At 37.6% G+C, this 277876-nt stretch overlaps 4 protein-coding genes across 10 annotated transcripts; 1 reads left to right on the top strand and 3 right to left on the bottom strand.

Annotated features, from left to right (window-relative positions):
* Positions 1-33087: 33087 nt before the first annotated feature.
* Positions 33088-101291, bottom strand: STIM2 (stromal interaction molecule 2). 3 transcript variants are annotated; one of them, XM_058837605.1, is made up of 13 exons: positions 100956-101291; positions 66139-66269; positions 55287-55401; positions 48230-48341; positions 47442-47557; positions 46010-46187; positions 44924-45101; positions 44188-44355; positions 43891-43991; positions 43418-43656; positions 39579-39780; positions 39157-39305; positions 33088-38769 (listed from the first exon to the last, which is right to left on the bottom strand). In XM_058837605.1, the coding sequence occupies exons 1-13, from the start codon at positions 101140-101142 to the stop codon at positions 38732-38734; spliced, it is 1914 nt and encodes a 637-aa protein (XP_058693588.1). In that variant the 5' UTR covers positions 101143-101291; the 3' UTR covers positions 33088-38731. The 3 variants fall into 3 exon arrangements, with proteins under 3 accessions (XP_058693588.1, XP_058693587.1, XP_058693589.1); XM_058837604.1 differs by lacking the exon at positions 39157-39305; XM_058837606.1 differs by lacking the exons at positions 39157-39305; positions 39579-39780.
* Positions 101292-116347: 15056 nt separating this feature from the next.
* On the bottom strand, positions 116348-164234 carry TBC1D19 (TBC1 domain family member 19). Its single transcript, XM_058837902.1, has 21 exons — positions 164033-164234; positions 154068-154140; positions 153255-153300; positions 151430-151505; positions 145566-145640; positions 144577-144640; positions 143591-143637; positions 141917-142027; positions 141028-141100; positions 140170-140208; positions 137618-137730; positions 132466-132540; positions 131944-132006; positions 127486-127570; positions 125192-125236; positions 123982-124014; positions 121589-121698; positions 120434-120525; positions 119554-119669; positions 118655-118725; positions 116348-117681 (listed from the first exon to the last, which is right to left on the bottom strand). The coding sequence occupies exons 1-21, from the start codon at positions 164129-164131 to the stop codon at positions 117607-117609; spliced, it is 1581 nt and encodes a 526-aa protein (XP_058693885.1). The 5' UTR covers positions 164132-164234; the 3' UTR covers positions 116348-117606.
* Positions 164235-180606: 16372 nt separating this feature from the next.
* CCKAR (cholecystokinin A receptor) lies at positions 180607-186866 on the top strand. The gene is made up of 5 exons (XM_058838172.1): positions 180607-180730; positions 181477-181728; positions 183725-183986; positions 185595-185722; positions 186340-186866. The coding sequence occupies exons 1-5, from the start codon at positions 180607-180609 to the stop codon at positions 186864-186866; spliced, it is 1293 nt and encodes a 430-aa protein (XP_058694155.1).
* A 14543-nt stretch (positions 186867-201409) lies between these two features.
* Positions 201410-261416, bottom strand: RBPJ (recombination signal binding protein for immunoglobulin kappa J region). Of its 5 annotated transcripts, none has more exons than XM_058839064.1 (11): positions 260554-261416; positions 227820-227858; positions 224456-224551; positions 217612-217777; positions 216299-216473; positions 214640-214777; positions 214309-214421; positions 211998-212138; positions 207749-207904; positions 206895-206998; positions 201410-206088 (listed from the first exon to the last, which is right to left on the bottom strand). In XM_058839064.1, the coding sequence occupies exons 1-11, from the start codon at positions 260700-260702 to the stop codon at positions 205773-205775; spliced, it is 1593 nt and encodes a 530-aa protein (XP_058695047.1). In that variant the 5' UTR covers positions 260703-261416; the 3' UTR covers positions 201410-205772. The 5 variants fall into 5 exon arrangements, with proteins under 5 accessions (XP_058695047.1, XP_058695050.1, XP_058695046.1 ...); XM_058839067.1 differs by lacking the exon at positions 260554-261416 and adding an exon at positions 260161-260212; XM_058839063.1 differs by lacking the exon at positions 260554-261416 and adding an exon at positions 259829-260129.
* Positions 261417-277876: the final 16460 nt, after the last annotated feature.

Here is a 277876-nt window from a genome sequence, read left to right on the forward strand (position 1 = left end):
CTTTGGCAAATGTTGCAAACATTCCTCATCTGCCAAATAATTTATGCCTTTTACTGACGCTAAATCCTTAGAACAAACATATTAACTATATACAGAAAATAAAATTACGATTTCTACCCCAATGTCAAGTTTTCACTTGGGAGCTTAATTTTTTTTTTGGCCAGGCAAAGCAAAAACTGCTGTTCCCCTCATTAGCACTCCACAGTTATTGAAGGATTACTTCTCATTCAAATACTTCCTAAAAACTCACCTTGCTGAAACATGTGAACTAAGTGCATGATCTTTCACTAAGTTTCATTCATCCTGCATTTTCAGTCAGGTATTTTACAGGAGCCACATAACAATCTTTGTAATATGTTTTATAAAGCACAGAATACACTAATATTCAACAAAAGAAATAATAAAAGGTTAAGAAAAAGAGTAAAACTAATGAGAAAAAAAGAAATTGTTCTAGTATCGTAGGAATTTCCAATATTTATTCTCCTTGGTTTTCTCTCCTGCAGGCCATGATGACATGGAAGAGAGAGCAAAGCAAAGCAATTCAGCTCATGAGTTACATCTAGTTCCCATGAGGAAGCTGATAAGAACAAGATCAAGTGGAATCATCCAAAAACATTTGAACTATGAGTTGTTTTTATGAAGCAAAATGTTTCACTGTGCCTGTGCAAAACACAGAATTTTATATGTATTTTTAAAATTCTGTAGAAAACTGACCATGTTTGAAAAGTAACAAGAATTATATTCTTCAGCAAATGGCCAGACAGAAAATAAACAAACAAGCTCTCAATGTGAATTGACCCTACTAAAGAGTTTCATTGTTTTGGGAAGGGAAAGGGTTGTGATATTATTTTATTTCAAACAATCAGTCCTTCAAGAACATCAAGTCACTTAAAGCAGAACCATTAAAATAAAATTAAAAAGAAACCAAAGTAATTTCTGCCCTTGTTCTAAGACGGGTAATTACACAAAACCCAACAACAGTGAAAGCAAGATCGTTACAGAGAGAGTTAAATAGAGAGAAGCTCCCAGAGGAGCACATAACAGATGTGGATGGTATATTACACCATTGTTATCAGGCAAAACTATTCTCTTTGCTTGTAAATTAAGTTAATGTGTCAGTATTAATACTTAAGGATTTGAAAAATAAACCAGATTTCAATTACCATCACATTTCTATACGTGGTGAGGATCAAGTCCCTTGTGTCAGGATGCATCCTGCAGAGTATTAGCTACTTAGAAGTAATTTCTCTGGGTTTTTACCTCCACTGCTTGCAGGATAACAGGGCAAAAGCATGGGAGGGAGGGAAGGCAGATATGGGTAGCAGCAACAAAAATTGTGACTGGCCCCTCACTGAGACCCCATGTAGGCTCCCAACACTACCCATCCACCAACCCAACAGGGCTAAAGAAAAGCAAAATTAGGGCAGGCCTTAAAGCAGTCCATTCAAAATATCCCTAGGACTGATCTGAACAGACAGTGCAGAGCTAAGGGCTGTGTCATGTGCACGAGTAGGGAGAAGCAACACCCAAGGGCACCAAGTCTGACCCAGTCAAGAGAGAGGGAATAAAAACATTTCCTCACATCCCCTACTGCAGTCTCACAGCCCATTTGTGTTCTCCGGTTTGACCCCCCCATGGGCCTTGCCAGGGGAATCTCCATGCATTTGGGCAAGGACTCTGAGTCTTTATGTCCATCTCTCCCTGCTCAGCTTCACAGAGAACCTCCCTGTGCTAGATTCAAGTGATACAAACCATGGCAGAAGGTTCCTCAGTAGTACAAGGAGCCTTCCTCCCACCTCTGCAGCCAGAAACAGGAAACTTGCATAATTAGTTAATTTAGACCCTGTAATGAGCGTTGTTTTATGTTCTGACATTAAAGAATGTAGGAATCATTTAAAACCTGGAAGGCAGATTCAGTGTTGGTGCAAAGAGCTGACTCCAGTGACATTCAGCTTGTTTATGCAAGCAGCGAATTTGGCCTGCGTGTACTTTTTGCTCAATGCTTCTGTCAGACAATGCAGAACAAACAATATTTGGCTTCATCTCACTCTGGGCAGATCAACTATTTGCACCCAGGACTTTTTTCTTTGCCTGCCAGTTTGAATTTTCCCCCAGCCCAGGCTTTGATGTACCTTTATAACAGCTGCAAAACACATTTCATGCCAAGGAGCAATTTGCAGGCACAGCACTAGACATTTCAGAGCATTGCTAGTTATTCATACAGTATTTTTTTGGCAGCTTTTCGAAATATAATACCATAGAACTGTCGTCTCTCCCAGTAACAAGTATTTTCATGCATTAGTCTTTTCTGTGAAAATAATTTATAATTTTTTACCACAACAGAGAACTCATCCTAGCAACATAGAAATTTTAAATCCAATCATTTATTTTAATAGTGCTAATTCTAAAGCAGTCTTAACAAATGCTATGTTGACATATGTGTACGAAACATCTCAGGCAACAAAAAGGAGGAAAAAAAGAGGCAAACCCATAAAAAGCACCTTACATGCCCCATGCATGCTTTAGCTGACCTACCTTTTCCCGGGGAAAGAATGCAATGTCTGATAAATCATATACATGCTGTGAAAGCAAAGGCTCATTTCTCTGTTCCTGCTTTTTCTGTACAAAACATACATAGAAATACTTTTAATTTGGATAACAATTCCCCATAAGAAAAGACTTTTGTTAAGCAGATGTAAGTCTTATGTATCTCATTTACTTGAAACTCCTAAAACTAGGCTAGGAAGGCCTTGCACTTTGTCTGAATTTATGAGTGATTACATAGCAAAGATATGGTATATAATCTTTTTTTAAAAAAAAACCCAAATGTATCTCTCCCCCATAGTTTACTATCAACAAAAATTAAAGCTGCTCGTATTGGCTTTGCTCAGTGAAAACAGTTTCCATCACAGGCTGGATTCTGGAATATGAGAGAATGACTTGTTCTTAGTTTAGTTGCCTTTTAAGATCCAAGTGTATCTCCTACAAAGTTGGCCAAGGACAGTTTCATCACAAAATTTAAATTCCATTGATATTCAACTAGTAGTAATCCACTCCTACAGGCCAACAGCCCCAAGGCACCATTTCTAGCTTTCTATCTTTCTCAGTTCAGCAGGCACATCACTGTTTTCTTACTTCGTGTTTCACATCACAGGCAGACTGAGCCATCACCCTGAGCTACATTTTCAACATAGAAATCAGACATTCAAATCTCATATTCTGGAAGACATCCATCCCTGCTCACCAAACCCTCCCGTCTCATTCACCTTGTCAAGAAGTCATCTCACCAGATTTAAAGGCATCCTGATATTCTGGCTTTTAGGAATGTAATTCCCAGGATCGGTACTGCAGGCACTTCAAGGAGAACATCCAGAGAAGTGCCACCTGCAGCAAGTTTCAGCTCACCAGCACAAGTTGTCTCTGTCCTGGAAGGCAGGTAAGCCCTGTTTCTGCAGGAAGGAGTGTCTTTCTCCCATCTGCTTCAGGCCCAGAACCTCTTTGGGAAGGAGAGAAAAGGATAACTGCTGCCAATTCACCACTCTGCTCCTGCCCCCTCATGCACCGTCCCCAGCTGCCAGGCAATTTGATGTTTAGCTGGCAGCAAGCATCTTGTTCTCTCAGAAAAAGTAAACTAATTGCCTTCATTATTACTGCTGTTTCTCATCCCATTTCTGCTTTGTGCCACTTGGCTCTTTTGATCATTCATCTTAAATATACACAGGCTTCAATCCATTTAGATTTGTCAGTGTTGTATTCTGCAGGTTATTACTCTCTCAGAAAGCAAGTTTTCTCATAGTGTGATAGCATTTGGATAAGAAAGGAGTCAGGGTCTCCCTTTGCACCTTATTTACCTTTCCCCTCCCTCCACATGTCAGTTAATAAAAAATATGGATGCAAAGCATAAGAAAATCTGATAAGAGCTCCTGCACAAATATACAGAGAAGTTAAACACCATCGCCTAGGAAATCAATAGTAAAGTAAGAAGATCCAATCTCTTGATCCAAATCCAACAGTCTCAGAAAAGTACTTTATGTCTAACATCATGCTGGTTTCCTTTATGACATATTTCTCATTTCTGTTGCTTGAAATACCTTCAACAGGGAAAGAAAAAATAAGTGATGAGCTCTCCTTTAATTTCCTTTTTATTTTAATTTTAAATTAAAAAGAACCTTGCATCATCCCTAAACCCTATATTTCAAAATTTAAGTTTGCTTAAAGAAGAAAAGATTCAATGAACAGCAGAAATCATGGATGTTTTTTGTTTAAAAAGAGGAATTTTTTAATTTAAAAAGTAAGAAAAATATGTACAAGTATTTCTCAACTGTAACTTGCTAGATATAGATATACAAAATACAAGTATTTTAGTCCAATTTAGTTGACAGAATATTAAGTAGATAAGAAAAATAGTCAAACCCTAAAGACTGATTTTCTGATATTTAAAACTTTACTTAGAAGCATTTTTGGCTATTTGGTAGGTGAAAGAGATACACATATCCAAAATTATCAGAGCACGTAGCACAGCAAGCAGGTAGCTTTCGAATTGTCATTTAAGAGACCCAAACAGCAAAATACACAGCCAGCAAGGCAGCTGGATGCACAATTTATTTCCAGTCCCCCTTCTCATAATAAAGACTACTTTTCTGTCATAGCAGCAACATTCATTATATCGGAAGCAGTGAAACAATGAAAACATCATCACCCTGTAATTGGCCTGAGGGATGCTGGCATGTCAGCTCTTTCAGTCAGAGGAACATTGTGGCTCATTCCTCCAGTGATCCCCAACCTGAAACAGCTCTGCAGCTGAGAGCTCCCACACCTTTGTTATAGCTGTTAGTCTGTCCCATCAGGGTTAGATATCCTAAAATGGAGTAAGTAAACTCAAAACTAACCGTCAGTCATCCCTACAGGATTCCACTCCAGCTTGTCAGAAATGGTGGGGCTTACAAGCAATTACAATTAAATCATTTTGTGATGAAACTGCTATTGAGAGATATGACAGAAACAAAACCAGCAGCATAATTCAATTTGTTTTCACACCAAAGATACGTTGCTGATCAGCATTTTTCAAATCAAGGCCTTCCACCCTTGTGTCTTGTAAAAGACAGAGGACGTTTCTCTAACCTCATTAAGTTCTCAACAAAGACCAGAAGGAATACTGCCTTCAGTTTTCAAAAGATGACATATGGTGTGTTCCACAGGATTGTCAGAACTAATCTCTGAAATCTTCACCTTAAATTGGCTGACAACTGTGCTAAGATAAACTTATTTTTGTATTAACCCTTAGGAATACAGATTGCCAGCAAACAGTAAAACTAGTAACCTTTGCAATTCCTTTTTGCTGTGAATCTGAAAGGCTCAAGGCATTATACATGTGCCAGCCTTCAAAACATCCAATAGGAGAGATACTAAAGCCACTTTAAGGTAGAAGCATCGAGCAACAAATAGAATAGATGGCAAAAGAAGTTTGCAACTCAAGGACAGAGATAATTTCCCAGTCCTAGCTCACAGCTGCAGACAGTCCTGTCATTAAAGGAAGTTATTTCCTGAATGTTTTTCAGACCCACTACAATATGAGCACCAGCCAGTTTGAAAACTTCTGGAATCTAATATTCTTACATTCACAGAAAAACACACATAGAAGGCACTCGCTCCAGTTTTGTTGACTTTATGAAAGTTTTTCTGGTCAAGACTCAGAAAAATACTAATTCCTACACTTTTGCTGATCTAAATCAAGAATTTGATGAAATCTGGAAGACATCTGCCTAAATAGAGAATTAAATTGCTATTGTCCTGAGCAAGGACCTAAAGTGAGATGGTCAAAAATATTAAGTAACTTCCTCCTACCCACACTAATCTATAAAACATCATTCTGCACTTCACAAATCCCACAGAGAAAACTGATTAAACACTAACATAGTTTTTACAACCAGCAAATCATGTAGGACAGAACTTTATTAAAAGGAAATTTTTTCCATAAAGTACAGAGTCACCAGGTACAACTTCTTCCTCCATAATTTCAGATGGTTTCTTCTAGCTTTTGCTGAAGCCTGTTTCTAGCATTACTCTGTAAAGCATGTGAGGCTATCTAAAAAGATCGATAAGCTGAGTGAACACTAGAAAAATCTGTTTTAACAACACATCCAGACAAATTTTTCTCAGAAACAAGACAATATAGGCATTCTTTATCTTAATAGTAGAGAAAAGGAAAGCTCACATCTCTAGAAATCATTTCTCTTTGATCATTTCTTGATCAGACACAAGGTCTTCCCTCAATTCTATCTAGAAAAGTTTCCTTAAACCTTCCTAGATTTTCTTTGCACTAAGACGTATTGCAACATACTACCGCTCCAAGGTGGGGTATTTTTCCCATAAAGCACTTGACTAGAAGAAGAGAAAAGCCTTTTTGGAAGCAAGGAATATCTATTGTCCCCAAGACATTTTTGTGTTAGATTCCTACATATTTTTATCTCTAAACCTTGCTCCTCACAGCTTCTTCCTAGCTGTATTTCCATAAACAGCTACAAGCCATGCTTACTTTTGATCTGCATGTTCATTGTGCTTGACTGTAGTGTTAGAAATCACAGCCCATCTGGGTATGTCTTTTTTCTTTATCTGACTACTGTTTACAAGAATTTGCCTCTGCATATTCCCCAAGCTGTGAACGTGGTTATTCAATCATGATACATAAAAATCATTTCAGAAGTAATCTCAGATTCAACAAAAAGTATAGGCAAAAGGATAGGCATTCCTTTCATGAACAACAAGAAAAAGTCTTCAGCTGGTTTTGTTCAGGCAGCAACATCAACTTACACATAATCTTTGGGAGACATCACTCAGATTCTTGTGAATAGAGAGTCATCAGAGCCAGAGACTCTCTGGCATGCACCAAACATTATACTTGCAAGCTCCTCTAGGCAGAGAGAAAGAAACAAAGAAAGCATTCAAGTCCCTTTTATATCACATGCACATAATACAAAAGTGAAGGAGCAAAAATTACACCAGTATAAAATCTTCATCTAGCAGCTCATCACCTCCATGGGAACAGCTATAGCCAAGATTTCATGTCAGCTTCATATTGATCAGATGAAAATCAGTTAACCATTTTCTCATCACAAAGATTTTTGTCATGAAACTGCAAGAATGCAACTTCTATATCTTAGTGATACAGAAGTTTCTTGCCGATAACAGAAGAGAAGCTTTAACTTCAACAGTCCTGAAAATTAGGCCACCAACTGCATTGTGCTGCAGGCTATTTTCAAAACTCATTGCATTCAAAGGAATTATAAATGTCTATCATTCAAAATTTTATCTGCTGGTTTTATGAGGTGGGGTTTTTTTTTCAGCTGTACAGTCATAATAACATAAGTATGCCTAGATTTTTGCAAACTTTATTTTGATTATTCCCTAAAAATTATGATTTTTTTGCAGTAGGCCAGTATAAGTTCAGAATCTGTAGACTCTCTTGCAGATCTCTGAGAAGCATTCTCAAAAGAAATACAGACATTGCTACAGAAGTTCACATCATCAGAACACATGAAGTGTTATACTGAGAACACCATAAGATTGTCAGATCAGCTGGCCTACAATTAATAGCATTGCATTGACAAGCATATGCATGAGCAAATATCTTGAAATTTTTATATGCATAAAACAGCTTTATCTTGGATATATTCATAACATATAAATTAATATGTAATATAAATAATACTCTCCTACAATGCTAAAGATAGTGGTTTCCAGTTAGACCTCATATACAGTAAAAGCTTATGCCTTTGCCAAGCCACTATCAGAACATGCAACACTATCTGTGAAGCACTGGCAGCTTGCAGGCCCTAGGTTTGCAAACATCTAGAAACCCAAGCCAGCTGCATTGGCAAAAGTGGTTTGCTTCTAAACTGAAATCTTGACCTTTCCAGGGCAACAACACTTTCTACTCTGCATTTGCCATTTCCAAATATAGGCAGAAATAGTCCTTTCTGTAGTAAGTTTATAGGAAGATATTCAGTGCATTTTCAAATGAAATACAAATCTATTTTCCCAAGTAAAGCAGTGAAATTCCAAGCTTAGGGGAAATGGTTGCTGCTGGCCTTCAGTAAGATGATGTCTGTTATGTGAAGAGACATGGCTGGCCAGTTTAAGTGCCCCAAGATGTGTTTGTGAGAGCCTCCAAAAATCATAGACTGATTAGATACTGTTTCAAGGGCATCTGTAGGTCCTAGTTCACACCACCTTTCCCGCTGGTTTCAGTGGTCCTTTGGGTTTTACTGTGCCAGATTTGTGGCTACCCTCTGGTGGGTTCAGACTCTCCTGGTGTGTCCAGCCCTGACTCCTTAGGTGGGGAAGCAGCTCTTTAAACAGCAGTGCACTCCTGTATGAACACATAACTCCCACAAACAGACAGCCCAGCATCAGGGGACACTCTCATTCCTCCCCCATCACACCTCTACACCTGAGTGTTTTATCAAATTCTTCATCTTCATGACCATAGCATTTTTAGAATTCTCCTGGCTGACTAGAGAAGAGCAGGACCCAACACACATTTGCTGCCTTCTCTTAACTTTTGATTCAGCAAAACTTTTAATAAATCCTATCATTTAAATAATCATATTAACATGAGCAGTTGCCACCACTATGTTGCTTCCTCTCCTTGTACCTCCATCAGGCCTTTTTAACACATAGCATCTCTGAGATGAGGACTAATTAATGCTTTGTGTTTGCACTCCAACATGATTGAGCCCTACTTACAAGCATTTAAAATAATAATTGCATACTTTTATAAATAGTCACACATGCAATTCAGGCACAACTACTTTTCTTCAGTACATGTAAAAAAAAATCTCACTTTACAGTCATTTGGAAAACAAGATACAGTGCTGAGGACAATAATAATTGGCAATTTTGTATAGATAGAGATATAGAGATAGATATACATTTAAATCCCTGTCTAGAAACTTCAGGACCTAGGATGAACTTTTCATGCCTAAACCTGTTCGTATCTCAACTGACTCTCCAGTGAATAAACAATTAAATAAAGCTCATGGAAGCATCCTTGAAATCTGTCTTTAAGACTAACTAATAAAAATTGCATGGAATTTCTTTTCCACTATTTGGGGTTTACTTAGCTTAACATTTGCAAGATATAACATCATTTAGTCTAAACTAGACACTACATCTGATCTGGCCTCAAGTATCATAGACACAACCAATTCCACAACAATTTTCCAGGGAAGCAGATTTTTGCCTGTAAAACACGTTAAAGTGTTAGTAGCTCCATGTTTACCCAAGACATCATATAAATGATATCATACATTAATGTGACATGAGCTTTCCAACGAGTTCATGAGAGAAACACTGCCATGATCAGGCATCAGTGTGTCAAATTCCTTTCTAGTTGTAGCAGTAACATTCATTGTTCTCTCCATCAGACTATGAAGAATTGTGCTGGGTTAGTTTGGGGTTCTCACAAAGCAAGGAACCTGAGGAACAGTGGATATTTTGATTTATGTAAACATTAAACTAAAGAAAATGATGATAAGACTGTTAAGGTGATACAGGTTATTACATTAACCCACCTCAGCAATTCATGAGGAATGAAAGCTGGGCCATGAAATTCAGCTGTGGATGAAAACAAATAATTTAGAACTGATCACATAACTCACAGTTAGTGTGCAATGTTAATGCGCAACATCTATGAGACGATAAAAGGCAAAAAAATCTATTTTTTGATCTAGTGATTGTTTAGAAAAATGTAATTTAAATCTGAATTTAGCATCTTAAAAAAGCCAATTCAGAATTTGAACAAATTAACGTGTCATTGTACTTTATACCCCAGTATTTTCAGGGAACAGGAGTATGTTTGCTTAATTTCCTGGGATGTTATTAGGACATTAAAATTGCATGGGAAAACATGGTTTTGCCCACTTGCACACATTAGTAATATTATCATATGAAGATCTTGCACATGCCACATACTTCTCTGCCAGCTTAATTTTCATTTTATGAAACGTTTCATTGAATTTAGTTAACTCTGGGAATAAGTCCATAATGAGTAGCACAAATGTGACAGACAAGAGGCAGCAAAGGGAGATGCACCGTGGGCCAGCCCCGCGTCCCTACCGCTCACGAGCGCTGTTTGCCCGTGATACCCCCAACACCGCTCACAGGCAGAGGAAATTAAAACCTGAATTTAAGCTGAAGGGTAGAACGAAGTACAATATGCCTGCAGCACATGACTCACTCAATATCAGTACCCCCAGGCCAGCAATGTTGGGGAACATTGCTACAGGCAGATTTAATGCCGTCTTTAATATGCTTAGCATAAGCTTTTTTTTTTTAATTGGCTGTACCGAGTGGATTTTTTTAATTAACAACAATGGAGCACAGTCTCCATAATTCCAAAGAGTTTTTCCATATAAAAAGTAGCTCTAAGGACAGTCTCTGAGCTTTTTAAACACAGCAAAATAAGGTAATTCCAGTGTCATTTGAAAGTGACAGTGGCTGCAGAATACTGCTCTGTCTACACCTCAGAAAGAAGCTGTGGAAAACCTTCTGAAAAATTTGTTCCCCATTCAGAGTCACAAGACTAAACACCACTTAAATTAAGTCAAAACCAGAAGTTACTGATTCTCTCTGTTTTTCAACAGGCTAATTTTGGCATGCCACATGGATAAACAGGGTACCCAAGAGTCTGTCTGGGTACAGCACTGAAGTCCATTCCCTTCCTTCTCACAAGTACTTTGAAAAATACAGGATTTTCAATTAAGACAATATAGTTTAATTTCACAAAAATGTATGTCCAATAATAAGCAAAAGGAAAAAAATAATCCAAAACGCCACAGCAACAAATTTTAGGAAGATTCCAATGTGTAGATTAGGATATATATTTTTTTGCTCCCTTCCTGTATCCACCAGAGTATTTATACTCTTTACACAATGTCACAGAGCAGTACTTTAATAAGTAGGATAAAATTGCTTTACAATATATTTCAGTACTGAATAGGTATGACTAGGGTACAAACTCACCACAAGTGGCAGTATCCAAATTCTCCACAGGAGAAGGGAGTCTTCACAGATGAGTGTTTGACTTTTGTAGGAGACTAAAGAATATGTTAGACCATTTCCTACCCACATATTCTGTTCTCCCTATTATTCTTTGTTTGGTTATCATAATCAATAAAAACAAAGAACTTCAGGTTGAACAGCATTCCCTGTTACAGAAGTAAGATTGCAGATATTGGGATTAAGGCAATGAATACAGGCTTGTAGTCCCCAAAATTTTCAAGGATAGCACCTAGAAATCTTGAGAATGGGTGTGAGCAGATTCTGACATGGAGACATACGCACACAAGAGAGTGAAGGTGATACCTAAAACACCACATGACTTTCAGAATTAATAGGATTTGACCCTTGAAAGAAAGAAAAAAAAAAATCTGGGGAAAAAAAAGAAGTGTCACAATGAAAATACAATACGAACTTACAACCACAGAAGTTATATTCTCTTCTCTGTGTATGTGAGCTGTAGAGTCTCTCCAGAGACACTCACCTCCCTGAGAGAGTGTAAGCTGTTCTCCAGACTGAGCAGACACCCCTGCTCTGGTGGACCACATGTGCTGCTTCAGGAGCTTCATTTGAGATACACAGATCCCGAGAAACCAGAGGTGACTGTGCCAGGTAAGCTGCTTTGGGGGCTTACACCAGGCTATTTTCAATCTCCTCTGCTTTTACCTTCCCCGTTCCAGCAACCATCACACGAGAAGAATGTAAAAGGAGAAAATCCCTGAAGCCTACAAAAGAAAAATTAACAAAATAGAAAATCTACATCTGCAGTAAGCAGGAAGACCCTCACCGCTAGAAAGGGATGAGCCTGAGACAAGTTCAGCCACCCTCAACATTAGGAGGGATAGGTTTCCCTGCTGTCTAAAATCCTTTCATTACAAGTACTATGCATAAACCTTGTATTTTAAGGATCTGTTCAGATGAAGTGCATAAAAATTATTTTTCTAATCAGATTCTGAAATGTTTGGGGTATTTTTCCCACACTGATTCAAAAACTAATGTAGTCCTCTTCAAGTAAAACTTCAGGTATTCATATATATTAATCAGCTGATATTAGAAAAGCAAAAGACTACCAAAATAAAAGCAAATTTTTATTGAGGTACATCAAGAGACCCTTAAAAACCTGTTTTATGAGATTGAGAGAGTTTTAGCATTTTGAACAAACTTTGAAATCCCATTCTTGTGCTGTTTGCAAAAAAAAAATGCAAACTATTCCCTGCAGCCAGAGAGTCTGCTCTGATAATAATTTTATGAGATTAAGCATAATTTAAAATGTAATAGACTTTTTTCTTCATATAATTTGCTGTTTCTCCCCATTCTCTGTCTATCCCATAACTTTATTTTTTATAAGTAGTTTTCCTTTGAATTGTATTTTAAATAGTCATCATTGCAATTCTGTTAAGTCTGCAAGCAGAAATGTTGCTCTCAGTCATGAAAAATGTCTAGTGACAAGTAAAATTTTAAAGTTGCTTAATTTTCAGGTAGTATCTTTGCTTAGGTTTTAAAAAAAATACCAGCAAAACCCCACCACTAAACAAAAATTTCATAACTCCTTGCAAATCCAGCCTATAAATGGATCCACTCAGTTCAAGGATCTCCAATCCACTGCTGACACAATAATCCTTTGTGATGCTTCAGTTTCCAACATGTGCCACCTATCCAATCTCAACTTTGCCATTTTTAATCATTAATAATGTTCTAGTATCAATCATTGTCTGACAACAGATGAATGATGCATCTGCATGGATTTTGAAGAAGGTTAAATCTTTATCAGCTGCAAGGTTATTCCTCCTCTTCCAAAAACCTTTCACCTTACTGTACCCAGGCTGAATTGGATGACATCTTTCAACAGGCAAGGAATCACAGCTAGCACTACTAAAGCAAATCCCTTGGTATCTCTCCCTCTTACGAGGATAAGAATAAATCAGCTATCCCCTAGGACTCTGTTCATTATTTGCACCTGATTTTCTCAGCATGCCTTCCTTACAAAAGTTGTAAATTGATGAGATCTATCCCTGTAACATGGATATATGTAACATGGATATATGTAACATGGATATATGTAACATGACAAGCCCTATTTGCACTTCCCTTGGAAACAAAACTGTCCCTTAAAATGCATGTAATGACATAAGATGTTCTTTTTCTTCCAGACAGTGAAAAACACTTCAGGCCAAAAATATACAGGCAAACCAGGCATTAGGATCTAGGCAATATCTGCACTGCATAGGAGAAGGACAGGCAATGCTAGCAGAACAACTGTCTGATTCTCAGGAGTGCTCAAATGCAGAAAAGGTTTGTCAGATTGCCAGTGGCTGCAGGAAAAAGACCAGGTCCCTCCTCCTTCAAAATGTAATGAGAGTTATGTCTCATAAACAGCACATTTTAAGGGCAAAGATATAAGGCAACTTCAGCTAGGAACACAGGTACTGCAAACACTGATGAAATATTACAATTAATACCTAAGCAATGTTCTAGCTTAGGTTTTGCATCAAATGCATCAAACTCCATTGAAACACCTTTTAATTTTAATTCCAAAATATTTATCTTTATTCAGATCAAACCCTATTAATGCAGGGGTTGATCAGCACTTACTTCATTTTCAGCATTTACTGTGTTATACTATTCCCTTTTAATAACTGGGTTTGACATGCAGCAATATTTTGATAATATTTTGAAAACTTGCCAATTTCAATTTTTTTTTTCTGCCTGTCAGAATTCTTTGTAGGGCTAAAATCATCAAACCTATAAATCATTATATTGCTTTCTTATGCAATCACAGATTTCTCACACCTCTCTTTTCTCTGCAGGTTACACACATACAGTGCTACAACCATTCCCTAAAATGGCTTGTGCTTCTGTTAAAATGTGTTTTCCACAGAGAAAAGCTCCAAATTGAGAATAATAAAAAAACTCTCTGAAAACTGACTTCTGTCTTTTGATTAAAAGGCAAAATATTTGAACAAATACTTACTACTAAATTGTCTCCAGATTTTTTCAGTGAAACTACAGCAGCCCCACCAGGCAGCCAGCTTTAGTTTCTGGCTACACCCCTGCACAGGTTTTTTCCTGATGGGCTCTGCAGCAACACAGCAGCTCACCAAGGTGGGCAGTCACCAGCACGGCACATCGCTTTCAAGAAGGCAGGCAAACCTTTTCAGTCAGTGTTTGAGTAGCAAAATACTGAAATGATATTGCTGGAGGAAAATGAGGGGAACATTGATATAAAGGTCAAAGCGCACAAACTGACATCTCAGAGAGGAGCTAAGACACTTCTACCTGACACTGTGTTAATAAGGGTGGAATAGATACCAATACTGTTTGCAGCTCACATAAATAAAATTATGCATAGTACTTGGTAAAGTGGTGGGTGTTAAGGTTTCACTTATGCTTTCACCGGGAGAAAATGCAAAGTCAAAAACCTTTTGTATGATAGCTTCATAAAAGACAGTCAAAAACCCTTTGTACGATAGCTTCATAAAACACAGTAAAAATCCTTTTGTAAGATAGCTTCATTAACACTAAAAACATGTAAGAGTATGACATTCCTCTTGTACAGGGAACAGCTACAAAGGTAGTAACCCTCACCTCCTGAACATCACTTTATGTTACTTGATAGCAAACCCCTGTGGAAAGCACATTAAACAATATTAGCATAGAGCTTCTTGCTTCACAGAGAGCAGAATCTCCTCACAGTGACTAGAGCAAGTAGAAGAAAAATGATGTCACAAAAGGTGACCTCTGAATAGTTTTATAGAGGGGTGATAATATAAACTTATTCTCCCAAAATAGAACAGCACAAGAATTGCAGTTACTGCCTAAGGAGGATTCGTTCAATTCTCCTATAGCAAGGAGAAAGTATTTTGTTTAAATTTAAGAAACTACAAATGAAGAAATATGCATACACAAGGAAAAATTCAGTTTTGTATGACCTTTCCCATTGACAACAAGGTATGAGTAATCTATAGAAACACCAGTCTTGTCATATCAAGCAGTGCATAGCAGCATTAATGCTGAAGACCTTCAAGACTCCCTAATGATAAATGGTTGCATTGTAGTAGCACTAGTTAGCATGCAGAGTGCCAAAATCCCTCAAGAGTCAAAATATTCCCGAAAATATATACCACAAACTATGGAAAGTTTTGAAAAGTAAACACAACAGATTTCCTCCAAACAAATCAAGCAATTGAAGGCAGTCTTCAATTTTATTTAGTAATGGGGTTGGTTTATTTTTTTAGAGAGCAAATTCATACAAGTTTTAGTCAATAAAATGCTGCTTTTATAGTCTACAGAAATGCCAAACTTACAAGATTTGAGGATTTATACATAAATAAAGATGAAGCTCAGAAATAGGCACAGCATTCTTTCATTCATGCTTAAAAATATTTAGGAGCCTTTGAGCCAAGTTGAATGATGGATAAATTTCATAAATTCAAGTATTCATATTTTCCTGAAACTCTTACATTAAAATTTTTAGTTATTTATACATACTTTTGCTTTTCACAGTTAAAAATAAATAAATAAATGGCAATTTAAAAAAAAGAAGGCAAGAAACCCCTCATCAGGATGGTTCTCCTCATTGTTCCTTTAACAAAAAAAGCTTTCTTAAGGGTTGCTGGGAGCAACAGCCACTCCAGCATCTCCAGCCCAGGACTATCCTGGTCCCTGGGGCCCAGCCCAGTGCAAGGGAACCCATGTCTGTGCCCAGCCCGAGGGATGCGGCTGCTGCTCCTCCAGTTGCAGGTTCAGCTGCAAAGCTGCACACACATCCAGAGACGCTGACACTGCCACTCACACAGGCTGCCACAGACAAGGTGCTGCCTTCAGCATCTTCACAAAACACAGAGCAGACAGCCAAGTGCCTCCTCCTCCCGAGCTGGCAGTCAGGAGGTCACTGGTGAAAGCACACACTTGGCTGCCTGCATCCCCCAAATACCAGCTCAGCCCCTCTGCCCACCCAAGGTCCCTGCCCACATCCTGGGCCCTCCAGCCCTCCCCACAGGCCCGTCCTGGGTGGCTGGTCCTGTGTGGGGCTGGCAATGGACTCACCCAGGCACACCTGCTCTGGGGGACAGACGCCAAGAGAGCGACGAGTGCCGGGCACAGAGGCTCTGAGCCACCCTCCAGCTCTGGGCACTGAGCCCCACTCGCTGCTCCTGCCACAGGGGTGGGGACAAGGCCTCCCCACCACTGGCTCCAGTGGCTGGCACAAAGATGCCACTGGCTCCAGTGGGTGACATCCCAGGCCAGGGGAGCCCACAGCCCACTCTGACTCCAGCTGCTCCAAATCCATTCATACAGCACCCAGCACCTGATCTTTGCAGCACTCCCACACCAGCATCTTACAGAGAATCAGAGCAGAAGATCAGACAGACTGCGGAGATCATTACAGGGTTTAGTCAGGCAAACGTTCTGACCAGCTTTGTTTTGCAAGTGACCAACACCTTTTTAATCCCTTCTGTCTATATCCACACTGTTCCTTTTTGACTCCCTTCCCCGGCACATTCCCCCACCAGTTTGGGCAGTACCAACAAACCTTTGCAATATCCTGGACCCTCAGGTTTACAGCCTTGTCAGTTTTAAAGTGCCAGTTTGTTTGCACATAGCTCATTAATTTTTGTTTGCCTCTTGTCTTTGTTCCATTATGTTTGTCTGCCAGGTCTGTCTCTGTGCTTCAGTTATTGCTTCCCTCTTTCTCCTTTTCATCACATTTGACAAGGTCCTTGACCAGATAACCTTAAAAAAATGTGTTCCCATGTTCTCCACACTCAGTTAGTTTGACATACCTCTACATACTCCCACATAGTCTTACAAACTGTTGATTGAAGTGAAATCAAGTAAAAAACACACTTCAGAAATATCCAGGGATAAATTGCCATGGGAGCCTGCCACTTTCTATTCTTGCTTCTGGTGTGCTCAGACAAGGACTGCATTCATAGTCTTGTAGAGGACTTCTATTCCCTGCATCTACAAAGCAGCTCCATTTTATTTCAATGGATCCTCCAGGAAGGAAAGTTACACTCAGCATGAGTAAAGGGTGCTTTCAAATCAAAACACAAAGCAGATTATACTGCAACAAGACAATCAAAGAAAAGAAAAAAAAGTCTAGATGCTCCACAAACCAAAGACGAGCATGTAGTCAACAATTCTACTTTCTATGAGAAGGACTAAAAAAATTACACTTTCTCCAACTTCAAGGAGAGGCTTGCAAGCCAATGCTATAATTGCTTTAATATCCTTTTAAGCCACTAAAAATATAGAAAGGTTTTGTTAACATGTAGTATAACTTTGAAAGAAAGGATACTTTTTCTTTTCCTCATATTTCAATATTTACATTTATGTGCCCAGCTAACACTCCCCAACTTGCAAAGATGGGCAACATCAGTCTTGGGAGCAGCACTACAAAATAGTGTTTTAACTCCCACAGCACCAACCCTGCTACAAAATCCAGAACAAATGGCAAGCACTGAGAAGATTTTTTTCTAAATAGTTTTCATTTAGGAGTAGTAATAACATACTCACCATGGGTGGAGAGGGAGCCTAACAACATGGGCAATGGAAACACATACTAAACAGAAGTAGCATCACTAAAGCTGGGGAAGGAAGAACATGAACATCCTTGAAATTCTCTATGCCCCCCTCCACAGCTCCAGGAAGCTTTTCTAGACTTGAAATGTCTGACCACCTATAGAGTCTAATTTAAACCTCCCTCATCCTGAAATCTTTCACTGCCCCCCTTTTTTCCTCCTATAATCTAAAGTTCAGAAACAGTATCAGGAGGACACAAGAAGTTATGCTTAAAATACATTATACTGGCCAACAAAGAAATTATATCCAATGCTTCAAAATTCTTGAATTAGAGGATCTAGGGTGGAGCTTTTGTCATAGTATCTAGGTAACCATTAGAGGGGCTCAATCCTTCTAGGCTCTTACAATGCACAGAGCAGTTTACACAAATGTATTTCAGCCTGCAAGAGCAGCTTCCTTACAAACCTGTTCAAAGTGTCCCATCTCCCTGTTTATCATGTGTTTTGTGTTACAGTTGAATCCCTTCATATGCAAAGAATTTGACATAGCATTGTTGGAAAGATTAGCTCTTCCCCCAGCCTCAACCCCTCCCAGCAAACTATACATATAGTTCATACACATTACCTCAAAGTCGCTTCAAGAATCAGCATTTTGTAGCAATTATACTTAACAAAAAATTATGCAGCTTCTAATTGAACCACGCACTTTTCATATAAGAAAACACTTTATTATTTTTTCCCCTTTAAAAAACACAGCTTATGAATTCCACCTGCTTAGTGATACATTTGACACTGTTGGAAAAATAAGGCAGCTGATTTAGGAAACAAGAATTATTCACACTAGGGAGATCTATATCATTAACCATTTTTTGTTTCTTCATTTGTTCTTTGTGTGCTGTATATAGAGCAATTCTGCCACCTAGAGTAAAATCCAAGTCCAAGATTAAAATATTTTTGTGAACATATCTGCTTGACTAATTAGAAATGGAAGAGAGACCTTCTCTGGCAGATAATTAAATGCAAATATTATGGGTTTATTCTTTTTTTTTTAAAGCATGCTACAAAATATTTAATTGGCTGCTTGCTATCAAAATCAGCAGCATTGACAGAGAACCAGGTGAAATATATAACAAATACAGTTCAGACAATTTACATTTTTATTGGCCCTTTCAATACACACTTCTTCAAATATTTCCACTACTTCATATAGAAGTTATATATTTCCCCATATAAATGGAAGATAATTCCCTTAGCAAGGTTTTTAAATTAATTAATCTATTGGAATTAATCTATTTGGGCAAATCATGAAATTAATTATAATCCAACTGAACGTAAAAATGGTTCTAGTTAATTCATATATATGTGTGTGTGTGTGTTATATTTCCAAATATTTCTATTTTGGAGGCCAAAAACTGCTGCCAGTTGATACATAAAACACTGTTAGCTGGGAGGGGAAAAGTGAGGCAATGGCAAGGCAAATTCCTTACATAGAGCTGATGAACATTAGTTTAATTTATATAAAAGCCAGGATTTTAACATCTCATTAGTATGAACTAATGCCTCTACATCCAGTTGTCTCACTCACAAGAATGAAGAGCTTATGTCTCCTCAGATAGGAATCTGTGGTTTTAAAGATTCTAATAAATTTAAAGCAATAAATCATCCTTTTCTGAGTGCTGAAAGGACATATGCTGAGCTCTTCCATGAGCAGTTATGTCAAAGTACCAAATATCACATAATTTTTACTCTAGTGACTCAAATACATTTGTCATCGTGGTGGATGGGGATTTGCTTGCAACTGAAAAGACTACAAATATTTTCTTCCTCTATTTTCTCTCTTTCAGTCAGGGGAGAACACCCTAAAGAGGGTATGAAAGGTTAATCCCTTGGCTCACCAAGCATTGGCTGAAAAGCAAGGACAAGAATTCCCTTCAGAGGCAAGTATTGGATGTAACCTTCAGATCACTATGTCTTTAAAAATTTGTTTCTAGAAGCCAGGAGAGTTTGCCAGATAAAGCCTCTGTCTTTTGTGTAGATCTCCTTAAACACCTGCTACTCCTGAAGCTGAGATAGTGTGATAACTGAACCTTGGAATGACCCTTCCTGGCCATCCTCATGTGGTTGCTCTTGTGATAAAAAAAGCATCAAAAATTAGTTGTTGCTAGAATTAAAAATAGCCTCTGCTTATTGGCAATAATATGTTGCACCGAATGCACATAGCACACTTCATCTGAGGATCTAAGTGTTTTGCAAACATTAATTAAGCTCTGCACTGCTATTATGATTCACAGAATGCCATTATCACACCCAAGGGATGCAAGAAAGAAAGCCATTGAAGCAAAGTATAGGGAAGCAAGCCCTTGAAAGCACAATGATTCTGGTTCCATTTCAGATCACATCAACCTATATACATCCTAGGACAAAGAAAATAAAGTCAAGGATTACTCAGAACAGAGCAGTTGATTTTTATGTGATTTATGAAGCATAGATACTTTTAAAAAGTACTGGTTTCTTCTGACCTTTCTTCCTTTTCTTGTCATTTACAGGATTATGTATTATTAGCATTTCCCAGTCCTACTATTATTTCTGTATATTCTGTTATCTTCCTAACCTTGAATACACTCACCTTTCTTTTCAAATCTGCTAGTCTCAACCTACTTCCAATCATTTGACCTTTGAGTATCACATTTCTTCCAAACACCCTATCCCTCAAGTTCTTTCACTTGACATTTCCCTCCAGGAGTCAGAGAACATTTTTCCTCTCTCAACCTTTAGCACATTTTTCAATAGTGCACTGATCATTGCTGACTCCCTGGGGAACAAATCATTTTCTATTCTAGGAACCAGGAGTAAACAGGCAGATCTTGGGAGCCGAGAGCAGTAAGCATTCATTGTCCAGTACTATGTCCTTTCAGCTCATCTCCATTACAGCAGAAACACACTGAAGGACATGTTCTGAGGTTCAATAACTGGTGTGTTCTGTGTTTTGATAGGTCTTTGTAGTCATGTTATCAACAAGCAGCCAGGATGACTGAGTGCCTCTCTGAAGTGCCTGTGCACCAATGCTCAGTGAGCAGACACAAAGACTTGGAGGCCTGAACGAAGCTGGCAGGGCTACAATCTCACTGGGACCACGAAACATGAGAGGGTAACTTACACAGCTTCTGCAAGGGCTGGATATGATGGTGAGGAGCTGAAGTTGCCCTTGAAGCAAGAGCACTGCAGGGAGTGGACAAGAGTCCTACCTAGGGAAGAATGATGAGCCATCTAACAGCTTATGGGCCCAGAATCACCGCTTAGATCAGAACTCCTAATGCTGCAGTGAATGTCTGCTACCAACCACCTGATTTAAAGTATTGGATTTTTGTGGACTTCTTCAGGCAATTGCAGAAGTCCTCCATGCACTGGCCTTGATGCTCACGCAGGCTTTGACCACCCCAATGTCTGGTGGGGGGGGTAATACAGCAGAGCACAAGTAACTGAGTTACTTAACTTGAGGATGTTTCAGGAGTGCATTAATGATGATGACTTTCTGACACAAGTGATCAACCAAAAGTCAGCCAAAAAGGGCAGGTGCTCTGCTGAAATTCATCCTTGCAAAGAAAGAACAACTAGTCAGGGGTGTTGTGATTCAAACCACACAGGCATCTCAGCCCCATACAGCTGCTCACTCACTAGCCTCCGCAAAATGCTGAGGGAAACAATTAAAACGAGAAAAATTGTAGGTTGAGGTGAGGTGAAAATGGGGAGGAAGGAAAGGAAAGAGAGAACAAAGAAAAAAATTTGCAAAAGCAATTGTTTAGCACCAGCCAACTAATGCCCAACTAAATCCCTGAGCAACAGCAACCCCGGGAAAACACATTCCCTGTTTTATAGCTGAGAACAATGTTATGGAATCTCCTTTTGGTCAGTTGGAGTCACCTGTCCCAGCTGTGCTGTCCCAGCCTCATGTCCACCTCCAACCTCCTCACTGCAGCAGAGTGAGAAACAGAGGAGGCCTTGATAGCGTGTTAGCACTGTTCAGCAGTAGTGAAAATATTGGTGTGTAAACAGCATCACTTTGGTCCCCAGTCCAAAACACGGCACTTAACAGGTATTTTCTGCATAGGTACAGAAATTAACTCCATCACAGACAGACTTAGTACAGAGAGTGTGAAAGCTGGGGACAATCATGAGTTGTGGAACTCAGGATCCAGAAAGGAGGGGACAAGGCAAATAACAAGACCCTGCACACAAGGAAAGAGCACTTTTGGTTTCCTCAGGGACCTGCTTGGAGGAGCCATGTGGAGTTCAGTTCTGGAGAAAAGGGGGCAGCTGTTGCATTTTTGTTCAAGGGTCACCTTCAGTCTCAAGATTTGTCTCTCCCAATGTGCAGAAAGGAATCCTGTACAGATGAATAGTGAGTTCCTGACAAAATTCACCTCAAAATGAAAAAACAAGAGATATCAGCAGGGACAAGTGGCCAGGGAAGAGCACAGAGACACTGTCCTAGTGTGTAGTAATGGAGTTAGATACATCAAAGCCCATCTGAAGTTAAATCCAGTGAGGGACACAAAAGGCAATATAAAAGGCTTCTACAGGCAGAAGATTAGGGGCAGTGTGGGCATGCTGAATGGGCTCTATAGTAGCAGTCAACACAGATAAGTCTGATGTACTCAATACCTTCCACACTGTGGTCCCTCCTAGCAAGACCTGCCTTTCAGAAATCCCAGGTTCTTGAAATCAGTGAAAAAGTCTGGAGCAGGGAAAGTAGTGTCAGTAGAGAAGGGATGCACCCACAATGCTCAGGGAGCCAGCCAATGTCATTGTCAGACCAAGATCAGTGATTTTTGGAAGGTCACAGAGATTGAAGACAGTTCCTGCGGACTGGAAGACAGCAAGTGTCATCTTCCAGAAGGGTGAGGAGACAGATATGAGGAACTACAGGCCAACTGGCCTCACTTCAAACCCTAGCAAGGTGCTGCACCAAATAATCCTGGAAGCTATTTCCAAGCTCACAAAAGGTGATGATTCAGCATAAACTTACAGAGCAGGACTCATACCTGAGCAGCCTGACAGCCTTCCACAACAAAGTGATGAGCTCAGCGGGTGAGAAGACAGTCATGGATGTGATTTTTGTTTCTTCATCAAGGCTTTTGACAGTCTCACATAACTTTCTGATAGATACACTGACAAAATACAGACTAGATAAGTGGACAATAAAGTACATTGAAAAGTGGTTGAACTGCCAGGCTCAGATGGTTGTTGTGATCAGCAGCACAAAGCCTGGCTGAAGGACAATCAGTAATGTATCCCTGAGGCTGATACTGGGGCCAGTACTGTTTAACATCTTCATTAATGAACTGAAAGATGGAATGGAGCGTGCCAACAGCAAGGTTACAGATGATAAATTTGGGGGAGGAGTGGCTGATACACCAGATGGCTATGTCGCTTTTGCTGCCATTCCAAGGGACCGCAACAGTCAGGAGAAATAAACCTCATGAAGTTCAGGGAAATCAAATTTAAAGTAATGTATTTGGGGAGAAATAACCCCATGTACCAGCACTGGCTGTGCAGGGCAAATAGAAGGAAAGCAGCTCTGGAGAGAAGGTCTGGGGGATCCTGGTGGACAAGGAGTCAAACTTGAGTCACCCTGCACCCTTGAAACATTCTGGAAGCACTAGGCAGAGCCAAGCCAGCAGGTACAGGGAGATGGGACTGCCAGTGGTGATACACAACCCAGCTGCTGTGAGCAGCCCTGCACTCCCCATACAGACACACAGCAGAGATGAACTGCAGCAATTCCAGCACAGAGATACTGTGGAATCTCCATCTGTGGAGATACACAAACCAAACTGAATATAGTCCTGAGCAGCCTGCTGTAGGTAACTCTGCATTCAGCAGGGATGTTAGATTAGACAGTCTCCAATGGTTCCTTCTGCTCCTAAAGGTTCTGTGACCCTGTGACCCATGTTCTGGTGACTGAATAAGATGTAAATAAAATGAACCCTTTTTTTTAAAAGGGTTTCCCCCAATATGATTAAGACTCAACATAGAAAAAGAGATCAGAGATTGTCAGACATTCTCATATACTAACTGCAATCCACCAGCATGTTAAACCTGCAGACATCTCACCCACAGTAAGAGCTCAGAACACTTCTGAAAAACTAGGAGGGCTCACTGAGCACACTGAACTCCAATTAAGACAAGATGCAAGACTCTTTCAAGAATGGAAATACAAACTGAAGAAACAGGGACTATGCTCTAGTAGAATACTTACGTTAAAGTTGTCAGCTAATGAGAAGAAGTGAGGGAATAAGCTTGAACATTCCTCTCTCCTGATTGTGTGGACACCATTAACATATACCGGGTCTTAGACTAACTAGAATACAGATGTGAAATACATAGAGAGCACTACTGAAAGTCTTTTTGACGTTTTAATACGACGTATGTTTTACATTCTCAGTACTTTTGTATCTTTTCCATTCCCCTGTCATGTCACTTTAGTCCCTGTTTAAGATAAAGGAAGGGGAAACCTGCTTTTTATAACATACTCTTTCCTGGATTTTCATTTTACTTTACATTCACTCCTCCCCACACCCCCCACCTTCTAAAATATGAATAGCTTAGAGTATCTTGAATGACAGAGGAGAGTTTAATGTAGCTTTGAAAATTAACACTTTTTTTTGCAAGAAAAAAATGCTTAGCTCTCAGAAGTTCTATCCCTTAATCTGGTGAATTACTAATATCTAGAATTCAAAACAGTACTTTTAATTAACAGAAGCTTAACATCCATTCAAACCCTTGAAAGAAGCCAATCACTATTGTCTTTATTTTACCAAACAATTGAACTGTCTAATTAAAAGTCACAAAATAAATAAGTGGCAATGAGAACTAGATTTCAGCTTCTGAAGCTTAGCTAAATGTATTATGTTCTCTATTTATATTCATTAGAGCAAAGATCTAAAGGCACTGTCTTTGCTGATGCACACCTTTGAAGGGCCAGAAGACAAAAGAAATCTCTCACTTCAAAGTGACAATAAACAAAACAACATAAATTTTCACTTGAAAGATTCATTGCTCTAAAGTATTAGTGGGAATTTATAGAAATACTTAGCCATTTATTTCTACATACATAAAAATGTATATATATTAAAAATACACACACACGCAATAGCTGATGTTGAGCTTGAAGTAGACAATGTCAATTTTCTTTCAAGGAAGCTTCTGGGGTTTGGGGTTTCAGGGTTTTTGTACCCCTGTCACACTAGTGTGAAGATTGCCATGCCAGGCAGTAGCTATTTCATCTACACAGAACCTGGTTGAGCCGCTCAGGGTTGAGTCTTATCAGGTACAGCCCTCACATCACACAAAGCACAGCCAGCAGCAGCCTAGGCAGATCAAATGCTAAGCTGGGGTGCAGTGGGAAACCGCAGCAGGGACTGCTTTATCTGTCTCCTGAAACAGAAAGAACAAAGTCTTACCAGTTCATTAAAAGCAGCTTTGAAAGTCCTGTAGTTTTCTCAGGTATTTCCAGACCCACTTAAGATGAAGAAGGCTGTAAAAAGTTGTGTAAGGTTCATGAAGCAAACTTCTCAGTTCAGAGCAAGACATTACTGCTATGTGTTATCACTTAAAAAAATAGAGAAATAAACACCACACCAATTCATTTTCACTAAAGACAGGTAAATGACTTGTAATAGGGCAGAATATAAATAATAATAATAATAAATTATGTTCTTCCCTAGTGAGACTGCACCTTGTGTTTTCATACACAACAGACATTTTCTGTGTATTTCTACAATCCAGTTCAGCAGTGTTATGGAAAGAAACTGCAACTAAAGATTCAGTGACTATGGTTTTAGTTGCACTTGCAGCAGGACTTAGCAAGAAGTTGACCATACCATACTAACAAAGATGGGGGGAGAAGTGGAATAGAAACATTAGTAATAACCTAATTGGAAAACATTATTTGGAAAAAACTCCCAAGCTAACTTGCATGAGCTATAATTTCAAGCTGGCAAGTTGATTGAGCACTATTTAATTGTTTCCAATTTATAGGGTAATTTTTTAAACCAAGTTAAAGTCCCCAGGTGTTGATAAATCTTTCTGGTGTCCATACCAGTAAGCTATAAAACTCAAGGAGTAACGAGGCTTCCAGCTATAGATCCACAATCCAGCAGTATTTTCCTGAGAAGTAATGATCTTTGAATTCTTGCCATTTCTATTATTCTCTGTCCCCCAAATTCTCCATTGCTTCAATCACACCCTAGAGTACAGTACTGATCAAAGCAGATATCCCTTACTGCTGCAATCCCTTATTTTCTTATATATAGGAAAGCATCCCAGTAGGACATACAGATTTCCCCAAGTCCTGAGCAGGAAAATTCTGAATCTGCTATGTCATGAGCACAGCATTAAAACAGTCATTCACCACTGCAGGACCCTGAAGAAAAAAGAGGAAACAGCCAACATTTCAGCAGAGCTCAGACTGCACCTAAAGTGAGGGAATTATTTGTTTAATTTCCAACCCTTTCTGTTTAAATGAACGTTTGACTTCTCCCAGACAGGGAATACAGTAAAAAGGCTTTTTTCACAAAAAGCTAAGAAATTGAGCTGCCTGCCTAGTTTATGTAATTCTTTGCAGAGAAATCATCCTCTAATGTGAATACTAATTTCCCTTGTGAAAAGGAGCAGCAATAATAACCAACAAGTTGAATGTTAACATATTTGCGACCTAACTGTCAAATCAAAATGTGTGAATTACAGTGCTGCTTTCTCCACTGATGTTGGAAATCTAACATATGCCAGTTTACACAGTGCTTGGAGATGGAAAGCATCTTTTAAAGACATGGAAAACATACACCCCCTTCTCCCTCTGGAACAAAAGAAGAAAATTAATGTTTGGTTGTAATGCAACAAAAAAAATCAATCACAGCTCTTTGATAAAGGTTTGTCTGAGATCCCCTGGAAAATAGGACACTTGAGAATTCTTAACTGCAGTAGATAAAAATCCAAAATAGTTACAGCAAATTAGTACCAAGGAAGGCTGAATTATTTCTATACAAATCTCAGAATACTTTGGTTCCACAGGAATGCTGAAAGATCTGGCAGAAGCCAAAGAAGATGATTTGACCTGAACCAAGAGGCACCAGCTTTACCTACTGATGTGTATGGCAAGTAAGTAGCATGGGGCAAATATTCTTCACTATTTTAGCTAAGGGCATATTTAAGATAATCTAGAGAAAGCAGTGAATATGTGTTATTAGGGAGTCTTACACTTGGTTTCAATAGCTCTAGATAAAATGGGGAGCATGAGCAGCACAGTTGTATTCCCTGCACCCAGGAACAAGGCATGGGGAAGTCTATAGTCTTTACCTGAAAATGCTAGCTAGAGTTTCTGCTTTTGTGGAGCTCCCTTCCACAGTACTCCTGCAGAATATTTATTTTTAAAATATAGAATCTCCAAACAATTCTCAAATTATTACCATACAGTGCTACTAATGAGGGTCTGAACAGTAGGAGTCTGGTCAGAAATGTGGAGGAGCCCCACTTTGTGTTTTTCTTTAGCTTGCTTTAACGCTGAAGAGTATATTACATCTCTCAATGTGATGATTCAAAAAGAGAAAAGTTAGCTTTTACAAGAGAAATTATTACTAAAAATGTCTTTATCACTGTATTTGTACACATCCAATCCCAATTCTGTGCAAATTCAAGTTGATTAGGAGCTCAACACCAAGTTCTACATGAGGCTGCCAGGTGTTTCCTCACATCTAAATTGCATCTAGAGGATTCTATGGGATAAAGTAGTTGATATTAACAGAACTAATAATCTAATTACTCTTGTACACTTTTTTATGCACATTCCACCTTTAATGAAAGTAAAAACTGGAAAATCTAACAAGAGCCCTTCACTGTTCCTATCAAGTACACAAACATATTACTCCTTTCAGTTTCTTAATTCCTGGCTGCTATGTCATGAGCACTGTCACAAAGGGTTTGCAGAACTCTAAGAAGAACTAGTATGTTTCCTTTTATTCACACTATGGGATATGGAAGAATAAAATATTACTAATTTTTTTTCTGATTCAAGACTGCAGTAACTGCTCCTTGAAGGCTTTTCCTTAATTTATGTTGGCATGATTTAGGTAGGAATTGGAGAATTTTCTCCACTACCTGCAGAGCCTCTATTGGTATATTTGTCTCTGGCTAATATTAGCAATGGTCCTGAGTAGCTACAGCAGCCCTCTCAGACATGTGATCAATCACTAGCAATGCACAGTAGCTCTGGCCAGACCTGCCTGGACTGCACTATTCCAGGCTCAACAAAGCAAAGCTCCAATTAAAACCCTGGGAAAAAAAATTTTCAAGCCTTAGATTTGCCCATAGGATGAGGAGATACACTGCTAACAGCAAAGCAGCAGAGGTGTCCCAGAGCTGCTTTAGGAACCAGAGGCTGCACCAGTCCATTGACGAGCACAGACTGCAAAACTTGTCATTGCAGTACACAAGACAAAAGCCAGATTCACTACAAAATATAACCTCATGTTGAAGGCGATGCTAGGACTGATGGGCTGAGCAGATGACTGCAAGAAATCAAGATCACCAATACACAATTAATTGTTATATTTAGTTAGTCTACACTAGAAATCTTGACTTTAAAGGATGTATTCTTTTCTATAACAAGTTTCTGAACTGAGGTTTTTGAAATTGATTTTGTTTTTAACTTTTACATATTAATTTTGGAATTTTTAGTGTTTACAAATCAGAAGTCATACATCAAAGCAGAAACTACAGACTTAAAGCACACCTGTGGCAGAGCAGTGTCTAGATGCATGAATGCAAGAACTCTTCAAAGTGACAGGAACCTTGTTAGGAAAAGTTCACATTCAGAAGCCCTTTGCTTGTTAAGTACTGGAGATACACTAACTTTGTCAACTTTATCAAAACTCAGTGTATGTTTCTTACGTGTCTACTGTTTCTTCTGAAATTAATCAAAATCTCTGACAATGTAAACTGCAGCTATACAGGCTGTTATATGCTCCAGCTAGGGAACAGCAATCTGAAAAAAGAAAATAACTTTAAACACAACAGAGTTGGGGTTTGAGGGGATTTGGAAGGCAAGGGTGGGGGGAGGCTGTTGGTTGGTTAGTTTGTTTGGTGGGAGTTTTTGTTGTTGTAGATATTTAGGATAATTATCTACCTTGCAGTGTTCATGGTAGATGACATTCTATCTCCAGAGATATATCAGGTGCTATTTCTGATGTTTTATTTATCTTTCTCAAACCACGTTATCTAAAATTGCCATAAAAATTTATGCACACTATAGATTGAGCAGAAAGCACCTTTTTTTTTTAAACACAAAGCAGTATTTCTATTGACAATCATCCTCCTTAGGATCTTATATCTACACTTTAAAAAAGGGTGTATTTCATAAGAGTAGGAATAAGGGAGGGGGAAAAAATCCAAATATCAATTACATGGTCTGTGTTTGAGCTTCCCTCATACATAACTTGTACCTTCAATCATTCTTCCAGATTCCTGCACTCCAGAGTACAAACAATTCATAGTATATCCCTTCTTCTCCTGTGCCCCTGTCCCCTGTCTCTTTCTTCACCTATACAATTATTGATGTGCCTTCACCCTCAGGCTGTAATTGTGACAATTTCTGGAATATTTCTCTATTGCGAAGCATCTTCTGTATAAAACTGATGAGAAAAACTGGAGTGAGTAGTTTAGTAATAAAGAGAAAACAGGAAATCCACCATGAGGTTCAGGAATTACTTCCAGAATATGATTAGCCATAGGCTGAAAGATGAGACCTCTTAGAATACAGACAAAACCTAGCCTTTAGAACTTAAATAGTTAACTTCCTCTTTGAAAAACAGAAGAGGAAGAATTGAAACAGACAAGTACTGCAGCATTAAGCGGACAGGAAATTCAGCTAAACTTCTCTTTAAATATAAATAAATTATTTGAATGAAGAAATATTTTCCACTTTATTGATATATTTGTGGATACTTCGCACACCCTTACAAGGCACTCAGAGTAACAGGGTTAGACCTTTCTGAAACCACTCCAGAACCAGCATAGCCAGGAACACTCTACACCTAGGAACAGCTAAATACCCAAAAAGACCTTATAGGAGATTACCTGCCCCATTTCAACCCCATTTCACATCTTCTATCTCACTTAGGGCAAGCAAGATACTACAGAATTTCACAAGTGATTCCATCACCTAGTGAAACTGGAAAAACTATGAGTTTAAAAGCCTAGTTTTTTCAGGGTACGGCAATGACTTTGATTCCATAGTAGTCAAATGCAGTTCATCAGAAAAAGAAATCAAACCCTGACTTCACTGACTGCATACCAGCTTGCTGAAGCTGTTAATTAACCAAAGCTCAGTTATGTCCTTTGGGATTAGAATGCTCTGTGTTCCACTTGCTTGGGTGCCAAGTCTTGCAGTAAAATAAGCCATTTCTTATAAGCAATGCTATAATAGCTCAATCAACATTTGCAGGAGAAATTAACAGCAGGTTCCCAATACTTTAGCTCTCTGAAGATGCTGATTTAGGCTTTTTTTAGGCAGCCTATATGATTTCCCCATTGATAAACAGTTAACACTGTTTAATCAAGAATGCTAAGGACAAATTGAAGTGAAACAGTGACCAGCTCACACACACTAAACTATTGATTCTGAAGTGGACTGTATTAGACAACTACAGCTGAACACAACTTATATACAGATTCAATAATCAATATCCATTTTTATCTGGAAAAAACTAATTTAAATTCTTTAAACATGATTCATACTGATCCTGTGATTCACCTGTGTTGTTACTCACTGATCTACCCAACCACAATCTTGTCACCTCCACATAACTAGGATTTTTGGTTACAAAAGAAGCTGCTTTGAAAAAGCTCTTCTTGAGCTTCCTCCTCCTCCAAGCTACAAGTTAAAAGAAATATTAAACAACAACACGGATTTTTTTTTCTTCCTGATAGAGAGCCACAGGCTCTCAAACCAATCCTCATGTTCAAAATCACAAGGCTACATATTATTCCAGCAGTCACTTGGAAAGTCTTTTCAGCTTGTTCAGAAGGGAAAAGAAAGAGTGGGGAGAAAAAAAAAAAAAAAAAGGGAAAAAAAAACCAAAAGAAAAAACAAAATCCAAAATCTTCAAAATGTTAAACAACAGAAACTCAGAAAGGCTCTTTCAAGCAAAAGCAAGAAGATTCAGGATTTACAAGCCTGACTATAGCACCCTAGTTGCCAAACAAAATGGTTTCCACCTTCCCCTTCCCAGTAATATTGCTGTCAAGCTTTAGTAATAGCATAAAAAAAAATTCTGGCCAGAATCCTAAGCAGAACCAAGAAAACTTAGCTCAAGATAAAAAAAAAAAATTAAAAATCCAAAGTTTATATACTCAGGGAACAGGCTAAGATCAATTAAAATTGCATAACATTTTCACTAACACAGTTTCACTTTTCAAAATGAAAGTCAGATTTATTCAACATTAAGTGCAACAACACATCAGAAATCAATAAAATCAACTTTCACTTATAAAGTAAAGCAAAGTAACATGAATAAACACAGGAAAATACTGTCTGAGACTCTCCAAGCAGGACATTTCTCATAAGACTCACAGAAAAGGAAAAAAAAAAGATTTTTATATGCAAACAGACTAAATTCCCCAAAATTCAGGTTTTTTTCCAGTCATAAAGCAATATATAGCTAATGGAAGGTAAATTAGAAAAGGGAATGAAATGCATCATGCTGTACAACACCAAAGAAATACTCCAAATGCATTTGTGTACAGCATCAACAACATGCAATAGGTGAGGTTAAAAGCAAGTACAGTGTATATATTAGAGACAGAAACTAGTCAGTCTGAGGGCTTTGTTTCCTATTTTAGTCCAACTAATGAAAACAAACAGAAGCCAAGAGCAAACAGAGGAAGAGAAGAATCTGCATGGAGAACATCTCTTCCCAGAACAGTAAAGCATCTTAAGATTCAAATTTTCCACATTTACTTGTCTTGGTCCTCTTCTTGCTATGCCATTAAAACAACCAGATCCAATGGGCTTTATGCAAATATCTACATTTTTATAAAGCGGTAATTAAACAAAACAATGCAAGTCATTCAAATTCTGATAATCTTTTAAGTCAGGCATTAATATGCTGAACACTCACTACAACTCAATGTTATTTAAATTAAAAATAAAAACAGGGCAAGATATCTCCCAAACAGCCTTGCTGAAGTCTAGGGTATTCTAATTATATTTGTTACTTGGAGAAGAGCAATGTGAAAACAGACGTGCTACCCAATTCATTTCATTACGAATTATTTAAACAATGGTTTTAGACAACATCTGGTCTCTTTGTTCACTCTATTCAGTTCACAGCCTGACAGATTTCTCTTGCCAGTCTTTTTTTTTTTTAACAGCAATTTTTTAAGACAAACTCCCAAGATCTTCTATAGATTTTGTCAGCTATTGAAAAGCAAGCAAGCATAGCACACATGCAAGTTATTAGAATTAGAGAGCCAAATATAATTAACTACAAAGTTCCAAGCAGTAAGTACATCTACATTCCCCTGGGGAGACCCCATCTTACTAGGAGATGGATTTGAAAGCTGATAAAGAATACAGATTACCTACTTCAGAAGTTCTCTGCCTTTCACCTGAAGACTTACCAGAATCCACTCTACTACCCAACAAGCTAGTACAAATATTCAAGATTGTCATTAATTTTTGTAAGCATGGAGTGATGGCTGACAACTGAAAACTGACTTTTGTAGGGTTGGACATACTGACCTTAATTTTAATTGAATTCAAGTCTGAAAATAATTGTGCAGCATTAACTTAAGACACAAATAAACAATCAAAGGATAATTAAAGGATAACTTTACCACTCATACACAAATCACACCAGCCAGTGCTCTCTCTACCTCATCTGCCTGAAGTACAGCAGTGTTTTTACACTAATATCCAACTGTGACAAAGTCTTTAAAAGGCAACTATTTACCATTTATCTATTATTTCCCAAGTGAAAAAAAACAGCCTGTAGTACTCTATACTATAAACAACTACCAGTACCTGCTTATGTTTTTAACAGGAGAGGGATCACAAAGAACTGAGTTGAATTAAAATAAAAGGAATGTGAAGGACAAAGTTTTGATTCAGATGTCTTTAGCACATACTGAACCAAAACATACGTTAAGACATGCTACTAAAATTTATCTGAAGCTGCTCTAAGGTCTGGCAATCACCCTGGTTAGTACTGTAACTACTAAATTTAATGCTGGGTGAAAAGTGGAAGAGAGGTTAGAAATAAGAAGGTAATGCCCTGAAGAGTACACCTAAAGAAGAAAGTGGGGTCTTTTGTTGGATAAAAAGTTACTGATCTGAAAGCCTAGAAATTGAATGTACGTCTTATCTCCAGCAATCTAAACTGTGAGTGTTCTTTAGGAGGAGATTAAATACCACTGAACATTTTTCATCCTCTCCAATGAGCAAGAGGCGTTTCTTTGCTCAAATGTGTTATCCTTAACATCTAAGCAGAAATCAACCTTCCCACTTTCATTTCAGTGAAGCATTAAATACACAGAACACACACACACAAAATTTGGTAAACTTGAGATCTTAAGTTGTTAAGAAAACCAAAGATACCACAAATCTACTTTATTTCTGAATGCCTGAAGTGGATTGAGAAGTACTGCCATCTGCTTAAGCAATATCAGATGCAAGAGCACTCAGGGATAATAGTTTAAAACTTGATATTGTTACCATTTGTATGAATTGCTGAGTTCTGTTTACGTAACAGAGGACTAAGTGGAGAGTCAGAAAAGCATCATCTGCACTGGGCTGGAATCAAAAACCATCTGTTGAACACCTGTATGACACATTCGAACTGCTACTGAAACCCCGAAAAATGGTCACCTAAACATCTACACACTGTCAGGCAGCCAAAATCTGCAGGCAATTTTTAGTTATTAGTTATCCCAACATCTGTGTCACTAGCAGAAAATGTTAGCAGCACTTAAGACTCAACCTGGCATAGGGGGCTTCACCAGGAATCACAAGATGCAACATCCAGGATTAAAACGCCTACAAGCAATTTTGGAGCAGTGATTCAAACATGAGATAGTAACACACCCCTATATAGTAAGGGCAACTGGAACAGAATAGAAAAATGTGTTTATCCTACTTAACATATTGCACAAGGAGATAAGCAAACAGACAAGCAGTCCAAGAATTGGTAAGTCCTCCATTTGGCTTTAAAAAAAAATTATTTACATTCTCCACTGCTCATAAATGTGCTTGTAATTAAATTGAAAAAAAAATTTCATTGTATACTAATAAAAATAAGGTAGCAATCCCTATCCAGCAATGTATCGTGGAAATGGAATGAAATTATCCTGAAACTCTAACAGCTGGTGATACAAGAAATGCTAATCAGCTCATTTCCCTCCTGTGCATGCCATGTTCCCATATTTTGGGAAGCAAAAGGAAAAAATCTTGAAAGCTTTAATTTCTTATTAGCTTTATCTTTTTAGGCTTTCAATCAGTTGTAAATTACTGCCTAATTCCAGCTGGCATCCATAAATATTGTAAGAAAACAGAAATCAAGTATTCTTGGCTTCATCTTCTAGGCTTCCAAAAAAGGAAATATATTCTTTAATATTACTACTTGAACTATGATTGAGAATTTTTCCTCTTTCAGCAAATTGCCCTTCAGGAAATAGAGGGTAATCTGCTACCTAGGTACCAGCAAGGGAAGAAAAGTGGGCATATGCCTGGAATTGTCAATGAACAATTTTAAGTTCCATCACTGAGCAGTAGGGATGAGGGATGGAGGGGAGCCAACCAAAATGAAAAACCAAAAAACCCAAACATAATCAACTGTTTTAATCTCTAAGTGCATTGTAAGATGGTAAAAGCATTCCCCATGGCAACGAAAATGCCTTTCCCAATACTTTTATGCTAATCAAGTATCATACAGCTTTAGTAAGAATTGTGGAAGAGTTTGGGTTTGCTTAGTTTTAGAAGAACTGGGATTTTTTTTCTTCTTTATACAGAACCATACATGTGACACGTCTTCATTTTACAAGTGACTTAAACAGCAGCCTTAAACAGGGAGAAGTCTTTTAGGCAATTTCCATAAAGAAGCTGCTGTCCTGACAAAGTACTCTAACAAAATACATAAATAGCAAAGAGCCTCATCTTCTGAAATACCAAAAAATTAAAAAAAAAAAACCCATGTATTTTAGCTATAAGAGCGAAAAAACATCCAAAACAAACAAACAAAACAAAAAGCCCACAAACCAATCTCTACTGACACTAGCTGACTCTCAAGTGACTGATATGTCCTATGAATCCTAGTGGTTGGAATGCTGGCTGGACTCCCTGCCTGCCAGCGAGTTCAAGTTACACTGTGAGCCAGTGGAGCTGGAACAGAGAACCTTTTGGGGCATGTTGTCTCACTTCTTACATGTGGATATGCCAGGTACTTCAATGCTATGACTGGGTTTGGTGACTGCCAGAGAGGATCTACCTTAGAGCCAGGGCTCTCAACATCCCTCGGTAAAATGACTTGAACCATTTGAAGACAGGAATTTCTGCAGTAGGAGCAATGGAAGCCACTTTATTTAAATAAATGGCAAGAAATCCAAGTGGCTATTAAAATAATAAAAAATAAACTCAACCTAAAATTAATTTGTGCTCCAACATATAATACTCACCACTTCTGACTGTATTAATTTCATCTTTTTGTTCTCTAACACTTATTAAGAAGCAGCTATAAAGTTACAGGACAGCTGGTGATACACTGAGTGTTGAGAGTGTTGAGTCTGTGCTCCAAAGGTTTGCCATTTTGAAGCCAGAATCCATCATTATGATATAACCTCATCTAATTTGTTTGAACAACATAATGAAATATATTTTTTCTAGAAAATAGTTAAATTGTTTTTTTAAAAATATATTTAACTCTTTAACTCTCAGCCATGAAAAGCTCAATACCTCCTCTATTTCACTTTTAGTTATACTTACTACAGAAAACTGAATTTGTCTGTTTTGGCTTCTCAGTATTTGAGTTTGCCCAATTTTGATATCATAATTAAGAAGTGCTGCCCTTCCATTACTCAGTACCAGCTTTTTTTCCATGTGTAAATGTTCACTCTCCAAAAATGTTTGCTGTACCAAAACACCACTTGATCTTTTTTGGTAATGATAGAGACAGAGTTACTCAAACCTCACACCAAGATCTACTATCCAGCCCCAGATATTATTTTAAACTCAATTATTGCTATAGCCTTCTCAGGTGCATCAAGATTTTTCTGGTAGTAGTCTCTGTGTTGTTTGGGAGGCACAGTGACTTCCCTACTTGCATGAAATTGTTCCCTTTGTAGATGTTCAAGTACTTCATCAGTCTTTAAACTGCAGCTCTTGAAGGCTCAGCATTGAGGTGGTTCTTCAGCACAACATTTTTCATCACTGCTTTTTGTTGTCTGCCATGTCCAGATGTACAATCCTTGTTCAAAGAGACCATTGTTACCTTGTGATTACATTGGGGTTTTTTTTAAGCTACAGCTGTTCAACCCGATGATTCAGAGAATAATGGAACAATATTATGTACTCATTATTTTCTATTCCACCAATTTTTTCTTCTCCAAACTTTACCACACAGTTGATTTGTCCCATGCATTTCTGCATACATGGCCTACAGTCAGTCACACAACAAATTACTGGATCTGGATTATTTCCGTTCTCTTAAGGAATTAACCAGTGTACCAGGACATCTAAAGTACTTGCACATGCAAGGTCTCCACCCCATTTTATAACCACTCTCTTTCAACCATGTCACTAACCACAGTAAATCTGTTAAAATCACCACCACTTCTTGAGGGGAGAACTACATTGGGTATGTACAGTGGAACCTAAAAAGAAAATTATAGAAAAGACACATCACTTGATTTCAATTAGCTACAGGTTTTGAAGGCTCCTTACTAGAAAAAATGTAGGCAGTCTGTGAAATAATTCTTTCATACAGTACATCACATACATATTGGCAAGAAGTGAGCCCCTAATCACAAGTCCCTGGCAGTGGCACCTGCTACTGAGGCAAATGGAACACCCCCATGGAAGATCTGAGACTGTTTAGTCATCACTGGGTAAATTGCTTCTATTGACTAGAACAGGAAATATTTCTTTGGAATGTACCTCAGAAGAAATTCCTGCTCAGTATTAATATTTTCAAACTGAATACAAGGCACTGTTGCTTAAGCCATACATTTTTTGTCTCCAACTGTTAAAAAAAAATAAAAGGATGTTTTTGAACAACTAGCTACTGCTATCCTAAGAAGGCTTCCTTGTTACCTCACAGTAATTTCATCCCTCCCTCAAAAAGCTTCACAAAAATTGCTTTTATCTGAAGCATGTCATCTCACCTTTATATCTATCTTTATATGTAAAATTATGAGTTAGTATAACAGTGTGCATTATAAAATTATACTATTTACTTCAGACATCTTTGAACAGCTAAATCTTCAAACTATACAAAAATAAAGTGTATGAAATCTTACAAAAGGAGGACATTAAGACAATAATAGCTAATTCAAAAAATATAATAACTTATACACAGCAGTAAGCATAAGCAATGTAGCCTACGACAGCTTCCAATTAACAGGACCTCTGAAACATGTCTGAAACAAGCATCAGCTAAAATTGGAACATTCCCAAGCACAATAATGTTTCCAATTTATTATCTTTACCACAGTACAAACTTTCGCAACCCAAATGTCCATTGTCTGTCAATCTGTAAACAAAAGCTACTATTCTCCCTCCTCATTTTGAGGGTGAATTTTTTCAGTCTTCAGTCAAGTTTCACAACCATCTTGCATAAGGAATCAAGAGCCTGTTCTCTTGGTAATTTTCTTTTTTTTCTTTTTTTTTTCTTCCATTTTTTTCTTTTTTCTGTTTGTCATACAGCCTGCAGTGAATTAAAATCACAGTGAAAGTCCTGGGAAAAAAATGATCTTTACAGCAGGACTTGAACCATTCTAATAATAAATGCATCTAACAAAGCTTCCCATAATAAAAGCATGACATTTCCATTTCCAGAAATCAAGTCAATTAGAAATGCTAAATTCTACTTTAAAACCCCAAAAGATCTAAAAGTGAAAAGATTCATGTTCTCAGTCAAATACAAGTCTTTCCGTTTCACTTGCAGAGACTGTTCCAGTCTGTAAAGCAGTAGTGCAATTCATTTAGTTCTACTTCTTTTATTTTTGTTAAAGTCCAGTAGATAAATGTCCTATTTCTATGGAAAGATAGGAAGATGCTCCAGTAAACAAGAAACTTTGGCAAGCCCAAGAAGGCTTACTAGTCCATTAAAGCTTAGGAGTCCGAAGTGGCTTAAAAATGGTTTATGAATAAACTTAAAAAAGCCCAACAAATCAAATTAAAAAAAAAAAAAAAAAGGCTGAAAAAGACAAACTAAAAAAATAAAGAAATAAATAGGCAGAAATTAATGTAAACTGTCTGAACTTTTTAATGATTTCTCATTGACAGCTGGCACAACCGTTGACAGTACAGTCATTAAATATAGGTGACCTACAGAGTATTCCATTAGGGCATCCAGTCTGGAATGCTCAAATAGAATTACATTCCTAAAGATTTAAAAAATAAGAGTTCTTATAATATTACTATAGGTTCTTCTGCCCACCTCATTTACACTTCTTCTTAAAGAGGTTTTTTATTTTTGATGGCTTTTTATTTTTTTCACCATTCTGGTAGAGGTCCTGTGGGATGCTGCTTATCCTAGGGACAGAAGCAGCTTCATGGCTGGGTTTACTATCACTGCCGGTTGAAGAACATGAGGTGTGACGAGGCTTTGGGACTGGGATCCCAGTTGAAAGCTGGTTCATGCTGCAAGACTTCTCCAGGATTCCATTATAAACTTTGCTTGCAGGACTAAAGATCATGCTCTTAGTTTCTGCCATGCCTACACAGTCAGGAGAGCCCCTAGAAATATCTGCAGTTAGAGAAGAGGAGTCTCCCATAGATGATTCCTCAAGTAAGAATTCTTCTGGTGATACTTTCTGAGGAGAAATTGTCTGGTACATCTCAAGACTTGCTGGAGGAGACTGTTTTCTTCCAATGGATGAATTTAAGGAGTCACATTCCGAACCTGTTTCCTGTACTTCCCTGAGTCAGAGCAGAAAGAAGAGAAAATATAATGAAGCTACAATTTCCTTCATACAGTTAAAAAGGAAATTAATTTAGAATCAATAACATTAGTCAAAAGCACCACCCACATTTTTTCTTAGTAGTAAATTAAACAAAAAAAAATTAAGTTAAACATTTTAAGTTACAACTTGCATTACATCATTTTATTATCTAAACTTAAGGGAATTAGTTTGTGCAATCTTGCTTTTGTGGGCAGCAGCATCTGCCCAGAATCAGTCATTTGTATCTCACTTCAAAGAACAAAATCTATCTTTCTGGCACGTGAAGTCAGAAAAGTTATGAAATGAAAGAAGGAGATTTAAGCCTATCATACACGAAAAGTTTCTTCAGGACAAGTGTCCCTACCTTTCAACAAGCTCATTTGCTCCTTCCAAAAGGAATTTAACCTTTTCCTATGAGGCCATGTAACAAGAGTAGGTACACGCTCAACATGCTGTAAGAATTGTGTTACCATCCATCTCCTCTTCGCCCAGTAGCTGACATTGCTTTTGATCCTAGTTTCAGATGTAAAAGCCAGTAACATATTGTAATGGAGAATCAGGGTTAGTTCAGTGCACCCTGGATTGTAACATTACTTTACTGTACATGACATGCTAGCTATTTACATACACATACCAGACAAGAACTCTCTGCTCCATGTAGACTATATTAATTTATATTATCCTATAGATTACTTTAACTTTTGGCTTGGTTTAACCTCTAATTCTAAACTGTTAGTCTCAATAATCCTATCAAGAGTTCCAAGTGCTGTTTGCTAATCTCCGTACCATTGTTTATCAGCAGAGAAGTAAATGGCTTCTTCCTCCTCTTCAGTTCGATAGAGAGCTGGGCAGCTCGACACAGAAAGGATGTCAGGGTCAGGGGACTGCAAAGCGTGCTGAGACTGTGGAGATGATGGCACAACACTGCGTCTTGATCTACACAAGCTACTGCTTCTTGCCAGTGTGCTGGAAGGTTTTACAATGGACCCTGAGGCAGAGAAAAAGCAAACCAAACCCTCCAAGTGACATTGATGTTAACAGTATCTACTCTGAAGACTAAGTAGCAGATCTCTGCTTCAGTGACAGTGACTTTTAAACAACTTTGACATCGCTTGACAGATTCAGAGGAAGAACGACTGGCACACCTCATACATTCTACGGTTAGATGAAGCAGCTAATCAAGATGCAACTGCAGAGATTTTGTGCCTGACCAAGTACACCAAAGCTCTGGTTCACTCTGCTCTCTTGAGAACAAAAAGAAAGATTCTACTGAAACTCCCAACCCTTCATAAACCAAAAATAGCAGTGCTGAAATTAGTATGTTACACAATGACCTGTATTTTAATTGTGTGGTGATTTGCAGGTTAGAATAAAATGTAAGTTTTGCAATGTAGGTATGACTAACCAAACAGCCAACTGATACACACTACAGTAGTTGAAAAGTAGGTTAGATAGAGAAATTTCATTTATGTAACGTGACAGAAAATACATAATTCAACCTCATTATAAGCTCAAGACCTTCCTCTTAGATAACATTGTCTCTTGCCAGGCTAACTATAAATTTCCAGAAGCAAAACCACCAAGAATCAGTGGGGACAGCCTCACAAGACCTCATCAGCAAAGTACCCAACAGGAAGTGATAAATCCAATTCCTCCTTCAAAAGATTATTAGGCAGCAATATTTGTACAGAAATAAATCTACAGACCTGTTTTCAGGCTAGCTGCTACAAGTCTCAGGATGCTTCATACCTGTCCTCAAACTGTCCCACAGAATGCATTACTGCTTATGTAAGATATATCAGACCCTTACTGGTGCTCAAAATTGTTTAACAAACATAACATGCTAAAAATCCCTTCAATCTTTTTTGTAGACAAGGATGTCTAGCCTGATAAAATACATTTTATTTTCTGCAATGCCAGTTTATCATCATGTAAGTTACAGTTTCCCTTCCTGGAATCTCAGAAAAGGACAAGTTGTCCACTCTCTTAGTACAGGAAATCAAAACTTTCACTAAACAGTAAGTATCTGTACCTTTACCGACATATAGATTTATTTCCACTCCTGAGAAAGAAAGAAAGGTTTGCAAGTCTCAACATGAGTGTTGCCATGTAAATCCAACTTCTAATTTTACTTTTGAGGAATTCCCTACTGACCTTAAAAGCATGTTAGGAGCTCAAAAATAATCTTGTGTCATTACAAAAAAAATTCCTCAAAGAGAAAAGGTGAACTGAGATAGGAGAGTAAGAATCACTTTAGGAAATTTGTGCTACAGGTCCAGGTAAATCAGATGCCATCCTACTTCCTAGTATTACAAAAAAAGAAACAGAACCAAAAAAAGCACCCCGAGGAAAAAAAAAACAAAACAAAACCAAGATTGCACCATCAGTGACTTTTGAGAGAAGTAACAAGCATTTCGATTCTTTGTGTGTATAGACACAGGAATATGAAGAATTCAGCTGTGACAACTTAACATGTAGAATTTTCCAGTCCAAATGAAACTCAGTAAATCAAGGAACCAGCTGAATCCTACTCAGTCAATGGAAAAGTAGAAGTTTCACTATCACCTTCCTGCTGTAAGGACTTTTTTCCAATGCCAGACACTATTTCTTAATCCATTTTTGTTCTTCAGCTTGAGATTGATCAAACTCTATTATTTGACACCACATTAGCCTATCAATGCAATTGCTCTGGCACAAAGAAGCCTGTCCAACAGACTTCAAATTTTGTCAATCTTGTAAGTCCAAAGGATGCTGGGGCAAGGCAATAGCCCAATCCACTTTAGATCCAGTGACTGAAATAGCCCCTTTCTTAAGTGACCTCCTGTACAATGAATTTTGCCTGAAAAAGACCAAGACCAGTAATTTTGCTTCTGTCCTTCCTCATGTGCATTTGTTATTTTTGTTTAAATGATGGAAATAATTCAGCAGTTACTGAACCAACCTACAATAATTTGACTTCTCAACGCTAGTTTCAGCAACAGATAATTTAGCACATTTTCCTCTCCTTTCCCACTCCCAAGTGTTTCCATGTTTTATTTACCAAAAATAAATTTTAAAAGCTAGTTAAGTAAGGACAAGCTACTTCCTTCATGTGATAATTTTGACAACACCAGGTTCTTGTGCCTTAGCAAAATTCAGGAAGAAAAAAAAAAGAAAAAAAAAGTATCTGAAGTGTTACTAAGGTTGAGATTACTATTATCACTGACAAAGAAATATTTGCAAATTAACTGATCTTTAGCAAAAAAAAAAAAAAAAAATTAAACCATAATTGCAAAAGCATATAGTAAAGTTTCAGCTAAGTATGCTCTTACAAACAGTACAGTCCTTTTCTAAGTGTAGTTCCTTTGAATCAACAGCACTCTCTTCTCTGGCTTCACTTCCAAGCAAGAGCTAAATGAGAAGAGTGACTAAAAAAATCCACAAGTCTGAAGTCTTTTACACATATCCAAGTGTTGTCACTGTAGACCATTTGGAAAATCATGACAATAAATGGAGCTCTTCATTTTGAAATCAGACCACTGGCTCCTCTATATAGAATTGGAAGCTTAACTCTAGGCATCCATATTTTATTTGGTCTCAAATAAATTTGTTACTAGGGTTTAAATCGAAGTATTTGCACTGAAGACAGCTAGAGTAACACCATTCCTCAGAAGTGATCAGAACTTGCAGTTAGTAGTGTTGCAAGAGGATTAATGAAATTTTCAGTGTGCTCTGCAGAAAAAAAGGTTGGTACATTTAGAAGAAAAACAAGTGCCCAAGACACATTAAGTGAAGCCAGCAAAAGGGCAATCGTATGCTATTTTAAAATACAGTTTGCATTTTTTCTGAGAATCCTAGCCCTGGAAAAAAAATGTACTCACATAACAGTTTTCTTTCCTATTCATTCCTCAGCTTAAAACAGCTTGTTTGAATAGCTACATGGGGGCTCATCTTTTTGATTTGCCTCTAGAGTCCAGTTAATCACAACCTCCACCAAACAGGCTCTTGTTCTGACACAATGACTCATGATATCAGGGTGGTCTGAATCCCCAGCGTGTATTTTCTGATCATAGTTTAACCAAAGCTGGAGTTCTCTCCCTCCAGAATTTGGCCTCTCTGATGGACACTCAAACAACCCACTGTATCTAAACACAAACATTCTGCCTGAAAGCTTCCCTTGAACAACAACGGGATTTTGTTCCAACCACTAAAGAATGTGCGCAAGGCTATGTAGCATGGGGCCCCCCAAAGGATGTGGTCTTCCTCAAAGCTTGAGGAACCCTGGACTACATCCCTTCCATCTGATAGAATAAATGAGCTAACAGAAACTCAGAATTATTCATTACAAACTTTTGTCTAAGTAGCAATCCAAGGTTGACAAGCACTTTAAAAACCTTAGCTGAATTTGCCCCACACTCCCACTGGAACAAAATAAAGGCTTTTTCTTCATGTTATCTTTATTGCAAAACCCAAGTTTTCATTTATGTAAGTCCACTAGATCTAATATCTGAAATGCTACAAAGAATTTTGGTCCTTTTGACTTGGACCTAATCCTGCTTGATTTCTTCTACTCTTCTCCCACCTGACTTGAAAATGCCACGTCCTCACAATTTTTCCCCTTTCTTTTTACTGAGCTCATCACTTACCATGAAACTGTGAAACTATTGGAGGAGTGTCTTCATCTAAGTCATCAACTCCCCCTGCAATTGGGTAGGGAGGAATGGAAACTCGAGGCATAACTACCCAGCTGTGATCAGAGTAGAGAGAGGAGGTCAAGCTTGGTAGCCCAGAATTGTGTGCGATTTGAAACCCGCAAATCTTCTCAATCTGTTGCCATCGATAAAGACGCTCTCGCAAACACGTCGTCAACTCAGAGAGTGCTTTCCTGAAGAAAGGCACATATTAAAATTATATACACTGTTCATATTGATAAAGCAAAGCAACATACTCATTCCAGCATACCAGATCCATTACAGCTGTTGAAATATTCACATTTTAGTATTTTTTAAATTGCTTTTCTAAAGTGCAAAACCACTAAGACATTCTCTCAAAAATACCATTGTTCCAGGAATGGAATATGAATATAAGAATATGCATCCTGTCCTGATAACCCTCTTACTTTGCTTCAAGAATTTTATGGTCCACTTCATCCAGGGAGGAGCTGTGTGCAACATGTAATGTTCCAAATACGGTGCTTCTCTTCTTTTTTATCTTTTCTGCCTAAAAAGCAAAGTAAAGTGAAATGCATAAAACTAGTAGCAAACTTAACAGATGACAAAACACTAGCGATATTGACAGGTAGCAAACAACAATTCAAAGAAAAAAGCACAAGTGTTTAACTGCTTTGTGTTTACTATTTCATATCTCTAGCAACAAATCAGAAAAATCTTTAAGTAGCTGAAGAATAATTTATTACCTCATCTTTAGCAATTGCTAATTGCATTTCTGCATGCTGTCTTTTGATATTGTAATACTGTACTTCGACTTCATGTGTTAACTGAAGCCACTTCTGCAAAGCTTCAGGAACAGACCAATTACTTCTCAACTCAAACTCCTTCTCAGCCTTTTTCAAAGCCATACGAACCTACCAATCAAGAAGAAATAAAAGTGTCACCAAAAGAACTAACAGGTGAATTATAAGCACCTACTTTTTACCCTACAGCAACATACCAAAGCTTGACAGTTTTGGTGTGTGCCAGTTGTTGTCAGGTATGCAGATCTGGCATCTCTGAAATCCAGCATATGACCTTCCACATTTTTTCCAATAATATATCATTCCTAATTCAAAGTTCAAATATTTTTCTAAGACGATTATTTTTTTAGTACAATAAATCCAAATTTATTGCTGCTCAGATGAAACAAAGCTACTCTTGCTCTTCTAATAACAAGGTTAAAAAAGCTTTTGTATATATTTTTGTTCAGCGAATCCCAAAATATTATGATAAACTAATACACAAAGTTTACAGCTTCTAATAGTTTCAGGATTATTTTTTTAGATAAGGGCATGATTGACAGACACTCATTAAGTGCTCCCAGAATTTTTCCATTCAAATCTAGCATTTGGGGAACGCTGCTTTAAACACTACTGAAGATGTAATAAAACTAGGACTGATTTAAAGTCAACACTAAATTTATAAACAGCTGCCAGATACCTGTACTAACTCCTCCTCTGCATATTTGAGCCTGCTGAGCTCACATTCAGCTCCCTCTCTCAATTCCCTTAGGCGATGAGCTTCACGTTTTGCGTCATTGATCTCATCCATCATTTTGCGCTCCAGATTTTGCTTTTCAACAGCAACATTTCTATTCTCTTCTTGTGCCTTCTCAAGCCTTCACAATTGAATAAAAAATATGAGAAAATACACAGCATATTTGTTAAAAGTTGCAGTCCTCGGGATAACAAAATGCATCCAGCAACAGGGCAAGAGGCAATGGGCACAAACCAAAGCACATGAGGTTCCGTCTGAACATCAGGAAACACTTTCACCATGAGAGTGACTGAACACTGGCACAGGTTGCCCAGAGAGGTGGTAGAGTCTCCATCCTTGGACATATTCAGAAGCCACCTGGACATGTTCCTAGGCAACCTGTTCTAGATGATCCTGCTTGAGCAGGAGGGGCTGGACAAGATGAACTCCAGAAGTCTCTTCCAACCTCAACCACTCTGTGATAAAGACTCTGCAAGCTTCATGAATCAGCAGCAATTACATCACACAACGTGATATCCATGCCAGGCAAAATATCCAAGCTTTTAAGTGAACCATCATTAAGAGTGTAGTATCAAAATACAAGTCTCTATAGACAACTGTGTTACAGGTGAAACACAAACTCCCACACTGCTATATATGCAATAGAAGCTAATCAGTTCAGGTCTGCTTCAATCTTAAAAGCTTAAAAAGAGAAAAAATGTTCTCATTCCCATGTATCTAACTATTTAAAATAAACTGTGATTATATGAAAATAACAATACAATACATACTTGTAAATCTGTAGCAAAAAAGACTGAGCCTCTATTCTCTACCTTCATCCACAAGTTTGTATTGCCTGCTAAAATATCCAGGGGCAATCTCTACCCAAGAAATCAGCACCACTGAAATCACAATTTCCATGCAAAGGGAAGATGTACAAAATCCAAAGGCAGTTAATGCAAAAAACTTAAGACAGTAAAAGATCTCCATTTGTGTTTAACCTCAAAACAAAAGGACAACTTTTTTTTTTTTTTCTTTTAGGTTTTATACCTTTCCTGCAAGTCAAGAAGACTTTGCTCTGCTGTTTGGAGACTTTCTAAGTCCTTCATCATTTTTGTGATATGTTCTCTTGAGGTTCTGTTCTGTGTATATGCAAACCAGCAGCCTCCAAAACCAATAACTATAGAAACTGTTAATATAAAATCCTTCATCCAGTTGTGAGGGGGACCTGTGCAGAGAACAACACCATCATTAACTAGTTCATTGAGACAGACAACAGAATAAGGCCTTCCCCCCCTCTCCCGGCCTATAAGGTGACCTGATGCTAAACAGAATTCTAGCTCATTTACCTCAAACCACTTCCAACAACTACCTTCCAAATGTATTCCACACATTTTCCATACAAAATAAGCAGCTCTGCTCTAATACAATTTACCTAATCTATACTAAAACATTCATTAGACTGAGAAAAGCTTGCTAAACCCCTTTACAAGTACACACTCTGTCTTTATTTAGAGTTAAAATAGAGCTCCACAGTTGCACTTTATCAGGCCAGTAGTAGGTGTAATTAGGTTTAAGCAAATTCTCCCAGCCTGCACCCTTTTGAATGCCCTATGCTGAATTAAAAATGCACTCAGAAAAAATAAAGTACATTTTAAAATGGTAACAGCAGCACTTTTTATAAATAAAAGTTGGATTGTCAATTTATCATATCCAAGATTCACATAACAGATCTTTGTTAGTACAACTTTTATAGTCACTTGCACCTCTGTAAAGACAGTTTCTGTGAGCATTAACAGTCTAATACAAAGTGCTTTTTGTTTCCCCCCTAAAATTCCGCAGCTCAGATCTGGCCTGACTAATTCAGGAACACCTGACACACACAGTACCAGAGCAGAGCTGTAACTGTGTCTGAGCAAGCATGCAGAGCATGCAGAGCACTGGTGATGTGGTATGGACATGGCTGCACATGGTAAAATGGGTCTCCTGCATGTGGGACTCCTGCATTAAATTTAACTGCACTTAAATTCAAGTATGCACAACACACACAGGTGTTGGATTTGCATCACCATCTCCTTTTTTCTTCTTGGGGAAGGTCATCCCCTCTCATTTCAGCATCCCAGCTTCACTGTCCAAGCTAACTGAGAAGTGAATGTAACCTTAGCTATAAACGTAATTTAAACACTCAAAAATTTAGAGGACACTTCTTGTAGCACAAAAGCCAGCACCCACTTGTCAAGTGAGTTTATACTAAAATTTCTACATGGTTTTACAAACAGAAATGAACCTTTGTCCTGCTCACAGCACCTAAACAACCTTTTTCAATTCATTGCAGAGTTCCACAATGCATGCCAAGCAATCAATCAGCACATCCACAAAATTGATAAGCTATCCTATCTACACTATCAAGTGCCACAGAAAATATGCTCTGATGAATTCTTACAATCAAGAGATAAGAAAAAAACTCCAAAAAGTTACTAACGGGTGAGAGGTCCAAATAAAACAACGTCCAAGGCTTTAAGCTGAAGCTTCTGTCTATGGCTCCGGTCAATTATTTTCAAGTGGGAGATCATGAAAGCATGTTCATTTACTGCTATCCTGTTAATGACAAGACAAAACGTTACCTATTCCATAAACTATATTCAAAATCAGTCTATGCAAAGAAAAAAAACCACACCAATAGAATTTCCCACTGTTACATCGATTACAGCTATGCAATTAAGAGTGAGAAATACAATACAACTGTAATGCTATATAAACACTATATATATATATATATATATATATCAGCATGTGGCAAAAGAAAAAAAATAGCATCATTTCAGTAGTCTTTTCCTTCTGGAAAAAAACATTAAATAAATCCATTTATCATAGTAAAAGGTACATTTACAGACTTGTGACACCAACTCCTAAATACATGCAATTCTCAGGTCTGGTATTTATGCTCTAGGAATGGTATTTTACAGTTACATCATTGTATATACACATACAATAGATCAGAAGATGTTCAACAGGAAGTTTGCAACCACACAAAATTCTGTGACCTTTGATAAGAGCTTCCACAGAAAGAAATAAAACTTTTATGAAAACTGTATTTTTAAATATGCTGGCAGAAAAAAATAAATGCAGCTACCTCTTCAAAACTGCAAGGATACTTCTCTTTTCTTGCATTTGACTGTATCTTGTTAGACATTAGGTTCACATAGCTGTTCCTACCATACAGACTAATGCAGCAACCCAAGGGTTTGCTAATCTAGAAGTTATATTCACCTGGGAAGTGTTGTTCCATTGACATTGCTGTCTCTAAAATTCTTTTCATATTGGGGCAATTCAACAAAATCTGAGAGCCACTGAAGAGTGTCCTCTTGAGTCCAGTTATGAACTGAAAGAAAAATTAAATTACCTTAGGTTTTTATAAAAATCAACAGCTTAGAAGACAAGCAGTAGAAAAGCAGGTTACAGTAACCAAGAAAGTTTAGCCTAATATAATTCCAGAAAAATTAGCATGACCAAAGTGTTTCTGGCATTTTGCCTTTTTCATTACATGCTCCCCTGTGAAAGCTTAGGTAAATTATAAATAAACAAGCATGGAACCAGCAGAAGTATTTCTTTATTAAAACTTTCACAGAACAATTTAGTCTTTTGCTTTAGTTTAAATCAGGACAGCATCTTGTGGCTTTCATCTACTTAAACCGATTCCAGCCTCAAGCCCTCCGTCCTTGCTACCCTTGCAGAACTAAACACACATCAGCTGGTGCTGTAACCATTTGAGGCAATGCACCTAGATCTTTCCCAGGATGATGCCTTAAGAACTTGTTTTGACAAGAATTTTCTTAGAGGCTTTTGCTGACTAACCACAAAATGTGAGCTGACAAGAGAAAAAGAGAAGAGACTGAAAGGAAACACCAAAAGACAGAAGAAACAGGAAAACCATTAAATCTCTCAAACATGCCCAAGTAGAATTACATGCAAAAATACTCTAAGAAAAATTACTTAAAATATGTAGAGAATAATTAACAATATTCCTTAATAACAGCAACACTCTACATAAACATTCACAGCTACAGATGCGCTAAGAAAATACTACGCACAGATAGTACAAAAAATAAAATAAAATAAATTAAAAAATATCATATTTCTGTCCCTTACAAACCAGCTGCTACAGTTTACAGCTTCATACTGACAAAATTGAAGGGAAATTGTTCACTCCATTTATGACTGTAAAAGTCTGTCTACATATGAAAGAAACAGGGACTGCCTCCTTCTGCACAGACATGTATTCACATGAAAAACTGGGGGGGTTTTTAAATGTTTCTCTATCTAGAACTACTTGCATGTGACAGTGCTGGACAGAGATTACCACTTGGACACATTCTCAGTGGTGACTTTTGACAGTATTCCTTTAGAAAGCACTGCTGAAAGCTTGACAGGTAAAGCTGCAGGCAATGGAAATTTTTATGAGTTCAAATTCATATTTCAATTCACAGTGTAACTGAAATAAGGACTTCTAGGTCTCTTGTCTACACTAGCTCAGCTGCAAAATAAGCTTAAACATTTTAGATTATCATTCCAGATAGGCAGAGACAGAACACATTTCACAGACTCACAGCTTCAAGAAACAAACTCACAGTACAAACCTCTTGTTATCTATCCATATGAACAGCTACACAACCTTCCCAGTATGCTGTCCCATTTCTTTGTCTCTTTGTGAGATACAGTCAGGTAACGATTTGAAACAGATTTAGTTTTGTCATAGTACTCTAAATTTTATGCAAAATGTCTGGGTTCCATTATAAACAGGTAGTTTTCCCACTGCAAAGATTCTTTACTGTTTGGTGAATAATAAGCAGATTTACAAATCAAAGTCATTTGACTGCTCATTACAAGTCCCAAAAGAGTGATAAAATCATCCAGAAGAATATCCCTTTAACTGCATTCTAGAATTTTGTTCATAGACTGATCTAAAATAAAAGCACTGTGCTTTGTTGTGACATGAGAAAAAAAACACCAAAAATAGCCACTACACACTACAGACTATCATTGACAGTACAGAACACTCCATTTCAGAAGCCACACAATTCACTGAGTTTTTAAGTTGGGGGAAGGGTTAAAAATACCATTGAGACTTTTCACTTCTACTGCTAAAAGATTTTCATAGACACTCTGCCAAATTCTACCTAAATTTATAGGTTTCCACAATCCAGTAGTAATAGTAAACATATTATTATGAAAGAAATTAGGTACACATTTAAGTGATTTACCATAGAGCAAATCACATCTGTTGCACTGCTTAAACTGGTGTAATATTTTCTTCATAGAGTATCAAGGAAATTTTCCCAAACAAATCAGTTATGTTCTGGAAAAAACACTTTATTATTCATTATCTATCACTGTATCAGATTCCTCCATTAGTACAGAAACTGCAAAAAGAAGCAACTACAGTCTATCCTAAAGTAGAACTGAAACTTGCACTTTCGGTACTCCTATACTGTTACCTATTTATTAAAAAATAAAATCAATTACTTCTTTATTTATGCTGCATCCCTTTAATGGACCACTCAACCATTTAAGCTGATGAATATATGAATATATACTGTCATCTCTTATTCTGGGGCGTCAAGATCAGAATCTCTTCTCACATACACATTTTGCAAGAAATTTAGATTTATTATGTAAACTAATTCTTCATTCACAGAATTCCAGTGCCCCTAAAAGTGCCCAAGTTTTCCAGGTGGAGTCAGACTCTAAACTACACTGCTCTTCCTTTCCTATTCTATCAGTGAAAACATTCAGACCGCCTCTTTTTGTTGATATCTGCCATAAGTTGGTTGGGAGTATTACCTGACTTGTCTCCAATAAGACTTCACGACATACATATGCGTTTGTTCTGCAACAGCATGAAGTACTGAAAAGCAAACTGGCCTTTCTCCACAAGAAACACTTATAGTCCAGTGAAACATGACACAAGGCAAGTGTGACATACACCAGGTGTATTGGAGGGCAAGCAGGCCAGCTGCAATTCATCTTGATCAGCACTGCCAATTAGAATGTGCCAACTCCCACTAATTAGCTGAGGCTGTAATTTTTCCATAGTTCCATTGCTAAGAAAGAAAGCAGTACTTCAGACAGCAGAGTAGCAAGTCACAATTAGTGTAAGGTAAATGCATTTAGCATTACAGAGTAATTTTAACATCCTTCTCTCTCACACCACTTTTTACAAAGAGACACCTTGAGAGAGAGGATGTCAGCAACATGCTTTGGGCAAGCAGGTACAGAAGGGACAGCATTCACAGCCCAGAGCAGCACTCAGTCTCTAGACCTCCATCAGCCATTTCACTTTAGACCACAAAGTTTTGAGTTTTGGGGGGGTTTTCCTACTTCTTTTCAACTGTTCTACCAACATACCTGAAGGTGAAGATAGCAAAAGTAACTTTAAACCAGCCCTGTATGAAAGTCTCTCATTGTCAACCCATATTAATTAGAAAATCAGGCTATTTACCAGTTTTTTGTCTTAAATTTATCATGTTAAGTTTATCACACAAAAGGATTCAAAAACTCAGTTTTTAGGACCTTCAGTGGTGCGCAGCATTACATAACTCATCCTTAGCCAAGCCCTGCTTGCATGCATTTCCAACCTCCAGATATTTAAAACCTAAGACAGCAAATAATTAGAGAGCAAGGCAACCACAACAGTTTATGGTATGCAGTTTAGTCCCAGCTGCTGCAAGAACACCTGTGCAGTAGTATATCAGAATACAACAGGTGATCACACGTGCAAATATAGAGCTATTTTTGTATCTTTTTACCCTAATAAATAATGTACCAGACTTTAGCTCACCTCCTATTTTCACAGAGGGAAAGAAAATTAAAGGGGGAAGAAAAAAGGTACACATACCTTTACAAAGGTAACAATGAGAAAGTTTTTTTGTATTATAGTGCAGTCTATAGGAGATACTATACATTAAAGCTCAAATATGTCATAATAAAAAAAAAAAAAAAAGAAACAAGCTACTTTGTAGTAGATGCTTGTAACAACTAGGTTTTGAGAGGAGTCAAATTAGTCAATTAGACAATAGCCAAGCATCCATGAACTCCAGATTTGACCTCAGCAGCTTTTACTTCATTACAAAACCAAGTCCCAAGGGACAATGCTACATCGCTAGAGGATGCAGCACCCAACCCTACTCACTGAGACAGGTCAAAGACCTACCCAGCTGAAGGCCTGGACTGATTTTACAGCCTCCTTGCTACTGAGACTAAACACCTATGCCCCACTCTTTAGACAGCAAATTCACGTGACCACAGCCCATTGCAGGGCCAAAAAGAGAAGGCAGGTGCCATTGAGTGAGTGAACTCCCAAAGATCATTGTACAAAGACTGGTATTTGGACATCAAACCAAATGTTCACCTGTCCCCTTTTCCACACTCAAAACTACTACCTCTTCAAGGCTCTTGCAGAAAAAATACTGAAGATGCTCCTTCGATATTAACCTAACAGTAGCTATCAAGTGTTAGTTTTGAATAGCTGAAAAACTCTGTAGTACATGCATAAATACTGCTTAGTTAGAAGAGGAGACAGTCAAAGAATAGCATACAACAAGCACATACTGGCATTTACATTTAAAGAACAGTAACACACAGTAACTGAAATCCAAATACTTTCAGAGAGCAGCATCTTCTATGTTTTAAACAGCTATGGTAGTTCACAGTCACTCCTCTAAATAGAGCACTCTGTAGAATTAGATAATGACATTAAAAAAATTCAAAGGTCATAAAAAGCACGTTCTAACTAAACTAAATTAAATTATAGTCTTGTTTTGTACCAAATGAGCCCTTTAAACTGAGTGTCAACACAGCAGCAATAGTCTTGATGCTGATTCAAGCATATGACTCCTTCCATGCAGGTAAAACCTGTAACAGCCTTGAACTTCCTTTAATTTGCACCAGCAGAGACTATGCTTTAAGGTTTCTGCACCAGGTAGGGACATCAAAAACCTGCCCAGTACAAGAAATATTAAAAAGCAATATTCAGAAGCCCTCTTTTTTATTACCCAATTTTTAGAGCTTTGAATGCAACCAATCCTCAGTGTTACATTCAGTGTATAAAATCCTTCTCAATCAATTATTTAAAAGCAACCTCTATTTTCCTTAATCCTAAAATGAGACACGAAACAGCAATGGCATTTTTTGCTTTCTTCCCTCAAACCTTATCTGTCTTGCACCACCGATATGTTAAACAAAGAACACCTTTAAGCTACTTGACAAATATTTAAGACAAACATTCACATAAAGCAAGCTTTATGGCAAAGAATGGGCAAATTCTACTCAGCATAAACTACACAGCAGTAGATCAAGATACTTCTGTATAAGAACAGAAACTGTCAAGAGCACTAGACTTTGTAATTCTCACACAGATACCTCAACAGATAGTTGACAGTATTAGTAATTCGAGACTTTTAAACAATCTTCCATTCTCTTGTTAATGTTGTCAAATTGCTATAAACTAGTGGCACATAAGCAACAAATAAATCAAAAATTCCTAAAACATACAGAAATGAATGGCAACATTTTCTATGTCACCTAAAATCAAATTAAAGTAGTTAATTTTCTGAGGGGCTTCATGCTTTGTAACATGAAGCAGACCACTGTTAACCACTGCTCGGGAGTGTCATTCTAAAGGTCTCCCTGTGGTGCAATTTCAGTTCTCTCAGCAGGATATACAAATAAAGCCACTATAAGCAGACACAATGAGATGAGACATTCCAAGTCTTCTGAGTCTTACTCACCTTACTCACTACATTCAAGAAAACTGGAATAAAGATATACACAACAGATAAACTATACTTCTAGAATCATTATCACCTAAATTTTTGAAGAGTTATACATGACTTAGACCAACAGTTTTGAGGAGACGATAATTTTTTCTGATAATTTAGTTGAAATACTTTCAGGGAACAGGATCTTCAGCAAGTAAGTATTTAAAGACTATTTGAAGAGATGAGGCCAAAAGTTACTGGTTAAAACATGTATTTACTATATACCAAACACTTAATGCATTACCTCAGCATGCACTTAAGTGACTTCCTGCATTAGCAGAATGAACGAATGCCGTAATCCTGGCTTCATTCCCCTCCTGGTCTTACTTTTGGTTGTTTGACCCATACCAAGTTTTAGATCTCTCTATGCTCACCATTAGACCTTGTCATGGTTTAGGAATGATATTCTCAAATTTAGTAGTCCTTCTGAAAACATGTGTGTGGTTTCCCCTCCCCCTCCAATTGGAGGCACAAAGGGCAAAGATCACAGGTTGAGATAGGAACAATTTACTGGAAACAGCAATGAGATAAGAAAATGAACAGTAATAGCAGTTAGATATAACAAAATAAATAGCAATACAGTAACAAAAAGAAAAATAAAGAAAAATACTCACATGGAAAGCCCTTGGCAATAAAGAAATACCAGATGGGTCTATTCCCCATGTTTCTCAACCAGAATGAGCCTCTTCTCCCAGGAAGAGAGACAGACTCCCATTCCCAGGCTCCCAGCAATGATGTGAGCTGGTATAGGATAACACCCGGGCCTTCGCTATGTGCCCTCCTGACTACTGCTGAAAACTAATCCTGTCCTGGCCAGAACACCATGACAGCACAGCACCTCTGGAATGAGGGGTGGGGTGGGGAAGGGGGAGAGGAAGTTAGATTCCTAACGATTCTAACATTCCAGATTTCTTTTTTAATCACTATATCCTGGGACATATTTGGCAATGAACACTGTACTGTTGATTGAATGCTGTCCTTTGATATTTGGAATAGTTGGCTCAATTAATTAATTTAAATCAAAGTGAGGTAGGGCTGGTGGTGTTGGGTTGTCAGTACATTTTACTGTATCCCAAATTTAAGATTTTAAAAAATGCTTTGGACTAAATTCTAGATCTTTGTAGCTCAAATAAGTGAAAGTACATTGACTTTTCCACTTAATGCTATATAAAAAATATTTTAAAACAGCTTGAAAGAAACCCTTAGGATTTATTAAATTATTAAATATGCAAATCTGGAATTCAGCACTTGCACTAGTCACCTTGATAAATTAGAACCTCATGTAAGCTATCTTAGTTTACTCACAATACACAAAACACATGAAGAGGAAATTACCTCTGCCTGGACTAAATGAGTTCTTAGGTCTATGTGTGCCTATAAAAGTGTCAAAACAGATTCATGAAGATGTTTCAAGAGGTCATTCATTCACTACCCTGTATTTGGTGGAAAAATTGTTGAGTTATAACTATGTCAATAGCCACCATAATTTTCAGTAATACTTCTTTACCTACCTTCAGATGTTTTCCAGCGTTTCCACAGATCCTCAATGGTGATATGCTTGTCTTCTCTGTGCAGGTGACTATGTTTATTTGAGGCATCCTTGTATTGCATATCTTCTCTTAGAAACTGAAGAAAAGGGAAAAACATCATCTTAAATGCCTAAAAGACAATTTCTGAAGAGAAACTACACAGAAATCAGGTAGAGTCCTTACTATCTCTTCCCCATGCAAGCAGCAGAGAATTGATATGAGTTTTCGACATCAAAGACTCAGAAAGTAAGTAAAACACTCTTGCAAGATTTGCTTTTCACAAGTATTAAATCCTAGAAAAACTGATGATGGAGTTGGTAGTATACTAAGTTTAACATTATTAGAATGGCTCAGATTTACAGTGATTACAGGAACACACCACACAGTCGTAATGTACACTTCTCCATTCTGACTTTTAACCAACTTCCCCTCCTTGAAAATAAGACCATGTAAGATTTGAAAGTGTGCCAGTCATTTTTGGATGAGTAAGGCCTGAATCCTGACATACCAGTTAAATGCAATTGCCTGAGGAGGAGAGTAAGCTGTTTATTAAGTAGTATTAAAGTCTTTTGATTAGACAACAAAAAATTTGACTTCTATTCATTGAATTAAAAAACACAAGTCATCTGAAGGCAAATTTTCTGCTTGCTAATCATTCCTCAGTGGTTACACTCCAAGCACAGAATCATTACATAAAAGCTGCTTCATTTTCAGTAATTAATAGGAAGCTTTTTAGCAAACATTATAAAAAGGAAGATCATGCAATCATGCCATACAGAGTGGGTGGTGAGGCACTGGCACAGGTTGTGCAGACAAGCTGTGGATGCCCTATCCCTGGCAGCATTCAAGGCCAGGCTGGATGGGGCTCTGAGCAATCTGATCTAGTGGAAGATGTCCCTGCCTACAACAGGGAAGTTGGAACTAAATGATCTTTAATGTCTCTTCCAACCCAAACCATTCCATGATTCTATGCCACAATTTTATGATGGCAGTGTTGTATCAGTATTCCACAAGTTGCTGCACACAGTTCTCCAAATACATAACCAAGAAAGGCCATGGAACTGTAAAATTAATTATATTTTTTTATTTCATAAAGCCCTAGAAAAGTTGGAATACTGGTCGGCAAATGACCTCCCATTAATAGTGGAAATCCTTCATAAGAAGTCTCTGAAAGCATTGTATGAACAGTCTCTGTGGGTGAAGACCTTAGTATTAGTATCAGAAAACTAGTATCTGGTACTAACAGTACCAGAAAACTAAGTAATCTTCCACTGTAAATAACTTGCTTTCTTCAGTTCATGAAGGATAAAGCTGCTCAAACAAAACCAGCTACAGATAGTCATGATAGCTAAGTCAAAAAACAGCCTTTTATATGGCTGATCCTATGTCATCACCACTTCAAGAGAGGTGAGGAAGAAAGCCAAGCTAGTGATGCACTGCAGAAGAACTCAATTCTTAAAATTTAGTCCAGGTAAAAATTTAAGTGCAGAGCATCCTGCAAAGGCTCCATTTCTAACAAATCTAGAGATTACACCATTCAGAAACTGCAGGAGATACTGAAAAGTAGCCAATGTTAAATAATAACTCTTAATAAAAAGAAACAGAAATAGCAGAAATAGCCAAGCAAAAGCTAACACGAATTATCCCTAACTAAAATCTTTTTACTAGAATGTTAGGGAACCTCAAACTACAAACAGATTCAAGTTTCTCCTCTAACTGATGGATTCAGGACAAAATACTAGTTGCTCTCCTTAAACAAACCACAGATCCATGGTATCGAAACACTGATTGGATGTAAATCCTCTCTATTTATCTGTTGCTTCAAAACTTTTTCTGATTGTCAGACATTAGCTTAGTAAAGCCTTTTGACTCCTAAAATAGCTCCATTTAGCCCATACAAACTGCATAAGCATTTTCAACTCCTCTTCACCATGAGTATAAGAATGGCATAAATTGAGATATATAAATATATATATGCACACACATGCATATACATGAGAAATACATAAGAAACTTTTGAAATATATGAGAACTGAAAATAGCAGCCTGTTGGGGCAAAGGCAATTACAGAACTTTTTAAAAATCATGGATCAGCAGCTGTAAAAAGGTTTAATAAGCACAAGACTGTACGTTGTAACTGTATGCAAATGTAAAAATATCTGCTGCATATTTCATTGTCCAAGTGGGAACTCTGAGATTTCCCATATTGGCAATACTACCATGAAGCTGGTAAATTCTATAATTGTCATGCAACATGCAGCGAAAGATGGATTGTCTTGTTCATTCCCACTCCATGTTTATTAAAGGCTAAACTGAAGAGCAGGAACTAAACAATAAGAAAACAAGCAAAATAATTTTCTTATCCACTAATGTCCCTCAGCCTTTCCAGGTTACAGTACAGCCTTACAGATGGAACAGCAGTAAAGAACTGATGTTTTCCCACCTTACCCTTTCCGTCCAGCCTGCAAGTATCTACTGTCAACTGACATCCCCAGTATGTCTTTCAAGAACTTGCAAAAAACATACTAGAAATGCAGCAAAAACATGTATTATATGTCCCTGTCTGTAATTATTATCTCTTTTCACATGGGGGTTAAGGTAAATGCTAACACTCACTCTTCAGCTTTCTAGTGACAAATGATGCACTGATTTGATTCCAAATGTCAGGCATGGACAGGTTTTTTTCAAAACAAGTGTTGTAGGGTGATCAAGTTGCTGAAGAAGGAAAGAATATGTTCTATATACAGGCTTGAGCCAATTTTGAATCTTCTCAGCTAAAACTCGGATCACTTTTGTATGTACAAACATGCTACCTTTACTGATAGTTGCCAGTAAAGGCCGTAAAACATTGAAGGATGAGAACTTTTGCTCAGTTACAGGTGCTGTCAAGGAAAATCTAAATTGCTGATAACAATATTACTCACACTGTTAGAATTAAAGAAGAGAAGGAAGATGACAACTGAAAACAAGAAGCTCCAAGGTGTCATACCTCTCCCCACCCTAACACGACCAGGTCCTACAGCCCGAGTTAACACCGGGACCCAGCGCGGGCTCCCCGCCCCGCGCCTCCTCCTGCAGTTCCGCCGCGCCGCCCGCAGAGGGCGCCGCGGGCCCCGCGCCGGCCGCCGCTCGGGAAACGGATCCGAGCGCCCGCTTCGGACCGAAACACGGATCCCAGAGCCCGCTTCGGACCGAAACACGGATCCCAGAGCCCGCTTCGGACCGAAACACGGATCCCAGAGCCCGCTTCGGACCGAAACACGGATCCCAGAGCCCGCTTCGGACCGAAACACGGATCCCAGAGCCCGCTTCGGACCGAAACACGGATCCCAGAGCCCGCTTCGGACCGAAACACGGATCCCAGAGCCCGCTTCGGACCGAAACACGGATCCCAGAGCCCGCTTCGGACCGAAACACGGATCCGAGCCCGTGGCAAGGCGTTTCCCAGGAGAAGGACGGGGAGTGTGCACCTGGTTTATACCGAAACACTGGCTAGAATATTTGACTACGTCCCTTTTTTAAAAGGGAGTGTCAGCACACAAAATGGAAAGCAGCTTGCAGTTAGTAACCAGTACAGTTACTCCTCAGGGGCAGAAATAGTGAGAGAAATCTATGAGAACTTCTTCCAAGTGAAAAGCCCTCTTCTGTTCTGTCCTACCCTTACTGCTCCCAGATCTTGTGAAAATAACCACAATGACTTCCTCAAAGAGGTCCCAACACTAAAGTTACAGTGCAAGCATTTGAAAAGAGGTCATCGTATTTCAAAGAGTAAGTTCATTCACTAATGAAGAGGTATATAACAACATCAAACATCTTTCTTTTGTATAAAAGATCTTTGTTTCAAAAGTGGCCTAATATGGAAGTGTTTCTTTAAGATAAAGAACTGAGACCTAAACTGAAGAAAGACAAAAAAATAGAACAACTCTAGTTAAAAAGAGGATTTTTCTGTTCCTTGTCATGGCAGTTAATCTCTCTTCTGTTGCCCTGGTCATTAAGTATACAAAGAAAAGGTTAGAAAAATAACTCTAAATAGGGAGGGTAAAAGAATAAGCTCTAAGAAAAACACATCTAAGTATTATCTTAGCCAACATAATTACTCAGGAAGGAGAAGTCATTTTAAGACTACAAAGTTGAAACCAAGAAAGCAGAAGATAAGTTACCTAAAACTCTGTATGAAACAAAAATAACCATTTGTCAAAGCAGCTACTTCAAAAACAAGTATGAGATTTAAAAACCACCACACCTAGACTTGAAACTAGCATTTTGATCCCAGAAGTACTGTAACAGCTGCACCTCTACAAAGACTAACATCCCAAAGTCCAAGGTTCAGCAGTGTAATAACTCCAAAGGAAACTTTCTCCTTCCTGGAGAGGACAAGACCTGTGGAGTCCTGGAGGAGTCCCAGAATCAGGTACACAACCACCTTCCTCCCTCTTCAGAAAGCCTTTAGCACCATAACTTTCACCAAAATCCAGTCCACTAATAACCAAAGACCAACCGGAAGCAAGATCACCAAAGAAAAACAAAAAAAAAGAGGGGGGGGGAGATTCATGATACAAGACATGCTTGCAGGGCAAAACAAGCAATTGCATACTTTCAAGAATGCCACTGGAAAAGTAAAATTAACCACACTCACTAACTGCAGCAGGAAGCACTCTCATGCTGTTTATATTTTGTTCTGGGTAAAAGCTCAAGTTTATGATTTTCAGTTTCATCAAGTTAAAACAGACCCTCTAACTGACAAGTTTACTTTAAGAGCAATTAATAACATCCCCTGGCTAGGTATTACTCTCACCCTTGAGCATCTATTCCTCAAGTAGTGTTATTTCCTTCGGGTTTATTCCTTCAAAGGGAAAACCTGCAAAAGTGACAACTTCAGCCTTTTAGAACATTTCCTCACATCTATTTGCTACAAGATTTGTTGCAGCTACACATACTGACTAAATTATGATGGTAAATGTGCTTTTAAAAGGCAACATACTACGATCTAGGTATGACTGCCTACCCTACAGAAATGGCTTTTAAAGATGCTATAAAGAAAAATAAGGAAACATATTTAATGATATTAATAACTAATAATAAAACATGACTAGAAAAATGTAGGACACAGCCAGGAAAGTGTTACCAAGTATATCTTAAGTAACCTATACATTCTACTGGAAAAAGTTACTGCAGCTCAAAACAAAACTGTGGCTATCTATTGCAAAGTAAACTTTGCAATCTCTGCAAAGCCAAGATAGAATTTCCAAGGGATCATTCCATTGTAGCAGCACTAAATAAAGAGGTGCAGACAGCTACATATTAGCTTAAGCACGTCCAAGGAGGCAAGGCGTGAGGTAGGTCTAGTCCAAGCCACTTTGGAACAGGTTTATATGCAACTGTACCCATGATAACAGGAGCTGCCTCTCTATAGGGCTTCTTTCCACAGGCACAGCTGTGAACTAACACCATCAATGTTTTCACACAAGACCTGGCTCCTTATCCTGCTCTGCAAAAACAAATTGTCTAGACATGTTCATAGTTGCTTACAAAACTTCAGGAGACTAAAACACACTCTGCCTGGGGACAAATACATTAGCAGTTAAACGCAAAAAAATTAATTCAAACAAGGCCTCTATTAGGAGAACCACAACAAATTAAGGAATTCAAAGTAACCCAATAGCTTTGGGGGCAAAGGTTTGCTGCACTGGTTAGGAAGCTCAAAATCCTTGTTTGAAAGATTATACTGTTCTGTTTGTAACAGAATGTCTTACACACTGAGATGTAAAATACACTCAGGAGCCATCCCAGTGTCATGAAAAAACAGTTCTAATGTCTTCAGTTTCTGAACCACTGCAGCACATATTTTTCCACATGCAGAATTTTGTCTAAACAGCTGACACCAAAATATTAAGTTGTTTACAGAAATAAGAACTCCAGTTTAAGGACTTTCATTACATAAATAAAAGGATAAAACCAAAATAACTAAGGGAACTTGAAAGGACATTTAACATCTTGCTGAGAGTATATTTCCAGAGAACAAAATGAAGCCTATCCCTGTCAAACCTACTACAGCCAAAGTGCTATAATAGTATTACCGTTCCAGACCATGCAAGCTACTTTTCTCTTCTTTAATCACTGAATAATCTTCCCTGGTTTAGGCCACTAAAGTTAGATTCCATTTGATTCTTGCCTGCAGACAACATTTTTAAGTCAGTCACTTTGCTATATAATCTCTGAGGTTCCAACTTCTTTGACCATCCTGCTAAAAGCTATTCTCTGATGCTTTCAATGCTGCAGTCTCTTCTTCTCCTTACTGTATTTTTTGTCTTTTTTTTCTTTTTGGTGGCGGGGGGGAAGCATGGGCAGGGTGTTGGTGGTTTTCCATGGGGTTTGCTCAGTTTGTGGCTTTTTTATAAAGCAACAATTCCAGTTAACTCCTTAAAAAAACTTAAGCAAAATATGAAGTGATCTATCCAGAGATCCCACACAAAACCATACATTTGTGCCTTTAGCTTGGTGAGACATTAGACACACAGTAAGATACTAATACTTCAAAAACATCAACTTACTCTAGTACTGCAGAGAGATTCCTTGAAGAAATGACTTTATGTAGGACCTACTTAAGGAAGTTCTTTGGAAACAGGAAAAACCTATGTAAACAGTGCACATATGATAAGTCTGTTTTATTGCTTGCGTCTCATCATTAAACAAAACACGTTCCCATGGTGCAACAGATGCTTCCTGAGGCAGATCACCTCCCACCAACACATGACTAAACCCTCAGTTAGTAATACCACGTTCTCCCTTTCAGTTACCTGTTTACAGCCTACCTCTTGAAACCAGCTTAAACAATTGCAATGCTTGACATATAAAGTAAAAGTATCAGCAGCTAGGTCTGATAGGAAAATTCATATTAGCCTGCCCTCATAATAAGTATAGAGGGCTTTTTTCCTTCCTTTTTCCTCTTCTCTGCTGTACCATACCAAATAATAAGGAAAAACGAACTACTCTATGCTCAGGCTAGAGCCCTCTAACTTCATCAGAAGACCTCTACAAAATCCCTCATGTTTTGCTGACTGTTAAATCCCATGCTAAAAATTTAGATCAGGTTTCTTCACATCAAGCTTATCACTGCCAGATTCAAGTTTCTTTCCAATCCATACAAAGCACGTCCAAAGGTCTTCCAGTATGAGACAATTTTTGAGGAAATAAGAAGTATCTTCATTCAAGTTTTCTAATATCCTACAAAAATTCCATCTTTACAGAATGGTTTTAGTGGGCCTTCATTTTACAGAGGAAAAACAAGCTACAACTTCAAGCAGGGCATGAAAACACTAGGAAAAATTAACTGCGTGCAGATGAAATGGCTGGAATCACTGTTGGGAGTTAACTGGATTAGCAAATTTAAGAAGTTAAAATAAATAGTTCAACATCTTTAGCTCTTTTTACCTTCCTGTCTCAAAATAACTTATTTACAAGAACTTCCTTCCTTGGTGTAAACATACCCTCGTAACACTGTTGTCGTGCTGGTAAAGCAGCAGAAAGTTATTCTACTTTGTCACATTCTTCCTGCCAAGTAAAAAGCTAATGAACATCTAATCAACATACTCAATACGCTGCTCTTCAGGAGTCTTGCAAGTAAAAACCATGCAGCAGAAAACAGAAAATCCATTCCCTGCTGTTAAGTAAAATCCCTGTATTTCATGTAAGCTTTACTCCTAATAAAGTGGGTTTTTTAATTTCAGTCCTCATTCTTCATCAAGATAAGCAACAACACCCACTGTGACAGAATACAAAAAAAAATCTGATTCTGAAATGTAGATAGGACATATTTGCTATATATTCAGGCCTACTATAGTCAGGTAACTATGTAACTATGTCGTGTAAATGTAGATCTTTTAAGATAATGGTAAAGATTAAGTAAAAGCCCTACAAGAAAAGCAGAAGTTACTAGCTGAACTTGCAATTAAATTGCATTTCTCATTAATTTCAGGTTTGATTTTAATGTCTTAGAAGAAAGCACTCTATGCAAATATATATTCATCACTGATTTGCATGGAAATTATATCTAGAAAAGTGCTACTTTGCAGGGAGTGGGTTATTAAATATTTCTTCAATAATTAAAAATGAACTAGCAGAAACAAGGGCTACAATTAAGTCATCTTATTTTATGCACAATGTGTAGTTTGAACATATAGTTTCACTCATCCCTAATTACCCCAGCTGAACAGCATGCCTCATCAACTATTATAATTTCAGCCATTTAAACAGGTTTTTAGAGTAGTTTCTGTTGCTTCCTCTGGAGCAGGAAGAAATTTAACGTCACATATAAAGATGGTCCACTGGAAACCAGGACAAATCCTCTGAACACTAATAAAATATTTCCAATGTATAAATGTTTCAGTATTTTCTTTTAACTTTCTCAACTTCAATGTATAAAAATGCAGTACAAGTCAAGAGAAACAACCAAAATACTGGGAAGTTCCTCAGAAAGCTCACACTCCATCACTAATGTTTCAGTTTGCAGACTGTCCCAAATCTTCTGCAATAACAAAGGTAGACTATATGCATTATTTTTGAAAAGCCATGGCAGTCAGGTGAAGTCCCTGGTGACTGGGAAAAAGGAAACATCACTCATATTGAAAAAGCGAAGAAATGCAGACCTGAGAATATAAATAAAGACCACTGAGCCTCGCCTCTATGTTTTAGAAGATTGTGGAACAGATCCTCATGGTAGCAATGTTACAACATACAATGAGGTGATCTGAGACAATCCAGCTTGGCTTTACTAAGGGAAAACAGTGTCTGACTGATCTGGTGGCCTTCTATGATGGGGTGACTGAAGTGGTTGATGAGGGGAGACCAAACAAATGACACCTACCTAGACCACTGAAAGATCTTTCACACAGTGCCACATAACATCCTTATCCCCAGACTGGAGAGGGATGGGTTAGAAGGGTGGATCATTTAATGGACAAGGAACTGCCTGAATGGACATAGCTGTCAATCATTCTATGTCCAGGTGGAGGCCAGTGATGAGCGGTGCCATTCAGGGCTCTCTCTTGGGACAGGGACTCTGATACCCTCATCAGCAACACAGACAACACAACACAACACAACACAACACAGTGAGATCAAGTGCACCCTCAGCAAGTTGGCAGATGACATGAAACCAAAGAACTCAGTTGGACTAAAAGAAGGAAGAGATGTCGATGTCATCCAGAGGAATCTGGACAAACCTAAGAAGTGGGCCCATAAGAACCTCATGAAGTCCAACAGCAAGGTGTTGCACCTGCATTTGAGTAAGGCAAAACATGAGCACAGACTGGGAGAAGTCATTGAGAACAGTCCTACCAAGAAGGACTTGGGGGTGCTGGTGGATGAAAAGCTGAACATGAGCCAACAGTGCGCACTCACGGGCCAGAAAGTCAGCTGCATCCTGGGCTACATTCAAAGAGGAGTGGCCAGCAGGTCTAGGGAGGTGATTCTGCCTCTCTACTCTTGTGAGATCCCACCTGGACTGCTGCCTCCAGGTCCTCAGCACAACAAAGACACTGACCTGTTGGAACAAGTCCAGCCTACCAAGATGATCAGAGCACTGGAGCACCTATCTTAAGACAGACTGAGAGAGCTGGGATGTTTAGCCTGGAGAAGGCTCCAGGAAGATTTTATTGTGACATTCAGTACATACAGGAGTGGTATAAAATAGAGAGACAGCAACTTTTTACACAGGCAGATAATGACACGACAAGGAAGAATGGTTTTAAATTAAAACAGGAGAGATTTAGACTACATGTTAAGAACAAATTCTTTACTCAGTGGGTAGAGAGGCACTGGAACAGGTTGCACAGAGACATTGTGGATGACCCAAACCCTGGAAGAGTTCAGGGTCAGGTTGGATGGGGCCTGTTGATGCTGTTTGCACACAGGCACACAGAAAACTAAGTAGCATCACATTTAATATGACAATGATTCATAGCTTAACTCATTCAGGAAGAACAGCCTTCCCCTAGATGTTATAGAAAAGGATGACAAAATGGAGCTAGATTCTTCTCCCATTCATCTACAATGAGAATGGGTATCAGAACCACATGACAGTACCCTCATTTTTAGGGGACATCTTCACTCCCCTCAGTTCTCAAGCGTGTGCCTAACAACAGCCAGATAGCAAAATAAGCAAGCACGCTGAAACTGCACAGACATTTCCATTACTACCCAGTAATTTTGAGAATCTCAATGGTCAAGCTTAGTAAATGCAAGGGCAAGTTCTTTGCGAGGACCACTAGAAGCCTACCTATCAAACTCATTCAAGCACAGACAAAAAACTTCCTCAGGTTGTAGGACTTAATTTATCATTAGTAAGCACAATATTCCTAATACTTGCCTGTAAAATATAAAAAAAACCAGAAATTTTTCTTCTAGATTGCTCTCTGTAACAGGTATTTCTTTACACCATGAAATGCCTGCAACAGATCTAAGGTAAATAGGATAGCCCAGTGATGCTTTAACCAAGAGGATTTTGAGTGAAGAAAACATAACACCAAGAAATGGATCACATCGGTGCTTTACTGCAAGTTAGATCTTTCTCCTTTGTCCACCTCTTACACCAACCACGAAAGTAGCAGCTTTTATAAAGTCATACAAAACTTGCCTTTAGGCTAGAACAGTGGACAGGAATATCCCATTTCAGACAAATACAATAATTAGACTTTCCTTCCATATTTTTCTGAGAAAGGGGCTGAATTAAGAATAGCAACAACTACTCGAGTGCTAAAAGATAAAGAGTAGCTATGCAAAACAAAAGGATAAAAAAGACTTCATGTATGCACAAGTAAAGTTTTTTTACTCCTACCTCATCACTTTCATCTACTTCGATACCGCCATCTTTGTCATCATCCATTTGCTTGTGGATCATGCGGAGAGCTTCTAGGCTGAATCGGTCCTCCTCGGTAAAGCACGGGGGGCTGAGTGAACTGCAGGGATCTATAGTGAGGAGGACAAAAAAAACCACAACACAACAGAAAAGTTATTTACTTTCACTTCAGAATAGAAAGCATCCAAGCAAAAGAAAGGGTTTTAAATTCTGTATTGTGTACATGTAGTTCACTGCACATAATCATCAGGTCACAGATATCAAATTTAACTGTAAAATAGTAATTGTACCAAAAAAGTGAAAGGCTTGTGTGTGCAAATCAACTTTTTTTTTTTTTTTTTTTTTTTTTTTTTTTTTCTTCCCCCCAGGAAGGAGTCCCAAAAAATAGGCTAAAATAGTTTTGGCTCTTCAAATTATTTCTTCCATCCCAGTAACATACTATATCAATTTTTTCTTCTATCATCCACCTTTAGTTTATGTCAGTGCAGTGGCAAATAAAGCTACTGCATTTCCCAATCTCCCTCCTGAAAGTCTGAACAAAACAAAGAACAAAGGAATTGTCATATCATACAATCATAGTTTCATAAACAGATAACAAAGGGGGATGGTAATCACATTGCAGACGGAATTCTAAATAGGTAGTACTACTGAATACAAAATACTCAAGGACTGCAAGAGCAGAAAGCACACTGCAAAGAAAATTCAGCTGATAGTATTACACAATGTATACAAGTCCTGTACACTCTGATCACAAACTGCAGTCACTGTAGAGCAGGATTCCAAGTCAAAAATAGTACATTTTCATTTGCATTCATTACTGAAGGCTCATGATTTGAGCACATCTGATGGCTCAGCTTGCACCACATCAAATTGCTACATCTGTGTTCTCTCCCTTCTACAAGGTACATGCCAAATGCTCCGTAGTTCTACAATGCATGATGATCAACCATCACCACAGTTGCCTTGCACAGGCCTTGGCATTAACTAATAGCAGCTATTATATGAATTCTGATGTACTGAACACCAGCAAAGAACAGAAGGTGGAGAAGGATACAGAAATCATTTTTTCAAAGTTGAACTTGAATAGGGTAGTGAATTCCCACTGTAACAGCCATTATAAAAATGCGTTGACGAGTTCCATAAACTGTAACACGACACTTAAATCATATCAATGCAAGCAAAAATTGAGGGAGCATATGAGTAATTTTTGCTTCTTCTAATCTATCAAAGAAGTAAGCTTTCATGCTGCTATAGAATTTATTAAAGTCTTACATAAGTAAAGGAAGCACTTCTACAAAAAGAGAGGAATCAAATGTTTTCAGAGAAAAATAAGTTTTCTGGTTTAAAATTTCACATCAGCTGGATTAGCATGATTCTGCTTTTCTGTCTAATTTAAATTTTAAAGTAATTAAAAATCAAAATAAAGGAATGCATAAGGTTACAAAGCAGGAAGTGCAAAGATAACAACCATGACATAGCTGGAATCTCAGACATATAATTAAGAGGACTGATTTCCACAGCTAGACATGAGTCAATGCATTCTTACTTCATACTTAAGTTTTATTATACAGGAGTTAACGCAAATCTGTTATCTGTTCCCATGAATCAATTAAAAAAAAAACCAAAGAAATAAAAGAAAGTCACCAGAAAAAACCCAAACACTTCACTGACACTGTCCAAGAACTGAGAGGTATTGCTTTTAGAACTACTTCATGTAATTCAAAGACAGATTTCTATATTTATTCGTTACTAAATATTAATTCATATTAATTAATAAACCACTAATTATTATTATTAACATAATGTTAATATAATATTAATATTAATAACAACTCAATACTAAACCAGACCAATCACAAACAATATAATTGTCATCTTTAGAAGGCAATTAATATTTTATGAAGTGGGGCAAGTTTAATTTTAAATAGATGTATTTTATTTGTCTATTTTGGGTTTATTACAAAAAGTTTAATTTGCACAATACTAAGCCTTTAGATTTTTGTCTTGCAATGAAAAAATACTATCCCTGTAGGGGTTAAATTACCTATCCCTGAAATTACAAGGTGCTTCATATAGAAAGGTTTCTCTTGCAATAGTAATGAATCACCTCAAAGTTCTTCTAATAATTAAATTTCCATGGCCATGAACAAAAAATATTATTTTACTAAAATACAATCATATCAGAAGAACAATCTTTTTATTATAAATTTTGATCTACACCGTATCTTGTTAGAAGAAAGCCTAATTGTCAAAACATAAACAGATCCCTCAAACACATCAAACTTGTTCAAATTGTACTTAATTTTATTATAATATGGAATTAAATTTCAGATACATGTGTTCAGTTTGCAAGCACCTTCTCAAATGTTTTTTCATTTTGTTCAGCTGAAAGCCCAGTTTTTCAAATCAAAAAGGTTTTCTCGGAGTACATTTTCTCCCAACAGAGGCTGATCAGTCCCTTAATCAGGGTATTTATCTTAAATATGCCTTTTTAGGATATTTAAGCATGAAGGCACATTAAAGAGCTGTGGCTTTTCTTGAGAGAAGTAAACAGGCTGCTTGTGCTTCAAATGTCCCATGTGCTGGCTCCAAGAACACTTGATCTCTCTCAAGAGGCGATAGAGTGCCAATTGCTCTTTTTGGGACTGCCAAACAAAGTAGGACCACACATCAACTGTAATAAAAATTAACCCACTCTAAAGAGAACCCAGATTTAATTTCAAGCTTGTTTTTATCTGGAAAAATTAAGCATTTAGACTGACAACACTGTTCTCTGAGGGAGGGGATAACCAATCTCAAAACAAACTACAAAGCCACAACCTAAAGAATAAGTGAAAAGCATTTCACAAGCATACCTATGGAGCCCTACTAAATCCAAAAAAACAGCTGATGGAAATTTAATCATCTGTAATTCTGCAGAACATTCTATCATGCAGTACTTTGCCTCAACTGCATGGCAAAAACAATTCAAATTAATACTAGATGGAGTATGGTTACTTAACTGATGTCTGGGAAGTTTTTAAGACAGAAGCCAAGACAAAAAGTCTCAAGACACAGCAAACACGATAAATATTACGCTGAAGCCCCACAACAAATCATGAGACTAGTTGATATTTTTTTACTTTGAATCAACACTATTGAACATGCTCTGGGATTCCAAACCTTCTCTTGTACTTTAAGCACAAGCCTAATTTAATGTCTAGACCAATTTCTCCATCCTAGTCTGGTGTTGTCATAAATACACTTACTCCAAAATCATCACCACAGGAAAGAACAGATATGATAAATTCACTCAGGGAGTGAACCAATTTGAGCTTTCCTTCAATGAAAAGCACAGAATTAGCAAAGGAAACAAAAGAGACAAGGTAGGAAAGAGGCATAAAGCACAGCAGATATCACTCCAGGCACGAGTTATTTTATAATATAAATTATTATATTATATTTTCATGCTCAGAAGTAACGAAGTTTCAGAAATACTGGAAGAAATAAGGAAGGCATTTTCTCCTAAAAAACTAAATGTCAGACTCGTGGCTCAACAAACTGTTTCAAAGGATTTTGAAACAAACCTTCCTCCTGCCTTGAGGCAGTAACTGCCTCCCAGCTCTAAGGCAAGGGGTGCAGTCCTCTCCAGTCCACAGGAGACAGTCTGATGATGCACCAAGCAGTTATCCAACCCAGGATAGAGCAAACTTTGTATTTATAGATAAAGGGAAAATAACACTTCACACCCTTTCTCCCCACCCCTCCTTTCCCCCACTTCAGTTTTCTTCAGTGAGACTAAAATAAGGTGAGATTACAAAAAGAATTTCAGTTTGAAATTCCCCTCAACCTTAGAATTACAGCTCTTTATTCAATTTCCTAAAGACAACAGAAGTTAAAATGTGACATTGTCAATAAAACCCAGTAAGGAACATTAATTACACCTTTATCTTCAAGTGTTTATCTCGGCAAAGCCCCTGAAATTTATTTAGGAATACACCATCAGAAGAGGCTCCAAAGCAGAAGGGTATATGTACCTCACAGTCTTTCATCCATCTTATATTTGCTTCTCCCTAAACAGCTGCAAATGTTACAGACTTCAGAATAAAAAAGGACTGACAGACCAACTAAAGGGGAATAAGCCTGCAATTCTCTCACACACCTCCTTTTGCATACAGACACTGGAGCACAAGAGCCATGGCTGTGCCAAGCCTGACAGAAAGACTCCAACCAGGTGTTCACAACTGCAGTCTGGAACTTCTCAATGCCTGAAAGAACCCTTGCAAGAATACAGGGACACACAGAAGCTTCATGATTTTTCACAAGCACCTGGAATTAGGTAGATACTTCCAAACAAAATTGAAATGCCTTTAAATTTTCCCATTGGTTCACTCAAAGCAACGTAGCAGTTGGGAGTTACTTCAAGAGACTGACTACCACGCATCATTTTTGTTCTGTGAGGATGTTCAGCATTTACCAAGAAAGAAAAGCATGTTTTTTATAGTAACATATGGCAGTCCTATGGAAGCCTGCAGGGTTTCCATGACTGTATTCTACTGCTGAATTCAGAAGTGTACCATGTTGTGCTAGGTTTATGATTCCTCATTCCTAAAAAGCCATATGGGATAAAGGGAAGCCTCACAGAAAAGGCAAGCACTAAAAAGCATCAGCTTCCTAAGTACGTACTCTCATCTTAAAATAGCTATGCTTCAGTATGCCATGATGACAGAAGTGGATTTCTTTGCATTTTCCAGACACAAAGGAGGCCCACAATATGTCCAATCCCCTGCCAGATGAATATTTACCTAATTGGGATTCCTATTTCCTCACATTTCTGTTTTACATGTATGTTAATATATTGCAGTTCCTTATTCAATTCAGTGACACCTTTCAAGGCAAAAAACCTTTACAACAACAACAATTTTTGAAGACCTGAGTACAAACTGGAGTGTCAGCAGGGTTTAATGAAAATACTGAAAAGAAACTGTTTTCAAGAATTTTACCTGATGTTCAAAATAAATTTATTCACAGTAAAGGCAAACATGTTTTTATGTTAAATCCTTACATAAGGTGTCACTAAAATCTTCAAATGCTTGAGACAGCCTCAGAGTGAGCTTCTTTTAATCTTTCAATTAAAAGCTCCCAAAGCAAATCACTCCTACTCTTAATAATTAAACTCCTCCATATGGCAAGTAGGCTGAGTAGCATCTAACAGTTAACTTGACAAAATAATTTTTGACATTATTTTTCACTTTAATTATTTAAATAAAAGTTCATCATTGTAGCACATCTTTCCACTAAAAACATTTTTAAAAAACTGAAACAAAAAAAAAACAAAAACCAGACAAAATTTTGACAAAAAGTGTAGAATACCTTATCTTCTAACCACAACAGTGATGTTACTTAAATGAGCTTCCTGAAGAGGAAAATGCAATAATAGTCATGACAGCAGGGCAAGGGGAAGGGGTGCAACAGGAAAGGAAATTCAGAACACTGTTGTCCCCAAAGATTTTGAAAATGTTTCAAAGTAGGCTTTTCCATTGCTCTGTATTAGAAATTCAGGTGACTTCTATAAACTCATGCAATAACAGTAATTAAATTCATAAATTAAACTCCTGACAGTTAAGTCTGGTATCTGAAGCACTTGTTCCTGAATACATGTGCAATGTTTAGTGACTGGTAACACTGCAGTTTAACAGAAAAAAAAGCAAAACGAAAATCAACAAAAGCCCCCAACTATTTGCAGATAAGCTGAATGAAAACTGTCGTGATTCTTTCAAAATACACTAAACACCTTCAGTAAAAAAATGACATTTCAAACAGCCTTAAAATAAATCATTACAGCTTCAATACATAAGAAGCAATTTTCGATTGAGTGATTCAAATCTGATTTTGTCACTATTGAAAAGTGTCCATTTATTCTGTTTTTTTAGTACCTTTTCATGTATACAGATCAATTAGATTCTTTCCCCCACACATAAACTTGTTGAGGCAAGTAAGGCTTTACTTTTTTCTTAAAACATCACTAGCTCAACTCTGCTTTCTCCACACCCACAAAAAAGCTGTCTAATTCTGAACTTCATTCTCTATACACCAGGAAAAAAAAAAGAATAGCAGTGAGATCAGTTTATTTAAAGTAGAAATTCAGGCAAATATTGTTATTAACAAAATCAAGTGTTAAAACAAGTTTATTAAAGCTTTTCTAATCTTTCCAAGATAAAAGCTTCAAAAGAAGTAGCAAGCACTTAATTTTCTGATCACTAGTTAAGACATTCAAAACATCACACACTATATCAGAAAAATATTTACGAACTTCATACCCAGATAAACAGTAACTCAAAGGAAAATATATGACAGGAATTCCCTAGAGGATTAGATTTGATGGCAAAATAATTTTGCTTTAATATAACTGCATTAAAAGCAACTATTCCAAATCAGCAATGCTTTAAAAGGGGGTTGGAATATGTTGGTTATGCCAAGGTTCATTCTGTCAAGATGAAAATTTCAGTATAAATACTTCATTTAGACTGATAGGAAATTAATTATTAAAATTACAATGCTGCCCTCTCTGACTAAATAAAAATCAAGAAGATGAGTTCATGGCTTTTCCATCTCCTTCCCACACCCTCCCTGAGCAATTACACAGTTTGAAGGGAAGAGGAAGTTCGACAATTATTGTATACAATGGTCAAAGTAGACTGATTTAGAAGAGGAACTCCTGCCAACCCTAACAAAGCAGGACGAGAGGAAACTGGGAGATGCATCTTACGCAAGCCCCTAAAATCCTGTTTTTTCCTCTTTTTAACCTTACTTGTACTTGCATGATAAAAGAATTTAGTGAATTTTGAATTCATTTATCAATAGAACATTCATTAATCTGATTTAAAAAGTTACAGATTTGTACTCATATGTACTTGGTGACAAGACATAACACACATCTAAGCACATATAACAACACACTTCTAAACTTTCCTGTGTATTTTAGGCCTCACTGGTTCTTTACCGCTCTTCTAACAACTTTCTCCCTTTTCTAACAGCAGGAAGCTGGAAAAGATGCAGTATATCCCTGATTATATACTTTAATCTGCCCAAGAATTTGTCAGCTCTTAAGAAAGAGCAGCAACATAGCATTTAAGCCACCTTCTTAATTTGGTCAGGAAATGAGAAAAGTGATATATACAGGTGACCTTCAAATGTCTGATAACATGTCCATGTGATTTTGAAAGCAAACTTGCTGGCAACCATTTTCTTACTAAAACCTCATTTTCTTGCTTAAAATTTCATCTTTATTAACACATTAACCTGGAAGCCTGATCTCCAGATGCCTGCTGAAAGCCTATAATCAATATTGAGTGTACTAATTTCTATCCAAGTATGGCTCAAGAGCTAGAAAGAGCATGAACTACTAAATTCCTTTTTGGAATAGAGTGTCTGCAAAATATAGCAACCATGATAATATGGCTAATATTAAAAATTCACAGATTTTTTTCATACTGAAAAGGTATTTCACAAGCTTCCAAGACTGAAAAAGGGAAAGTCAGGGAAGCACTGCAGAAAAGGATTTTAGCACTTTATTTTTATTTTTTTTTTAATTTTAATGAAAAGCATATACAGTTTCATAGATGTGGGTTTAAAATTTTAAAAAAATCTGATACTTTCAGACAAATAAACTGAAATTTTCTAAAATTGAGAGTTTATTGAAGTCAAGTTCATTATTTTCATATAAAATTATATATGTATATATATATATCTTTTAACTTAAACTTTAAATCATGTCAGTGTTTCCTCTAATATATTTGTTTACACATGTGATTCATAATCATATCCTATATCCATGAATCAGGCATGTAAGCATGACATTGCTGGCATTACCGAATTACTTCACTCTTCTACACCATCTGATCTAGTACGCATATTATTAACTGTTCCAACCAAGGAATCAAATTTAATCCTCTGTGAGCACCATCTGTAGCATCATCAGTTCCCTCACAGTTCCTGTAACAACATGTTGTCAAGATGTATTTATACTTTAAGAGATAATATCAGAATTATACAACTGAAACCTGTATTAAAAAGACGTAACATAGTACTTACAATCAAGGAAGATTAAAACAAAGCACCAGGGCGCTTTTTTCTTACTAGACAATCTGTTAGGATTCTAGCATTTGAGTATTAAATTTGCCAGTCTATGTTTATACTTTTGGAAATAGAAAGGCACTGAAATGCATAAATTCACTTTATTTAACAAAACCATAATGAAACACTTCCTTATAGCCACATTCAACATATCAGTAATTTTAAGTATGTAATAATATCATTTTCTTTCAGTAGTCCCATTAGCTTTTGTGAAAATTTAGTAGTACAGATAGTTGGCTAGTTAAGGACTATCCTACTTCCAGAAGCTTACGTGAACTGCTCTGCTGTTAGCACTCCAACTCCAGATTGCATAACTGGCAGTTTTGCTCCTACTAATATGCTGCTAAATATTTTTCTCATGATGAATTTCACCAAGTGATAAACCAGGCTGACAAATCTACTTATGGTGTCTCAGTTCACCTTGGCTTATTTGACGGAAGTTAGATTTAAAGAGCCTTTTAAAAATCCAAATTTTATAAAGAAAAAAAACCCTTTAAGAATTAAATAGTCATGCATCTCGGGAGATACCATTTTATCATTATGCTCTTTCTCAAACTCAGTACAGATAGTAAGATGTACAATTATCATAATGTTAGAATAAACCATAGCCGCACATATCTTAGATACATGCTGGCTGATACCACTCTAGCAAATGTATTTCTGGGCCCATAAAAACAGTAGCAAATGGTGTACTTTTCCAGTACATATTTCATAGCTGTCGGAGCAGTGAATAATATAGAAGGCAATTCTTACACAATGAGTACACACTGAGCATATACTCTATGCATAAAGTCATGTAGTAGAATCACTCACAGTAGAAAAAGAGGAAACTCAGTAATTAAACAAGAACTCCAAAATCCAGAATAAGTTCTATCGTGTTAGATTTAGCACAGACTGATTATTTAACAAGAAGTCCATGCTACAAACACATGGCTCTTGCCATCAAAATGAGTTAGATAAAATTTGCATGAAAGTTTAAAGTAGTACTATTCCACCTCGAGAAAAACTTCAAGTCATTGCATACAGAAGAAAACAATAACAGAAACTCTACATTTGCTTGAACAGCACACCTTGTACAAATACTATTTGTACAGCTTCAAACACTGTCAGCTGCTCCCCAACAGCATCAGCATATTTGGGATTCAAGGAAGAGCCAAGTGAATAATTCCACATATGCTCTAAGGCAGAATAAGCCAAAGACTAATGCCAAAAGGATTTCTAATTGCTCGTGCCCCTGCTGTTCATTTCTGTCCCTGTACTATCTCCTTCCTGGGACCAACACAAGCACATTTGTACAGTCCTGCCACAGGAAGTACCAGGAAACATTCTGTCTGAATTTGTTCTTTATGCACCTGCACAAACACTTTTGACAGCAAAGGTGCAGGGGAGGAGGAAGAAACCCAGGCAGAAGCAGAGATGCCCTGTACAGCCAGGGCACTGCTGCTCAGCCCTGGTGCTGACACACCTATGCTACATCCGAATGCAGCCAGCAGCACGGCAGGGGACCAAGGCACTGAAAAATGGAATGGAACAACAGCCACGCTGCTCGGGTGGAAAACTCCACCTCATTTTTTAGATCCTGGCTTTCCCTAACTCCACCTCATTTTTTAGATCCTGACTTTCCCTACCAGGCGGTACAGGACAAGAATGTGTCCTAGACAACTTTTTGCAATTAACAACTATCAAGTGGGATTTTTTTCCAAGTTTTGTTTCCAGTGTATTTTGTAGCCTTACAAAACCAAAAACACTACAGTGTACAATGTTTTGCAACACTATAGCAGGAGACGAAGTAATAGCAAACTCAAAAAAACCTCTCCACAACATCCCACAGAGAGTTTCAAACATCACTGCCAGAAAGCACAATCTGTCCTTTCTCCAAGGCCCTCCCTGCGAGCCTAGAGAAGTCCCATCTCAGGCATCGCCCACTTGGGCAGCAGTCGGTCCACATCATGAACACCAGACCCTGACAGACTCCACTTCACACAAACACACACCAGCAAGCTCAAGGTGTCTGCTAAGTGCCCCAAACACTGCTCTAATTTATGCTGTGCCTTCATTTAAGCTACAGTATTTTTGACCCTTTTCCAAAACCTTGGCGCCAGAATGTGCATTAAGAGCTAAATACACAAGGCTATAAAAAAAGCAGCATAACAGAATCTGTCCCAAAGCTGACAAACTATGACACTTGGCTACACAAAGCCAAATGGGTTTGTGTTTGGGTGTGTTTTGCTTTCCTTGGGGTCTTTTTAAAATTTTTATTATTGGCAGACAAGAGGATAGCTTTCTGAAGAGCAGAAACAGACAGGCATACTTAGGGAAAGCTCAAAGGAAAGAGAAAGAAAGTATAAAGATCTTTTAGAATTTAAGACTGTGACAACTGAGGTTATACCAGTTGCAAAAGAATATTGATATCAGATATCCTTAAAGGTAACCAATGACATTAAATTATATATAATCTACTGAATTTAAATCATTGTATCTTCCTGACACACACTGGGAAAGGACAAGAAGAAATGAAAGGCAGTGCGCTTTTTTCAGATGATGACACTTTTACTTCTGAGATTCATTACAAGTACTTTTTGACATTGATACGTATTATTTATTTAAACATAAAATTTTAGTATGTAGTTTTGTCACATAAGAATTCAAACACTAACACTGATTCATCTCTATCTATATTTATATATATTATATATATTTATATAAATATATATCTATATTTGAAAATACTAAAGCAAGAAAAATAATATTCTAGATTTCTTTTTTAACTCTCCTGGACACATACTGCAAATGGATCTGTATCTCCTGCACTGCATTACCAAAGGTTCTGTTGCTATTTACTTTCCCCACCAGACAGTAGTAGGAACATAGGCACCAAGTCAAACTGCAACAGACAAGTGTTGCCACTATATTACCTCCTCTTAATGTATCAAGTATCAACACATACAGGCAGTCCACCATTTTCAACATGAAAAAGGAAGCAACTTCCTAAAGTTAAAAAAGCCATTTGTCTGTTGTTAAACATAAATAAAAATAAACAAGAACCATGAAAGATTAATTCTACTTCAACACATTCAATTAGACTATTTTCAAAAACCACAGGAAGTTAATTTCACAAGAAAGGTGATTCTGCTTCCCACAGAAATACACTACAAATAGAATACATAGAAAAAAAACACTTTCAATAAATCAGAATTGTTTTCAAGTATGTTGAGGTTGCTGCCTTGTTTTGCTAGGTGTCCTGTTGCTGGGCTATGGCCTTCACAGGCAATAAAATACATCTGAATTTCTTCATTCACATCTCTGAGGAACATGTTTGGTAGTACTATACTGCCTTGTAATTTGATTTAATCAGATTTAAGGAACAGAGATACTCCAGGTTTTATCTCCAAGATCTGTTCTCATGCCCAAAAAGCAATACCCGACAAAGATGACATCCAAAAAATTATTCCATGTCAGTCACATCTGTCAACCAGCAGAAATGTTTTAGTATTTTCTATACCAAGACCGTGATTTGTAGGCTATAAATCTTTGATTTAAATCCTTTTCTGTCTTTAACAATTTTAAAGCAATTTTTATACCAAGTCATCTGCGGTGGGCAGGGGGACAGTGTTCTTCCATTTTGTATTACTGAAAAATACTGAGCAAAACTGACATACAGCTGATACCAGCAAATGGGTAGCATATTTATGCCTTACTGCCCCTAACAATAACATTCTCTATTTGCTCTACCAAACAACAAAGGAAATAGTTTTCTCCCTTCATAAACTTAATTTCTTTACTGAAATTTTAATTAACACATATAAGGTAACTTAGGTTTACTTAAAGTAAAATTAAGTTTCCAGTTACTATGAAAACAGAAACATTAAAAAATCCTTTTCTGACATTTAAAACATTTGCTGAAGTTCTCTTCATGCATGTGAAATTTTACTACCAATGTCAAACCAAAGCCAGATAATGTGGCCTCTAAAATATTTTTACATTTACTCAGTTAACACTACAAAAAAAAAAAAAAAAAAATTCAAACTAGGGGAACATGCTTAGAAAAATTTCATTCCTATTCAAAAATTCTCTCTAGAGAAAGCACGCTGGAAACAGATCAAAGAACAGCAGTATTTGCATATGTGACAAAGATCAGGCTATCATGAAAAGAGAACCCAACTTTGAAAACCATAGCTTTAATAGTTTATTTCAAAGTGGCATCATTGTAAATTGAAAGCTTTAGTACACTCACCGTATTGTAAGCAGATGCATGTTTTTCTCACTTCCTTTACCTATGATAACACTACACACAGCCTACACCAGACTATGCTACTGACCCACTCTCCTACTACCTTAGTAATAATCAATTAAGTTCTCAATTTGTCCCTCCTTTCTTCTCTAAAATTTAAATTTGGTATTCTTAAGATTTATTTAAAGAAGGAGGCGTCAAACTATTAAAGTCTTCCATCCAGGCATGTCAGAAATTCAATTTCTGAATGTCTGTATTCATTCATGCATACAAATAAACTTCTCCTAACCACTGCTTTGGCAAAATCTGTATGTTTTTACCATCACATCAAGTAGAATCAATACATTGTATATCATGAAGAGAGACGAGCTCCAGTGGAATTTAAGGCATGCTAAGAGAACAGAGTGTCAAGAATTGGTATGCCTGTAGAAGCCAAGAGCTTGAAAACAGGGCAATAATCATCCAGAAGAAAGAATTCATCTCAACAAAAGCAGGCGTGTTCCTTCAAGAATGAGGATTTCTGTAAAGCTACACTATGTTGTATAAAATTGCTTTGCATCTTGCAGTTCTTAGCTACTTTTTGAACAAGGAAACATTTTGTATGCACAACCTTATAAAGGCAAAAAACTAGAAACTTACTTTCACGGCCAGGTCTAGCCCAGATAAATGATAACCCACACTTTTAAAAGATCTATAGCAAAAGTCTACACACTTGTCCCATAGCTAGAGCAAAGAAACTCTTTGACACCTCTAGTTTTCTAAAGTTCCAGTAAAATTCCACATTGTTTTGGTAACAAGCCTCAACTTTGCTTTCAGTGATTTAATAATTGAGACATCTGAGATTCTCTGGGGATTAATACATTAAAGTTTTATTACATTTACCAAGTTTTAAAATATTTTGAGAAGAATTAGCAATTTTCATGTGCAGAATAAGAATGGAAGAAAAGACAGGGGTTTTTTTTGAAATATTTTTACAAGCCAAAAAAGTAATTAACGAAAAAGTGTTACGTAAGTCACTGCACTACAACTGCAGTCGTGATCAAAAATAAGATTCAAGATGCTGTTAGCTAAGTTGCAGTCAAAAGCAGGGGGAAGGGAAAGAGAAGAGTATGGAAATAGTAGAAAAAGAGACAAGATAGTAAATCAGCAGTTTTATTGATCTACTTAAGAGCAGTGTAACAAAAGTACCTTACAAAATACATTCAGTGCATTGCAAAAATTATTTGCAGCCCTGGATAACCTTCGACTTTATTCATATTTTGACTGGGAAGCTGTAGAAATGATTGCATATATGAAATGCACTAATAAAGAGAAGCTAGAAAATCAGATAAAGTGGAATTGATATACAGAATTAATGCAACCAACATGCTGAAAAACCCACATCTATTCCAATAGACTTCAGCTCTTAAACTCAAAAAATTTCTACCTTAATATGAACAATACTGAACTCAGAGATCATTTGTTTGTAGCTACCCACAGCCACACCTTACAAGGTGCAAACCCTGAAGCAAAAAAAACAAACCAAAAACAGAAACAACCCACTGAAAATAATTCCAACCTCTTCTGACCAGCATCAGCTGTTCCATGGAACTGCACACTGAACTTGGGCATTGCCTAAAGGTAGTATTTAATTCAATCAACCAAAACCTTGTGTCTCACACTTGCCAGGAGTAGCTTACCTAGTAAGCAGAGTAAAACTATTAACATTTTTAAGTAACAGTACTTAATCAGTCTCAAGCAACAAACTAACAGAGAAATCAATGCAACAAACATTGCATAAATTTACTAAATGCACTAGTGTAAACAACTGCAAGTTTCATTGGGCTTTTAAATCTACAGGTTCTGAGAATATAGAAGTCAGCAGATAAAATAAATTATTGGCAGTAAAATTTAATCTCTGCACTAACTGCTTCTTTATTATTTTTTTCCCCAAGAAGTGTAATTATTTCAACAGAAAAACACAAACTTACTAATACTTGGGACACAACACGTAAGTTAAAACAAACAAACATTAAAAGCTGTGTTCTTTAAATTCCCTTGTTTGATACAAGACCACATGGTTTTTGATTTACTGATCCCTTACAAAGGTTTATCTGTTGTAGTAAAACCTGATAAATAGAATTCCTTTAGCTTGGTAATTGAAATAAATAATATTACACCACTATTAAAAGCCAAAGGCAGAACTGCAAGAGCACTAGACTCAGGCAAAAATTCAGTATATACTATTCCAAGTACAGATAACCAAAAATTTACAGAAACCGTCAAACAAGTGAAAACACAAAACCCCCACAACTTTAATAAAAGGAAAATTGAAAGCCAAGTACAATTTTTCAAACTGCAATACAATTTTGCAAATACATGCAGACACAATAAAAAATCTACTTTACTAAAAGTGCAATATATGATGCTACCAAAGCACTGCCTTTAAATGAATCACTCCTTTTGCCATCATTTACATGTGCCTTTCCAGGCCAAACAAGAATAAGTAATTCCATAAATGCAGACCAATGAGGTGACAAATGAAATAACTATCTCCAGAACATGAATTTTAACAGCTTTTTATTCTAAAAGCTAGCATTCATTTTATTCTAAAAATAAGTAACAGCTAATTCCTACCTACTCTCTAGCATATTCGACTTCATATATATTTCTATAAAAAACTCCTTTAATAAACACAAGCACATGCTTTTCTTACCTGAAAGAGCTTTCTAGCTGGAGGCCTATTTGAAATGGCTCCAAAAAACAGAGAGCAAGAGGGTAAGGACTTGCATAAAAGGATTTTATATGCTTTAACATCCACTTCTTGCACTTTTCAAATTAATTAGCATTTTTCAGAATTGTATACTTCTACATATGCACAAAGTACACACGTGAGCACAAAGAAGAGTGTATATAATTGCTAAATAAAAGATAATAGAGGAAAACAAAACACAAGCAACTACAAAAAATTAAAATGAAGACAAGTAGGATCTTGATACAAATGGGATCTGAAGATTTACATTTTCTCACATTTTATTTTTATTCCCATATGTATTGCTACATAATAAACCACATCAATATATGCCAAGTTCATATAACAATACCTGAGCACAGGCCCATTGACCTACATATGAAAAACACCAGCAGTAACCCAGTGAAACCCAGAAGGGAGGAACAGTTTTTGAGAATAGTTTTCTAGCTTGTTGAAAATAAGCCAGATGGCAGCTTAAAAAGAACAAACCTGGGCAACAGTTTCATGTTATATTTTTCCTTCAAAAAATGCCAGTTAGAATTTGTTCACTGACCAAACCTACGAGTGCCACCTGCATGCTACTCTGCCTGCACACTGCACATGAGTCTGATTAATCTGTTTCTGCAGTATAGCAAATTACCCACCCACATGAAGATGTGGCTGATAGAAGCCACACCTCAGAGAGGCTTCAAGCAGAAACAAGGAAATCAGGTCAATCATACAGCCATGTCTGCTGCATTGTGTATTCCTGTCACCTCTGAGACTCTGAACTAACTCAAAAACCTCTCTCTTCTCATGAGCATCATCCCTACTCCGATCAAAGCCCAAAACAGGAGAACAAAGTGCAGCACAAGCTGAAGCTGCAGCCTTTGGTGCGTCATTAAGTAATCAGGAAGATAACAGAAAGACAATTTCATAAGTCAGTTTTGAGATTTTCTGTATGGGTGCAAATATTTAACTCAACTTGCACATGCCTCAGGCAGGACTCACAAAGTGAACGTAATCACTTTTAGCACCTCGCTGAGCAGTCTACAGGGAGAACTACCAGCCTGTGGTTTTGTCACTCAATTCACAGCTGGGAAAATCCTTCCCCTTCCGTGTCAGGGAACAAGACAGAGACAAGAAATGTATTGAAATTTAAAAAAAAAAATCTCCATAATTACATATTCAATTGGAGATACAGTAACTCACTAGAATCTAAGCAACATTACCAAAGAAAGTGCATGCATAAATATACATAATACATAAATAAAGTGTTGCTACTTAATAGGAGTTACCTCCCAAAAAATGTGATACCATTGATCATTTGATATGTGAAATGTTTTGGCAGAAATCAGGAAAATTTTGCCTTGTTTGGATCCACAGGAATGCTTAGTCACACGGAGCCAACATTCCTGACACGATGTCCTCCAATTGTTTGCTATTTAACATAACATATTTATCAAATATGGGAAAATAACCCCTCCCCCCAATAATGGGCCTTTTTAAACTCAGCCTAACAGAGTGCTTTTTCTCTTCCCTCACCAATATAATAAATATTGCATAAATATGTTCTAGGAGAAAAACAGCTACATTCAATTCTGTGAAAAATGTTGACTTTGTCTCTTGAAGGTAAACTGTATTTTACCTGTAGACAAATACAACAGCCAGCAGATCATACAAAATCCTTTTCATAAGCTGTTGTACACAATAGAAGAGACAGTACAACATGTAAAACCAAACAGAAGACAATTTTCAGAGACAGGATACAAATACATCAGAGAAATATTGAACACAATGTATGGAACACTTCTTTTGTACTCAGAGGCTTATAACGAGTTTATGCCTGAAACAAACACTGACTTCCTTTTTTCCTGCTGGAGAGCTACAAGTTCAGTTGCAGAACTGACACTGAGCATAACAATCTTCTTCCTTCCTACTGAATTTTGCTGTTGGCAAAGGAAAACATGTTAGCAGAAAACGCCATGTATGACAATTTGCAGAGAAATTCAAGTCTGAGCTGCAGAAGGAGATGTGGAGGGGAAGAGGCAGAACAGCTGACCACTGCTGACTGGCACACTAAGTCACCTGAGGCAATTAAACATATTGGAATGCTTCTGAGAACCTCTTACCAGAAAGATTGCTAATTGGTGTTAACTTCATTAAATTATTTGCTTAATAAGCAGCTATTAAAAGTTGCTAAACAGAGAAAAGCAGAGGTAATTGCACCTTCCCTGCTTGAGTACTGCATACTGCTCTGCTCATCTCTAAACAGAATGAGCATAATTGCAAAGGAAGAAAGGGAAGTCTTCACAAGCAAAAAGGACAGGCTAAAACAAAAACTAGAGACAAACTGCCTTTACATAAATGCCTTAATACACAGTTACAATAATGAGTTCTATTGATCAGCATGTCCAAGACTCCAATTTTTTTCCAAGTAAGATCCATGTGATGGAACATAAAGCCATGTTTATATTGGGTAAGATAAAAATCAAGCAGTCTGGAACACATCTTCACAGTTCAGGACACACGGTGATTGGTAATCCTTTTTTTGTTAGGAAGAATTACATTAAATTGCTGTATGCTAGACTTCCTGCAATACCCTTTCTCAAGCCCCAGGCAGATGGTTGTTTCAAGGTATTAGATAAGCTATTTATTTCTCTTAATTTGCAAGGTAATGATTAGGCTGTTAAACAAGGTTTTAACCATTTATTTATGGACCAGTGCAGGGGGAGAAGCACACAATAACATGTCTAAAATCCTATTTGTGAATAGCATCAGTTTTTGTCTGACAGAACAGTCTCTGGAAAAAAATACAACTCTCTAAAGAGCCTCCGTGGATTTCTACATTACACCAGCAGGGACAATAAATATGGCTTTTTGCTTACAAAAGCAGACACCAATGTTTTAGTTAGAGTTTACCCCACAGGAATTGAATCCTCTGTGCTATCATGAAATGAAATTTTGGCAATGTTTCTGAATAACAGACGATAGTAATAGATACTCGGTAGAAATGCAATTAAGTTAATTCTTTTATGAAAGCAGTGAAAATAGTGCCCAACTTTGTTCTGAATACAGTATTTTGATAGTCTGTGAAGATCTATGGTTACATCCAAAATTTGATTGCATTAATTCATTTATTTAAAATGAGTTAACAGAAGAATATGATACATGCATTCTCCTTGACTGTCATCTAAGTCTTTGGAAGAAAAATAATTTTAAGTAAGACTAAATTATGTACAGCTAAGTGAAAAACCTTTAGGGTTTCTTGTGGCATATTTTCAGTACTAACGATTTTTTGGACAACCTGCTCTCATGTGTACACTAAAACAAATTCCGCTAAACCAAGTTTTTTAAAAAAGTAAACCTACTCTAAACACAAAGGTGCTTTGTCAGTGAATTAGCTAAGAACTTCCAGGCACGTAACAAAAGTATGCAAGAATATGCCATGAGTGGAATACAAAATACACAGTGTAACCTGTCAGGCACCCTCAGAGTGGAAAATTTCAAAACTACCATATTTCTCCTATAAAAAAACTACATAATTAAAGATACTTCTTAATTTAGCATTTCTGTTTTGCTTCATAATAGTTTCTTAAACAGTTACAAAATTTATACAGCTAAAAAGTATTATTTACTTACATGAACAAGTACACCAAAAGAACGGGAGACAAGGAATAATCCAAAGCAACATTTTACAGCTTCCTGACTTGTTTACTACTGGGAACTGTGCATGCAACCCTTTAACCCTACACAAAACAAATCTGTCACCTGCATGTCTTTAGGATAGTATGCCATTAATGGCCAGGGCTTTTTTTCCTAAACAAACGAGAAAATGACTCAAAAATTTTTACAACTGATTGTGCAGCATTGACAATCTTTGCTATCCTCCCTTGACAGAGCTCTTCCCAACCCATGCCTTATTCCACTGGTAACTTTTACTTATTTGCGCTATCCATGCTCAGTCAGTCTTCATCTTCTGTGGGACACTCCTAAGACTGGCAACCTCTCCTTAGCTACTCTCCTCTTTCTACAATCTGGTTGGGCAACAGTGACAGCTGGTTGGGACATCACACACTGCAGCAAGCAGGTGCATGGAAAGAATGGCAGATTTAACTCTGACGTAACTTCTGCTGAAAGTTGACTGTGCTACTTTCAATTATGGAATATTTCATATCCGTGGAACATTCAGTTATTTACTAGCACCACTACACATAAGCAAGGTCCCAGTTCAGAGATATTAACACTGTCACACTGCATAAAACAGTTTTTTGCATATACTCAATGATACAGGCATTCAATAATTGGGCAGAAATCACAAAAAGTCAAAATAAATTCAGACAGTAATACAGCCTTAACTAATCTAAATGGCTGTGCATCATATTTATTAAGAACAAATTTCTCAAGTACTCACCCTCTCATCATTTACCCTCTATCTGAACAGAACTACTTCATAAACAATTTAAAAGGAAAACCTGCACAGAAATCTACTTCTGGAATTTTTTAAGCCATTGTTTAGCAAGTTCCATTGGACATTCAATTGAGGAAAAGACCAAAGGTAAAGGTAATGTTAGATAGGCATCCAAAGCCAGTTTTCCCCAAATAAAACAAAAAATACATATATTTTAAAAATTACATGACAAAGTAAGTAATTCTATACTAGAAAAATCATTACTTCTAAAAATATTTAGTTATTAAAATATTTGTGTATAAAGATCTAGATTTCTAGAAGCTCTAATTACATGAAACACATTTGCTGTGCTCAGAATTACAGTACAGAACTTAGACATAAATGTCATAAATGTTCATCTATTACAACTTGCATTAATCAGAGAAAACAGCCAAGAGCTCCTGCAGGTTCCAACGTTAGTCCAAAAAAGTGAACAGCCACTCAGGAGAATCCTGTCAGATATTCCAAACAACTTCTAAAAGATCCTCAAACACCGGACAACTGTAGCCTCCTAACAAGCTGCAAATTATGTTACCAAAAATTCTTGAAGATTCTGGGTTTTCTCTGTCTCTCTGATATCTTTCAAAAACAAGTCTATGCTATCGGAAAAAAAGGCACTGCCCACAACTCTCATCCTTCTGACTGCAAAAAAAATATGAACAGTAATAAACCACTCACAGCACCTCCAGGGCTATGGTAGCTTCAAAGGCAGAGTGGGCAGCCCAGCATTCTGCCTGTGACTAAACCAATCACAGCTGCACAATACTGAACAATTGTGGGCGAGCGTATCACAATTTCTAATTTAGCACAACATTCTGCTACGAAGTACAAAGTGTAACTTTAAGCTCCCTGATGCAATTAATGCAGAGGTGGAATTGTTCTTTCTTTTTTCCATAGCTCTGCTTCAGTCTTATCTACTAAGAGTTTTCAGAACCACGTTGGCTGATGGCAGTCTACCCTTTACTTCTGACACTCTTTATGAACATAGGCAGAGGGGTCTAAAACCAGATGTGCATCTTATATGCACCCCCCAAAAAGATCTAGTAAAGCAGTGAAATTCTTTCTAGAATCTACGTGGCATTTTCAGTTATGTACTCTTGCACCCAGCATTTTACAAGATCTACACAATTCCTGCATCAAAAGTTTAGCATTTAATGCTAAATTTAATGCTGCTGTCTTTACCTTTTAGTATTCCTGTTCCATTCTTTGCTTGGAGCAAAAAATAAGTGGTAAATCAAATGAGTTGAGAAGGCCTGTTAAGGATGCTTGAGGTACACAATCAAAACATATAAAATATGTACAGGATTTGTTGGGGTGAAGAAGGCAAGGCAAGACAAATGCAACAAATAAGACATTTTAAAAATAATTCCATTACACTGCAACTCAGATGAAGTTTGTAAAACAGTTCAAAAGCTGAAGTGAATTCAAGTATTGATCTTTTCTAGTAAATAAACCATCTACTAGGAAGTCTCAAACCTCCTGAAAGTAATAAATTATTGCTAACAAGGCTATCAAAGATGAGGAGAAGGTGTTAACACCACTTCCCTTTTTCTGAGTAATGTATTAACTGTAGCTTCCTAGGCAGTATTACTGATTGTCTGAAACCTTATCCTGAAACATTTTAAAACTAAATAACAGTGAAAACAAAACTTAAGTGCACTTAGTAAGCAGTGCAAACATAAATATCAAATGAATTATTCTGTAACATTCAAAAAACTTAAAGACATTAAAGAAATATGGCAAAAATACCCAACTCAAAAAACATTTAAGTTTACATATAAACATATATCGTTAAACAGAATAAAGCACTGCTTTTAGAACAGTTCTCATATAAAGCCAGGAAAGCAATATCTTTTCCTCTGTATCTGAACTAAGTGTCATCTTCACACTCAACAGAAATCTGCAACAGTGAGCAGACTTAGTGGCAAGGCCCATATGCCCAAACAGCATTTCCTATCTCACGACAAAACAATTTTAGTTTATTATAGAAGGAGCCCAGATGCTGACACCTCAAGAGAGATTGAATTAATCTTATCCCTAAAGATTCTGGTCAGTAACACCATGGGTATGCACTTCAACACCTCTGGGCCCCACAAACTCAACATTGTTAAACAACAAGTTCAAATAACATGACTAGGTGAAGCAGGAAACTGCATAGTAAATGCTGCCCAAATAGGCTTTTCCAACCACATCTTGAAGTTTGCATGGTCTGAAACAGCAGCAGCTCCCAAATGACGCTGCATTCTCAAAGCCCAGTACAACAACAATAGCCTTGGCATGAACAACAGCCATTCAGAAAAGCCAAGAAGGAAGCAAGCTCACTGCTGGGTATTTCCAGTGTGAGAAATAACAGCTGCTACTGGTCTGGCTGCTTTCCTCCACTCTGGACCCTGTGCCCCACCAGTAACCATCACAAATGCTTCACACCCAGCACTGCAAAAACAAAGCTTTCTGCCTGCCCTGTCAAATGCAAATCATAATTTCCCTATTTCCTCTGAGAGGAACAACAAGCAAGAGAGAACTGAAGGATGCCTGAAATCCTTTGGATGATGACACCTTAACAAAAATAAAATGCAATTTCTGATAGAAGAATTTAACTCATATTCAGATATTTAGGTATAGCCATTGTCTTTAAAATCTTCTAGGTTAGGAATAAAATATTGAAGTCGCTTTTCATTACCATTAAAACTCATATTCATTTCAACTGCTGACAAAAAAGTACAACCTGTAAAATCAAGGGATTATGCTTAGCTCCAACTTGTACTTTGAAGTATTCTCTGTTTAACAGCAGCTTGAGATAGGCCAAAGAAGTAGCAAGTTTCAAAATATTCCTAAGTGAGAAATCCAAGACTATCAGTTGAGGCTACTTCATAAAGTAGGTGAACACATCAGAGACAACAGCTCATTATTCATGCAAACATTACAAGCTACTTAAAACTCTTGGGTAAGATGCACAGGACAAGAGCAGCATTTACCTTGCCCTAGCACTGCAATACATTGAGAATTTCGTTACTGGTGTTGCCACCTGTACTTGACACCAGCATGAATGTCATAATTCACCTTTTCCTATTTACTCCTAGTTCACATACTAACACTAAGATTCAGGAACTATCCTCTCCACTAGGTGTTAAACAACTCTGGGGTTAAGCAGAATATTTTAGGAAAATTCCTTATATGCTTTAGCTCTACGCTAACAGTATCAGACTGTTCTGTAGTCAGGTGCTGAGGTCAAATTCACTACCTAGCCAAACAAAAGGAGCTTTGAAATACCCAAGCAGTAATATAAATGGCAGCCTCTGAGTTGATCCTAGGACGTAAGATGTCATTTTCCATAGTGGTTTACCACTGATTTTTCCAATTCTCATCTGTGTGCAGAAAGAAACAAAGGATTTCACGTTTAAGTCAGTCTTCTTCAAGATTCTGAATGCAAAACTTGTCAAGAGAAACAATTATAGGTCTGTCTTGATAGTTAAATACATGCCCCTTTCCAGCTTCTAACCAGACTCTTACTACATTCCCAATTAACATAGGAGAATTAAGCTTGTCCTTTATGATCATTCAATCTACAGCACAGACCTGGAAAAGCAAACATAATTTTCACTCCTTTAAACATCATATTTCCCTTAATTTTTATGTGCAAAAAGTCCTTGTTACCAGCAGAGTGTTTCACTTCCACTTTTTGTTTTGTGTACACTAACAAAATTTTGAAGAAGGCAAACTGAAGGAAAGACATTCATGAAACATTTCTACATTCAGTTTCCAATGCAGAACCCAAGACAAGACCAGCTAGTTTAACTTCAAGTATTCACAATCATATGAGAAGCAGCCAAACAATTCTTTTCATCCCAATAACCCTTACAAACCTTTGGGGACTGGGCAGGTGGTAGACTGAATAAAAAAATACAAGAGGCCACAAAGTCTGAGAAGTTAGTAATGTTCCTTCAGTGTCCTACAAATAAAAGTAGCCCAGTAGTAACTACAGAGCAAATGCCCATTTTCCTAAGCAATCTGGATGAATGATCTTCAAAAATTAATAGATCAACCTGTAAAATCATCACTATCACCTAAAACCCTACAGCTGCCTAAAATCTCCACCCATGGTCAGATCTGAAGGTAAGACTAAAGACAGATAGCAAGCCACAATATCTAGTCTTTAAGTAGTTACAGTACTGCTGTATTCTGAAAACTCTATCTATTCAGTTGGTATGCTTAGTTCTCTGCCTAAAGTCATCTCAAACACTTCACAGACTCCAAAAATACAGTACCAAACAATGAATGACCAGAATTAAAGAAGCACTTCTTAAAACATTTCTACTAAATCATAAAAAACATCTATTCAAATGAATAATCAACTATTATATTCATATTTAAAGAATAAAAACAGTATTTTGGGCAACAAAGCAATGGCTGTCTTGTTCTTTGGCTTTTGTAAGAATATTAATGCGCTGCTGACAGCCTCTTGGGCACAGAAAATTAAGTACAATAAAAGAAAATCAAAACCCAAAAAGTCATTATAATTTTGCTACTTTCTGGCAGGAAATAAATTCCAGTGTTAGGAAACTGCAAACCAATACAAATCAACAGCAGAAACACAGTTCAATAAAATCAAATTTAAAAGTGAGCCAATGCCAGCAAAAATTTTGCCAGCCCTCAAACTGAAAACACTAAATTAGTTACGCCTCCCAAAAACTAACCACATAAATTATGATGCAGCTTACTGCAACATTATGACATTCTCCTTTAAGTATTTTACCCTTATTCCTTCTACTTCAGCAATCACTTTAAACATTTGCACAAAAATTAGAATTAAAGCTAACGGAAATTGCAGCTATACTGAGAAATTGTTTTGTCTCAAACAACACAATCATAACTTGCAGTTTCACAGAACATTACCAAAAACATATTAAATAGCCACCCTTAATCAAAGGTGTCCACCCAATTCAATCTAGCCAAGGACTATTTAGCAGCAAATGATGCAGTATAGAAGGTGATGGCAACAACAGTTTTTCCCCAAAACAACACATTTTTCTGTTACCAAACAGCCACTGTAATGAGATTTCTAGCTCCATAGTACCTGTCCATGCAGACATGTTCTCCCACTTCACCCTGGAAACTGGGAAGTAGGGTAGATATATATCTATTTTCAAACATTCTGCTGTCTTTACAATTAATGCCTCCAGGCATCATAGCATGAAAATAAGTACCAGTTTTCTTGTAGTTGCCTGCTCTACAATAGTCATTTTTTCAAGGAGTCCTACCACACACCCTTGCTATCTCCCTCCTAAGACTCAAAACCCATCTGGCTGTCACAGTGCTTTTTCATCCCTCCTTCCACCTTCTTGGCCTTCCTTGCTTCCAGCCCAGTGTTCATTCAACCTTTGCTTAGATAATTTCAGCATGTTATTCCAGTAAAAAATGAACCCAACAATTAAATTGAAATAGCTCAGCATGAGGAAGAAGACAGGCTGAGGGCCTAAATTGCAGCTGCCTTTTTAGCTTCTGACAAACTACAGCCACAGGGCAGGTCTTTTAACACCAAAAAGACCTACTAGATTATCTTACACAAAAATATGTATATAAAAGCACTGGCAAGCTTGATTCAAGTATCTTAGCTCAGCTGGTTCGAGCACGGCTCTAGGTTGTGGGTTCAGTCGCAGCATGGGTCATTTACTTAGGGGCAGGACTTGATGATCCCTCCAGATCCCTTCTAACACAGAATATTCTCTGTGCTTCTGTATATTTTCTAGTTGTACATATCTTTTCAAGTGACAGTGATGAATATTCTATTCCTCTGTATTCATAACTCGTAGTATTCCTTCCTGACCAACACCCAGGCTTTTTCCAAAGAACAAGCCACAATTACTCCTAAAAATCTCAAGTTTAACAGCTAATCAGAGATCCATTTAATCAGTTAAACCAACTCCAAGAATCACTAAAGCAAGCTCCTTCCTCTTTTCTCTCCCTACATCACTTTTTTGCATGTCAATACCACCATCTCATCACCCTGTCACACAGTATCATGAAATACTTTCAGAGATGTCTGCAAGCAACAGCAGCTTAGATTGAGTCCCAGTTCATCACCCCACTACACATCAAACTTCCAGTAATTTTTGATGCTCCCTCCCATCTAGTACTGTGAAGTTGCATCTTTTTTCTTTCCAGTAAGACAATATGGTTCCTGTGATTGTTCATCACTGTTTTGTAAGATAACAGTAATTTCTGCAAACCTGATCACAGACCAGACTGCATACAGAGCTAACACTGTTGGAATAAGGAAGTCTTGCCACTCCTCAACATCAAGAGAAATTAGAGCCTTGACTACTATTCATGGGATACTATAAACAGACATGAGGCAACATAAAACAAGCTTCCGAGTGCTTCAGAGGCAAAAGAATAACACATCACAGATGTATAGTTTCTTAGGATGTCGACTTCATAAACAAAACAAACTAGTTTTACTTGGAATCTTTTATAACAGTGTTTAAAAGTAGTCAATTGGATGCATTTAGAGTTCAGATAGGTGGGATTTTTTAGATTTCAAACATCTACAGCTCAATCAGAATGGGACATGTTCTTACTATCCTGTATTAATAAAATCACATTTCACCAGTTTCATTTTATAGAAGTAAATAATCATGCCTGGCAAGCAATTTTAATTTTCAGATATAAACTCTTACAATAAATCAAAAGGCAACAAAAAAATTAACTCCTGAAACAAAAGCTTCATACCAAACCAACAATTTTTCTGCGAGCTAAGTTATTATTATCTACAATAACTAATCTCTTTAAGAAGCCCTACTAAAATCATGGCTCTAGTGCTAATCCAAAAGCCTATTGCTACAAGTGTTGCTGAAGTACTTCCTTATCAATTTTGAATGCTATTTTTCAGATTCACAGATGGGTAAAACATTGCTTTTTGTGAGTACCCAAGTCCCCCTTACCCACCTTTCTCAATTGCTATTTACTTGGCACGTGTGGGCTTCCACTAAAATAGTAAATAGTAGTTTCCCCCAACACTTTTATCTCCTCACAAGATACTGTTGTGCAGCTGTGTACTGAACTGAAGCAAAGACCTGATCCTAACAAAAAAAGCCCCAGCTTTCAGCTCAATCAATTCCCCCAAGCAGCCCAGCTCCAGACATGGTAAGTGAGCAGCCAGAACACACAGAATAGGTAAGGAGAGAGAGAAAGCAACAAGCACAAAGGAGAAGCACCCCTTCCTGCAGAAACAGCCCATTTCAATGTCAGGTTAAACCAGTCACAAGGTTAATATCCTCTAAAGCTGCAGCTACAGGTCCCCAACCCCTGCCTGCAACACTATCACTGTAAAACTACTGTAAATAAGACCAAAACAAAAACATTCCTTTACTTCAAATGCAGACTTGGAACGAAATCCCAGCGAACACAAAATACAGGCTCATACACTGAAGTCAATGGAATCCTTTTCAGAGGCTCTTATCTGTATTTTAGATTGACATACCAGTGTGCTGTTTCCAAAGTAACTAGAATACCCTCTACAGCATTGATGGTTTCAGTAAATACATTCAGGGAACATGAACCAGGTATGAACAACAGACTGAGGCAGCCAGGTTCCATAAAAATACTGGAAGTTTTTCAAATAAAAATTAAAAGTATACTCTGGGAAAAACAGAACTGCCTCAATACATTTCATTTGCAACTAAAATCTACCAGTAGGAAAGGATATAAATATAGTTTCCCTTCCTGACACTTAACAATATGAACTTTGGAACTACGGTTATTATATAATCTAATTTTCATATTTAGCAAAACAGTAAAACATATGTGGCACTTAAAAAAAAAGCAATTTCATTTTCACTTCAAAACAATTTTTAATACTTCAGGCAATGAAAATAACTGAAGTCAGCGGTATTTTCACATAGACATACAAATGGTACAGCAAGAAGCTACCTTGCAACCTTCTAAATATAGCAATTTATAATTAAAACTATGGTAGAAGGAAGACTCCCTGCTCAGAATAACTACCTTTCATATTTGTTTCAAAACCATCACAGAACACCTGATTTGCATATGCTCTTTGTTTGTTAACAGTGTTATTTCTTCTCTGTTGTTCTTAAATGAAAATACTGTGTAATATTTCAAAATGAGGAAAAGCTAATCAAGCTTGTCATTTCCAGACTACTAGAGAGAAACAACATAAGATTCTTTTTATGTTTTAGATCTAGGCAGAAAAACAGAAGACCCACCTACTTAATGCATCTACTGAGGGCAGAAGGGAAGAACGCATTTCAAGCAAAAGCCTGTGGCTGGGACAAAAAAAAAAAAAATCAGCAGATTGACAAAAGGTACTAGTCAAAGCTTAGAATTTCCTAGCAAAGTTCACTGAACATACCTCTACATGAAAACTGAGTATATCTAAAAAATAATCACTTACTAAGCCATTCACACATTCATCAAATGCTACACATATTTAAAAAAAAAACAGAAAACTCAGACACATACACACCACTCAGGAGTTATTCTTGACAAATCTCCAGGGGAGCCACAAGGAGTTATTTACTATTAAAAATAAAATTAGAATTGTTTGAAAGTGTCCTTTCTAAATAACATATTTAACTTGCAGGAAACTCTGAATTTAAGTAATTCAGTTCACAGAGCCACTAGATGGAACTGAGAAAAATTGTTCCTTTATCTCTGTAACATTATCAGACATGTTTAATAATTGCATACAATTCCTTTATTCTAAACCACAGTTAGAAGGAGCATTCAGACCACATTTTCATGTGTGGAAAGTTTCTCCTTTTAAGGAGAAAGTACACAGAGCCTAGAAAACCAAAACATCTTCAGCAAATTTTTATTCAACAAAATCTTGCTTAAGTTAATACTCTGTCACAAGGTTTATTTGCTTTTAAACACAGCTTTAAATAGGTTAAGGTAAACTACTGTTTTTAGTAAACTACTCATCTCAGTTCTAGAAGCTGAGCACATAACAATTTCTTACAAATGAACATTAACTACAGAAAAACATAGTACACACAAAAAAAAAATTTAAAAAAATCAGGTATTAAAATTTTAGCTGGAGACCATACCAGAGGGCTGGGCTGCTGATAGTTTTTAAATGATTCATGATGCACAAGAAAAGGCAGGGAACAGAAAGCGTTGCCTAGAGGAAAAGGATCAAAGCTATCTTTGCATTCCTATAAATTCTGAGCTACTGCAGAAGTTAAGCTTCACACAACAAGCAGCCTCAACAATTCCAATTTACACAAGCTTCTGTGGTGCTGCTTGTGATTTTTAATACAAGCTGCAATAACTCAGTGATGGGCTCCCTTCCCGTACCAGCATCTAGGAACTACTGGAGAAGAAAGATTCACCTGCAGTAGCATAACACTGTCTGCATAGAGAGAAGATCTCCTGATATACTTAAAAAACTTGGCTAGAGACCATAGGAATGAGATTGAAAAGGTCAGTGGTTCTTACCTCTTAATTTGAATTCTGTTGAATCAAATGAGTCAACAGTTCTGAGTGCTGTGAGCTCAAATTCTTAATTGTACTGACAAGTACATTCTCTTCAATTTCAAAGATGAATTTTAGTTAAAATTCTACAGTACATCTCATTATACAGATTTAAAGACACCCACCTCTACCAGGTCTTTGAAAAACGACATGGATTTTTGGGATTTGAAGGAAAATGAACAAGATCCAGAAGGAAAGGGCAGGGGGAGGAAAGGTATAAATAAACTCTCTTCAGTTAACTTTGAATTGCCCAGAGAAATCAAGTAAGCAAGGGCAAATTTTCTGACAATCATCACATTCTGTTTGTGCTGATTCTAAATTTTAACAACGTATTATAATTTTATTCACCCCTCCTTTTTCAGATATGCAGTTTCCATAGTAACTGGAGATACTTTGTAGTAACCAAAGGCAGAATAACACTAACTTATGTAATAACTTGAAACTCACCTTGGTTTCTAAAAATGTGTATATGCTTATTTTAGAACAACAAACATTGTGGCTATTTATTTTTTACACATTCCCTATGTGGTCAAGATAAACATCTCAAGTTCCTGTTTTTTAAAAAGCCAGTTTCACAGACAGGATATAACAGACTAATCCCAATGAAGTCTTCCCATACATCAGGATTTCTGCAGTAAATTAGTCAACACTTAATGTAAAATAATACACTTTCAACTTCTGAAGAGCCTTTGACCATGCACTAGAACACCAGTAATTTTCTTAGCTTTCCCACATCACAGCTCTTTGCTATGCGTTCCCATCTCTAAATGCTGATTGAGAATGCATACTAAACGAAAAAAAGATTTAAAGATGTACAAGTTAGAGAACATAACCTAAAAATCAACTAGAAGGCTATCAAACTGCTTACTTTATACAAATGCTAAAAATCCCCAGTATTTTTGGGTGACTTTCATAGTAACAGTATCATCACGGGAAGTCTTATCAAGACCAACGGCTCCTGTCACTGGGCACAGTCCTCTCTCGACAGATATATGGCAGCTCAGCCTAGTTATGGTAGATCAGTATCCCTGGAGTTGGGTAGAAGAAAATGAGTCATGCCCAAGTTGCGTAGGCCCAGCTTGTCAGAATCAGGTAGGAGGTCCTCAGAAAAGCAGAGCCGTCTTCAGAAAGCTTAGAGCTGAAAGGGCAACAGAAAAACCTGCTGATGGAGAGATGACAGAGTTCAAACATACCACAGAGTGACACTGGCGGTATTAAGAAAGGGTCTGCTACATACTACTACTCTAACACAAGAAAAAAATACCAGCTAAATAACCTATCAATAACAATACTTAGACTGAATGCTCAGAAGAGGTGAAGGAAAAACCTCACAGGACACCAGAAGGTGCAGAACACACTGGCAGAAGCACTTCTTCACCAGAAGAGTTACAATCAAAACACTGGAAGGCTGTAAAGTAAAAAAACTCAGTTAAGGGCAGGGGAAGTTACAAGTGCTTGATGTCTTATCTCTGAGTGGGAGTCCAATGCCACTCAGCTACATAAAGGTCAGGATTTTTCCTGGTTAATTGTTTTTTAATATTTGTTTCAAACGTGTCTATAAATCCAGCCATTCACAGTTTTTTTTAACTGTATCTCAGTTATGACAATGCAACTGCTGACTGAGCTATGAAAATACAGATCTCTCCTGAATTTCTTCTATTCTTCATCACTGAAAATAAAAAACATGCTAAGAAATTAAAAACTTAGAAAACTGAGAAACTAATTATATTTCAAAGACAGATAACAGTATTGAGATGCTATCAAAAAGTAAATGATAATTTGAAGTTAACACCCTTTAGAGGAGACAGGACTTGACATTTCTGTCCTCCCACCAGAAATAGTAAAACTAGATTACAAGGAGCTTTACTAGAGACAAACAGAAGAAATGAAATTGCAAAAAACGAACAAAGAACCAAACAAACCTGTAATGCTGAGTCTCCATCACTAAAGAAATCTACTACCAATTTACTAAAAAAGTAACAGAAGTCTAATAGCTCACAAACTTTCAAGACCAGTGCATGCCAAACTAGTTACACAAAAGCATTTTGCTATGTGCTCAAATTCACCATCCTCTTTGTATTAGCTCACCATACATGAAGTCTCACACACAACCACCAAATTTCAAATGTATTATTCAAGCCCCAAAAAGGTCACTGATGCAGTTTCACAATCAGCTCTGTTCAGACTGTCACTAGGTGCCATCACAGGAAACAGACCATCCTTGTTCACCTCTCCTGACACCATGGTCCTCCCTCCTCTTTGCACTGGTGCTAGGCTTAAAGCAAGTCAGCAAAGAGTCTGACAAGGAATTCATAGTTTTACCTGTTGCCTGTGGTTCTTGACACATTCCGGCAAGCCAAAGCAACACAGTGCTCATCACAACATCAGGGCAAGTCAGGCAGCACAAAGCAGAAAGGGAGCATGAAACTCCTTCCCTCCTTGCATGTTTCCAGTAGTGGGATGAGCATGCCTACTGCTACCAGCTCTCTTGTGGTAACAATATTGTGTGCATGGCCAGCTGGGGTCAACTCCAGAGCAAAAAGCCCCACTTAAACAGCCACCCACATTAGAACAGCTCAAGCCGACTGCAGAGTTGCAGCTAAAAACACATTTTCCAAAACCTTCGCTTCTCAAATGCTGAAGTCTGATCAATTTGAAGAGCACAGTGTAAAGATGATGGCTAAGTTCCAGAACAGAATCGTAATTAAAAGAAAAATAGTTGAATTGCTTTAAAAAAAGGTTACATTATGTTGCCTATTGTTTGTTCAGTAAATACAATGCAGTGCTGTAGTTAAAACTGGTCTCAAATATTATAAGACATAATTTGAGAGAAAATTATTAGCCAAATACAGGTGCAGGTTCTCTGTCACACCCAAAGGCAGACAAATTAATCCATGATCAAGGATTAAATTTAACCATGAAAAGAATCCACAATTTTCCAGAATTACAAAGCAACTTAAAATTGGGTGAATATGAAAATGTGAAAATCCAGTGTTATCTTCAAGCTTAGAACAGAAGGTTACTTGAAACCTTCTACCAAATTAAGTAGTGAACAAGCAGAGCTGGAGTGAATAGCAAACATCCTCATGATGTTCCCTCCAAGGGAGACACAGTTCTGTTGGTCCAATTTTCATAATCGTGACTAAATACCTTCAAGCACCATGTCACATGTTGCATATTCAGCTGTCATTTAAAAACACTGTTTAAAAGGCACATACACACAAGACAAGGCAACGCTAATGATAGTCTATATACTCAATTAAGTAAATACATTAATATCTGATGAAATACAGCAAATATAGAATAATAGGCTCTTCCCTAGTCCTAAAACTCATCACACATCCCTCTTTTGAAAGCATCTAGATTTTCTTTGCCAGCTCCTTCTCTAAGCCAAAAAATACCTCTAATACTGGGAACCTGTTTAACAATCTACGTAATTTGACTGTTATAGGTAAAAACTTTCCAACCTATATTTAATCTATATCACACCCACTAAAATTCACTTCCTCTTAACCTACATCTCAACCACAGTACAAAAAAAAAATTAAGAACTCACACTGCTTCCGTTAACCATTTCTTACATACCCATCCCACAGCCTTTTCCACCACATCAAAATAATGCAATACTTTCATGAAAAAATAAATTCATAGGTTCTGAACCTCTCAAGCCACATTGATACATTCCTCTGTACTTTTTGGATTTAATATTCAAAACTAGACACAAATGTGCAATTAAAAAAAAAAAAAGCCTTCTGTAATTTAAACTTGATCAACATAGCCAAGGATGGCATCTACTTTTGCCAGCTGTATGTTGCTCACTTAGACCAATTTGTGACTAGAAGTCCTGAATTATTTTCTACAGCTCTGTTTCCCAAACATCTTTATCTGAACATCCCATAGTCTCTTCCTAGCACAGCATTTTATATTTAGCAGCTTTTCATCTTTCGGATTGTACTTCTCAAACCAGTCAAAACTACTGAATTAAAAGTAGATTCTGTTGTTCTCCAGACAAGTGTTGGCATTCTCTCCTAACACAACAGCACATTTGCAACTTTTATCTTTTAGGAAAATGATAGCTAATATGACTAAAATTACCCTCTGAAAAAGTAATCTGTTTTTTTCCAAACCTTCAAGAATTCTTCCACCTTTGTAAAAAGTAACTTAGAACTATTTGGGAATTAGTTAGTTAGTTAGATAGGCAAACAACCTCCATGACAAATTGAAACATGCATTTATTAAGTGGATGAACACAGAACTATCCTGAAACCTCTTAAAATTTAAAACTTTGTAAGATGGCTTTTAAGCATATGTATTTTCCAAACCACACTGTCATGTAATACAATAAATCCACTTATAACACATTAGATTTCTCAAATAATTGTATTTCTTCTTCACCAGAGTCACTACTAAGTGGGAGAGAACACAGTTGATAGGCATCTCAGTACCTTTACCGTTCACAAAATATAAAAAAATTTGTTTTTTTCCATATAGACTGACACATCAAAATTGATTAAGTACAAATTGTAGACAGCGTCAGCAGTATTCACAGTAAGAACTGCTTAATACCAGCTACAACCAGATCAATCACAATCAGAAAACAAAACGAGAGAGAGTTGTTCCAACACGGCACTTCCACAACACCCTTGGGAGGTACAACTGCTGCTTCACAGACTGCGGATGTTCCAACTTCCTTAGTTTATACAGCAAGCCAACAGATTGGACAATTCAGATTTCAGAAATGCCACATCCTCAAACAGGACCACGAGATCACGTAGCCTTGCACCTCTGCCTTGGAGTTATTTCATTACTATTGCTAAAGTTTCATTAACTATAATTAAAATTCATGTCTTTAAGGCGTTGGGCTGAGAAGAAACCCAGGTATGTGTCATCAGCTGAAGTTCAGCACTTTCAGCTCAGGCTGTCAATACTATTCCAAACAACATCAGAAGTTTTTCTCTGAGAAATGCACACTACTTTGATTCTGAAGGGATATGGGTTTTTCTTGTTTCGTCCACCTTCCATGTTCTTCCTTCCAATTACAGAGCTTTATGAAAAGCACCTTATGAAACAGGACAAACTTCTAAATGTTTCTGAGAATTTCCTAACATACAAACCCCATTCTCTTAAGTGAACTGTCTAAAGGCAGTAAAGCCTCTTCCTGTTCATTACAAGATAGATTCAAAACGTGTATAAGCAATTCAGAGCCATCAAAGCCTGCTGAAATTGGATTACTTTAAATGTTTCAGTACAACCGCTGGTTTTAATTGCAGGCATTCCCACTTGCCCTAAGTACGGTAATGTGACTTTTCTTTAAAGAATTAAGTGAAGGCTGGAATGCCTTCCACTTTCCTGGAGAACTAAACCCCCCTGGGGGCAGGGATGGACACCTCTGCCTCGGCAGGAGCAGTGCTGGATACAGCGGGACTGGCGAGTCGGCTGTGGCGGATCCCCTCCGGAGGCCGCCCCGCGCTTCTCGGCCGCGGCCGGCGGCGCTCCGGACACCCGCACGGGCGGCTCCGGATCTCAACAATATCGCTATTCAACAGGATCCTGCACACATCCTGCGGCGGGCTCCTTCCCGGGAAGGGCCGCGCCGGGCAGTACCGCAGTGCCGCCGCCGCAGCCGGACCCCCTGCAGACCGGCCCGGCGCCCTCTGCAGAGCCGCGCCGCGCCCGGCCCCGCGGCGGCGGGAGGCGGCTCGGAGGCGCCGGGGAGAGCCGCGGAAGCCGGGAGAACGGCGTCCCACCCCTCCACCGACAGCCCGCCCGCCGCCGGGACGCGCGAGGGCCGTTACCTGTCACCGGCTCCGCCGCAGAGGCGGCCGCGCCTCCCCGTCCTCCCCGCCGGCCGCCGCTGCCGCCGCCGCCGTCCGCAGCCTCCAGCTCGCACCCCGCGCCCGCGGCGGAGGCGGGCAGGAGCAGCCCCAGCAGGAGCAGGCAGGTGGGCACCGGCCGCACGCCGGGCGCTCGGAGCCCGCTCATCGGTACCGCCGCTGCCGCGGAGCGAAGGCAGGAACGCAAGGACGGAAGGAAGGAACGCTGGGGCTGGAGCTCCGCGCTGCGCCGCTGCCGCTCCGGCGGCACCAACCCCGCTCCGCGCCGCCTCCCGCCGCTTCCGGCGGCCTCCGCGCCGCCGGCGACACGTCACCGCGCGGTGACGTCACCGGGGCGGGGCGGCGAGCGGCCCCGCTCCCCGGGCAGCGCCGCTCGGCACGGGCGGGCCGGACCGGACCGGACCGGCGGCAGCCGCAGGTGCCGGGACCGCGCCTGGGCCGCCTGCACCGCCGGGCGCTTCTGGCCGGGCGCGGGGAGCAGCCGTCGGGGGCCCGCGCCGGGACCCGCGCAGCGCCGGCTCCCCCGGCCAGGCGTGTCCCGGAACCCCTCAGGTCCAGACCGGCTGGGCCGGATTCAGGAAAGGCACAACGTAAAAATATGATGCTTTAGATACAGGGCAAAACGAGACCTGGGACTCAGTTAAACTTGCTCCACCACTGCAGACACCCGAGGAGAGCTTTCTGGAGTTCAAGTTCGGTGTGTACTACAGCACTCTCAAAACATCCACAAAACGAGAAGAGTTTCAAATCTGATCCCACACAACTGAAGCTGGGAAAACTAAGTCTTCAAAAAGATTCAACCGCGATTTCTATGTGCTTAAAATCTTAATAATCTTTAAAATCCTTAAAATCTTCACCAAAAAAAACCCAAAACACTTTTGCTTATGTTTCCATCTAGCCACTGAATGGCTAAAAAGTCTGTGCTTTGTCCTGTCCAAACCTGTGCTACTTTACAGCATTCTGTTTAGAGCCATTTAATGAGAATAACACAGCCTTTAAAGACCAAATTCAATCTAGTATCTTAGATACACAATGCATGAGAAAATAATACAGCCCAGATGCTAAAGGCTATATAAACATTACATTTCCTACTAACTACTGCAATTACCTGAGAAATAACAGAAGAGGGGTTGAAAGAGCCTTGAGAAAAGACTTTGCCTGCTGTGTAGACCCAACAGGAGACAGGAGCACAAAATAGATTGTACAAGCTGCTTCTGCAGGTCAGCAAAATCCAAAAAGCTAACTATGAAATCATGACAGCACTATTAAATGCAGCAGGAAACAACTTCTCTAGTGATATAGTTGGCATGCAAATTCCATCCCAGGTGAAACATAGTTTTATGGGGAAAAAAATGCAAAAATTTTAAAGTAATCATATAAGGATTTGGAAAATGTGTCTAAACCTAATTAACTCTGATTGAATTGTAAAGTCTGTGCATTTCTACTGGCGAATACAACAGCTTTTAAAGACCAACAGTATCTGACCAGATCTTGTGCCAAGAGAACAATGAAAAGCCTGTATCTTAAGAAAGTTTGTTCAGTGTTGTTTAACCTTAGGGAGGGGAACTGGAGCAGAGTAAATTTTGCAGATGGAAATAAAGAAACCAGCTGTTAATTTAATTAATTAGTTAATGTTGTACCACAAAGAGAGAGGAATGTATTAAGATTAGATGAAAGAGGCAAGTTCCCCGAACAAGTGTGAACTGTTTTAACTGGGGGTTAGTGCAGTCAAAAGATCCAGACTGCACAAGTACTGTAAAGAAAAGCCTATTCTGCATCAGAATAGCTGTGAGATGAGGACACTCCAAGAAAAGGATGTGGGCCTTAAAAAATAAATGATGCTTACTAGAAGTTCTCTTTCAATATTGGTTCATTTTCACCTCCTGCTTTTAACTACAAGTGCCCAGATCATGAAGCATGGAATGGATTGTTTTCAAGCAATGCCTGTGTTCTGGAGTTGGGGGGATGTCACTGCTGATCAGGACACCATAGCAGAAGATCTTGCAGTGAGAAGCTTCTTAGCTGGAAATGCCTCATGGTGCAGTGCCACTTCATATCATGCAGAATCAGTTGCATGAGCTCAGAATCAAGGAAAGGCTGCAATCTAACGCATTAATCCACAGAAATCTAAATAATTTGTGGTTTCAATATGAGGACCCAAATTCTAAGGAGTGCCCTGCAATGTTTCATCACAAAATCAGAGGAAAACGTATGACCTCTAGAGTTCCTCTAGTCTAACTCCCCTACTCAGCCCCGAGGAACATCACTCATAACCAGATGCCAGTTTTATTTCAGACTGGTCACCACTACTTTTTAAGTAGAGTGGTTCAGACTGCCATCCACCTCGTCTACTTACCCAGTCCCTACTGGACTACAAAGTAGTCCAAAATGCTGTGGATGTCACAGCAAAAGACCCCTGCTAAAATCAATATGTGCTGCTCTTATCACTTCAGTCATAGAGCAAACTTTCTCATGACCAAAGGCAATTGTGTTGGTGGAACTGTGCTGGTTTTTCTGAATTGACTCATCCTTTGCCATCCCAGAAATGTCTTCCAGAAACATTTCCTTCATTATCTCCTCTGAGGGAGATACTTGGTAAGGATGACTACTCTGCTGTTTCCTGAACCTTGCTTTGATGATGGATGTGACATTTGTTTTTTTCCAGTAACCGGAAATCCCATCTAATTGACACAGCCTTTAGAGGGTGACAGTACAGTGAAGTTACTCACTGTCCTCAGCACCTTTACAAGCAGCTCCTGTTCAGCCCTAAGGACTGACAAACATAATTTGCCAAATTTGCTAAAGTCTCCTCCTCCAAACCTTGCCAAACTAGGCACAGAGCTCTGTGAACCCTAAGAGCTGACCTTAGCAAAGAACAAGGGAAAGAGAGCTTTGAGCATCTCAGCCTTTTCACAGTTCATCACTAGTGACCTGTCCCATTCATCAGCAGAGACGTGTGGGTTTTGGGTGTGCTTGCTATTTAGAATGTTTTCTCTACCTCTGGATGTAGACAGTTGTAATAGAAAGGCTGGAATTTGCTGTGAATGGAGAATGAATGGTAATGTCTAGGCACGGGTCGCTGGATGAAGCACACAGCAGCAAGAGTTGTCAGCTTTGACTATGCTACTGGCATCCAAATTACCCAAACCAGCACATCTGAGTGCAGTTTTGCAAGACACCCATTTCTGGAGAAAAAGAGCAGTGAAGAAATCCTGATGACTCACAGAGGTGAGATAGGATGGGGACACTGAGTGCTATCAGCTGCTAAAGGCTACAAAGAGGAGTATCCAAAATCTCTGCATTGCTGCCAGCCAAGAGGAACCAAGGAGACATGAGGAGAACCTCAGAGCTGGTGTCACTTCTCCCCTGTGTGACTGCCATGGATGCTGGCCCCGGCACGGCGGTGGAGATGGGCAGCCTGGTCACCACTGCCTTGGTGCCCCGTGGCTGCACGGGCTTCACGGGAGCACTTGGGGACATCCTGAGAGCCTGAACAAAAGTTAAAGTTGCTCTGTTCCGAGGTCTGCTCTAAGTACAGCCACCCACCCCGAAGAAGGTCTGGCACATGCTACATTGTTGATCGAATGTTGCAACAGCACTTCCCACAAGTGCCTACGTTTATCTTTTTGCAAGGAGCAAGCTGGCCTTGAAGCCTTAAGAGTTCAAGCATTTATCTTATTTTTTGTCACGAATCCTGATGAGTACTAATGGACTCCTACAGTCTTGGTTGAATTTTCTGAGTGTTCTTTGCTGTATGGATAACCTGAGAGGTTTTTGAGTCCTGTCCTTCATACTTGCATTGATCTTCAGAGCAGAAAGCTTTTTTTCCCTTTTATTAGTATTAACTGCTTTGAGTTGCCTTTCCTGTTAGCAATTTTATCATTCACCTAGCCTTAATCACCACATTGATTTATCTGAACAGAAAAAGGGAGAGGAAATAATCTTCAGAGTTGTTAAATGCCAACAGTTCTTTCCAATATGTACATTCAGCCAGCCCTACAATAACCACGAAGCAGGTTTGAACAATAGAATAAAGGAAAAACAATATTTTTTTCTGCTCTTTGGTGCCATTTGCAGTCTCTCCAAACTACAAGCTATGAATGCTCTGGGTAGATGAGAAGACTGATTAGGAAAAATGAGCCAGACTAATAATAACATATGAGAAAGAAACCTGATGGGGGAAACAGAAACAAAGCATGAACTTAGAAAAAAATGTTACAAGGTCACCTTACAGGAAAGAAGACCTAGAAATGAATACAATAACTTATTTTTTTTATTAAAAAATAATGCAAGTACAAACTGGCAATAAATTCAAATTCAGATAAGCAATGACCACCAGATCATTGTAAGTTGTCCAAGAAACATTTGATTCCATTAGTGCTTTGAAAAGAAACATTCATTTTTGAACAGGCTTGAGATTAAAATTCAAATATCTTCTCTTGATTAGAGAAGTTATTAATATCTGCACCCAAATTACAAAACTTTCTAGTTCTCAGATTTCATGTGCTGATAACATATCAAATGAAGGTGGAATTTTACAAAATGTATACTTGCCAAGATGAGAGGATCAGTTTAGGAACCCCTTCTCAGTTGTTCCTGGATTACCGAAGTTTATGTTTTGGGGAAGGAAGTTAGTTTAAGAGGAAACTATAGGAAGTATTTTAAGTGTTCCTGCATTTCCAGCTGTTAGTGGACTAAGAAACTAAGGGTCATAGATGTTACCTTAGTCCAATAAGAAAATTGGAACATCTTCCTTATCTGATGGGAGTAGTAGCCCTTAGGATCTTCTTATCAGTGACCATGAGTCTAGATATCCCTAAAATGAGCAAATTACCTGGTAATAGGCAAAAATGCTGCAAAAATGACTAAATCTCTTTCGGTAAGAAAGAAGCAGCCATTAAGGGTAAAACAAGAGCTGCAAAGAACTTTTTTATTAAGTTTCCTTATATAAGATTGGTGTTTTTTTAATCAGCATTGTCACAGGCATTCCAGAAGATTTTTTCTTTACTTCACTTTTTTTTCTTTACTTATGGAATAAAGACAAATCTAAAGTCTTGGAACACACAAGTGTGTTCAGCAAGTGTTCACTGCAGCTGAGTCTTGTATTTGCATAGAATCTTTGCTTATCCTTTTTTCAAATTGTTGAGTTCCTTATGGGAACAAAGATGCCATTCCAGTTAGAAGATGTTGGCTAGGCAGGCTCTGGTTGGATTCTGTTTATTTCAAAAATAAACAAAGACTCAATCTGTTTACACAAGATCTGGAGGCACATCCGGAGATACGGAGTCTTAAGGAAAACAATGGCAGAATGACTGAATAAAATATTCCAGGCAGCACTTTGATTTCTGGAATCTGTTGTAGAAGCCAAACAGCTTGAAAGGACACAATCTTACTGGTGCTGCAGGAGCAGGGAGGGATCTTGCTATCTTGAATATTTTGGCTTGTCAGACTACAACAAAGTGATGGGTTGTTATATATTTTGACAGCTAAAGACCACTTGGAGCAAAACAAAAATAGTTGTGGAAATGAATTACATTACAGATTTAGGTGATCAGAAATATGTAAAAAACTACCAAGGGACAATCCTGGAGATAATGATGTGACAAAGTTCACCATCTGATCTGCTCAGAACATACATCACTACAACTGGTTTTGCCAAAATTCATTGCCAAGCTGTAAAAGTCTAGGCATCTTATTAAATTTTAAGAAGACTTTGATTGTGATAATTTTGCATTCACAGTAAAATCATAATGTGTTCATTTGTAGTTCAAACTGTCTTTAAATGATCAGTGTAACCATTCCTGATGCTTAATGAGCAGCAATATTAACACAACAAATCTATACATTCAAAATAAATTGCTGGCTTTTTCACTTTTCAAGCAATGTGAAAATTAACTAATTTCAACACAGAAGTGAGAGCTATAGACATGACTCACCAAAAAAGGCTGTCCTAGAGGGAATGGAGAACAGAGTATTTTACCACCAAATGGAAAAAAAAATCCCACTGTGTACATAATATTTCTTTAACTTTCCCTGAATCTCAGCAAATCTCTAAATCTGCCTTTACCTAAGCAGAGACAGTGTTTTGCGTCTTCTTACTCCCTCCTTTCCAGCTAGACAGGAAACAAGGAAAAGCACAACCAGAAGGTGATGAGAGTCATTACTGCACATGACTACTTTTTATCTTAGAACAAGCATATTGATCAACTATGTGAAAAAAATAGAATAAAAAACACAATTTAAAAAGAATATTATTTGGACAGAGTCATTTAGCACATTCTTGTGAGGGCAGCAAGTATTGAAGAGTGCCTCCTGGGATATGTTTGGGTATGTTTGTGCTCAGAGAGAATAATTCCTACTCACATGTAACATGAACTGTCAGGATGGAGTCTGCTTATTCAGGCAGGTAGTGGCTTTCTGGGGATCAGTTTAAATTTTCTCAGTCTCTATAAAATAACTGTTCCATTAGAAATAATGTAAGTAGTAGCTTTCAGAATATTTTTTTTTTTAATCTAAATAAAGGCTTAGTTCATAATATATCGAGCTGTTCTTCACCTGAATGAACATGGTCAGAAAAATGCTGTCAGATTAATTATTTACAATGGAAATAATTTGTCCCTTTAAGACAATATTTGGGATAAGAATGAAGACTATTTATGACCTTCTGAAGCAGCAAGAGGAAAGTGGCAAAAGCTTTTACTTGAAGTATGGTTTTGATACTTTTAGAAGCTGTTGATTGAAAAGTGGAATGAGCAATCACTCAATCAGAGGTTTGATACTTTTAGAAGCTGTTGATTGTAAAGTGGAATGAGCAATCACTCAATCAGAGGTCAGAACTTCGGTGAGTAGGAGATTATATTCTCATGATCTGTGACTAACAGAGTAATAAAAAGCCTAGTGAACATGTGTATCATGTAAATACAATTCTATTGTCAGATGGTTTGTGGTAAATTGAAATGGCTGCTCTGAAGCCACAGCAAGCAGACTGTTTCCTGGAATTTCTGCAGGCAAGTTGCACATCCTGTAAACTGGAGCTCTAGATCTGTGGCACAGCACTGCCAGGTACAGTGAGTGACACGGACTTTAATAAATAAGATCATTCTGCAGAGGCCGAGAAAGCTGGTCTCAAATTACCCAGAAAGTTGAAGGACATATGGAAACCACTGCTGAGAAAATCAAATAACAGATACTTTTTCTTTGCCTCAGTTTTTATGTTTTGAGTTGTTGGGCTGGGTAATAGAGAGAAAGCATTGGAGACTGCATCCTCAGTTACAAGGTCATTGGATACAGATAATTTTCCTAATGTCAGAACACAGCCTTGGGCATTTGATGTTATGACATGGTACAAACAGCTCTATTCCTCACAAAAAGAAAAATTTAAAAAAAAAAAAAAAAGTAAAATTTCATCCATTGCTTACATTTTCAGAAGGAGACACATAATTTGTAATTTGTTTCTTCTTGCTTTGCAGGCTGTGGTACCCGCAAGATTGTGTGCAATGCGCTAAGCTTCCTTGAGCATTCGAGTTGAACAAGCTTCCATGATCTCCCTTGGATTTGGACTTTTTTTATTCCTTTATCTGCCCATTATGAAATTGTGACCATTTTGGTTAGAGCGGGACAAAAAGGTTGTGTATTCAGTGAAGTTTTACAACTTTCTGATATGACTTGTATAGGACAGGTCATACTTTTTATCTTCTGCTTAATGAGTTTGAGCAGTTCTTTCTATACTGTTCATAGTTAATAGGAAATGCAGGGAAGGGCTCAACTAGAAGTCTAAATCAGAGACAGTCAACTCTTAACCCCCTTAGAATCAACAGAGAGTAATGGGAACTTCAGGTTGTTAATTTCTTACTAAAACAAGCATCTAAGATCTGAAGCTTTTCGAACATGGAGAGGAGAGGCAAATCAACTTTCAGGAAAAAGAATGTATCTTCTGTCTCTTATCCATTAGGAAATGACCAACTAAAAGTGCCTCTGATGCCTTTCTTTATTTCATGTTCTTGGGACACAAGAATCAAAATACCTTTTAGACCTTACTGATACAACTAGAAAATAACCATGAAGGAAACTGCTCACTGCATGAAGAAGCTGGAATGCACATCCTGTAGCAATGGGTAAACTTTTCCTAATGTTTTAGAATCTGCTTTCATGTTTGTGCTGCAGTAATTTCAGAGAATATCTTCAGAACTAAAATGACTAAAGAGAGACTCAGAAGAGTATTTGGTTCCTAAGATATGCTCCCAGCGGAATTATCTAACACCAGCAGTGTTCTCCTTCCCCTGGAATTAGTGTCTGTGATCATTCAATACTTAAAGTTTCAGTATCCCTGAAGAGCAAGTCTCCTCTAGACAATCTTGGTATCTCTGGAATCTGTAAAAAGAGACAAACTCAAGAAACAGTTACCTACATGATCCAAAAAACTGGGTACATAGAATCACAGAACGGGTTGGGTTGGCAAGGACCTTACAGGTCACCTTGTATGTTTCTAATGGCTTCTGAACTATAAAGGCTTGAGGCAGATCTGACACCTATAGTTGCTGGAGAGAGATTGCAGTAAGCCACAAACTATGGCAGTGGGTGCTGTTCCTTAAGGCAGGGCAGTTGTCTTGTCCTGAAAGTATTAAGCTGAAAATAAATGAGTGGTGTACTTCTTAAATGCTATCAACATCCCTTTTTAGATCTAACTCATCTCACAGCCTGAAAACTCACAGTGAAATTAAGTGGACTAGTGAAAATTTAAAATATATTACATTATGGAAGAAATAAAAAGCTTAAAGGCCTATAATTAATCTTCACTGAAATAATAATAAAGCACTGAGTCTTGAAATAACACTTCTGTTCCTTAATAGCCCTGCCTTTGAATGGCCTGGTCCCACCAAAAGCAGAGTGCACAGTACTGACCTGTTTGCATTGAAACAATTTCCTGAGTAGTATCAGCAACCATTTCTGTTTAAATGTATGGATTGAAGTCAGGAGAGAGTAATTTATTCTGCACTTGTCATTTAAAAATCTCACTGTGGTGTTTCCTAAGAAGGAACAAAACTTCACCTAGAGAAAATTGAAAAGATGGCTTATATTTGCATCAAGAACATACTCATTTCATTGGGTTGTACCCAGTTTTCTGAAAGACCTACAGTAAATTCTACCAAAAGAAGACTAAAAAAGCCAGTTCAACTCAGAAGATTTTTTTATTAAACTGTTTGGAACTTGTAAACAAAAGATCTCCATCTATGAAGAGCTATTTCTTTTACATTTTACACTGTATGTGTTTATGCTGCTGAAAAAGGTGATATTTTCCTTTATAAAATAAAACAGACTGAACCAAGATTTTATAATAATGTTCAGAACTGTCTAGCAAGAGTAGTAGCCTTGAAAACACAGAATAACTGGGAGAATTACAGTTCAAGCCTTTAAACTAGGAAAATACAAATACGTATAATAATACACAAATACAAAATTCATTATTCAATGAAAACAAAAAAAAAATCTCATCTGAATGGGCCAAGATGGATCTTACATGTCAGAGAGACTCTTGCTCTTTATATTAAAGAAAAACTCTCCACAGTTTACTTAAAAAAAAAGAAAGAAAAAAGAATTACAAACCTCAGGGGCAGAATTTCATAATTTTGAAGACCAGGAAAAATCTGACAAACTAGAAAAAAGTGTTAAGCCACTAACATTATGAACTAGTATTGTAGATACCATGTAAGATGATACTTGGCTTTTTCTGTGCCCAGACAGCTAGGTTAACTTAAGTCTAACCCTAACATTCTCTGTCTTTTCTCTGGAAACAGTATTTCACTTTGTCCCAGTCTCATGTTCTAGAATCCTATGTAAAGATCTTGTGTATGCAAAACAAAGTTTATTTGTAAAATCTATCATCTTCCCCCTTCCCTCACTCAAAGTCTAGTAGTAGGGGTGAGTTATCTGGCAATGTTTTCCATTACTTACTTGCAAGTTAGAGCCTAATCCTCCTGTGTGTGTGATATCTTTCAAAGCCAAGGTGGCCAAGGTCTTAGACAGGTTTTTTCCAACTCTGAGTTGGAAACACATAGGTTATCATCCAGCCTGAGGAAATCTGCACTTACTATGGTGTCTACAACTTCCCTGCTTCTCTCTCATTACTCCCTTCTAACTGAAATCCTGGCAGGCAGCGTAGCACCCCCTTTTGTACAGAGCTCACCAGTGTCTGCATTCAGAATGGTCACCTAGGATGCTCAAGAAAACACCCTGGGCATCACTTCCTGCTGTTTCTGGAGGACTACACTGACACAAGGTCTGATATATTTGGCTTTCTAAGATTGCAAACCTCTAAGTATTTTTTAACCTAGATTGTTGCAAATCCAAACACCTACCACTCCCACCTTTTAACTGTGTTTTCAAGACTGAATATTGATTAGCTGCCTAAATAAATAATACATGCCATAAAGCAACTCTCCACTATAATACTTACCCTTATCGCTATTACCACCTAATACAGGAATGGACTGATACCAAATTTAATTTTTTTTCCAGGATTTCTTTGTAACAGAATAGAAACATTTCTCAGGGAAAGAGAACAGCCCTAATCAGAAAGGTTCCTATTTTCTGTAAACTGTAATTCCCATAGACAGGAAGCCCAGATTAGAAAAAACTATGTAAGGATATTTGCTGAAGATTGCAAAAAGAAAGGAGAGAAGAAGATAAAGCCCTGGAACAGAAAAATCTAGTGATACAAGACTGAATTTCAAAATTTATATAAACATATATACATAAAATCCAAGCTTTTAAAATTAAAAAAAAATAATTGTTGAATAAAGATGCTATATAAAGTCAGTAGAAGAAAGTGTTTGTTAAACATACAAATAGCAAATGATGGCTTTCTGTGTTGCAGAGGTCACAGTCTACAGCGTTTGAACACCTTTTTCCACACACCCTTTTCCCACACCTTTTCCCTTTCTTTCAAGGATTGCTTTCCTCAGAGTGGAAGTGCATTGTGCAAGACAGAGGTGGCAAATGGGCTCTCCTGCCTCTGTGGAAATGGAAATGAGGCCCATTAATACTCCTAACACCCCTTTCCCACGAAACTGGGTGTATTACAAACTAAAATGAAACATCTAATTATGTCCTAAGGTCAGAAATGATGGAGAGAACTTCATCAGTAATGTGAGTGCTGCTAGCAACTGGAACTTCTTTCACAAACTGTAACTATGCCAGTTTTCCACAGCTAGAATTTGAGGTTAACATTAATGAACCATGATTTGGCTTCAAAGAAATGCTCGTTTTTGTAACCCAGATGCACTTGGAAAAAAAGGGAGAAAAGGGAAAATGTTGTGACACTAGACTTATTATCAAAGAAATTTAGATAAGGAATAGTGAACACATAGAAAATGAAATATTATTGCTTTTCATAACATATTTTCTGCTGGTTTACTATTTATAATTAGACTTACTAGGGTATAACTATCCTAAATAGAGCTTTTCAGAAAAAAACCCCCACAGCATGTAAAATTCAGAGAACATAATTCTTGAATAAAATGAACAATCAGATACCTACTAAAACATATTATGTGAATAAAACATAATATTTTGCCATTGACTATCAGATTCCAACTTGTCTCTTAGCAACATGATACAGACTTTTTTGTTTAAAGCACAGAAATTGGTCACATGCTTTGTCTTGCACACATTGTGTCTTTAACTCTTTTGTTAAATATCCCATTTATTTTGGTCATAATTCCAAAAGAAACAATTTGTTCAAACTGTTCAGCCAAACACAATGTCATTTGGCAAAGTACTGTGGTCCTTCATAAAGCCAATTCTCTAGAGATAATTGTTTGCACATATCAGTAGTCCAACATCTACAACATGCTGATTTTGAAATGTGGGCACATGGTGGCGTCTCTGCAACTTTCTTCAGAGAATCTTAAGTTTACTTCCTGTAACCAGCAATATCTGACAAGACACAGAATCAGGTGAACCTCCCTGGGCTTAAACAAAGACTCCAAAAAAAAATTACCAAAAAAGCAGTATTTCTCCCTTTGTAGTAATTTAATAAGACTGATTCCTGGTTAGTATTTAGAACATTTTAGTTGCAGTCTTACAAAGCATGGTGATGAACCCAAGACAAACGTCTTAAGCACAGACTCACTCTGTCCCCATTAATAACCACTGACTTGTGCTGCACTGTGTCCTCCACAGAAAAGACAAGTATCCTGAGATGTTTCTCCAAAGCATAATTGGCCAGTAATGCCTCAATTTGGTAGGTATACTACTGACTAATTAAAAAAATACGGAGACATTTTAACAATGTTTTAAAGCAGAGCACAACTGTCACACTGCTGGATCAAAATGATCTTCTCTGCATTAACTGTTTTGTTATGGTACTGAAAAAGCTGAGCATGAAGGGTACAGGAAAAGAAAATCTTTCAGTGATTTCAAACAGCAGCACTCTGGGTTCTAGAGATTTCAGATTATTCCATGGTTCTTTGCTGCACTAAGTGGTTCAGATCACAGATGTGCAACCCCTCACTACATGAGTGACTTTGTGCTGAAAGCCTGGAGCCTCCAGAAGGGTACTTTTCACCTTTGGTACTTATTACTAGAGGTGTAAATACACCCTGAATCTCAAGTGCTGGAGTCCCTCAGCACTTCTGAAAGCACCCCCAAGAATGATACCCAGTACCATTGCTATGGCTATTGGAGGGGGAATTATTGGCAGGGGCTGTTCCTCCTGCCGGTGCTGCCCAGTCCGACGGGAAGGCTGGCTAATGCCGCTCTGCCCGCCACTCCCAGCGGCCCTGACCTCGGCCCTGGCCCTGCTGCACTCCCTGCCCAGCAGCGGAGCTTCCTGGGGCCGGAGGAAACCTGCCGGAGCTGGCTGGGCACCACAGATAGGCGCTGCAGCTGACTCTGTGCGGGCTGTGCCGATGGAAGGCAGCACACGCAAGCCGCCAGGCACAGCCAGAAACACCCTGGAGGGAAAGAGGGAAAAGGAAGCGCCCAGCAGCTCCCACCGCCCCAGCTGCATCCGTCCCCTCCCTCCTCCATTTCCTCACATAAAATACTGGACGGAATATTTTACAGATTTGTTCAAATATGCTGAAAGGCTCTTCCCCTTCCATACTGAAGATACAGCCCTTCAGTTTTGCAATGTACTTCAATACATTTTATAAAATGCTTACTTTATTGTTAATTAACAGCTCACTGTATTGCTTTCCCCAAACCGATCTTTATACAGCAATTCTGTTTAAAGGAATGTTTTTGGTCTTGTTGGAAGCATTTTATAAAATTCATTAGAAGACAGTAAAATAGGTGCAAGTTTCAGTATATTTCTTTTTTTGCTCTTTTCTGGCAACAAGTAGAAATGTGTCTTAAACTGGAGCCTCCTTGCAGCCTTTTCCCTTTACTGGGATATCTAACTGTTTTACAGTCTTTACACTCTCGTCATTTCTCATAATAAAATTCGTTACTATGACAAAAAAAAAATCTACTAAAAATTATAAACTGTTCTAGTTATTCAGTTGTTCCATGACCCAGCCATCAAGATTTGAGCTTCAATATATTTTTGGAAGTACTGAAGGAAGATAACTTGGGTACATTTTTAGACAAGCCTATTTACTTTTGCATTTTTACAAGTCTATTTGACATTATAAGAAACCCTTGATAGACCACAGCCAGAATCCTAAGGTAAGCAGCAAAAAATTTGATCATTATCTATAAATATGAAGACAACTGGTTCTTGTACTGAAATGTCTGCTTATATTGATTTCAGATAGGGAGGAACAGACCAAAATAATTTTACTAAATGGAGCCATTGGACATTAAGATGAGCCTGTTTAAACCAATGTAATTATCAGCTTAAATATGATTCTACAATCACATCTGGCCATTACTTAAAACATAAAAAATTAAAAAGAAGTTTTAGGAATTTGGAAGTCAAATGACAGACTACAGATGTCAAGAAGTTTGACCTGATCTCTAAAGTTAAAGAATTAAAACTTAAATAATTGATACTACCTATATATCCAAGAGAAGTATCTAGCTGCAAGATAGAAACCAGTCATTTTAGTATTAAAAAGGTTGAATTAGCATTATTTAAGTGAAGGTGATTAAAAATACAAGTATCAGTCAGAATCTGAAACAGTGTTTAGCTGGAATTAAATTAGTAACTGAGGGGAACACAAAACCACCACCACTTCAGTAAAAGAAACATTTTAAAATAGATTTTTAAAAATATATAAAAATAACAGCACAGTTGAAGCTTAAGGCGAGGGTCTAGTTCATTTTTTAATCTCATCTTAATCTCATTTTAAAGCACTTATGCTCAGTATTCCTGTATACAAGAAGGCATGTGGGGACCCTCACGAGCTCCAGAGAACAAGGTCCCCTGTCCAGTCATCAGGAGAGACACTGGTGCAGGTCAGGAACATTTTAAGTGCCCCAGTGGGAAAGATGGAGGGGATGCAAGGGAGATGGGAGATAAAAACAGGCAATATTCTGTTAGTCACGGAACTGCTTGTTCAAACAAGAACCCAACAATCTCTATCTCTGCCTACTTAAATAATTTCCAAATTTATTGAAAAATGAAAAAGAAGAGAAGATACTGCTCAAAAATTCTAATCTGGAAAAGATTAAGGTACTGTTCAGATTCTGTGCCATGTACTAGCACAAAGCAAAGGGAATTAGAGGGTCAGCAGGCCTGTAGGGAATTTCCCTTGCTATTTAGTAAATACTTTTAATTCTTTAAAAAGCCATGGTAACCTTGTCATGACCTTATTGAGCCGCAATCCTTGTGCCTGCTTTTTAACATTATAATTTCTGAACTGCTACCCAATTTACGGATTTTAAAAACTGCAAAATGCTGCATTTTTAGAGGTAGATGTATATTATGTGTTATTATGAAGATTAAATAAGAACTTGTGGTTTATACACAAACTGAATATCCAGAAATGCAAGCAGAAACTCAAGAGAGGAGAGGCTGCTCACCTCCTTTAGGAATTTGCTCTGTAATCTTCAGCAAATCACTTAATCTTTCTATGCCTTCATTTCCCATACATAAAACAAGCTAATACTTGCTGTAAAGAATAAAAGGTATCATGTCTTTTTAAAAACTAAATGTCACAGAAAAACCTCTAGTTAAACAACTTCTTGCAAATATTAAACAAAACATCAATTTTCTGTTATCCAGAGCAAAATTTCCCCAAATATTCTCACACATTGTATCTGCCATATATATATAGTTTGGTTCTTTCTATATAAAGTTATACCACCAAGTCCACAACTTTACCTTTTTTTAAATTAGCCTTATAAATTTATTAGTTCAGTAAGTTTCTACTACATTTTCATGACAGAGACGAGATTCACAAACATACAGCTCATATCCCTACCTGAGACTACAGCTTAGATCATTTGTCAGATTTTGAGCACAGTATGAAGGATTCATGTTTCACTGATTTACATTCAGTATGGCAAATAATGGTAACTACATAAACATAAGCATGTACATGTTCATAAACCAGGCAAAGACAAAAGTCCTATTGCAATGCAGTGATTATATAACCCATTATCATTTTTTGACCGAGAGCCTTTTTCAGGTGTTAAGATACACTCAATCAAATCAGACTATTGATCCCAACTTTGGTATTAAACAACTCAAACATTTTTTGTGAGGAAGACCTCATGAAAAGGTATGACAGCTAACAGATAATGCCAGCCTGACTGTAGTGACAATCCATCACATGTGAGTATGAGCAGGGCTCTTGCACTGAAGCCTGAGCTGTTGAATCACAGAGGCTGGAAAACTGTCAAAGGCGTAGCACTGCTCTCCCAGAGAGGGTGTGGGGCACAGCAAAAGGACTCTTGGCATCATTCTCAGGGCACTATTACAGCTCATGCAAAGACCGCCTCCAACAAGTTCTGAAGGAAGCTATACTCAAGCCTTCTGTGCAGTCCCATCTATGTTTTTGATGGGACTCCGGGGAGGAGTTCAGCAGACACCTGAGGTAGCTCTACACCTAACCAAAGGTGAATGGGGAATGGGTGACTACATCTGTGTGTATGAAAAGAATAAACAGGAGCAGTTAACATGAGAAACAATACGGAGAAAATTTCTGTGAAAAGAATAAATAAAATAGGGATAGCAAAACTGAAGTATGAGCCCATCTTTTCTTTAGAAAACTAGAAAAATAATCTTGCAAGTAAAATTATCTTTATTTTTTCACTTGACAGTATTGGAGATGATATCCTCTAAGGTGTGAGCCAGAAAAAGTAATTTCCTACTAAAAGAGTAAGAGCTTTTACAACTCTGAAAATAACATCACAAAACTCAGATCATTAATTACATTTATTTAATATTACATGCATTTTAGACAGTGATTCATATTATTTACTTGCACAAGTAGTCATTCTCAATGTACAAGTAATAACCATTGCTATTACAGTAAAATTCATTAGCATGCACTTCACACAATCATGTGCAAAGTTATCTTTTCCTGTTAGAAAATATTAAGGTAATTATTTCTAAATTGATTTTATACATGGAGTTTAATTTTGGTTTTATGCAGACATTGCATAGTTGATGCTTACGTTCTCCAGAAAGACTGGAATGTGGTACCAGTATTGTTGAAGGAGATCAAGTGACAGTAGCAAACAAGAAGATTTGAAGAAGAGGCATAACTTTTAGGGTTGAAAGGTCAGCAAGTACAGCCTAGGATGAAAATTAAAAAGGCTTGTTAAACTTGACATTTGAATCAAATTTCCTTAAAGCAAGTTAAGAAGTCAGGAAAAGATTCAAATATTAACTATACTGCCAATAAACAGACCTGGACATGGCTAGAAACAAATTATACTGGTTTATGTTAGTACCGTATTGCATAATTTTTCATTCTAACGTTTCAAAGAAAAAACACGTTTACCCAATGTACAGTACCCAAGTAACTTTATTTTAGACTTTAGCCTTACTTCAAATATACGTGGCATCATGGGTGAATAAGGAGTCTAACATTTCAACTTGCTTCTAAAAATAATTGGGAATTAAGAATCCTTATCCTGTGGCTTGGCTAGTATTTGTGAAGTAAGTCCAATGTAATGCCTCAAATAATCAATGTCTTCTCGTGAAAGTATGTTTTAAAAAAAGCCAAAGAAAGCGATCACAAACTCTCAAAATCTGGAAAAAATCCATCACTGCATTTTTTTTTTTAAAAAAAAGAAAAAATTAACAGGTTACTAGATATAAACAATAATAATCTTCATGGTAATAACTTCATTTACTTCATTTCCTATGGCAGTATGCACAGTGAAATTTCAGATTCACATTGACAAATTAATCTTGTAACATTTTTGTCATTTGTAGAACAGAAGCAACTAAAATGTTCTGAGGAAAAGGGTACAAACCTCTGCAATATTTCAAAAACAATACATCCCACTAACACGGATTATATATTAAAAAAAACTGCACAGAATAATTTTATAACACTGCATTTTTATAGCAAATATGCTTTACTTCCTTTTACTCCAGAAAAGCAGCATCATGTTCACAATTTCCTTATTTTTTATCTAAGGTAAGAATTTAGACATAAAGATTTGCACTATGCACCATGTGCCATGTGAAGCTTAAGTTACCCTTATTGGCAAAGTATCAGAAACTATTTCAATCTCCTCTAAGTGAAACTTATCCTTACTTCAGCTGCAGCCAGTGATGTCACCTCCATCAGGTTGACTGCTCGGAAAGCAAATACAGCAGCTGCCAGGACTGAAAGAAAATGTCCAATATTTAAGTTTCTGACATGATAAACAGCGGTTAGAAATAATCTTGATATAAAATGCCAATTTTCACTTAGTTTAATTATTTTGATTCTGAAGAATAATATACAACAGGTGGCTGTGTTTGAGTTTCTTTGACTACTCTCTCAGACAAGAAAAACACAACATTCTTTCAGGAAAGTCTGAGTGAAAATAGCCTGAGTTTAAGACGACTAGCTTTTAATTAAAAGGGACAAGCTGTCTTACATGTACAAATGGAACCAAAACTTCTTCTTTTCCACTCACCTACTTTGTATTTAAAAACTGAATCAACTGAAGATATATGTTTTCTTTAAAATGTCCACCTGAAACCTTCCTAAATACGAGGACATTATTTAGCTACAAAACTTCCAAAGTGTCTTAAAAGATGCCACTTCAAAGGAAGAAATCCAGCAAAATCAGGGGGGCTCTATGTTGCTTTAAGTACTGTAGAGGTAGTTGCCATAAATAACATGAATCTTGTATTTTGTGAAAGGTGATGAATTCATTTTCCAATACCGCTGAAGCTGGGAGAACATCCCATGTTCTGATTAGAGAGCACTTACCATTTTTTGAGTATTTCCATAAAAAAAAAATTACCTGACATACTTTTTATTAAAGATGCAGTACTCTTGCAATTCTATTTTTCTAGATGATATATGCTTTGACATGTATGTAACCTGCCATCTGCATTCAAAGAGCAACTATTTTATTCTCATCACAAAATACATTAAAGCTAATAAGTATTTGCCTTACATTCACACAGAATTCACACATTTTGTAAAAATAATTCTATTACCAGCAAGAATTTCTAGAGAATTGTATCCCAGGATTCTGTCCCACAGAAGCAAGAGCTGGTCAGTAGCTAAGTAACCAGAAAATGCTCGTACCATCCATTTAAATGAAATTCGTAGCCTGCAAACAAGTGACAAACAACAGTTATCATATTTTGGCCTCCCATAATGATCAGATTGTCTATAAATTAAAAATATTTCATTATCCTTCTGCATTTCTCTTCTGGGAAGAATAAGAATTTTCTCTTGCTGCAGTAATAATCAACATTTTAATTTTCAACAGCCATCATAAAACTATTTAGCATCTCATTTGATAAAGTACTAATATCATTCTCATGATCCTTCTGATCAAACAATCTCATTGGAGTGATCCTCAGCTATTATCACACAATAATATGTGATGTTTCAATGTTTCATCCTTTCTGTTATTAAGCTATTAAGATGGATGCCAATTAAGACAAAAAGGTTTTCAGGTTCTGTTGTGCCTGGCGCCATGAGTTCACTACTGAATGACTCTTGCTCTCTTGCCTCTTCCAGTACCTTCTGCTGCAACTAACACATCTCTGTGTCTTCTGTCCCCTAGGAAATACATCACTTAGTTCCATCAGATCAAACATAAATTACTGAAACTTAGCTAAATAATGCAGCATAGAGCATTTCTCACAGAGCAATTCTCTCTCTTTCAGAGAGCATACAGAAGAAATGCACAAAGCACAGATACACATGTTAGACAAAGCACTCCATCTGACTGTCAAGGAAAAATGGCACACTGATGGCCATAATTTTTTGTAATTTCTCACAGATCTTAAATTAAAATACTAAAGAAAAGCATTTTCAGAACAATAAATGTGCAACATTTGTAACAAGTTAGAAAGAAGCACTTACGGCTGAGCTCCAATTTCTCGGAGGTGATAGAAGAGCTGAGGGAGATGGGTTTGTAGAAGAGTCTCAAAAAGCAAACACAATGACACAATGCCCTAAAGGAACAAGATCATATTGTGAATACTAACACTCATCCTGTCAAATCTGAGAAAACAGTATCAGCGTGTAAGTGTGCATAGATTTGCAACTGCATGAAATTTATTGCATGAAAGCAATAAAACACTATTAATAATACAATATTCAACTCAGGTGAGAAAGGCACAAGAAATTTTAATACCTTCAGTCACTAAAGCCTTGCTCCTGCAATTCCGTGTATGTATTAGCAACATAATATGTTCTGATAATCCCTTTCAAGTCTGAGTTACTTATGGTGTTTGTATGTAAGCGTTGAAGAACTTAATGGGTTATTATAGTGTAAACTAAATGAAATATTTCCACTTTGATGAAACAGACCTGCACTAAAAAAAAATGGATGTGAGAAAAAGTATCTCTCTGATAAGTTTGGTTTTCTCTGCTATTAAAGATGGAAAGCACAATACGTAGCTTTGAAATGGTATACCAAGGAAAGGATTTTCTTTCAACCAGGAAATACTTTCAAAAAGCAATATAACTCTTTAGCATGTTATGAAGGAAAAAAAGAAATATTTACTCTGTTTTATTGTTCACAAATAGAAGACAAGCCAATTTTTACAACTCTTGTACATTCAAGGCAGCTGATCCAGCTTTCTTACAAACAAATTATTTAAAGTCATCTAGTAGTACTAAAAAGCATGTGTTGTTATACGAAGATACTTCAGTTAAAGAAACAGACACCAGCTCAGTATCATTGAAACAGCATCTCCATACATATATTTTAGTATATTTAGAACTGAGAAATCTATTAGATTAAAAAACTTGACTTATAAAAGACCCCATACCCTCATAAAATGAGAACTTCCTATTTTAATAAGGTACATGATAGCAAAAACTAACACTGACATAGAAAACAACATTATCCAGACTGGAATTACTTAATAATTTTCCCAAGCTTGCCTGAAATATTTTATTATATTTAAAAGGATACATTCCAATCACATAGAAAACCATGCTAATAACAATATTATTGTTCTGTAGCAAACAGGATATCAAGTGAGTGGATTTAATTCCTAATGAACTTACAGAGGGATGAGAAGAGATGGAATGGAGTCTGAAGAAAAAACGCACATACATCTCACGGAATATCTGATACAATTTGGAAGGTTCATGGTACAGAAAACAAAGTGGAGCAACTGAAAGGATAAAAGAATTATAATTGACTCAACACTGTAAACTGCTAAAAGAGTTCAATGATTAAGCGCATGAAGTATGAGGAAAAGCCAAATAATTTATAGTACCACAATTTACAAAAACAGTACTAAACCAAGAAAAAAGTATTCAATCACAATCTAGCACTTAATGAAAAAAGTCAAGAAAGGGAATATGATACATTCTAGATATTCCTACATATTTCAAGAAGCTAAACCAATTAGAGCCTGCATACTACAGTGCTGGCTTCTGAACCGTAAGAAATATGCCATAAGGAGAGCACCCCTGGGGTGTCAGGTAATGCAAACAGTGCAAGTCTTTGATTCAAATCTGTAACTTTGAGTGTGCCATGGGGCCACTGACCATCTCCACATTGATGCCCTATTGCAAAACTACTTGAAGACGGATATCGTGAAAATGAAAACATTAAAAGAACAGTTTTGGTTGCCACAATAACATCACTAAGTATGAAAAACGCATAAAGAATGTTTATTTCTTACAGGATTTGTAAACCATGGACATTTGGTAGTTTACTGTTCAGAAGCCTTCTAGTACACCTGATTCAAAATAATAATTGATTACATTTGGAAAACAGTAGCTCTGAAACTTTGCTTGTTTCGTTAAAGTCTAGCATATAGATAAATCTGTTATATGTATGTGCTCCAACACAACCATCGTTCCTTGAGACTGATAGTCTAGTCACTCAATGCATTGTCACAGACAGTTCTCATACCTTTTTGTGAACAGCCTTTTGATCTCTCCAGTCATCATGACGACTGCTTCATTTTACAGGTGCATTCATTTAACACTCATAGTTTCAATCTCTGCATCTACTTTCTCCTCCATTTTATTTACACTAAGCTTGGAATAATGGATATATTTATCTGAACACATACACACATAGATTTATGTACTTTTATATATATATATAAATATATATATCAGAGAAGGTGGGTTAATAACAAAAATGGAGTCTGTGTATGAGAAGTGGGGTGCTAAGGTAGAGTGAGATGTTCACAGAAACATGTATTTCAGTAGGGGTAAGAAAAGGAAAGGGTGTTATCCGTGTTCATGTTTTTAATGCTTGAAGATGGAGGTGAAAAACTTGTCACATAAGGGCCAGGAGGGTAAGAGAACAGCCTCTGCCAGCTGGCACCCTGACAGTGTATGCATGCAAACAGGAAAAAGGGTATAAGATTTTCATAAGGACCCAGACACTTCCTCATATAGCAGCACAACATGGAATACAGAGGATGCTCTGCTTGGTCCCAGCCACTGCACCCACAGCCTTGAGCTACATCACCATGTTTCTGCTGCCTTGCTTTTCACCCTTCCTCCTTCTCAGAGCCAGCATATTCTGAGCCTGTGCAAAGAGCAAGTACAGGAGGGAGGGAGGAAAATTCACACTCGAGTTTGGGAGACACTGTTCTCAACAGCAGAGGCAAATCCAAACATTTTGAAAAGCAGTTCACACAGAACAAGTGAACGCCTCTAAGTGAGTCCCTAAGGGAGAGTTTTTAACTTAAGTGCTCATTACTCCAAAGACTTTAGATTCCCTACTCAGGTTCAAATTTGCATTTCATATTTCAATTCCATTATTTTAATGATTGTGTGTGATCATTAAACTTTATTAATAGCAAAACATAGCATTTTAAGTATAATCTTATAATCTGCTTGCCCTCTGATGCTACAAACACGTTTTATAAACCAAAAGAAAAAGTTGAAAAGCCAAAACATCTAATCTCACATCTGCAATAGCTGCAGTACGTCTGTAACTCAAGGAGAATTTTCTGCTTTTTTTTCCTAAAACTCTTGTTGATATTTGTGCTTTTCTCTGTGCAGTAAATTTGCAACCATTATATTATATAATGCTCTTTTATCACCTCTTGTAGGTAAACGTAGAGAACAACAGGCCTTCACATTATTCTTATTTTCAAGAACTTTTTTCATGGGTAACTTGGTCTACCCAGAAGTGAAACACAAGGAAAGAGCACTTCACTGGTAAACTTTATCCCTCTATTCATACCCATTAAGATGCATAGCTTAGCTCAGCTATTAGCTCTCAAAGAAGAAATTCTCACATGGGAGTAAGCTGTAATATAAGTAAATAAAACAGCCTGAAATTTTAAAAATATATTTAACAATCTTCATACACAAAAAACCATAAAAGCACATAAACACAAGTTTAAAAGCTGTAAACTACAGCTTTAAACTACAATATGAGGAGAAGCAGTTCTGAGGTTTTAGCTCACAAGAGTCCCACTTACCATACATAGAAAAGCCATGAAAAGGAATTACACCTGCAAAACAAACATATTTCTTTTTTTGTTCTTTAATAATCCTCTTTATGCATGCAAAAATGTTATTCCCCCTCACATTATCAAATTGTATTCTGCCTACATCAGGAATAAAATATTTCCTTGTTACTGCATCTCCATCCTGTACATACGTAAGTACAGTATCACCTATGTCCGTACAACCAATTACATGCTTAAACGTGAACTACAGTTCCTAGAAAGCCAAGTAAAGCTCAGAAAGTTTCCATGAAGTTGTTACACAGAAGCTTTGCTGAAATCAGAACCTAATTTCACATAAATGACAACCCATAAATGTTATGCACTGACAAGAATGGAGTAGGAACCAAAGGAGGCCAAGACCTCTATTAATTCATGCAGTACTCAGCTAGAACATTCACAGTACTTGGCCGTTGTAGCATAACAGCTTGCTCCTCCTTCCCAGCTGATCTTAGCTCCCATTCACTAGATTTTATATAAGACTGGTGAAAGGTGGCTGCTTTATCAAAAGAGCATAAAAACAATGCTTCATGGCTACAGAGCTGCAAGAATTGCAGAGCCAAACATGGAAAAAAGTATGTACTGCAACTGACTCCACTGAAGTACAGAAGACATAAAAGACAAGGCCAGAGACACAGATTTGAGATTGGTGACAGAAAGCCTTGAAAGCAAGAGGCAAGAGCTTGAACTTGAAAAACAAATGGAGGGAAAGGATTCAATAAGGGATTGAAATGGTCAAGGTAAGAGCTGAAAAAACAGTAACTGAAGTTAAAACAACAGCAATGGTATTAGAATTACATAGATCTGTTGTGTCAACACACATTTTGAAAGGAGAAGACTTTAGGGTGTGGTTTGTTAAGTACTGAAAAGCTGAGAGGTCAGCCAGTTTCAGCATTTATCATTTAAATCCTCTAAGTGCTGATTTAAGACGGAATACAAGCTGCTGCACCACAAGTTGTTTTCATTCTCCTTCCCACAAACACAGACAAACTCTGTTCGTGATCACTAACACCAGGCTGAATCTGGGTTTGGAGTAGCTTCCATGCAGCTTACTCTTTTAAACTAATGAACTTCACAGAGTAACAGCAAAACATAACTTGTAATAGAAAAAGAAAGTATCATGTATTTGAGAAAAAAAATCTTTCCAAACTACCACTAGAGGAGGCAATAGTATAATTCATACCATTTGGAGGATAGAAAACAGCATATTCTTCCATTCCGAGTTTTCCTGTGAACCATCAAACCACAAAGAAAATGTCATTAGCTGTAAAAAGGTATAAAGATTTAAATAATTTAAATTAAAAAGAAGATTTTAAGTTACAATTACAAAAATGATAACTGATTACATTACTGACTATCTAACATTGTCTAAAATGTAGCAAGCAATGCAGTGGGACAGGTACAATATCAATATAAAACTGAAATGCAGCACCAATACAGAAGGATGACAAACAACAAAAAAGAGGAGAAAAATTCCAGCAATGCTGTTCCATTGAGATTCTATTTGGGTGTGTCTTAGAAGCTTCTAAAGGTGTTTGCTGCAGACCTTGAAGACTGAAGGTCTAGGAGGAAATAGGGGCAGACTGACCTAGGGACAGGAAAGGACTTTAAACAGATACAACCACAGATAAAAAAATATTCAAAGCTTCATGGGATCTGCAAAAGAGGAAGATGGATATTCTGATATAGCAAACAAATATTTAAGTAATCCACTGGATCCAAAAGACTTAATTAAGTCAAGAAAATCACTGATCATATACATTGATCATATAATTTTTTTATCTTCCCTGCAAAAAGAACATATTATATTATTAAACCGTATTTTAACTACAGAAACTAATAATCAAAAATCCACTAATAAAATTCAACAGTTTATTTAGAAATATAAAGGTTTTATTAAACATAATTGCAACTAATTAAAAATTGCAATTATTTAATTCCAAAACATTAAACTAAAAATTTAATTAATTACATGAACATTTATAGAATATTCTGTGTACTCTATTTTCTCTTCACAATAGAATATAGCACATGGAACTTTTGTCAGGTTCACTGGAATCTGGACCTTGCTATTTTCCTATAGCATGAACTGACTAAAATAAAATAAAAATTAACCTGCAAAACTCCTGCCTACTACTCCATGAAAACAAAACCCAGTAATTTCCAATTATACAAATGAGTTGTTTCATTAAACTAAAAATTATTTTCTCCTTTTCCTTTCAATAGTTTGCTTGTTGCACAGCCAGGAATCATAATTTAGGAGGATGAGTATTTTTAGCATAAAGCACATCTCTTGGAAAATCATCTAAAAATAGGACATACAAGCCTTTCGGATTTACACTGCACAGATTTAGGTATCAGCAACATCATTTCCCAGATTTGTCTAGGAATATGCAGGATGTTCTCCATAGCTGTGTTTCTGGGCTGCCATGGCTCTGTGTCTGAAGTGAGACATGGGATCCCACTGCTGTTCTGCTCTCAGGTGAGCCCTTTGCTTATTTAAAGAAGGTAAAGAAAACTCTGAAATTCAGTGGAAGACAGTAAAAAAAGCAATAAAAAAGCAGTTAAAAAATTAGAAAACAAACATTACTTATAGCGACACAAGAAGCAGCAAGATGAAAACTGTCAGCTTAAGTCCTGAACAAACAAAGTACTTAGGTATCATATTTGGCTAAATACACAAGTACCAGGAACAAGGAAATAAACAGGAGTGTCGAAGATGAAGGTACACAGGGAAAAAAAGTGATTGGATTACTGAATGACTCAAGAAGGAAGGCAAAATTAGGAACCTCTAGGTAAAATCAAGGCAGATGAGGTTCTAAGACACATGGAAACATCCAGAAGAATGGCAAGAGAAGCAGGCAGAGAAGGCAAGTGGACTGAATCAAGAAATCTAAAGTTTGTTAAGAAAAATGATGAGACTTCAAGTCAAAGAGCATCCAAAGATAAGCTAATACTCTGAAAATGCCATGCTTTTTTAAAAAAATCAGTGCTAAGTATGCTTGGCAAAGTTGTACTCTCCCACCCTTTTGAAAAGAGCCCCAGTTCTTTAGCAACATGTTCTGCTCCTGTTTATAAATATTTGCAAAACTCACAGCTTTGCAGAGACAATATTCTACAACAACTTCCAGTTGCGAAATTTATTGAAGTTGCAGAGGACAATATTATCTATTTAAATGTTTAGCTCTGATGAAGACAGATATTTTCATTATTTTATCATATTGTCATAATTGTGCTCCATTCCCTCTGGTAAAACACTGCAGAATTATACACAGAAAACTGGAGTAAAAGAACAACACTGTAATCTGTGATCAGCTTCTAAACTGTCATAATAGAACCAGCGCAGAAGTAATTTTTATTGACATTCTTTAAAGTGTAGTCTACTAGGTGTAATGAACACAAAGCAAATTCACATACTGTATTAGTGCATCAGTCAACAAAAATCCACATGATCCTTTTAAAAACAACTCTTTTTACCTTGTATGTATGATTTGGGTGGGGTTGCACTACTGTAAGTAAAATGCTCCAATACTGATGTATCTCGGGAAAAACACAGTAACACCTGCAGAAAAGAAAGTCAGCTGACTAACTGGATCAAAGCAATGTAAAAAAAATTAAGGACCTATCTTAATTACCACCTATTAGATGCTACTTAAGAGAGCCAATAAGGTTGAAAGCTCTTCACCACATATTTTCCTGCTCAAATTTTCAGACTCACTTTTAACTTGTTGTAATTTTGCATTCACCTTCATATGTTATCAGCTTTATATCCACATTCTTTAACCTTCCTCCTTCCCTCTCGGCAGGTGTTTATCCCTTTCTGTCAGAACAGTAGTGACTGTATCTGTACCTGTCTGCTTTGACATCTTTTAGACTCTTTTCCTATTCAGTTACTATGACCCAGGGATGTCCTAGTAAGTGAATAAACAAATGAAACATTTACACTCTTGGATGTGTGCAGTTCTGGAAGAACTTACATTTGTTTTCATTCCCAGACCTTTACAAAATGTTTGCATGCAATTCAGCTCTTTCAAAAAACAGATTATAATGTTCCCCTTGTATTCTAAAGATCAGAAATGCACATTGTATACTCTAAAGTATATATGGGGTTTATAGTTTACATAAATGAACAAAACTGTATTCACAGCAACTGAGTATAAAATTAAGTAGCAAAAGCATTCATAGAAAAAAAAAACAACAATAAAGAATCTCATCCTAACTGGAGTTGTAAAAAATGTAGTAATTAGTATTGTACTTTAGAATCTTCATGTTTTCACGCACTGAAAGAGTGCACTATGAAGAATGTACACGAGAGGGCAGACATAAGGCAGACTTCAGCTCACTGCTGACTTTCGCGCACCTGAACCCTCTTGGGGTTTAAGACCAGCTGGAAACTAAGTATCACGCAGACACTCACTCAACCCTCTCTCTCCCTCTCCACCCTGGTGGAATGGGAAAGAGAATCAAAGTAAAATTTGTAGACTGAGTTAAGAACAGTTTAGCAAGTGAATAATGGCAAATGATAATGATAATAAAAGACTAATACCAGACCCTTCCCAAACCCAGATCAGCCACCCGATTCCAGTCAACTCCCCTCAATTTATATACTGGGCATGACGTTCTGTGGTGTGGAATACCCCTCTGATGAGTCCTGGCTATGCTCCCTCCCATTTTATTTTGTGTACCTCCTTCGCTGGCAGAGCATGAGACGAGGAAAAAGTCCTTAGGATAAACACAACTGAGCAATACCCCAAAGTAGCAGTGGGTTATCAACACCATTCTCATTCCCAATCCAAAACACAGCACTGTAACAGCTACTGAGAAGAAATTAACTCCACCCTAGCTGAACCCAGCACACTTTGCTCTTGAAGTTTTTAAGAGTATATTTTACCTGTAGTCAAGGTGTGAAAGGAGGAAATGTTTCATTACATAATTTATTGTGAATAAAATGAATGGATTTTTCCTTCCCACTAACTGGCGCAAACATCTTCTGCATATCAGCATTTGTCAAAAGGAAACATGCAAAATCACACATCTGAATATTATTGCTTTAATTTTTTTTTTTTTTAATGGAAAACAGGTCATATTTTGAGACTTTTTTCCTTTTTGAGCTTCAAAACTATTTCTCAAATACAAACATTTTTTAAAAACAACTAATACTTTCTTTATCTCAAACAGTTTAAGCTAAATATTATTTTTGTGCAATACACAATCGTGTTCATAGCTGCCAAAATATCACTGACAATAACAATACACAGGCAAATGTAATTCTATGTGTATGTTAACTGAGGTGAACAAAAGAGAAACTTATCTGAACAGGACATAAACTATGTTCTCTCATAGGGGAAAGAATGTAACCTTCATTTGAGGCCCTTTTTTTTAGGAATACAGCATCCAGTACCAGTATCTGGAAGCCTTTAAATGAAGACTCCGCATCTTTAGAAGAGATAGACTCTAACTCAAACCTAAGTTATGACTATACCCAAAATCTCTGGGTGTGGTTCTTTGCATGTATTCATTCTGCAGGATGTAAGACTAAAGTATTCAAATTTAACTTCTGGCCTGAAATAAAGAATTTACAAATCTACTAATCCATGTGTTATTTTCTTCATTAACAGAATGATAGTGCTAAAGAAAACAATGGCAGAAACCCCTTTTCAAGTACAGAAATATTAACCAAATTATTGGATGTTTATAATCCAACTGAAAAGAAAACCACTGAATTTAAATCACTGAGGGAAAGAAAACCCAAAATCAAAGCTTTTATCAAAAAGAAACTACTTTATTAAAAAGTTCCTGCATTTTATCTCAATAGTTACGAAGAAGTTATAAAAAGAAATAAAGTTTGAGAAAAAGAAAGCAAAGATATCAAAGGAAATAAATGATGTAATAAACAACTGTATGCTACTAAAGAGGTACCAATAATGCAACAGAATATCATCATCATTATTTTAAGCCTTTAAATTTTCTTGTTTTGATGGACATTTCATCTATTCCACAACACACAAAGGACACACACTGCTCAATGACTTGGAAAACTTAAGAGGCTACCACTACTAGTCATGAAACAAAGCCATAAATCCAGTGCAAACCCAGAAATAATGTATCTGGTTTAAACTAACATTTCATTATCTATCTTATTTAGCCAATATTTAATTCTATTTATCATATTCAATCAATAAATAATATCCCATATCACAGTGACTCATACTACAAAATTTTTCCAGGGGCTATAGAACAAAATTGGCAGTAAAGCATTTGCAAATTAGGTTGGGAGAGGAAAAAAGTCCTCTCAATGAGTTCTGCCAGGCCATGTGCTAAAATCCTTCTGCCCTTAACAGAGAGATGGAGCCCATCTGGTTCCAGCAGGCCAGGTGCTGAAAAAATTGCCCCATGATCAAAGAACCCAAAATTCTGCTGATGACACCAACCCTTGAGCCACTTGTTGATAATGTGGTCTCTCCTATTCCTTTCATTGTTTTCCTCTGCCACTAAAGGGACTGAGCAGAACACTACCTGTGCTCGTGCCCTATCAACCACATGACCAGGTGCCCTAAAGTCCCTTTTAATTGCCCTGACACTCCTCTCTTCAGTCTCATCACTGCCAGCCTGGAGTGTCTGCAGTGGGTAATAATCACAGGGCTGAATCAGCCCAGGGAGTCTCTCAGTGATATCCCATATCCAGGCCCCAGAGAGGCAACAGACCTCCCTGTGCAATGGGTCCAGTCAACATATGGGGCCCTCTGTTCCCCTCAGAAGGGAGTCACCCACTATGACTTCCCCTCTTCTCTTTTTAATGTTAGAGGAGGTATCTGTCTGATGAAGAAGTGTAATTAGGAGGCCCGCTGGGCAGATCATTTTCTTCTATGTCATCTGGCTGACCCTCTAGGTCCAGGGCCTCATACCTATTCTGAAGCGGCACCTGGGTAGGTGATCAGGGTTGAGGGGAAACTAATTCTGAAACAAATTCAGATACAGATCTTAATGTTGTGCCTATTTTCAAATAAAAAAGGCCATAATTTCATGAGGTTATAAATTTAACTATTAATGTTTAAATGCTGAATTGCATGCAGACATGCTTGGATAATATGCTTAAACAGTACTGCATATTTTTGCATATCTATATGGACTAAGCAGCATTAAGGACAGTCTCTTGCCTAGTTAAATTACTAGCAGTTTTATATGTTCCCACCAAAGAAGGAATTATTTTGTTTCACATAGCTCTAAACAAAAAAAATTAAGCAAGTCTGACATAACAGATATGACTAATGAAATCAAAAGCACTGTGGAAATGTTAAGTTTGCTGCATGACAGTTATGTTGACACTGCAATCAACTACACATTAGGAAATTCACAGATGTAATCTCCTTCTAATTACAGGCATTTGACAGGCACCAACAATGATAATTCTTTATAAATTAGCTGGACTCCTGATTGATAGAAACAGCTTTGTGATGCAATCCTAGAAGTAACCATACCTGTCACTACCTTATTCAGAATCAATATTTTTAAATTAAAAATATGTCAATATGCTTATTGCAATAGGTCACTGTAAAGCAAGGCTTTTTTTTTTTTAAATGGAACCCTGAATATACTTCTCAAGTCTTAATTTCTCTGTACACAACAGCTTTTAATTGTTGGAGGTTATTTACTGCAAAGCTGGAAAGGGGAAAAATATGGCTGACTTCATATTTTCCAGCTTAGTGCACTGAAAAGACATTGCGTATGGTCTTTCACAGCCGGAGTTTTAGAAGCTTGCCCTGCTTAATCTGTTTAGGTGTCCAAGTTCGCTATTCAGAAGGGAAAGTATATGCAGCAAACAGATATATTTATACCACTGTCCTCTGCCATGAAAAGGCAGTTCTTTCTCCAAAGATGATACAATCCTACAGGAGTATACCTTCTAGATTTTCTAACCAAAAAATAGCTACATACCTGATATAAATAATCCTCAAATACAAAATAGTAGTCATCATTGCTTGCTGTCAGCTTTACATCCTGTAATAAAAAATATGAGAGTTTGAAGTCAAAAGACGTCTCTTCAGACTCCCATGGAGGCTAAATTTACCACGGTGATAGAAGACACTATTTCACTTTCATTCAAATAACTATAGTTAAACTTAGACTTCACATTTTAAAACTAAAAAATGCTAGATTAACTTGATGATTAAGCATTCAGCATAGCAACTTGAAATGGAAGCAGTCATACCCTGTTTGTTCTTGCTCACAAACCCCGTTATTCCTCCAAATGAAGACACTATTCCTTTATAATTAATGGTTCAACTCTGTCTTACGTGAAAGACAACACAGGCACAAGGAGTAAGTTCACAATAAAGTCACACTAATTATTTTTACACTCCTCAAAACCAAGCCATCTACCATTTTCCTTGTTAAAAAAACAACATGACACCAGTGTGATGAGCACATAAATCACTCACCGTTTAGTGAATTACTTACTTTGTAAATCAGGCTGTCCACTAAAAGGTCATGTTGAATCACATTTGACTTAAGCTGTTCATAATACAAGATGTCCTAAAATTAAGAATATTACCATCATCTGAGACATGACCTGAATTTATATTTAAAGTAAAAAAAAATTCTTTTCAGCAATTGAAAAAAAAACATGTATTCAACTGAAAAAAGACACTGCATATTTATGAAGCATCTACCATGGTTTGTTATACTTTAAGCCTAAGAACTGAGATTTGAGACATCATAAAATGACTTTGCCTTCTGCTAAATAATAAAATGAGAATGAAGGGACTAGTTCAAACTAAAGACCCGTATATTCCAACCTTTGGTTCTCTCTACACCTAAAATCTTTTAAATGCTCAAAATCATTATGTTTTATTTCTTTATTATCCTCTATTTTCATGCACCTCTTCACCAATAGGTTCTGTCTTATCTTTAAGCATTAGTGAGTTGCTGCAAATATTTGACATTAAACTAGTATGAACCTGTAAACAGTTTAAATTTGTGCAAAGGTAAAATGATAAATATATATTAAAAAAAACTGGTGAAGAATACAAAAAATAGGACCTGTTTTTAAACTCCAGTTATTTTCTGAATGTCTATAGAACACACACAGGTGAAACAATGGGGAAGAATCAGAACAAACTTCTCTGCTTTTACTAATTCTATCCCTTCCTTCTTGGAAAGAGCTTGAAAAGAAAAATAGAATATCACATTGTCATCCTGTAACTCACAAATCCCTAAATATCTCTCTGCCATTACATCTACAACTGAATAACAATTTCTGATTGATTTGAATTATTTGATAAATTAAGTCAGCCATCCCAAAGATCCTTCCCACTTCACAAAACTATTTTGATTTTGAGGTATCTAAATGGACACCACATAAATATTTGTATATTCCAAACATCACAGATTTACTGCTGATTTCTTTGATAAATCCAAGTCTAGAGTGAGGATTTGAAGAACCAGTGGGAAATAAGATGAAATCCTGAGAGGGAGAGAATGGAGAATAGTACACACTTAGAAACTATTAGAATTAACATATTACTAAACTGCTAAGTTGAAATGAGGACAAAAGCTGTATATACTAAGTACTGATGCCTCCTGCAGGGAAAATATTTAAATTTTACTTTTGAGAAAAGAAAAAGGGGGAGGTATAAATATTACACTATTTGTTTAGGAATGATCAGACATTAATATTTACTAAATGCAAAGTATCTGCAGTATGAACATAGTATTCTGCTCTTCAAAGCTACAAGAAACTACTCGAATACTCAAGTCATCATTTTAAAGCATCAATACTGTAGTCTAATCAAGTCTAACACTGCCAAATTAGCAACTTTTTTTTTTTGCCATCTCCAGTGATGGACTATATTAAAACACAAAAAGTTAGTATTAAAAAAAAAACAACAAACAACCAAAACCAAAGAAACCACAAACCAAAACCCATGGTCAGGAGATTGGAATGATAATCTTTAAAGTCCCTCCAATCCAATTCTATTATTCTAAGAAGACCAGAAGGACAAACTGTGCACTGGAAATAGAACTAATGCAAAAAAAGTCCAGGAAATAAATCAGAAATTATTAAAAAAGGACTTGCAAAGCTGACACAATTATAACCATTCCAGGAATTAAGGTTTTAACTCCTTACTTGCCATTCATTCTCTCTTAAATTGTGATTGCTGTGGTGCAAAATGACGTTGGGCTTGAGAATCATGCCAGGATTTCAGCCACAACTTGGCTACAAGAGGACCTTGCCCATGTCTCTCACTAAGACAAGAGGCTTATGGTTATGCTGTATTAATAGATTTATTCCTTAGATCTGAATCATAAACAAGATTTACTTTCAAGACACAAGACTCTCTGGAGATCAATCTCTCATTTAAAAGTGAGGAATATTTTAAGAGCCTTACTCAGCCTTTAAAAAATATTCAAGTCCTCTTTTACTATTTATTGGCTGCATTTCTTTCTCCAGATAAGAAATTCCACTACTGGCAAGTTTCAGGAATGTCAAAAAATGTGTTACATTTCTTATTTTATTTAAAATGTTTTCAGTTATAAAACAAAAATCTTACCATTTTCATCTGATTTAACATTTCTTCTTTGCCAAATCTTCATGTAACTTTGTTTTGTAAACCTTTTCCCTTTTAAAAATATGTTGCATTTTTATATAGACAGCAGCTTCACTGAAAATTATATATTTTTATACCACACCTCCAAATATACTCATCTTTCCAAACTCAAGTCAAGTACACTTCAGGACTGCAGTGACCAGACTTCTTGACCTTATCCCACATCCCAAAATTTCCCCCAGAACATTCATATTGTATCCACTTGAGAGCACAAAGGAGGTCTGAAAGGAGCTTATGGGCAAGAGAGATCAGTACTTTTCAGCAGAATCCAGCAAAGCTACTTTAAGCAGAATCTGGATATTCACCTTTTCTGAAATAAAGGCTTGGATTACTCAGCAGCCTCTGTGCTGGCACAGGACATGAAATCCCTGACACCAAAGCTACACTCTCGCTGATGAACTGTTGGCAGGTCATGACCCATTTTCAGTTACCCTTCCCATGTGATTGCACTACTGTATTTGCCTCTCAAATCTAACAAGGACAAAACAAAAACCCAATTAGATTATATAAAGAGAAAACAGACATAAGAGTTCAAGACGACCCTCCTGGTAAATCCTTGAAGAGGGTCCAAAGCTTATTCTCCTTTTACCAGAGATCTGTGAAATCTACTTGTAAAGTAGATCCTTTTCCAGCCAAAGATGATGACAGTCTGCTACTGTAACTGCTTTTTTGCTGTTTGAATGGTACAGTGGGGACCTTTGTCTACTGATCCTAATCTAAAAAACCATTCTGATAAGGCAGACACACATAATGTCCCATTATGAACTTACTACCTCACCTACTTAGTAATTTTTTAAACCTTGCAAACTACATTCCGTAAAACCTATAGCAAAGTAAAGCATTACTGATTTTTGCATGCTGGAATTTCCAGACTTAAGATTTTTCACCAATTAATTCAAAAAAATTAGAGGGGGAGAAAAAGCCTATCAGATAATGAACAAATTTCTTTCCTAAACACTGTTTCAGTAGCATGCAGAGAATAAACAATTGTGTAACACTGTGAACAGAAGGAAAAAAAATTAAACAGATTCTCAGTAAGTCTGTGCCATCCGTTTTGTGCAATGAGACAGACATCCCACAGGAAATAACTGTAATCCTGTGATTCAAGGTCATATGATTAAAATATATATACAGCAAATTGGACTGTTTATACAGACAATATTAACTATGACACTGTTCACCTTCAAATGTTTGTCTTTGCAACCTTAAAAAGGCTCTTTTAACACTGTTCCTCTAAAGTGTACCATTACAAATGAAAACTGAGAAACAATTCATTGTCAGGCAATGTGTTTATACATTTCTAAATAATCCTGCATTCTGAGCTCACAGTTTATCATTTTTATGATTACAATGTAGATTGTTAGTATCATCTCTTGCTTGGCTGTAAATTAACTTTATACAGAGGCTGAGCTTTACTGAATAAAATTTTCCAAACAAAAATATCAGATGCTAGCACACACACTGCTGCCCATACAAAACTCCCATAATGTTTCACATTAAAGAAAGGAAATTCAAAGTTCATGTGATTTAGAGACTCATACAGCTATAAACGTAATAGAGCCTAAATTGCAAATCAGAAATATTACAGCAAGGAATGTCTGTAAACAGACAACTCAACTCCAACAGAGAAACTGTTCACAAGAGGTAGAGAAAATAAGTGTCAGATAAATCCATAAAGTCTATATGAAATTCAGCAGATCATAAAACAGCTACATGCATATGGAAACTGCTTTGCTACATTTTATAAAAAATAAAGCCCTGTATTCAGTCTATGCAAGAAGAACATCTCAGGGTGTTAGCATTTTGGCAGCAGTCACAGCTCACTTCTGTGTAAGAAATATTAGTAAAAGCAATGCTTAAACTGAACCATAGATATTCAGCTTATAGCTGTGGTAACCGTCGTGCCATTCACCTGATTCATGGGCAGTCTGCTTGGTCTCACTCAGGAAATTGATCTTTTAAACACAATTCTATTTTTAGTACTCAAAGTCCATAAAACAACTTTAACTTAGATCCCAGGATAAAAAATGCTATGCAAAAATAGTCTTGGAAAAGAAGACAGAAGATTATGACAGTTGTTACATTAGAAGAACAGTTTCAGTTTTGCATGACAGAAAAACATTTACATGCACTTACCTCACAGCTTAAATTATTTACTTCAACATAATGTATCTTGTCCCAGCTTGATAGTTTCTGGTTTTTATGGGGACTGAGGGTGCATTTTGTATTTCACTGTTTTTCAATCCTTTCAACAGTCTCGAAGTGGTAGACTAATTTCCCAGTCTGCATCACTTTATCTACCCTTATCACTTTGTCTCAGTGTTACCATTACCATTTTCTAGCTACCTGCCCTCACCTTTCTAGAGTTCTTTCAGCATCATCACAAAGTATTGTCTCACCACTAACTCCCTGCACAATCTACTCAGTTCAGTCTCTTGGCTCTGTATCCTACAGAATGTCTCCTAAAATAAAATTTCTATTGCACTCAGTCTCAGAATGATGTATGAGTACATAGTTTTTCTTTTTCATCTATAGCTGAGAAATATAATTTGCTAAGTATGTAAAAAATTATCACAAGGTAAATTATCATGTACATATAAAAGCCTCACATCAAAGTTTCCCCAAATATGCGAAGACCAGAAAAAAGATATAACACATATTTTTATAAAATTTGGCAAAGATATGAGAGGTTGAATCTTCTCAGATCTTTTTTCTTGCCCCCTTCTAAAAATGTGAGCATCATATAGGAAAATCTCAGGAGACAGTCATACCAGTTGAATAATTTGTTCTACAGTACTTTGCTCACATATCTATTAAAAATTAGGAAGAGTGGCAAAGACTTCACCACAGCACAGAGCTTTTTAAATCATAAAATGTTTATCAGTTTCTGTGACAACTCAGTAGAGAATTTCTGTTTTGGAAAAAATATCAGTAGAAAATATCTGTTTGCACTTTTGTATTCCCACCTAGTCTTCACATTTTACTCTCCCTTTGCTACTTACCTCTGGCTGATTAGAAATGTTAAGAATGAGAGCCCACAGATCAGCTCGGAGTGCTGTTGGACATCCCTGACGAACATACTGCTGAGCTGCAGCACTGTCTTGCTCTGCTAAAACTGAAAGAACCAAAGCAGGTAAAAAGTTGATGTAGTGTAAGACTTCCATCAAATACCCTAATTTTTGACTTTAAAAGCTGGCTTACCATGCTGTAAGCATTAGCTAATAGGAAAATACTAAAAATACCTGTTTTTCACAGTGCAATTTTTAAGCAATTCCTTGGAAATTGGTATTGGTATTAATTGGTATTAATCAGCAAGGCTGTACCACATTCTGTCATAAAAGAGCACTTAGTATGTACACATGACTATATCAAGGCTAGTTGCAGCTACTAAATTGGCATCATGCAGAACAAGCAGCCATTTATAGCCACAAAATACTCCTGATTTAAATGAGTAGTATCTCAGTTCAAATAGGAGATTGCCATTCATTCTGGCTTTTTTTGTGCCTTCCTTCTTCTCATGTTAGCTATATGAGGATCTTCACAGATAACTGTGGCAAGAATTTTCCATTCCAGAGCGTACTGTCATATCCTCTCATTATTGGTATATTTACTCTAGAGGATAAAGACCTCAAAAGATGTTGGTTCACCTTTATATTGACATAAAACAAATACTCTACTGCTGACAGATTTGCTTATTTGGGTCATTGTTGTGAAAGGTTAGGCTACTCTGTCACACGGGCCTCATGCTGAATACAGTACTGTACATACTATAAAACAGATTATCTCGTTCCATACTTAAATCTAGAAACTTGAAAGGCATACACCGTTGGCTATTGTAATCTGGTAAAAGTGTTCCTCACCAAGGGTACGTGATTAACTGTACCCTTGTACTCAAAATGTCTTTCACAAAAGAGAGAGAGAGTTGGGAGAAATTTTTATGTTATTATCTAGATATTATATAGGTGTTCGACCGCTACTCGGAAGTTTCCAAATCTATATCCTCTAATTTTTCTGAAGTGTCTATGAAACAGCTTGCTTTTCTATATCTCACTGAATTTGATATTCATAATATCTGCTCTGATATGACTTAGAAGGATGAAGTTTGGAATTGAATATCTAATTGATTTTTCTTCCCTTCCTTTTTTGCTTAAATACTGAATAGATCAGCTTGCCAAATTTTTGTTTAACTTGCAGAGCTCTAACACAGACTTTTCTATGATCCTTTGCTCCTGCATGAAGAGGGCAAAAAAACCCCATTCCTACATTCTCCACAGAACTTCAGAAACACTGTGATTCATCCTGGCATCCATGAGTATTGACCTTAATATTTCTTACTGACATACAAAATATTTAAAAAAAGTTTTGGTATATACAAGATGGGTTTTACTAAACACAACAAAATAAAATCCTCAGACTTGGCAATACATCTAATATGAAAGCAAAATCAATACCTCAGTGGCAAACAGTCATAACTAACACCTACTAGAGCATGCAGCAGGATTCCCACTGAATGAAAAAGGATTTCAGTTTATGGTCAAGGCATTTAGCTTATATATTTACAAAACTTTTAGTCTTTGAATATAGGAAAAGCTAAGTCATTCTTCAGAATCAAGCTGCTTGGTATAGACAGGAGATGATGAATGTGAACAACAATGTGGAGTTGAATGAATGGCTCAGGAAGTCCAGAAAATATAGTTTATTTAGAAGAATGGGAAAAGAACAGAGAGGTGAAGAGTACCTAATGAGTTGTTCTTGGACTAGAAAACTGACAGTGAAGGATGGAAAGATGACAATAAAAGAAGTAAGAAAGAAAGATCATTGTTTTGTTACTGCAACAAAAAAAAAATAGGGTGGAGCACTTTTGGGACAGTATCCTGCCTATTTTTCCCTTTGATGCTAATATTCAGCAGGAATCAAAAGGGAAGTAATGAGTAAATAGTGGTAGATTTCAACCATTCCTTGTATGTTTCTTCTATAAGCAAACTTAAACTATTAAATTATTATTTCTTTTAACTTCCCCTTCCTTTTGTAGGTTATTTCTTAACCTATAAAAACAATCCTGGAAGTTTTCAGAAAAAGGAGTACAGAGAGACGAGAATATTCCATAGTGGCTAAGTACTGCAAGATTCTGCAATTGCAAATGATTATTAAAAAGACTATTCTGACACAAAGGCATAGATCTCATTACAGTAATGAGGACTTTGTGTGCAGAGAAGGGACTCCACAGAATTTTGATTTTCAGCTGAAAGTTAGTAGTGGAATAAGTTAAGTTGCCACCAAAAAAAATGTCTGTGTGCTTCATATTTTGTTTTTATTGAAATATCTGTGGAACTTTTTATGTGGTAGCTACTGGTAGACTGCAAATGTTTGCTTTTCTGTCCCTGTCTAAATGACAACAGTACTAGTGGCTGTCTATCTAAATTACAATGGTATTACTGATAATGCTTTGTGCTAGTCTAAGTTCTTAAAATTTTAAGAGGTACAAGCAAATACAAATTTACTAAATGCATTCTTAATTACTCACAGTTTATTACAGATAAAAGCAGATCCATACCTTTCTGGCCAACACGTACATGTTCATTTTCAAAGAACTCTAGAAAATAAAGATACAGGAAAGTATGGCAAAAAGTAAATGAAAAAGACACTCCAGCTGATAATGTATTTTGTATTTTTAGCACACATTACATTCAGTTGCTATTTACTGCCAACATCACTAAAAATAAACCTGCATCAGAGTCCAAGTCCTTTTTCAAAAACTAATTGTGTGTTTCAAAAATATGAATATCAAAGCAGCACTATATAACATAATTTCCAATTAGGCAAGTTTCAATTTAAAAAGAAAAATCATGTAATACAGCAGTGCTTTCCATTTTATGTGAAAAGACCATTTTAAAACCTCTTTCTACAGCAATAGATGCATACATGGAAAACCAGGAGAGATTATACACTATTGAAGTTACTGAATATTAATGTATGGATATGTCCTGTAATATTTTCTTGACAACAGTTATTTTAAATATGTTTGTGTGTGTATTTCTATGTATACTTGTGTACATACATACTTATATATATCTATGTGCCGATCTGTTAGCTGGACTAATATTTACTGATAATATATGTATTTCTGGAAACAGGCAGTGTGGTTCTCTAGATCCTAAAGTGTTCTAACGTATTGAAATTAACGTATTCTCTACTTAAGCTTATGACTTTAAATATTCTCCAAATCTGACTCTTCATATATGCAATATTTTCTATTATTAGCTATATTTTACTATGAAAATCACTACAATTATAGTTACAGAACAAATATTTATGGTTTTCTATGGGAAAAACACACAAATGTTTTGATAATTTTGAAGGATTCTACTCATTAGTGTTCTGTTTGAATGACTGGAGCATGGCATTAGCTTACCAGGAGGCACTTGTGCTGAATCATCAATACCTAGCTGTCCTATATTTAAGCTTAGTTCGCTAAAGTCTTCTTTCTGAAAAGGAAAAGAACAATAACAACGTAATTAATATGTTTAATTCTCTAAATCACTTGAGATTTCTTCTGAAAGGCTTAATGTGAATATTTTCTGAACCAAATTAAATTCTTCTAAATACATACATTTGAAATAGACTCTCACATAAATTCTTCCTCTAGTTTTAGTTATAAGCCCCAGTTTGCATGTCAAGTATGAGCTACACCTAGATGTAGTGAAGTGGTGAATGAAAGATCAGCTTAAGGACCTCTAATTCCCATCTCTTTCCCAACCCAGGTGAAAGTTTTTCTACTAGCATAAAATCTCCAAGAGCCTCATCACTGAAGCATTTAGAAAAACACTCCTATATAATACACTATTACTCAAACATTTCATTTACAACCTGAAAATAATGGGATTTAAAATTATATTGAGAAGAAAGTCAGAAGCTAACTCATTGTTAGGCTGCTGATCTTGTACACATCTGCAGAATTGAAATGTACTACAAATTTGAAGTTTCTTGTACAGAAGAAAAATTATTAAGTGAATAACATTACAAAAGGGTATTTTTGGCACAAATTAAACCTGTGTGGCATAAAATGAAAACTTCCCTACTGGCAGAAAATATACTGTTTACATTTTATTTTTCACTAAAAATGTTTTTTCACAGAACTTCTTTATGCTCTGTATTTCAACTACATACTTAGATTGATTTTCACTTTGAAAATGAGAAATTTTTGATGATACTAATATTCCTTTTTATTTGTTAGAATTATTTTCATTGGTAACAACAAATAACTATTATAGAAACCTCTTATAAGAAAAAAATATACTTACCAATTCTGGAATATCTTTAACTTTTAAGGGAACCTGAATTAGTCCCAGATGATTTCTGAAACTAGGTTGCTCTCCATTTTCATAATTTGGGTTTCGAAGATTCATTAGTACCTTAAAAATTATAGCTCTGTCATTTCTTGCTTACATTCAGAACTCTTCTCAACATTATCAGCATTACAAACAGTACACTCAGCATAAAATAATTTTCCACAGCTCATTTATATAGATGCAGATTATCAAATAATATCTCAACATTTTCGAAATCAAAAAGTATTGAAATTTTTAAGGAAGCTAACATAGTCTACTTTGAAAAGTCAGCTCAATAAAAAAGCAGAAATAATTTTTATTATATGCAATTAAGTGCTGGCTACATAGTAATGTCTTGACTAAAATTTACTTCCTCATTTAAGCTATGCCAACAATATATTTGTGATGGCTACAGTATCCAGGATATTCTTCAGTATTACTTTTCTCTTAAAGAATTTTTATCCATCTTCTTACACTGGAAGTCTTAAACAGCTTCCAATAAAAGTGCTACATAATTTGCTACTAAAGTAATTCCTTACTAAATAACAACATATCAAAATACCTTCTTTGATATAAGAAAAAGAAATTACAGAATTGAAAATGTAAAGCAAATATAATTTAAAGGACAAGGAATCATGTCAAGGTAAATAACTGAGATAAATAAAGGAATTTACAGTCTCTTACGTACTGTTATTCCAAGGTATAGATTTTGATATGATGTTGAACTGCAAAGATTCTTTCTAACATGAATTTCCAGCTGCCATGAAATTCTTTCATAACATCATACCTCTACAATTCTCACTCTTGTAAGTATTCTAAGACCATATAATCTCACTGTCAGACTTGTTAATTTAAAGAAACTGCAAACTCTGGAAAGAAAACAGTATAGAAGAAAAAGAGAGTGATCATGAGGATCACTGAATAAAGCTAAAAAAAGGACAAATTTATTTACAGATCAAAGATTAAAAATACATCATGGCTGTTAGTACAATGATGGAAAACAAAATAAATAGAACATTTTCAACATTATTTTGATTAACTGAACAAAAGGACTAGTATGTAATAAGTACTGTTTTACTATGACGTTCTGTGCTTGAGTCATAGAAAATGATGAATAATACTGACATTTAAGACTTGAAAGATTCCACAGTCACCATTTTTTTTAATGGTTCAGATTGATTACATACAAAAGCCCTGAAATTCCACACAGTCCTATTTCCTGTTTGATTTTTCATAACCTTCCTAGATGACCTGCAATTTCAACTGCATATGAATCTGCAATCTACTATCAAACAGTCTATTAGCTTCACATATTATGATTTATGAGCTTAATATATTGGAATCTAAAATGTAAAATGTTTTACAAAATCAGTCGGCAATCACTCTCCAAGGAAAAAAATTTGGGTCCAGACTATGCTTTAGAGAAGTTTATCACAGGTACAATTTAAAATTGCAGTTTAAAAAAAAAAGGGACAATAGCATTTTGTTTTGTAAACCAAACATGGATTCAGAAAAACCATGCCAAATTTCACTTCCTATGAATGACAGCTAGTATGAAATATACTTAGAAATTATTTTTCCCACTTCATATAAAATAACTATACTGGATATAAGCCAACGGCTGAGTATTGTTTTATGGAGACTTACCTCAAGAAAATCTTTAGGCGCATAAACAGGCCGGAAAAGACTTAGATCTGAAGTAAGATTTCAATGACACTGTGTTAAAACCAAAACATCAAAAAACCATGTGCCTTATCTATAACACAATCTAGAAATTTAAATAACAGATTAAAGATCAAAATAACATCATCACAAATATCATTGCAACAACTACCATATATTCTGTCATGATTATGCTACTGATAATGCCTTATTTTTGTAAGCCTCAGATAAATGGAGGGTGTTCTTCAAGGTCCCTTCCAGACCAAACCATTCTATGATTCTATGAAGTGAACAGTAGTCACAGGAAGCTTTTACTTAATCCTCATAAGTGTTTAGACATTGAATCATTCTTAGACTTAGGAAAGATATGATTTTCAAAAGCAGGATATTTTTTAACAGCTTAGATTACTGAATTATACGTACTGTTGTCAAATGAAAACTGGGGAGCAGTACTAAAAAATTCCATGAAAAGTGTTTTCCATCAGAGAGGTGGTAGTGTGATACAAACCAGCTCCTCTGCAAAACCCTTTTTAAGGAACTTGGCTATGAATTAACATGAGAGTTAGCCTTGCTCTCCCAAAGTATATCACTGATTATTCTGTGAAAGAGATGTTTTTATCTTTTGTCAAGTAAACATCTGAGCTTAATTATCCATAGTTCTGAACATTTTCTGTTAGCCTGAGTTTACAATAAGAGGAGCTGTGTCCTAGTTGAATAAATTTCTAAGGTGCTGGAATATGAAGTATTATACACTAACCTCTCAGTAATGATTTAATGTTAGTATAATAACTTGAAACAAAATAACAATGAAATAAATATTTATTTAGGCATAATGACACATTACCAATGAAAGAAAGATCAAAATCAATTTGCCTTGAACAGATTAGATTAAGCTTTGACTGGTAAGTAAAACGTGCATGCTACCGTTCAATGTGCAAAAATTTAATGCATATAAATTTAGTTGACCTTACCTGGCTCATCAGTTCCCATTTCATTCCATTTACTAAGCAGTTCTTTTTGTTCATTTACAGGCCTCTGAAAGGCACAAAAAAGTGTATCTTCTTTTTTTTAACAGAATGAATAAAAAAATGCCTATTCCAAATAGGTATTGATTTCAACTATACATTAATGTAATGTTTTACAAAACAGCAATACAAACTTATTTGCTTACAAATCATCCCTAGCCTGAAGATACATTACACTGTAGAAAGCCCAAGTTCCAGTTCCCGGAAGGAAAGAAGCCCAGTAAATAGTTTCAGATGTTTAGTAATGAATGAGGGATATTTAGTTCTCAGTTTCTTGTCACTGGAGATTTACTGCCAATTCCATAGAGCTGTTGGACTCTATCAAATACCTGTCCCTGGCAGTCATGAAAACCAAATATAGTCTCATCTTTAGCTCATGATGTACCATAGAGGTTCTGCCACCTATCATAAAGGTATAACAGGAGAATAGACAAAACATTCTAATTTTACTCCCTAATTCCAAGATCTTTAAAATCAAAGCCTCTATATTAATAATAAAAAAAAGCCAAAAAAACAGACCAGAATGAATGACAAAAAAAATCAGCAGTGTACCAGTATCTCCCTCTCCTCGTGCACCAGTTCAACTACAGCTTTCTTTGCGCACAAAGCACATCTGTATTGCACACAGACTGCACACAAAATACTCTGTTAAGAGCAATGAACACAGTAATTAGCTTTCCAACACGCTGCTCCCTCAAGAGGATAATTACTGTAACAGCAAAGAGGAAAATCTACGCAGAGCCTTCATCTTCTCCCAAGTTGAGCTGATGCATTCATTGCCACTATCTCTGAAAATTATTCTGCATTATTTAGATACTGGACCTGCAGCTCTTCATAACCATGTCTAAAATGAAGATTACATTACAAGTGTGCAAGACGAGGCTTAATTTCGGAGAAAATGTCAGTTTGAAAGTAGAAAATTATCAATGCATTACCTTCTGTGCTAGTGGGATATTGAGCTCTGTGCACATGCTGTTCAGACTTTTCAGAATTCGCTTCTCCCAACTTCCCTAAAACACACACAAAAGACAAATAATAAGGAATTTATTTTTCCTGAAAATTGAATTTACTAGGTAATAACAAGCAATTTTTTGAAGTCAGATATATATGAAAGGATAGCAAGAGTCACTTACTGACATCTGCAAATACATGAAGGGAATATTTACATGCTTCTTTGCATGGAAACAATAGATCAAACAGATTTCATTCTTTACAACACAAAAAAAGAACCAGAAAACTTAGTAGTTCATATTTCAGATCTTTAAAAAAACATGTATTTCACAATTACTGATCTTTTATATATGCTTAATGATCAAGCTTCTTTATAGATAAACATTTAACAAATTTTTCAAACAATTATGAAAGGTCAAGCAACTGTGCATAGCAAATACCTTCTCCACTTTGGGGCCTGAAGAGACTGGCACTCTTGCTCCACAAAAAGTATCTTAGATGTTGTCAGAAATTAAGTTAGAAATCTGGTATTCTGTAATGCTTAAAAAAATAGTTCTTCTAACGCAATGCACAGGAAATTGCTCTCTAGCCAGAGAAAACCTGAAGTAGACAATACCTCAGTGGCCAATAGACAGCTTAAAAAGCAACCAGATTCTTCTGACAATTGCATTAGGCTTCAATAGTGCCTATTCCATGGCTAATTCCTCTGAAGTTAATGCCAATTAGTCTTGACTTCCTTGTCAATGCACTTACTACTTTGTTTCTGTGACTAGAGCACCACTGGTGGGTTTTATACTTAATTTAGTTTTCTGTGGATGACAAGCCAGACCTCAATCACAGTAATGCGAAGACTCCTCTTAATTTCATTTAGTTCTATTTATTACTTGTAATTTGCTCTAGACACAAATTTTACAACAGTTAGTTACTTTTTAACCACGCTCCTCAAAATTCTGTCCAAAAGAGGCTGCATTTTATTTGACAGGAAGCAAATGAAGGGAAGGGCAAATGTTCAATTGTTCTCTTAAAAAGAAAAATTAAAAATCTTGTCTATAATTGTTTCATTTTAGCTTTCATTTACAAGCTCACTTACAAGATCCTCTCATACTTTTTTCCATCAAAAAAATAGCTTTCACCAGAAATTTTTCTTCACAATCAAATCATCCCTTCACTTTCTTTTGCATAAACAAAACATTGAGATCTGAGATTTGAGTTTTGACTATAAGGAATTTTTTCCAAAGTGCATATTTTCTATCATGCTCTGTATAATACTTTTCCTTAACTGTATTATCATATTTAAATTCCTTTTAAGTGCTGCAGTTACACACCACCATGCCACAAACTGGTTCATCTCTCACAAAACGGTATCATCGAGCATTTACTATTTTGCTAAGAAGTGAGGTTTTGTTGCTAGAGAAATTAGAAGTGAGAGAGCATGAACATTACTAGGCCATAGAGGATAAGAAAGTGGAAATGGAGAATACACAGGTAGTAGTAGCAAAACCAAAGTTAAATGCTTTTGGTAAAAGCATGGTCTCGATTAGATGGCCCAGCCTCTTGTCCAGTCAAATCCTAAGTGTCCAATGTTGTCTCCCTAAGAAGATTATTCTAATGGCTGATTGCCCCCTATGTGAAAAATTTTCTCTTCTGTCCAATCAGAATCTCCCCAGGAGTACCTGTTACCATGTACCCATTACTTCTCATCTCTTCCATGTGATTCTTTGTGAAAAGGAGTCCCCATTTTCTCTTGCTGCCACTCTTTAAGTTCTGGAACAAGTTCTCTCCTAAGCCTCCATTTCTCAAGACTGAACAAGTTCTCTCAGCCTTTCCTCACGTGCCAGGCTTCCCAGTTCTTTGAACATCTCTGTGGACCTTCTCTGGACCCTCTCCAGTCTGTCCACATCCTTTATTGTACAGTGGGGACCAAAACAGAACACAGTACTCCAGATGTGACAGGTGTTAAGTGGAGTGGGATAATGACTTCTTTATCTCTGTTGGCGATGCCCACATTGACGCAACCCAGCATCCTGTTGCCTTTCTTTGCTGCAGCAGCACGCTGTCCACCCACATGGAGCTTGCTGTCCACCAGGTCCTTCAGGTTCATTTCCTTCAGGCTGCTCCCCAGCCAGGTAGATCCAAGCCTGTGCTAGACTCCTGGATTGTTTTCCCACATGCCAGACTTCACATTTCTGCTTGTACATCATAAGGCTCTTGTTATCCTACTCTTCCAGCATATCCAAGTTTTTCTGCACAGTGACTCTCCCTTCTGAAGTGGCCACTTCTCCAATCGGTTTGGTACCATTGGCACCATCACATCATGATACCACCAAAATTAAAGGGGAACAGGTTGGGGGGGCATAGCAAAGATATGCTTAAAGACACAAAAGCTACAAAAGAAGAAGAGACAGATGGCAGTTTTGCAAGACCAAGAACCATCTAATGCCAAAGAGCAATGGAGGTCAACACACTTGGTCTGACTTAAACTGCCACACCAGACATTAATCACTTACTGCACTTATTGCAACATGTTGGTAATAAACCATTTATACACAGTCATAAACTGTGACATAATTCAGCTTTCAAGACCCTTTTGAATATTCAAAGATATTCAAATAAATGCAAAAAAGACAAAACTGAAGTGAGGGTTATACAGCCTTTCCAAGCAAGATACCGTGCCCTCTCTCCAGGACAGCAGTCACCTGAAGTAAGCAGAAGCCAAATGCACTGTTCTTGACAGAAATAAATGGCAGAGGCAGAGCTCATAAAGTCATTTTATTGGTGGGAACAATACATTTAACAAGATGATTCCTCTAGATTTATAAAGAAATTCAATACTAAGAAAACACACTACTGGGATTGCTATGGTTACAATTATTCAGTAAAAAGGCTGAAGCTGAGGAAGGTAGTACTGCAATTTGGAAACTATTTCACAGCATCACAGAATGGTCTCCAATACCTAAACACACCACCTGGAGGGGGTGAGAAGGATTATTAACAAGGACATGTAGTGATAGGACAAGGGGGAATGGATTTAAACAAAGGGTAGGTTTAGATGAGATATGAGGAAGACATTCTTTACTGTGAGGGTGGTGAGACATTGAACACGTTTCCCAGAGTAGTTGTGGATGCCCCATGCCTGAAAGTGTTCAAGGACAGGTTGGATGGTGCTCTGAGCAACCTGATCTAGTGGGCGGTATCCTTGCAAGGGAATGTTGAAACCAGATCTTTAAGGTCCTTTCCAACCTCAACCATTCTATCATCCTGTGACTTACAGCACTACGACTCATTGCTATTAGGGCTCTATCCTTCAGTAGAAACCTGGTTTTCTTTCAAGGCAGGAAAAAGAAAGCAATATAAAAACTTCAGTCTGCCATCTATGAGAAAACAGAACCAATGTGAGGAGAAAAAGGGTTAACTATGAACATTTTAATACCTACTCTAGAAAAAATACTAATATCATTTTAATCACTGATTCAAAGTCATTCCAGTAACTATCAGAGATGTTTTTCTGGGAGTAGTACTCTTACTTCCAGAATTTTGAAGTAGAGCAAAATTAAGATAGAAAAGGATAAAGAAATTGTCAACAAACTTATAACAATGGAAACAGCATCTTAAATGGTGACTGTATCTAATAAAAATAGAATGAGACAAATATGATTTATATGGACAATTTTTTTCTATGAGGACAAATTTTGATGATAGCATCAAAATATTTTTTCCAACAGCTGTGATGCTAAATGAAAATAAAGTAAAAATTTAAAAAAAATCTACCTACAAATAAAAAAATCCCCCGGTCTTTACTGTCAAAATGTTAATTAGAGTTTCAATACCTGTGGAAGCAAATTAAGTTTTCACTTTTTTCTCTCTCCCAAAAGGTATTAGAAACCTGTATACTTGTATTTTAGCTATTTTCAAGTATTTTAAACAAACAAAATAATTAAAACACTGACTTTGTAAGCTTTTAACATTATTTATTCATCTTTAATCAAGAAGAGTAACAAAACCTAGTTGTCATTCAATTGCTCTGATTATGCTTGTTTTCTTACAGGGCTATTATCTGCAGTGATAAATATGTGCCATCTTGAAAATCAAACACTAGCGTGTATCTCAGTGGTTTTAGAAAAGATAATGTTAGTTCTCTAACTGTGCATTTATTACTATTTCACAACTACCCTAATTTACCAGTATTTTTCTATGGAAAGGATTCACAAATCTTCATCAAGAAGCTGTATTTCAAGAAAGGGTTTAAAAGACTATCTACTGGTTTGTCTGGGATAGAGTTAACTTTCTTCATAGTAGCAGGTATGGTGCTTTCTTTTGGATTTGTGACCAAAAAGGTGTTGATAACACACCAATGTTTTAGCTATTGCTGCGAAGTGCATATATAGCTTCAAGGTCTTCTCTAATGCTTGCCAATGGCAAGGACGCTGGGAATGCACAAGAAATTGGGAGGAGAAAGAGCTAGGACACCTGACTCCTAATGGGCAACGAGATATCTTAAACCATACAAGATCATGTTCCAAATAAAGAAGCTGGGACAAAAGTTGCCTGATGATGGAAAGAATGAATGTATTCCTATTTTGCTTTGTTGACATGTGTAGATTTTGCCTTGCCAATTAAACTGTCTTTGTAACATGATTTCTCACTTTTGCCCTTTTGATTCTCTACTTTTCCTGAGGCAAAGTGAGTGAGTGGCTGAGCTGCCTACCAGGGTTAACCCACCCAGAGGACATGGATGACTAATTCTCTTTGAAATAGGGAATCAAATTTTGAAACTAGCAGACAGGACTTCTTCTGCTCATTTTTAAACCACTGGAATAACAGGCCTTTCTACATACGGCTAAAAACACTACAAGTATTACATACACTTTTGTAAAATAATAACCCAAGAAACTGGTTCAGACAAACATGCATATAGATATGGTGGTTTTTGCATTAATAAACTAATGAGAGTAATTCTTTTCACGCAGCAAATTGTGGCATTACATTTCACACCACACAATTGATTAAAGCCCCAAATCCTAAAGATGGAAACTCAGGACAAAGAGATAAGACTTAAGGGAATAAACAACAATATGATTGTAAAAGTAACACAATTTGTTGAATATTCTGTAAAAGAATACTGCAATGAATTTCTAGGCACAGCACAGTTAAATACACTTTTATCTCTACCTATGTTTTGGTTAGATCATATTCTTGAAGCTTGTTAATTTTTTTTACATTTTTATAGGGATTTTTTTTTGTTTATTTCAAATGGCATATATTAGGAAAAAAAAAAAAAATAAAACAAAGCAAAAGTATTTTTTCCTGACACCAAAAATCCTCATTTAACCTTTACAGTCCAGTTTCTCTTATTCTCCTTCAATATGCCTTAAGCTCCTTAGCTCTCTATTTTTCATCTTCCTTTCACATTTCTTAGAACTAAATATATCTCTTCTTTCTGAAGATCTTGCTATCTCTGCAGCCTGTTATCTTTCATCATGTAACTGCATGTATCCCTTAAAAAAAATGTTTTTGTAACCCTAAGTGAAATGACCTATAGCTAACCCTTTTTTTCTTCCCAATGAAACCAAATTCTCTTCTTTGACATATTCACATATCTCTGTTCTCTGTTTTTCACCTACCTGCCACTGTATCCTACTTCTTTCACAGTTGGAGAATTATTTGAGCATTTTCTGTATTTCTGTAAAATGTCACATACAATATACATACAATACTACTATTAACTTTGATGCAATTACAAATCTGTGCTTTTCCTAACGTATAAAACCTAGAAAGACAATAACATTCTAGCAAGTCAAACAGTCTAATTAAAGATCTGATATGAATGGTAAAATTGATAACCACCAACCTGTGCTTTCCTCATATAGGCTAAAGGTTCTTTAATATGTTCAGGTGGTGCTGCAGGATGACATGGCGAAGGAAACCTTAAGAAGAAAATATGGTAAACTTTAAATATTCTGATGTTTTATTTTGCTTAATTAATCCTGTATTTGTAAACCTAAATATAACTTCTTTCATGAGAGCACTACAAAACCACAAGCATATATTGATCAAACTGAGTATTATTTTTTAAAGTATTTTTTCCTCATCCATTCTACGGATACAAATAAGATAACAATTTGCAAGAATTGATAACATTTCAAATTGAGTTTTTCTTGTATTAAAAATAGCACGTCCTTGTAATTTCACTTATTTATAAAAGAAATAAAATAATTACATTAACAAATCAGGTGTTTTAAAGGTGTATTCTCTTCACATCATGCCATGTTTATGATTTACTGGAACTTTCTGTCTCCAAGTCATCACATTTTTTCAAGACACTCTTTTTTTTTAGGGTTTCCTTTTAAAAATCAGTAGTGCACATGTACATGTCCAATGTAATTAGAAGTTTGAGGTGTTGACTTAAGCAAAGCTGAATATTCACTCAAAAATTGCATTATGACAAAATATAAAAGCTGGAACAAAAATTAAGAACCAAACCAAAACACTAATTTATCTTTCAGCAATGCAGGTTATTTCCAATGAGCTTTTGCCAAACATCTCATCCAGCTTAATTTTAAGTGTCTCAAATGTCTTTCAGGAAGCAAAATTTACACACAGCTTCTCTAATAGCCTGAATTTTCATTTCTTTGAATGTGTTCAATCAGTTCCTGTTTTTGGGAAATCCACCCCAAATTTCTTCCCATTTTTAACTGATAAAGTCATTCTTTTACCTGCTGCAAATTTGTTATGGAATATTCTGGCCCAGTGTGTAAAACAGAATCAATACCAACAGATTTCAGAAATTATGTTTCTTGGCTTTTCCACAATGCTCATAAAATCATAGTGTTCATAGTTAATTTTAATTTTCAAGGGCTAATTTTGTTATTTTGCTGCTTATTTCCGTGCATTAGCCCTAGAGACAGGTAAATATTTTTCCCTGGAAAGATATGATGAAGATGAATCCTTACTAACAGACAGAAGCATTTTGCTGAATTATAATCCCTCATACTACTAAATATATATTGTGCCAAACTGGTAACTCTAACAAACTTATTTAAATTAGCACAAACAGATTTGCATATATATTTCTTATTTTATAGTTGCATTTATGGCTATATCTGTTATGAAATTCACCTTTCCACTGTGCCAGAATGTAACAAAAAATTATGCTTCCCAGAAGTCTAATCCGACGTTTGCTGAACAATAATAAAAAGGAAACTTGACCAATTTTACTGTGTTTATAACCATACCCCAAGCATGATGAGCACTGACCTTGGAAGGCTAGAGATTTCATACCTTAAATATTTTAAAAAATAATTAATACAACAAATATGTGCAATGCTGTGATAAATACCTCAATTAAAACTCATTTGCAGCAACTACCTCATTTATATAAGAATCCTATTATGACCTTTGGTACCTTTGGAAATAAAGCAAAAAGGAAAATACTAAAGTAACTACAAAATGTGGTGATATTTATTTAACTTATTCTTTAAAACCCACTTGAGTCCAGTATTTTCACTGGGATGAAAAAGAAATAATGGCACTTTAAAAACAGAAACTAAGCAGGTACCCTTGCTATGACAGATATTGCAGATTATAGTAACACACCCTACATCTCTATAAACAAATGGATCAAAAGTAAATCATGTGAGTAGAACCTATTAAATGAAAATACTAAATAAACTCACACATTGAGTTCACTATAAACAGCATTCTGAAGCTTCTTTTCCCAACCTGTTAAAATAAAAAAACAACCAGAAGACAACTTTAGGAATTAATACTACTGGAACATCAATCAGAGGTTGCTTTGCAGTCACTGGAGTTTTATGTCTGGTCTCAGTTCATGTCTACCTACCAGAGAGACAGGAAGAGACAAGGAAACCTTAATCTAATTAAGACAGGAAAAAACTGCAAGTTGAAATCTCTGTAGAGAATGAATATCCTTTATTTCCATCTGCTGTTCAAATAATTACAGTACAGTTTTGGTTAAAAAATTTACATTCTACTTTTTCAAAGCCATCATTTTATTAAACCAACAATTAATATTAATAGACACAGTATTCCTGATGATTATAAATCTTAGATAATTTATCATAAATTCCTCACATTACAGTAACATAGCCTACAACTTTCAATGCAAATTGGAAATTTAACTAAAGGTAAAATTTTCATGAGTGTCTCCATGGAAGTAAATTTCCAGTTTCAGAAGTGACTGAACTCTCGTTTCACTCAGAACTTTCAAAAAAATCACTGTATCTTATAAAATTATAAAAGCACTTTGCATAGTATGTTTTTCAAAATGCAGATCGAATCCAATACCACTTTCTCTTTTAAATTTTCTCTATGTGATTTAATAATCTGGAATCACTGAATGTCTGCTTCTGGCTACTGTCAGTGACAAGACACGAAGCTCAACAAACTACTGTTTTCATCCCTTATATCACATATGTTCTTACATACATCTATCCTACTCACAAATATATCAACGAAGTATTACAAACCTGATGTCTTCAGAAAATCCTTAATATCCTCTTTTAGTGATTCCAGCCTAATTTCTGGTTTGTGTAGGCTAACCTAATATGAAAAAAAATAAATAAGCATCAAGAACTAAAGAGAAATTACATTATTCCAGTTACTAAGTAAGTAACAAACATGCTTAAGGATACACAGAAAGCAAACTCCCTTCTTGAGCAATGGCTATAGCAGCCAAAAATATCAGTTAACTTTTTTCTCACTCAATGTCTTTGCCTTTTTCATCAATGCTAAAAGGTGTATGTGGGGAAGGAGAGAGAAGAAAAGAGTAGAATATGCAATGAATGCATATAAACATATACATTTAATCATCTGAGCAAATACCCCCCATGCTTAGCCCAAATGCTAGACTATACACATTAAGCAATTGGTCATAAGGTACACATGGGAAAAACCAGAAGCTAGTCAATGTATTTCACCTGAAAAAATAAAACTGAAAACGTTCCATAATTTTTCACTCAACCTTCCACAGTTCACCTCTTTCAGATAAGAAATGCCATTTTCAAACCAAATAAACCTACTGCGCGCCAAACATTCCCCACTGCAGCTGTGACTACTGTGTATATTGCAATGAAATGAACTCAACACACTAACCATCTTTACAACCATACCATGACACAACCACACAGATGGTGCTGCACATCTTTCAGCAACAGCAGGACCAGCTGCTACAGCATCTTCTACAGCTAGAGCAAGAGGAGAAAATGAACATATCACAAAGGTCCAAAAGGACAACAAGCAGAAACTCAGAAGTTTCTGTGAAGTGCCTTCTAATACATATTCTTCTAAGCATGGTACATGGCAATAGCTGATCATCAGATAATAAAGCTAAAGGCTTAGAAAAAAAATATCGACGCTGCATGCTAACTTGAAAATAGCACCAAAAGATCTGTGTGTCCACAGCCATGACAGCTCCAGGCATATGTTAGAAGCATATGGCCATATCATCTACATAGAAATGTGAGAAATCTCTTACTAAAAGCTACTCAACAATATGCTGTAGGTGTATCAGCTACTGATTTTATTCTAAGAAAGCAGAAAGCTTTCTTGCTGCAATAGAACTTCTACAATTATTATTCAATTAAAAATAATCTTTCACCAACTTGTGCAGTTTTCCAGCCCTAACAGCACTACCGACAGCTTGGCATACTTTAAGTACACAACTGAAAATCCAAAATCCTGTCATTTGCCTTACAGTTTATAAAGAAAAGGGTGTTTTCTGCACTGGAAAAGTTGGTCTAGGTGAATTCACAATGCAGAATTTTAAGGAAACCTTTCCATTTTCCCCAGATGAAGAATGGATAATAATGGAGCGAATGACAGCATCAGCACTTCTGCTCTTATTTCAAGTCCCCTTGCCATTACAGGTAAGGAAGGCATTTTTATTTGGTTTATTGACCAAAATAGCAAAGAGAATGTAAGCATGCTTCTGAGAAAGAAAGGTTGTCATAAGCACAGACCAGAGGGTGTGGTGAGTTGCATAACTCTCATGTCAGACGACAAACACGTATTTCATTCAGCACAATGGTAAAAGCTGGCAATGGATCGTTGCTAATGTCTGGGAAACAAAGATTTTTATGTGAGATCTTGGGCAGCTCACAAAATACCTTTTTAAGCAAAAACCTCAAGGAGTATTTTATGAAGAATTCCTTCTAAAGTTTGATGGGAAGTCCTATGTCCTTTTTGGACATAATCAGGCTGAGGGTTTTCTCTGCAGCAAGACAGTGGTTTTGTGCCTCTTCTGCAGAAATTTTAAATAAAGTAACACACATCAAGCAGGGCAGATTTTGCCACACTGTTCCTCAGAAGTTTTTGTGCACCCTTTTGTAAATGTTCAGCTTTGTCTTTGAGTTAAATATGGCTAATTCTAATCCCAAGTTCCATGGGGTGTTCACCTGTCAGGCCTGACACACTTTTTAGATGAACAAAAAATACCCTCACAAATACAACTCATTGACAGATGATGAATCACACAAAAAAGAAAGCTCCTGTACAATCTGCTATAAAATGGGTTAATTATCTTGACACTGAAAACAGTACAAGACATGATGGAACTGCAATCAGAACAGTATTTTAATTTTCTGCTGTCCACACACCTGTGAGCTCTTGGCTTATAAAGGAATATCTGATACTCCAATTGACAAACAACAGGGGTTTTTTTTTAGATTCTTGGAAATTCTGGAAATTGATACAGCATATCACATTAGAAGGCATTAAGGAATTCAGCCCACAGACTACTTCCCATTTTCCCTGGCAGGCCAAAAGAACAACAGAAGTCTTTCTTGTAAACTGCTGTTCCCAACAGAGCCTGCTCCCCAGCTGCAGAACATAAAATCCACTGACTTTCCTGTATGCAGCAGAAAGGCAGTCAAAAAGGAGTTAGGACAGCACATTGGGGAAAATTTTCTCCAAAGATTATATTAGTGCATCAACCTGCACTGGTTACCTTCACCTCTTCATGCCCATGTATTCAGTCAAGTATTATTTCATTATCCCTAGCCCTGCAGCAGCCAATATTCTTAGGCTAATCTTTAATTTATCAAAACATCTATCTTTAGCACCTTTCCTTTGTCATTTTGCTTCTCTTTGCTGAAAAAGCTTTACTAAGATAATTTTTCAAATAAGAAATTTGAAAATTCCCCCAAAAATTTTGTGGGCGCTTTTGCCTCCACTTTCACCAGTTCAGGGTTCAGCTGCAAAAGCCTCCTCCTATTTACACTCTCCCTGTTGTTTACTTTACACTCTCCCTGTTGTTTACCTGTGTACTAAAATCAACACATTCCTAAATGCTAAGCAGAACAAGAGAGCCACAGAAACTGTTTGGGACTCATTGCCCACTGGATTCCTGATCAGGTTTCAAATCAGAAATTAGATACTTGAGAATGTGGCAAACAGTTCAACTGGCAGCAGCAGCCAGCTCTAACACAGACCATACGCTAGCTCGGTATAACACAACAAGGAAAAATACTCATTTGGTAAGTTAAAGGAACTCTCTTCAGAACTGTTTTGCTGTAACTTAACAGTATGGTACTTCTTTGGGTATTTATGGGAACTTAATTGAGGAATCAAGGAGACTTAGCAGAGCTGATGTTACAAAATTGCTAGTCCAGGTCTCCCACATAATCTTGTTTTTCCTTTGGATTAACTGATCTAATTTATTTCTGTGTTGTATGGAAAACACATTTAGATATTTATACTTTAGGTAGGGTTGGTTTGTTTTAAACTGCTTGGCACAACATACTAAGGTTCATTTGCATTTTCATTCCCTGTGATTTTTTGGTAGAATGAAAAATATGTTGACAAAATTTTATTTATATAAAAAAGCATTACTACAGCTTCACACAGATAAAAATGCCTACCTAAGATTTACTGGGAGAAAATCCCACATTGACAAGATTTGTACTTATGAACTGAATTAATTCCCTGCATGTTCAAAACACAGCAAACACCTATGTAGAACTACCAATTTCAATACACACACCTTGATGACAGGGTATCTTAGTTCTATAAGAAAAATACGATCTGTTTTACTACTATATTATAATACTATATACTACTATAAGAAGTCTATCACAAGCAGGGTAATGGAGAGTGAGCAATATAGGGGAACTATCCATGAAGGCAAAGGGTGGCAGCTAATACAGGGAAAAAGTCAAATATTCACAGGCCAAGTCAGGCCAGTACTTTCAGAGCCCTGAAAGGAAATGGGGATGAAAGCCAAACATTTCAGCAAGAAATAACAAATTATTTTTAATAAATGTTAATGCCTAACATTTTTTCCTGTAAAACTAACATTTGCATAATCTTATGGAGGGCACTGAGGTCCAGGTGTGGGATGTCTATGTTCCTCTACAGTCTTGGTCAGCCTCTTGTGAATCAAGACGCATCTACTCCTTCATAAAACGAGCTATCATTACAGCCATTCTGGGCACCCCCCATCCTTCAGCTGTACAGAACAGTAGGGCAGTTCAGGGAACTGTAAAATTTTGCCAAATTCACTGGTGCCTAAGGTACCGCTAACAACGTTGTGTGTATGTCTTTGATTTTGGCAAGGTATCCTGCTGAGATCTGGGCAGACACCATCGTAAGTCATAATCTAAATGTAATCTCTCTGAAACTGGATGCCAAGATGGAAGAAAATCCAGACACTCAACACTGATGTGCCTGAAAGCAAGCAAAAGGATAGCACAACAGTAAAATAATAAAGTTGGTGGAAATAGTAAATTGATTCACAGAGGAACTGAACACAGAGATCAACCTATTTGCAAATTAGCATCTAAATTTGAAAGTGGCATTTAGTCATCGTGACTGGAGCAGCAATGATCATGCAAGAGATGATCAAACACAAGATTCAAAGAAGCATAGGAAAATAACTAGAGGACCAGCAACATACTAATAAGAGGAGGCTTGACAGAACAAAGTGTTCCAGCATAACTCCTGTGTTAAACTATTTCTTTTCTCAACAAGAATAAACACTGCAGAGAAGTGATCCAACTATACTGAAATGTGGAATCACATCAGGTGAACACGTATTTTTATCCTGTTGCAAACAGTTCTGTAAACAACTTTACACAATCCTAATATTTTTACAGGCTATCCACCATAATTTCTCTTCAAAGCCTATTTTATTTAGATAAACATGTACCCTGTCAAAGCATTTATTACTGTTCAGTATGTTTTTGCAGAAGTACACAATGTTTTTTTGTTTTATTACTATTATTTCCCAAATTACAATAAAACACAATCCCCAAATATAATCCATCTTTAGAAGAAGTAAATTCATTGAAAGCTAATAAATATTCACCTTTCCTTATGTACTTCATTCTACCATAACTGGACTTTATCAGGACCAAGCTGACTTGGTAAAATCCACTTCAAGCACAATCTCAACAATTTCAATATTAAAACTAAAACACACACTAAAAACTTAAAGCCCCGCAACGTTAAGAGAGAGATTTTAATTTTGGTTAGATTTCTGTAAAAGAAAGAAGAATCATTCTGAGCCTAACTAAACAAATTTCAGTGCGTGAAACCCTGATTACACTGACAATTTTCCAACCCTTCTAAATTTCTACATGAAATATACTAAGGGAAAAAGTACTGTGAACTTCCTTATACAAGGAAAAATAACCGAGCAGATACAGAGAGCTTCAATCAGCCTCATATGAAAGTAAACAGCTTCAAATATTATGATGTACCACAAGATATGAGGATATATTTTAATGATGTAATTTTAATGTTTAATAAATTTTCTAATTTTTAATATAAAATTAGTGCTGAAAATACACACACAAGGCAAAAAACAGAATCCACATTACTAAAAAAGTACTACTCTGCCAATCAAGCTTGCATTGCTTCTGAACTCCATCATCTGATCAACACACACTTAACTACATTCAATTTAAAATTCACTGTAATGCAAATATTACTGCTGAACCACTTAAAACAAAGGTACAAGCTCTATCACCAGGGATAATAAATCCTTTGCCAAATACAATACAAGAAAATGAATCATTAATTATCCATGATGACTCATGAGCCTCCATTTGTTTGCTAATTTTTATTAAATAAATGCTATATTGCACAGAAACATTCTCCTTCTTAATTTGATCTTTTATTTAAGTTGAGATTGATATAAATTTCTTTTTTTTTTTTTTAACTGGCAAAAAATGTCATGAAAACAATATTCTGAGACATCTTGCAAACCATTCACTCCATACAAACTATTTGAAGCTTATTTACCTACCCTTTCTTTAGAAGCACAGACAGGCACCACTCTGGCTCCAATGCTCTTAGTGCTCCCAAAGCAAGTCCTCTCCTCCTTTGCCCCATCTGCAGTCTTGTAAAGACCCTTACCTCTCCCTTTGATCCATATTGCCTTTAAACCCTTCTGGTTTATTGCAGGTCTGCTCAAAGGATGGCAGATTCCCCTCCTCTGGACAGTGTTTCTGATCATGACATCTCCCCTCCACCCTTCTTTGTACCCTCAAGTACCTCTATCAATGTATTCTCACTCCCCAAATTAATTGCTACAGTGGGGTGGGATGGGGTATCAGGCCTGATTTTTACACTTACATTACCCCTTCTAGCCTACTATAACAGCCCTTACCATGCCTTTTTACAAGTTCCCCTGTCCCACTCCAGCCATACCTACAGGAAACATCTGAGAACATCTATGCAGACAATGCCAGGGGGACTCCTTCCACTGTCTTTCTTGTACCATTTAAAACATAATTTACAACCTTTATCTTTAATTTGGAACCTTTCATTTTTTGTCACCTCCTGTTCTAAAAAAAGTTCTTTAGAACTAAATTACTGAAGCTTTTGTTTGTTAGTTGCTTTTGTTAGGGTATTTTTAAATTTTGTTATTTGCCCCTGGTTACTAGAGGTTCTGTGCAACTCTGGGCAATAGACTGATTTCTATTAGAGGTTTGCATGGGAAAAAAATTAAGATTGATTAATCTTAACTGATTAATAAAGCCCAACTTCCTTCAAAGATTATGAAAAATAAAGTTTCTGAATTGGCTGCAAATGAAAATGTGCCAAAAAGGTATCACTTTTTTCATGTCTCTGAATGGCTTAATTTTTACTGTCAGTTTACTGACACAGATATTCCCTAAAGCAGAATTTTTGCAAGATTTCACAGAGTAATTTGGTTTAAAACTGCATTTTTTTCTTGTCTTATGTCTTATGTCCCATGTCCATGTCTTAATTTTTCTAAACACCTCTAATCTCTACCTTAAAAACATTTACAATTCAGAAAGGGAAGAGAAAAATTGAGATAAAAAACAAGCAAATTTTATTACAAACTTGCACAGTGAAGTTGTGTCCAGAAAATGAGGTCTCTCCTCTGCTAGCCCACTAATGCCAGCAGCAATTCTACCTGTTTGAAAAGTTACCACCTAATATTTTGGCTCTTTGTCACTGTTACTCCTTCCTATCAAACACACTACAAAATATGTTCAGAAGAAATCCCAAAGCAAATGATACGTACATTAGCACTATTACCTGCATGAATGTCTCTTATTAACTGCAGTAATAGATCAATGAAGCAAGACTCAACCTACAAAAACCAACTTAACATTAATATACTTACTCATTCATGACTTACAAGCATATGACACTACATCTACTTCAATCCTTGGGATAAAAATGTGATTATCTTGGTATTCCCAGAGGTCAAGCTGTGACAGCAAATCATTTGATGCCCATGCCAAAGTTATTTCAAAGAGATTGCGTATCACAGCCCTTGACACTTGCTCAGGCTCCCAGTGACAGCCAAGCAAAGCACTGGTTTGATCAGCTCATAACCACAGGGCTACTCTATCACCTCTCACAAATTATGTCAGGACACTGTGTTTTCCCCAAAATTCTATTAACTCATCAATGAAACCATTCATTCTGAGCTCTCCTTCCTAGAAAATAAGAGATGAAATTGCAAAATATAGCTTTTCTCATAGCTAAAATACTGTTTGTGAGACTACATGTTCTCTCAGAATTTCAGGCAATATTATCATGGATTTTACGGTCCATTCTGACTGTTTCAGAGACAGTAAATATTTTTGAAGAACAAATATCAACAACATCATTTTCCATACTAAGAGATGAAGAATATTTGTGAAGTATAACTGCAGTATAAATATCCAAAACAAAAGTAAGTTTCACTCTGATGCATTGCTTCCAAAGACTTCTCAAAATACACTGTGCATCTCCAAAAATAGTTTAAAATCCGCTAAAAAGGATCATCTTTCAAAATCACAACTGGTGCAGACCGAGCACTGTTAACCAGCAGACAAAAAACTCCATCACATCCTACCAGTAAACTGGAGTTCAGGTGTGATGCACAGCAACAGCTAAGATTTCATATTTGACAATGCAACTCCAGCAATACCCCATGTAAAGGGAGGAATATCAATCATTAATACTGAAGCAAAACTCAGAACCTTTCAGAATTCTGTACAGCTGCTAAGGGAAGGGCAGAAGACAAGCCACTGACTGAGGGGCCCTTGCAACTGCACAGTACAGCACTAACATACTATCCAAGCTTTATAAACAAAGCAAGTCTTCTGTACATGAAAGAATGTAAATGCACACAAGGCCAATAAAAAACCCCTCTCTAACAAGAACACACAGATTCCTGACAGAGTCTACATTTGGCTCTATCAATTTAAACTACAATATCCACGACATAATTAATTTGATTGAAAAATCCCATTGTTGATGTATCTATAAACTTTCAGATCACCAAACTATAGCTCTGATGTAACCTTCTATTATAAACCATTCAAACACAACTCTAAGAATCAACTTGAATATTTGTCGCCCTGTTTCTTTTCTTTCCCTCTAGCACTTCATATGACTAGGAGATCATGACCTATATAAACACTTTTTTTTTCTTCTCCAAGAAATCTGTAAAACAGTACTCTGCAAAGCCATCACAGCAGATACAACCTCTCTTCCAACAGGGATTTGGGCACCTCAATGCCCTTTCAGACTCCGAACACTACCTTGGGAGGGCACTGCTCACATTCTCAGTGTCCACCTACACAAAACGGCTCCATGAAACAGCCGCCCACCAGCAGCTTCTAAACACCCAGCCAATCCTGAGGACACCAAGCTTCCTCCTGTCTCAAAAAACCCATGCAAAGTATTGAATAACTGTGAAATCAGGCCTGCCAGAGACACGGATAAAAGAATGCAAGGGAGTGCATTCAGGTTTGTTAGAAACAGGAACAGTTGTTAGAAGGGAGCCCTGTTCACCACCTGCTTTGAGGAGACAAAGTCTGACTCCCCACTCCTCATGTCAGGCTATTTAAAATACTCAATTTCCCAACATTTAGCAGAGCCCAGCCTCTAAACTTTCATAATTCCAGCCCCCTTCAAGTCATGCACATTGGCTTATTCAAATATTTAGAAAGCCCTGTCAACAGAAGCAAGGCAGACACACATTAATAAAAGCATTTAGAGACCAAATGAGCAAATTTAAATACCAAAAAAACAAAAGACAGGCAGTGATGTCACTTGCTATAGAAAGCTTCAGGGACGTTCAAAGAGGAAAATCATGTTTCATTTAAAAATGCAACAAAACTAATGGGCAGATAATTGGCATGGTATCCTAAAAAAAACCAAAAACAACAACAACAACAACGACAACAAAAAATATATATAAAACAACAGAAACAAACCAAAAAATAGCCCCAAAAAACCCTTCATAATTTTAAGCAATGTTTGAAAAAAACAAAAAAAAAACCCCAAAACCAAAAGTACAAGATTTTATAAAACCCTACCCAAAATATTTCAGAAATGTACAGTATTTGTTACAGCACCATGGCTAGGTTATTATGATCATGAAAATTGATGCAATTTTAATCTGAAACATTCTAAATTAAATTCAGCTGGAATATGAAAATCAGGCTCCAAGTGCAGATAAGCTATTAAATAGAAAAAAAAAACCCAAGCAATTGTTTTCCCAGCTACTAAATTTACTTCCATACGTGGTTTTTCATTTATTTTCACTTCCTGTCACCAAATCCTCATTTTCTCAGGGACACTAGGGGAGCGGGGGAGGCTGGGTGGAATTTAAAGCTCCCCAAATTAAAGACTAAAAAAGCAATTCGTTCCAGGACCTATATTTGAAGCAGTGAGGTTTCAGACGGATAGTCTTCATATTCACTGCGAAATCCTTGGGTCCCAAGGGGAAACACAATAAACAGGGCTCTGGAAACCAAACACACCGCTCTCCGGCCGGCCGAGGAGGGAGAGGAGCGGGACAAGGAGGAAAAGAGGGAGGGGACAAGCGGCGCCGAGAGGCCCCGGACCCCCTGCCCACGAGGAGGCCACACGGGCCGGGGGCGACGGCGGGGAACAAAGCGCCGGGGAGGGGCAGCGCGGAAGGGAGGCGTGCGTGGGGGCACAGCGGCAGGTCAGGGCTCACCCGGGCCTGTCGCTCCAGCTGTGAGTGGAGGCTGGAGCCCTGCAGCCGCTGCACGACCCTCGCGATGGTGAGGGACAGCCCGCGGTCCGGGTCCAGCATCGCGGCCCCTTCGCGGCCGGGCCGCCTTCGCCGCCGCACCGCCGCGTTACCCGGCAACGGCGGCCGCGGCGCCGCCCTGCGGCTGCGTCCGGGTGGGAAGCGGCGCCGCAATGAAAGGTTCCCCGCCGCCGCCGCCCCGCCCTGGAGGGGAAGGAAGCCCCCAAGAGCCACAGATGCTCCTGGTCGAAAGGAGCGAGAAAAGACAGAGGGTCCGCAAGCAATCAGAAAGTTTCATTAGAAAACTACTGGAAATTGTTATGCCCTGACCTCCTATATAAGCACAGAAAGACAGGGGAAGAGAAAGAGATGAGGAGCCCTGGTTCTAGCGCGGCGGCGATTCAGCTGCTGGGATGGCCAGGGTCCTGGGAGGATAGCTCTTTATGGACAGGTTTCTCCACCCCGAAGACACGTTTCTGTGTGCTTCTTGAGGGACACAAGTCGGCCTGTATTGACGCGAAGTTTTCTTGCACTTTTGGATATTTTGCCTTGTCTGCTCGGCATGGTGTTAGTTCAGGCTCAGCAGCGGGAGCCGACACGATCCTCACTTGAGCCGAGCAGCTGTGTGGCTCATCCCTGCGTGATGTACAGGCAAGGAACTGTCATCCATTGAGCCTCTCTGGGAAAATCTATTCCTATGTGCACCAGTAACAGAACCATGTAATCAGTTTTTTACTTAATAAACTAATTTACTAAGTCAAAATACCCATTCTTAAAGTCCCAGAAGAACTGATGAATGAGCTAAGAGAGGAGATAACGTGGAAAAGCTGATCGATGGCCTCTAAAGCATTAGGACCCATTTTCAGCTCTGAGGATGACCTCTGTAAAACAAAGAATGTTTCAAGATTCTGAAACATCAGGAGTAAGTTTTTCACTGTTGGGAGTGACAGATATGAGGAAATGATAGCTGTCATCAGTTATGTCAATAGGAAAAACAACTGCTTATAATAGATATAAAAATATACCCAAACTCATTTGTCTGCAACCAGTTTCAACTTATCTGTGAGCATTTCTGGATAACATGAAGTTCAAGGAAGAATAGTACCAGAAAGTCAGATATGAAATTCTTTAATGAACTGTGGAGAAACCTGAAAATGTCACTTATGCTAATCAAGATACTGGGGAGAGTTTGCTCCTCGGTTCATGGAGAGCATGGGGAAATCAAGCCCCCAGTTGTTTACCAGTGCCTTGAGTGTCTATTCTGATTTGCATCAGGTTTTCTGTCAGTTCTTTGCTTACTTGCATGTATGATGTTAGGGGCAACAGTGAGCACATGTTTTTTTCTCCTGTGTATTGAGAGAGTTAATGATATTTTTGTCTACATTCCTAACTGAACAAGTTTACAAAGCGTAATAGCTTTCTCATAAAAAGAGTCTGCAAAATGTACCCATACAGAGAGTACCTCATCTCCTTTTGGTTTGTTTATTTTGTTTTTTTTAATTGATGTGGATCATTTGTTTGTGCGGGAATGTCACCTGCTAAGGAAAGCACATGCAGAAAACTGGAACATGACCATAAGCTCTGCAGGTCAATACATTTCAACACATTTCATTTGGAGAAAGCCCTCCACCCTTGCCTGGCACAGTCCTCAGCAGTGTTTTCCTTTCCCGTTGGTAAGCAAACCTGTGGACTGCCACAGGGCTGGAAGTCTTACATTGTATTTGGTGTGTTGTTTGTCAGGGCTACTTGATGTGTGAGGACTCAGAGGCTGGGTGCATTCCTTCTGGCAGCACAACACAGTCTCGTGACAGATCTTGGAGTGGGACAGAAGCCAGAACACGGTGCTGATTAGAAGGGTGTTCTAATTAGATTAGAAAGGTTCTCCTGCTGCTGGAGAATATGGGGAAACCATACAACAGGTGAGTTTCACGTGCAATGCATAAGACTTCGCAGGTCTGCAAAAGCCATCCCGATCACTAGAGGTCAAGAAAACAGAACAAAAAACTAACAGCAGCTGTGGATGAGTAATTTCTTGCAGTTGACTACCTCTGTTCCAAGGCTGCCTTTATAACCCTCTGCGTATGCACATCTTCATATTTTTAGGCTGTTTCTAGTCTGGTTTCCTTCCACTGTGTTTCTCTTTGGTCAGTTACATCTCCAGTATGGGTAGAAAAACTTGCTTCTTGTAAATGCCAATCCAAGCTTAAAAGCAGGGTGATAAAAAGAGATAATCTACAGAATCTTACCAAGGGCTGCTAACAGCTTCTTGTGTATCCCTACCATATCTAGTTAAGAAATCTCATGCTTAAGTGTGTGCTTCTTTTTTGTTTCCTTACAAGGAAAGTACTACATAGCAGCTTGAGAAATACAGGGTCATTATTAGAAAATATCACTTAAATAACAGGCATTGGCAGGAATCCCAGCTAATGCTTTAGCCTATCCCCTTGGTATCACACAACTGGTTTAACTTGGTTCATGTGTTAAGTTTTTGACAATTGCAGCTTTTTCATCATGATTTACTTGTAAACTGCAAGAAAGCAAGTACAGTAAGCATAGAGGGGTTTTGTGATGTCCAGCGCCACATACCGCAGGTATCTTGTTGGTTTTATCAGGGGGTCTGGTGTAGATGTCATAGATTTTCTGTTTTGGGTTGTTGGTCTTTCCTTCTCAGTGTCTGAGTCTTACACCCTTGAACACTAATTTTCTTCCCTTTGTATTCTTCCTCCATTTGCAGCTGCAGTGCTCTACAGTGTTATACCTTACTTTACTGCATTTTGTGTCAAGTTACTTCACTTAACAGTACTTGATACTGGTATCCCAAGCATATTTAATTAATCTGCTACAACAGGTCTGGAAAGCATCAAGAATTTGGAAACAGAAAGTAAAAATTATGTAGTCAGTCAGCTTGGCTTTTTCCATGTAATATGGTAGTTGACCTCCAAATTAGGCACTGCAAAGGAGACAGTTCACTACATAGCACTACACAGTGCATTCAGCCTGACAGAGTATCATAAATATTGTGTAGCTCTCTAAGTTAATCCCCTTTTTTTTGTGCTACAGGAGACAATACCTGGAGGATGACAGTGTGGGCAAACCCCAGTGGCAATCTGGGTCAGGTGTAAGGATGGCTGTGTCCCAAATCAGCCAAATGCCACAGAAACCTAGGTTCAGGAAAATAAAAAAAACAAAAAACAAAAACCCAAAACCAAATCAAAACCAAAAAACAACAACAAGCCAACCCAACAATTTTCTATTTTATACCAAAACAAAAGGATAAGACATTAGAGGAAAAAACCCCAACAAAAACAAAAGCCACACACATCCTCCCTTACACCCCCAAAACTCCAAATCCACCGTTCTTTGGACAGGGTACTTTTATCCCCACTCAAATAAACTGGGTTTTTTGTGTAGTTGATTAGTGTTTTTTTCACCTAAAGAGCTACTCCTGTCCAAAACTTCATTTCTTCTTTCTCCACTTGGAACCATTTTAATTCATGGGGGCTTAAAATCCAGAACCCCAGTCCTCCATTTCAAGCCATTATCAGAACTTCTCCTGCGAACTAAAGTGTCAGGTTCCAATAGATTTCTCATCCAAGCAAGTACTTTCAGAGAACATCATATTCATTCTTTTATTCAATGTGCTCACCTTTATATTAGACAAATGTGTATTAAACTTTAATCTCTGTTATGGGCCAATCCTGCAAGCTTCTCTTCATAATATCCACTGGTTTCCTTGTGCAGTCTGAATCATGATATATTGTTTGGAGCTGATAACAGATGTATGACAACAGAAGAAAGATCTGTCAGTGACTCACCCTCCTGACTTTCAAACTTTATTCAAATTACCAAAAAGTGAGTGTGTATCTTGACAAGTTTCAATACTTTCTTCAAAATAATCAGTTCCTGTGGAGTAATGAGATTTTTTTTTTGCCCCAATACCACTGATGCAATCTGAAGAATGTAGGAAGTTTAGGTGATGTATCTTCACTTATCAGAGCAGAAAACATCCCTTAGTGCAGAATGTTGTTCATGAGAAGTAATATATTTTCTTTAATATGTGGCTGAACTTGAGAGCTAGACTTTGACTACCAGTGATATCAAGGATTATCAGCCTAGTTTTAGGAGTTTCACATCACTTCTTGATTTTAGGTAATTTCCTACCAAACCTTGACTTTAGGCAGTGTAAGCCTCCCAAGAGAGGACCATGTATCTCAGGTCATAATATATGTTAGTGGCACTTTTTGGTAGCATTTCTGAGTCATAGTAGGAACTGTGAGTTATCAGGTATGTAACAAAACATGCACAAAGTCTCTAGTTTTTTTAGTCTTATTAGATTTAGTCAATTTTTCATGTGTTCTTTTATTAGTCAAGTGACATGTTTTAGCAGTAATATTCTGTATCTTCTGGATAATAAAATGTCATGTGTGCACTTGCAGTGCACTATGATATAATTATGCTGATGTAGGATTTCTTGGGCTTAAAGCAGAAATGGAGTCTTTCGATCTAGATACACACTGAAGAGAAACACATGCTAAATCACAATTACAGTTGACACATTGAGTAGTTTATGCACTCCACACCTGGCATATGTATTTTGTTCCTTTAAATTGTATGTTCACCTGAGAACAAGTCTGTTGGGAAATTTACACAACTGTTGTACTTAGCCAAACCTTTTAAAAGACATGATTCAGCACTCACGAACAAGCATTTTCTCAGTTCACACATAGCAGCTTACTTTAGGTTTTCTTTCAAGGTTTTTACAAACTTTAACCAATTGGTCTGTGAGGAAGAAATGCAGTAGAAAGAACTGACTCGGTGGATTCTTGGTTAACATTTCCATGTCAGAGTTTGCTGTGTGGGTGTGCTAGGGTGAAGTTCTTTTCAAACCTGTTGACTCCAGTGAGTATATGTGATCTAAATACAAGCAGGACTTGGGTCCTGTCTGTCACAAGAAGTATGCTCTTTTTAAAAATGGGAACAATCTGATCTAGTGGATAGCATCCCTGCCCTTGGAGGGAGGGATTGAAACTAGATGATCTTTAAGGTTCCTTCCAACCCAAGCCTTTCCTATGATGCTATGAAAATATCTAAAAACATATGTGTGGCAATGTTTTGTATCTACTTTTGAAAAATATCAAACCCTCTCATTCTCTGTTTGTTACAGAATATTGAGTGTTACTCCACCGAAGCAGCTTCTTGATGCTATATCCTAATTGCAGTAGGGGAATTTTGTCTTCTGTGGAAAATGTAATAAATGTTTTAAGGTAGTCTGTTATACTTTTGTTCACTGCCTGGAATATATACAATTTATAACACAGTCATATCAGCGTGTCTGTTGCTAGTCTTCAACAACCAGCAGACCACTTTGGATACATTATTTAGTGTCTAGATCATAGCTGCCTTCTCCTTAATCATTATGAGGTAGAACTATAAACTTCAGTGGCAGAACAAGGATTTCTTCTTGGGTACATTTTATTCTTCTGATTAAGATTTGATGACAAAGTTGATTAATCCTTTCTCTTCTGTATTTTTTTTTTTTTTATCATGTGAAGGATTATTCCCTTGTTTCATTTCCTAGTTTGATAAGTTTTCAAACAAAAGATTCAAAAGTGAAGAATAAACTAAAAGGAACTAGAAACTCTTGAATTATTTTTGTAATGGTTATGGTTCACCAGCTACTATAACTGTTCAAAGAAACAATCTAGTTTCGGTCATGGAGATTTTTACTTCCATTACAAGGGTTTTTCACATATCCTTTACCTTGATTTCTGCTTTCTTAACTTGATGTCTGCTCTGTTGAAAAGACAGCTGGAAGCACAACAAAAAGGAAATGCTGAATGAGAAGATAGCAAGCAAACCCTCAGTTTCTCAAGTTTTGTCTCCAGTGATGGTACTTTCCTTTCCCTGTAGGGACAAATGCCATGTATAATCGAAAAGGAGCACTGGGCACTGATTAAATATCGTCACCAACTATGGAATAGAATCCTCTCTGACACATCTCGGGCCATAGTGGGACCTAAAGAATACATTGTTGAAATACTTGCAGTTGTCCTGTATTAGTTCAAAAGAGAGTCAAAATGTAAAAGTGAGGCCTAATTTCTAAATTTCTACTGTTTCTCTGTTTGCATACAGGAATATATTGTTGCAGAAAATTATCTGAAACATTGATTAGTAATGCTGCCTGTTAACAGGAATTGTTGTGCATATATGAAGCACAACTATATGATCAAACTTTTACTGTGGAAAGAAGTTCACTATAACAACATGCTCAAAAATTCACCCAAAAAAGAGTGTAATAGTGGGATGGAAGAGCACACACATGTGAAGCACAGGTCTGAAGACTGGATTCAGTAGCAGACTACCTTACATTCACTAACCCAAAACATACAAATTAATATACGGATCTGCCTAAAGGAAAAATGACACCAAAATATTATACACAGCTCTAGGGAGCACAAACAAACCCAAATGATTTGATTTCAGATGAAGCTCTGCACATTGAAACCAAAAATTTTAAATATAAAAATTCAGTTAGGTTTTCTGTTTTGCATCACGGTTTAGAGGTCTGTAAAGAAATCTTTCAAATGCACAACAAATTTGCTAAATCAAAAAAAGGACAGAGGTAGTACCTAAAAAATTGTATTATTTTGTTAATTACAGGATACAGGCTTGAATCTTACAATCTATATTGCAGCATGTTCCCAGAAAGACCAGGAAGGAAAATTAGAAAACAATCACAAAAGTGAATGTGCTAAAGGGCTCAGGAAGGGTTGAAATAAATTGCATTTATTGCAAAGAAAACCCCACAAAAGTAAAGAGACAAGGTATGAAACTGATAAACCAAGCACTATACAGCCTTGCTGAGACTATCAGTCATTAATATTAGTAAGCAGTCATATAGCAGTGCAATTTATCTTCGGTCACATTTGTTCTTCATAGGAAGGACCCCTGTGGCCAACACTGCTACCCACTCTTAAGAAAAGGACACATTTTCCAGAGCAGATGGGATAAAATGTGCTCTGAGCTTAAATAAATACATGTATACACTCCAGCAGCTAGTGTGGATAAAATTCCCTGGTCTTTGTCTGTAACTGAACTGAGGCTTGCACTCAGAGTAGAGCAGGGTGAATTCCTGATGGATAATGTATAGCATCAACCTAAAATATAGAATTAAAATACCTCATTGGAGTTGATCAACAACAGAAGGGCTTTTTGTTTTTTAATATTTTGTCAAAATTACGCTAATAACAAAAGCAGCATAATAAAATTTTGTATCAAAGGTGTAATATGTAAGCTCAGCCCTTCACATATGCATTGGCATACAGGGAAATAACAGCATGAGACCATCATAGAATCACAGAATATCCTGAGCTGGAAGGGACCTCAGGATCATCGACTCCAGCTCCAGACCCTGCGCAGCACCATCCCCAAGAGTCACAGCGTGTGCCTGGGACTGTTGTCCCAATGCTTCATGAACTCTGTGAGGTTTGGTGCTGTGACCACTGCCCTGGGAGCCTGTTCCAGTGTCCAGCCTCCCTCTGGGTGAGGAACCTTTTCCTGATATCCAACCTAAAGCTCCCCTGACACAACTTCATGACACTGACTCTTTTAAGGAAGCTACTTTTAAAATGTAGGGGTTTTTTCTGTTTCCAGATATATCTGTGAGTTTTGCAGCAAGAATATTGATAGGACAAATTAAAAATAAATACTACTAGCTTTCATAATCTTATCCAAGAGTCAAAAATCTTTGAGACTTTAACATTTATTTCCTCCTTAGAACTGGAAATAACATCACTTATTGTAGGTACTGATCCCAGCTCAGTTGAGTTGCCTAAGGGATGAACACTCCAGACTTAAAACGCCATTTTCAAATTCACAGTTTTGGTTAAGTTGGCCTAAAGGAGGAGAAAACTACACACAAGTAGGATGAGCAATAGGTAAAGAAGCACTCATGAGGATGCACTGAAGTAGGAACAGAAGAAGTTGTCATGTCACTAACTAAATGAGCCAGCATGCCAGGGGGATGGGAAAAACGTAAGCAAGAAAAAATCCTGGGCTTTTTCTCATTTCCCTGTACTATTAAGGGAAATGAAATTTACTGTCTTCTTGAAAAATAAGCTGGATTTCATCAAAAACTATCAATTTGTACTGCAAATTTCTTCTCCAGCAGTGTTAAATCTGTAAGGTCTTGGCTATTTAGTAACATGTCAGACTACAGGAATAAAAGTTTCCTATTATTTTAGGTTGGATAATATTGTATATGACCTACCATCTATTCCTCTTGAAACAGAAAATGAAAACTTATTTACAAATTTATGTAATGATCTGATTTTTTAGAATTTATTTGAATATTTCTCACAGAATACCATTTTAAATTTCCAGCCTTCTCTTTATAAGGTCTTCTGAAAAAGATATTTTGGTATGAAATGGCTCAGTTTAACAGCTAATGAAATAGTAATTTATTAATTTTTTTTGCCAGAACATTGACTCTTAATAACTTTCCTGAGCAGTCATTGAGGATTAAGTGAAGACTTTGGGAAGGTCTGTCTCTAGAAAGTATAAAGTTACGGCTGATAATTCTGACATTCTAACAGAAATGTAAATTGAAATTAAAGCGATAAGATCACTGTTAGATTATGGTTTGAGTAAGATTATACTTTAAGTACCACTGGGTTTAAAACCAGAGTGGGTGACAGTAAAATCTGGGAGTATTTCACTAGCATATTGCTTAGAATAATTTAAAAACCCTTTACTTGCTCCAGGAACTTCAGTCAGCAAAGCTTGTAAAAACAAAACACTAAGTGTTACTGATCTTTTGTCATATTATCTCATCAGAAATACCTTTCTAACTTCAATTTATTAGTTTTTCCCACATTGTAGGATTGCAAAATGACTGCATTAGAATAAAAGGAAAACATTGTGAAGAGGTAAGGTGTCCAAGAAGAGACACAGTAGCCAGAGTCTGCGTGTGATCTGTGACTGTTTTGCACTGCTTTTTCTGTAGAAAACACACTTAGCACCAGTGCAGCTGGTTCCGGAAAGGGCCAAACCAGAATGGCATGAAATTGCAAATATGAGATAATGACTTCAGGCACACACACAAAAATACTAGAAAACATCACCCAGTTAATTGCAGTCAATATACCACAAATTTTCAGATGTTTGTTAAAGCAAAGTCAAGAGTGTGGCATGTAACTTTTCTATATACAAGGATTACATCCAAGAGATCCAGCTTCTGATATGCTCAATTTATAAGCCCTGGATATTTGGACACACCGCAGTAGCCCAACTGAATCTGACTCTGTCAAAAAGTGAGTGTAAAGAATTCAGAGCAGAGTTGTCCTTGGAGTTCTGTTTCTCCCTTCTTTTGCAAGTTGAGGCTTCTTGGCAGATTTAAAACAGTTTTGTAATGTAAGCAAAGACTAAACAATGAAAATGAATTTAAAACTTGCATACTTTCAGTCACATTAACTCCCTGCACTATGTAATACTGTATAAACATGAGCAAATATTCCAAACTAACTATGGCAATTGTTCCTCAGAATGTGTTTTCTTAAGGATTATATAGACAAAAGCATGGCAAGTAATGCCAACAATGCCATCATTTAACAGCCCATCTGTGCTGAAACTGAAAAGTAGCATTTTCAGTGTCTCAGTATTGTAATAATGTTTTGAAAGCACTATTAAATATTTCCAGGACAGCTTAGCACAATAATTGAAATAAATTAGTGTATATTTTGTCACTGTGGACTTGACCTGCTTCCTCCAGTTTCTCAGAAAATTGTAACTGACAACTTTCTACATACAGTTATTGGACAGCATTATACCTGTCAAAGAAGTCCAAAATGCAAAGAGCATTTAGCTAATTTACAAATAAAGCTAAACAACCCAGAAATTAAGACCTGGAAGAGAACTTCACCTGGGTAAATTTTCTTTCCTCATGAAGGTCTCCCCATACCTCCTCTTACTGTGTTCAATAATTAGACCTAAGTTCCAGCTAGCTGAGTTCCATTTAACTGAAGAAAAACTGGCCTGGAGATTGTCACAGTAAGAGAACAAGAGTCAAGCAATAAAATACTTAAATTGTGCACAACAAAACGCAGGCCATGAGCCTAATTTAAAGTCTTACTTTCATTATATAAGTCCACAATTTGAAGGGGACAACTTGTCGTCTCACTGTCTGACTACTCTTCCATGCAAAATCATGACAATGGGAAACCAGCAAAATTCTAGACATCCCAGAGTCTTTTGCTTTTCTATTTATTAGATCAAAATCCTACTTTGGTTACGTACTTTCAAGGAGTGTTGCTTCCTTGTGGGCTTTTCTGGCAGGGATTTATAGAGCACAGTAGTTGTCTATGTTGTACCAGTAGTAATGATAGATAGGTCTTCTAATGGAGACATATTTTGCAATGTCCACTAAAATTTTTGTTTTTACCCTCACCTCATGGTTGAATTGTTTCAAATGATTAAAATTCATACTCAGGTGTCAGTTATTGAGATGAGGTTTAGACAGTTAGTTGCCCTTTAAAATCTGAGGCTATGTGCTCCTCTTCAGTACTGAATAACAGAGATCATCAAAATATAATAAATTGTATATTCTATTTCTTCTGCAGACTTGTGCAAATTTATGTCAAATCAGATGACTGCTCATAGGAAGTTTACGTTTCCTATAAAAAACGGAAACTTTAAAGAATTACTATTGCTGATTAAATTTATTTATTTTATGTAAGTGTAATGTTCAGTATTTGTCTAATAGAGATAATGCCTCTCTTGATTCCCATATCTTGGGTTCCCTTAAAACAAAGATTAGATGACTCTTGGGAACTCAGATGTCAGTGAACAGAGTTCAGTAGTATTACCTTAAGGGAATTTATCATCAACAGACACTGATACCCCTCTAAAAACATTGATGTTAGATGAGATGTTATGGAACACAAAGTCATTTCTCTCTGTACATAGTAAGACACACAACCTTTGGAATCTTAAATTAAAGCCCTGGCTTCAGACATGCTGGTACCAATTCACCCAATAATACATCAGCTGACCTTCTCCATTTCCTCCCTGCTAATTGCACAGCCAGTCTCTAAATTACTTAGTTGTTGTTGTGAAACTAACATCTCTTTATCTAATTCTGTGGAAATGTGGAAATCCATTTGATCTTAACATCATGAGGATAGCGTGGCTTCTTTTGAGAGCAGAGTATCAGACAGCAGCAGTCTTAAAAGACTTCCTTGCTTTTCCCAACCCTTCCACTCTCCCACTGAGTGGCCTGTGCCAAATACTTTGCTTTGTTTTTTCATCTTTAAATTGAAACTCATACCAGCTGCAGTTAACATAACTAATTTCATTAATATACCTCTGTGAGATATACTAAAAAAATCTCTTGTGGTGAAATAGTTGTGACTCTTTGTTATGTGCCTAATTGGAATCTTAAAATAAAAGACTACAGTTCTCAGTTGTTACAGGTGGGATTTTATTTAGCAGCCTGTTGAGCTTTGAGGAGCCTCTTTGAGCTTTAAGGAGTTGAGTACTGTCAAGAAGAATTGTACCATTTTGTTGTTGACATTATAACCTATTGGGGTGGTTTCTGGTGGCAATCACTGATCTTTCATCTGTTTTTTAGAAATCATGCCGTGACTGTACCTCAGAAAGTCTCAGATGACCAGTACCTTAGAACACAATTTTGGCTTTGACTGATGTTTGTCTAGTATGCAAAGATTTGCTCAAAGGAGAACATTAATGGTACCAACATTTGATGGTGTTAATATAATCCAAAAAAAGTGATCTAGGTCATGTGTTGATGCAGGTTAGTTGGCATGGGGTTCTAGCACATAATATACCCACAGTATAAGGGTATGCAGGGCTATTTGCTTGCCTCTCTAGCTTAAATCCTGAACTGTTTTTTTTTCTAGCAAATTTATATTCACAAGGTGAAGGGACAAAAAAAGGTTGTACAACATCATGTATAGCCTGCAAAAAAAGCAAGGACCTTTTAAAAATATCTATATTCCTCTTTCATGGGTGTGTATTCATTCCTCATAGCACTTATTTATTCCTTGTGATAAGACACAAAAAGGAAAAGGATCAGCTTCACTTGTTCAGAGAGCATTGATGTAACTTCTGCCCTCGGTTTTTAATAGGTAGAGGGCCAGATGTATGGGGAGAGGAAATGCAGCTGAGCTCAGTGACAGTCTGAGAAGTGCCAACATGGGTAGCAACATGCACAGTGAACCATTTGGGTGGAATGAGTGGATAATGACTCATCCCAGACTTCAGTAATATCGCAGGGCGACAGAAGGACTGTTATGAGAACTTACGTTACACTGGACAAATTTCTTTGAAGCAGTTTCCCTAAATTGTATACAGAACTTGCATAGAAATCTCTGGAGCACAAGTCACGTTTGCACCCCATAGAAAGCCCATAGAAACTTCACCATGGTTATGAAATTGAACCTGAGAATTTACAGGACAATATGCTTTATTCATCCCATTCATCAGAGAGAGCCTTGAACACAGTACAGAACCCACAGCCATCACCTGGGAGGGCTCATTTCCTCTCTTCTGAGGAAGGTGGTACGACAGGCTGCCTGGATGGACATCAGGACCAGCTGTGCAGCATCTCACAGGCAGGTCAGGCAGATGGTACTGCAAATATCCAGGAAGTTCAAGCACTATGAATTGGCACTTCAAAATAATGAAAAGTGGTCACCCCCAAACAATTTAAAAGATACCTTGAGATGTGTCTTGATAATAACATGACCTAAACACAAGAATTTCATCATTGAAGACCTCTGGAGTCTTCCAGAGATTTGTTAAGCAGCATGCCATGTAATACATGGCAGAAGCACTGCAGGGGCGGCAGGAGCACCTTGTTTGCCTTTGATCCCATCTATGGTTGGTGAATGGTATTTCAGAAATCACTGATTGTACAACAAGGTGCTCGGAAGTAAATTTCATCCTTATGTTATTTAGTTCAGATCAGAATGAAATAAATTGTTTAAATTCAGTTACTGAGATATACTGGTAGGACTTAGACTCAGATTGCCTTGAAAAAGTTTACGATACATGTGTTGATGAGAATTTTGTGCATTCTCCAAAAGTGTGGCCTAGTTCTGATCTCCCTGTAGTTTGTGCCTGTGAGAATAACTCCACTGAAACAGAAGCCTAATGTCAGCATAAACCTGGCAAGTGAGAACAGAGGTAGACCATGACAATCCATATATGTTTTTTCTAATTGTTTCATTTAATTTTACTTGTCAGTACAAAAAAGACCTGTCAATGAACCTAAACATATTTGTAAATTTGACACCAGCTAAAGATATGCTTTTCCAAATTCATCATTCCACAAGTGGACTTTCTATTTAAATTGAGTAAACATATTTGTCAAATTAATGAAAAAACAGAACAGAGTATTCTTCAGGAAAAAAGAATGAGGAAACTGTAAATTGATGTGGTTTAGTTTTGGATGAGAAAAGATACATACACATAGCAGGAAATGACAGAGCACAGCAACTGTTTTGGCTGCAAGGGCACTGTGTTCAGTATCTGACGTTACAGAGTAGAAAAGGATTAAGACTAGAATTAAAAGGAAAAAAAAGACAGATTATTTTGTTATCATGGATTAGCAAGCCTCCTTCAAATATAGAGAAAATATTGTTGTATACTTTTGTCTAAACTACCAATGCAGTCATATTAAGATACCTACAGTATTTCTTAATTAAAAAACAATTTTATTAATAAATCAGTGTTGCTAATAAAAAAGCTCGCTCCAGACAAGTTCTTGCCTAAAACTTTCAACATCCCAAATAATGCATGATTAAGTACAAGTGGACAGACACTCAGGTTTTTGTTTCTCCTAAATGATAAAATTACATCTGCAATGAGCAAGCATTTCATTAAAACCTCCTTTTTTTCTCTCCTGAAACTTGCAGGGAGACAATGAGATGATACTGGTCTGCATGGAGGGTGATCTATCGAGCAGTTAGCTAAATGTAGTGGAGAGAAATTATATTATAAAGGCAACTCAGAACTGTCCAAGCATGAGGGCTATTGGCTGTACATTTGAGTAAACCTATGCAAAATAAAAGCCTAGAAAAACAAAACTCTTTGATCTTGATATGTTTCATGCAGAAATACACTCCAAAAGGGGAATCAAGAGTTCATAGCAAATTCTTCCTCATTTACTCTGGCAATTGAACTAGCAGATGCTGAATCAAGCTCAGCCCAGGACCAGATGGTATTCATCCAGAACTTCTAAAGGAAATAGTAAAATTATTAACTATGATGTGCAATCTATTGTTTAGAACTACATTGTTGCCAAGGAAAAAAACTGTGTAAATGTGATGCCAGTGTTTTAAAAGGACTCCAGGGGAACTAAACCCTTGGAATTATGAGCCAGTCTGTAAGCCTGGCATTCAGAGAAGGAAAGCTGATGAGGACTCTAGTGACAGATAAAAATCTCTTGACAAATTTGTAGAGGAAAGCTGCACCTTATACATTCAGAGTCCTGAGCATGTGAACAAGGTGATCCAGTTTGCTTTAAGCAGTGGTTCCACACTTGCTGGAATTTGCACAGAATATCATTCTGACACATATTCTGCTCTTGCTTTTGGTTGAAATCAGTACCTTCTGGAGTTAGTCATGGCTCAGTACTTATCCCTCAACTCTTCAAGCCCGTGCTGCACGTGCTGTCTCCTACCCCTGTGTTCTTGGCTCCTTTGCTGTCTGCACAGCACACAAAGTGAGCTGTGTCCAGTGCAGCCTGGCTCAGTTTGCCTTTTCGCCGACTCTGCGAAGCCTCCAGCCGTGGCTGCTGGCCTCACTGGTTTCATCCATCCTGCATGGGCTTAGCAAGCATGTCTTGACACTGAGGTGGGCCCATCCCTTGGGCTGGGGCTCAGTGGGGGGCTCCTGCTGTCCTGGAGAAGCTGGTGCTTCACCCCGTCCCACAGGTTTGAGAATGATATGAGAGATCTGCACTGGCTTTACAGTGTTAATCGCTGTCCTGCAGCCCTGGCCAGCCTCTCACACCCTGAGAGCAAGGTGGTCAGTGGCACTGTGCAGTGCTATGGACCACTGATGGCCAGCTGCATCCAGCACTCCCAGAGGTACAAAGAATTTGAGAAGTTATGAATTGAGAAACTAGAATTATTAGGAATATTATTATATTTAATTAAACCAGTTTTATTAATTGTTAAGTTTTATTAATTTTAAAGTTGATTAAATGTTATTGATTTTTTATGTTTAATTAATTAAATATAATTATTAATTGAGAAATTATAACTTTCAGTGTAACTTGTACTTTCCTACATACCTGTTCCCATTATTCAAACGATAAAGCAAAGCTGGCAAGACCGGAAAAGAAAGTCAGTCCTTCCAGTCTGTGTATATCAGCTTTGAGGGGTCAGAACTTCTTATAAAGAACCTGTTACTGCTCTGCTTTTACATAAAAGGGATTTTAAATGTGAAGTTAATTTTTCATTCAGTTATAGTAGAGATTAATTTCTAATATTAATTTGCATTTCTGGCCATAAACAAGCTGTATAAAGCCCATGATTTTGTGAAAACACCAGTGAGGATGATTATGTACTATGTATTTAAAAAGCAGTTTAAATCATCAAGATTTTTGTGTTTTCCACTGGTGTGTAATTAACATGCCACAATTTGTCAGATTTATCAAGTTTGTCAAGTCACAGAAAAGTTCTTGCAGAGAGGAAATGTATGGGCTTCTGCTTATACTAACTAAAAATCTTAATAGACTTTCATAAGATTTGATCCACTAAGTGAAATTAGTGAGTTTTTCTGTTGGCTTGCTGGGATTTGGATCAGGCATGTACAGCACTTCCATATGAAACTAGCACTTTGCCAAATGAGATAAATGTAGCTGCTTTTGCTATTTTTCTGAGTCTTCCCTATCTTCAGTTTACTCTGAAAAATATGAAGACAAGAATAATTTCCATGTAAGGAATGCAAAATCTTCATTATGTTTCTTTCCTCTCTGCCCTTTTATTAAGTGACTCCTACGATTTTAAATGTTAGTTGAGAGATAGATTTATCCCTCTCCTCACTCACTGGGTCTCATTTATAGGCTGTGACATAACAGGCTGACTCTGAGAAATATTGCAGAGACATGAGTAGAAGCAATCTTGCAAAGGGTTAATGCTGTAATCTTTTTCTAGCCTGTTTATAATCCCAACAGTAGTGCAGTAACAGAAGAGGGTGGATCTAAAAAGTACCGGAGGGGCTCTGTGTGTGTCAGTGTGTGTGTGCATATGTGTGAGTGTGTGTGAGTGCACACACGCTTTGCTCCTCTGAACTGCCGGGTGTGCCCCTGGAATAAATCCTGTTCAGCCAGAGCAGGACTCTGTGCGCTGGGTGCTCCTGCTGGAGAGTCAGAACAGCTTCCTTGCACAGCTGCCTCTCTTGTATTTCCTCTGAAGACTTAATTCAGAAACATATTTGTTTACTGAAAGCATGGACAGATAGTTACAAACCCACCTTCTTCTTCATCAGAGCTAACCTGTGGATACTGAAGAATGGAAATAGTTGATGTTAGTAGCTTCCTTGGGAATGGTACCAACATTACTGATTTCCTCTGCGATATCATCTTGGAGAATGACACTTTTTTCTGTGTGGATGATGCACCCTATCCTTCTAAAGGTAAGTGTGTTTGGAAATTGATTTTTTCCAGGCAGTTTTCATTCTATCTGGATGTAGAGATACTATAGAAAGAGCTATGCAAGGCGCTTTCTCTGAGAGAGTGCAAAATCAACTGCTTGCTTTTAAGTTAGTATGAGACACAGGCAGCAAAAAATTTAGCATGTGATGGTTTTCCAAGTTCAAAATTGAACTAGGACAAAATTTGGATATAATAGAAAGCTAAAACAGTAGCACTTTGGAGCAAAAAATGCAAATATCTCTGCTAAGGACTTGGAGAAACAGGATTTTTACTCAATTCAATAACAATGGAGTGATCAGATCTGATACCATGTATGAAAGTGATTTAATATGAAATTACAGCACTCAGAAGCTGCAAAAAAAATCCATATATTAAAATGTCTTTCGATGGCTTGATCTTTTCTCACTTTTGTATAAAATACGATCTCCCATGGTGAGTAAGTGGTGCACAGTAAGTAGCATGAGAAGCACATGCTTTAAGAAGTTGTATTTGACTCTCCAAATGTACATTGTATTGCTTGTATTGTAGTTCAATTCTATGCAATTTAGGTAGATCAGAACACATTTAAGAATTTCAGCACTTTCACTGATTTTGCATTGGCATAAAGACATAAACCTTCATAAAATTGAATACAGAAGTCTTTTGCCTTTTGATTTAAGGTTGAAATACATAATATTAATCTGAGTTGAATACTGTGTAACTGATCTTTTCTTGTGACAATTTTCAGATTTGCATCAGATAATACGGATTCTGCTGTATTGCTTGATATTTCTGCTCAGCATTTTGGGGAACATTCTGGTGATTACGGTGCTGATAAGAAACAAGCGGATGAGAACAGTCACCAACACATTTCTGCTGTCACTAGCAGTCAGCGACCTGATGCTCTGCCTTTTCTGCATGCCTTTCACCCTCATTCCCAACCTGCTAAAAGATTTTATTTTTGGAAGTGCTGTTTGCAAAACTGCCACTTATTTCATGGGTAAGTCTGGGAAGTTTATACCTATTTTGAAGACTGACTAATGAGACAGGTGAGAAGGTATTTAAAGATCTATCAAAGGCTGATTGCTTCCATCCACCATTGAAGTTACCAATATTATGAAGAAACAACTTTGTAGTGCAAATCTTCATGGTTCTGGTGTCCTTGGTCTGATCCAGAAAAACACAGAGGCACGCAATTAACTTTAATGGCATACAGAAGTGTTTTGCTGTATGTGAAGATGTTGCATGATCAAACTTTAATGGGGAATCCAGCACATGCACTTTCCCACCCATCGCTGACATGATTCTTATCAGTGTTCTGATCACCCACCAGAAATGATGGGCTTGTACACCCTCACTAAGGGCAGATTTTACCCACAGATTTTTGGCAGCAGTGGTACATAAAAAAAAAAAAGAGAAATAGGCCAAAGTTCTGAAATAGGCAAAAGGTCTGTAATTTGCAGAGCTGGAAGTTGGAGCAAGTACTCTTTGCAGTCAGACCAGGTGCGACCAGAGCTTACCAGAAGACCATAAGACACAGATATAGATTTTAGAGGCTAACTTCAAGAAGCATCACTTTTGTATGCCTTGCCATACTTTTGGCTGTGGAGCCAGGACCTAGGAGTTTCAAAATGTCTGGGTTGTGTATGTGTGTGTAAGTGATTTTTGTCTCACTTTAAAGTTTCCTCTGCATTTGCTTGTTTCTTAAGCAAAAAAAGAAAACAAACAAAACAGAACCAAACCGAAGAATAAAAAAAAAGAAGAAAGGAGAACATTATGTAAAACTTTTGCCACTTTGGGAGACCCTTAGTTGATTACAGAAACCTCTGGTCCCCTTTCAACCCATGCCCTTGAGAACTTTGATGTAATGTGAAAGTATACACCTAAAGTGTGCGAATGGGAAATCAACATCTTTTTGTAGATAAAACCAATAAAACTAAAGGCCATGTTTAAACAATTATAATGAATTGCTGGCAAACATACCATTAAACATTACTGAAGCATTGTCATCTTCCTCTTTTTGCACACAGTGTACTTTATAAAAAAATCCACTGAAATAGACCAACATAAAATTTCTCATTATGAAGCTGTTTTATTTTAAGAGCCAGAATGTGAAGATTTCCCAGTAAAGGTTCAGGTAACAGAGGACTCTGACAAACAGACACTGACAACCATTGCATCAACTATGCTCATTTTTTCATTTTAAGATGTAGATTTAATTTCAATTACAAATGATTTCTGTAAAGCAAACTGTAACAATATTGGCATTTTATAGTCTGACCCACATTCACAAAGACAAAAGATCATTCACTGAAAGATAAGTTTACGGCAGAGTTAAGAAGAAATATTTATAATTTTACAGTGGTGAACTTGGGCACCTCAATGACAGAAACACAGACAACTGCACTGTATTTTATAAAATCTGAACAGAAGAAATTAAGGGTACTCAAAGGACAAAGATTCTGCTTCATGACTTCATTTCTCCTTGTTTGTAACTCCATTAGCATCTAATTAAAAAGTTGTAATATATTTAACTCTCTTGAATGAGAAAATCAGATCACAAGTCAAGCAGGACACTCAAAAAAATTAAAACAATAGAAAAGGGACTGTGAACATCTGTGTTAAGAGAGTAATTAACTGATTTCAAATGCTTTGTTTGAATTTCAGTGCAATTAGTGGAGTGAATAAACCACAGTAGCAAAGAGAATAATTAGGAGTAAAATTGTCTTCTTTCCCTGTTGCCAGAATTTATGGTTTGACAGTGTGTATTTTTTCTTGGACTTTTGTAGTAAGAGAAGGGCAGAAAAGGCATATCAGTCTGGAGTGGTCTGGAGACACAGACCCACTGCCCCTAATCAGTGTTTATAAATACCTTTGTTATAAATAGATTGCTATATTTTTAAATCTTTGTATGCATACAGCAAGCTAGCAAGACCATTTGAACACAACCTTTAAAACAAGAGAATAAACTACTTCTTTATTTTATATTTATATAGGTGTCTCTGTAAGTGTCTCTACATTCAACCTGGTCGCCATATCTTTGGAGAGGTACAGTGCCATTTGCAAACCGCTGCAGTCCAGGGTCTGGCAGACAAAATCTCACGCCCTGAGAGTGATTGCTGCGACCTGGTGTGTCTCTTTTACTATCATGTCACCATACCCAATCTACAGCAAACTGGTACCTTTCACCAAGTACAACAACACCACAGCAAATATGTGTCGGCTCCTTTGGCCAAGCGATGTCATTCAACAGTCTTGGTAAGACATAACTGGCTGTTAGTAAATGTGTAATTATCTGCTGGAAAACGGGATTTCATGGTTGCAATAAGCCTATGAAAAATCAAGTATTAACCTTCAGCAAATATTTACACTCTATCATCCTTATTTAAGATGCAAAAAAACCCCAACATTTTTAAATTGCTTACATTTTGATATTTACATGAATTTTCCCTTGTCATAAGAAAGACATGGCAATGATTCTCACACCATGGTCTGCTAAGCCTCAACTGTCACTGTAAAGAAAGCATCTGTCACTTGTGGTAGGAATACTGCTTTTCACTCATTTACACATAAACTTCAATATTCTCAGAGGAGTCCTTGATTAATCTTTGAGAAACAGACAAACACCCCTCTGTGTGCTGCCTTGCCTGTTAATTTGTTTGAAGGTCCTCTGTAGCAGAGAAGTAGAATATGAGGCTGCAAATGTCTCGAGAATCCTTTTGGTTGCTTATGGAGAATAGTGGCAGAGAGAAGTGGGGAGAGGTTTGCTCCCCGTCCTACACATCCAGGCAGGGTAAACAGCAGCACTATCAAACAGCAATAGTACTTAGACATGATGTCCTTGCACACTGACTAAACACTGACTGGCACCGAGAAAGTGTAAGATATTTTTTGATACTGAAGGTCAGATGGAACTAGGAAAAAGATTAAAGTCTGCACCATTTTGGTATGGTAAGTCCACAAAGAGAGTGACTTTGCATTAATGCTTTCAGTAGTAGTCTCAGGTATTTGGTGGTATGAGGAGGAAGGGTACAGGACAAAATTCCCTTCTCTGTGGTCTCCCTACAGATTCCCAGGTGTGTTACTGGGTTTGCACCAAAGTCATGGGGATCAGGAGAGACACAAGCTCACGGATGCATTTAAACATCATTATTTCCCCAACTTGTCATCACATCAGAGAAGCTGACTAGGAGAGTAGCAGATGTGAAATCAAGTAAAAGTTGCTTCCTTTACCAAAGAGATTGCCAATCCCAGGATCCCTCCTCAGGAGATCTCCATGGCTGCAGGGATGAAGGTTGCAGCTGCTTTGGCTTTGCCCACATGTGCCACTGCCCTCAGGAAGTCAAATCTCTCTGAAGCAGAATAATGGAATAATTTACATTGGAAAAGACCTCCAAAATCATTGAGCCCAAACATTAAAATATTTTTAATGTACCAAGGATTCCTTTGAGAATCAGCAGGTGCTCATTTAGCTTCTGCAAGGCAGTTTTCACACTGTCCAAAGCTACAGGGCATCCAATGCTCCTCTGGTAACAGCAGGGAGCTCCACTCATGGGCAGAGAGAGCTTCTGCTCCCTTTAACCACTGTGGGAGTGCCCATCTCCCACATAGCTGGGCTGCATAGGTGGGATGAAAGATGGTTTTCAGCCATTATAGTCTTGTTCCTGCTGTACCTTTCTGGGGGAAGCAGGAGAAGAAGTAGGAAGCTTCAAATTTCTGAGGTGCCAAAATGATACTTTGTATTGGTGTGAAAAAAAATCAAAAAATCTTTAAATTCTGTGTTCCCCAATTCTCAGTTGTAAAAAAAGGACTTTTTCTGGTTTTGTGGCATTCCCTATACTCTCAATGTGTCTTTTGATTCCTTAGGTACACTTTCCTGCTACTCACACTCTTTCTTATTCCTGGGATTATAATGATGGTTGCGTATGGTCTAATTTCTTTGGAACTCTACAGAGGAATAAAATTTGATGCCAGCCAGAGAAAATCTTCACGAGGTAACAATACATATTGGTTTGGGGTGGGCTTTTTTAAGTTACAGTTGAAGATATGAGCAGTCATTTTGAGGCTAGTAAAAGGAAACCTTTCTGCTTGCAAAAGTGATCATTATGGTCAGCAATGTCATGAACTTGCCAGCTGCATTTCTTGATTACAGCTACTGTGCTGTTAGCAACTAAACCTCACCTATGGCTTGTTTGCAAAGATTCAGGGCAGAATACATTACACTTCTAATTTGTTTATTATAGAAATACAAAGGTTTTTTTCTGGCCATGGATGAGGACCGTTTTTGTCAAAAAATGTCACAATTAAAATTGTCAAATTAAAATAGAATCCTATAATCTCAAAAATTATCTTCTGTCCATACTGGACTAAGCAACATTCTTACACCTTTTGCATCAGTTTGTGTAGAGGTAAGATGTGAGAATATTGGGAGACCGTGGATTCAGAGGAGCTGATAACGTGACTGACTCAGAAGCAGGCCAGTGCTTTCTTTGCAACAGTTGCTCAGTTACGAATTATATTATTTAGATTTAAACTGCATTCTTCATTTTTTATTTGGCTCATTGTCCAGAGATATTTTGCCAACCATTTAAACAGCACTTTATACGTACAGAAAGAAGAATAAGTACCTGCAGTGCCAAATACGAGGATGGAGATGGATGTTACCTCAACAAAACCAAAAGAAAAAGGAAAATGCCATTGCAGCAGCTCTCTGCTATGAGCCACAACAAAATAGAGAGAGTGAGAAGCAACAGCTCTTCTGCCAACTTAATGGCCAAGAAACTTGTCATCCGTATGCTGATGGTGATAGTGGTTTTGTTTTTCATCTGCTGGACTCCCATCTTCAGTGTCAACGCCTGGCGAGCCTTCGACACGGCTTCCGCAGACCGGCGTCTCTCGGGGGCTCCCATCTCCTTCATCCACTTGCTGTCCTACACTTCTGCCTGCGTGAACCCCATCATTTACTGCTTCATGAACAAGCGTTTCCGGATGGCCTTCCTGGCCACCTTCACCTGCTGTGCCAAGCAAAAGCCCCCCGCAATTCGGGGAGAGGCTGGTGATGAAGAGGAGGGGAAAACAACGAGGGCTTCCCTCTCCAAATGTTCTTACACACACATGTCTGCATCTGCACCCCCCTGAGCTGCACCAGGGGAGCCAATGCATGGTGAATTGTCTGCTCTTGGAGAGTGACTGTGGCATCAGCTGAACGCCATTTAGCTCAGAGTTAATGAAACACTTCAGTTGACAGTAAACACAGCGAGAATTTTATGGGAAATTGATGCTATCACTGTCTGAGTGTTACATCACTTTCCCTTCAAAAGTACAAGGGAGGAAGAGAGCTCTGAAGATAAAGGACTTTATGAAAAGCCTTAGAAGTTGCTCTATTTGCATAAATTCCACTGCAAAGATTGGTGTCCTCTACATCAACAGCTTTGCTCAGTTTTCAAATGCAGTTCTGAGTATCTCTTAAAATTTCCAAGATGCAAATAGATTTTCCTCAAACATGAATATATGTAATGCAGTCTTCACTAGCTATGCCTCATAAGCAAAAATCTTTCTGTTACATTTGTAGCATTTTTTCACATTATTTTAACTGAGGTAATACATGTTGAGATAATTTTGGTGTCACTCTCACAGGAATACTGGGGTGGCAAGAATGGGCTTGTCCATGTGAAATTAATGCTTTTAAGTAAAATAATTTTTTTTTTTAAATAAAATTAAAACAAGTATCGTTGGCTTTGTGGGTGGAATGCATTCTTCACTCAGGCAATAGCATAACTTAACATAATTTAATGTATTTTTCACTTAAATAAACACCATAGAACAAGGACAAAGAAATGGCTTTCTTCTGTGCAGCTGAAAGCACTGACATATGCAAGTGGCAAGGACTAAAATGAGCCACAAGGGCTTGTGTAGAAATTTCCACAGTGGGAAGCACAGGGATAAATGCTTGGGATAAAGCAAAGAGGTATTTTACAGTAGATGCAGGACTGAAGACACAGGTTGGTGCCCATGGCAGTCACATTTTACAAATACATTCACAGCCACTTCAGGCACGGCACTGCCAACACGGAAATAAAGGCGTTGGGAGCAGAATGGCAGAAAGGGCAGATACAACGAGCCAAGGTTGAAAGGCTTTCTCAGAAAAGAGTTTTTCTAAACTTCGGAGCAGCTATTTTCTCCAACTACACGTCCTTGTAAACAGATTAACACAGAGTAAATCAGCTTTGAATGATGTAATTATTGGTGCTCTGTTGAGCAAGGGATCCAGTCTCCTTCCTGCGCAGCACACAGGTGAGTGTGGGTGTTCAGCTCTTGTCCTTTGCTCTGTGGAACTCAGAGAAGTTACATCACTTGTTTTGGTTTGTGAAAATATCCTGTTGGAGATGTTACTATCTTCTAGCTGAATCAATATCATTATAAACCCTTGTTATTAGACAGAGATTAAATTTGAGTACAGCGTGGAATGTAGATGTGGATATTAAACATAAGCCCTCTCAAGGTTTTTAATCAGGAAAATCTGATCTCTTTACAGAATGATTTTAAATTAGAAATATACGGTGATTTCCAGCACCCAGATCCATGTTCCACACTCAGTTATTGCCTGAAATGGTTTAGCCTAACAACTTAGCACACAACCTTGGCTATTATTTCTTTTTCATCCAGCTTGTCCACAGACAGGAAATTAAAAAAAAAAATTATAAACACTATTTATGCACAATCCATAGAAACAATGTTTTGCCTGCCTAGTTAATAAAGTAGCACTGCTCCTGGAACAGTGCTGAGATTACTGACATCAATCTGACCTTTTGTAAATACCAAACAAATTAAATTATGGGATTTAATTCATAGCAGTAAAATGAAAATTTTACTTCACTTGTGCATGCATGTTGAGACCCTCTACAAACCTGTCCTGTATGTTGAAACTGAAGGAACAAACTTAGCTGCTTTGGAATTTATGTGGAACAGTTTCAGCAGAAAACAAATTTGTGAAGCATTTTATACCATTTGAAAGCCTGGATTGATTACAGATAACACTTTAAAAATTGTTGTTTGAGTAAGAAAACCCCCCATATTTTAATAAAACAACGTCTGTGACTATTGCTGGCTATGTGCTGTATTGCAGGGCAGCCCATGCCACAGCTCTGGGTGCTCTTTCAAAAGCAAATTCCTTTTTGTAAAGGTAGCTTCTCCTGTACCTGTAGAGTGACATAACAGGACAGGCACAGTTCACCTGCTCTCACTGACTGAGTCTGAGGATAGTGCTTTCAGACAAAAGCCAAAAGCTATTTTCAACAATGCCTTAATTAGATCTCAGCCCCCCGCGGCCTCCAGGAGCTGTGGCTGAAAGGAGCAGAGCTTCTGATTGATTCCCTTCCCATAACTGCCAGGGAGCACAATTTGGAGGTGATGAAATGAGGAAGGCAGGAGAAGATCCTGATGGAGTGGTGGCTGGGAGACAATCAGGGAAGGGTTGAAATGTGCCATTTCTCCAAGGCCCATCTGTGTGCGTCACTCGTCCCCTCCATTGCCCTCTCTGTACCTATTTTCTTGTTATACCAACACAATATTTCTTTTGATCAAGCTCCCAAAGCCACAAGCCTTATACCAAATTCCTGCAAGAAGTAGGAATTAAGCTTTTAAAATGCAATATTGCAATCCAGTCATTTTGTATTCTTCTGCCCTGCTCCTAGCACAGGAAATTTCAGCGTTTCTGCATCTTAATGCCATTTTTCCTGATCTGTGCATTGCAGAAGTCATTCCTGGGTCCAAATGTTGCCCTTCCATTGTTAAAGAATCATGGCATCCTCCCAGTACCTTTAATTCAGATGCCAATGTCACTGAAAAGGTATCTTCAGCAATAAATATGGGTGGAATAAACATACCAAAAATAAAAACAGCCTGTGAAATCTTCTCATTTTAGCAGTAGCTTACAGGGGTTGTGGAGAAAAATCCTATCCTGCTACACACAGTCCCTAAAAGCAAACTGTTTTCCAGATGTAGCAGACAAATGGCAAACCAATGAATTTCAGGTGCATAACATCCATAAATCTCAGAAGTTTTTATCTTCTTTCCCTTTCTCCCAACTCCCACGGTTTCCCCCCCCACCCCCTCCACCTTTCTCTTATCTCTTTCAGCTTCATGACACCATCTGATTTTTGTCCTGCATGCTTCTCAGTCTCTAGGTTACTTTCCCACCACCAGCAATTGCTAGATGATGTTTTTTTTCTTTGACAGGTTTATTTTCCTTCCCAGAATTACTTTCCCAGAAAGCACTCTCATCTTCATTTCCCCCTATCATCTCCGGCTGACAGACTCCTGGAGCACATTTCTCCAAGCAATATATCCTGCCCAGAACACAACAGTTCTGCAATCCCTCCCTACAATCCTACATCTGAGCTCATACAGTGGCTCTTGAACACTGTCTCTCTAATAATCAGGATGTACTAGTTCAGAAAACAAAAGTGGAGCATTAAATAACACCCAGATCCTCCTTTGGTACTTCTGTCACTATTATTTGGAATCTCTATTATTAGGGCATGTTTTAATACTGATACCTTACAGTACTGCTAAATACAGGACTTGGTGAGGGGTCAAAGTAAACGTATTTCACTATTGCCACGACTAAATACCTTAATGCTCTTAATGGAAAGCTGCGTGTGGAACTCCAGACACTAAAGGTTTACACCCCCTTACACAAGTCATGGCCTCTTTCCCAATACCACCAAGCCCTTCTTGGGAGTTTGTCTGTGATCCCACCTGCTCCTGCATCCCCTCCTATCCTCCTGCCTCTGAGCCCAGGGATGGTGCATGACAGTACACTCACCATGGTTCATCACAGTGCTTTTCTAGCCTGGAATAGATGTCCTCAGGATCAGTCAATACTGAAATGGATGTTGAGCTAAACTGAGGGCTTCTAGTGGCAAAAGATACCTATTCTCTAAAGGAAAGTATAAAAAGATAAAACCTAATGGTTTTGAATTTGAGAAAGGATTATGTGAGAGCAGAGGCTGTAGTCTTTTTATTACGACATCAGAGTGGTAGAGAGTATAAAATGAAAGTTTAGACTTGGTTGGGTTTTATTTGTTTGTAAAATGTTTTGCTCTTCCATTTCAAATATAACATGGACCAACTAAATACAACTTCACTCATGTGCATGTAGATCAGCAGTTTGCTCACCCTCTGGACACAGTTTTCTAGTCAATATTTCTATATGCATTATTAATTTCAGTTAAACAGCTTCAGCTTTTTATGCACAATCCATCCAGTATACATCCAGCTCTTTTCTCAGGGGTTATGTACAGCATAGTAATCCATGCCTTTCTCTCTCAGTGTGTATAAAAACCTCAACTTCTAGAATTACCTTTTTTATTTTTTCCTTCTGCAACGCTTGTTAGGCTGCTTTGGGTACCTCCTACAGAAAAAAACTGCAAAGGAAATGTTCATGAATTGTAAAGCTCCTGTTTTGCTTGCCTAATAGTAATGCATCCCTGCTAGGAGCTATTTGTCTGCATCTCCACAGATAACTATTTCATGAAGAGTTATCTTGGCTTCCACTCCCAGTTGTGTCCAAAAAGCTCATTTTGAGCTAGCGAGATGTCAGTTGTTCCACTGTACGATGAGACACGAACAAAACATATTCATTAGCATCAGCCGGTAATAAACATCAAATAGGAATCATCCCCTATGGGGTAAACACCAGTTAATTGATGTCCTGCTATTCTGACAGTCATTAAAAGGTTTAAAAAATATTTCCTGATAGAATGAAGAAATGCAACTTATATACAAAGTCTGATATAAGACAGGAGACAAAAATCACTGTATAGGTCCTGTGAAAGTCATACAAACACCAGTTACAAAACAGGCATGAAGAAAAGTCACATGCACAGAACCCAAATTCACAGGAAAGGGGCTACTCATGCTCTTTGCTTGCTGTCAGAGACAATTTTTTTTTTTTTTTTGTAATATTGAATGGACATTGGCTCAGGGCCTTGTTCTGAGAATATTTAGCAGCTGCTAAGAGGCCTCATTCCTGATCAAGTGAAGAATGACCCAGAGAGGAGAAACCACAGGGGCAACTGTGCTAAACCGGTAACAGTGCCCAAGAGAGAACTTCCCAACCAGCTGGGAACTTTGCATTGACTCCTACAAACCTGCTGTGGTCCTCCTAACACCTGAGATGGTCAGGATTTCATAGCTAAACTGAAGGTAGGTGTGCAGCAAGCACAGATGCTCCTTGCTCTGCAACCAGCTCAAGTCTCAGCCCATATCCCTGTGGGGACATCTGGCAGTGCTCCTGCGACTGGCTTGCTGTTATTGCAATGGAATATGAGGAGAGCAATGTCATCCAAGACACTCTGTCTTTGGAGTTGCTTTTTCTGTTGGCATCCCAGAAGATGGTCCTGCCACATGCAAGTAGGAAAAAGAACACTACAGGAATGGCACTGAAATTAGTTCAAGGTATCAGCAAGGGCACAGCTGTTGCTTCTTTGGAGAACCAACATAATGTCCATTCTAGCTTCCCATTCTAGCTACAACTGATTTAATGTACCTCTGACCATCCTGTGGGGAGAAAGAGGTTATCACAGGATTAGGAAGAGGCTGTGTCTTTAAGACAAAGAGCCTTTTATTTGCTGTCCAGATGTGGTCAGTGCTCATGTTACAAGTTGCAAAAAAAATCAGTGGTGACCACAGCAGGTAAGACTAAAGCTAACAGATTCTCACAGTGCATTTTTAACAAGAACAAAGTTCTGCTAATACTTTTATGTCACTGAGATTGCAGATTTAGTGGAAGCATCCAGAAAATATATCTCAGGGCCCTTGTGTTTTTTAAATAGGAAACCTGTTTAAATACTGTCAGCTGACTTAGGCAAAACAATACAGTCCAGGAAAGCTTATCAGGCATTCTGTATTCCCTGGTATTTTTCTAGTATTTTTTTCCTTCTGTATTTATTTCCTTCCTTTTTTTTTTTAAGCAGGGAAAAGTAAAAGCTGATGGAAATTCAAAGAATTTTTACTGAAAAGCTGGGTTTTCCACAAAAATCAAATGTTTATTAACATCCAGCATGACTCCTCTACTGCACTGATTTGTCAACTATTTATTTAAACCAGGACAGACTTCCTTTGCTACACACTGAGGTCAAGACTAAGACATGTCCAGTGACAGAGGCTGTGTAGAGATGGAATGAAGAGTAAGGAAGCTGCAGGTGCACAGCTTTGTCTGATACTGCTTTTGTGAGATCTGTAAAGGATTAATAAGACTGGTAGAAGAGTGTTTAGGAAGATAGTGATTGAAATCAAAGCTGAACCTGATGCACTTGCAGCTGAAACCTGTCTCTGCAGGGCCCAAACACAGGGCTGGGGCAGGAATGGAAGGGAAGCTGAATGGGAAACATTTTGGCCTTGTTGAGTGGTGGGGGATAAAAAGTCATAGTGAGGATGAAAGAATATGGTCTTGGTTTGTGGAGAGAGATCATTGCAAACACTTTTTAATTTGGAATTGTCCTTCTGAAAGTAAAAGAAAAGGCAGGTGTGCCCTGTATGGGAAGGAAGTACATACTGGGGGCGGAAGCAGTGAAAGGTTTCTCCAGGCAGCGAGATGGAAGGAAAACCAAACTTCATTTTTGGTAGAGAACTTTAGACATTTAGAGAATTTTAGGCAAGGTGGAAAGATTTGAAGAGATAACAACTACACTGGAATTAATTTCTTTTCTACGGGCCTTGTGTAGGATTCTGCAGCTAAAGGGATTCTGTCAGCAGGACAGACCAGACAGGCAGAGCTGAGGGTCTCAGCCTTGTGCCCCAAGCACAGGAGCCAGAGGGAGAAGAGCTCCTGGGCCACAGAGAAGCTCAGCACACAGGCCTGCTGGCAGCAATATGAGCCAGGCATCTCTCACCTGAGGAGTTCAAACTGCACTGCCCAGGTGTCATGAGGCTCTAGTGCAGCTGACCTGGAGGGCTGAGAGAACACAACCTCTGTTCCTCTGTCCCAAAGCCCAGCACCCTGCACGTCCATGGCACCTGCTGAGAGCTGCTCTTCCACTTCCTGTCCTCCAACACAGAGCTCACCTCTGCTACCACCGCCATGGTCGGAGGCAGCCTCCAGGGACATGATACTCCATCAGACAGAGTAGGAGCAACAAAGGCTTCACAAACCATAAAAACCAGATGCAGTCAGGTAAGTAGAAAAACAACTATCTAATGAAGCAAGGGATTATTTAAAAAAGAAACCAAAAGACCCCACAACCAAACCCCTCCCCAAACTGCTGTTTGCATTTAATAGTTACTGGTAACTGAAACAGGCTGCTCTTCACTAGCATTCTGTAAATGGAGCTTAAAAGTACTCTCTGCTAGAAGGAAACAGGTATTGCCTCTCCTGCCTCACCTCCAGCTCACTTTTCTAAAGCTCTTTTCACCACAGAGCTCCAGTGTCCTCATTTTGAGGACTGACAGCAGCAGTCTGTGGTGCATCTTGGTGGTACCACCTGGCTTTGCTCGATAAAAATTTTCAAACCTCTATGTCTGCTTAGGCTACAATGCCTTGAGGGTTCAATTATTCTCCTAACTCTACCAAAAGTAACATTTCTAAATTAATATAAACTTACTAAAATGCAATTTTATAACTGATTCATGTTGCATCTGTGCTTCCTCCAAATGTAGTTTGAATAATGTTTTTTAATCTACTAACACATAAAACAAACTGCGGAACTTTGATATTATTTCCATGTGCCTGTGGGCTCAAATGTAGCCATCTGTGCAACTTCAGGCTCTACTTGTGTGCCAAGAATTGTTATTTACTTACATTCGTCCTTGGTCCGCTCTGGAGGAACATTATTTGTGCAAGTGCTTTTGAGCACTTTGCTGGGTCTCTGAGAGTCTCTCCACCTGTGTGATCAGTTATCGTAGGTATCAGGCGGGAGGGCTTTGAAGGAGGGGCACTTGGGAACACCTGCTTTTTAGTTACATGATCGAGTAAATTTACACCCACTTTTTTTTTTTTTTTCCATTTTTTTAATACTGCAAAATTTCACATCTGGCTTGAGGTCTCTCTGCTTCGTTTCATAGCTTTAACATGAATCTTTCACCTCCTGTGACTGATCTCTGATTCTAGAGTTGGGGAGTACCTCATACACAGGTCACCAACAAAACTAGTTTTTTCGTATCCAGGAAACTAAAGCAATTTTTGATTGCTTCTCCTGATGTATTGTGTTCAGCTCCATCAAATTTAAAAGGTTAATTTTATTAATATTTCAGGATTTCCATGTCTGCCCTGACAAATTACAATCTACAATTGTTGGACCACCTTGCACATTTTGGTTTCTTGCATTTGGGCCCTTCAGCTCTTTCTGTGGGGTGAAGTGAGATGTGACAACTATACCTGCTAGGAGCAGCCCATGGTAGACACTGAAAATAAGGGGACACAGATGTATTTTCTAGATTTCACTCTCTGCAATACATTGCAAGGAAGGAGTGACAGCACATGCATGTGTATCATTAAGGAGGGTGAACGTTTCGGCAGCAAGGCAAGAGATTAAACTTCTTAGCACCTGGTGAAACTGAGCACACAGATGGCATCTGTGTTGGAGAGGAAATTAGCCTAAAATGCAGACATTTGAAGTCTTTTGGCATGGGTGAGTGGATGAGGTAGTTTACACCTGAAGCAGAAATGTTCAGAAAGGAATAGGTCTATCTTGCAAGAAATGGTGTAAATAAAGGTGCGTAATACCTGAGGTGCTGATGATGACTGCAAAACTTTGTACACATTTATTAGCTAGTTCTATTTCAAACTCAGTCTAGGTCAGGGCCATCTAACCCTTCTTGTTCCCAAACAGCAGCTCTTCAACTTGCCTTTTCTCCGAGTATCCAAGAAATTGTAGATTTATTTTCAAGTGTTTGTCCACACTAGTCACAAACACATCTGCCCAGAATCCTACTCTGGGTGTGTCCATCAGGACTTGATTCTGACCCCAAACACCCATCTATGGTGAGGGTGGGGCTTGGAAGGTCACAGAAGCTGAGTCCACTGGCCCAGTCAAAGCTCAGGCTTCATTTACTACTATTTTTCATGTCCTTTCAAACAGGCAGAATAGGTTTAGTGCTGTACTAAGGCACTGGAGCATTTGTATCATTTACAAGGAAACAGCTCTGTCACTTTTCTAATGAACTTTAAGCTCTGTCTCCAAGCTGAGATTCCTCCATCTCTCCATCCAAAAGCTCAGCTGATTGCCAGAATGACTGACTTAGGTGCCTTACCAAGTAGAAACCCAGCACACCACTGGCATACTCCTCATCCAACTGCTACAGCAGGGGTTCTCCAGGCAGCAGCTACAGCTTGAAATCCAGTAATCCCCACTTTCCCTTATATACAAATACATTTTTATCCCTTGCATTTTTGCCTGAGGTCTGCCACGTCTAGATCCTTCCTGAGGACCTGAAAGTGCTAAAGGAAATGGTTCTTCAGAGTCCTCAGTTAATACGACTTTTCATTTGTGCACACCAAATAATTCACATTGCTCCATCTCAGGAATATAATTCATTCCTTGAAGAACTTTACAGTTCAACTCTCAGCTGGGAAATTAGGTGAAGAGAGAGTTCTTCAGGAGCTCTCCAATTAAACTACCCAATAGAAATTTTTTGATGGAGATAAGCCAGGTGGAGTTAATAATTTTTTAGCAGGAAGAAAGCTATTATTACCCAAGAGAGAAATTCTGATTTAAGGTGAGAGAGAATCAGATTTTAGTTCTTTCTGCCTCAGAAAAGGGATTTAAACCTCAGTTTAATGAATTCCAGACAAGATGGACTTACTAAATGGTTAAGATGGATGACAGATTTTACAGCCTCTCTGCTCTGATGCTTTATCAATGCATATGAACTATTCTTTATTGAAAAAACAAGGAAAACATAAATCTCTAGAGAAATATTATTTCAGTGACATGCACCCCAGCTTTGCATCCAAGGTAAGTATCTTGGCCACACTTCTTCTTTACCCTTTTCCCCCTTTTTTATTTTTAGACTTGCTCCCTCTAACCCTGGCAAAACACATCAAATTGGTTAAGATTATGTGAATTCAAGGTGATTTCAACTTGGATGGGGCACATGCCTCAGTTTTTTTAGTAGATATCTTGTATATGATTTGATATTTTGTATCTCAGTCCTTGACAGTTTACCAAGGCAAATGAATCGCTAGAGGGTAAAAATTTTTAACTCAGTTCCAGTACAGTCCAGCAGTACATTTAATTGCAATTACCATTAATCTGTTGCTTAATTTTCCCCATTTTACATCACCAGGTTTTAGAACAAAATGATTCCTAAGTTCTGGCCATCAAGGCTACATCAGGTACACAACAGAGGGGTTTCATGTGTGTTTTTTTAACAGCCCATCCTCTTGTCCTATATGACTCAATCTCTCTCTCTCATATATATGTCTATACAATTGGAAAGTTTTAGTCACATATACTGAATAAATTGAAAAACAAGGTAAATATCAACATTTTTAGTGTCCACTCTAATATTACCAGCTGCAAAGAATTTGTTAAAACAAGCAAATGCAAGTATAGGTGAGAGAAATAAGTTAGATTATAATATAAATGGGTATAATGGGCAACTGATCAATAGAGCTTTTTCAGATTCCAGCGGATGAATCCAAAACTCTACCATATTTCACACCTGTATCCCTCCAGGTGCCTGAAAAAACGTGCTGCAAACAGAGATCTTCACATCATTTTTAAAAGCTATGACTGCATGACATATTTCAGTTTTCTCCTTGATGTGAAGACAACCCCATGTAGGTAGTAAGCTTCGTTTATTGTTTCGCCATCTTAAAATCCAGTGAGAGGAGAAGAAATTCTTTGTTTTCTAATTTAACACATTTATCTTGGTAAACACATTATCTTGGCCAGTATCTATTTTCTACAAGTTTACCTGTAAGCTGACAGTAAAAAGTTTTGCAAAAAGAGAATTTTATAAAAATTTATTATTTCAGGCTCTAGATCTGGAAGATGTCCAGGATATAAAGAAACCCAGATCATAAGTTTTAGGATGGAACACACTTGGCTCGTGACAGCTCAAGAGCCAAGGTATCTAAAGGCAGAAATATAGAACAACAATAAAAACCAGATTAGGGTTTTTTTTCTTTGAATAAATAGCATAAAATTATTGTTAACCTGAAGAATGAACCACTTGGTCAAAAGTAGAGTTGTATTTGAAAGTCTAAACACTCACCAATTGCATTTATCGTCCCAAAATAAGGAATTCTCCTTGTCAACATTATTTCTAAATTAAATGAAGAATAAACCATTTTCTTCAGACCACAGTTTCATTTGCATGTCTATTAAATCTCCAAGGTAAAACTGTTCACCAAAAAATTGACTTAGAAGTCCAAAGCTTTCTGAATGAGGACTTAACATCAGTCTCATGCCCGAGGTTACTACATCAAGCACAGTCCAAAACCCAGACAGCTCCTTAAGCCCTGGAATGGTGTAAAAAGTATGGAGTAGCAGCAGGACTGTTAAGGCAGATGCACAAGCCCAAACAAAGATTAATCCACAACAGATCCTTCAAGAATAGTTTAATTTTCTTGGATCTCTCTTCTGAAATTTGTCATAACTGGTAAGTAATCTCTACAGCACAGCCATGAGACATTTTCATGTGGAACAAAAATAAACCAAAGTCTGCCTTTGTTGAGCATGTTGTGTTAGCTGTCTATTTGGGCAATACAAGATTTAACACCTTTTCTTTTTATGGGTTTCATAAGGCATCCTGCTTTGTATTCCTGCAGACTGCCAGCCTGTGCCACTTAGCAAGTACACCTCACCACAATGCTGGAAATGACCAGGCTGCAGCTCCTATGAAAGCAGAGCAAGGATAAAGGAACAAAAGGACCACTCACTTCCTCTCCTAAAAGCAGCAGGGGCTGTGTTAGAAACTGCACTGACATCAAGATGCAACGGCTCTCTCTGTACACTGAAGTGTTTGTTTTCTGAAACTGGCAAAAAAGGAATTGCACAGAGCTAAACAGTGCGAGAAATTTAAAATTCTTTCTTTCAAAGGCAAAGCATAGAAACACTTTGCCTTAGGACTAAGATGAGGACACTAATAATCAGATATCCTACTTCCTAAACTAATGATTTCTTTCATGCTAAAATCCAAGTCTCTCACATTTTTTGATAATTTCCAATTACATTTTTTAAGGCAGCAAATTCAGTAACTATGAATCCACTACTGCCTTTTCCAATTTCCACAAAGAAAAGCTGTCGGCAGTAAAAGAACTAAAATGGAATTTGAAGCTCATCTAACAGAAAACCCAGCATGTTTATGAACGCCATGTAGAGTTTAATTCAGAGCTAACTATAAATACTTATTTATCTGCATAAGCATGTTTTGTGCAGCAGATTATGTACAATTTTATTATAATTATCAAAATCAAGAAGAAATGCTAGAACACACTATCTCATTAAAAAAAAAAAGTCCCCATAACTCATCTGGAGATTTTAAGAACTAAGTTTGTTTGTCAGCAGCTGGCTATTAAAACACAATTTCAAGACAGAAAACATAGTACGTATAGATCAGTTCTTCTATCTTTTATGTAAGTGTTGAAGCTATTCTCCAAGCTATGAAGCTCTTGGAAGGACTCTGATAGTATGGTCTGCAAGGCTGTGGCTTCTGTATCAAAATCCTTCCTTCTCTAAAGGATGGCAAATAGATGGCAATCTGTTTGAATGCTGCAATGTACTGGTATAGCAATGAACAGCTGAATGCAGTTGCTATTAGTTGTAAACACCAAAGGCTTCAAAGTCAAGTCACTCTGGAGAAGCTAAAGCACAAAGAAGAGATGAAGGTAGGGCACAGAAGTAGCTGCAATAGCACAAGGCCCCATCTTGCCTGTGAACACACCCACTGGGATTCACGGATGTGGAAAGAACCAACGTTTCCCAGTGAACATAGCAGCAAATAGAACAGAGAAGACTGAAGGTTTAAATCAACATAGATGAGGGGGAAACATGACACAAAATATAATTAAAAAGCAAAGGGTTTCTAAATTCAAAGGATTTACAACTTTACATGGCTGTGAATTGTGGCCCCCCCCAACTGAAAACCCGTAGATCTTTAGGGCCATGTCTGTAGAACCTTCTGCTCCATGTATCTGCAAGAAGCCTAAAAAACAGAAACATTTGTTTTGCTCCACCCCACAGTCCAGCAGTAGAAACAGCACCAAGACATGGCAGCGTGTAGTCTCAAAAGCTGGGAGTTCACCTTACTTAAAACCAACTCCTCTCCTAAATTATGCAGCAAAATTTACACATTCTGACAAAAACTGAAACATAATTAAGGATCTGGAAAAGTACACATGAAAAATAAGGGAACTGAGACTAGAATACAAAGGCAATAGCACACAGAACAGAAAATATCCAACTTTTAACTATCCCTTTCCATATTTGAAGGAGATGCAGAACCTGAAAGATGTCATCAGACAGTAGTTAACTTGCAAGTTTGCTTCTACAAAGAATCAAGACTTTCTCAGCTTCTCTCACTTCAACATACATCATTAATGTCTATATTCAATACAGAAGCATTTTGAAGTAATGCGGGCTGTAACTCCTCATGCTTTTGATCTAACATTAAGCTTGTGCTACTGGATATCAGAAATAAATATCCTTTACAGAGACACTAACTTAGCACATTTTTTTCTACCCTGCTAGGAGCATGCAATTGCAATCTGAACAGGGCACTGTGAAAGGCCAACTACTTGACCGAGTTCAGCAGCTCTGAAATGGAACATATGAGATGTAAACACTAAATGCATCCTTTCCTCTAGTCCAGTTATTTCACATCACTCTCCTTTTAATCTTCTTTCTCTGGATCCTACTAGGATTTATTATTGAGACTACCTATATAGGTAATTGCCAAGGATTAGCTGAAGAGATGTTTTTTTCTATCCATAGTTCTTCATCTAAGACCAGCACCAACTCTGGCAGTTTCTTCCAATAACACCAAAACTAAAGTTTACCAAGTGACCATTCTCTTTGCAGAAACCTCAAATCAGATTTCTACTCTATTCCAAAAGAATGAGTTTATTATTTCAGAAAATGACTGAAACGTCTTGGAAATAGTTTGGAGAAATAATATCCATACTGCCCCTGTTTCAAAAAACGAAGTTCTACAATTGTTGAGTTTCTGACTATTTTATGTGTCTTAATGGCAAACACCTTGCAGATGTTCCAGTTAAAAAAATCTGTAATCCTTCTATAAAGCCCATGATTTTTTTGTTGTTGTTCTCGCCTCCCCTACTTAGGAACCACTTTAAGCTCCTTCACAGTCTTACAGGTAAACTTATAGTTCTTTAATCAGCTGAATACAACATTAGTTAGTACTGGCAGGCTTCTGCTATTCTATATTCTCTCTCTGCCATGTCCACTTCCCATCTCAAAAACTTTATTGAAATGAATGTTGTGTCACCTGTGCTTACAAATTGAGAGTGAATAATTTCTAGCTGTTCCTTAAAGCCCTGTCAAAACCAGAAATAAGCTAATTTGCTGAGTTTCTGGCTCTAGTTATCAACCAACTGAATGAAATGTCAGACATTCTGCAACTATGAATAAGATTAAAAGGAGTCAGGTGCACTAGTTGCAAAAATGAAGTTGCTAAAGTTAAACAATTAAACACAGTTCATTTTTTCTTATTTAATAAATTATATAAAAAAGTGAAACTTTTTTTTTTTTACAAATTATTAAAAAACAGTTTCTTATCTAACTTCAGCAATAATACAAGCAAAAATGAAACCAATTTATATTTTTGGGTGGACATTCCATATCCCATTTAAGTGGAGTCCAGTGCGCACAGCCTCACAAGTACTGATGATTTTTCACTCCCAGTGTTGGTCTTCTTTTGTGTTGCTCTGGTTCCATAGATGAACTCACTGTTCACTTGGGGGGGAAAAAAAACCCAAAACAAATGAAACAAACAAAAAACAAACCCATATTCCTTGGTTGACCAATGTTGACATTGAAAAAAACCAACAAAATGTGGCAAATTTCAACACCTGTTCGAACTGTAAGTACTTTTGTATCACCATACAGATGTTCAATTACGTTTGTCACAGCAACAGTAACATGACATTTTATCTTTAGCCTCGTAGAAAAAAATGAAACCCGGTAGTTTATGCACATACACACACAGAGTACACTTGACAAGAACACTTTTATGTGGTTTACATTTCACTTTTATTTAATCCTCAAAACTGCCCATATTGCAGGGGTTTTCTTGATGAAATATGGAACTGAGCAATTAATTCTACAAAATTATGGTAAAAACTTGCTCATTTTTCTACCTTTATTGCTAAGAAACTTTACAGGTGCACAGTTTGTAAAAATAACCCTTTTAAGACTGAATGTATACACATGCTACAGGATTTTAAAAAATGACATTAGCATAGCACCTCCAGATGGGGCAAATGCAGTGCTGAACACAGACAGAATGGTTACGAAGTTAGAACTGCTCATTTATTTTACAGCTTCTAAAGGGAAGAAATTGTTCAGTCCTAAAAGGGTTAAGTAGAAACCCTAATATACTTCTTTTTCTAACAAAGCTGCCACTCAATCCCACAGTACAGTGCTTGAAAACAAAGTCAAAAGTCTGGCACAGGAAAGTATACACATTTGTTCAGTACTCATAAACACAGCTGCTTTTGAAAGAAAGCAAATAATATGGTTAATAATTGAAGAGCATCTTAGTTTCAAGATGGACATCTCTATGGAGTCATTTAATCCACAAGTGGGTAGCTTACTTCCAATAGATAATTTGATTCACTAGGCATGAATATTTTCTATATGGGGAATTCACCAATTTATGTCTTGAGTTAATGTCTTTTCAGGTAACCATTCTGATTTTTTAAGTCTGTGCAATGAAAACAAGTACAGAATACCACTATTAACACAGGTGTGGGATGCCCTCAGGGCAAATAATTAGGAAAAACATCAGCAGCAGATTATTAAAGACTACGCTAGTGTTGAATTCTGAAACACAGTTCCAAACAACAGAAAACAAGAAAAGGCATAGCTAAATTAGAGCACTCACTTTGCTTCTTCTTCCTATAGTTGGAACTATAACAACATTCTGAACACAGACTCAATTTCTATGTATACAGAATTAACAGCAGACTTAACAGCTAGACTTGAACAGTAATAAGTTTCATACTGAAACATTCTATAAGTAGTTTTATCAAAATCTTGAGATATTGTTAATATAATGAAAATTGAGAACAGCTCACAAGGCCAATATATGTAACAATATCACCCCACAGAAAAAGGTTCAGGAAGATAATATATCTGAACAACTGGACGTATTAACAACAGTAAGGACCTGGAAGACCATTTCTGTACTACAGAATAACTACTGGCAACAAGAGAGCCACAAGCCAAATGAAAAAATGTGGTTTAAAATGGTCTTGTAAGCAAAATATGCTCTTTTTTCACCCACTTTGCTGTAGTGTTAGAACAGCGGGTATTAGGCTAAATCTTTACAAGTCAAGGGATAGTATAACTATCGGGCAAAATTACTGCACATAAAGAAAATGAATATAAAAAGTATTGCATTTATATGTAAAAAATTTAAAATAATGAGTATAAAAGCATGTGTCAAGTTCTGAAAAGCTATTTTAAATAGTCTTTGAAGGTTAAAAGGCTTGTTATGGTTTGCCCATCATGGTTTCTTGAATACCCTCTAAATCTGATATATGAATCTTGCTTATTTTAAATCTCAGTCTAATTAGTGATGAAAATCTGTGGCTCTTGAACTAAGCTGTACTGTACTGTAAGATATTTATGTGCTTTTAACAAAAACACTGTGAAACGATTCCTGCCACAACACAATAAACCAAAAATTTACAGCACATACAAAGGTAAACAGATTTGCAAGTAAATGCCAGTAAACAGTTTAAAACAGAGATAAGGCCACAATGAATCCTGCCCTTGGTCACTGAAATGGAGATGAGGTGAGGCAGCATTCACTAGTGCTAGGAACCAGCATTGCGACTACGTCACGGGAACACATTTTGTAATACAGAATAACGGGTATGAAGGCCTGTGGTAGAATACAAGCACATTTCAGGATGATAGTGGCACTGATTTTACTACTTGCTAAATATGCTTTATAACCAATTTCTTCCTTTAAACACACTGTTTTCACACATACAACGGAACACTAAAGCAAACAAGTAGAATGGAGCGTCAGAGTACACAAATATGTTGCAGAGACGATGCTTTAAAATGGTGGTGGGTGTTGAAACTGGAATAAGTGGTCAGAAATAAAAACCCTATGAAAATGGTCAACAGGTAAGCTTGTAAGCAATGCACTGCAGGAAACCACAGGTTCACAATTACACAGCAGTTGTGACTTGCTTCAGGGTAGGGAAAAGGCTGAACACACCATGAAATTTTGGCTTTTAAAGAAGAAGATCACACTGTCAGAACTTGCCCTACAAGTCTATGCCTAGCTCTGTGACTACAAATGAACTACTGGGGTATACTTTCAAATACAAATGAAGCAGGCAGGTCTACAAGGAGGGAGAAAACATGGTAAAGTCAAAATGAAAAACAAATGCAACAACCAACAAAGTCAAAGTGCAAATGAGCCTTAAATTTATGCTGGAGAGAAGACTTGAATGATGCACAAGCTGTTGGCAGAGAAAGGGAAACCCACAGGAAACAAGGATGGGAGGAGCTGACATCTTCATAGTGCTTTTATGATTTCCTATTTGCCCATTTCTAAGTAATAAAATTTACTTCTAGTTATTACTGCATGATCACTTCACAATGAAAGCACGTTCTCAATACAAGTGTTACACAAATCTGGCCTAATTTACTGAACAGGATGATGAAAAACATGCTTGTTGTGATTCTCAAGTAATGAAGGGCATCACCTACCAATCCCATTTGTAGCACATACTTCTCATGGTACTTTAGTTACATGCCAACAAGACAGAAGACATGCTGCCAAATTAAGTTATTGGGAACATTCCACTTTTGAAATAAAACATTTAACTTACACTTAATACAAATTATGTACAAGATTAGAAAAACCTGAACAGATCCTGGAACATTTTCAGATGTAATATGACTGAGCAAGGAAGAGGGGGAGTAACCCAGTAACAACCCTTCAAAAACACCAACATATGCCTGTGACACGAACAATCATTAATATGACTGCTTGAGATGCCACTTTTAGGAAAAAAACTCATGTCATGTTAGAACCTCATGAATTATCACTATAAATACATATTTAAAAAAGAAAAACAGAAATAACTATTAACAATGACTGAAAACAGAGCACTAAAGTTAACATACATTGCATGTATTGCAGGCAAGGCAGAGGCATTTTTTAAAGCTTTTGCACAGACTTCATATAATCTTAAAAAAAATATGCTGGCCTTTACAAGGTTCTACTTGCTGAAATAAAAACAATTTCAGTTCATAAAAAGTCACAAGACTTCAGTTTAAAAAAAGGAACAGTTCCAGCCACAGACCAAAAATATATATTTTTTTTTTTAAAACTGGAAGAGTATGGTAATTAGATTATACAAGCATGGTCAGGCTTGGAACCTGAATATACTTCAGAGCAAAAGCTCAGAGGAAAAAAAAAATATAAACTATTTGGTAACAAAAGTGTACTATATGTTGTGATACAAAAAAGGTATGGTGAAAATGTACCTTTTATACTAAAGCTTATACAAGTTCCTTGGTCCATAAAAACTATGTTGTGTTCATGTTTTCTAGTTTGCTCAACATGTATCCCAGCCACATTTTTGTTTCTTGCCCACTTAAAAAAACACAGCTGAAAAATAGATTTTCAATAAAGTTCTTATGTTTCGGATGTTGGTTTTTTCTTTTTTTTTATTGTGGCTTCTGTTTTTAAGATCAGCACTTGCAGGTAACAAGGTTCAAATCATATCACCTAAAATGGAAAAGTGTTTTCCCATGAAACCACAAAAATTGTTCAGTTCTCTTGAATGTAGCACGAAAAGTCAGTTTAAGTCCAGACAAACAACAGTAGTTAGGAAACTACAGTTGCTGTAGATGATGTGACATTGGTGGGGTTTGTGCTGACACTTGTGTAACTTCCCTCACTGTTTGTATTTGTTTCACTGGAAGCCATGAGGCTCGAGTTGGCTCTGAGGATTGCTCCAGCAGCACTGCAGTGTGGCCGTGGCCCTGGTTCCGGTGTGTATGTAAAGGTAAGGCTGGTGGAGTAAATTATGCCATCGTTACGGACCAAAGTTACTGGAACCTGGACTGGCTGTCGGACCCACCTCCAACCCTCTCGAAATGCAGAAATGTCTGGAACAACACAAAGCATGCTCTCTGCACATCTGGAAAACAGGAGAGTCAACTGAGTACAACATACTTAAATGGAAAGAATTCAATAGAAAAGAACAGTTCTGTTGGAAGGGACCTACAACATTCAACTAAGTGCACACACTGACCACGTCAGGGCTAACTAAGAGTTACTATCCTATTATTAAGGTCCAATACTCTTTATTTAGTTAAACACGGAGAGGTTTGGGGCACCTACAACCCTTCTAGGAAGCCCATTCTAGTGTCTGACCACCTTCTCAGTAAAGAAATATTGCCCAATGTCCGGTCCAAATCTTCCATGGTGCAGCTTTGAACCATTCCCATGTGTCCTGGCACATGATAGCAGGAAGCAGAGCTCAGCACCTCCCTGTCTACTTCCCCTGCTCAGGAAGCTGCAGAGAGCAATGAGATCACCTCTCAGCCTACTTTTCTCTTAACCAGACAAGCCCAAAGTCCTCAGCTGCAACTCATAGGGGCTTTCCAGCCCTTCACCATCTTTGCTGCCCTTCTCTGGACATGTTCCAGTACCAGAACAGCCTTCTTAAACTGGGGAGCCCAGAACTGCATGCAGTGCTCAGGGTGAAGCTGCACCAATGCTGTCTGCAGTGGGATTAGACACATCTTTTGACCAGCTGCAGGCAGTTTGGCCTCCATGCTGCCAGAGTGCATTGCTAACTCATCCTGAGCCTCTAGCAACCAGCACTCCTAGACCCCCTTCTGCAGCACAGCAAAGTGTACACTTGGGTGTGTACATAGGGATACACTCTTCAAAGCACCCAGTAAAACAAAACCACCATTAAAATAATAGAAAATACTGTACCTGTACATGGTTTCAGCTTCCACATCCCCAAACCAGACACGTAAATTTGGAGTGAAGTTCTGTCCTGTGAGTTCCAACATTGCTACATCCCCACCACCATTCAACTGGAAATGGAGCAAATAGGAAAAGAAAATCCCCCCAAATATATATTATTAAGAATAAACACTCACCCCTCGTAAAAAAACAAAACAAGAAACCCCACTGACCAAAAAAGTGACAAACAAAACCTTCACATGCAGACAAGAACATTAAACAGTGCTGTTTTTATCAGCTGGACAAAACCAAAACACAAACACAATAGACACAACTGAAGTATAAAGAAGTAACACATCTAAAGGATATTGCCAATAATTTGATACTATGAATGAATTTCCAAGTTTTGAAAATGGCCACTTAGAATAGATGTCAACAAGGCTTTGAAAACAGAGAACAAAATCTTTCAGTGACGGTGTTAGAGGAGCTTTAAGTTTTTCCTCTGCCAAATACTGGGTTTTTTTTTTAGTAGGGCTCTCTTTGATCTATAATTGGCAAGAGTCAACAACAATTTCTAAATAATCAAACACCAGTCCTAGGGATATCACTGCCATGGTACTTTCAGAAATAAAATTCTAATTGTATACAACAACAATATTAGTATTATTTCTATGATGGATAGACTAATTTATTTTAAAATGTAAAAAAAGAAAATTTATTACAACAAAGTAATTTTATTATTTATAAAGCTATTAAGACTGTTTTCCTACAGTATTTCACAAGGTGAAGGTTAAATGAGGTAAGGACTTCATGAAAGCTACATGAGTATAACAAAAATAATTTCATATAAAACAGTTTATTAAAACAAACTACCAACTTACTTGTAGACTTTCTACAACAGGCACGGGTGTCACTGGAGCATGGACTGGACCCATCCCCTCATAAAATGTGTATTCTGCTTTGTCTGTGCTAATGATTGTCCAAGAAGCTCCATCATTAATCATTTCTTTATTTGGTTCTTTTGGGCATGGAGTGGCCTTAGAGAGAAAGAAAAGTTTAAAATCTGATCTGTAGACATGTTTGTCAAGCCACAGACCTAAAAACCAACTCAGCCAGTAATAACACCTGTTATTTCAAAAACATGTTTCCTTATGTTTTTCTCTAAAGTATGACCTACAGAAACACTCTTCACATTTCACAAAAACTACTCAGAAAACTAGTATTTGTGAGAGCACCATGACTCTCACCTAGAACACTGTCACCTTTCCAACCGTATGAGTTTTATTTTAGTTCAACTTTCAAAGTTTTAATGTTATTCAATAGACATTAATAAAAAACTACAGCAACTAGAAGTAGCTGCTTTAGAATAGATCTTTTAATAAGGCAAAATGACTGAAATAGCTACCGACTGAACTGGAATAGTTTTTATTAGTTATGATTTTTATCTGCTCAATATTTTTTTTCTTTTTAGCATTCTTCACCCTCCACAAAATGATAGAAAACACAAGTTTTTATTTCAGTGTCTGTGCAAAAACACAGAAGAGAAGCTGAACTGACAGCCTTACAAATTAGAATAATTGAATCAGAATGGCTTACATTTGAAGGGACCTTAAAGGTCATCTAGTATCTCCCTCTAAATACTACTAAATTAGGATAGATAGATAGATAGATTAGATAAATAGATAAACATGCAGATAAATATTTTTTATGGCAACAGAAGCCTCTCTGAACAATTTCACCACCTAGCAACCTGAAAGAAAATTGCATATAGGTTAAACACAGAAAAACATGGGACAAAAAAATTCTAATAGCTAGATTATCTTTCCCTCCATTAAGCTTTAAGGATATATTGCTATGTAACCATGACCTTCACTCTTCAAAGTGGCGGATAAACTTCAATTAGCATGAATTGTCCATATGAGATGATAAAAAAAAGCTGCATTTTCATGTGGACTCTTCATTCTGGTACAGTCATGTAGAAAGCACTGAAAACAGCTGGCAAAGGAAGCGTGTGACATGGATAGTAACTACAAACTCAACATGTCTAAATGAAACTTCCATCAGAAACATATTCAGCTTCTGAATTACTAGCCCAGCTTCAAAAGAGCAGCCATCCTATAGGAACTGTTGTATACTATTTTGAAGCATGACACCTTTCTTATAGGCTGATTGCAATTATTGTTGGCATGGAATGATGTACTTTGAATCATGACAAATAAAACCATGGATATGAAAAAATGAACAACCCTGAAAAAGATCCTTGACTGATTTTTTTCACATTTCCTAAGTCCACGATGTGGAAGGCAAATCCCACAGAATTTGATGCCTTAGCATCATGCTTAGTACTCATGTACTGTCTTGCTTCAGCTGGAGATAGAAGTTACAACTCGGGAACCTAGGGCCGCCACTGACAGTTTTCTGAGACCACCACCTTGTTGTGCAGTGGCAGCTGTGACTGATGACACAATGTTGGACACCATCAGAAACAAGTGTTGAGAACAAGCTCCCTGGTATTATTTTGCCAGTGTAAATCCCTTGTTCACCTAATTCTGTAATATTGGGTGCAGCTGTGGTCTCCCCATCGAAAAAAGCCGTGCAGAAAAAACAAGAGAAGGGACAGAAAGGGCAACTAAAATCGTCAATGAGTGCTGAACTTATGAGACAAAATGGAGAAGACTCTGCTTTTCCAATTAGGAGAGAAGAAATTAAGATGTTGATGGCTAACTGACTGCAGAACTGTTGCTCACTGAATACTACAAAACGAAGTACGAATCACTCTCAGAAATTGTTACATGATTCACAACAAATACAGCAAACACCACACAGTGAATAAGACACCTCTTGAAATTTCTGCCACAGATTACTGGAGAAAAGGAACAATATGAGGTAATGAAACCAACGTACACAACTAAAAACTGACACTAAGAGATAAGAATCAGGAGTGCAGCCTTTCACACTTCGTACAAGCAGCATGGATGCTGGCAGAGTACAACCACACTGGACCACAAGATCCACCTGATTCCTCTAAGCACCAACTCCTGCTGCTGCTGGTAGACTAGACACAGACATGGACTATGCACTGATCCAGTAAGGTGCAATTTATAACCCCTTTCCATGCTCCAGAACATATGCATGTCTTGAAAGAGAGATTTGGCCTGTGCTTCAGCAACTGAATTTCAAGGTTCATGCGTATCTGCAGACTTTTTACAGCCTCTTTGCTTTAAACCTCTATGGTCTCTACATAGGGCTATTTCCATCCACCCAAGAGAGACTTGTTGTCTTAAAGTTTCAGGATTTGGGGGAGTTGTTGTTGTTATTGTTGTTTTGGTAATTTTGGGACTTTTTTGGGCAGGTTGTTTTTTCTTTTTTCAACAGTGACTAGTTTGTCTAGATTCCTATTATAGGAACAGTATACACATGCTGTTTCCCTGGTCTTTGTCTTCTGATCCAAAACAACCCAAAACAACCCAGATAAAACAGGATTTCTCTCCTGACACTGGCAGAAAGAGTTTATCTTCCATTGTGATTTCACCTACCAAAGCATGGTAACAGACTGATGTGAGAGTTACCAGATTTTATTTAACAAGTATAAGCAGCAGGTACCTACTCCATTAAAAGAATTCAGGATAGGGAGTGTCCTTTTATCTAACTCCTACCCATGTAGAAAGTTCAGAGCTCTTATCAGACTGGGCTCCATGGGTGTTGCTGAAACTGAAAAGTGGTAGGACATCCTGATAGTCCCACAGGCAATTCCAGGATGATGAACTAAGGCAGCTGTCAAAGAAGCAGGAATTGTTTCTTAATTCAGCACTTCCCATACAGTACTCTAAGAATGATTAAATATCAGGCTGATCCTGAGTTATTGTAGTTCACATTGCACAGCTTTCTCTTCTAAATGACAGTCCATTCTCTTTTACAAGAATATATATTGACAGATATATATATATATATACACATATATATATTTTGACAGATTTGTATTTCTGCTGTATGCTGTGGGTAGAAACAACAGATCTAGTCCCTTCTGATCCACAAGTCATGAATATGTTTATTGAAATAGGAACAAAGGTTCTCATAATCTCCTTTCAATTGTCCCAACTGAGGACAGAATTGAACTGTCCCTCTTCACCAAGCTTTCCTGTCCCTTTCCTTATATTAAGGGACATCTTCAATGTTAGCTTGTAATTTCCTACCTCTACTTTTCTTACCCAAGAAGGTATAGCTATTCTAACAAAGTCCTGAACCTTTCCCAAGAATGGCCATCTTCCTGAAGCACAGCATTATCTCCCAACACCCTTTGTTATCTGAGCTGCCCCCAAAATATTTAAAGAAAATTTCAATATTTAGGTAGTCCTGAACTTGGTTTAAGTCTTCACAGAGTCACAGAATATTCTGAGTTGGAAGTAACCCACAAAGGGTCATCAAGTCCAACTCAAGTAAAGACTGAGCATGTTCAGGGATTGAACCCCACCACCTTGTTGCTTTCAGCACCATGCTCTGACCAGCTGAGCCAATGTCAGGGTCCTTGTTGGTCTGGTACAAATTATCACATGGAAGTGCTACAAGCATGCTAACGAACAAAAGACTAAAACCCCATGTTTTTCTCCACCTGCTGGAGAAAAAAAAATTCCTGAGACAGTTATACTCTTTAGAGACAAATCAAATTTCTGTGGCTTTTCAAGTAACTGTGGGCAACTGCCACAGCTGTCTATGTTTACACTCTTCGGCAAGAGCAACACACGGCAGCTCAGCCGAGTTCATCATGAAACAAGACTATTACCAACGGTATCATTTCCTATTTGCTGTTATCTAGAAAGGGACACACAAACAAGTGGTGCAGCTCCACTGGCATATGTAAACATGTTAACCACACTATCATGATCACATGCACAAGTTTCTAGAGTATTTCCTTTTCCTCCATTGGAGAAACCAGAATTCATTTTCCAGACAAACATAGAAGAAGATTATGAGGAAAGAACAGATTTGGAAAGGCACAGACAATAGCTTATTCCTTTCCATCCTCTCTTTTCAAAACCTACTGCAAAAATGGCATTCATACATATTTTGGGGATATTTGGGAAAACTTCGTAACTACACTTTTTACCTATTAAACAGTTTTCAACAACTTACTTGAAATTGGATTATTCTCTCCTGGGAAAGGCACAAATACATTCTCTCAGTGTCTTTAAGGTAAAATGCACATTTATGGAGCTGTGATACCGGATCATCTGCATCCAGTAATGCCGTTTGTTTATCTACTTTTCGAATTATCTGTGAATGAAAATTGTACATATATATTTAGAACAATTTGTATACTTTATTACATATATACAGTCTGTAAAGGAAGTGCAAAGTAATTTTTTGTAACATTTTCATGCCTATCATTTTGGCATCAACATTAGATTCATAATTCTTAATGGTTTTGAAACAAGAACACAACATTGAAGCAATACTCAGTACTACTTCAGTGTGCTGCATTAATATAAAATATATAAATATATATAAAAAGATATATAGATATAAATATAAAAAATATAAACATATATTTTATCTACTTTTGCTGAAGGAATAGGGGAAAAAATTGAAGCTTCAGCAAAATCTACTTTTGTTTCATTTGGTGGTGTAAAAAAGCATTTATTAATTATATTGTTGTCTTCAATTATTATTTATTACTGCTTTCAGTGATTACTTCTACAGAAGCTTTCACCAATGATTGGACCAACAACATTCTCTGCCAAACCGGTTGCTGAAGGAGAATAATTAAAATAAGGATTAACTAAAGGTATTGAGATGTCCTTAAGTATAGTTTTGGAAATAATCATAACATGTCTTATCAGTAGACAACCAGTAATTGGTCATTAAATATTACTTAAAGAACACTGCAAAGAACAATTGTTCCTTACATTTGGCAGTTCAGTGAAAAAATAACTGCTGACTTAATTCAGATCTATTTTACCAATTTATTTCTAAAAATCTAAAGCTATTCCCTTAGCAAGTGAAAATCCGTATCTCATAACTTTAACTCAACTCCTAGAAAGAAATTTAATGCTTTATGCAGCACTACTAGATGCAGCAGCCAAAGTGCCTGAATATTTCTAAGCTGACAAACAGAAGCCCAACTATGTCCTCTACAATATCTAATTATAATAAATAGTAGTATTAGCAAAATAAATTTAAACATTTTTCTTCTAAATTTTCTGCATTTGCTTATAAAATATCTGCAAGTTATCTTTTAATTGCATCACCTTCCATTAGTCCTGTAAGGCAGTATGACAAATGTTCCCCATGGCAAACAAAATAGGAACCTTTGGCCTAATTTGTTTTAATCTGTTTATACTTACAAGTAAGGTTTCTGGAATAATAAATGATGGCATCTCCTTTCAGCAATAAAAAAGTATTAACATGAAGTCCATAAAGAAGTGACACCCTCTTACTGAATTTCCTGCGCTTGAATCATATCTGTAGTGTAACCAGTGTAAATGATTTTACTGTCAAACAAAATTTTCATTTTGTGCCATTTATGCTGAGCAGGCTATTATCTTTTTCTTTTAGCTAAGTTTGCTATTGGGAGAGAATTTCACATTACAGTCACAGCAAAATTATTCTGGAAAGGGGAACAAAAGCTTGACTGCAGGAAGTCTGTTTTTATATTGGTGCATTCTAAAGATTGCTTCTACCTAAACTGGAATTAGCAGAACCTTGTATGAAACTTGCAATAGGCTGACAAACCACAATTTCAGAGAAGATCCCATATGAAGCACTATTCATTATTAATCACATAAAATTCCACTTAGGCTGGCATTAAGTGCATAAAATGGGAAAAAAAAATCCATAGTTATACTTAACTTTATTTACAAAACCCAGTACTGTGTCTCCAGAAGTAATTTTTTTTTTTGGTTCACAAACCTTAACTGGTTATTCCAGAGGCAATTCCCATGCTTCAAACAGATAGTATTAATAAATATGAAAAGATGGCTTTTTGCAAGCTGCTACTGGTATAATATATCCTCAGGAGTACACAGAAGTGCTTTTAGATTCAAATCAGTCAAGCATTTTTAAAGCTGTGCTGGAACTCAACACATGGAAGAGTCCTACTGGCTGCAAATATTTTACTCATCTATTCAATACCAATATTTGAAGCATTTTGGAACAAATAAATTTACAATACTGTTTTTAAAATAGACAGATTAACCTATTTTGGCAGGCTTAAATTCTGAAAAATTCCCTGTCTGATTTTACAAGTTGTTCTTTGTTTACAGAAATAATCTGAGAATACAAAAATATACCTTAATTAAAACAAATGCCATTTTCCAGATAAAACATGTATTACTCAAAGGCAACACGCAAGGCCAAAAACTGTAAACACTGCAAACCCAACTATGAAATTACATTAAGTTGCCATCTATAAATTAATTACAGCATTGGAGAAATGAAACTGTACCAGTCTTGGGAGTGCCATGCCAGTAACTGAGCATACAAGTTTGACAGTCTGCCCATAATGAATGTAGCCATCTCTCACTGTGAATTCTTCTCCTTCTGATTCATCATCATCCACTGCATGAAACAGGAATTTTCAGAATTACTTGTTTTAATCACCGTTTTTTTTGATAGGAGAAACATTTAACATCACACTATTACATCAAATATACACTCAGTAACTAAGCAAGCCTGCAAATGAACAATTAATATGGAGGAAAAAATGCAGGAATTTTTTTTTGTGAGGATGAAGGAAAGAAAGTGAAAAAAAATTACAGAGATCTTCTTTTACTTACAAAGGTGAATGTAAAATGCTCCCCACTGTTGTGAACTGGCGTGGAAATTACCACCTTCTACGTGCAAATATCTGGTGCTAACTGTTTGGGATCGAAGTCTATTAAATAGTGCCACTTTTGTCCCTGATGCAATACATACTGCAAGGAACACATACAGACTTGAGATTATAAAATTATTTCATTTTTACATAGAGAAGTATCAAAAAGTCACAAATAACATGAAATAAACAGAAGAATACTTGAAATCAAGACATAATTATCAAATATTGGTTAATTTAGAAAATATTTATATTTGTGAAAGACCAAAAATAGTCATAAAATTGTGAATGCAATAACATACATAGTGGCTGTTCTCCAAAGGCATGCTAGCTCATAGAATTTTGCCACTTAGCCAAATGGGCCAGTGCTCGCCAGCTGAAAACTCCTTCTGGTCATAGTTCTCCAGCTGATTATTTAAGCAGAAACTTTAGCTTGCCCTTGTGAAGTCCTTAAGACAAGACTTTCAGCAATCATTTGAAGAATATTTGAAATATAAAGACAAAGTATTCTTATAAATCACAAGCAATTGAAAGGAAGATAGATGTAACTATGTCAAATTATAACCATGCAACTTGAAATGTTCTCAGATCTGAACTTACTTATCATTCAAAAGAGAGAAATGTAAAGTTTGCTCCCCTAAAAAAAACCAGCAACTAAAATTTTGACATCAGAATGGGCATGTTGTTCTATTTGTTTCACATTTACTATTGAAGAATGCTTGGTTCACATTCACTGTCCATCAAAGCTATCTGTCTGAATACAAATTCAACAGTGCATACTCTGAGCCCACGGGCGTGAACTGCACAGCAACAGATTGCCTTTAGTCATGTGCCAAGCTAGCGGCCCCGAGATCCACATTCCATAGGTGAATGGGTTCCAGCCCAACACAGATGGAAGAGCCTTTTAAAGCACTAGTGAAGAGAGAGAGAAAAACAAACAAAAAAAAAGGGTATCTCTTGAGGTGCTCCAGTGGTATGCAAGCAAAAAATGTTGGAGGAAGAGCAAAAACGTTCCAAATTATACATTAGCACCAGAGATATCGTTAGTTGAAAAACACGGTAAGCAAATAAATCTGGGTGAAATATCACCGTACAGATTTCTTAAGTGACTACTTGAAAGGAACCATGCAAAACAAAAACAAGAACATGAAAATGGCATCAGACAATAAGAAGATGGCTGTGAGGTGACACAGTGCATTTTAGGTAACATGATACTAGTCATTTATCACAATCTGAAAGCAATCTCTTTGATGCTGATCAAAACATTCTGAGGACCAGATCATCGCAGTTAAAGACACCCAACAGCTTAGAAAACTGAGGTAGAACATTCCTTATACACTTGTCTACATGAATTCATTCTTCAGAATACACGGGGGCTTGGGTGGGCCATTTACATTTACCAAATAATTAACCATGACTGCATAAAGCTCAACAGGGTAACCTAACTATATTGAAATATTTTAAAATACACTGATGTATACAGTTCTGAAATACAGCAAAAAAACAGAAGTTGAAAATTTCATTGTACTTCCCTTGTAGTTAAACCTTAGAATATGTAACAAAAAATTAGTATGAAACAAAATTAATTTCAAAATAAAGAAAAAAACTGTGAAATACTTACAGTCTGCATTTTTCAGTGACTGCTTCTTTTTAGAAGGTTTGGAGATGACTTTGATCCGTTTACTGAGGAACACACCAATGTCATCACTATTGCCATAGAACATTTTTACCGATAACATGAAGTGCTTTCTCTTGTCTGAGTCTGATATGTATAATGTTTTGGCAGTGCAATAATTCTGTAGGTGAAAACATACTGTGGTTTATTCTTTGAAGTCAACCCAGTTCAAGAAACTATGCATATTTAATTATGAATAAAATAGGAAAACTGATGCAACAGTTTCTAAAACAGATGAGAACCTGTTTTTTCCATCTCCTCCGTATGCATTCTTTTATGTCTACTGTTTAGCTCAGTGCAGTGTTGCACTCAACATCATTACTCTATGATCATTCTAAAGACCCTTACCAGGATTAGAAGACATGACTGGAGACCATAATTGTGTCAAAGTCACTGGTGAGGGGTCAAGAGCACTATTAAAAATTACATTTGATTATGGTCATACAGACCCTACACTGGGCATGCACAAGGGACCAGCTGTGCAGGAAATGTGTTGAACTAAACTTTTCTTGAAAGGATGGGAAATGATTGGGTTTTGAAACACAAGGAAGTTACTTCTGGCTAAATGTTTATGGTAGGTGACAACAGAAGTTAAAAAAAAAAAATCTTATAGAGAACTTCAATTATTCTTTTCCTATTTAGTATATATGAAGCATATCTGGTAGACTGTGCTGGAAATACCAGGTAGCTATAAAATACTGCTTAATAAAGCAACCATGTAAAATGAACACTTTTGCTGCTAGTTCTATTCCAACTGTTTAAGTCACCAGAAATGCCTTAAAAAAATCTTGTAAGCAATTTACACTGCTGTAAAAAAAAACCTACTAAATTTTTAACATACTACTTTAATCGTATTTTTAGGCAAAGGGACTTAAAAGACTACTTCTGGCAGCAGATATTCTGATCCTTCCTTGATAAGATTATCCACTCATGCAAGCCAAGGAGCGGGACAGAGAGTTCGGGCCAGAAACTGTATTTTAGTTAGCCAATGGTGCCTACCAAATAACCTAAAAGTTTACTGAGTCTGCATCAACAACCTAAAAATTAATGGTTAATTCCTTGCTATGACCCTATGAGCCAAAATCAACTACTCAATTATCCTAAATATTTTGAGGGATACTTTTTCCAACCATTATGTAATACCTGGAGTGTAAGAAAATGATCCAAAAATAAGAAAGGGCGTTCCTTGAAATATGCACCATGTAGCTGTAATAGCCTTTGCAGTTAGTTATCTTAGTGGTTTATTACAGTTTTTCTACCTTTCCTTCCAAGTTCAGCTGCTGCATTTCTTGGTCACTGTTTCCTATTCCAATAAAGGCGCAAGGTTGTGACTCCTGCTCAGTGCAACCATCCCGCTCCATCTGCTCTTTTTTTTTCTTCCACCCACTGCCCATGAGATACACACATGGAGGAGGACAAAAGAACCTGAAAATGAAGAACACATTATGGAATTACACACAGTTTTACAGATAAACAAACTGATGTGTACTCAATGCTTTCACATTCACGCTTTGCACTTGAGTTTATACAGGCATACCCTTAATTTCTCTTGTATATCTTCCAAAGTGCAAATTAAAACAAAAAAAAAATAAAGGCAGCAAAAGCAAGGAAAAGCAGCATTAGATGCACTGTCACTGGGAATTTTTCCAGTTCAATATGTTAGGTAACAGTCTGCATCTCTATAAAACACCTTACAAAGAGTTTCCGAAAGAAAGGAAAAAAGGCCTCAAAAGTTATAGTATTTTGCAGGTGCTTTACATGACAAAGCAATTAATATACACAGAACAGTCCCACAAACTAATTTAATAGACAACTGCTGACTACCATTCCTAAACATTTAGAGTTTTGTCATAAGCAAGGAGGGAGTTGATTCCGTCCACACATAAATCTCTCCCCAGTTTTCAAATGGCATAGATAATTTTATATCTTCATCAGTATGTGTAAAAAATAATGCCTAGTTTCAGCAGCACTGACTGTCAGTCTAAATGCTACTTACAGCAATATATAAAAAATTAAATTCAGCATTATATTACAATGCATTGGTATTGAAGTTTCTGCAAATTGTTAAAGCCCAAATCCTGAAAAGGTTTGGTTTTAGCTAGTAAACAAGCTGCTGTGTTTTTATCATCGTTTCACTGTGATTAAAGATAAAGTGGAATGAGTACACCAAACTGTGAGATAGCTAAGGAGGCATGTAAGGGAGGGGAACATGAAAAAGTTTCTAATTATTTTATTTACTTGAATTTGGAGAGTAGTGTTATAACTTGGCATTTCTACAACCCAACAATGACTCCTACCTTACAGGTGATGTTTTCTGTCTTTTTTTTTTTTTTTAATTGGGCTTGAGACAACTGAATTCTGAGCAGGGGGAGCAGGCTCCATGCTGGGGCAGCAGCCAGTTGTGCTGCCCGCAGGCCGTCGCAGTCGTGGGCAGAAGCTGCCAGGGCAGGGGGTGAACTGAACTGTGGGCTCCGAGTCATGGAAAATGATCAGAGAACAAAATTATTCCGTTTCTGAAGTGTCTGTGGGAGTTCTGGGCAAGAGAGGTCAGTGCCAGGTAACCAGTTGGACTTGATCTCAAAGGTCTTTTTCATCCTAAATGATTCTTATTTCTATTAAACACCATTAATGGTAGCTTCATAATGAAAATCCAGTGTAAAACTCCTATTTTTCTGCATGATCACATTTATTAACAGATATAAATTGTTTTTCTAAGTTACATAATTCTTAATAGATGAAACCAAAGTGCTGTTAATAATATCATAATTCAATACATATATATTAAGAATTAGTATCATTAAATGCAAGTATTTGTAGTATTTTTGGTTAATGGACAGAAATAATGTATGTTTTCTGTCAGAGAAACAAATCACCAAATTTTAAGTTTTACTGCAATTTAAAATGTCTTGGTGGTTATGAAAATGAAAAGAATTTACTGCCTGCAGGCAAAAAACTCTTCGAACTTTCTTTCTTGACTATAAATCTACAGTCAAAATTTTCCACTTACATTCATTCTATTACAACACAGAAAAGCAGGTGTTATATCAATACGTATCCAGCTGAAATATCTATGAATCTTTCAAAAGTACCATGGTCATCAGCTATGAGCTATTCCTGACGAAGAAGTAACACACAGATTAAAAATCAGTGTCAACTTTCATTAACAGAGCAATACTTTGCTAAAAAAACAAACCAACCAAACAAAAGCAAAACAAAAATTAAAAAAAAATCCCTCCTATTCCAAATAATATTATACCATAAAGCACATGACACATTTACCTTCTTTCCCCATGTACTCTTTAGTATTTATCTTACTAGTTAGAACACAAGAAAAAAAATCCCTACTTTTTTCATACGCTTACTCATTTCAGCTTTATTCTAAACCGAGTCCTTTGAATAACTACAGCCACTAGATGGCAATGAAGACCTGTAAGAAACAAGGTGTAACCCACTGATGAAAACAAACCACAATAATGAACATACTCTTAAAATTAGAATGCAGAGAAAAACCTTTGAAAACTTACTGAACAAAAAAAGAAAATTTTAAAGCTGATAAAATTTTAAGTTTGGCTAAAACTACAAACATGAAGAAAGAGTCTGGACACTCATAACTTGAATGGGTTTTCTTTCTTATATATCTAACTCCTCAGTCTTCAGGCATAGACAGCTACAGTCTTGGGTCTTTTTAACTTCGTATTTACAGTTCTGTGAACTCATGTACAGAAGAAGTGAGCTATGAATATTCTATCCAATACAGAAAAAGCGAACCAGGTTTGAAATTTGGAAACACTGTATTAAATCAGATAATCATCAAAGGAGAGAACAATATTCCTTCAGTCAATTCAAGCCAATCAATACAGAGAAAATGTGGTACTTCAAGTAGAGAAGCTACTCTAACTGAACTTGCCAGGAAGCAAGGGCTTAAAGGGAAATAAGATCCACTCGTGTAATTTCTACCTAGTTCTGTCATAAAGGTATGCTTTTTCAAGCCATCCAAGTCATCCCTGTGTTCACCTTATAGAAGTCTTTGCCATCAGAAGAATTCAGATTCTTCTACTAGCTAGTTACTTTATATCCAGACTGACTTTAGAAGGGAAATTTCTCCTTTGTATCTGCTGGTCAATTCCAAATGTTTGTCAATTACCCATGCTGTTCTGAGAATGATACTGATCAGCAATCTTTCTTCATAGGAGATCAAAAAACTAACAGTTCAACTAAGGAACTCAATGTGACAAGAAACAAATAAAAAAATCATTAGGTAATAAAGTGCTAAGGACAAAGCAGTGAAGCCACGGGGTAAGCCCTAGGAAAATGCTCTCAATAAAGAATTTTATCCAGAGGACAGGCACACTCAGTTCAGCGGAAGGAAGGATTTGATCAGAAATTATAGAAGCTCCTACACTAACAGCTGTAAAACAAGATGCAGCTACAGCGTTCTCATGCTAATCAGCAGTGATCATGTTTAACTCTGAACAGCTAAATCAAAATACCCAGCTGGCTTGAAATCTTTAGGTGGACTAATCTTTGGAATCCAAAACACTTCAGTCCTTTAAACTGCTGAATGGTCACACTGTTCAGACTTCGAAGAGAGAAGTCTCAGTGAATGGTAAATATGGAAAACAATACAAGAACTGTAAGCCAAATACCACACTCATCAGGACTGAACAGCACCTGAGTCTCTATCAGCTGAATGCCTTTGAAAGGTGAGAGTCATCCAACAGGAAACATCAGGCATAGAGTCTTAAACTCAACTGAAGCCCAACCTGAGCTTCTTACCTCCTGGTTTCTTTGTTAAGCTAAAAACCATTGATTTTGTGAAGTGCAAGACTTGTATGATGGGTCGACTCAAAAAAGTCAACTCCCTTCATTCCTGTTACTTAAAAGTATTGAAAACTTTCAAACTAACCAGATAGTCTGCATCCATGCACCTGGAATAGTGTTATTCTAATGCCTATTTAAACCAGACCACACAACATGAGATCTGCACCATCTACAGCAAGTTTTTAATGGAGTATTTTACCATCCAGTAACCCTCATTAAAACACTGAAAGATAGTTATTGTGCTAACCTTTTAATTATGATGCACAAAGTTCGCTAATGGCAAGTATTTTCCCCAACCTTGCAACAAGGAAGAGTAAAAGACTGGAACATGAAGTGGAAGTCTGTCTAGTTTTTTTTAAGTTCAATATTTACTTTAAAGAGATGTCAAATTTAAGAAATAATTCCTTTTGTAACTTGAATTTCTTCATTACAGAAATTATGCAAATTAAGTTATTTTTTAAGGTCCAAAAGCTAACCAGATGGTATCTATGCCATAATGAAATCCCATGGAAAACTGGAAATTTGTCTATAAAAATGGGTATGAATCACATTTCTTTCTATAACAATGTATACAAGTAAACTCACTTCAGAAATAGTAGTGAATGTAAAAATGATGAAAACTTGACTGTCCAGTTGCATAAAGCAGCATTAAAACTTTACTAATTTTGCTTACACCAGAAATATGATGAAACAAAGGCCACAGTCTGCTATAAATAAAGCAGAAACAATTTTAAAACTCAAGAAAAAAAGAAAAAGTAATATAATAATTCATCATTCAGTTTTACTATGTACCTCAGGGCACATATGGATCCAAGGATTTAATAACTAGAACTTTCCTTTATGCTGATAAGAACAGGACATCATTACTGATACTGACAGTCTGGGAACTAGAAGAACAGTATTAGAGACTGGCTACATGGTATGTTAAAGCTTAAGAAAAACTAAAATATTTAAACTGAAAAAATGAAACCTCAGTATGTATAGGACAAGAGGGAACAGGCAGAAACTGATGCAAGGAAGTTCCACTTCTACACAAGGAAGAACTTTTTTACTGTGCAGGTGACTGCACATGGAGCAGGCTGACCAGAGAGGTTGTGGAGTCTCCCTCACTGGAGACATTTAAGAACCATCTGGATGCAATCCTGTGCCACATGCTCTAGGTTGGACCAGATGTTTCCCCCGTGGCCCCTCCCAACCTGATTTGATGACTGATTCCACACTTTCATTTCATACCCATAGCACAATAGCAATTGTTTCAGCACCATACTAATTGATAACCAACAACCAAGTATTTTCATTCCTGATCTTTTTTTATAAAGCTCTAAAGTTTTCTACACTCATTTAACATGCTTCTATTCTTAAACAGATAAATCCGATATAACCTGCATGAACAAATGCAGCTGTGCTAAGATACTGAACTGCACCTCAAAAAGTGTGGTAAAAGAATGCCTAATTCCAGTTAGCAATTGTTTCAAGCAGTTTACCAAATATTACCACTGCTTAGGTAAGGTATGTACCATGGTAAAGCACCAGGTGAAGTATACACATATATTCAAGTCAATAGGATTTTATAGCAATACTATGAAACACATACAGGAGCTTTCAGAAACCACTACCAAATAACAATTTCAAGCTTTGACCTGGATTCCTGAGAACACAAGTTTTCCAAATAGCAATGGAACTTTCAATAATCAAAATTACATACTTTATATTTTTATATTCTCCTTTCTTTTGATGCAATTTGTGTTCCAGAATAATGATACACTGGACAGCTTTGCAAAATGTTCCTTATGAACTGCTCTGGCCTCAGGAGGACAAAGTTACAGATACACTGCTTTGAAAGTCACTTTCTTATCTGAAGGCACACCCCTCATTTTTGGGGAGTAGCATACACTTTACTCATCTGCAGTATGAGTTAATTATGCAAGCCTTGAATGACAATACCATGTGACCAGGTAACAATCAGAGGTTTCTATATTGTCAAGATAAATCTTTCTGTCTCCTGAGTTTGCCACGAAGAGTTACAGTTATCCCTTACTGCTAGAACAGCCTGGCATTGCAACCCTTTTACTTTTAATCACGGTAGGGATCAAGAGGGCTGCACAGCTGTACAGCAAATACACTTGTTTGCTTTTCTGCCCTTTCTCCTTCACTGACTTCCCACTCAATTCACATCAAGAATTTTAGAAACATCCAAAAAGCACTTCAATTAAACAACTCCATGGACGTGCAGAACCTGGATGCTGCCTGAAAGAAATGACCTGAGAAAGACAAGTACTCAGGCACAGACTATTGAAAAACAGTTCAAAATATAGTCTATATCTCTGATTCACATACATCAGAAAGTGTGACTCAGGTAACAACGAACTGAGAAATCTGCAGGCTTAATTATAACTTGTGTTTTCTAACAGTCTTATACATAAATCTCTAATCTCAAAGCTATAAAAACACAGTGATGCAACAAGACATATAATAGTGGTAAAAGGTTACAATTTCAAAGCCGTTAATGTGCTGAATATGTGGTCTTTTTGTAGTGAACGAATATTAATAATACAAAAAATAACCAAATACTACACTATTCTAGTGAAATGTCAGGTGGAAGAGCATTGCTTACAACTGAAGAATCCTGTGTTACATCATAAGAGGTCGACAAACCCGCGTATGAAGGAGCATCCTGTTTGCTTCTACTAGTCATGCAAAAAAAACATCACACAGAGAAGACTGCAGGAAAAGCACCTTTGCCTAAAAAGCACTTATTCCTGCAGATTCTGCCCCTTGGAAAAGTACCTATAATTGTAATATGTGCTGTATTGATTTTTGAAAGGGAATGTTTATCATAAATACAGTCATGATTGACCTATCACTCTTTTTAAACTTACTACAGATGTGATTCAGAAATTTATCTTACAGAGGCTAGCAATTCCCCTTTCACATTAATGTGAAATTATTCAGGAAAAAACTCCTCTACAAGTATTCACTGTTGATCACCTAATTTATTCCAACATTAAAATGTAAAGTTTAAAATGAGAACAATTTCAGGCAATGGAAGAAGCTTTGCCCATAGACAGGGAACCTCTTTGTAGAAACAGGCATCACTCCACTGAATGCTATAGGTTTGCAGCACTTGTTACATATATAAATTATTTAGGAGGAAGCATTTTATGTTTCTTCAGGCTACAGTGCAACCTGTGGAGTTCTACAAAGTGCTGTGCACCCAACTACACACTATAGTTTCCTTAGCTCCCAGCTGTAGAGAGACCTCAGTACAGCATTAAAAGTTACCTTTTTTCATTTCCATATGATTTCTGCGCAACTTTCGCATGGAGTATTAGCACTGTTTGGTCACCTCGCTCCTTCAGGTAATTTCGCATTGCTTCCCTAAAAATCAAAACATAATATAAGCTTTGAAAGTTCTTTTGGTTTTCCTTACAACAAACAGAAGACACCTTTAGGGAAAAAAACCCCAGGACCTGAAATACCAAAAAGGCCATTATTAACAGGGTCAAGATGTGTTTGCTCACTGTTCAAGACAATTACACAGGAAAAAGAACTAACTACCCTGCACAAAACTAGCAATATGGGGTCTGTGATAATTTACAATTATTACATTTTCTAGGAAAAAAAAAATCTTGTGATGTAAAATTGTACCAATGCCAATAATTACACCATGTTTAAAGCATGTTTAATTAAGCACCATGCCACAAATTAGAACATATTTTATTAGTTAAATATTTTCTTCATGACCAATTTATCTCATGATAATGACAAATTGTCTAAGCTTTTAACCAAATCAGTGCAATGTTTATATACAAGTTTTCTTTTGGTTTTGAAAATAGTAAGAAAAAAATAAATTCTTCAGCATATTGTTTCACTTAGTTTTCTAGAGAGATCTACTTCCTGCATACAATCAGGTAAAAAAAAAATTAAGTTTTAAAAAATGTTTTGTTGTTCGTCATCACTGTAATTACAGATGTTATATAAAAGCTGTAATTACCTCAAACACACCAACAACAATTCCTTGAGAGAAGCAAGGGAACAATAACAGCCAGTCACTCTTCTGTATAATAATCTAACTGTTCATTAAGCAGCATGCCAAATTCAACACCCTAGGGATCAGCTGTGCTGGAGTGCTGGCAGGAACCCCAGCTCCTGAAGGAGCTTTTGTGGGTTGAATGCCCACCAATGCACTCATCTTCAAAGTCATCTAGCAGAGAAATAAATCATGGATTTATCAGGAATTTATATGAAAAGATAAAACCCTATATAAGAAGGATTTTTTGTTTGCTTGTTTGGGTTTTTGTCTTTTTTTTTCTGTGAACTGCACCAACTATTGAATTCCATTAGGACAGATCTAGAAAACCAAACATTTCTAGTGAAAAAAATGATGGAAGACATAAAGCAGTATTTTATTGACTAGACCTTTTCCAAAAGAAATCCCCACACAGTTTCATAGAGAAAAGCAAGTAGATTGAGCCAGGATGGGGTTGGACAACCACAACTCAGCTTTGCTAATGATGTTCTGCAAATTCTTGTGTTTGTCATGCCTGCATGAAACATGATTAGTGAGCCGATTTTCTGTGTAAATAGCAAGATATAAGCACAAAGAATAGACTTGAATTGCTGTTTCAAATTGGACTAACTTGATCTATTTACATTTGACATTGGTAAAACTGAACTTTATCCATGAAAATACAGCCGGAAGAACTGTTTCAAAGCCCACAGACTTACTACTTTACAGCCATTTTTTAAGAATATATTTTAAACCCTGAAACATAATTCACTGTGAAATTATTATTATACATTTCATGATGATTAATATTAGCTGCATTTAAGTTGTTTAAAAACTTTTGATCTGACAATTTGAACCCACAAACCCAGCAACCTGCACAGAAAACTGCTCGGTGCTATCTAATCTTTATTTAGCATTGTATGAGGAAAAAAAATTGTGTTTTCTACTGGTCTACTTCTAAAGTGGATTTGTACAGTTCAAGCTCTTGTGAGAACAAGTGATGTTTCCCTTCCAATCCCTCCCACTGATATCTTACTTGACATTTTTCATTATTCCATCCTAAAACTCTCCATGAAGGTAGTATTATTTTAGTTTACATCTAAAACCAACTAGTACAGTATGAACAGAGTAGTGTTGTTCTGCTGGAGCTTGCATGATCACGAACAGATTATTAGTCAAACAAGGTAGCCTGTAAACAAAAAGCCCACAGCAATTTTCTGATAATTGAACTAAATGTTTTTAAGGGTTTACAGATACATTTCCATCATCACATAAACAAATCAATCTTAAAAATCTGGGTGACAGTTTTCCGTTTTAGCAGTTTAGTCTTCGGAGGAAAGTTAGGTTGCTTGTTTCCAACCTCTACCATCTCAGGAAAGGTTTCCAAACTGCTGCTTTGATGGATGGCTGGCACTTCTCAGATACCCACCCTGTATTGAGGAAAGAGCAACGAGCATACCTAATAACTAAAATCCTGCACATGAAATTTAGAGTAACTATAGTAAATAAAAAACTTAGTTAGAAGCTCCCACTGCATAGTCATTTCTTTTTTTGATGATCTTTTTTAAAACATAGAAGATACATTATATATATATATTTTATTTTTATTAAAAAAAAAAAAAAAAGAAGGAAGATAAATTCTATGAGTAACTTCAGGGTTATAGTATAGGTGTTACTACTCCAGATGGAAATCAGCTCATTACTTAAAACACAGGATCTTCAAATACCCCTGACAACTGCAGGCCAACAAGAAACCGCCATGTTTGTTCAAATATTTTTAAGTCAGTATGGATCAATTTTGCATTGAATTGAAGTTTAATGATGACAAGCTAACCAAAAATTTATCCAGAAATGCAGTGAGACGAATATTCACAACACAAAAATGTAAATGTCCCCCCTATCATGTGCTAACATAACATTCACAACAGAGGCTGTCAGGGTAACAAGGGGCTTCCTCTATCACTACACAAAAATATAAAACAAGTGGCACATTCTTTTTTGCTTTCAAGCAAACAGTGGATTTTCAAGCCAGGAGCTAATTATAATCAGCACAGTTTGTGGCACAGAATAATAAATATTTGCACAGACTCTGTCAAAGCAGTTCAAAAAAAGAAGGTGTCTACTTAACAGTTTCTAGTGTAAATATGTCCTAGGCAGGCCAGGAGCAAATGAAGCACAGTACTCCAGTCATTCTAAACACTTTCCAGAATGGATTGACTTGCTAGTTCTATTTGATACTCTCTCTGATTATTTTGGCTTCACCAAAAATTGGTTAAGATCAGTCCCTGACAGCACCATGTTCAATTCTGACAGCAAAAAGTGTTTCACTTTTACTCAAGAAACAAATCATCTCATTCCCGAGGATTTAAAAATAAGCAGATCCACATCTTACTGAATAATGTACAATAACTGATACATGAAATCAACACCATTTCTAAAAATGCATTTTGAGTTCATATATGAAAAATAAGCCACTGTTAAAAGTTGTACTTCTGGCTGCTAATTGTATATATAATTAAAAAGCTTTGATATTTAAAATTCTAGGGTTAGCAACAAACAAATCTTTAACTTAATTTTTCTGAGAATGAAAATGGTAACTTCAAAAATTGTTAAATTCCGAGTTTCTTTAATGCTTACCTTGTGAGCCGTTTCGGTTGAGGTCGCTCTCCGAATTTCCTGAAAAAAGAAGTAGTTGCTAATTTGAAACAAAAGTGTTTAGTCATAATTTTACAGAAAGATACTACCCCACTTTCACAATTTTTGAAATTGTATTAGAATTTGATGTCTTTTCTTTGTAATTTCCTAGATAAGATCATTAATAAAGTATTAACTGCCTCTTTGCAACAGCTATTCCCACAACAGCAGAGGCTTTTTTTTATTTGAACACTTGGTAACTTTCTTTGCTGAAGTCACATCTGCTCTCAGAATCACTTCCGAAAAGTTCACACATCACAAGAATGTAAAGAAGATCTTTGCCATACAATTGACCAGCAGTGCCATTAACAAGCAGTTACTGTAAACATACAGAAATTAACAGACATATATCTGTACTGACAGATCAATGAAGGCTTTCCACCAGGACAATTTCTCAAAAATCTGTTTTTCCTTCATGACTTCTTACAAAAAGGATGACAACATTTACACATATGCCAGTACAGAATTACAGGAAAAATCTCTCCTATGGAATGCAGCCAAGCTTGATCCATAAATAGCCTGCAATACACTCAAAGTTTTTTCACCATAAAGTGGTTTGAGACAGCTGTACTTCTCTCAGTGCTTCAACACTGTTCTTGAGAGAAAGAATATTCTTTACACTAGGCTAAGACTTTCCACGAAAGTCTTTATTTACATAAGACACCAAATTAACACATGGCAGATACATTTGCACTACCAAAAACATCCTCAGATTAAACCAAAATGCTAAAGTAAAAGATGTCAAAAAAGGAAGGCTGCACCCAGCAATGTACATCTGCTAATACTGGTGAGGAAGTGTAACCACAAGCTAAAATGATGACAAAGACAGGAGAAAAAACCCCCAAGAAACCCACAGCACAAAACCAAAACATAACAAAAAGACAGGCTTAACTTAACACCTTTTTGCCTAAAAATAAATAGAGATGTAAGAGACTCTGCTCTTGCTGCCAGTGTTCATAAATATCTCTATGACTTGCCAAGTGTATTTTGTAGGTGGGCATAGCTTTCCCTTTATGCTTCCTGGATAGGGAAAAGAACCCTTTCCTACTATTGTCCTACAAGAGTGTTGGAGGCTCCCTAGGACAAGAATCTGATCATTAAGTAATGTGACAAGAAATTCCCCTGTTTGTGCAATGGGTCTACAGCAACTGGTGGTGGAATGATTTCATACATTCCAATTTAATTTCTGTAATCCTAGAAATGTACAATTATGTAATTATTATCATTTATATAGTTGAGCAAAATAGCACTCTCCTGACAGGGCAGTGACAACATTCAGCCAATTGTAAAGTTATTTTTCAAGACTTGAGAAATAAGTCTTCTAAAATACTGGCAGTCCACATAGAGCAATTGAATAAATGACATGAAGCCAAATTTTCTTTTCAGCTTAAACAATGAAATAAAAATTTATTTTTCCAACCAGACATAAATTCCCTTCATGTTTTACTTAGTTGTTAATATACAGTTCACTTCTCTGGCTTTATTTTAATTTTAAATGAAACAATGGAACCAGATTCCTTGCTGTGAGATTTGTTCTCATATATTTTAAATTTTGAGGTCTACTGGACACAATTTGTATTTTTCTCTGTGGTATGCATCACTGCACTGACATATCTGTGATGCAGAAAAGGTAACTAGAAAACCCAAACAGCTTTGCAATTTGGCAGCAGGAAAGTTACATCCAAAGCCTTTCTGCTTTTAACACTTACCTTTTCAGGATCTGCCCAGCTACCTCTTGAGCACACCCTGTGCCTCTGATTTTCCCTGGATAAGTGTGAATAGGTGTGTATCCCAGCTCCCTCATCCAACTATCTGTGTAGCTGTTGTTCTCCCCTGAAGACCCATGATCATCCTACCTGACAGAGGGTTTGTGACTCTCTGACTAGACAACTGATTACCTTTAAGCAATACTCTACAAACAATATCCCTATAGATTAGCTCCCGGCTTTTGAGAAGAACTACTGTATTTGTTTCAATCCGTCTGCACATTTCAATTCACCACAAAAAAAAAAATTAAGATGTGCTTATCTTGGAGTGAAGAAGACATTATACACACAACACTTATTACTTGTACTGTGGCCCATAGATTCAATCCAAGATGAGGACCCTAGTACACCAGAAACTGCATTTAACACAAAAAAAACCCTACAGACAAAACCTCACACTGCCCTAAGGTAACATATACCCTTGGCAAAACTTCTGAGTGCAGCAGATACATTCCCCTTGCACATACACTTAATTACCAAAAAGACTAATTGACAAGATCTACACAACACAGATGCAATTACTGAAAAAAGAAAATTCCATCTTTTCATTAAGTCAAATCATGAACATAAAACACAGGAGAAAAGTACCAAAATCCCCATTCTTCAGAATCAGAGCTAAAGCACTGAGTCACTCTGGAGGTGTACAGGGTTAAACTGATCTGACACTCAATGCAGTACCTCTCTAACTCATATATCAGCTTTCCCCAGCCTCCTCCTCCACACAAAATGAAGTTATTTATGTCACTGTAATCAACTTATGAGCACATGTTCATATAAATGTGAAAAAAACACGTAAATGCTACCCTTAGCAACACGAACCTTTTGAAGAGATTATGTACGTTGGGTACATCTTTTATTATTCTTTTGATATACATTAGAGAGAGGTAGAATTGGAGGAAATTGCATCTTGATATTAAGTCCCATTTTAACTGTTTCTAAATTAAAGTCGGGTTTTTTTCCTCAATAATGTTGTCAGAATACTGACGGTTATGTACCATAGCCATGGTGCAAATGAACAGCCTTTTCCTGCATCATTACAAAATAATTTAAAATATCCCATAAATATTCACCTCCCTAGCTTAACAGCAATAGTTAAAGAAGTAAGAATTCAAAAATTATTAAGAATGAAATAGGAAACTGAAACATCACCATGTCATGGCATTATTCTGCCACACCCTCACAATTCTGAAAACTTGCAGCAGTGGAACAGTTATCTCAGGGTAATAAAGGTTAGCATGAAAGTCAGTATGAATAATCAATAGTTTTTGTATGGAATTGGCTAAGACTCCAGCCTTCAGTAAGAGTACAAGAGAAAAGTGACAAATAGATGCAAAGACCTAAGAGACCGACAAAAGACATGCAAAATGTGGAAAGGAGACAGTTATTCTCTTCTGTGGAGATAGTTATTCTCTTCTGTCTCACAAACACAGGAATTGGGAAATATATCCAATACCAAAAATTTAATTTTAGAATATTTTTCCCTTGCTCTACAAACAAAAAACTAAGTTGTGAAATATATTGCTAGAGAATATTGTGGAGGCTGAAAGCAGAAGTGGCCTCAAAAGATTAAACAGAGGTCTGATTTAGAACTCAAACAGATTCTATTAAGTATAATGACCTATTTTTTACAACCTTGCTCTCAAGAAAACCTAAACTATGTTCTACCAGCAGCAAAAAAAATAGCATGAGTTAAAAAAACCCAAACCAATCTACATTTACCCTTATCATTTATATTGTTTCCTTACTCATCCATTACTGATGACCTGATGACTAGGAGGCATGGATCACTCTCTATTCTCCTATGAGCCAGATATGTTCCCAAGCAGTACTGCATCCAGGACGCCAGATTTTCAGTCACACTACAAAACTCAGATATACAAACAAGACACATTTATTTTAAAAAATGTAACACATGTATTTCTTTTAATGACTCATCTGGTTTATTTTTTCCATATGTTTGCAAACTAATCTAGAGATATGTATTGACAATGTAACCCGAAGGACAGAAACTATCAGCAACTACTACACAGAAGAAAAAACTAAATCTTTTTAAGTTTTCTGATATTAAGACAGATGAAAATGCAAGAAACACATATCTGTGGTTTTGTATTAAATGACATCCACTGCAAAAGTTGTGATGCTTGCTATTTCAAACTTTTATATTTCACTGGCATGTTGAAAAATGAGCCAGTTCAGACATTAAAAGGTTACCTCTCAGATATGACAGAGACTGCAACACTTTTCTTGTGTAGATTTTCACTGTCTGGAACTTCCTTATATATTCAGTATTTCTATTTCTCCTTTCTTGCATCTTGAAAATATGCAGATTGATGAATAACACAAATGTACAGAAAAGGAAACTAAAAATGCCTCACAGTCATATTCTTGTAGTGGTTATTATACAAGATAAATACATGTAATTTGAAGTCCTAATTACAGGTTATGTATCATTATATCTGAATGCTCACCAAGTTCCTTTAATTTCCTGGGTCTTTTAAATTGTACTATCCAAGACTAAGTGCTCTTTCAGGTGTCCGGTATTGGGATTCTAGACATACAATCAAGCGGCTGTTTCATTCACATTAGTTCGAGCTATGTTAGTATATGCTAACACACTGTACTGGAAACATGAGTGAGAACATTAGTCCCACCACAATCACTTGCTATTGGAGCAAGTTACACTTGTCCTAATAATTCTTTTCCCAGTCCTGAGGTTTTGGTTTTTTCCAACCACCAGCTAGTATTCTATTATTTCCCGTGTTTTGTCTTCTGAAGATTTGCATACATTAATTTCACTTCCACACTTTGCACTGCAGGCATAACTCTCTTTCTTCAACATCGTGTCCCAAAACATTCTTTTCAAGTCCATACTTTTCATTAAGCAAGTCTGCCATTTAAAAATTCTTTTCCCCTCTTACAGAAATGTAAAGAAACATATTATTTCTCCTTTTAGCTTTTTAGTGCCCTTCAAGTAAGTATGGAAGTTATTAAGTGAACTAACACTAATCTTACCAGTAGATAGTTTCACTCAAACTTTTAATATCATCAGGTTAGATAAACACATGGCACAATATATAGGATAAGTTTCAAATGTTTTCAGACAATACAAAATGTGAAATCCTATTTGGAATTCCTAGCTCAGATACAGTATTTACTATAATTTTCTATGGCTGCAGGAATATGAATTTTCACTGTTTTCAGCATCTATCAGTAGTTTTATACCTTTACAAACATGCCAAAATTTTATTTTTTTGTTATATAGTCTTATTTTCTGGACATAAATAATTTGGCTCAATTGTTTTTATTCAATGGTTTTTATGCGTCAGGTCAGCTTAGGATGGAAAAATAAATAAATGAAAATTAACCAAAACAGTTCTGCCATTTGCAAGAAAAAGAATTATGAAAAAAATCACTACAAAAATCACATGCTATCCTATCTTCAACTCTGACTGAAGATCTACGGTCACTGAACAGCTCTAGCATTCTCCTGCCTGGAATAGGAACTTCAAATTTTTCCAGTACTGGTCTTCAGCCAAGAACATCATTTGAACAGCCCCCAGAAAGACCATTCACCTTTATGTACTGAGCACAGAAGCCTTAAAAAAATATTTCCACAACATGCAAATCGAGACAAACTTCAGCTATTAGGTAGTGTATCTTCACTTGGCCTATGGACTGACACCATTTTTGGCATCTAGTCAGAATAGCATGGATCTTTCTGTAAATGGTCTCCAGAGAAGCAAAATGCAAAAGGGAGTTGTCAAATCTGACTACATCAGAAACAACAGCTGAGCAGAAAGTGTGCTGGAGAGGCCAACATGGGGGAGCAGCAGGAACAGTGCAGACTAGGAATGAGAAGACATGAGCTACAAACTAAGACTTGCTAAATGAAAAACATGTACCTGAGACCACCATGTGAAATGGGGCACCAGAAAAATCTGTGGCAAGGCAAAACATTCAACTCCAGAATATACAAAGCACAGTAAAAATACATTATAGCTACTGTTTTCTGTGTCAATTTTTTTTCTGTGACCGAAGTTTCCCTGCTGTCTTAAAAACTTGAACACTGAAAATAAAAGTAAATACTTTCCTTACCCTGAAGAATACCAAAGAATAGCATCCAAAACCAGGCTTCCCAGTAAGCTGGTAGATGCCCCATCCTTGGAAACATCCATTGGACAGGGTTCTGAGCAACCTGATCTGACTGAAGACATCCTTGCTTGTTGCAGGGTATTTGGACTCCATAACTTTCAGAGATTCCTTTCAAAACAAGTATCAATGTGTTGAGATCTCTATTTCCTTTCTGCCTACACAAGTATAAAGAGATCATGTAGTGTTTTGTTGCCCGTAGGTAACTAAATCATCGATGTGCATATTTCCCCCTCACCATCAGATGAGTGAAGAGAAAAACATGAATAAAGAGTAAAGAAACTTGTATACTGAGATAATATAATTGTTTATCATACAAAGCAGAAGTGGAAGTAGAGAAAAACAAAGTGATATGGGCCACTCACCACCACCCATGATTGACACCAAGCCACTTCCTAAGCAACAGCTGGATAACCTCTCTAAATCCCACTCCCCTCCAGTTTAATGCTGAGCATGACATTATATGGCATGGAACAGCTCTTTAGCTTGTTTGGGTCACCTGCCTGGTTATATCCCTCCCATTATCTTGTACCCCTCAGACATTTTGGGGGTACAGACACCAGGCAGAGTGAGAAAGAAAGAAGGCCTTGATGCTGTGCAAACACTGTTCAGAAAGAGCCAATATCAGTGTGTTACCAACACTGCTCTGGTCACAAAGAACATGGCACCCTAACAGCTGCTATGAAGAAAATTAATTCTGTCCCAGCCAGACCCAGTACAATACGAAAAATGGATGCTTTCTGCATGGGAAACGAATGCCAGATTTTAAAAAGGTACAGAGTGCCTGTTCATTGGAAAAGTTTCACCCCCAAACACCCAACTGCCAGATCATTTCCAACTGTACCTACTCACTTGCTGATGCTTTTGACTGATGTAGCAAAGGCCTAACATCGTTTCTGAACAGCAAATTCAATTCTTTATTAGCCCTGTTACATCACAGTACATATCACAGTATGTACTGCAGAACATGTTAGAGGAACTCTTAAACAGACTACAATAATAATACCTCAGAATGGATTTTGGAAAAATCCCCAGACAAGTGTCACAAAGAAACTGGCCTGGAAGGAACTTACTTCACACTCTTCAGTTTAATAGCTTCAGTTCCATCTCCCAGAGCACAAATGTCTCAACATTGTGATAAATAAGATATTGCAATCACTGATTTAAGGCAGTGTAAGACCCAGAGTATTAAACATAGAAATTAAATACAGAATAGAGTGAATAAGGGAAGTTTTTACTTCCTGAGAGGGGATCCAAGGGAAACAATGCTTGAAAGAGGAGGAGTCTAATAAAATCCTCCAGATTTTTATATCGTCTTTGGAAACATCTCAAACTACATTATGCAATTCAGTAAGAAAGAACCCAAGAAAATCCAGCTTCTGCTCTCCAACTACATAAAGTGACAATGAAGATTGGTGAAATGCTCAAGTTGAATCCCAACATATCTAATACCTATCAAACAGCTGATATCCCACAATCCACTATGTGTGAAAGGACTGGGGAAGGAGAAATACTGACATTTCAACTACTCTTAAGTGTATTTCAGCCAGGAGTGCAGCAGAACAAATTCCTGTCCTTCACTTAACTCCAGTTCTAAAATCACTGTCAACTGTCAGGTGAAACCTCCTAGACCTCTTACAACGCCATGTAACTTGTGAATAAACAAGAAGAGTTTGTGACTCGTCAGACAAAAGCCTTTTAAAGAAAGAAATTAAAATAAGAGCAGTAATTTACAGGTATTTTTTAAATCATTCTCCCTCAGCTTTAAAGTAACTGCTACATATCTGTAAAGCTAGAAAGTCTGCCAAGTATTTTTTCAGCTCTTAGCACCAGATAACCAGACCTTTGTAAAAGGCTCTCTTTCTACCATGAGAAATGAAAATACTTCTCAAAGAATTAATTTCAAGTTACTTTGTGATCTGTTACCACAAACTAACTATACTACAAGCTCACCATGATGGGATCTCAAGGGTTTACTTGGCCTACTGAGGTTATCTAAGACGCAGGAAAGTTAAATACTCAGATTTCCATTCAAAGTTTGAGGATCAATAGAAAAGTATTCCTTTTCAGCCACTAACAGAGACATCATCTGAGAAAAGATGAAAGAGATGGATTTAAGTAGCATGCTGGGACTTTATTTTCTCTTTTTCTTTTAATTGTCTATCCTCTGTCCATTTCCAGCTTCAATTTGCTTACCACGGACAAATTAGTGAAGAACTGAAGAAGCACTGAGGAAAGTTCGTATTTATGGACTTTGAACATGCTTGAAATTATCAAAGCCAACATATGCAACAGTGCCCATGTACATGACACACTAATTCTCAGGAGTGATCCCTGAATCTGGCATTTGCTAGAAACACTTCCTCTGGACTGAACAGCATACTACAACCTACATGGCAAAACTTAGCCACTCCACATCAGACTTGTTTTGGTTTTGCAGATTTCTATGTTTAGGACAACATGTTATATCAATTGCAAAAGCAGAAGCAGGTGTACATTTTAAAACACAGGATATTCTGTTAATGTAGGAATACTTTTCTGTGCACAGATTTCAGTGAAGACAAGCTGTAAATACTGAAAGTATTTCTGTGCATTCACCTACACAACTATAGTCTATTACAAACACCTTAGAACACAACTCCCAAGGGAAATGACCTGTAACTAGAAAACATTTTCCCATCTGTTGGTTTCACAGACCTAAAGAGAATTCCTACATATTAAAAAAGGGGCCATTTATGATCCAGCATGAGCTGGCATATAAAGACCACCACATTTCATACAGTGGTTGGATCCACATCACTTTAAACGTGTTTCCTGTTGGAGATAACTGCTGGATTTGATTTATATAAGTGTATTTTATTCCACACTGATATTCTTTATTTTTAAATTAATCTGAAAATTGCATACTGTTATGATATATCAATGTTAAAAATGCAGAGTTCAAAAAAGTGATGATCTACAGATTTTGCACATAATTAAAAAGTCAAAACACCTCAAGGACACAATTTCTAAGAGATTAATGTGAAAGACATATGATTGTATATAAGAAGTCAGTTAAAATTGAAGTAAACACAAGCAATTACCTATGCTCAAACAGAACATTTTACAGTGATTTTCTCCATGGATGAAGATATTAAATAAATGAACCATACCAGTGGCTACAACAAAACCTTCAGAAGGAAAATTTTATCTTCTCCAAAACTAAAACAGGTTTGATATACACAAGTCCGATTATGGGAAACAGAAACAGTTGTATTACCAGTAACATTCAGTACTAACAACCTCCACACTGGAAGCACAAACTAAAGAATTAAAATAAACAAGCTGATATTGTCAAAAGAAAGGACAGAGGAAGAGGTAATTCTTACCCACTCTATACTTCACAGCCTACAATTCCACACACCTTCATTCTTCATAAAGTTTTGAGCAGATCAGCACTTCTCAGGAAACTCCCCCTCCATGCCCCACAGGTTTTTTGGGTTTTGCCCTCCACTGATTTTTGTTGGTTGTTGTAACTTAATGACATACAGTCTAATGTGACCCAGTATACCTTGTGCTCCTAACTATCTGCATAGCCTCATAGAGTGAAGAGACTTTGAATCCTTAGACTACTCACACCCTATATATTGTTGCCTTGTTCTTCTATAGTGTCACACAGCTGAGGTACAGAAACTGCTGAAGAAATGACACCTATCTCCCCCTGTTGCTCCCTCCAGACACAATTATGTCCATAAGCATGATCCTCCTGAGGCTGATGAAGTCAACAAATTGACTGACAGCTTCCAGCTCACCCATCACAGGCTGGTTCATCCTTCAGGATGAACACACACAGTAAGAGTCACATGCAGTCATCAACTCACTCTCACTTTTGCCTGCCAGCAGCACTTTGGCCCTGATTCTCATTAGGGTGTCTACTATAACAAATATTGCCATAAAGACTTTGTCCTGAAGGTTCGAGTTGAAATAAAAGCTAACCCATTTTTAAAAAGAAATACAGTTTTCATATTCACATACAAAGAAACAGTCTCAGCCAACTTGCTTTGAAACACTACACAAGGTACCCTCTTTCTTATCCATCCTAAAAAAAAAAGGAAATAAAATTAATTAAAACCACACCAATCAAGAATGTCTAACAGACATGAACAATGGATTTCTACTGCTCCTAAAGTCCCTTTCTCTTCTGTAAAGAGTGAATGATGGGTGGTCCAACTGCACTGTGACTCTTTGGAAGCAGGGGGCACAGCAGCCCCTGAAATCACAAAACCAGAAAGTTTTTGATCAATACACAAAACATTTCCCCTCTTGAACAACAACAACAAAAAGACCCACCTGCTCCAGGGTGAATGCCACCAACCATGCACTATCACATCTTTGTACTGCATGATTCTGTACTGTCCCCGACTATACTTAAAGCATTTAAGTCTTCCAACACAGGGTGCATGTTATATGTTTGATACAAGTCTTCCACTCTGCAGCACTGTACACACTTTTGGCACTATATCAAATAATACTGACAAAAATACAATAGAAAAAGCTCTGCTTCACTTAGTCACGCCCTCTTACTGCAAGTCACTGGTTCAATTAGAAACTCCCTCTCCCTTTTCTGACCTGCTTTTATCCTCCCACACTGCTTTCATTATTGTCCTCTCTTTTCCAATCCCCATAAAATCACAGAACCACAGCTGCAATTTAAATAAAGCTTGCACTGTATCAGTAAGCAGGCTCACTTTTAAACAACTTACAGAAAGTAAACAAATTTGCTTCTCTACAGCAGTCTACCTAGATTTGGAAAAAACTCCAGGCAGTAACCACTATACAGTATAGTACTATACTATATGACTCTAAAAATCAAAGGTCTTGTGCAAGCAGAACAGAATTTTAATCAAGCCCTCACACAACTCTGCCACACTAAATGAGGCAAAGAAGTCAGTAGTGATAGCTTGTTTAATGAGGAAGTGCCTAAACATACACCTGGAGATGTGTTTTCCCTGCTTTTGCTTTTAGCTGTAGGTACCTGCAGCAAGGAGCTAGTAATCCAAAGATCTCAGGTATACTAAAGAACTTGGATACTATCAACTTAAAGGACAAAGCCATTAAAATGTTGGAGGGGTACAGAATGTAAGAAACATAGGAAAACATTACTCAAATTTACCATGATTCCTTTATATTCACATGCTATTATTTGTTTTTTATTAATTGCCTAATAACATTGGCTCAAATGTTTAGTGGAAACTGCAGACTTGGACACATGTACCTTAGCAACTGAACGAGTTATTCGCTTGAAAAATCAGCATGCCAACAGAATCTCAGTCCCTAAAGCACAGTATAATTTGGCTCAGCTATTTTAGCTGCACAGGGAATATGCTCATTAGTTTTATCTTCATCCATTCAAACCAAAAGAGAGTGGATACTTGGAAAAAGGAAAACACCTGCACATAGTTCACAAAATTGACTATTAAAGTAAGGGTGATACACAAAATCAGTCTGGAGCATGATTCTACACAAAATATCCTCCAGTCACAGCTTTCACTGACAATGACTTTGCTCAGCTTATGATTATTAGAACTCTTCTTGTCCATCTGACACAGCAAATTTTCCTCAGGATCTCACCTGGCACATCACCTTTGAATACATACTTCACAAACAAACTTGACTTTTATTTCCTAAGAAAGTGATTATATATCCCCTACTAAACCATAATTCAAGTATCAGCAAGTCCTTAAAAAACACGCAGTTACCTTCTAAAAAATGAACTTTCTAAATATGGCAAGAACAGAGGTATCGAGTACCAAACCAGTGCTTTTTAGAATTACTATTGGCCCATAACTGCAAATAAGATTTAGTTTGAAGAATTTTATTTTAGAAGCATGAGGAAAAAATTACTAAATGTACTGATTTTTATCTCTGTTGCCCAATTACTTGAAAAGTCACGAATTAGATATAAGAGGAGACTTTTAAAACCACTTTCCTGCCAATATATGAACCCAGCACTATAGTATAGTACCTAAGGATTTGTTCAACCTTCATTTCAGTAACTGAATGTCTCCAGTGTTCAAAGTACAGTTTATCCTCTGTAAATATAATTTCCATCCTTAACTGGACAATAAGCACTGATATTCTTTGCAGAAGATAACTTTAAAAAAAGTGAAAAAGAAGGACAAAAAGTTAAGGTTCATGGTTTTCTTTGAATCACCACCATTCACTGTAATACCAAAAACATGTAACAGAAGGAGAAATTGTGAATGATTTTATAAGGAAGTGATAAGAACCATACTGAATTTGCAAAGGCTAAAGATTCTCAAAAAGCCAGACTAACCTAACTAATCATAAAGGCAAATATGTATCTCTTTGGAACACCCCTTTAAGAGATAACAGGTTCTTGACAGGGCCAGTCATTGGTCAGCTTCAAAATCTCTAACCACTGCTCTAATAAAGCAATAGGATAATCACTCTTCCATGTCCTTTTCCTTACCCTATACTCTCATAAACAAAGGAGCTTTATTGCTACAGCAACTGCTTCCTACTAGCAGAAAAACAAGGAGAATGGCCTAATCTGTCTCTAAGGGGCTTACTGTCCCTGCTCCAAGCTCCTCAACTCACTTCCCCTGTACCACCTGCAGTGCTCAGACCTTCAAAAGGAGCTAACTCATTCCATCAATCTGGCACATCACTAATACATGGGGAAGCAGGGACAGAAACCCATCATGTTGGTTGCAGAAAGATGTTTGCTCACCTCAGCAAACTCAACTTCACTAGAAGCCAAAAAAGATTACAGGAGCAGCTAAGCAAGCCTGTAACTCTAATGGGAAAGAACTATAATGCAAGAAAACAGAGAAAACTGAGTACAGAGAATTACTTGCAAAATGCAAGTCTTAAGCAAAACTGAAAGATCTTACCAAGAGACTAACATCCTTAGTTGAAGCTTAGCTTAGGATACCTATAAGACTCTCACACCAAGTGCAAGAACTTAATGCGAAGTGACAGCTAAGTAAAGTGACATCTCTAAGGTTTAAGCAGACCAACTCTGACAAGTCTTGCTGTGACAGTTTAAGTCACCACCATCTCAAATGCCTTTCCCACCTCTCTCTGCTAGGTCAGGGCAAGCAAACATGCCTGTATCCCAGCTGCTCCAGTTCACAGTTGCACTGTGGCTTCAGAAGCAGCTAAGCTGATTTGTCACTGCCAAACAGGTCTTGCCTGCCAGCTTCCCCCAGCTGCACTGACCTACCGTCAAACACCAAATTTCAGCACTTGTCAGACCTTACCACAGATAAATTCAAAACAGTAATCCAGAAAAAAGACCTATCTTTTTGCGGAGGCCAGAGATGTAAAGGAAAGAGGACTTCATTGATTCAATCACCATCCCAGTGAATGCCAGCACCACCTCAGTGCAATCAACAGGCACACTCAGGAGGATGTGACCACCTACTTCAGCAGCAGTACACTGTTAGAAACCTGTGTACCCCTACCTTCGAATTAGACTCCCTTAATGTTATTGTAAATAATGTTAATAACAATAACAGTAATAGCAAAAAGCCAATAAAAACCAGTTCATATACTCCCTCATTTAGTCTTGTCTTAGGAACTGTAAGCTGACAGCAGTGCCTAGCCCTTCAAAGGAAGTTTCAAGAGCCAGTTTTAAACATCTTTACTGTATTTTCACACTTCTAAAAAACACCACTAAGAAATGGGGACAATTCCCTATCATCTCCCTCCTCCGCCAACTCAGTCACTTTCAGGAAACATTTTTTATACAATATAATTTTTATTTTTTTTACACAATATTATTACAGTACAAACCCTCTCCTTTCATTCCCTTTCTTCCTCCAACTTCTATACTGTGAACCTTCAAAATGCAATATGAAAGCAGCTCCTGATATTCAATAAAAGTAAACTGCTAGAATTCTATGAGCTTATTTCACTGAGCTATGTCTCACCCACTGATCCTAGACTTGTAAAACAATTCAAAAATTGTATCAGTTTGCAAGTAGAAAATAGGTTATCAGCAACTAAGCAGGTTGCCAGGCAAACAGTAATTTCCAAATTGATAAATAAAATTTATCTCCTCAGTAGATTAAACTGATAACACAAAACCTGTGCATACGTATACCTTTTAACAAAGCTGTATTTGGCACCAACCTGTGTTACAAAATTATAGGGTTTCCTAGATATCAGATGTTTTCTTGCATCACCCAGGAATTACATGGTTACACTAATATTAACTGGGCGCAGTTGCAAAATGAGCTGTCAGTATCCTAGAATTAGTCAAACTCAAGTGTATTGTTTCGTAATTAAGCTTATGAATACATCATCCCATGAATATAAAAACAGCAGCAATAAACACATCCGAGAAACTAATGTGAATTAGAAGTCTCTTTTTCAACTTTCTAGGACAACTAAATCAGTTGGAGGCCATTCTCCAGTGTTAGGCTTTCTCCCTGTGATTGTGCTGAAGGTCTCTAACTGGGAAGCATTTAGTACAAGCAAATTATTCTTAAACCTCTAGAGTCACATAACTTGCATAGACAGCAAAATTAGGTAATATTCCATCTACAGTTCACAAACCTGTGTTTTAAGAAAAACAGATGTTTTAAACAATTTGACAGCTTTGGACTTTTTGTCATTGTTGTTGAATTAATTTACAGCTAAATTCAAAGTTTTTAAGATACTAAATTACACTGCAACTACAGCCCCTGCAATAATTAATAGAGCATTCTGATATAGGACAGACAGGAGGTCATATTCCCATTTAAAAAAAACTTGACTTGAAGGAGAAAAACAAAAATAGGATAAGTACAGCAAAAACTGTATTTCTGTTTAAATTTTATAAGCTAGAAGCTACTTCTAATTATTGCCACTTACAATTGTAAAACTAAAATATTTAGAAACAAATTGCTAGAGAAATATAATCTCCACAATGCTTACCATCAAATATGATAATACTTTTAACAACTGTTATAGTAACTGGGTCAATGATCCCTGTAGAAGATAGTTAAACAGACACTCCAATAATAAACTTTTACTCCTCCTTATCACAGTACATTTACAATAACCATATGAAAAGATTAGATTACATGGCTGGAATGTCAGCAAGCTAACACCTTATCATAGTTTTTTTTTGTGTTATAGTATTACAGTTCTCTTACATAGTCACACATGCTTCTATTGTGCCCTAACAGCTTTTATGCAGCATTTTTCATAAGAAAAAAAATCTGAAGAACACAAATGCAAAGCAGTTATTATTGTCCATTTTTTTAAATGGAAATTGTGTGAATCATACTTAATTCACTGAGGCTTGCTTTTCAGGTTTGTCAAGTTTAAACTCCACAGAAATGCAAATTACTGGTAAAACTTCTCCTTGCATCTTAATGAGGTAGACTATAAACCATGAAGCCAGTTTGAAAACAAGAATGGATTTTTGAGACAAACTTAAGCTAGATATTCTAAGTATTTAAGGAACTATTATTTTTTTTAAAAAAAATTACCCAACAGCACTTAACTTCTGCATGATCTTGAACCTGTGACTGCTACCACACGACTTTCCCAGAATAACGCCTGTGCTGGCAATTTTTTTGCAAGGATTTTACAGCATGAAAAGCGTGCCTAAGCAGTGTTGCGAAGGCTCCCAACTGCTGAGCTCTGAACCCAACCTCTTTTCAAAACACTGTCTCATCCTTCCAAGTACATTCAGGCCAGAAGGGAATGTAAATTGTCAGAAGTGTCTTGAAGCACTGAACAACCAAATTTGTCATTTCAGTTAGCAGCTACCAACCCTGTCAAGCATACCTTGACCAGCTAAAATTATTACCAGCACAGGACTACCAAGTATGTAGTATGTGGAACACGCCAGTCTCTAGAGAGATCTCCTTCCTGAAACTTCTGCTCATTGCTGCCTCAAACAGGGCAGACTGAACTCTCCAAAACAGAAGAAAAATTGACAAATGCAATCATTAAAGTTCAACAACCAGATAGATAACCTGAATGATAGAATGAAAATATGCAGATAGCCACACAGCCAAGATAAATGAAGGAAAAAAGTCTCATCCAAAAGAAAGTCAAGGGATAACCTATATTAGAAGTTGCCACTTAGAATTCACTGCTTTAGAGAAACGGTATCTTCTCTTCAAGGCATTAATGCATTCCGGAAAATATGGCACACTCTGTCCACAGGGCAGGCTTAGTACTGTATTAGTACAATTAATAAATGTAATAGCCATCCTTGCAATAACTTAGGTGCCCATAAATCAGTATTAAGAAGTCTAAAAAGAAGACAAGAGCTTTTAAAGAAATTAAGTTGCTATGGGTTTTCTGAAAACTGGAAGCTGGATAGACATTTCCAAAGTCATTGAAAAAGACAAAGCAGAATTTGGCAATTACTGTTTCACAGCTGATCACTTTGCATGTGCCACTTGGCTAGACAGTAAGCTTATGCCCTAGATTTATAAAAACTACACTTTGCCCAAAAGGGATGAAGGAGTTCATGGTACTGTCCCACAAACTTTCCTCACCATACAAAGCACAAATGTACAAGACAGAGAAGTTCTTTAGTCCTACCATTCATAGAACAACTTAAGAGACTAAAAACCCACAAACCTATTACATGACAAAAGAACATACACAAAACACAGTCTAAACAAATGAAGGAAATTCAGAATATGAGTTTTAAACTGCTTAAATTATTTTATATGGTTGTGGGAAAGATTAAATACCGAGAAGACAGCATTCATATTGAATGTAGTATGTTATCTACATACTGCTCACCTAGGCATATGAAATAGAGAAACCATTTGCTCTACAGTCAGATTGCAAACAGAGGGTCTCCAGAATTTCTAGTGACAGTAACACATTATGAAATGCAACTTAACTGTTGAGTTACACACAATTTTAGGTCCCCTGCCTTAAGTGGATTCTTAAACAAAAAAAAAGCATACTGAATTTATTTGTAACTATAAACCTCTTGAAACAGGTATCAAAGTTATGTTATATTTACTAGCCTGAAAAAAGCCTAATAAAACATTCTGGCAAGTTAAACACCAGAAAAGTGTAGCACTGTGTAAATTTTTTTTATTTCCCCAGTGGTTCACAGGTTGTTGTAATAATTTGGTGTGCCAAGTTAGCTACCATATTTCCTATGACAGTGTCTAACTTTTTAGATAGATGGCATTGCTATGGGGCAAGGGAAGGACTGCTGAACTACTTGTATGACGAGAAAGGTAGTGGGAGAAGTGAAACGTGAGAGACAGGTTTGGAAGCCTGAGGTATTTTTCACTTCTGCTTTTTATTTTTCCATACACACAGAAAACTCCCTTGGGGGGGAAGAACAACTTCCCTACAGCTAAATAAAAGAACATTTGTAAAACAGAGAAGCCACTCAATGTTTCCGTACCCCAATAAATGAAACGTAAAGAGTCAGACAAAAACTTGTACACTGAGATAGCAAAATCTGCTTCTCCCACCTCCAAAATCTCTTCAATGTCTTTGCAGCAGCAGAAAATTCAAGAGACAACTGCCTCCACACACATATACATCATTATCTACCTTCAGAGAGTTCATTCTGTTTCCCAGCCCCAGACCAGCATCCACCCATTCCTCTCCATTCCCTTCTGCTATTACAAAGTGAGGCAGAGAGGAGGAAGGACAATCCACTGAGGTGTGCAGGGTGTTCTGCTCCCACTGCTAGTGGATGCATGGGTTATTCTTATCCAGGCCAAGGTTCCAGCAATCCATTTCTCCATCTCCAGCAGTAGGATTAGTGGACAGCTGAAGAAGAGTAAGAACCACACAAGCCTAAATGGTACCTCTCCTGAACATTCTCCCATCTGTGACTATTTTCAGTTCAGTGCAAGGAAATCCCAAGCCAACTGCACATCATCAATATGATCAGCCTCAAAGAGTCATCCCACCCCAGAATTAAAATTTAGTTTTAACAGATCAGTAAATTCAGGTTCATAAAGGACTGACACTTGCAAAGCCTGCAAATCACACAGCTCAGCAGCCACAGGAGCCCACTACTGACCAAAGTGCTGCAACAGAACACCACAGAAACCAGCTGTCAAGTATGGCATGAAAATACAAATGCTTATTAATAAAATTAACCACAAACTTTAAGGGAAAGCATAATAAATTTCTACTGATAATTTGTTTCAGGGAGGGCAGCAAAGGAGTGGTGCTGCGGAGTTTTCTGGATCAAGTAGTTTTTTTGGGTTTTTTTAAAAAGGAAAGGATTTTCCAGTTTCCCCCAAGAGACTGGCAACTACAAAGCATAATGCCCTTTAGGAAATAAATCTTCATTAACTATATAAACAATGCCATGACAGACACCCAACTATGATCCTTTTACTAGCTCTAAATCTGGTTGGCCGTGCCAGCACACCTTGCGACAAACTTGAAGTACACTCAACATTCAGCACACCATTCTTCCCAAAACACAAGGAGCATAAAGAGCTCCAGTTATCCTGGCTGGTTTTACAATGAAAACCAAAGTCCACCCTTTAAGATATACTAGAACCCTGCTAAAAGGGCTCCCTGGACCTGTATGCCACCCAACAGCTTGCAAGCAGCTTGAATGACAGGTGAATACAGGTTGCTTACAGGAAGGACACTGTGCCAAGACCTAGGGCACTTTGAACTTAGAGTCCTCAAGATGTTTCTAACAGCTACAATTAACTACAACACTGCAGAAAACAGACAGAATAAGCAATCAAGACAGCAAGTCAAAATCAGGTGGACAATGCAATAAACAGCCTCAGGCAGAGAAAATGTAGTGGATTCCATTACAGATTATTTGGCAAAGGAGAAGCTGATAAATGACTCTACTCTTAGGAAAACTGCATGAAGCTACTTTTGGCCTCCAAGAAAGACTTTAAGAAAGCAGCTGAAATAAAGGAAGACACCACAGACTGAAAGAGCAATGGTGATCTGGGACGATGCTGAAGTGTTTGCTTCCTGTTTCTCCAACTATGGACCAGTGTTGCAAGACTGATAGTCTGAAGATTCCTTTTATCAAAGGAACAAACCTTTAATCAAAGAAGCAAGGTTGCACACATTAGCCTTGCTGGCTGGAACAATTATTCAATTCTGATATCCAAGGGATATGCCTGTTTGACTTTTAAATTTTGATCCAAAATGAGAAATGCTTTAGACAAAGGCCTACAGGAGCTGTTTAATCAGCAAAAGTAAACTGAGGCTCACTGTTGGATGAAAAAGTGCACCATTGTTACACATTTACTTCCAGAATATCTGTATAGTAAGCTTTCAAATACTTTTTTTTTTTAAGCAAGAACAGAAGATCAGCACATGTATCACCAATAAAGATGCCTTCTATAATGAGAACAAAAAGTGTAAGAGAACTATCTTGATCAAACTGGTAATTTTAAACCTACATTAAGACACTCTGGTATGATACCATTTCTCTAGGGTTCTGTAAAGGTATTAAAAGCAAATCAAATACTCGCATTCAACCACTGAACCAGGCAAAAAGAACAGTTACAATTTTATGCAGAACATCACATGCTGTTTTAACCCATCTTATGTTAGAAGAAACTGTCTGTATAGTAACTATAAATCCAAGTTGTATATTAAAGCAGTATAACAAACACTTTTAAGTGTATCTATATACACACAGACACACACCCACCACCTTGTGGGCAATGCTTATTTACTGATTTTAACCTGGTCTCAGCTTAACTTTATTTGCTTTCATCACTTCAAAAACAATCCTTTCTCCCTGCTCTGTTGCTTTAGAAATACACCATGTTAGTAAGAACGAAGTGTCCTGCTTCTCACAGCCTTCAATATACACCCAACAAAGCCACTAGCAACAGATTGAAGTCTGTATTCATTCAAAGATCTATTTTACCCATTCTCTTTGGAGTAGCAAAGGATAAAAAAATAGTAGTAACTTCCCATACATGAAGAGGATTGAAACATTTCAAAAGAAAGAAGGGTGGAAAAAGCAAAAAAGAGAATTCCTCTAAAATGAAGTGATCCTTCACTGTCTTCTTCCCCCTCCCAAAATATATTTCCTGCCTTCACAATAGTAACACTGGATCTTTCTCTGGCTTTACCAGTATAACTTAAGTTTTACGCTTCTCTCTCCATATCAGTGTTTTGCCTTTTGTTACAAGATATATCTCACCTTCTTGAATTCTTCAGATTTTATTCTCTCTCCAATCCTCATCAGTTCTCAAGGGGTGAGACAAATCATATACAAGTGCTTATTAGACATCCCCTCTCATAATCCAAGACACTGACAAAGCAAAGTTTAAAGTTCCCAAAAGTAAAAAATAGGGTTTGGACTTGATTTAAAACATACAGTTGTTAGTGTTATCACACTAGCTGAGTAGCAACAGTGTCTTCCCTGCTCTGTAGATAATGGATGTGGTGATGCCCCAAGTACACCACAATCCTTAGGGCTAGTAACAGCAAAATTTAAGGGAAAAAAGGAACAACAGTGTTGGTAAGTAGTCTGAATGTATTGCTCTGGACAAACAGAAGTGAACACGGATTGCCCAGGAACAAAGAGAATGAGGCTTACACAGAAACTTCATAGAAAAAAAACAAAAAACAGGGGAAGTATTCTGGTGTGCTACTCCATTAAAAATAATTAAAGAAGGAAGAAAAGAAAAGAAAAAACTATTCAGAAGCAAAACTAATTGAGAGCTGCTCACAAAATTCAGGAGAGAACACAACTGAAAACGACTAAGCAAAATACAATACCCTATATTATTTCAGTATGCTTTATATGTAACAAGCGGAAGCAGAATTGAGCAGATATAAACTGGAATCAGAGGAAAGGAATGTCAAGCATTGGCTATATATATTTTTCAACTAATGTCAAAACAAAAAAAGAGAAAATATTAGCTAGGAATTCAATTTGTACAATGGCAGAATAGTATTATTCATCTTACAAAAGGTAATATCATTACTGAAAAATCTATTCTACAATCAGGGCCATTAGGCAGGAGAATACTAAACACCACAAAGAAAATATCAGAAGTGCCACCAGTAAAATCTGCTGAATACTTCCAACAATGATATCCACAATTTGAATCCTAAGGACAGAGGAAAAGTTTCAGTAAGTGAAGAAGTCTCTTATCTCTACAGATACAATATTCATCACAGCCTAATACCTTCTGGCAAACATAGGTCTGTTGGTTTTGGTTGGCTTTTTTTAGGACTAGTTAAACTGAAAAAGATAAACTTTTAAATTTAACCTGATGCAATAGTACTTTCATGACTACGCAAACTGACAATCTAACCAGTCTACTGCTAACCTTAAGTGCCATCCAGCAATATGGTGAGACATTAAGGCAGTAAGGTCAGTTCAGTTTTTCTTATTATTTGCTAAGTATTTAACAATCAAAAACAATACTAAGATTTTTTTCAGAAACATTGTAAAAACAAGAGATATGCCCAGAGCTTTTCTTCTTCTACACTTTATTCCCATATGGAAATTCAGGCTACGTCCAAGGAATGCTCACATAAGGACTGGCTTAAAACTCTGTTTTGAGAGGTACCTTCAGTGTATCTTCTGAGGTCACCTTTTGTTTACTGCAGTCTCAAAAGCTACATGCAGATGTAGGCAGTCAAAAAGAATGACTACTACCCCTACAGCACAAGGGATCCAGTAACAAGAGTTCCCCTACACTTTCTAGTAGACTTTAACAATCACAAATTACTGTAAAGGCCTGGTCTACTTTTCCTTTGCTACCATGTGAAGTATGATTTATCACTTCAACAAGCTGATTTGGAGTAAAACTACGTAAAACTTTTTTAAACCTTATTTCATAACGACTCCTTTGTTTTGCCTGATAACTGTTGTGAAATACAGGTATTTTGCCCATTGCAAAAAAAAAAGTAAGTTTTTGCAGAAAGTTCTGACGTTTGTTTTGGCATAGTTCTCACATTTGTTTTAACACAGTTCTTGGTATTTTGAGAGTGTTGCTATCTAAATGTAAGCACTGGGAACACTAATCTTATTTACTGTATTATCAAAACTGAACATAAGCCTGGCCAACATCTATATTATTAATTAAAATAGATTATCAGAATAGCTTTTCATACCTTTCCTGCTTCAGGTGACTCTTAGATCAAAAAATTTGCTTTAGCTCTAGAGAACTGCCTGCTTTTTCTCTCTGCTAAACATATTCTTCCATCACTGTTACAGACAAACTAAGAGATATGTTACCTCCATAATCAACAGCAAAACAATTAAGAGAGGAGGGCACACTTGTAAATACAGTACTTATACAAAGAACCCTTGAACTTCTATACCATGATCAGAATTCCATCTCAGTATCATCTGTGCTGACTAAAACAGTTTGTCACAACACATCAAGCATGCTACAAATCTCTTGCAAAGAGGAAGCCTAATCCCATATACTTATTTTGATTAACAGCTCTCCGTGCTTCTCACTTATTGTGAGAAATTTGTAATGCACACATAAACAAAACAAACCAAATGCAACATCAACCATGCAATAGTAAATGGAAAACAAAAATGGAATGCAAAAAGAAAATTAAAAAAACAAACAAACAAAACCTCAACAAACCAAACAAAAAAAAACCCCAAAAAACTATACCAAACCAGGAACACCCCTGGACTCAATGCTGACAAAGTACTGAACAGCGGAAGAAAAGAACTTGGCCAGAAAAACACTCAGACAAAAAGACAAGTCCAAAATAGTTTTGATACATCCCCATAACTTCTGGAAGATATTACATTATTGAGGATTTTACTAGTCATCACTGTATATATACTACAAAAGTAAGCATGAAAAGAAGCACACACATGCAGAATAACAGCAGTCTTTCACCAAAGCCTTTTCCTTTCTGAGTTCTGACACTCACCACTGAAATTAGAGCTGGGTGGCAGATTTAGAAAGTAATGAAATATTCTTGATTTTGAAAATAAGTACCTATACAGAATAATTTCTTCAGCAGTATAAAGGCATGGCAACAGCACACTGGAGCACCACTTTATTTTATTACATGGCACATTTATCTACTGGTCGTGCCCCAACCATCACATCTGTCTCAATTATCTAAGAGAGCAGCATCTCTCTAGTGTCCACTCCAATATCGTTCTCTATAACCTGAACACATAAAGGATGAATACAGTCACTCAAGTATTCTGTACCATACCTTTCTGTTATGGAGATGAAAAACCTAAGGAAGTCTGATTTCTCCTGACCAGCTTTCATGGCCACAGGTGGGAGAGACAACATAATGTCACCTGTCAAAACTCAGTAAACAGCCCATAACTACACCAAGTACAAGAACAGAGGCAGAAGACAGTAATTCTATTTCCTCCTCTCCACAGACTGTTTGACCTTGGCAAGTCACTAGGGTTTTGTGCTTGTTTTTTCATGTTCAGGACATGAAGAGCTTTTACGCAGACGGCTGGAACAACAACAATAACTGAGTAAGACTAATTATTATTTATTCTGCCTACCCTTAGAACTCTTCCACAATGGCATAAACTCAGAGTGTGTACAAGCACCTCCACAACTCTAAACCTTAATTTTGAAGCTCCCTTTATGTAAGATTCACCATCTTACCAAGACAAGCTCCCCTGTAATCAATAACTGACAAAAGCTTAGTTTCACAAAGTCTTCTGCTGAGCAAACAACTGTAACCTTATTTTCTACACTGGCAGCTCCTAATCCACAATTTGCAACTTGCAAACACTGCCTGCAAGATCCTTTGCCACTGCTCCCAGAAAAAATTAAATTACAGAGTGAAAAAAAGAGCTGCCAGGAAAAGGAAAGCAGGATATCTTCTGAAGAGAATATTTTATTTAATGCAGTTTCTACAGTTTGGCAAAATTAGGGAGAAGTATTTTGCACAATCCAATTCCCTCTTTCAGGCTTGGAAAATTCTGAATTTCACGGCAGCCTGATCAAGTTTCAGTTCGATACCAACTTTTCCTGGTAATCTCCCAAAACACCACACACTAAAAATATGCCGCAAGTATGGTTTTGAAAAAAACAAAGTGCAGATGAAAGGCCCTACAGACCAAGCAACATTACCAAGAATAAAAGCAGAAAGACATTTTTTTTCTAGCACATTAAGAAAAATGTCTGTATTTGTCTGTACTCATAAAGGAAAAAAATTAGGTATTCATTCCTCTAATCAAATAACTGTAAGAGATTAATAACCAAAACACTAACTAGGATCCATTGTAGCATATACCCTTTAATCCAACCTACAAGAACTAGAAAAATTAAAACAACCAGCTGTGATCTTACACAGAGCAGTTAGAAATTATTAGTTGCCAATACAGCTTATTGCCTATTTGAGAAAGTGTTCTGGATTTTCAATGCACAGATGAAATACCACAGCATACAAGCTAGTCATGCATTACAACAAAATGGAGATAAACTCCTGCTCCTGAATAAGAAACAAATGAAGAAAAGTAATACCATAACCACTACCACTGTAAGGTCTTCATGTTTTCCAAGTGAAGCATGTAAACAACTTTAGAATCAGACTCATAGAACATCCTGAGTTGGAAGGGATCCACCAGGATCACGAGGCCCAATTCCTGGCCGCATGCAGGATACCCCAAGATTCACGCCATGTGCCTTGAAAGCATTGTCCAGATACTTCTTGAACTCTGTCAGGCTTGGTGCAGTGACCACTTCCCTGGGGAACCTTTTCGTAATACCTAACCTAAATCTTTCCCGACACAAATTCAGGCCATTCCCTTGCATCCTGTCACTGGTCACCAGAGAAGAGATCAGTGTCTGCCCCTGTGCTTCCCCCTGTGAGAAAGCTCTAGGCTATGATGAGGTCTCTTCTTGGTCTCCTCCATACTGGTTAAGACAGCTGATCTCAGTTCCTCACATGATTTTCCCTCTAGACCTTTCACCATCTTCATGGTACTCCTTTGAATGCTTTCCAAGAGCTTTACATCTTTCTCACCTTGTGGTGCCCAAAACTGCCCCCAGCATTTGAGGTGAGGCTGCCCCAGCTCAGGGCAGAGCAGGACAATCCCCTCCCTTGCCTGGCTGGCCATGCTGGGCCTGGTGCACCCCAGGACACGCTTGGCCCTCCTGGCTGCCAGGGCACTGCTGGCTCATGTCCAGCTTTCTGTCAACCAGGACCCCCAGGCCCCTTTCTGCAGCCCCCCATTCCCTTGCCTATGCACATCCCCAGCTGCCCTTGTTAAATTTCACATCTGGTGATTGCCCAGTCCTCTAACTAGCCAAGATCATTCTGCAGGGCTTTTCTTAGTTTAAATAACTATAGAAATACATATTTCAATTCAACACGAACATTTCAAGACTTATCTACATAAAAAGACATTCAAAAGAGAGCCTCGCAAGCTTCCTGAAGACACGTGCTGTTGACTGAAGTGTTCAGGCTGCTTTAGAGAGAACAAATCACATCCCAGCAGCATGCCATTCATTAAACAATCTTATTAATCAAATAATAAAACATGATAATTATGTCTTATAGTAAAATTTTAGAGATCAGTCAAGCTTTTAAAAAATAAAAATACTAAAAAAAACCAGTATCTTTGTCTTCATTTTATATTTTATATATAATTTTAATACATATACAATATTAGAATATATAATAAACAAAGTAACAATCTCTGTCTCTTTTAAGGATCAAAATCTGCAAGCTTAATCAAGAGACTTCTCACACTGTACATACTGAAACCCTTACGTTCTTTTCCTTCCTGGTAAAAAAGTCTACAACCACAAATATGTAGTTTATGCATTTACAAGCATAAAAGCAAGAAGATACATGGCCATATGTCACCATCTGGATAACAAAAGTGCAGTTCAACAGCATGAACTATTTTTCAGAAAATAAAATTATTTTAAACAGTATAAATAGGCTGTGAAAAATGGCTGTGATGTGACATAGCAAAGGGGACAAAAGAGTTTCTTCAGGCTGTAAATCTTACTTAACATTTTTTGTAAAAGGTAGCAACCACAAAATAAATACACAAATTATGAGTAGAGAACACCACATAAGTAGAAACCCAGGAAATGAGAAACTCTAAGTTTAATCCTTACTTTTCCAAGACTCAGTAAGAATATAGGGATATAGAAACTGCTTCTATTAATAACTTCCTCTTCAGAGGTGTGTATTGGCTGTTTCAATTTCTGAATTTTTATATTACAAAAGATAACCATAATTCTGTATTATTTCCTTACCTCACATAATCTTAACTGCTAATTAATGCAATTATGTTCATGGTAAGGATGCTATAAGCATTTCCACATTAAAATAATGGAAGTTTAGTGAGATAAGAATTTATAATTATATAACTGCCTTGAAATATTATAGACTTAAAAGGCATATCCACTTTTGTGAACAGAATTAAGCTCTCATCTGACAATATAGTTGACATTTGCCTTTTCCTCTTTTTCACCTAAACACAAAAGATGAAAACAAGTAATTCTATAAAAGCCAGCATACACAACTGCCCAATTTTTAGAAACATTGAAATAACAAACTAAAAAAAAACAAAACAAAACAACACCACTTAGAATACACCTTCCATGTGAAATGCTCTTGGGAGGCAGTATTTCAGCACATTAGTGCCATATAGTTCAGTTACAGTAATGTGCTTGCAACTAACATCCAAAGAATTTCGGGTTGCAAGTATTACAAACACAGAAAATTGATGTCCTGAAACTTCAGAATTCTGCTGACATGATTTGCTCTCCAAATATCAAACTAATACTGTGCATAAACTGCATTCTTCATCCCAAGAGAGATTCTGACAAAATGCAAAAGATAGAATACTTGTTTGTATTAAATATGTATTTTACAATTCAAAATGACAACCTATCTTTCCAAGTTTATCTAAAACCAAACATAGCACAGAACAGGTACACACTGCACCCTAACCGTAATCTTCACCCACAATGAATTAGTAACTATAAAACCTTTCTTCAAAATTTTTATCTGTGAAGGCAACACAAGTCTTTTAGGAAGACTTTATACACATCTACAGGCTACTTGCTCTTCTTTTCACAATGTTTTTAAACAGAGAAATTGGAGCTCAAAATAATGAAAAATAGTCCTAAAATAAATTATTACTGCAAAACAGAAATTAGCAAGTCAGAGGAAAGAAACTCACTCTCATTCACAAACCCATGATCATTATGCAATTCATAATACAGAACAATACTTAAAAGAGAACAATTTTTGCCAAGAGATATCAGAAAAGGATATTGCCTTTTAACTGGCTGTAACAAGCCCACACATACTATGCCAAATACAATGGTCTACAGATTATTTCAGGAGAAATCAAGCTACAAAAAGATTATTTTCAAACTTCTTTTGTGCTCCATATCAGAGTAAGTCAAACAACAAAGAGCTACTTAATACAATGAATAAACAGCAAAAGCAAATAAAATCCAAATTAAGACCTTAAGTCCATAAAATTGCTTCTACTGAAAGCACGAAAGCTTAAGAGTATTTGCCAGCATTTCAGAAGACTCCTTCAAGAATACAGTGCTCACAAGGATTTCCCAATAGTCTGACTTAAGACAGCTCATGTTCCTTGATAACAAGTCACACAAAACCATCTACTCATTTGATTGTAAAGGAGTTTTCCCCAATCTTTAACATTCATCAGGTGCATATACACAATACAATAACTGTAGTTATGCTATTACTCAAATTTTAATAAGCACTGTTTAAACCTTCAGTGACAGCAAAAACTGTTGCCTGAAGAACTCATCCATGAATTCTAGTCCTATAGTCTACATCATCTTTTTTCCACTCCTTAAGCTTCAGTGCAACCATTCTAAAATCTCTTGCAGCCTAGCCCTATGACGAGGCTCAGAATCAGTATGTAATTGTTATGGTCCTAGACCTGTCTGTCACCCAAGACTACCAGCAATGCTTCTTTTCCAGAAATAACTCTCCCTCATTCCCTTGGCGTTGCTGTCATGACTCATCCTCCTCGTTCACCTGTATTATCTTATGAATCACTTCATTGGCTTTTGTCTTGCATCCCTTTCCATTTGTCTTCATTCTGTCCAGGGCCAGGATTCAAATTCAACTATGAACTCCCTGCTATCAATCAGAAATATTCTTTCTACTCCCTATCTCCTGTGCTTGTCCAAGTCAACACCCCAGATCGAGTCTCTTTTTTCCAATACTGATGCCTCACTATCAGCTCAGCACAGACAACATAAAGGTCTTACTAATTCCACCACTGCGTTGGTCTCTTTTCCACTACTTTAAGTCCTAACTAAACATTAGCCCTAAAATCTAGGTTCTGTATAGGTCCTAGAAACAACCTGCTGCTGAGATCCTAGCAACGCTCATCACATCACTAAGATATCCCTCTAGCAGCTGAAATTTAATCACGTGACCACAGAAGTTCACACCTGAAACAGTGAAGCAATCTTCTTCATCTTTCAAGATCCAGATCTGATCCTTATGAACATTCCTCTCTCAATAGCTTTTTTTAGTCTATGGCTGGATCACACAAGTCCTTCCCCATCTCACTTCTTGAGCAGCATCCACTTCACTCTCTACTTCAAGACCCTCACTGGTCAAGGTCCTCATTCTAAAATTACTAATCAGGATGTAGATGAGGTTGAAGTTATGGTAAACTTGTTGTATTATTATGGTTGTATTTTCACCTCTCAACTTCTTTTTCCTTGTGGTTGGGAGAGCTCCATGAAACAGAATCCTCTTTCAAAAACCTCCTACAAGTTTTTTTCATGTTTCTCATTAAAACCAAAGAAATGAAATGACCAGATGGCTGTCACATCTATACTACTACACTAAAATTCATGACACCGATGCCAAACATTCTACTGTGCCACCACAGATCTCATGAGTTTTCCCTTACCCTTAAATCATTAAGCATTCTGGGTCAGGAAACCCCTCATAACCACTGAACTCCAGGATGACTAATTCAGATGCGGAACATGAACAGCTAGTTACTTAGAAATGTGACTAAAACAATTTTCTGCTTTACAGTGTCTATGGCAAACCACCATCATACCAGCAATAAGCCTACTCAAAGTACTTTTGTCTTTTTCAAGGCTTCTCAACCTGTTAGAAAAATAATCCAAGTGCTATATTGTATTCTGCAATTACTGAGGTTTTAACTGGTAATTGAGTACACAAGACAATGCCTACTATTTATCATTTCAATCTTTTATTTCGAAGTTGGCTTCTACTATTTTAAAGATCAGGTTGTCCCAGGCTACTAAGAAGGCACCATTCCATACTTTATGTCACTGTAAAATTACAAAATTAAGTTCAAGGTACTAGAGATTTTTCTCTGTCATATGGCTTTATTAGACTTAGCAGAGCAATTTTCAAGCTAATGGACGGCCACAGGTATTTTTGCAATATCAGCAATTATTGAAAAACAAGTGGTTTACACTCAAAATGTAATTAAAGAAGCATTTTCATTAATTTAATTAGCAATTAATTAATTAGCATTAATTAGCATTAATTAATTAGCAATTTTCAAGCTAATGGACGTCCACAGGTATTTTTGCAATATCAGCAATTATTGAAAAACAAGTGGTTTACACTCAAAATGTAATTAAAGAAGCATTTTCATTAATTTTGTCATCTTAAAATATTTCCCTAAATTGTTCACAACCAAAACTAAAAATACTCCACAAAACCCCAAAAATACTATCCTATAATCCCAGCCATAAATTATCCACTTCTTTTAAATAATAGTTGTGAATAGTAATTCATTTTAAGTTACTTATCTCATGTTTCTGTTTGCTTTCTCAGTGTATCTGGTTCTGCCACTGTACAGTTTAGCTTGTCACACTGTACATATGAGCAAGTTTCATCAAAAAGCTCCTTGTGAGGCAGCGGCATGAGTGTGCCACATGCTGCAAACAACGAAGCCGTAAGGTACTCTGACTGCCCCCAAAACTGCTGCAGTGAACTCCTACTATTCCACTCCGACACTGCATAAACCTACATACCATACCTTAAGCTAGGGCATACAGTTTTCACAGGAAAATAAAAAAAGCTTTTTCATTCAGGTAACACTGACTAAAAAAGTGCCATAAGCTCTACCTCAAAGTTTGAGTGCCCATGGGATGCCCATTCAAATGCAATGCACGATTTCCATATCACATTCTTCAGTTATTGCTTTTTAATTTCAAATACTTTTTTTCCCCCGTCCAAATAAGTTTTTATAGAACAGCTTAGAAAGAAAATTCCTTATATGAACTACTTTGGAAAAAAAAAATCAGCTACTGAAGAATCATTCATTTTTAATCCTAATACACACAAACAACTCAGCATCAGAGCCACACTCCAAAAACAGGTCATTTAATAAAAAAAAAAAATTAAAAAAAAAAAAAAAATCAGGCTTCTTCATGCAATGTAACTACAACATTAACAAAAGCTAGCATATTTCATTTTACCAACACTGAAGTGTTTAACAATAAGAAAACAAAATTATTTTTCCAGAGAATTATTTGACTTCTAGGTTTAAACAATAAATGTAGCATTAAAATCCAAAACTATACACAATTTTTTTACTCTCATTAAAATATTTTTTCTACCACTCTGATTATTTGATCACTGTTTTTAAAATAATCCAGTTTTTTTGTTAACATTTTAACAGACATCTAAAAAGGATAAAACTAATGTCACAGACATGACAACACTTCTGACAATCTTCTAATAATCAATAAACAAAAGGAAATGGAGCCCAAATATTTGGATGAGCAAACTAACAGAAACGTGGAAAAACTTATTTGTTAATTAGAGCACAGCCTAATAGTTATAGCAAACTTTAAAAACATTTGTTCCCTTCTTTAAAGTCCAACCTCTAAAATAGTACACTCCAGGAATCATAACAAACAAGATTAGCTTCCCTAAAGAACATTTAATTGGGAAATTGTATATCAGCCACAAGATTCATCAAGAGAGAAATCAAGCAAAAGTTTCGATTTATTTTTGGACAAACAAGAGTGAGGAATTGGAAACATTACTGCAGCCAAACAAAACAACAAAATACCATAATGCTACCTTCTCCATGAGAACAAAAGCATCAACCTCCAACTCCACCCCACCCCCAAGCAGGCTGTTGCTCTCTAACCACAGAGCCAATGCTGTAGACAATGTAATCCCACAGGGAAGACAGAAGGTCACAGACACACTGTGAAATCTTAAAATAAGGTCCACGTTTTAGAAAGACCTAGAAGTACTTTAACCAGAAAAAAATTCATTTGGAACAAACAGGTAGTGTACAGAGCAAGCTTGTTCTTCTCCTGTCTCTTCCCTCAACACATAGAGAGGTCACACACACTGCTCAGCATAGTCCAAAATTAAGGATACAGTACTTAAAATAAGCAGCAGCAATCAAGATGTGGCGATAATGGCAACGTGCAATGTAACACTGCAGGTGTGATTGCGTACTGTATACTAGCAGTGGATCTGTTATTATTCATCAGCTGTAGGTGGCTAAGAGGGTGTCACTTATTACAGTGACACATGCTGCAGCTGGCTAGCTATGATTAAGTATTACCCAGTGTGGTTGAAAGGGATGGAGACTACCATTCATTATGATCCAGCGTGGCTTAGTGGCGTAGGGAGGCTGCTACCCTGCCCTGCACCGCAGCACTTGAAGGAAGGCAGCTAAAACTCAACAAAGCCCTGGGAATGGTGTGCACAGAGGAGAGAAATGGAACCTCGGTCGCCCAGCCTGATGGAATGGGTGTCCTGCTAGCAGGGGCGGAGAGCCCGTCCGCGCTCAGTGCGACCGGGAGCGCTCCGCCGCCAAGTGACAGCGCCGGGCCGGGCCCCGGCCGGCCCCGCCGTGCGAGGGGCGCTGGGGCACCGCGCTCAACTTCCAACCACAGCAGCAAAAGCCTTTGTCCGAGCGCTCCCGGTACGTGGCTGGGGGAGCCTGGAGGACCCCCGCGTGCGGCGGGACGAGCCGGGGCGACTGAGAAGGCAGAACAGCCCGTGCCCGCCCCAGGTCCCCTCCCAGTTGGGCTCCGCCGCTCCCTTGGGAGCCCTCAGAGGGGAACCCGCTCCGAAGCAGCCGGGATGAGCACTGACCCTGCACGGAGTCCCGACCGGCGCGTCCGTGCCGGAGAGAAGGAAAGCAAAGTGAGCGCCCAGACCCGCCGGGTCCCCCGCGCCACAGGGCGGCCGGAGAGCGCGGCCGCTGACGGGCCGGCACCCGGGGCGCCTCCTCCGTGCGCCCACCCGGCGGGACCCCAGCCCCGCGAGGTTTGCGCCGCAGGGCCCGCCCGCGGGCCGTCCGGAGGGCAGCCCCCCATGCCCTCGAGCGGCGGCTGAGGAGCAGGCGGGCGGGCGCGGCACGACCTCGGCCAGGCAGCCCCGGGCGCCGGCGGCTCCGGCGGGCGCCGCGAACGCCCCGCACTCACCCTGTCACAACAGGCGCCATCTTCCACAAACTCTCGCCAAAACTCCTACTCTCGCGAGAGCGCCCCCCTCCCCGCGGCCCGGAGCGCGCGTGCGCGGGCCCGCGAGACACGCGCGGGGCGGGAGGGGGGGGGCGGTGCGCACCGCCCACTCAGCGCCCGGGCTTCTCCCCTCAGACACAACAGCCCGGGCGTGGGAACCGCGCCGCTCTCGCGAGAGCCTGGCACCAGCCGACATGCGGAGAGCGGGAAAAGTCTCGCGAGAGCGGAGGGCGCTTAGGAGAAACCGAGGGATTCCCTCTGCCCGCTCGCGCGTCTCGCCCCCGCCGGCGCGAGGCGGGGCGGAGGGGGAGGAGTCACTCGGGGCTCGGAGGGAGGGGCGGAGCGGCCGCTTACGCGCGCAGGGATCGGCGCGCGGCCGCCGCCGCCTCTTCGCGCCACCCCCGCGGGAAGTGCGCGTGGGGCCGCACGCCTCGTGCTGCCCGCGGGCCCGGCACGTGCGCGGCCCGGAGACACCCGCGGCGCTGCCGGGGCCGAGCGGCCATTGGCGCGGAGCTGGAACAGGGCGGGAGGGGCTCTTTGTCAAACGGTGAATAAAAAGAGGAGGAGGCCGAGATTTGGAGAGGCGCAGCCCTTAGGGAGAACTCTTACGTTCCTTACATGGAATTGCTAACATCAGGTTTTTTAGAAGTCGGTTTTACATTAAAACCCGGTTTCATAATTTTGTTTTCATCTGCAGCTGAAGTGCGTAAGATGCGTTTGTTTAGCAAACAGAAACACAGGAGTCTGGCAGGGCCCCAGCCAGCTGGGCGAGCCCTGTGGCGACAGACGGCTGAGCGCGGGCTCGGGGACGGGAGGTACGTGCAACACGGAACTGCCCGCGTGTGCCCCGACGTTTTGGTACCACAGGAAAAAGAAGGCCCCGATTTTGGATTAATGTAACAACGTTACCCCTTCAGGGTGCGGGTCTGATTGTCCGTTAGGAGACCAAATTTGAAAACTGATCCTTTTACGTCAAGACTTTTGTCTGTTCAACTTCCTCTGTGTGTTTAGTATAACATGTCAGTTTAACTTCGGGACAAATGCTACATTGATTTAAAGATCGCTGAGATTCCAAAGCCCACATCTTTTTTATTACTTTAGCGCTGTACTTACGCTGTCTTCCAAATTATGGGAAAAAAAATAACATTTCAGTAATCCCATGAATAAGATTTCGAATTTCTTGCCCACATACGTGCTTCACTGCTTATGCTAATTATTCAATGATTAATGTCTCAGATAAGTATAATCACGTTTTAAGAGATTCCGTGGTGACAAAGTTTTATGTATGTATCACTGTACAAACAGCTATTGTCTCCTGTCATTAAGGGACTTCCCCCACCATGATTTCCCCCTCCTCATTAGATACAAGAGGACTTTGATTGGCTCCCTTGTAGGCACAGTTCTCGGCAAAAGCACAATGCATACTGGAAATCCTCTGTATTGTTTGCAAAGAGCAACTCATAATCCCTTTGGAAATCTCTTCCTAAAAACATTTCTTTTTTTTTTTTTCCTTTCTCCCAAGGCTAGAGAATGATCTCAGCTCATGCTAACTCCATTCCATTAAGAATAGTTTCTGGATGTTTGCCATTTACTGTCTCTAGATGGTTATTTTACGGGGCCCCTCTTTTAGTTTGTTTTGAATCAAACTGGAAAATCTAAAAATACAGCACACAATCTGCAGTGTCTAACCTCTTTTAATAGTTTACAATGAAGGCACTTTGATTAATAACCAGATTAATTGGATACTGGAGCAGGTATATTATTTTGAATAATTAATAATCATAGAAACTGTTGTAGTCCTTTCCATCACTGACAGCAGTACATTATAAAACAACCATTGATTTTAATTTTTTTTTTCTTAATTATAAATGATCTGCAGTTCAAAAGGCCAGGAATACAATTCAAATCAAAAATAATAACTTGAACATCATGTGAGTAGCTGGATCATAAGCCACTAAAGGTTTTTTAATCTTGTTTATGCATTGAATTTTCTTCTTGCTGCTAAAGGTGGTTTGTATTTCACAATAGAGTGTGAACAATTCCTATTGACTTTGTTGGAAACTGAAAGCATCTACTACCTCAGGGAACTAGACCTCAATTTCTAGCCTGTGATGAATGTAAGGACTTCCAGAGCTGAGGTAGAAAAGTTTAAATACCAGGTTTGCACCATTTAAATTTTTGTGTTTGCGATGCAAATCAGTAGTTTGACTTTTTGAGTTATGCTCAGCTGAGGTTGGCAAAATGGTTTTGTATCATGCCTGTAACTTCAGAGGAGATTTGGAGAAGCACAGCTTGGAGGCACCTTTGAAGGATGTGATTTCCACAAGTGCTGGGCCTCACCCTTGTTCCAAGCAGATGCTCTGCCAGGTGACTCCAGCTGGGTGCTCAGAATCATTAGTCACCTTTGAAAATGGCAGGCTGTTGAAGCAGGAAATCCAGTTTACTCTCACTTGTCAACTGGGGAACAGGATCACATCGGACTTGGATTCACCAACGTGTGTATGTGGACAGAGCCACTTGGCCAGTGCTTAGTGGATCTCAGCTGCTTCATCTTGGGAATGCATACAGTTCCCCTGTCCTCTCAGTCTTGCTTTGTGTGGATAGAGGAGGAAAGACAAGGAGCCTAGCACAAGCCCACAGAATTGTTAGTGATCAGGCCCTCTGTGTGGGCAGGAAGGAGGTCTTTTGGCCTGGAGTGTTGTCCCACCAATGGTACTGCAGGAGCTGCTGGCCAGCAGTGCTCAAGCACTGAGCTTTGGAGGAGAAGGGCAGGGTGGAGCAGGGAGCATGGGATGCAAGATGTGATAACCAGGCCAAAGATTTCAACAGCTTGTTTGACCAGTCCAGATCAAACTTTCTCCAGCTCAGCCTTGGCTCTGGGTTTCCCCTAAGCTCATTCCTTTGGGCACAGCACATAATTAATATGCTTCTCATTTGGCAGCTGCTTCCCACTTCACAGGTTTGGAGAAAGATGAGAAACGAATGACACACACACTTTTGTGTAGAAGCAAACCCAAGTTTCTTAGGTGTTTAGCAGAAGCATATGAGAGATGGGCAAGGGGACAAGAGACTCCATCTCAGATCAGCCTGTCTTACAAAAAAAATCTCACAGTGTGTCCTGTAAAATCCCAGCTATTTTAAACCCCAGTGACCTTAAAAAGCATTGTAGGTAGTGAGAACCAAAGTTATCTGGATCTTCATTATAAGGAGCAGGTTTATCTTGAGATGTGGCAGTTTGTAGGTGGTGTAAATCACACATTCTAGTGGTAGGTACTGTGATACAACCCTGCTGGAATTTCATAAGCACAGGATGTACAGTGTGGTTCAGCCGCATGTCTAGGAAAGCAAATAAACAGGCAGTTGCCCACAGAACATCTCTTAGAACTGAACTGCGGTGCATGTGCCAACAAAAGTTATCACTTAAGCTGTTAGCCAGCCAGCTCAGTGTCAGAAGTGTCTGCTCTTTGAAATGGATGCTGATGTTCAAGACAGCTCAGAGAATTTGCAACATTGTCTTAAGGATGACAAGGAGAAAGAATAGGCTAGTTAGCAGTCTGCAGCAGGAGCACTGTTAAATAGTTTTTGCTTGTGTGTCATAGTCTCAAAGAGGGTGGTAGAGCAAAGAAAAAGTCTGAATCTGTGTCTTAAGGCAGGCTCAGGTATAAGTATACCTTGGTGTGGGAGTCCCCAGAGGCTACAGCCAAGCTCGGGGGGCCTCATTATGGTGTTGCCTTGTAAGCAAGTACAGTTCCTTCCCAGAGTGTTCTTTTAGTGCAAAGACAAGAAGCAAGGAGTATAGGAAACACTAGGAAGGAGGGGGGGGGGGGGGTGAAGATGAGGTTAACAGTAATAACATCATGTGGTTATGTAGGTTAACAGTGTGAACAGCTTGATGACTGACTTCTATAACCTCTTATTTTAAAATAGTTTTCTAGAACAGCCTGTTAAGACACTTAGCAGTCTATTAAATTTTGCTCCTCACCCTACCCCGGAATAGTATCTTCACTCGTTTTCCACTGGGTGAAATCTTCTGTCAGTTTGCGTGTAAACTATCCAGTATCCCTCCTTAGTTTTACTGGGCTCTTCAAAGAGCCTCTGAACCTCTCTTCCACAGCGTTCCTCCACTTGTGCACATGATGCCTCCCCACCAGTACAATGTGGCACCAGGTCGTTCCTTAGCCCCATACACAGCCCTCTGTAGTGATGGCTGGTGCCATCAGCCCTCTCACCCTCAGGGTGCCCCAGCAGGTACCACCAGACTTCAGTGAATCCTCCAGAGGCTAAGATGCCCTGGAGGCCATGCAGCAGGTAGTGCCAGCCCTCGCAGCCCAGCATTCCCGGGCAGCGGCAGAGCTTGGTGCTGCCAGCAGCATGGCTGCTGTGCTGCCGCAACTTCTGCCATGTGCGTGCACCAAAACAGTTCTCAGGTTAAACCACAGGATGCAGGATTATGAAGTCATTCATTACAAGGAGTACATCAGGATAAACTGTAGAAATCTCCATGTTTCCCAAACGTACAGGAGAAGATACAACTTCTTTTCAGTCTGTCTGATCTCTGTAGGACTGACTGTGAGCTGAAGACACCTAAGGAAGTTATCTGCATCCTACTGAATCAAGAAAACGGGGAAGATTAAACTAGTTGATTAGACTGTGAATTATCACAAATAATTAAAAAAGCAAAAGGAAGATTTAAAGATTACATGACTCCAAATGTTTCATTGCTTTTATTCATATATAAATACAAATCGACTTTGCAATGCTACGGTTCTTAATTGGTGTGAATACAGATGTCTTTCTGCAGGAAAGCATTTTAACCAGAGGTGCTCTTGCGGTTCTGTTGTTTTCCTCATGTGTATTAATTCACCATCTACATTCAGACCCAAGCCTGAATTAGTGACTGAGTTAGAACCTATTTTTTCAGCTAGTCTGGTCTCTCATTCATTAGGCTTTTTGAGGAAATATATGCTGACAGACTTCACCTCTACCTGTAAGTAAAACGTGTTTTTTGAAAACAAAGAATTAAAACTCATTTGATTCTACAAAACACAAAAGAAGTCCACACTCTCAATTATATACATTTTTCTTACTTACAGGGAATATGTAACAGAACAATGCTTAAGGAAATTTCAGACTAGCTATAACAAGGTAGAAAAAAAGAATTCATCAGCCTACTATAAAAGAAAACCACAAACTGTACATGACCTCTTGATAAAGCTATTACTAAAACCCCATTTGCCATTGTTAACCATCCCATTTTACTATGTATTAGGAATGTCTTTGTCCCAGTGATGATTACACACTATGTCAAATAGGAGGAAACATGGACAGAAATCCTTAACCTATAATTCTACATAGATGTGCACACAGGAATTCTGCCTATGGCTAGAGAGAGGAGTTACCGAATTAATTGATTCACAAGTGTAAATCTGGATACTATATCAATGCTCTTTGGAGAATTTAGCAACAGGTAAGCCTCATTCTGGCCCTATATAGAGAAGTTTAACTAATTTTGTGTATTTAGTAGCTTACAGACTGTCCATGGCCGTGGGCTATAAAGATAATACTTGTTTTGGGGCTGTTTATTTAAATCATTGAGGAAGTTATGCAGTCTTGAAACAGAAGATAATCTAAAGGCATCGCCAAAGTACATGTAATCTTAAAAAATAGTTATCTTGTCTTACTGCCATGTTGTTATCTATTTGGGTTATAAAAGTTCTAGTTGTTGTGGACTTAGTCTAGCTTTCATACCACTATCATTTTGCTGTTCCACAGACCATTTCCCACAATCCTTCTCCTGAAAATAGACAGACTATTTCTGGCTGAAATTTCTGAAAATAAATTCCATACAAATTGCCTGAGAATATTGCTCAGATCCAGAGTTGCTGACACCTTTTGAATTTTTGCCTCTTAGGGAATTACACACAACCTTTTAATGCTAAAGTTCATTAGTGCTTGGATCTCATATTGATGAGCTTCATATAAATGAATGGATGAACAGGTAAGTCATAACTAAAGTAGTGAGCTTATAGCTGTGGAGGTAACTGAAGACATGTCATGGATGATAATTACTTAAAGAATTTCTCTATAGTTTTATTTACTGTCATTCTTTCAGGTTCAGGATTCACTCTCTTGTCTTCAATCTTAACAAGCGGTGTTTCATTTTTAATGTTCTAGACAGCCATATCTTTTTCTAGAAATGCAGATATCCAGACATTCTTATTACTCATGGTTTCATTATCAGTTTGTTTTTCTCCTCATTACTGGCACTGACCTTGCCAAGAGCTAAGAACATGCATAATTTTACAAGTGCGATTAGACTCATTAAAGCTAATGGGATTAGTCAAGAAAGTAAAGCTACTTCTGTTTAAATGTTTGTTGTTTGAGGTAGTGCTGAAAGATGAGGGAAGTCTGGAAGGAATTCAGACTGAACAATAATTTTCATTAAATGTCATACAAAGAGAAATTAAAAAATCTTTTTCTTGACCCAACTCTGATGTGTGATGAACCCAAGATGGTTTTACGCTGGAGGTGAGCAGGGATTTCCTAACATTGTTTTTTCTTCAAAAGATGGGGACTTGTCAAGAATTAAGCTGGTCTCAACAAACTTTACAAGGTTGTTTCTCAAGTCTAGAATGAAATTTCTAAATTAAAGATATGAGACATCTCAGCCACCAGCCCAGCAATAGAGGCTGAGTGTAAGCTGAAAGAAGAGTCGTGATGCTGTGCCCTGGGGGACTCTGGGTCCCCCCAGGAATATTTCATTAATGTGGGGAGATTGAGAGAAGCAAACCCAGAAGAGGTTTCCTCTTTCTGCACAGAAATAGGGAGATTGCACTGATTTAAACAACATTTCCTCTCTCAGAGGAATGCTCTCACAGTTAGAACATGGGCTTATAGCTTGGGGGTCTTGTGTATAAAATCCTCAAGAAGTTTCTATGCCAGTATAAAGTGGGGAAAAAGTCTAAAGGATTTCCTTGTTATTACTCCTACCCTACCTTTGTTCTTAATTTTGTGCGCTGCAAGTTTGCTGTCTTTTTGAATTGGCAGCTGAAAGCCTCCCAGAAGCATTATAGCAGCCAGAAATACAATGTTTAGAGTGCAGCTGGTTTTCAGCCCCTTTCTTTGACAGCCATCTCAGCTAGGACTGAGAGGGGAGGAGCATGGAGCAGTTGCTCCATCCATCCCAAGGAACTTCCCTTCTGGACCATCAGGACAATTTTATGGAGACTGGTAACACAGGCCAGACATAAAGTAAGTGATTATTAACTCCATCATGCTATGATTTGTCATTTCTGACCTCTGATGAGCTGCCTCATATACAGTGAGTTATTAAAAAATTTGCCTTGTTACAGAATCAAATGAAAACTGCTCTGCTATCATTTTGAAGCAGAAAATCTCCCATGGCCTTAAAGAAAACATTGCTTGTGGGCTTTCACCCATTTTGTACCTTCCTTTCAAAACAAGCACTTACTTTGTTCTCTGATAAATACGAATAACAAGTAAAATTTATTTTGGCTACAGAGAGGCTATTTGCAGTCTGAAAGTTAAAATTCTTAGTTAATACTGACTCCTGTACCCTGTCTTTTTCTCTGCAGAGGTTCAAAACCAGCAAGTCCATCACTGCAAAGTCTAATATCGGGGGTGGTAGATATATTTAACTATTACTCATTTTTCTCCAGGAAAGCAACAGATCTGTGCCCCAATGCTCACAATTTTATTAACATTGGAAAGAGCCATGTGGGGTTCATATAGTGTTTACTCTCCATGAAGTCTCAGAGCCCAAGGTTTTCTGATTACAGGCAGAGGAGGAGGACTGGAGTGGCAGTTAGGGGTGCGCCGGTCCCTACTGTATATACAGCTGTTGCTGCACAGGGGAGGGAAACGCAGGGTCTGGCTGTCTGTTCCAAACAAAAAGAAATGGCACATGCTATTACTTCCAGATCATTGCAGTCCCTGCACCACCATCTGCTGGGGGTCAGAGCAGTTGTCCGGGTCGGCGTCAGTCATGCACAAACTCAATGCCTTCCACCGAGCTGCGCCCAGCAGTACATATTTACAAGAACAATAAAGCGAACCTGCTCCCTGGACACAGGCACTACAATGCTCCATCACATTGGGAACAAAGGGGCACAACGAAACTCAATATGCATTACAAAGGAGGTTCTTGGGGATCACAGCTTTGTGATTTCAGGCTGTAACACAAATTGAAGGAAAGAAAAACTGTCACCAATAAGACCAGACCTAGTGATCATTGTATTTGTAATTGACGCAGCATTGCTGAAAAGGTGCCTGGGTCTCTGTGTTTCCCATTTTCCTATTGTCAAAGTCATCTGTAGAAAATAGTTAAATGGGAAAAGCTTTGATGATAAATATTGAAAACCTGGATATGTTATTCTGTAACAGCAGCAAGATAATCTCTGCCACTTACCCCAGCTTGTCCATGCAGATCTCTTTTTCTGGGGCTTATGCCATGTGCTGGAGTGAGATGTGGAGAGCCCTGACTGACGTAAACTGAACAGTTCCTGGAAACTGGATGAGTACAACTGTGTCACTGTGATGTTGAAACCAAATGAGCAGTTTTAGCATCTCTTTGGCCTAACAACAGCTAGTGAGTAATTAATTTCTTCTGCTAAAAACGGCTGCTTCACCACCACTGGAGTGACACATCAGGCTATTGGGTGCTGCAAAGCTTCCACTTAGTGCTGTCCTGCACCCTTGGCTGAACATACACGTACAGGCATGACACCCTTGGGGCCTAGAGCTCGAGGTGGCTTTGCTGGCAGGACGTTAAGGCATAGAGGTAAAAAGTACAACCCTTCTTTTAGGTCTGGGCTAGCTTGCTGCAGAGCTACATCCAGAGTTTTGATGCTGCATCAAAATGGAAGAAGGGAAGTAATGGGGCTCAGTGCAGAGGTGTCTGCATTCAGCTGAGTTTATTTGATTGGTCTCAGCATCAGCACTGCTAAAACAGGCAGCAGTGCCAGCATGGGGTGAGAGAAATAGGCAGCAGTTCTGGAAAGCTATGAAAAGGGCAGGTGGAGCTGCACCCAGAACATTTTTCAAGTGAGGCTCATTGCCAAATAACTAGAAACTATGCTGTGCTAGCAAAAACACACGAAGGACTGCTATAGTCCCTGCCTCACATAGCTACAGTGTTTGTCACAGCACTACCACATACATAATCTTTGACATTTCATCTGATAATTAGTGGTTTTGGCACAAGTAAACACACTCTTGTTAGGTCCTATCCTCACTTGCTTTTTACTAAGCATCACTCATCAATTTTTGCATAAAACTTCTCCAGTCCATGTAATGTTTGACAGCCCTTCTTGGATGATTTGCCTGAAACATGATAGGGAAGAGGAGACCTCCAGGTAGCTGCACACACATGTCTTCCAGACTCCACCTTCCTGGCCTCACTGGCACCAGGACACCCCAGCTGCCAGAGCCGCAGAGCTGGTTCTGGAGCCTGCGAGGGCATGCAGAGCAGCCTTTGCTTGTTTCCTTGGAGAACCTTACCAGCTCAGTTACATATCTGCACTTTTCCTGAGCCATTCCACACAGAGCTGAGCTCCACAGGTTTGTCCTGCAGTTAGGCAGGCTTTCAGCAGTGGGTCAGGACTAAAAGAAATAATTTTTTTTACCATCCGGTCCTGTGGAACTGGGTTTGAAGTAAAAGTTGCAGAAGAGTAGTCAATGTATAGCTTAGATGCATTTACATAATAAAATGTATGCAAAGTGTAAATAATTTTGTGTCTCTAATTTTGGGGAGGAAAAGGCAGGGGATGGGAAGCTGGCAGAGTGGCTCTGTGAGGATATTAGTAATAAAATGAAAGGACAGAAAGTCTTCAACCTATAGGTAACTGATGTACATCTGCTCAAAATGTGTGGGGACTGAAAGTCATTTCCATTAGTAATCCAATAGAAGTGATTGTTCTAGGTCTAGTCCATCATAGAGAGGTTCTACATTGTGGAAATCATCTCATTTCAGTGCCTGCTTGCACCTGTGCTGGAGGCTTTATTCTACCAGCTAGTGTCTAGATTAGGGTAGGGGATAGACTGGATTTCCCAGTCATCCTTCTGGACACAGTCCTGTCATTGAGGAGCTTGTTGTAGTAGAAGGTGTCCCTGCCCATTTCAACTAGATGGTCTTTAAGATCCCTTCTAACCCAAACCATTCTAGGATATTGTGATATTCTTCACATAATTCCAGGGAAATTCAGAACTGGTTTCATGTATTCTGCAGATAAATAAGGGACTTCAGTATTCAGGAGGAACTTTACAGGTCTTGTGGTAACTAGCAAATGTAAACCACAAGAATAGATACATTCTGACTAATAAATAAGTTTTCTGATAAAAATAAAGCTTTTACTGAATGAGCAATCAAATAACTGCCCTGGTACTTTTGTTCCATGGCATGTTACCACTGAACCACGCTCTTTTTGGTGGAATATTCCCTCCTCCTCCATCACATGTGGCATACTTAAATGAATGCTGCCCTGGATAAACCATAGTCTTAACTCTTATGTTGTAAGTCTACCATTGAGGGAAATAAAGAGTTCAGTTTATTTTTCTTAATTGCCTAGATGAAATTAATCCATACCATGTCCAGCCCAGTAGGTATCCAGATATGCACACACCATACAAGTCTAATGTTGAAACCCTGCAGCATGCAGGGGTTGAGTGGAAGCTTTTATGATTGGGTACTTCAGTGGGAGATGAGCTGTTGGGAAAATCTAGCCCAGAATAACAGTTTAACTTTTTATATTGACTCTTTTATTTCATTGGCGTTATCCTTTATCTCCAAGGTTGTAGATATGTTTTTATAAAGAGTAGTTCTGCAAGTTACCACATCTCTGGGCAACATAAATTCAGCCCAGATCAGGGCTGTGAGTCACACAGCATACAGAATACATACACATCATGGCTTTTCATGCCAGCTTTATTTTTTATGCTGCATCAATAACAGCTAGGGGAGAAAAAGCGATGTTTGGTCAAACTCAAATTGTACAGAGGGAAGGTTTGGCCTTTTTGCACGAATTTAATCTTTTACCTTCAGCTGTGCCAACTGAATACACTGCATCAAAAGACAGTGATGGTTTTGATCTGGGATTAACTGTTGTAATTTTGGATTTATTGCCTGTTGGAGCCTTGGCCCAATTTTTACCCCCAGACCACTTATATGCTGTTTCTTAACATATCTTCCTTGAACTCGTTTTCAAATCTATTAACCTGTCTTCTTCCTACCTGTTCTGTGCATTACATCTGCAGTAATGTCTGCCAGTTTCTAATGCTTAATGGCCAGATAAATGACCATTAGGGAATAATGGATTTATAAAATACAATTATGTATTTTTTTGAAAGCAGTATTTTAGTGATTTACAGCTGGCCTACGGCATATATATGGTTATCATGGACTTTTATTGCTTTTGTACAGCATCCCTTCTCACTGCTTACTCTGCCCACTTACAGGCAATTTGCCTGATTGAAGAAATCTTTGCAGTGGTATTTCCTAAGCATGATATAGAGGTCCCTCAAATGTATTAGAGATACTTAAAACTTCATGAGGGAGAAAAAGCTTTTAATATTTAAATGTTTCCATTGTTTGTGGTGTTTTGTGGTGGTTTGTTTGTTTGGGGTTTTTTTTTTGTTATAGAAATCTTATAAAAGGAATATTCAAAGGGTAGTCTTGCCTTAATAAACTTAGGAAACTTTTGTCTTGTCCCTTATGTTGATTACAAATGCAGCTTTACTTGCACATTTTAAGCCATTGCACTGTGCTAGTGACTGAGTAGCACTTCACTGAGCAATAGGACTGTGTTTGCTCAGCTTAAATGCTGCTGCAGAAGTAGCACAAGAGAAAAATGTCTTTTAGGTTCTATAGAAATTCTGGCTAGGCTTCAGTAGTGGACTGGAAAGAGATGTGGCAGAGAGAGAAATCATACGAGTTAAGGAAAAATTGGTAGGAAGGCAAAGGGAGAGACATTTTCTTTGGTAAATAGAGAGAGGGGTGGCTGAGCAGACAGCATCAAATTGCTCCCCATCTCTGTTCTGGCACTTGCAGATCTATTGAAAACAGGCCAGAAGGACATGCTGGATTTGTTGCTCCCGTGTGCCAGCCTTTTCTGCAGCAGCAAGAGAAACCAATCAGTGCTGCTTCAAAAGCAGCTGGAAACTGAGAAATCCCTGGTCCCCCGCTGCCTGGCAAGCGGCAGTACAGGGTCTTCTCAGTTTCCAGCCACTACAGAGGCTCCATTGACAAAATGCGTGCGGCATTTGAAGGAGCACAATGTGACAATGAAAGAACCTGAGGGAGACAAAACAAGGAAGGGGGAGAAAGGAAGAAAGGGGGCAGAATTAAATGGGAATGAGGGAGCAACTGAAGACAGAAGGACAAAAATCAAAAGAAAAATATGCTAATCACTGCAAAAGGGGCAATAAAAATAAATCATCCTTGTCATATTTGACTCCTCTGCACTGCTTTATCAAAGAGTATAGTTGTGATACGAAGACGAGAGAAAAAGTGGTAAACTTTACTAATGTTTGCCTTCTTTGCCTCTCTGAGATACAGACACACTTAATTTAGCCCCCTACTTTCACAAATACTGTTGTGAAGTACAGAGTGACTGGAAGATGCCAGATACCACACAGGGGACCACATGGCACCGTGAATGGGACAGCTACTACCTTCATCCTCTGTTTCTGAGAGAAGCAGAAAGATTTAAAGAGCCCTGTAAGTCAGGAGAACGGTGCCTTACTGTTGCTCAGAACAACCTGGAGAGAAAACAAATGCTGCCCAAAATAAAGCAAGGCATCTGGCCTGCTTTCTTGTTTCTTCCCCATTTTCTCCTTTCCCTTTTACTTCATTGCATCAGCTATGAGAATGTGTAGCAGAGTGAAAACCAAAGTATCACCAATAGCTCAGAGCAAAGCAGCATGGCTAGGTTTTATTTCTTTCTCCTCTGTCTGCCAGTGATAAGGTAGGACATCCAAGAGCTCAAGGGATGTGCCTGTGGTATATTGATCTCCCAGCGTTCCCATTTATGCTGCTTGTTCAAGATGAAGGGAGATCTGGGAGTGCCAGAACCAAAGTTAGTTACAAAGCAACTAAACTGGAAGGGGCTTCCCAAATGTCCTCACATGACTCATGGAGTTTTTAGTTCATGGGTCCAGCTCAAGCTCCTTCAAATTAAAGTCCCCTGAAACATATGCTGGGTGAACACAGCGTCTTCAACACCAACTTTTTCACTGCAGATAGCTGCTCTTACTTGGAATAACTTGGTACAGTAACATGCAAAAATGAATTGTGTTCGGGAGAGAGCACTGGCATCTACAGATTTTCTGGTAATTCTTCATACTTTCTGGAAGGTCAGAGAAGTGTGCCATTAAAACAAATAGAACTGTTGCTGTTAGTTTCAAGAGGTCATATCATCCAGGAACTGAGAAGGGGGTAAATTTTGTATTGTCCAAGTTGAAAATGGGTAAACTCAATTTATGTGCATTTGCCTTTGAGCACTGCACTGTCATCATCTTAAATGAGCTTATATTTTTAAGCAAAGGAAGGCTTCTGTCCTGGTGACAGGAGTTTTGCAATTAATAAAACCTTATTTAAAAATTCTCATTTATCATTCAGGTTTAAAATAAAATGCTTTCATTTGCTTTCTTAGCTTAGCAGTTATTTTCAGTCATGAGTGATTATTCCTGTAGTTACAGCTTAGGTGAAAAAAAAAAAAAAAATCTTCAAAGCAAACTTAATTTGAGCATGACCCATTGCTTCTACACAATCCCCAGTATTTAGATCAGTGATCAATTTGTCTTTCTCTGTAGGAATTGTAGGCAGTGTAGAACTGATTTTTTGTGATATTTTTATTAATGAGTTCCTGGGTGTTATAATTTTGAAAGAACCTACAGATGCTTTAGAAGTTGCAAATTGAGACCACCATCATGTCTGTCCAATCAGGAATCACCCATTGTGTAGCAGGTAAAGAATAAGATGTTTTCATGTTTTCTTTCTTTTATTTCATCTGTTCAGTTCATGTATACTAGGTCAAAATTGGTACTATATTTTCAAATTTACCATTTCAGATTTTTTTCATCCAAGTTAATTTAAAGCAAAGGTATTTTGCTCCATCTCTAAAATCTTAGCTGTATTTTTCATGTTATAGGAGGAGATGATAGCAAAGGCTGTAGAGGAACTACCAGCATGATAAATAAACACATAGAGATACCTCTCAAAATACTGGGCAAAAACCTAATACTATTTGAATTTTTTTTCCCTTTTATGTTTGTCTCATGGACTGGCTCTGATTACATTAATGAGTAATTCATCATAACAGAAACAGATCACCATATTGAAGTAGTTAATGCTGAGAATCAGTATGTTTGTTGTAAACATTACAAGGATTTGAACTTCAGGCTACCTTTAACTTGAACCCTTGGATTGGCTCTTCTCACTATGCAAGCTGCCCAAAAGCTGCCCAAAGGCCCACTGGTTGGTTTGGACTCATAACATCCTCACTGGAGTGCACTTCATGTGCACGGAGCAGAGCTTCTGGGTTAGTTCCCTGTGAAGGGAATTCAGTGCTTCTGTGCACCAAAACGGCTCTGGGAGCTGAGCCAGTGTGCAGTAAATGGGAACAGTCAGGGGGTGGGATTTTTTGTAAAACTGCATCACTGCTCTGAACCAAAATGGTAAATATATAGGCAATCATATATATTTTTGTGGCTTTGGGAAGGCATTACATATTTTTCTCTAGTGTACAAACCAAACAATTTTGCATGATAAAACTCAAATGTGTATTTGTATAGTTTTCTGGCCAGCAACCTCTGGTATGTTCTGTGTTTGATGATGAAAAGAGAAAGGAAGCTACACTGAATCATTATGTAAGCAGAGAAATCCTTACTTGTGTGCTTTACATGCAACTCAGAATAGTAGATTTTAATTTATCAAGTGATAAAGATTGTGGCTTTCATATAAAAATTATGAAAACCTTGTTTGAATTCTCCAGAAAAGAGAAAGTGTTGGGTTTGCCAAATCAGGAAAACAGCCTAATTTTCTGTGATTAAAGAAGACCCTGTGCTACATAGGGTTTCATGAGAATGCATAAAGAGCAAAGGAAAAAAAGTCCAGAATCATGTAGGCTTCATTTAAAGCAATATGCTTGATATCGTATAGTGCATTGAGGTATTGATCATGAAATCAGAACTTCTGCATGCTAATTTTGACTTTGTCAGTGAATTCAGCTTTTGTCAAGTCATTACTATGCAGTTTCCCACCTAAGCAGAGGAATGTTAATGTTTTGAAGAGCAGAAGAAAGAGTTCCATGCTTAAAAGTTTACCTTTCTGATTTCCAGTTTATTTATTTGAGTGAATCATTATTTTGTTCTTAAAAGGCTGGTGAATTTAATTTACTACTGCTGGCTAACTTTTTGCAGTAAAAGTATTACTTTTGATTGCTCACAGTCATTTGTATAATTTCAGTTCCTTGTCTGGATTGCTAGAGCTCAGACAAGGTTCTTCTGCAGCTGCTGGCAGAAGTGCAAAATCTAATTTCAGTTAATTCTTGCATATATGTTTTTTGCATTTGTTCTCAACAAATGATCAGGCACATTTTGAGTGGATGCATTATTCCAGGAAGCCAATAGAAAGGAATGTAAAGTGAGTGGTAAAAAGCATTTGATTGCAAAAAAAGAAAATTCCTATAGTGGTGTACTCCAGTGGCTTTGTGCTAGTGCTCTTGAATTTCTTCTACTGGGGTCTGATCCATAATGGAATTTGGTTATTTAAAATAGCAGTTATGTCCTAAAGTTCTTATTATGTGCTATTAGAATTTCATCCCAGCTTCTGTTTAATCTTAATATAGTACACCCATATTCACACCACGGATTATACCCACAATCCACTTTTCAGGCCGTTTTGCTACCTGCCCAAGGGAATGGTGGCACCTGAAATGGTAGGCACCGCAGGAAATTCAAGCAAATATGCTCTACTGCTACCAATATGCCTAAGCTCACCGAGAGCCTCCTTGTTCTGACCTGGGGGCTCTTTTGCCACCTGTGATTGTGCATTCACACTTATACAGAGCTATGTCTGTCAATTTGTCTGTCAGCTTTTGTTACTGCTGTAAAGACCTGACAGACAGATCAGCTCTGGTGTAACAATGCTGGGGCTCACCAAGGGGCTTTGTTTGGTGTGAGCGCACAAGCAGGGAAGATTTCTCCTTATAGAAGGTTGCCATACACTTTTGTGCAATATGCAGTTTGATCCATATTCTTGCCTGTCGCCCTGAAAACTCAGCTTCTGAGCTTGCTGACATGGTTTTCTAAGGACTTTCCCAGGACAGTAACTATAAACATAGATATGTGTACATTCTTTCTGTTACACATCTTGTGATGGGCATCTCTCATGGCCAGTGCAGTGGGAAAGTGTTATCCTGACCATCCAATCCCTGGCCATGGTCAGAAGCCTATAAATCCAAAATAAACTCGGCTCTTTCCTTTCACCACACCTCGACCTGTGTCCGTGTGATCTATTCATCTTCAGTGGCAACACTTGCCAATTATATTTTGAGGATAGTGTCCCAAACTGTACTTTCCCAGTCCCCAGATGAGAGGCTAAGTTTGCTCAGAGAGTTGGAAGATGCTGCTTCCCAGGGAGCTGTCAGTTGGCTGTGACTCCAAACTCCTGGTATGCCACACCATAATTAAAATCAGCTTCTAGAATGTCTTTATCACTCATGCCTTGAAATATCATTCTAGTTTAGGAAAATTTCAGACACAGCCATGCTGAGCTCCTTTCTGAGTCTGAGAGAAGCCAAATCTATATTCACCTTCTGGACATCCTCTGCCTCTGGGCACATTATCTGCCTTTGTAGTCCTGATCCTAGAACAACACAAGTGTATCTGTCTTCTCATAAGGAGATAGTTTTGTAAAGTTTTCCACTCCAGTTTTGCAAAACAAAAAGTTTCCTGATGGTCTACAGATAGCTTCACATCTAGTTTTTAATCTGAACTGGAGGTGGTCCACAAGAATGTTTACAGATCAGGTCTCAGTTCAGTTTGGTAATGAAACACCAGGAGTTTCATCTTAAAGGTGTTTCTGATTTTCTTCCTTTAATGAAACACAAAAATGTAAAGGATCTCCCCTTCCACCCCAGCTTTACGGCAAGAGCAGTAGGAATTATCACAACTGCATCTCTCAAACAGAGGTGTTTTCAAAATCTTAGCAGACTTTTAAAATTTCAATTTTATTGAATTCATTCTTTTATTTCATTTTATTTAATTTTATTTCATTCACCCTTTTAAAATTTGATCTCTAAAGAAAGCTTGCAGAACTCCCTAGTAATTATTAATAATTAGGTGGGTCACCTGGTGTATCATGGAGGTCAATTCTTCTTACCCTCAACCATTAACCATTACATCCCTATTACAAGTGAGAGTACAGAGACAGACAGCTTAGGCTTTTACTTTGGCACAATCCATACAGATTAATTAAAAAACAGGCCCAGTACAAATTATACCAAAAAGAAAAAAGTCCAAAACATGAAAATAAGCCACAAAAAGAATTGCATCATTTCCTTGTATCTTCCCTAAGGACAAGGAATTGGAGAGTCTGAGTCAGTCTCAAGAAATAAAATAAAAACAGCCCAGCTTTTAGTGACTTTTTCTTATTCTTACC

Source organism: Poecile atricapillus, chromosome 4 (genome assembly GCF_030490865.1).
Source record: "Poecile atricapillus isolate bPoeAtr1 chromosome 4, bPoeAtr1.hap1, whole genome shotgun sequence".
In the NCBI taxonomy this organism is placed as follows: Eukaryota; Metazoa; Chordata; class Aves; order Passeriformes; family Paridae; genus Poecile; species Poecile atricapillus.

Bases quoted from the DNA above. Each gene is read 5' to 3' on its own strand.
- STIM2 (XM_058837604.1), bottom strand. From the start codon at position 101,142: ATGAGCGGGCTCCGAGCGCCCGGCGTGCGGCCGGTGCCCACCTGCCTG. The intron at 66,270-100,955 runs GTAACGGCCCTC...TCCTCACTATAG, and splicing joins TGCGGCGGAGCCGGTGACAG to ATCCCTGCAGTTCACTCAGC. The intron at 47,558-48,229 runs GTGAATATAACT...TGTCATTAACAG, and splicing joins AATGGAACAACACTTCCCAG to GATAGCAGTAAATGAACATG.
- TBC1D19 (XM_058837902.1), bottom strand. From the start codon at position 164,131: ATGCTGGACCCGGACCGCGGGCTGTCCCTCACCATCGCGAGGGTCGTG. The intron at 151,506-153,254 runs GTGAGTTTATTT...TTTCTTCTTAAG, and splicing joins GTTTATAGTGAACTCAATGT to GTTTCCTTCGCCATGTCATC. The intron at 143,638-144,576 runs GTAAGGTCAACT...ATCTTACTTCAG, and splicing joins AATGGGAACTGATGAGCCAG to ATCTAAGTCTTTTCCGGCCT.
- CCKAR (XM_058838172.1), top strand. From the start codon at position 180,607: ATGGAAATAGTTGATGTTAGTAGCTTCCTTGGGAATGGTACCAACATT. The intron at 180,731-181,476 runs GTAAGTGTGTTT...GACAATTTTCAG, and splicing joins TGCACCCTATCCTTCTAAAG to ATTTGCATCAGATAATACGG. The intron at 185,723-186,339 runs GTAACAATACAT...TTATACGTACAG, and splicing joins CCAGAGAAAATCTTCACGAG to AAAGAAGAATAAGTACCTGC.
- RBPJ (XM_058839063.1), bottom strand. From the start codon at position 260,052: ATGGGGGGCTGCCCTCCGGACGGCCCGCGGGCGGGCCCTGCGGCGCAA. The intron at 224,552-227,819 runs GTAAGCATTAAA...TTTGATTTTTAG, and splicing joins CAACCGAAACGGCTCACAAG to GGAAGCAATGCGAAATTACC. The intron at 207,905-211,997 runs GTAAGTTGTTGA...TTTCTCTCTAAG, and splicing joins AGAGAATAATCCAATTTCAA to GCCACTCCATGCCCAAAAGA.